The following is a 206,238-nucleotide window of genomic DNA, read 5'->3' as shown; positions in this document are numbered from 1 at the left end:
TATTAAAATGTGTTTCCCAATAAAGCATATCTGTATACAATGACCAATAATTGCAAACGTTTGTGTTGAGCGAATAGACTAAGTGGATTTTCAACAACAGTGGGATTTTTGCATCAATAGTTAATGCAAATATGGATCAATGGAGCTTGAAAAATATCCTCAAGGTATGCTGAAGTATTCTCTCAACAATGTATTGATCATAGGTAGTAGCATTACATAGGTAGTTAAGCCACAGATTGTAGTTTGCTGCAGTATAATATGCAATTTGTGTGGGTATGTTATGTTGAATATATTAGTATTCCTGTAGATAGTTTCTTGTTGATATTTTAAAGCTGCACTCTCACAGAATTACTGTTTTGACAACTTTAATATTTTTTGTCATGGAACGAGCCATTTTTTTGCGTAATTATCTGCGAACCAGTGACATTAAACTGCTGACAAAAGATCAGATCAAAAAATTTAATATTTCTGTTGGAAATTAATGTTTTTCGGCTAAAAGTGTTACTAACGGTTTAAGAAAAACGCATAAAACATCAATTTTTTAACCTACACATAAAAATTGGTGACCTCATTTTTTGTCAGCAGTCTTATATCACTGATTTCCATGCATTTTCGCATAAATTGGCTCATTCCAAGACAACATATTTAAAAGTTGTCAACACATTCAATCTGTGAGAGTGCAGCTTTAACTTTAAATTACAAATCATTGTGTGAAAGCACCATATAATAGCAATCTAAATAACTCTGACCTGTGAGTTTTAAAATCAATAGTTAACCTATTAAATAGATTTTTTATTTATTGAAACACAGTTTAAATAATGTGATGACTTATCAGTATAAATATTATGAAGAAATAATTTATATTTATACTTTATAAAAGTCTCGTATGGTGTCACAAAGATCAAGTTTTTATGATGTTTAAATGTTCATTTTAACTATCTCAACCCACATCTACATAACATTAACACAGTTTCAGACACTGAGTGCTGATATGGACAGCCAGAGATACCTATCACAGAATGTGTCCAAGGTTCTAGAAGATATCGGGGTCAGCAAATACATTGTTGAAAAGAGGAGGAGAACATGGCTTATGCTGGAGACCAATGCCTCTCTCTCTGCTAAGCTTTCTGGATCAGATATCACTGTGTATCACTTTGGGAGTCAGAGTGAAGGCACAACCACACCCGGAATGATGTCAGATGTTGACATGTTATCCATGTATAATAATGAAGTAGTTCTGCAAGAGTTTAGTGACTTTCAGCCTGGAAAAAAGTGCCTCCTTATGGTAAAGACTGATTCTTCTCCTCCACAACACTGCTACCTCCAACGATTAAAATTAGATCTCCCACAACCATTGACAAAGCGACTTTGGCCTGATGATGTTATTGATGACAAGGGACGAGTCCTGATAAGTAACACATGGTTTGATAAGATAGTTGGTGAAGAGGGGAAGGTATTGTCTCACGGTCCATCTAGAAGTTGGATGGAAGAAGTCGACATTGTGGTCGCTTTTTCCTGCGAAAAACTTCCAGAGGAATGTAAGTTTATGTTTCACAGACCGCGCCCTGGACACTGGCCTAAACTTGAGACATTGGGCAGAGCCAGGAAACAGCCAGCATGTCTTGTACCTCAAGGGCATCCAGAAACTCCATGGTTCTTACCGGAGTGGAGATTTTCTACTTCACTGATAGAAAGATTACTTCTGTTTGACTTCACAACAACACAGATAAAGGTGTACACCTTGCTGAAAATGATTAGGAAAACCTTTATTAAACCACATCTTGGAGAAAAATTCAGCACTTTTCACATCAAAACCGCAGTGATGTTTACTATTGAAAGTTATCCTGAGGATATTTGGAGGGAGGACAATATTGTGCAGTGTGCCATCTATTGCCTCACAACAATACAAAGATGGCTGAAGATAGGTCATTGTCCCCACTTTACTATTGCTGATGTGAACTTGTTTGTTGGAAAACTTCATGAGAATGATAGGGTGTTTGTCTATGATTTCATATCCAGGATTATTTCGGACTGTTTGCAGTGTATATTTTTCATTACTATGGATGATTTTGGTTCAAAACTCTTGAAACAAATCGCTCCGCTGAGGTGTGTGAGTCGTGTTGATGCATTGAGTGAACGGATTGAAACCTACACATCCATTAGAAAGGACTTGTATATCAAAATACTGAAAGGTCTTTGTAGATTACGAATTCAAATACTTGAACAGATGGACACGCATAACTCCCTATGTGAAAAAGTGTTGTTGCTCTTGGAAACAGAGTTTAGTGGCATTGGGTCTAAGGGTACAGAAGCAGAGAGGACCATAAGTAAAATGCTTTTTCCAATGATGTTTGGGCACATTGCAACGGCTAAAGCTTCATTGTGCATTGAAAGAGGGTGTGAAGTAGGTACAGACATTTCCAGTCTCTATGAGAAGTCATTCAAGTTTGACTTGTTATCAAACAGACTCAAGTATGCCTCTATGTTGTACTGCAGTGGGCAGTATCAGGCAGCTGCCAAGGAGCTTTCATTCTGTGAACATCTGTTTGGGTACCATGTCTGGAACTTCTGCAGTTGTAGTAAACATGGATCAGACCCTGACATGGACGATGAAGGATTTAACTGGGCATTACATCACAATGAGCAATACTCACTTCAAATATGTGTAGCTTTGTGTGTAAAGTTTTCAAGATTTGAAACATTTTGCATACCAAAGCATTTAGGGTATGAGATGTATAGGACAAACACCCTTGCAGACTTCCAGGAAAGACACTTCAAGAATGACGCCTGGATGAGTTATGCCGTTGTTGATGCTGTTCCCCTCATGTTTTACCTCCAGTACCTCACATACAGGCAACTCAACATGTCTGAGAAAAAGGTAACTGCCTTGGAGAAACTAGACAGCTACGCCTTCTACCCCAGGGGCTCCCCAGGCCATATAGACACTATCTGCAACATGCTGGGGCACTGCTACGAGCTGGAGAAACTAGACAGCTACGCCTTCTACCCCAGGGGCTCCCCAGGCCATATAGACACTATCTGCAACATGCTGGGGCACTGCTACGAGCTGGAGAACAACCTGGAAGAAGCTTCGACCTTTTACAAGGATTCTTTATATGTGAGGCCAAGAAACAATGCTGCCATCTGGCACATCATCCGACTGATATGCAATGCTTTATACAAGCAATAAGTCTTGGGTTAATTTTAGACATTTTTATGTTAGGTTTTTTCATGGCCAACAATAAAAGGTAGGTAGGTCAGAATCATTAAACAGTCGAAATCTGTTTGCTCGATACCTGAGGGAGCAGCCAAAACACTTTGAGCATCGCGAATATAGAGCTTAGCAGTTATGGTTACATAGAGTAAAAAAAATTGGTCCTTTACATCAAGTTCGAGCTAACAAGGAAATCAAGTCGAGCCATATCAAGCCGACAGGCTTCAACTGTATATACACTATTTATATTTTAGTTGTGTCTCATATTCATTCACACTTTAAGAAGGCACAATTTGGTCTAGGTTCATTTATGTGTCTTTCTTGTGCAAAAAACTATGAACTCTGTATCCAAAAAGGAGAGGAAAAAAATGTTAGAAAGAATTGTCTGCTGGCAATAAAAAGTTGAGCGCAAAAGAAACTGGAAACGTTTTGTTTTACTTTAACATGGCACTGTCTGAGAGTTTGCATTTCCTAAAAGATGCTTTTAAGACAAGTAGAAATGTTGGACTCGGGTTCCCGACCAACAATGACCTGCAGGCATAACCACACCTGGACCCATATACAAATGTTTCACACCACAAATTAAACACAACATAGAATATTAGTAATACTGTTTCATCCTGTGACATGAAAAATAATAGGCCCTTCTTAATTAAACAAGAGGTGTCATAAGACAGCGCTAGACTACATTGTTTTGACTTAGAAGAGATTACAAGTATGATGTAAGGCCACACCAAATTAATGTTTCGTTCCTCGGATTTTTGCCAAAAAAAATTGGAGCGAGCAAGCGAAAAAAACGAAGCGAGCGCAGAGCTAAAATATATTTTTCCTTATATTCAATATAAATGAGAAAGATTGTTCAATATAATTGCCCTCAAAACCATTTTAATGCCATCTTGAACTGAACCTCTAATGGACATTAGGAAAATGTCGGAATGCATACTATTTATTCATCCGTGTTTAGTACAAACATATGGATAAATCTAATTTCTTATATAATTAAAACATACTTTAATATGACGATCATTCATAATAATAAATAACCCTGCTTTTAGTAAAAAGTTTGAAACTGATATAAATCTACCTGAATAATTTTAACATCATATGCAACTGTATTTAGACATACTAAGGATTGATTTTGGATTTGTAAAAAATGATCACTTACACAGGCATCATCAAACATCAATCTCCATATAACATAGACTAAATTTTGTTTTTATTATCACAGGAAATGCAATGACATGTGCTTATCAAAACAAAAAAAAACAAGGGTATTTTTCAGAGTACTTTTTTTGGTTATTTAGATGTTTTTATGTACCAGCCAATTGTATATGCCCCCCAAGTCTGGAATAGCAGGGACTTTGACTTCCGGTCTCTCAAAACCCGAGTAAAATACCCGACCTGTAGAGACACACTGCTGGTAAAATCCCCGCCAAATGGCCGCGCAACCCCGGATACCTATGTGAGGCCCATTCCCGACTATTTTCAATATGAAGACAAAACCACATTCACTAGGCACTGCGGGGCCACCTGAAAGGTATAAACACAGCCCGTAGCCTCTGCTGTCCCCGGTATACCCCTGGAACAGGGCGAGGGGTGGGCGGGGCAGTGGTTACAATTGACACGTGCATTAGTATGATTACAATCCCGGATTATGCTGCAAATAAAAACAAAATATAAGATGATAAACTTAGGCTTACTTATGTTGAGGTGTAATCCAGACCATTGTTTATATCGCTATTTGTGAAAAGATATTTGTTCAAAAATGTTATTTTGTCAGAATTTGATCAAAAATGAGCTTGATACATCAATTTGGACCAAACAATGACTCATGTTCCAGTTAAGTTGCCCTGTCAATTTGCGATTCTAGTTCACTTTTTAATTTGATTGTTTTATTGCTTTTGACAGGCACATATTACATCATTATTGTATTTACTTCTAAGTCAAAGCGGCGTACATAGTCGAGCGCGCTGCCTTACAACAGCTCTTGTTCTATTAACAGTAACTTTGACCTTGACCTTGATCCTAGGGGCCTCAAATGCTTTCCCATGAAAGGTCTCCATAAACTCTTTGTATATACCAAGTTTGGTCACTATATGCCAAACCTAGCTAAAATTCGATACATAAGGTGACTTTGATGCTGCACTCCCACCAGCCAGCCCGAACAATGACGCAAGTAATAACTTGTTTTCCCTTTATGAAAACCTGGTTAAGAATATAAAAATGTGCCTGTCCAAAGAAATTAAAAGAAAAAAAGGTCAATCAAGGGCCATGATTTGTATTTTGGGTTAAAATGATGTTATATAACCTTATTGTAACCTTCTTGCCCTAAAACTTAAGCAGACACCGACGCTGGGGCGAGTAGTTAAGCCCTCCTTATTCTTCGAATAATCAAGCTAAAAATATATTGAACAATCACTTTCAAGTTAATCAACCCAGGTAGAACTGGAAATATTTATATTGAAAACTGTTGATATATCATGTAAAAGGATGGGGATATGAATTTTCCAGTCATCCTTTCATTTGTGACACAAATTTATTGATCAACTGATATTTTTGGTCTTATATGTTGCTGTATGATAAAAGTTCCCCTGTATCCACAGCTAAGTAGTTCCCCTGTATAGAAAGCTAAGTAAATCTGGAATACTGAAATCAATAAACAAGAAAGCATCACTTTATAAAGTTTATTATGTCTATCAGATATAAATTAAAAATAAATAAATAATAAAAACACATAAATAAAATATTGTTTATACTCAACACTTTGTGAAGATCTGCTAGCATCGCAAACTACTCGTAATATGGATCACTTATTGTAAGTACAAAAACATTTCAATATGACTATCACCATCCGATTGTACAAATCTGGTTAAGTCTTGGTCAATGATAGCCAAAACATTTATTGGAAGGTCAATATCTTTCCGACAATTACTATTTACCCATTAAATGTGATCATTAAATGTGCACACTAGCTTAACAATTACCGGTGAAAACTTACAAAATTTGAAACATTCATTTACACCCTTTAGTATTGTTACAGTACTTTACTTGCAGAAAACAAAGACAAGAACACCTATGGAAATAAAGGTAGCTGCTGTATTCTTCACACACAAACAACATGTCCTTTTTTACCAGTCAATCAAGGGGCATAATTTATCAAATATTTTAGAATTACTGGAATCACTACACAAACGATATAATTACTGGACAAATATTAAATGTGTACTAAATCACATGTCTACATCAAAAGTGTTTTTCAACGTTATGGCCAACCCACTGACAATTACATCAAAACTGATAAGATATTTTCCCTGCTTCTTCGAAAAACAGACAAACTTATACAAAACTTCTGAAAAAAGGTAATATGAGCCTAATTTTGGTACAATATTGTTTGATTGCTTAATTCACTTAAATAACATTTTAGGAAGCAATACTGAAAATATCATGATGAGATCTCTATAAGTTTACAAGTAAGACCTTGCATTGACCATTTTGAATACTAAATTTAACACCACTTTAAAAAGTAGTTATCCCTATATTCTCGAAATTGTTACATATCAATCTGAAAACAATAACTGGCATCTGAGAATCCATATCGGCTGAACAGTTTTACATCTTGGTTTTATTTTTAATAAACACTTATGGACCTTGACATTTATTTGACAAAACAAATAACACAATGGTAACAGTTGGAAAGAATAGAAAACTGAAAATGGTTGTTTTGTTTCCAACTCCTGCAGTCATTGTTTGGTTTAAAGTCTTAGAAAAACTATTATAAAATAAAAGACATGACGATTAGAGAGAGCAAGGCAGAAACCTAAAGAAGTGATAGATTACACTGTTTTTACAAGGGAGGGTACAGAATGCTTAGTTAAGTCAATAATGCATTATAAAACACACAGGTACCGTGAATGATTTATACATGCACAATGTATCAACAGTAACCATTGGTAACCATGAAATTATCTATGCATGCACAATGTATCAACAGTAAGCATTGGTTACCATGAAATTATCTATGCATGCACAATGTATCAACAGTAACCATTGGTAACCATGAAATTATCTATGCATGCACAATGTATCAACAGTAAGCATTGGTTACCATGAAATTATCTATGCATGCACAATGTATCAACAGTAACCATTGGTAACCATGAAATTATCTATGCATGCACAATGTATCAACAGTAAGCATTGGTTACCATGAAATTATCTATGCATGCACAATGTATCAACAGTAACCATTGGTGTTCATGAAATTATCTATGCATGCACAATGTATATCAGCAGTAACCATTGGTAACCATGAAATTATCTATGCATGCACAATGTATCAACAGTAACCATTGGTAACAATGAAATTATCTATGCATGCACAATGTACATCAACCGTAACCATTGGTAACCATGAAATCATCTATGCATGCACAATGTACATCAACGGTAAACATGAAATGATCCATACAATGTATAATGCACAATGAATATCACAGACAACAATAATATAGTAAGTTTAACATCCACTGATGTAAATACAAACACAAAACATTTGAATAACAGTTCACATCATCACTTTAATGTGAAACTCAATAACGGTATGTATCAATAGCAGTTTATTGACTTCTTGCAATAGGGTGATGTATTTTACCATCAGTAATCACTATAATAACACACAGAAAAGTACCCAAGATAGCAAGTAACTGAACATTGCCATCTTTAATTCTATGTTTACATTGGTTACTGGATTATTGATATGCACTGTTACTGTAAGATGATTCTATTTGTTGGTTCTCGTTTTCTACTTGCGGACATAATCCAATACAGATGATGACACATGGTTCGTAATTGAATATGAAGCATGAGAACTTGCAAAACTTTTACCACAGTAATAATTTATCTCCAGCAACTATGCAACTGTTTGGATTTATCGTTCACTTATCCCAAGCCTAGTATCTTCTGAAAACACCTAACATTGGAACCCTCTGGCTCATGTTAAATGGAGACTAATTTGAAGTCACTAAATATTGACAACAGTATGGCCAGCTACAGTGCTACTGTTGGATTTATTTATAATTCTCTCCATAACTTATTTATAATTCTCTCCATAACTTCCTCTAGCCTTGTAGCCGCTGAGAGGTCACCTGTCACACGTAGCCGCCCGCTCATGTATGCGGAGAGGGGCTTCAGGTTCCCGGAGAACATTCTCTGCATATCCTGCGTGGTGAGCTCCAAGGTAACATCTGGGTTTCCTCTCGGGTCTGGGCCCTGCCCTACCGACCCTGTACCTGTCAACAGTTGGACAATGTATACAAATACCAGTAACTTAAATTGTTATACTGCACATGGTATTCATTATTTCTTGCTATAAATATCCTTTTAAAATGTATTATTTGGTGTTTATTATCAAAAACGAATCTAATACAATTCTTCAGATAAAGAAAAAGAAACACACACATACTCCGCTTTAAATATAAGAACAAGTGCTAACGAAGCTCATGTTCACTTTGCTATGTAAAACTGTTCAGCATTGTAGTCCATTCCAGTATGTATAAACATATGAACAAGTGAATCTTACCATGACTGAGATCCAGGTAGAATGTGCCGCCGCTGGGTCCGGACAGCTTAAACTGGTATGTGGCTCCAACAGCCCTCACCAAACTCTCCCCGAGTACCCCACGGACAAGATCCACAAGACTACCGGGCGTAACCTTTACCTCCACGGCAACATCCTCACACCCAACCGCCCCGTCTGCATCACCCATGGCAACAGTTTCCATGTTGACCTCTTGTTTCTTGGTAGTCATGGACGGGGCCATATCTGAATTGGAAGGCGGTTGTGAACTAGTTAGCTAGGCCCATAACTATGGCTATAATAATTTTATATGATAAAATATTATTATCCTAGTACTTCATGTAAGTGTTTAATCTTAAGTTGGTGAAGTACTTGGATAATAATAATTTAACTATGAAACAAGAGCATTGCAAGGGAATGCCATGGCTTGTTGTTGTTGTTTTCAGTCAAGCAAGGGGCATAACTCCAAAGTTATTAAAGCCATAGTTCTGAACCCAACAACACAAGTATGCATTGGTATCAGGTGTACCAAGTTTGATGTGAATATCTAGAAGAATATTATTAAGGCCAAGGTTAAATATTTTGCACGCCAACATGAACAAGGCCAAGGGTATTACAATAACTCAATTTTTTATTGAAAAAACAACACACAAGCTTGAGAACTTAACACCAAATCATGACAAAATTGTCAACTAGTAATTGACTCTTCGAAATGATACCTCAAAAAATTACTTCTCACTATGAAAGTTATTGAAAACAAGTGAGAACAATAGCCCTTTTACTAAAATTATCTACCATAGTCTCCATTGTACACAGAAAACACGGTCCACTTCTATACTGCTTAAAAACTGTAGGCTACTTGCTGTGTTTTTGGCTTTTTATATACTTGGGCTGCAGTTGCTGATCATAAACCCCAGTCTTAACAATGACATTTAACATTATTGAACATAGGTACCTGGAAACAGGGACTGAGTTAATTGCTGGAACACCTGTGAGATCCCTCCCTGGCCCCCAAGCCCTGGAAGTATGCCAGGGTCCTTTGCAGCCTGTAACACCTTGATGGGAGACCTAAAAGAAACAAGTTTAAATAACAAGTTAGGAGAAAAAAGGTATTGTTTCATTCAATGTTTCATTTTATTAACGTTTAAACTCCATGGTACAACATAATTTAGATATAACATGTATTTTTTTATTCTTATGGTAAATACCGAATTTTAATATTGGCTTAAGGCTTAAGCAGATCACTGAACATCTTTTCAACTACAAGATTACTCACAGTTGTATTCTCTCTAGCACTACGCCCCAGGGAACAGCAGTGTTGTTACAGCTCTCCTGAAATTGGGAAATAATCATAAACTCCACATACAATGATTGTTAGTTTCATTATTGTGTGCCTTATATGTTTTGAATAATAAATAGGATTTGAATTCCCATTCTTGATTGCGGTTTCTATCATAAAATAAATTCTACTCAATACAAACAACAACCTGAGCATAAGTATAACATACATTTGACATTCTCCATGAGGGTGATAGTTACTTTTGAATTGCTCTATGAGAACTATCATTGCCTTCACACCCTTCCCCTAGGACTAACATTACCTCTTGAGTTGCTCCATGAGAACCACCATTACTGTGACTCACTCCATGAGGTCTATCATTACCTTGACTTGCTCCATGACCCCTACTGTTTCCTTGATTTGCTCCTTGACAACTATCACTACCATGACTCACTCCATGACGACTACCATAATCTTGACTTGCTCAATTACAACCACAATTTCCGTGACACACTCAATGAACACTTTAATTACCATGAGTCTCTCAATAACCACAACCATTACCTTGACTTGCTCCATGACAACTATCAATACATTGACTCACTCCATAAACACTACCATCACCTTGACTCACTCCTTGAACACTACCAATTTGCCTCGACTCACTCCATGAACACTATCATTACCTTGACTAACTCCATGAACACTATCATTACCAATTTACCTTAACTCACTCCATGAACACTACCATTAACGTGACTCACTCCATGAACACTACCATTACCTTGAGTCACTCCATGAACACTATCATTACATTGACTCACTCCATATAGCCTATCATTACCTTGACTCACTCCATGAACACTATCATTACCTTGACTCACTCCATGAACACAATCATTACCAATTAACCTTGACTCACTCCATGCACACTATCATTACCATGACTCACTCCATGAACACTATCATTACCTTGACTCACTCCATGAACCCTATCATTACCTTGACTCACTCCATGAACACTATCATTACCAATTTACCTTAACTCACTCCATGAACACTACCATTATCTTGACTCACTCCATGAACACTATCATTACCTTGACTCACTCCATGAACCCTATCATTTCCTTGACTAACTCCATGAACACTATCATTACCAATTTACCTTAACTCACTCCATGAACACTACCATTACCGTGACTCACTCCATGAACACTATCATAACCTTGACTCACTCCATATAGCCTATCATTACCTTGACTCACTCCATGAACACTATCATTTCATTGACTCACTCCATGAACACTACCATTACATTGACTCACTCCATGAACACTTTCATTACCTTGACTCACTCCATACAGCCTATCATTACCTTGACTCACTCCATGAACTTTATCATTACCATGACTCACTTCATGAACACAATCTTTACCAATTAACCTTGACTCACTCCATGCACACTATCATTACCTTGACTCCCTCCATGAACACTATCATTACATTGACTCACTCCATGAACCCTTTCATTACCATGACTCACTCCATGAACACTATCATTACCTTGACTCACTCCATGAACACTGTCATTACCTTAACACACTCCATGATGACAATCATTACCTTGGTTTGCTCCATTATGACTATCATCACCTTGGTTTGCTCCATTATGACTAACATTACCTTGGTTTGCTCCAGGACGACTTTCATTACCTTGGTTTGCTCCATGACGACTTTCATTACCTTGGTTTGCTCCATGACGACTTTCATTACCTTGGTTTGCTCCATGACGACTTTCATTACCTTGGTTTGCTCCATGACCACTTTCATTACCTTGATTTGCTCCATGACGACTTTCATTACCTTGATTTGCTCCATGACAACTTTCATTACCTTGATTTGCTCCATGACGACTTTCATTACCTTGATATGCTCCATCATGACTATCATTACCTTGACTCACTCCATGAACCCTATCATTACCTTGACTTACTCCATGAACACTATCATTACCTTGACTCACTCCATGAACCCTATCATTTCCTTGACTAACTCCATGAACACTATCATTACCAATTTACCTTAACTCACTCCATGAACACTACCATTACCGTGACTCACTCCATGAACACTATCATTACCTTGACTCACTCCATATAGCCTATCATTACCTTGACTCACTCCATGAACACTATCATTTCATTGACTCACTCCATGAACACTACCATTACCTTGACTCACTCCATGAACACTTTCATTACCTTGACTCACTCCATACAGCCTATCATTACCTTGACTCACTCCATGAACTTTATCATTACCATGACTCACTCCATGAACACAATCTTTACCAATTAACCTTGACTCACTCCATGCACACTATCATTACCTTGACTCCCTCCATGAACACTATCATTACATTGACTCACTCCATGAACCCTTTCATTACCATGACTCACTCCATGAACACTATCATTACCTTGACTCACTCCATGAACACTGTCATTACCTTAACACACTCCATGATGACAATCATTACCTTGGTTTGCTCCATTATGACTATCATCACCTTGGTTTGCTCCATTATGACTAACATTACCTTGGTTTGCTCCATGACGACTTTCATTACCTTGGTTTGCTCCATGACGACTTTCATTACCTTGGTTTGCTCCATGACCACTTTCATTACCTTGGTTTGCTCCATGACGACTTTCATTACCTTGGTTTGCTCCCTTACGACTTTCATTACCTTGATTTGCTCCATGACGACTTTCATTACCTCGGTTTGCTCCATGACGACTTTCATTACCTTGGTTTGCTCCATGAAGACTATCATCAACTTAATTTGCTCCAGTACGACTTTCATTACCTTGATTTGCTCCATAATGACTATCATCACCTTGATTTGCTTCATGATGACTCCTATCACTACCTTGACTTAATCAATGATGACTATCATCAACTTGATTTGCTCCATGACGACTTTCAGCCCTTAATTTGCTCCATGATGACTATCATCACCTTGATTTGCTCCATGATGACTCCTATCATTACCTTGACTTACTCAATGTTGACTATCATTACCTTGATTTGCTCCATGATGACTATCATTACCTTGACTTGCTCCATGATGACTCCTATCATTACCTTGACTTACTCAATGATGACTATCATTACCTTGGTTTGCTCCATGATGACTATCATCACCTTGATTTGCTCCATGACGACTTTCATTACCTTGATTTGCTCCATGACAACTTTCATTACCTTGATTTGCTCCATGACGACTTACCTTGATTTGCTCCATCATGACTAACATTACCTTGATTTGCTCCATCATGACTAACATAACCTTGACTTGCTCCATGAAGACTTTCATTACCTTGATTTGCTCCATGACGACTCCTATCATTACCTTGGTTTGCTCCATGATGACTATCATAACCTTGATTTGCTCCATGACGACTTTCATCACCTTGATTTGCACAATGATGACTCCTATCATTACCTTGACTTAATCAATGATGACTATCATCAACTTGATTTGCTCCATGACGACTTACATTACCTTGATTTGCTCCATGACGATTATCATTACCTTGACTAGCTCCATGACGACTTTCATTACCTTGATTTGCTCCATGACGATTATCATTACCTTGACTTGCTCCATGAAGACTTTCATTACTTTGATTTGCTCCATGACGACTTTCATTACCTTGATTTGCTCCATCATGACTAACATTACCTTGACTTGCTCCATGAAGACTCCTATCATTACCTTGACCTACTCAATGATGACTAACATTACCTTGACTTGCTCAATGATGACTATCATTACCTTGATTTGCTCCATGACAACTTACATTACCTTGACTCACTCCATGACAACTAACATTACCTTGACTTGCTCCATGACAACTTACATTACCTTGACTCACTCCATGACAACTAATATTACCTTGATTTGCTCCATGACAATTTACATTACCTTGACTCACTCCATGACAACTTATATTACCTTGACTTACTCAATGAGGACTAACATTACCTTGACTTGCTCCATGAGGACTAACATTACCTTGACTTGCTCCATGAAGACTCCAATCATTACCTTGACCTACTCAATGATGACTAACATTACCTTGACTTGCTCAATGATGACTATCATTACCTTGATTTGCTCCATGACAACTTACATTACCTTGACTCACTCCATGACAACTAACATTACCTTGACTTGCTCCATGACAACTTACATTACCTTGACTCACTCCATTACAACTAACATTACCTTGATTTGCTCCATGACAACTTACATTACCTTGACTCACTCCATGACAACTTATATTACCTTGACTTACTCAATGAGGACTAACATTACCTTGACTTGCTCCATGAGGACTAACATTACCTTGACTTGCTCCATGAAGACTCCTAACATTACCTTGACCTACTCAATGATGACTATCATTACCTTGACTAGCTCAATGATGACTATCATTACCTTGATTTGCCCCATGACAACTTACATTACCTTGACTCACTCCATGACAACTAACATTACCTTGACTTGCTCCATGACAACTTACATTACCTTGACTCACTCCATGACAACTAACATTACCTTGATTTGCTCCATGACAACTTACATTACCTTGACTCACTCCATGACAACTAACATTACCTTGACTTGCTCCATGACAACTTACATTACCTTGACTCACTCCATGACAACTAACATTACCTTGATTTGCTCCATGACAACTTACATTACCTTGACTCACTCCATGACAACTTATATTACCTTGACTTGCTCCATGAGAACTATCTGTTTATTCTCTATATCCTGCAGGTCATGTTTTGTGAGCGAGTTCATCACAGAGTTTCTAACAAGCCCACGCAGAGACGTGTTCATGTCCTGTACATTTGTCACAGACTTGATCGCATCAGTGATCCTGAAATACACATCGGCACCCAGCTCTATGATGCCCGCATCTGTTGTTATCAGCTGAAAGAAATGAAGTAGAAGTATCTTTCGTTATTGGGAAAAAGGTTCCCAATATATGACACATTTATATCATTATAGAAGTGGGAGATATATGTATGATTTTTTTTTACAATACCAGATACACATTTTACGAATATGCAGGCTTTCCAGAGTTGGTAGAAGACAATGAATTTTACTGCCTCATGAAATAACATTACATGTACATCTGAAAATAGTAGAAGTTAATATCTTTACATAAATGTTATTACTCTGTAAAAGCAAACATGTAAGTTGTATTTGTTGCAAATGTGTATAATTAGATTACCTGTATAGGAGGGACATTAAATGCCTTTATTCTCATATCAACTTTCTTCACCCTGTCAATACATGGCAGCACAAAGTTAACACCTGGAAAAAAGAAGGTTGATAAATGCTATACATATATATATATATATATATATAAGTACCAAAGAAATCATTGTTTTTTGTGAAACTAATAGTATGATTGAACATACATTATTTTTTTTAAATATTGTGTTGCGCAATAGACATTACATCAGTTATCATTAAACCGTATCGTCCGAAGTTTAATTCATTCATTTTTCCATCCCATATATATTGTCACTATCTGAAGCTCACCAGGGCCCTTGACCTTCTGTAGCCGTCCCAGTCTGAACACAACCAGTCTCTCACATTCCGACACTGTCTGCAAATAAACAAATATTGAACATCAGTAAAGAATGATTAAAATAAGTTTGTGTTAGACCAACTAAATCAATAACACAATTGGGTATGCAAAGACATGTTTTATCACTTTAAAAAGGCTAAAATTGCTGAGACTGGGTTTTATCCAGACAATATGCGCTGCATCACTTTATAGTCATCAATCTTTGAAAGTTTGGTAGAAATCCCATGAAAAACGTAAGAGCAGTTGCGAAGAAACCAATTTTAAATGTAAAATAAGCAAAGGTCAATAACTCTTTCAAAAAATAGTCGAATCAGGAAAGCCCGACAATATGCGTTGCTTCACTTTATGATCATAAATCTGTGAAAGTTTGGTAAAAATCGAATGAAAAATGTAAGAGGAGTTGCGAAGAAACCAATTTTAAATGTAAAATAAGCAAAGCAAATTCCTCTTTCAAAAATGGTCGAATCGCAAAAGCTCGAAAATATGCGCTGCTTCACTTTATGATCATCAATCTGTGAAAGTTTGGTAGAAATCGCATGAGAAATGTAAGAGGAGATGCAAAGAAATGAATGTGGGACGGGTGGACGCACACACGCATGCACGCCTACCATTACTATATCTTCTCGCCTTTTCAAGGCGGGGATAATAAGGTGGATCCATCAGCACTCTGTCTTTTCAAATTTAGGAGTTAAATAAACCATTGCAAGCAAAGATGGATCTTCAAGTAAATATGACGCAATCAGTAAATGAAACATCATAGTTTCAGGAATATGACTCTTAAAACAAAACAACCTTCAAGAAAAAAACAAAAGGTATGGATAAAGATAGGAGTGTTTTGTTTTTTTAAAAGTATGCAAAATTTCAAAAAGTTGGGTTTTTACGGGCAAAAAGTAGGGATAGCAGGGATCTTAACTTTTGAAGAATTAAAGGTCATCTGAACTTTTTGACCAATTATGTTGTACATGTGTTTGATGGACTTGCCTATAATCTTATTAAAGTAATTGGGCAGCTAGGGGACAGGTCTCCCCGAAAAATTTGAAATTGAGTGCTTCATTTCTTGCATCCTAGGTCATTCTGAGGACAATTTATGAATATTATAACTATTAATGTGCATTTATTACATATATATTACACACTATTATTTTTCAATCTATTTTCACAGAAAAGTAGAAATGGTAGGGCTTTTGAAAAAAAATGTATGGAAAAAAAGAGCCTTACATAAAAAGTTTGAAAACAATTATATTCGGTAAATCCTACAGACTTCTTGCGTAAAGTTTACTTCAAAGGATGTCAAAGTGACAAATTTTGAAGTATAATACCTATTTTTGATTGTCATAGTCCACTAAATCATATATATATTAGCACACTAACCTTTATGACAAATATGGCTGAGATGGGGAATGTGGCGATGCAGAACAGCACACACAGCACAGTGATCAGGTACCTGCATACCCTTGACAACAGAGGCTCCTTCACTGAAACTCAAAGCCAAATTGTCACAAATCAATACAAACCTATAGGTTGATTCTTACAAGCTGCACCATTAACTTCATATTCAAAACATCAACAACTGAACTTTTTTTTTTTCATTTTTTTATTTTTTTTTTGTATTAAACCATTAATATTCAAAACTTACAGTTTAATAAGGGATTCCGAATCAGGGGTAGTTCCGAATCAGTCGTTTAAATTTACCTGAAAATATCTGAGAATGACCTGCATATGAAATTTTTCTTACATATGTATTGTGTTTGATGCTTTGTTATTGCTTACAACAATTTTAGAACGTGTACACATCAAAACTGCCTTTGTGTACATGTTTACAAATATCGCACATGGAACAATTTTACTGACGCACCAGTAATGGAAATGAGCTTTGGGTGAAACAACATCAAATAAATAGGTAAACAAGTGGTAAATACTTGTTATTTTGGGTTTTTACATAAAATTGATATTTACTTTAACAGATGCTAGCACCCCACAAAAATATGTTGAGATTAAATATTGATTTTACATCGAAAATCTTTGGCTTTATCCATGTTTGTTTCAACATACATGTGTTTGACAATTCAAGTTGGTTTTGAAACGACCCCCAACTTCAGAGAACAGATGATGCAGTGATTGGATAAAACAGCCAAACATATCACGTGATCCTAAACACCTTCAATTGATTCGGAATTCCTACAACGAGTGTGTATATTTAGACAACAAGATATATGAACTACAGAAGTCTCATCATAACTTGAAAGTAATATAAATCTAGTCTATATGAGCTCCTGAACAAGTATTGTTTCATTTAACTGACTATCCTAATATTAATACAGCACTGGATTTGTCCTTACTGATTCGGAATCCCTTACTCGACTGTACTGTTCTAAACCCAGTTATAGAGATTTATGTTTGTAAGAAGTAGTCTTTCACAGACTTTATGTTAGAGACAATTATAAACCAAATTGAATTACTTTGTTTATTGTTATTATTCTGATCAAACACCAAAAAGGAAATTCATAAACTATAAACTACGCACCAACTGATACAGAGAGGCCATTTTGAGCCATGCGCTTGTCATCTAGTCCATATGAGAAGATGGACTTGTAGTTTTTATCTGCGATTTCCCCTGTTCCAAATGCGTTATAAGAGGAGAAGTCAAACGTTACCCTCTGGCCTCTGTCTGGGTCCTCCGTAGAAAGTCTGGTGTATTTTGCTGCCATAGTTTACCTCATCTGGTGCACAAAATAGATCATACTTTAATGTAAATAATAAACTAAATTGTACTTGTAGCATCAAATAATAAAGAGCAATTTAGTTGAACAATCCAGACATCAATTATATTATCCAGCAACATCTAGGTTTTTACAAACTGTTCTTTCTACTTTTATGTATAGCAAGTTTAAATAAAATCTAAAAACTATCACTGAACATTACTTTATAATCAGTGATATGTAACCTTAAAAGATGCGAAAATATGTTACATGGCCATATTACCTTGCAGTTATAATTGAAATATATCAAACAATGAAATAACATTAACAATCACGTATTGGTTCTTATTAAATCGAATAATTAACATTCCATGAAGAATATTAATATTGTATTGCACAATGCAATCAACGCTTTAATTGGGCAGCGTCTTTTAGAGTATTTAGTGTTTAATCGACTATTCATACAATAAAGTAGATTTATTTTAATAGTTTGCAGTTTTTTTTATCCCTATATCCTAAATAAGCCTGAATATACTCCTTTTTATAGATCTTACATTCAAAATCTATAAAACATGATTGCATCCGCATTTTAAAACCGGTTTACTCATTAGACATTGCAGAAATCAAAGCAACCATCGTAGCGAAAACGCTTCTTTTCTTAATCATATTTTTGCTTTTGAGAACACCAAAACGCTAGAAAGATGCCGCGTATTATGATTAAAGGGGGTGTGTGGAGAAATACGGAAGTAAGTTTACGCCGTATGTTTGTCATTTTTATTGTTGTTTTAAAAACAAAAGGAAAGATCGAATGCTATATTCTGCTATATGCAATATCCTCTATTTTCTTACTTTCCTCCTACTTTTTTAAAAAAATTCGTTGAAAATGTGTTTGTCAATCAGTTAAACGAGGTACTGTATGTTTACATCACAAATTTGCACTGATGACAACATTTTGTTACACCGCCAAAACACATTCACACACAATTTTTCGGTCATATATACAGTACACTCCACGCGGAACTACCACTTTCCTCGGTCGAGTTGCTCGTTTTCCGCCGAGGGTTTTATTGCCAGTTTACCATTTACCATTTACTGGCAATAAAACCCTCGGCGGAAAACGAGCAACTCGGCGAAAATGGTGAATTTTAGCGAGGAAAAAGGTTACGTACTTGGCAGGAGTCCGCGATAAATTAAAAAACCCTCGGAGTGACCGAGGAAAGTGGTAGTTCCGCGTGGAGTGTACTGTATATATGACCGAAAAATTGTGCGTGAATGTGTTTTGGCGGTGTAACAAAATGTTGTCATCAGTGCAAATTTGTGATGTAAACATACAGTACCTCGTTTAACTGATTGACAAACACATTTTCAAAGATTTTTTTTAAAAAAGTAGGAGGAAAGTAAGAATATAGAGGATAGTGCATATAGCAGAATATAGCATTCGATCTTTCCTTTTGTTTCCAAAAGTGTTTTGTCATCGTGGATGTTTTAAATTAATTGATTTGAATTACCACCTTTTAGTCTTGAAACCCCTGCAATTTGTTAATTATGTACATCATACATGCCATATTTCTGAGAGGCTCCCCAGGGGATTTTGATCTGAATTCCAGTGGGTTTGGATATTAGGCCAGGGGATTTTTATTCACCAAAATTAAGTGCAATATCAACATTTTTAATAAAAGACTAAATACAGAAATCTGAACGAGTAATTAATTACATTTATTTATTTCTCTATTATACATACAATATTAGTGATGTTCAGATGATCAATTATAATCGAAAATTGATTGGTTGGGACTGATATTGGCGACAATTGATTGTATATGGTCAATATCGATCATTGATTCAACTGGCAAGTTGTTTTTCTTCTTTCTTCTCATTATTTGCATTGGCTTAATTTCCGCCTTCGTGTTGTTTTTTTGCATTCGGAAGTGTTCAGTTGTTATCGTTAACATGACCATATGGCCGAAAGCAACAATAACACTAAATTACTTCAAACATACACATAACATAAGCATAGTTTATAAATATATAATATAATAAAAAATACAATTCATGTATTGTCAAAAACCGATTGTTCTATCGATTATTGGTTACTTGAATGGAACTGATTATTGAAAGTCAAACTGGAACCAATTTCCAGCACTATACAGTATAAGAATGAATAACACATTATACGGTAACATCAATTCATAGCATATATGTAAGACATCATCATTATTATATATATATATATAAAGAAAAACAAGTTTTTGTGAATTTACAGTACTAGAATGTTTATAAACTTAGCACATTAAATTTTAAAGCACTGATTAAGAAAATAAAAAGTTATCATTCATTAAATAATTCCAGCAACACACTCTTATTACAACAATTTTTGGAGGGGGATATGGCATGTATGGTACATAAAACAAAGTTGTTGACTCATTTTCAACTCATTACATGATATTTTGTAGGATGAGATTCTGAAGGCAGCTGTGATGAAATATGGCAAAAATCAGTGGGCACGTATCGCTTCTCTTCTTCACAGAAAGTCGGCCAAACAGTGCAAAGCCAGATGGTAGGATTAGAAATATTAACCTAACTTGTATATAGTTCTGTTCAATTAAGGCTGTTTCTCTATTTCCTGTATGTTTTTCAAAACATATATACCGTACAGTTTTATAATTTATGGCACTCAGTATTTTGTATCTCTGTTTGAAAATTGAGCTACCAGTGTATGGTTAATTCATATTACAGGAACACGTACAAAAATTGACCAGTGGACTAGAAGATCTGTTGACATGCATATTATATTATTGTTTCAAGTCTACAAACGCGTTCTGGTGAATAAGGTTGAAAAAATGTTGACCGTTTGTCAATCAGTATTTTGTAGCTTAATATTTCCATAAATGGAATTGTTCACAGACAACCAAAGAAACAAACCAATAAGGGTTTATCTTACGTCATAAAAAATATGCACAACTTCAGTATATTATACTTGATGCATGCAGGTATGAGTGGCTTGACCCTAGCATCAAGAAGACAGAATGGAGTCGTGAGGAAGAGGAGAAACTGCTTCACCTGGCCAAGCTGATGCCCACACAGTGGAGAACTATCGCTCCCATAGTTGGCCGCACCGCTGCACAGTGTCTAGAGCACTATGAATACTTGCTGTAAGTTCTATTCAACTTTTTATTTACTTGAATTATGAAAGCATTATTCCCATTGAAAGGGAAGAATGAAAACAGATACCCTTTGCCAGTGTTTTTTTTTAAAAAGAGTTTGCATGTAGTTGCAAGTGTACATAATGTTCATGGCATGCTGGTTATATATGTTACACATACACATCTGTCGTTTGTGGTTTTGCCAGTGACAAAGCCCAGAACCGTGATGAGAGTGAAGATGACCCGCGTCGACTCAAGCCCGGAGAGATCGACCCAAATGCAGAGGCCAAGCCTGCCAAACCTGACCCCGTTGACATGGATGAAGATGGTAGTCATCCTTCGATGTTCTCTAAGTTATAAAATGCATTATTTATCAAATTATTTATGCTGTCAAAATATTCTATTCCTTATATTCTATTGTTGTTCTTATGCACTCAAAGAGATATGTTGGTTCTAATATAGCATAAACAGTAAATTTTGAAGATGTAGTTATACTGCCATGTTCTCTAATTTTAAAATGTATAACTCATCTAATTGCCATATATAAACATTAATTAGCCGCCACTAATCCAATGTCAATGACACTTCTGCAAATGAATTTTCCAATACACAGCATTAATTACATACTGAAGTTTATGGAGAAATACAATGGCCTCGGATATTTCCATCATCAAATCATTTGTATTGATTTCAATTTAAATTTTTAAAGTGCACAGACTTCTTTTTTATGAACCAATATTTTCATTGCATTTTGCCTGGTTTTCTTTTTAAATTTTAATCATGTGTGACAATTAAACAAATGGTAAGTGTTTGACTCTAAATGAACGTGTCAAGTGTGTAAAATTATTAGAAAACATTCGTTGTACAAGAAGTGTTGCCAAGGAATTTAACTGTGGACAGACACAAGTCAATTTCTTGCTTAAGCGTAAGCTTGAAAATGTGGAGCAATATGTGAGCAATGATAATCCAAACGCTTGTCACTATTAAACATTTGCCCTACAGCGCTCAAAGAGTGACATGCTGGACATGATAATGTTGGTACAGGATTTTTTCATGCACTTTAGATTAGAGACTGATGAAAAGCAAATGAAAATGACGGATTACTTTAAAAAGTGAACTTGATGTAGTTGTGTATGTAATCGTGGACTGAGTTTGGGGATTCTTTGTTGTTTTTGCTATTTACAGCACACATGTATGTATCAAGATTTATTTACTGTATTCTATTTATAATTTTGGAATAAAGTTATTTACTTATCTTATCTACATTTGTATATAAACTTCTACATTGAAGATGATAATTAGACAGCCATTTTGACCTTTTTCCAAAGGTGGCCACTTAATACAGGTTTGACTGTAACCACTTTACTGTCATTCTCTTAGAACTGGAGATGTTGTCTGAGGCGCGCGCAAGGCTGGCAAACACACAGGGTAAGAAGGCAAAGAGGAAAGCTCGGGAGAAACAACTAGAGGAGGCTAGACGGCTCGCCGCGCTGCAGAAACGCAGAGAACTCAGAGCTGCTGGGATAGAGTAAGTGTTATAAGTACAACATAGTGATTGTTTATTAAGTTTTATAGAAGTCCTAAACATCCAAAAATGTACCAAGAGGTAAGAGTTTTGAAAGCGTTTAAAATTTTGTTTGGAGGAAGGGTTTTCATTTTTGTTAGCATAGTGCATTTTCTGAGTCATTCAGACTGCTTCCTGTAAAACATTTAAAAGATCTGTATAGCATCCCTTTTACATAACAGAGTTCACACAGACATGAACAGTACATGAATTTCAGGCTGCTGGATGAAAAGTCCTTTTATGTTGCCTTGAAAACTGCTTCAAAAGTGCTTGTTTTTTGGAAATAGACCTTACATTTCGTTGTTCTGTTCAAAATTAAGTAACTCTTATAAAATGCTTTACATAAAAGTTTAATCTTAGAGGAAGCTTTACTAGTAACTCTTTACCATTCAAATCTGTTAGTGTGAGTGTGACTGTACGGTATGGTATGTGTTTAAGACTCTGGTGGTACCAATTACATGAGCACTGGTTCAGCATATTTCTGTTTCCAGTTTCTTTTTGCTGAAAATGTCACTGAAAATGTCTTGCATTTTGAACAAAAAGTGGCTTCTTGCCATGATTGATTATGAAAATAAACACAAAGCTATGTCTAAACATTATATAAGAGTTATTGACATCAGTCTAATTGGCGAGTCTGCCCTGAAATCTTACTCAAAGTTGAAAAAACACAAGATAAATCTGCCTACCAGTTATATTATTGACATGTTTATCATTCCACCATCGCCAAAGCGGTCAGTCCAATCTGCTCCAGTTTTAACAATACAAATGTCATGCTTTCCATAACGCCTCAGCCGTCAGTTCTTATTGCTCTGGACAACTAAATGTTGGACAGGTTACTATGTCCCAATTTTTTGTCATAGCTTGCCAAATATGTAATTTTAATAGCTTATTATTTAAGTCCTTGAAAATCAAATAGAGATCCTTGAAAACTCCTGGAATTTTACAAGTCTGGCTGTATGAACCGTGCATGACAAGTAAATTGAGTATTCACATCTTATTTCAGGATCAAGAAGAAACAAAGAAGGAGGAGAGGGGTGGACTACAATGCTGAAGTTCCATTTGAGAAAAAACCTGCACCAGGTACGTTTCTGAATTTTTACACACTTCAAGCTTGTCTGTTTGTTTAAAGATATAAAGTTGATGGTGTCTGCTGCGATATCTTACAACTTTTTTACCATTGGACATAATGCAAAAACTTATCAAGATATTCAAATGAAAGTTGATAAACAAGTTGCAAGGAACAATATGCAAATGTGAAGACCATTATGACTCTAGCTTAAATTGAAAATGAAACAGACAAGTGGTGGCGTTAGCTTTGCAGTGCTTTTTTAAGTATGATTATACTATAAGTTCATGTATAAAGAATGAGGTTATTATGCTCATTATAATTATGGTGATTAAGTTAATGTATGAATGAAAACAAAAGAAACATGGTACTTGTGCCAGGACAGGTGTACGGAGGGTCTGCAGAGCGGACAGAGAGTCTAGTTTAGAGAAAAAACAGCAGTAAATTTATTTTATATCAAGTACTGTTTCTTTGATATGTAAAGTTCACTGACGGGCTCTGCTGTAGATGTTGCTCTTGATTCAAAAATCACCTAGTGGTTTTGGACAGATCAAAAGCCAATATCATTTGGTACTTCAAGACCTTGAAATTTCATTTGCAAAGTGTAGTAATTATGCATTATATAAGCATCAATTTATTTTATATTTTAGGATTCCATGACACCTCACAGGAGCATTACGACCCACTGGACCCGAACTACAAGCGCCTCCGTCAGCAGGATATGGATGGAGGGAGGAGGGACACAAAAGAAGAGGTGAGCTGGGGGCAGGGCATTCAAGCCTAGGACAGGGCATTCAAGCATACAGATTAAGGACAGGGCATAAAATTGGTAACATGACTTACTGGTCGAGGCCTGGTCATTAAGGTTGGTGTTGGAAAAGGGCATTTCAGCTGGAGTAGGGCTTTCAAACTTGTGGCAATGCATTCAAGCTGGGAACGGCATTCAAGCTTGAGACTGGGCATTTAAGCTTGGGGCAGGGCATTCAAGCTGGGGAAAGGACATTGAAGTTGGGGAAGGGGCATCTAATCTGGGGAACGGGCATTAAGGTTGGGGATAGGGCATTCAGGGTCAGGAAATGGCATCTAAGCTAGGGAAAGGGCATTCAGGCTGGGGAAAGGGCATCTAAGCTGGGAAAAGAGCATTCAGGGCTGGGATAAGGCATCTAAGATGGGGAAAGGGCATTGAAGCTGCGAAAGGGCATTCAACCTTTGGGCAGGTCATTCAAGCTGGGAAGGACATTCAAGCTGGGGAAAGGGTATTCAAGCTGAGGACATGGCATTGAAGTTGGGGAAAGGGCAATTAGGCTAGAAACATTTTTCCACCTGAGAAAGGGCATTCAGGCAGGGAAAAGGCATTCTGGCTGTAATGGCCTTTCCAGCTTGGATCAGCATTCAAACTGGGGACACAGCATTCAAGTCGGGGTAAGGGTATTCAAGCTGGGGAAAGGGCATTCAGGCTGGGAATGACATTTAGGCTTGAGGCAGGGAGGCATTCAAGTAGGGGAAAAGGCATTCATGCTGGGAACAGGCTGAATATTCAGGCTGGTGCAGGACAGTCAAACCAGGAACAGCATTCAAGCTTTGGACAGGGCATTCAAGCACGGGAATAAGAATTCAAGCTGGGAACAGCATTCAAGCTTTAGACTGGTCATTCAAGCTAGGGAAAGGCATTCAGACTGGGGCAGTGAATTCAAGCTTGGGATTTATGGTATTTAGGCTGGGAAAAGGGCATTCAGTCTGGGGAAGGGCATTCAGTCTGGGGAACGGGCATTAAGGTTGGGGATAGGGCATTCAGGGTCAGGAAATGGCATCTAAGCTAGGGATAGGGCATTCAGGCTGGGGAAAGGGCATCTAAGCTGGGAAAAGAGCATTCAGGGCTGGGATAAGGCATCTAAGATGGGGAAGGGCATTGAAGCTGCGAAAGGGCATTCAACCTTTGGGCAGGTCATTCAAGCAGGGGAAGGACATTCAAGCTGGGGAAAGGGTATTCAAGCTGAGGACATGGCATTGAAGTTGGGGAAGGGGCAATTAGGCTAGAAACATTTTTCCACCTGAGAAAGGGCATTCAAGCTTTAGACTGGTCATTCAAGCTAGGGAAAGGCATTCAGACTGGGGCAGTGAATTCAAGCTTGGGATTTATGGTATTTAGGCTGGGGAAAGGGCATTCAGTCTGGGGAAGGGCATTCAGGATGGGGAAAGTGCATTCAGTCTGGGGAACGGGCATTCAGGCTGGGGAAGGGCATTCAGTCTGGGGAAGAGCATTCAGGCTAGGGAAAGGGCATTCAGGCACAGATGGGACATTCAGGCTAGGGTGGGACATTTGAGCTTGGAGCATGGCATTCAGACTTAGACTAGTATATTGAAGTATAGGGTAATGCAAACTACAAGCTTCTTACAAAGTAGGAGATGGTCAGGAGGATAGAAGGTACTGTAGATGACTTTAATTTCATGAGGGTTTTATATTCGCAAAATTAACTCTTGTCATCAATTTAGATCTTTGTTCAATTGTAATATATGAAAACATAGTAGCATGAGGAAGTGACTCATAGTCATTATGGTGTAATTAACAAAACCTCAAGTACATGAACAAAAAACAAAAATCACTAATTACTGTAATATGTTCTACTCATTATCGCAATGTATCTCAGGTACATTGTAATTGGCATTTGATTTCTTGGAAATTTGGAAATGGTCATAATAACTTTTTAACAGACAAATTACACAGAGACCCATACTGTTCTTTAGGTTTATAATGTAAGTGTATATTTGAAATCGCTTGAATACGTTTAGACATAGTAGACTAGTAAATATCTCTCTTTCTAGCGTGATAGGAGGAAGGACAAGGACAAGCAGAAGAAGAGGAAGGAGAGTGATCTTCCCGGTCTTATTGCTGGACAGAGCAAGTAGGGCATATTTTTGACCTGCTATTTTGATTTACAAATGTCAATAGGTTGGTTGGTCTGTCCATTGATTGGTCAGTCGGTAGACCATGTTTTGTTTGGCCTGGGATCATGAAACAACACAGTTACCGTAGGTTTTAGTTGACCAGTGGATGACCCTTTTCAATATTGATGTCAATTGGTTAAAGGTCAAGGTCATGGTCAATGCTATTGAGACATTTCTAACTCACAATAAGTCCAGAACTGCTTCACCTAGGACCATAAAACTAATAGATGACCCTTTTTTTAGAGTCAGTAGGTAAAAGGCCATGGTCATGGTTTTTGTTAATGTATATCTTCCTGAAACACTTAAATGCTCTCTAGCAATTTGTTTCTGACAAACAAGTGCTCAGGTGTCATAATTAGCTCGACCTCTAAAGAATTAGGAGGGCTATACTACTTGCCTGGGCGTCGGCTTCCGTTAAAGTTTTAGGACAAGTTGGAACTTAAACTTATAACTTCAATACCCTTCATTCAATTCAATTCATATTTCAAACATAACCTCTTGTCTTATTCACTGATATATATGATTAAACCCATGATTTATAATAACACCCATTTTCAGCTTCCAAGAGCCTGTGAAGAAACGGAGTAAGCTTGTTTTGCCTGCACCCCAGATTTCTGAGTCTGAACTGGAAGAGGTATGGGGTTTCACTGTTTAAATATATTGTACTTATTAGCCTTTGCTGCACACATTTGATGGGAAAGTTTGTATGGTCTGAAAGTTAATTCATTATGACACCTTATACCATAATTAAAACTAATGCAGAATGCAAAGCATTAAACAAATTTGCTATGGAATTCACACATGTGCATATAGTTAGTGGTATTCAGGTTTATGTACCAAAGTCATGTTTCTTTGTGTGCAAACATTTCTTTAGTCCAAAACTATTTGCAAATAAAATTTGTGATTTGTTGTAAGAAACTGCTACAACTATGTGATGTAACAATCCCTTCTACAGGTTGTAAAGGTTGGTTACGCGAGTGAGAATGCCCGGGCCCAGGCAGAGGAATCTGGAGCCCAAAATGGGGCAACAGCCAGTCTGCTGCAGGACTATAGTGTCACCCCAGGATCCAATGCCCTGCGAACCCCCCGTACACCCGCCCTGGCATCAGATGTCCTCATGCAGGTATGATATTCAAATGTAGGGTGATTATGAATAGGCAACATAAAGGTATTATTCTTGGTGGCATTGGCGTTGAAGAGGGTGTCAATTCCATCTTATAAATCTGGCAAGGATGAAACTTGGTGACATTGTTTGTTGGCATAATGTCTAAGTCAAATTTCATTGTGAGATAAATTTGCCCCAGTTAGACCTTTTATGTTCCATTTACAATGATAAATTACAATAACTTTTCTGATCTGTGCATGTTACAATTATGAAAATCACATGAAAATGAACCTGATATCTCAATATCAATTCCTGTACCCTAATTCTTCCAGGAAGCCCAAAACATCATGGCACTGACAAACGTGGACACGCCCCTGAAGGGGGGCCTAAATGCTCCCCTACATGAGTCAGACTTCAGTGGTGTCACCCCACAACAGAGAATGATGGCCACTCCCAACACTGTCCTGGGCACGCCCTTCCGGACTCCGGGGCAAATGGGCGAGGAGGGAGGTAATGACTTAAGCTTGATTCAATTATAATAAAAAAAGAATGAATCTGTAGTTAAGGTTTAATAACGTTTGAAATCATTTGCGCAGGATGTAATGGGTGACAGTGGTTTAAAGAAAGAAGACTCTGATCAATTATGTTGTTGTTGGTAACACTTAGATTTGCCAGACAATTTAATAAAGAATTGATCAAAATTATAGAATGGCTTTATATGCATTCAGAAACATATTGACCGTTTACTACAATTTATGTTAATATTCCCCAGGAATGACACCCCATGGTATGACCCCCCTGGTTGGACAGAACGGTCAGCCTGGATTGACTCCGGGTAGAACACCCATGAGGGACAAACTTAACATCAATCAGATGGATGATTTCGAGGGGGGCACATTTGAACAGGTAAATGTTTGTATGATTTTAAATTAACTAGTTCTGTATTCATTCAACTTGAGTGCCCATCGATTTATTGTTTGATTTTGTGTTTTACTCACAATGATTATACTTTTAAATATTTGTACTTAAACACCTCGAATTCTTCACTTATTGAGTAAGAAGCAAGAAATTATTCTTTTATAGAAAACACTTTGATAGCAATTTTAACAGGTCATGAAAGATGCATATTCTTCACAAAACCTTTGCATTTACCTGTCCACTAATGGTTCTGACAATTTGTATGTATCTTTAATGGTTATAACATTTTCTTTGCTATGTCTATCTTTGTAGCAGGATCCGCGTGACCAGTTACGTCGTGGATTGGCAGGTCTGCCAACACCTAAGAATGACTTTGAGATTCTGGTTCCTGAGGATATGAACGAGGACGGAGATGAGGCTGGGGACCAGCATAGATACATCGAGGATCAGGCGGATATAGACAACCGGTCTGAGGCTGACCGCAGGGCTAGATGTGAGTGGCCTGAATGGTTTAAAAAAATGTTTAACTGACATGCATGCAAGTATGTTAAAATTCAAGTTTCCATATTATTGAAATTTCATGCTTTACATCACTGGAAACTTAAACCTTAACCATAGCTCATAAAAACATACAGGGTATTCAAATGAAACTTGGTACACATGTTTCCACAGGAAATGTTGAGCATGTACCATAACTCTGGCTATAATAATTGTTTTGTAATTTTTGACTGAAAAAACAAACAGACCAGCATTTGCATTGGCTCCGCAGCACTCTTGTTAAGTTACAAATTGCATTTGATGAAACAGGGCTATAAAAACATGTCTCTTTTATCCTGACAATCCCTTCCAGTGGAGAAAGAGTTAAAGCTACAGTCGCACGCAGTCCAGAGAAGCCTGCCCAGACCGTACGATGTGAATGACCTTATTCTGCGAGATGTCAGCCCCCAGGACCCCCAGCTTACCGATCTACAGAAGGTGGGGCTAATTTTGTTAATTGAGAGCTTTTTTTTGGTAAAGAAATCTTAATATTGTCGAAGAATTCTCCCCATTCTGTTGTAAGCTCTGGGCAAACTTTTCTTTCAAATTGTCAAATGACTGTTGATCTCAATAAACCATATTACATAAAAGCCCTCTGTTACTTATGTTCTCTTTTTAAGCCACTGTAAGCAAGAATAATTGTAAAGTATAATTAATGATTTATTATGTGCTTTACGGTCGTTAATAGAGATTAATCAGTGAAATAAAAATTATATTTTACTGTTTCAATCTCAAGAAATTTCACTTTGTGAAAACCAAAACTAGATATTTCACCCGTGACTATGCCGCGCATGAAATAAATCTTTAAGTGCTTACATGGTAAATTCTATTGTGATCTTACACTGAAACAAACAATTAATCTCTTTATACAATTTATTCCATCACATGTGTGCATAAATGTATTTCTAAAAAGATACTGGTATCTGATTGAAACAGCATATAACATGTAGCCGGTGTTCTCTCTGTAGGCCGAGGAGTTGATTAAGCGTGAGATGTTGATTATGCTGCACCAGGACTCGGCATACAACCCCACCGAGGCCCAGCTGGGGGCGGGGCCTGCAGGGAAGAAGGCCCTTACCACTGGGAAGGGGGTGGCCAATCAGGCAGCTCATATTTCGTACCTCAAGTATCACCCATATGAAAAGGTGACTGAGGATGAAATTGAAATGGTAAGTTGTTGGTATACAGGATTATAAAAGATAAGTTAAATGTTATGATACATTTTAAAAATTCCACTGAAAAAAAAATGTTTCAGCTGTAGTAAAGCATACAATTCGTGAATTTATTCAGGTACTGAATATAAATAGTTGCATTTTCCACTGAAGGGTTTTGAATCCAAAATATACAACTCAGCAATAGATGCATGTGTTATTTTCTTGCCCTAGGCCCGACAGATGCTGCATGAGGAGATGGAGGTGGTCAAGCGGGGGATGGGCCACGGTGACCTCTCTCTTGAGTCGTTCTCCCAGGTGTGGGACGAGTGCTACTCTCAGGTTCTCTTCCTGCCTAGCCAGAACCGATACACACGGGCCAACCTCGCCAGCAAGAAGGACAGAATAGAGTCTCTCGAGAAACGACTTGAGGTGCGTTGAGATTATGTAGATAGGTATTTCCTGCCTGGATGCTGTTTATAGCACAGTGAAAAGCAATTATTGGCTAGTATAAGATTGTCTTAAGGTACTAATTGTTTATTAGTTTATTAAAATAATTGGTAAAAAGGTATTTTCATGACTTTGTTAATGTCAGCATCATGTTAAATAATCAAAGTTGTCCATAACTCAAGAACAATTAAACATACCATGATATGTGGTACACACGTTCTGAATGACTGGGCTGTATTCAATAAGAAACTTGGTGAATATTTTCAACTAAGTGAGAATTTCGTAATTTTTGACATCGATTATCTTAATTATCCTCTACTTTTCATCAGACTTATTCATATGTATATATTGTTTAGATCATTTTCTTGCTTGTTTTCATATTTTTGGTGTACAAACATTGATCATTTTCTTAAAATTCAAATATTAGAAAAAGGCAATTTTACACTTTGTTGAAAATTGTTACAAAGATGCTTATTGAATAAGGACCCAGAGCAGCAAGTCCCATTACTATTTATGTCCCTTGACCAAAAGAGAAATACATTTGTGAACAAGCTTCCATCTTTATATATTCATTTTTTTGGCTGTAGAATTTTTTTAAAAGTGTCTGCAATTCACTAATAGGCCTACATGTTTAATTTGCCATTGCTAGCAGTGTTAGCATAAGAAAATTGTTTAACATTTGTCATGTGTTTACAGGGCAACAGGTCATTCATGACAAAAGATTCAAAGAAAGCGGCAAAACTTGAAAAGAAACTGAAGATTTTACTTGGAGGCTATCAGGTAATGATTGTTACATTATATACCGTCTACAGCAGTTTTGTATAGCTGATGTGTCTTTATACGAAGAGATGTATCTTTTAGAAAATGTAAGATCCTAGAGTAACAGACACAATGTACACGTATGCATTCATTGAGCAAGTATTTGATATCTCATATATTCACATTGCCCTGGTCCTTTTCATAGAAAACAACTGGCGTTCATTTAGCATTAACTGGTTGTCATTATCACATCATTGTTTATTTCATTGCTGTACCATCATTGCAACAACAAGCGCAATGTAATATTAACAGTAGTGAACAAGGTTTCAGATATCCACCATTCTGAGCGTAAAATATACCTGGAATACTTTTAATCATGAATTTAAACAAACAGAGAAAAATGTAAATATAAGGCTTGATTCATGTTTTCCTTGCATTCATGCAGTATGAACGCTTGATTTTTTAAATCTGGACTTACAAAGCCGTGCCCTAGCATTCATATGTTGAACACACGATCTTTAACTGGATTCCAATACTTCTTTCAGTTTGAGGCATAGGCAATAACACATTTTACACTGATGGCACTTGCAATTTGTAAAAGTTGGAACAGACAATCTTTATAGTTCACAGTCAAAACTTCTGTTAAAAGGCTTAGAGATTAGAAAGTATAAAGTTGATTTAGACAAGTCTTTATGGAATACAATGTTATTAAAAACATGATCATTTAAAATATTAAAATGAATTCCCCATTTTTTATTCTCCTTTATTTCAGTCTCGGAGCCAGGGTCTGTTGAAGCAGGTTACTGAGCTTCACGAGCAGCTGGAACAGACACACGTGGAGCTTACCACGTTTGAAAACCTCCGACAACATGAGATCGGCGCCATACCTAAGAGAATGGAGGTAAGGGGGATTTACCTCAAGTTCTAGTGTTGATTTCAATTTATTCCTTTGTGAGGCGAGAAAGTCCAGGTACACATGTATAAGAGTAGTCTTTATAATGTCAAAAATGACTTGAAATTTTTGAAAACTTGACACATATGTTAAAGATTGAAGACAAGTCACTTTATTCTTTTGATAATCATTTTGAAGTTGTGCCCCTTAATAAACTTCCATTGTATTTTAGCAAACATTTTTTTGAAAGGGTATATGATGGTTTGTTATATATTCACCTTGCTTTGTATTTGATTGTGTGTTTCTGCTATTTCCAGTCCCTGACAGAAGACGTGGTTAGACAGACAGAGAGGGAACGAGAGTTACAGAAGAGATACAGTGATCTGCAGTTCAGAATGTCTTTGTTAAATGCCACCAAATGATTGTTACTGAAAACTTTGAATTTTGTACATAGAAAATTTTATCATCATGGATATCATGAACATTTTGACTGTATGCTGCACAATGCAGTCATTGGATTCAATGCATGTGATACTTCACTGTATGTGACTATGTCTGGAAAAGTGTAAATACTTTTGATTGTAGGATACTGCTGTTTGCAAAGGGAATTAACGTTTCAAGGTTTTGAAACAACTCCAGCAACTAACGTAATTAACTTCATCATTTCCTTCTGAATGATTTAAGTTTTGGGAACATCAAAATACTGCCAGTACCTATGTTGAGTATGGTATCTCGTAACCAAACTGCTGAATTTGAATGATTTGCCAGCCCATAACAGGCACAACTACGAATACCAACATGACACTTCAAATGCAACTTCCACCACTGTTTGAAATATTACTTTAAACTTCTTTATTTTTCAACAATTGTGAATCAAGTTATTACACCATTATAATAATCTCTCTCATAGGCACTTTGTTACATGACAATTTGGTCTTGTGTCATGGGGAAAACTGGAGTACCCGCAGGAGACCCATGTGTCTGGCTTGGTGAACCAAACTCACGTGAAATATTGCGTGAAACTGCTTTAGTTCTGGAGGTAAGACATGACCTTATAATCATTGCAATGCGAACATGCTTTGTTTAACTGATTAACAAGCATGTTACACTTATTTTATTTGCAAACAGTAGTATAAATACATTGTTCCAAGGGTGAGTTGCTGCCATGGTGTTCCTGTCTGTCACTCGCCCACGAGGCCATTTGTTGTAGCCTCTCCAGGGCCACTTTTTCATGGCAATTTCACAAAAAGACTCAAGTTAGATCTAAACCTCAACTCGTTTTTTCCATATAACATTAAAAGTTATTTAAAATAGTATACATATTTTATCTCTTATTTTTTCTTTGAATGTGTTAATAAACACCTTTTGTTAATATTTCACAGAAAACTAATTTTAGAGCTAAAAATGTACTTGAATAATAACTCAAATACAAAGATTTGTACTCAATTTTTCTTTCGAATCTTGAGGTTTTTGAATCAGCATAATCTATGAGAGAATGTCTTTTTTAAAAGAGTAAAAACATGAACAATTTTAAATACTGGTAAATGATATTATGTGATAAAATGAGTTGAGACTGAGATTGATATTTGACTTTTGTATTTTCGTGATATTGGGGCCAGGAGTATGTTGCTGATTTCTACCAAGGATAAATGGTTTCCAACTTATAGTTGCCCACAATCAAGCTAAACTACATAACTACATTGGTGTAAACTAATGCTCTATTAACAGGTGAACTATGGGTTTATATCCAGAGGATTAAAGTATGTCATAATTGCAACACAATGTAAATGTATTTAAATGATTATGGTAAGGTTCTTGTTTAGTATAGTACAAACCTGATCAGCCTTCTTTGATAACGGGATTAGAAGAAAGACTTTTATTGATAATATCAAATGCTGTCCTGAAAATCCTTGATGTATGTTATCATAACTGTAATATCAAGATTAATCCTTAACAAAATATGTGAAGGTTACATCATAAGGTTATTAGTGTAAAATTTGTTTTCACACAATGTCAGATAGTATGCGTGTGTCAGAATTAAGGACAAGTAGATATTCCTATTTTGAGTAATCTCCAATGTTGCTATCCTCATGAACACGTGGGTGGTTTGTCAATTGCTTGGACTGTTCTACTTAACCCAGGTCTAGCCTTACTTATGGTGACATGGGTGGGACAATGCAACCAAGACTGATACTTGGTCTATTTATAAGAAGCTTTTTTGGGTTCTGATTTATGACTTCATTTATTAATTTATCTCACCTATTACAGCATGAGACGAAAACCGAAATAATGGACTTGAGTCAATCTGAATCTATCAATTTCATTAAATTTTCAACAACTTAACTTTTGTACAGCAATAAATTGTTTCATCTCAGTGTTAATGAAATACTATTTTCTATGGTACAATTACTTTATGGCTTTAAAGTCTGCTATTAGTTATGGTATTATCAACATGGTATAGCCAGTGAACCCACTATAGGGGGTTTAAATCGGGTTCAAACATTTAAACTTGCGTATCCTTCCATGGCATTCTTTATACAGATTTTCAACTTGTTTGTCCTATTAACGTTTAAAATACAAGATGTGCATGGTAATGATTTCCACTTCGAAATTCATTTGTCTACAGAAAAGGGGCCATAGTGTGTGTTAAATCAAGGAGAAAGTTGTTCTTGGTATGAAAATAAAATGTTTGACCCAAACATTTGTCAGATTGTTATTCTTTCATAAAAGTTCTTCAAAAGATGGTTTAGAGTGTGGGACACATTTCTGTAAGATGCATTGCTGATCTAAGTCACAATTTGAAATAACCTTTGTGTCATAATTATTTTAGTTTTCTACATTATTAATGTGAATTGAATTTTTGAGGGGAAAAACGTTGAAAACAAAGTTGAGGACATGAAACAAAATCAACTTCTTATAATCAGTGATATACCTGCAGATTTAAAAATTTTGGAGTTAAGACATCTGTTGGTATAGCAAAAGGCATTGGCTTGTCGTTGAACCTGCTTTTTGATTGTTTTGTGGGGAAAAAATCTATGTCTAGACAACGAAACCTGTGTATCTGTATAAAACTATGTAATTGTTTTTTTGGTTTGGTTAAAGTTAGCCAAAATGTTGATTGATTGATCTAAATTTATCCAATATTTCAAAATTTATCCAATATTTCATATTTACCAATCAAATCCTTTATATAAGCAAACTAACCAAAAGATAACATGTGGACAACTGGACAAAGTTTTATTTCGGTTGGCTGGCCATGAGTGTTTTCTGCAGGCAACAAAATTGAAAACAAACATATACAACTCTTACTCTATGTTATTTGCAGTAAAAACCCGGCTCGATATCATTTGTCTAGTTTTCCTCGTTGGCTCGATCTGGATGTTAGGGAACTATTCAGATTAACTCGCTGTAAGCATTACAGTTTGACTGGATATTCGCGAGGCTCAAAGTTTTTTGGCAGATCCCTGGAATGTCGAGCCAACTTGTTTCGACCGTTCGTGTATGTACATAATCCAAATCATGTTCATGTTAATTGTTCAGATTCCATAAAATCTTGATGGAATATACTTTTCTGTCAATATTCTCTGTTTATAGATTACTATCTATAGTTTTTGCTTTTTTTATAATGCTATAGTTATGGCCTTCTAGCAAATAAACTGTTTGTCTTGTATGTTGATAAAAATCTTTGATCAATGTTCCTGAGAAAATAATGCCCCAATAATAATACAATAATGTACAATTTTATTATTTTTTCAGTTATTTCAAAAGCATTGCATGTAGAATATTTTTTCTTAATAAAATTAAAAATTTTTTTTTATTAACAACAGATATTCTAGAACAGAGTAAAACAGGAAAGATTCTTAATTATTTTGTATTATGTGGTCAAGTGAGTAACAGTTGACACCCGCAACCAGAGCTAATGAACTTATACACTAGTGCTTGAGCAAGAGTGTACAATTTCACTCATGAGAGTTGAGGGTGACCTAAGTGTTTTGCACCATGTTGTCAAGAACAAAGTTCAATAAATGGAGTGGAGTATACAGAAAGTAAATAGCCTTGCAATTCATCTGTATGTGATTTTTAGAATGGGTAAGCCCATCCTACTTTTTACCTTCCGATATGGGGGTTAATGTGGATATAAAAGCAGCGAAAACACTCTCTAACATGGAACGAGATTGACAGTTAACTTTGTTAACGAACAAGACGCTTATTAACATTGTTTCCTGCACTTTTCAGTAATTTCCAAGATGTTATTTAACAAGACTACCATAATCCAGTGCTTTTTAAGGGAGAGGAAGACACAACTTCTTATTTTACATTCTATTTATCACAGAATATTCATATTTTGACATATATAGGAATTAATAACATAAAATCAAAATGGAGATTTAATATGGCATGTAAAGACAGCACTAAAGTTTAAATATTTGTTTTACGAAAATTGCTTCACCAACATAATAGATCAAAGAGACACTGTATCCAACCGAGCATGTTTTCACAAACAAAAACAATGTTTGTGCTGCATTTCACATAACCTACAATTGATTACCGTATTCATATCCTAATGGCTGGATAATACCAGACCTTCCTAATGGATAATAGATATGAAATTGCATTCCATTCAAAAGTGATTATATTTTTTTTTCTCAAAAATACATTTTGTTGTACATAAAATTCTCATTATAGATTTTCTTTCATGTGTTTGTGTGTAATAATTTCTGGAAATGTATGAAAAACTGGTTTAAATACAAGTATTACTTGTAATAAAACTATATAATCACTTTTGAATAAGACAAACTGTTTGTTATATATCAGATTCCCTGAGGAATAAAATCAAACCTAAACGTTTTTTAATTACCTTTGCTTTATTTAGCCCAGCTTTAACTATTATTTCTCAGGGCCCCATTTCAATAAGACAATAGTCGTAAGACTCACGCTGCTTAAGAGTGCTCGGCTACACTCCCTGTGAAGTAAAGGGCGGAATCTATGCAATATGAATTATTGTCCTTACAATACTTTTATTGAAACAAAGCTATGCCAAAAATGGAGTTACACATAGAAAGTTATGATCTTTAAGCCTGACCATCTTTTTTGAACCCGGGCCCAGTGTATGTATAATATGTCCAATTTTCTGTAGAAGCTTTTCTGTGACCTCTTACTATCCTGTTAACTAAACAGTTTGCACAATAAATAATGAACAGGTCGTTTATTAAGTCTATAAACATAGGTGGATTTTCCTTTGTCCGAGCGTCTGAAAATAGGATATGAAAAATATAAGTTAATACCCTATGTATTGTTGTTTAATGTTATCCTTAAAGCTGTTTAATCGTTTGATGTTATTCAATATTTAAAAAACAATAATCTTATTTACACAGGGACTTAAGTAAAATGTCTGCTTTTAAAAACATATCAATCATATGATCAAATAATTAATGTGAGCCATAGAGAATAAGACTGGCGTGTGAAAGTTGATTCATTGGGAATAATAGAAAAATTGCTGCCTTGTTAAATCATTTCTGTATTTTCCCACAAGGTCTTTTATCTAATCCTTCTCAACAAAATCGTGCATTGATCCTACTTAGCATGACTTAATTTAGGTGCAAAAACTGCATTTGCATTTTTTAAAACTTATTGTAAATCAAGTTGAATGTTTCCTCATACAAAATATTTAATTACTATATTGAGAAGGGAAAAGCTATAATAGAGATTCTATTCGAAGTTTACCTAAGGCATTCAAGGTATTCATCGTGTTCTTTATACCATGTATCTTATGCAAGATCATGGACAGTAAGGGTGCATTTCTTGTATTGCTACTTGAACAAACCTTTGAGAATAAATTGCCTTTAATTATACTAAAGCATTGACATACATGTATTTATATATAAATATATATTCGACTTTTGGCCTCACTGATTTAGTTTATAACTTTAATACTGCTTTCATGATATAGTTAAACATATGAAAACAATTGTATAATAAACATTATATTAACTATTCATTGTTGTACATATTAGTCTTAAGTTTCCGCCTAACTTTGATGAAATTGTTATTTGTAACTGCATGTAAATTCTGTCGCGTATGTTCCACCCATTCTGCGCGTTCCTGCGGGTTTGGCTCACCGTGCCTAACCCAGCGCTGTTCCTGTTCGCTTGTTTCACCATGTTTCACCCAATGTTGGTCACTTTCATTTCCATTGTCAACTTCAGAATATGTGTCCAGATCAGCCTGTTGTATGTCACTCATATAACTAGTAACACGAGTTGCGTTCTTGTCTTGTCTTAATGTTAGACGCACAATCTCTTGGGAGTAGCTCTTTTTGCTCTCTTGTGGAACGCTGATATGTATATGCTTCGGACCCGATATGTTTACTCGCGGAAAAGTCGGGTGCTTGTATGTCCGCACTGGAAATTCATTTTGAGACTCATATCCGTTTATCACAGCACTTGTAATTTCAGGTTCGTCATTTGAGACATTATTCACTTCTACCTTATCATCAAAAGCTATGGCTTTACCTTTCTTAGGCATCGCAAGTCTTTCCTCGTTTTTGGTGGAATTGTACGTTGCGGAGGTTGTCGACCACGTTTCGTCCTCATTTTCTGGTGCTTCTTCCTGTTCTGGTGTATTCCGCCCGGATTCGGTCATAATCGGTAAACGTATGGCCCTCGGTGACGGTTCAGGTGTAATTTCCTTAACCTCAACCTTTGGTGGGGTCAAGGTCGCCCTGTTTAGCACGTGACGGTGTAGCACATGCGCAGTCCCGGTTTCTCGTGGTTTCCGAAAAGGAACTGATTTACGTGGTGACTCAACAGTTTTGGATCGAACTTCATTAAACCTGATACTTTTTTCATAACTCGGTACTGATTCCGTCACCGTTGTAGTCAAACCAGGATGGTTTTCATCAGGTGCTATGGCCAAGAAACGGTATAATTTAAATTCCTTCATTGGCCTTTGCCTCTCGTTACGCTTAGCTCGGGTTCTGTCCCTGAAAGACCGCACACTCACTACACTCTTTGCCTTCATGGCTTTGTCAGTGGTTTTGCCATCATGAAGCATGTTTGGTGCACTCTTGATCGACATACTCGACGCACACCCTGAGGCTCGCCGATTGTCATCTACGTTTTTCTCTTGTTGGTCTATAGCCTTTAGCTCAGAGTTACACCGCGGTAAACCTTTAACATTATCCTTTGCATACACAACATTTGGAACTTGTGAAGAAAGTTCTTTCACAGACACCCCAGAATCTTTTCTCGAAAGCGTTGAACTTGATCTTGACTCCCCATAAGGTAAGCCTTTCTTGTCATTCAATATCCGCTTCTGGATGTCCTTTGAGGTTTTTGTTTGTAAAAATGCTATCACTTGTTTCATGTTGAGTTTGTCGGGATCATGGTCGTTAATGGGAGTTGTGCTTCTCGGGAGCTGATTAACGTTCAGCTTAAATTTCTTCTTCTTCTGCACTTGCTCCACATAGTTACTGTCTCTTATTCTCTGGAGTTCCATTTCACCAGGAGTCAATGGTACAGAACGTCTAACGCCGTTAACAGGTGAACAAAATGTCCGTGCATCTGAAGATGGGAAACTCGGTTTTGGAAGCTTAGTCCGCGTGTTATCCACGCGCGCAACCTTCTCCTGTTCATCTTTGTTTTCAGACGACACAAAGGATGAAGAAGAAGACAGTTGGTCGTTTATGTCCTGAACACTGAATTTCAAGGCTTCTTTCATTTCTGAGTGAATTTCGGGAACTTTCTTTTTAAATTTCTTAGTTCGTTTAAACGGAGACTCCAAATTGTTTGTCCGAGATGTGTTAGAGGAACATCCGGATTGATGTGCATCCGAATACACTGACACTGTGTCCGATTCCGGAAACACATCGGACCTTAGCGAGTTCACTGATTTAACGTCCGACCTCATATCGGAATTTGCCGAACCCAAGTTACTATTCGGCGGCCTAGTTACTGCAAGGACCGGAAATCCACGACTGGCAGACGGATTTTTCCCGGTCATTCTCCGAGGATCGTGAGATCTTGCGTTATTGCTGGAAAATGGCACGATTCTAAGAACTGTCGGCTGCCAAGTATCGGACATAAGAAGCACTGTGCTCATATTGGTTTTGGTGTAAGAAACAACTACGAACTATTGAAAAACTACAACTAGCACTACAGAAAGAATCACGGAATAAAATTAAACGCGAAATGATTGCAGATGGGTTTTGTATTCAGTTTTCAAAATATTCATCCTCGTGGTTAACTTCTTTCGAAGCTCGCGGATCACATTGTTCTGAATTGGTCAGTCATACTGTTTCCTCTAAATCAAAATTATTCACATAGAGCCTGTTGCATGAAATATACTTCCAATCCATGTTCAGGGATTACCAACGAATGCAGCATCACGTATTCTTCTTCGCTCAATACGGTCCTTCATGGAAGGCACTCGACGAATGCGCTGGTGATGATCTGTAAATAGAATATAAACATGTTATTGAAAAAAAAATAACAGACTTTAGACAGTCTTGTTTTTGACGTTTATACTAGCAATTCTTTTGAACGTTACATTTTATTTGACGAAGATTAACGAAACTTGGTCAGATGCCATTCAATGATTAAATCCTAAATTCTCACGGAAAATAAGAGTGTAATGATTTACTTCTAATATATTTCATAAAAAAAACTTTAAGTAAATGTTTGTACGTACTCTTGTATTAAGTAATAAACTTGTCAATAAAACAACTTGGGGTTAATCCACGAGAGCTAAAATATTGAATATCTGCACCGATATGATTAAAAATAGCATTAAAACTGGTTTACATAGATATTTCCAAATAAATGCTTTACTATTGACTTATCGGCTTTGACATCCATTTTTTTCTTATTCAAATTTTGCACAAGTATAAGCCCTTGTGATTTTATTTACTCTTTAAGTGGAAAAATGGTGTATCAGTTAAACCTCTAACCCGCCTTTGGAGAGACATCCGATCATTTGCATAAAATGATGGAAAATTAAAGTGAATTATAGTGCCACCACTCAATAAAATTTACTCTGCTTACAAAGGACTACTGTTATGTGAAATCAAATGCCTTTTTAATGAGTTGTGATTTACAGGTTTCGTGTTTGTAGAAATATTTAATATGAAAAGACACGAAGAATCATTAAACACAATTAAAAAATAAGTTTTTAATTAAAATATTAAAAGATATGCCGTTTTCATAATATATCTTTTTAATATACTAACATTTAATGAACACGTCTGAAATGAGAGCTCCTTGTTAGAGCCCGACATGGGAACTAGATAGAAGTCTGAAAGTATGTGTGTAAACTTGTCGTCATTGTTTTGTCAACATTTTACTTACGATGAATGTCCTGTTTGTAATACTATGACTATATAAAAGTCACGAAAACTGCTGGCGATGTTAAAAAGCTTGAAACAATGGAAGGAATAATATTATTATAAGCAGTAACTGGCGTATTAATTATCTTTAACTGTCAAAGTGTTTGTCGGAGTCCTCTGTCTATTTTGTAATTTCTTAAAGATGAACAGAATTCTTTTCGAATGGACACTGTTTGTTTTCCAATGGTCGAATTCAGTGGTGTGAACTTGATAGTTTTCCTACACGGACCAAATGCTGCCCAACTAGATTCCACTGACCAAGCCGATAATCTCCAAACAGTTAGCAAGTACTCGATGACCATTGAGAGTTGTTGACCAGGAATCACAATAACAACTCAACACAAGTACTCGAGAGCCGTAAATCTCTAGAGTCTACAGTAAATATTAATTGTGGCTATCGCAAATAACTGTCAAAATATTGATATTGTCATTATCGACCTGTCAATCCGTTTATCGTACTATTAGTAACAATAATGGCTTTGACACCCTGGGACACTTTCCATAGCAGATAAGCCACGACCCGGTCAGAGTGGAACAACGTGGCAGAATCGCCAAACACTCTGGACATGCTGTCCTTTCTCCGCTATCAAACTGGTCACTCTAACCATTGCACAGCAACAAATGTGTCGATCACAGGTTTTCAGTTTTGACCTATTTCAATCTGCGGAAATAAATCATTCGCCAGCAGAAATCACCTACATTGAGTTTTAAAAGCAGACTTAATTAAGATTTCTAATACAAATGGTGGCCAGGGGCGATAGTCGGTAAGCATCTTAAGTCATTTCCTCACTTAAGTTAACTTCTTAAGTTAAGTGTCTCACTAATCATGTGTTATAATAACTTCATAATACCTTAAATACTTTGTTATCATTGTTTTTTTATATTTTAAATACATACTTTCATGTGAAAAAACTTTTATTTTTCTTTTAATTTGACTATGAAAAAATGAGGAAATTGACTTAAGTTATGAAATGACTTAAGATATTTCATGAATACCGGCCCAGTTCCATATCTGGGCATGAATCTTTAAGTGTAATAAACAAGTCTTGATTTAAGGGTATTATTTATTGACATTAAGTGATAAGATAAGATAAGATAAAAGTGTGTCACATGTATATAAAACTATCATGTTGGTGTGTAGCTCCTTGGCCTTATTAGTGTTGAGGGTAACTTAGGCATTTGATCTCTAAAGACGACCGGGGTGGGGTGGGGTGGGGGAGAGCTCTTGTTTGACAAAAGAGAGCATCAAAGGGATACGATATCTACTACTTACACGTGCAAAATACGTAGACTGTAAGACATCGTTAAATTTTGACACAGCTGTAAATGCATGTATATCACTTCCATGCCTGCTTAAGGCAATATAAATGTAACATTTTATTGGGGGCATCAAAATGTGTCAGTGATTTGAGAGTACCGAAATACAGAAACTTGTTAACCGGCGGAAAATCTGATATTTCACCAAAGAGAAGCTTGTACAAATTTGTCCAAATGTAAAATGAGTAATGTCAAAGAACGCCTAAAAGACGACAATTGAAAATCACATTATTTCAATGTTGCTATATTTGAACAGGAAATTGTTTTATGTTCCATATGTTTTATTAGCTATTGACCCTCTGCTTCGATATATATGTAAGTGGCTTAAATGATCGAATTGCTATCCATCTTAAAATGTAGACCTTAGTAAATTCACCCATGCCTGAATGTCTGGTATTAAAGGGCACTTAGCAAATAAAAAACGTATCGTGTGAAGTCTTTCAAGTCTCGAGCCTGCATTTCAAGCTCGTTTGCTCATTCTCAATGCAAACCTAATTTACTATGTATAAATTTTAAGTATTACTTGCAGCTTTTTGACAGCCAAATCGTCTTGTAAATCACGGCCTTTTAATTTATTTGAAAGTCCGTTTGATATGTACACATGTATTTTTTCTCTAAAAAATGCACATTAACTTGTCGTCTTCGCTTGCTTATGCACATGTAAATCTTCTGTAGCTTCTTGTTTCCCGTGTTATCATTTGTGCAACGCGCGCGCGCTATTTGCTTATGACGTCAAAGAGCTAATCTTGACATCGGGTAATGTTAAGAAAAAGATGCTTAGTCAGGGAATCTTTCGTATTTCATTTTCAAGAAAGCTAACCTATATAGATCTGATTTGTAATATTTGACAAAAAAACATAAGCCCTGATCCAGGACAGCACCATAGAAACACGACAAACACATGTGCCTTATTATACAGTCTACTGAGAAGATGAATGATAAAACCTGAATATATCAAAGGTGCTCGTCACATTGCCTGGATACAATAATACATTATTTTTTTTTATAATTTTTTTTTATTTTTTTTATTATTTATTTTGGTCAAAATAGTGAATATACGGTGTCATTTAAAAAAATATTCCACAATTTTTCATGAAAGAAAATAAGTATAATATATAAATAAATATATATTTAAATGACATGTATTCACTATCTTGACCGAAATAAATAAATAATTACAAAAAAATATATATCAAAAATAAGAAAATATGAAATAAGTATGTATTACTGTATCCAGGCAATGTGACGAGCACCTGTGGAATATATATATACAGGACAAAATCATTCTCAACTCATCCCAGCAGACAAATATATACGTAATTGTAAATGCAAATGTTAGTGTAAAAAAACAACAACAATGAAATAATGGACCGATTGTTATGAAATGCGTTAAAGTTAACAGCGTTGTTAACGCCATCGCAGTTGTTAACTTTGAGTCTTTAAAGGATACACTTGTCATCAACAAGATTGGAGCTGTTCTTGTATGGATTTAAATATATGAGCACGTCATCAAAAAGTTCACGTTTAAAGTTAACAAAGATGTCGTTTATATAATCACTTTGTTAACTTTAACAAAGTTCTTGAACAATCGGCTCACTGTTTCAATGTCATTTCATAAGTCTAGAAATACATTAAGCCCCATGATCAACTTCATTTTGGAATGCGTGTGACGAAGATCAGTCTTAAAGTTTAATAAACTATCCTGGTCAGTGGAAGTCAGAATGATAAAGGTAGATTCTTAAGCCAACAGTTATGATGTGATCAATGTCGGATAAGATAAAATCCTAATATATGGAAATTATCACCTGCTATAAGATCTATGAGTCAGTAGTCATGAATTACTTGTAACCGCAGTCACACCATTATCAGGAAGCTATATGTTTGGTAAAGCATGCGTTTATCTGATTAGATAGAGGACGTATTAGTTATGGTATGTCATTTAAGGACGGAATAAGTGAATGAATTAATTTATAATTGTGACATGTACACTCTATTTTAACATTAATCACATCGACCTCTCGTGTACACGATACCGTTGAGGGGACATTGTAATAATATTCCAAATATTTGATGGTGTCCCCTTGACAGTTCCGCCTATGTACATGCGTGTAAATTTAATTTAAGGCACATCAAATATATAAATGTCATTTATACGGCCCACTATCCAACGTTGCTAGAATACTGAAGAGTCTCTAACACCAAAGGCTGTAACATCTTGAGAAATAAATAATATTGCATGATATTAGCACTGCCAATAAGTACAGACTACTTCATTCCGAACTTCGAGAATGCATGGTAAGCGTTTATTTATTTTACAGGTTTAGGTTTGAGCATGCTATTACAAGGCGGCTTAACTTTTGTAACGTCAAACCAGGGCACATGTGAACATCCTGACAAAGTGCTTCAATAACCTGTAGGAACTTTTGCCAAATTCTCATGCAAAATGTTGAAAAAGATTTTATCGAATAAACAGTGCTGAAAGATTTCTGTTTGTACGAGTTCAAACATACATCTTACTTCCCATGTTAAACAATGATGAAAATCATTTAAGTAACTTTAGTAAAACAAAACTTCAGAAAAATGTGATTTTATTATAAACAAACATTTACCATCGATATTTCCATTTTCTGAAGTGCAAAGCACACTATACACAGGGCGACACTTGATCAAATGTACACGTTTTAAGCCGGTCTTTTCTCTACAATTATCCGCAGTGTTTATTCCGGAAATGAGATTTTCAACACACATTTCCAGGGATTGACTAGAAATCATCTCCAAAGATTCCGAGCATCGATTTATCCTTACAATTTAGTTATAAACATTAGATGTTCATTTTCTCGAATCTGAAATTATTTTGACCCATTATGAACGCGACTCGGTTTCGGTTCCATTTATGATTTATGTAAATCTCTGAGGGCTTTTCATAAACACAGGGGCCCGTTTCAATAAAGATTTGAGTCATAAATTGATTATATTTTCGCTGTTTTGCTACATAATTTAAAAAAAAAAAAACCAGCGTGTTTTGAACTTTGGCCAGTTTTGAAAACGAACACACTTTGATAACAAAATATATTAACTTGTTGCTAGTGGCGACGTTTGCTTGAGAGCAACGATTTTCTCCCTATTAGTAAAATAACGTAGGGTGGCTGCGCCCGGCCTGCCGACTCGATCGTGTAGAAGACCAGACATACACACTTACTATTGACACAAAGTGGGTTAAAACAAAACTACTTATATTTTAATGCATTATTATTATGTTTAACTCCTTAGACAAGTAATGATCAAAACTGTATACGAAAAGCGTATGACTTGTGTACAGTTAAAACTATATTAGATATATTTTGGCGCCTTTTAAATTTGTGGTCACGTAGCTAATATTTATAAAGGCGTATATTTGATTTCTGTTCACAAATCAGTTGCCTTTGTTTTGTTTTTTTATCATCGAGTCAAATAAGTTGAACTTGATTATGCATTAAAATTGAGTAAAATCTTGCATCAACCTATAGGCTATAGTGTGCGCCTTTAAAAGGTATATTATGTATATGTATAAGGCATACAAAAATGTTTTTTTCTACTGACCCGACCGACACTATTTCGTCCTCTCGACCATTCACTTTCTTTTGCCGTAGTGTAATTTTTTTTTCGTATATTTTTCCAAAATAATGTGTAAGTATTGAGTGAACATGTCAAACTTTGACCATTTTATATTAAAAAAATCCCACATTAGTGAATAGTGATATAGCCTGATATAGGTCGGTTTGGTACAGAATCACGGTTCTCAAAGTGTTTTTTCTGCCTATTAGTGGGATATGAGTCTTAAGTTAAATCGTGTGAAGGATAAAACACATCCAGGAATACAGGCATTTACTCTTAATATATAATAATGCGCATACCTTTCTCTTTCAAAACAATATTAAATGTTATTAAGTTATATTTGGATGCATTACAAGCAGATAAGTGATATACTTTTAATGAACCTTATTTAACTTCTCCCGATTATTCAGTTATGCTATAACATTTATTAAATTCTTGAATAGCAGAATAATACATAATTAATAGTATAATTTATCAAAACATGTCCACAATATAAATACGTAACTAATAAACACTTACAGTAAGTCTTCTTTTAATCCACTAAACCTTTAAATACATGTTCTCATGCTTTAAAGCACGACCTATCGTACATTAGAATCACTTAGTTTATCGTAAAATCCATATCTCAATTCCTATTTTTTGCCTCTGTAAAATCAACACCACCTTATGTGTTCGAGTGCCTGTCTTAAATACAGGGCCAATGAATCAAGGCAGTAAAGATATTCTCATTTCATCTGATCTTTTCTTAAGATAGGGCTAATGTTATTCTTACAAAATACCATGTAGAATTAAACAAACGAAAACTGCACGGAACAGTAGTATGTCATTTGGCGGCTTTACAGAAATCAGATATCACAGTTATTGAAATCAATTAATTTTAGTATCGAACAGCAATTGGTTTTAAGCCTATTCAATGCTATTAATATTCGGAAAGCAATAGCAATCAAACAGTAAATATTATGGTTAGCCTCTATCGTTTCCCTTTTCAACAAAACCATTTAGGCTTTGAAAAGAGCTGTCGTTTAGAGGCCGGACAAGTTCCTTGTGAATAGAATGCAATCATTCACCTGTACTTTTCTATAGCAGCTCTATAATTGCAATGCCCAAAGTTTCTTGTGTTTTCAGGTGTATTCATAAAAAATATTGCTCTTGATTCTAGTTGGACAAAAAGTGCATCATTACTGATACAGATGATGAGTAATGACAAAATAATGCATTGCTCCTGATGACATGATGTTGGAAAAACTGACGAAAATGTGCTGCTACAGATAATGATTTTGAGAATAAATAACGGAGACAACGACGATAACAAAGAAGACACTAATGTTTTTTGTTGTTGTTTGTTGTTGTTGTTTGTTGTTGTTGTTGTTGTTCTTGGTGATGATGATGATGATGATGATGATGATGATGAGGATGATGATGATTGATGATGATGATGATGATGATGATGATGATGACGACGACGACGACGACGATGATGATGATGGTATAGCAACAGATCTTTATAGTTCACACTATGACGCGACTATGTTGTATGGATTTCAAAATTTAGAATATACACTAACATTTTTATAGAGTTTACACCACAATGCGATCATATTGTAAAAATAACAGTTACGTATTTATACACTGATCTTGTGGACAACATGACACATTCAAACATCAGACACATTAAAGACATGATATTGCTATTCAAGATATATAGTTGGAATCATGTAAAATACATCTTTTGAACTAGTCGACCTCAATAAACAAGTCGGATATTAAAATATAATTTTAAACCGATAGTATTGAATAATATTTATATCAGAACATATCAAGAGAGAATACGTTTGCTTTTATTGACATGGGAATTATTTTAGAAGTACCCGAGTCTTTTCAATAATAGCGCCGGAGCCATTTGTCATTATAGACGACCAATTTTATTATGCCGACAAAATAAAGTTAAATGTTTTATGAGTATGTGGGATAAAGACTTTTGGGGATATTGCATACATTGAAAGGCGTCCTGTCAAGTTAATTATACCATTTACCCTGATGTAAGATAGGACTTTAATTTTATCTTAAGAATTTCTCTGTAAGATAGTTTGAATTATACCCGAAGTCCTTCATCAAAAGTACACTTTCACCTACAGGACATAACTTGCTCAGAGCATAGGAGGCAGTTTCGACCACAGGCGTCAGGCTCAATGAATTTCAGAATGTGTCTAAAATTTCGAGTTATATCATTTTGGGACAAACAGTGAGATAAAAAACACATCTGAGGACATGCCTTGATTATATTAATCATAGTCGATTTCATTTCAGAAACATGTAATGAGCGAAATGCCTGTGGTTTCTACCAGTGATGGTTAGAAAATAGTGGTTTTTTTCATAATAGTTTTTAAAGATTTTCTCTATATAAAAATATATCTATAAAGGTTCACTAGTCACATCTGGTTGAAACTGCATCCAATGGTTCAGAGGAGCTAGGCACCAGTGCTTTTGAGTCCATTTGTCTCTTGAGCCTTATAGCCTTTGTTCAACATGTTATAACCGTCACAACAACTCTACCCCGCATCTGAACGATCGTCGTCTGCGAATTGAGCAGTTTCCTAAATCACCAGCAGCAGGGGTTGTTGAAGAAACTTTAGAGAGAAGATTCCCTGCAGGAAAACGAGATCTGGAATCTAAATCCACTTTTAGTTCCCTGATGTGTGCTTACTTTAAAATATATAAACCTCTTGGCCACGTGCGTTTTCTCTATCGTTTGCACCTTTTAGAATAAATATAATGCATTCAGGACTATTAGCAGTTTCGGTTTAGTACATATCAAACTAATCGGATATTTACTTAATGAAATTAGATTATATAAAATATTTATGCACTATTCATATATAATATCTGAGAATGAATGAAAGGAACGTATACAAGTGAAGTTTTTAATAAAGTATAAAGATATTGAACCAGATTTGTGTTTAAAATGTCTACATTAATTATAATAATCTAAGCATGATCAGATAAGTAAAACAAACGATCTTGGTTTATCTGATAGTCGACGAACACAAAAAGCCAAACGTTAAAATGACCTTGAATATGAAAAGGAAACATTTAATTGAGCATATGCTTCATTAAGGTTTGCTGTGCACGGTAACATAATCAGAGTGCTTTTGTTTTGCAACGCCAGGTATGTAACTTTCGAATCTTAAAAGATTGAAACAACGTGTCAAATTCTGAAATATTAAAACACTCATGTAATGTCTAAGAGTACTAAGTCCAAAACAGGACAATAAATGATCCCGTTTTGTCTTCGTTGATCATCTAAATGAATTAATAATTTACCAAGAACGAAGTTAAAGAAAGCAAAAAGCAACCCACGGCCTCTCAAAAATGAACACTAGCTAGTACTTTGTGACCGCTTATGGAGCAACCAAACAAAAAAAAGTAGGAGTCAAGAAACAAACTCCTGATAAATATTTGGATGATAAATAGGCGGAAAGAACACGTAGGGAATAAGTTAAGACGACATTATGTAATTAGATAAAGTGGAGAAGGAATGAGACAGTAGGCACAGTATGAGGAGGAGGGGGGAGGAGGTAGAGAAAGAGGAGGGGGAGAGAGAGACTGAGAGACAGTGACTGAGACAGAGAGACAGAGAATGATGAGAAGAAGAGAGATCTGTACGTGTGTTGAAAGAGGAGGAGGAGGGATAATGAGGAGAAGCGAGAAGGAAGAAGAGATATAAAAAGGAGTAGGAGGAAAGGGCAGTTGATGAGGGCAGGAGTAGGAAGAGATATGTTAAGGAGGAAGAGGAGGAGGGGCTGGAGAGAGAGAGAGAGAGAGAGAGAGAGAAAGAGAGAGAGAGAGAGAGAGAGAGAGGGGGGAGAGGGAGAGGGAGAGGGGGGGGGGGAGAGGGAGAGGGAGAGAGAGAGAGAGAGAGAGAGAGTCACTTATAGCCATAGGAAACAATGTGAGAGTAGAGTGGAAACACACTGAGTGTCGCTAGTATGTCGGAAACATGGCGATAACGATAATAGACGTTTGGATGGTACCACCATGATATGGATTGTTATGGGGTCGATGAAGCATTTTTGAAGATACGGAGAACCACTAATACGATAATTAAATCACTGCATCGTATTTGTAAAAGTGGCGACAGATGTGGGGGGACGTGGTGAAGATACTGTCTAGCAATATAATTAAACTAGGAGTAGTGCTATAGAAACAAAGGGAAGAAGATAAACAAGAGAAATAAGAATAGATGGGTTATCTGGAACAGTTTGGAATTAGGTAGATTGTAGGGTTGATATAAGGCTGATCATCAACGATGGGTTAAAGTAACGAGGCGAAACAGGATAACCTTTTTCTTTTTAAAAAGGGGGGAGAAGCATTAAAGGTGGAGGAAAGGGGAATAGTAAAATAATCAGGTAGGGAAATCGGGTGAAGGTGATGCCAAGAGGCTGGCCCGGCTGCGAACTGATTGATGTGTAAAAGAGTAAGTTGAAGATGAGGAAACAATAAGAAATAAAGATATCCTTTTATCTACTTCAACTTACATTGTAACCATTCTCATTCATCAGGGTTTTGTAATGATAAATATAATGTGGTACGCATAGCACCATCACTCTGGTGAACGAGAATGATTATAACCGACCCTCGTACATTTGCATATGTCATAAACTGATGTCTTAAGACGGAAACTAAAAGAAGAATTAATGAAGATAACAAAGGCATGTGAAGCGAAAGGGAAATCAACAATTTTATATAAAAACTTGAATATGTTTTTTGGCGAAGGTAGAATTACAGTTCTAAAGTCAAGTGGACACATTAGTTAACGGTCGCATTGGAATTCTAGGAATCTGGGCCAAATCTTGTCGAGTCTTTATTGATAACCTTAAATTGATATTCGGTTATGATTTATCTAGCCAACGAGTAATCATTACCTTAATGAGCATAGCTGAATTTGCATTCTATCATGCAGAAAAATGAATACATTTCATGTAAAACAGACGTTTCCTGTATTACTCAAGTCGGACACGATCCAGTTTCGCCGCAACTTTTTGAAAACAATTGATACAAAAGTTACTGGCAATTATGTGACAATTTTACGTTTGAAAATGCTATCGATCTCAAATTTCCCATTAGAAATAACTAATTACGTTTGAGAGTATGAATCGGTTAATTGGTTCTGGATTGATTTTGGTCTGTGTTAGCAACATGGTCCAATTTTGTTCAAAAAGAACACTTATAACATGAAAGACATCGACGAAGACTTCCATGTTTGTGGATGCTCATAATAAGTATTATATTTCCAAACGTTTGATTGATATGTCTGATATGTGGTTGTATCTGAAATGCATTAAATGCCCAATGTAAGGCGGTTCGGTTCATCATAAAAATGTATGCCTCAATTTCTGGAACATCTAAAGACCCTTATAAGCACACATAACTAAATGGTGAGATGACTAAATAATAAACATTCTAGTAACCCATCCTCTGATTTAAACCGTATAAGCCCTGTAAGGCCGGTGTGTTTATTTTAGAACCTGTTATATTTCCAGGGGTATATGTTTACTCGGAAGGCTATTGCGCCTGTTTGCCGTAACCAGTCACGTTCTTGATAGTTTAGTATTCTCTGTCTGTCTTGTTGTTCGTCCGTTTGTGCTTTATATGTGCCTGGACCCATGCATCCCGCCCCTCTGTCAGTTTGCCAGCGTTCGTCTGTCACAAATATACATTGATCTGATTATAAATTAGAATAAAAAAGCTAGACTTACCATGCCCATGGCAAAGCTACCCCGTATTCTTAAATTCCATTTAAACTCTTAACTGACCAGTTCAGTCATCTTAATGGTATCCGCGTATGAGCATTACAATGTGAGGAGTGAACATGTAATTTTGCTGAATTCACTTTAATTAGTTTATCACTAATCAAATTAATTCCATTTGCAAATAGAAAGAGCCATGTCGGCCCAGGTTTCTATCAAATATCGCTTCAACCTTTACGATTATTACGAGATTAGCCACAAAGCTTTATCGGACGAGTCTTTTATTATAATAACAGATATAGTGAATGGATTTAACATTTAACATTTGAAAGACAGGATTTTCATTATGGCTGTATCGGTGGGTTGTCGAATATTTGGGTTGTAAACGATCTCATGTTATACTCATGTCAATAGACTATAGAAAGAAGTTGTATTGATAGACTTTCAAAAACTATTGGAAGAATTTCAAATCACTGATTTCATTTTCGTGTAATTACAAATTTGGAATCTTAAAATTAAAATTTAATAAATCTTATTTCTTATTAATATCTAATATATACAGCAGTTCAGTAAGTCATTTCTCTATTTAAAGGACACTTTATACTGTGCTGTATATAAACAAACGTTTAGTGTGCTACAGTGTTTAGACTCATGCCCCCGCCAATGGGATCGCCGGATATTGTTTGAAGAGCTTTGATCGACACATTCCCTAGCTTTTAGTAACAGCAAAAAATGTCAAAATTAATGTTCATTTAGTTATTAAACTGTTTTATTAAATGAGTTTTTAAGAAGCTCGCACATGCGGACTGTTTAACATAAAGATATCCGCGGGGCATTTCCCGCTGAACACTAAGAAAGTTAGGTTCTTTACGATTAGTCTGCTTCGGTCCGCGCCCGGCTTGCGGCTTATTTTTTTAGAAGTTCAACAATAAGCACTAACAATTACTAAGTAATATTGTACAATACAGTTATTTTATTATTGAACTGTCAATTCTAGTTGCGTTTTCCAATTCGCCTTATTACCAAAACTTTAATCTTTTTTAAATCTTTTTTTTTAAGTCTAAAAACCTGACAAATGACGTTTAGAGCAATCGTGTAGCAAGGGAGACCACCGATACGAGTACATTCATAATATTCTCTTAATTATTGTTGCCCATGTGTACGTTATATGGTGAATAATAAAACACCACACAGTTTTCGTTTAAACTATATTATATCTATATGTATTCTAGTTACAGTTTCCCATTCGCCTTATCAACAAAACACCGTTTTTAAATTTATTTTTTTAGGTCTAAAAATCCTGACAAATGAGGTACAGAGCATTTGTGTAGCAAGAGAGACAACAGATACAAGCACATTGATAATCTTCACTTAATGATTGTTGCCCGTGTGTACGTCGTGTGATGAATAATAAACACCACACAGTTTTCGTTTTAAATATTAATATACATTATATACATTGGATGTGCTTAGACTCATCCATCTGCCAATGGAATGACCAGATAGATTCACATTTAGTCATTTAGAATTGCTCTGACAACCGTCAAAAATCCATAAAACATGTAAAAGGAATATGTTCATTTAGTCATTAAATGGTTTTATTAAGCGAGTTATTTAGAAGCCCGTGCATGCGCTCTGGCTAAGACAACGGCATCATCGGAGCATTTCCCGCTAAACATTAACAAGGAAGTTGGCATTTAGTTTCAGGCTGTCTTCTTCGCGATTTGTCAACGTCGGTCTTGGCACGCCATGAGACTTAATCGTTCAGAAGATAGATAGATAGATAGATAGACAGACAGACAGACAGACAGACAGACAGACAGACAGACAGACAGACAGACAGACAGACAGACAGACAGACAGACAGACAGACAGACAGACAGACAGACAGACAGACAGACAGACAGACAGACAGACAGACAGACAGACAGACAGACAGACAGACAGACAGACAGACAGACAGACAGACAGACAGACAGACAGACAGACAGACAGACAGACAGACAGACAGACAGACAGACAGACAGACAGACAGACAGACAGACAGACAGACAGACAGACAGACAGACAGACAGACAGACAGACAGACAGACAGACAGACAGACAGACAGACAGACAGACAGACAGACAGACAGACAGACAGACAGACAGACAGACAGACAGACAGACAGACAGACAGACAGACAGACAGACAGACAGACAGACAGACAGACAGACAGACAGACAGACAGACAGACAGACAGACAGACAGACAGACAGACAGACAGACAGACAGACAGACAGACAGACAGACAGACAGACAGACAGACAGACAGACAGACAGACAGACAGACAGACAGACAGACAGACAGACAGACAGACAGACAGACAGACAGACAGACAGACAGACAGACAGACAGACAGACAGACAGACAGACAGACAGACAGACAGACAGACAGACAGACAGACAGACAGACAGACAGATAGATAGATAGATAGATTTATTCGTGCATATATATGTCATTGTAACAAACCAAATATCTCATAAAGTTATAACACAGACTGATTAACAAAGTATTAGTGATGATATCTATACTAAAGCACAACATCATTAGAATGCTTTGGATACATACGTGCGTTAACAAAGATTTAATTCAATGTGACAAATATATAACACAGGATAACCCATTAAAGTTATTCAACTTATTTCCAATGGGGTCCTTATGACAAATATAATTATTTGCCAAGATCTCAGTTGTAAGCTGTTTAAATTAGGTTTACTTATAAATACAAAAATAACATGCATGTACTCTTGACCAGTTAAAGAATGATTAAATGTTTGATATCGAACTTTTACAGTTATAATGCAACCGACTGTTAAAACCATATGACACTTTAGCATAATATGACAAAAATCTTTGGACTAATATGCAAGATTAAATGAATAACAATTAATAAAATAGGAAATCTTCCATTTCTGCACATTTCATACCAACAATGAGATGTGATTTCACTTCTTTTTTAAAAGTATTCTTATTTTTCAATTCTTTTAACTTTATTGGAAGACTGTTCCAGTCCTGGATTGCTTGATAAAAGAAAGTATTTAATATAAAACTGTCAGCCTGTGGCACTTTAAAATTTCCAGCACTATGTCTACTGTTGTAAGAATGTGTGGATGAGACTAAAGTAAAATGTTCATGTAAATATGATGGGCATTTGCTATTAAAGATTTTATGTACATGGTTTAGTCGTAGTTGCTTTATCCTATTTTCTATATTAAGCCATCCAATATCACTGAAAGCCGAGACTTTCAGGGAAGTTCTACAATCATAGCCATAAATAAATCTGACAACTTTGTTCTGAGTGACCTGTAATCTGTTCTTGAATTGTTTACATATACCACTGTACCAAGATGTCGATGCATAGTCAAAATGGCATTGTATTAAGGAGTTACATAACAATCTTCTTAGATTCATATCTAAAAAACGATTTTGTCTATATAAAAATTTTAGCCTAGAATTAACTTTACTGACAATATTGTTAACAATAGATGCAGCACTGAGATCATTGTCCAGTATATTTCCAAGATATTTAACAGATTGTTTAGGTTTTATGATATGGCCATTGCAGTTTACATTAAAGCTATCAACTTTTGTTAGTTTTCTTTTAGACCCAAATAAAATACATTCTGTTTTTCCAAGATGCAAAGACAGTTTGTTGTCAACTAACCACTTACTACAGTTTTCAAGTTCCTTGCCGAGTACATTACTAATAACAGACGGATCTTTGTGTGAGAAAAGGATAGCACTATCATCTGCATATAATATTAATTTACATTTTTCACTTATGCTTATACTCATATCATTGACATAGCATAAAAACAGCAACGGTCCAAGTATGCTTCCTTGAGGAACGCCACAAGAGATGTCCATGAATTCAGACGTTGTATTATTTACATTGACAACTTGTTTACGTCCAGATAAATATGATTGAAACCAATCAATTGAATCCACACCAATTTCTTTTAACTTCTGACATAGAATTTTGTGATCTACGGTATCAAACGCCTTTTGAAGATCCAGCATAATCATTCCTGTATATAGACCTTTGGAATTTTGTTCTTTTATATGGTCGGTCAAATGAATTAGGCAGGAGTCAGTTGAATAGTTACATCTAAAACCACTCTGAAGTTCGTATAATAATCCATGTTTAATAAGAAAAGATTCTAGTTGGTTGTATACAACTCTTTCTAAGATTTTTGAAACTATACATAGTATGCTTACAGGTCGATAGTTTGAAACATCAGATCTGTTATTTTTCTTAAACAATGGTTTAACTTTAGCATTTTTGAGTTCAGATGGTACAATGTTACTTGTGATAGAACTGTTTATCAGAAATGTTACTGGTATCTTTAAAAATGGTGCAGCATCTTTTAAAAATCTTGCAGGAATGTTATCTAACCCTGTGCTTTTTGAACAATTTAGTTTACATAGTTCCTTGTAAATGTATTCTTCACTAACAGTGTGAAGTTTAAATTTAACAGAGTCAGGATTTCTATCTTTATAAAATCGTTTAAAACAGCCAGACTCATAGTTAAACAAATTGAAGGGCAAAGGTAGTTTTTTTACTAAAGTTGAGGCTACAGTAGTAAAAAAAGTATTAAAGTGATTTGCAATCTTACATGGTTCAAAACAATTTTTATCATTAATGTTCAAAACAATTTTTGGAGAAGATTTACTTTTACTACTATATCCAAGATTTTTTAAATCTGACCACAGCTTTTTTGGATCATTTTTATTTTCTTCCAGCTTGTTCGACATATATTCCGATTTGGCCTTAATTACTTCTTTCTGAACAAGGTTTCTGTAAAAACGATATTTATCTAACATCTCCTTCTGTTTGTATTTTTTGAATTTGAAATAAAAAGCATCTCTTTGACTGATGAGTTCCAGAATGTTAGAATCTAACCATGGTTCACTTCTTTGTTTTAGTCTGACTTCCTTAACAGGAGCAACAGTGTTCAAAACTGACAGAAATGTTTCTTTAAAAGACAGCCATGAATCTTCTACAGTTTTTGCAATAAACATGTTTGACCAATCGCAAAGTTTAAGTTTGTGAATAAAATGATCTACATTGTAATGTTTCAAAGACCTTACAACAACATTCTTATGGTCTTTGAAACATTACACTCACACTCATTGAAGACTCACACTCACAATTACTTAACAATAATGCACAAAACAGTTATTTTATTATTGAACTCTCTAATTCAAGTTGCAGTTTCCAATTCGCCTTATCAACAAAAAACAACAACAATTTGTCTTAAAAGTTTAAAAATCTGTCAGAGCAATTGTATAAAAACAGAGACAACCGGATACAAGAACATTGATAATCTTCACGTAACGACTGTTGTCCGTGTGTACGTTGCGTGTATGCATCGTACAATTCCATAGAGTTATCGTTTCAAAAATAAATATTCAACTGATATTGAGTATGATATTGTTTCAATTTTTGTTTTAATTACTTGCGACTTTTGAATAAAACATTTTCGATAGCGGGAATGGATTGGGCTACCGTTTAATTGAACTGCTCGGTATGTTTGTTTTTTATTCTAACGAAAGAAGTGGCAAGTCTTTTCCATGCAATCGGCATAATTTAACGCAATAATGACGGTGTTGTGTTACAACCTCCGACACGCAACAAGAGCGATCTTCAGCTGCACACTCACTAATTGGTTTTCGCAATCGAACACGTAAACACGATCGGGACGTTTTGACTAAATAATATCTCGTGACGTCATTTATAAAATGGCTGAAGAAGTAGAGGCGAAGGTGAAAATTGGAGCGGACGGTAATTAACGAGTTTTTAGACATTTTATTATTTCAATCACTAGTACAATACATGTACCCAAACATATTTATAATTAAAAATGTGTGCCATGTGCAAGCGATATGTTCCAATCTCGAGAATCAGTTATTATTTGACTTTTTCGAATGTTGGTTAACACCCAAATTAAATTTTCTTCTTTGAAACTGTGTACCAATTGTAGACTAAAACCTTATTAATACAATGTCAAGCTTAGAAGTTTAAAAATTTTATGTAGAGACTATTCCCACTTCTTGTAGAACTTTTTGCCCACATACTAGGCAAGGAAATATGTGAAAATATTGTCATGGAATTATGATACACTACTAGTCTAAAATTATAGACGTGTTATACGGGATTTTTCCAATCCCTAACATCCAAACGGGCTTGTGCAAAAACCGGGGGTGTTTTGAAAAATATTGAAATTGTATAACTGAAGTATTTTATGGTTTAAATTGATCATAAAGGTTTATATTCATATTTTACCATGTAAGTGAAAAGTTATTTTGCACAAAACAAGCATTAAATGCATTAAAACACATTATTTACCTTTCCAATAAAACGAATGTTGACTGACGCAGACAACAATTATGTCATGCGGAACAACATGCCATGGCCGAAATGTTCCGATTGTTTAAAAATTGTGCCCTGAAGCCTTGCAGGTGCCCTTCATGTATATATCGCTATGTTTTGACAGCAAGAAATGAAAAAAACACGTCAAACTCATAATTATTGTAGGATATGACATTTTTATGTATGGAACTGATACCATAAAATAACATAATCTGGTAATATTTCTTGTTTTTATGATATTTTTTAGATGTTAAATGCTTTAACCCGTAATCCCAATCGGAATAACTACCCACTTTTGATACTAAACAATTTGTACGTGAAGGATTTGCCATATCAAAAAACATAAAAAAATCCGTAAACGTACAATTATTTGGACTAGATACTCTACCAACCACACGTTTTTTTTAAATACGCGTTGTTTTTTTTAAATATGCGTTGTCTTATCGGGAGAGATTGTGTCATTGGGTAAATCGTTGGGAAATATTCAACAGTAGCCAGCCCAGTTGTACTAGTATCACTGCGTTAATCTGCTGCTACTGTGAATGACTTCCAAAGAGTTGCACGTTGCGCATCACTGCAATGTGGCTTAACGCGACAAGCAGGTATTTTAACAGGTGCCGTAGGTACAAAATAAGATTGTTAATTGAATAGGCTTTCACCTTATTGCTTGGATAAACTGTCATCCCACACACTTGATAATTATGTTGCTGGAATATTGAGTGTTTGTAAAACTAAAAGCAATTTTGGAATTAAGTTAATTGATACTAAACTACACCAGCGGAAGGATTTTCATGCCTTTTGGCAGAGTTTGCACCAGTAGCATGCCATGTACAAGTTGAATAATACTGACTTGAATTATATTATAGGATGGGTTCACTCAAAACAAATTCACATGCTTCCATTGAAACTATGCATAAGTGTAGCAAGGCCCATAACTCTGACTTTATTATTTTTGACTTGGCCATGGGTCAAATATCGCCACAGGGGAAGCTTAGTACACAAGTAACGAGTGAGCTTATGTACGTGTGTATGGCAAGGTTCATAGATAACAAAATGTTGGTTTTCGAGCTATTGATGGGGATTGATTAAGTGGACAAGCAATGGCATCTGCTATTATCCCCTTATTATTTTTATTGTTCTTCATAGTTATCTAATTTTAATGTTTGCATTAAGGTTCTCTCCCAAGTTTTCAGTAATTTCTGGTGCATATTTGCCTGATCTTATAAATGCAATTATTAAAGCATTTCATAACTTGGTAAGTTAATCATTTATGAATAAAGTGCAGCTTTTAAGTCAAACTCCCTGCTCCTTGTTTGTTTTTTTCAAAACCTAGCTAAAAGACTGGATCATTGTTTACATCCTGCTTTTTACAATGCAAAGCGTTATGAACATATATACTTGTTGGTACACATAAGTGAACAAATCATAAGTCTTTGAAGTAGATGTTTTCCACAAAGTTTGTTATTGAAAAAACTCTCTTACAAGCAATTGAATATTTATGAACTTTTTCTTTTGATGTACCTCAGTGTGACATGAATTGACATCCAGTTAAATTGTTTAGTGTATTGTTTTTTCATTTGTCATGGTTGACACATTATATTGGGTTAAGGGACGTATCGGGTGACAGGTTTAAGGCTCGAAACTGTCTGGATGCGCTGTTTTGGGAACTTCATCTGTGAAACTCGTTGTCTCTTTCGATAAACTTACCTTGATAGATTCTTGATGAGGTGAGACTGTACAGGTGTTTAGCTTCCATGTCATAAATCATCAGAAAGCTCATGAATATTAAGACTACTTGTGGTGATGTTGCACTTTTTGTTTCTTTGTTGTTGTGAGGAACTTGAAGCAAAAATGAATTACTAATATGATCCCATGTGAGACCTTTATCAACATGTTACAGAAGATGTTTAACTATTATATAATTTATTTCATGAAATGCAAAGAATTGACACTAGGATTTGAAATTAGAAATATTTGATATCATCATTTAAAATGCCTAAGGGCAATAATTGCTATAATGTGACATACCCTTATCGCTATTTGTGTATTGAAAGTGTATACATGCAGGATGGACAGACATTTGACAGTTGAAAGCTAATCGTGAATCAATGTGTTGGGATTTACAAAGAATTTTGTTATTTCAACAAAAACTACTTACTTTTAAAATTCTTTGTTCAGCAAATTGTATTTGAATGTAAAGTCCCATAATCTTATTTAAGTGGCAAATTGATTGCATGTGAATTACAGCTTTGGAGGTAAGAGGTTAAACATTTCCAAAGATATTTATTATATTTAACACCATATCTAAATAATATTGCATCTATATTGATCTAAATGTTAAATAAAAAGTACACTTATGCTTGAAAGGCATATAACAAAAATATATCTGAACATTTTGAAAACACATATCAATGTAATATCTTGCAAAATGAATATGATTTCATAGAAAATATTCACACAGAAGTGTAGGTCTATAACACATATAAAAACAATTCATGATTTTAGGAGAATTTGTTAACATTGAAGCAAAAGTTGTTTACTTTTAGATATTTTGTAGTTTTATGTTTTGTAGGTTACCTGAACATACTTTCGAACAAAATTCTCCTGTTTGTTGACTTGTTTTAGCTATAAGTCAGAAGATGCTGAAGGCAACCGGTAATTGATTTCTTTAGTCATAACTATAAACACATACACAGGTCAAAATTGAGTATGCCTTTACACTCAACTCAACACATATAGGAAAAACATTTTAATTTTTGTTTGCAATCTTATGGATTTTGTAATAAATAACCTATCATATGTGTTTTTGTGTGTTTTTAACTGTGATAGCAAATATCTAAAGTTGGGGAAAAAAATGAAATAAAAAAATAATCTATATATGATTATATTAGGTCAACATATCTTGTATAAAAAAAACATGTGTATAGACTACTAGTTATTTGATTTTTGTATAAAGCTAAATGGGTAAAAGAGTGATGTATAAAAGTATGAAACATAACAAAAAATTGTGATGTTAGTAGATTCTTCAGTGTTTTATTGGATCATGTATTCTCGCTTGTAAATAGTACATGTATAGCTTTAGCTTGATAGGTCGACGCCTTGAGTGAGTGACATTAATAGTTGCTGAAGAGGCTCACACAATGACTTGTCATGTTATGAAGATTTTAATAAAAAGGATTGATTATATAAACTATGTTCCGTGTACAAAGATTTGTAAGAGTAACTTAAGAAGTAAATTTCTTGCTACTCCAGAAATGATACCATAAGATATATGTATGGCAAGTTGTAACCAAGTAGGGTCTTTGCAATAAGGAATCATTTGTTAAGGTGATAATATTCCTGCAATCCTTGTGGGATAAGGCCTAAAAAAAAACATTTGGTTTAGTGGGCGCCAACTTTACTGTTTTTATAGTCAGTTGGTATTTTTTATATTTTTTTAGGCCACTCCTTTTTTATTTTTTGGTTTACAAGAATTTTTGGAAAAAATGTCCACCGGGTGGTCGAAAAAAAAAGAAAAAAAAAAAAGGAAAAAAACACTCTTATAGGGTGAAAATCAGAAAACAACATAAAAACATTGAAAATTTATATCATTTACTTGACATTTTAAATTTTTAAACTGCTATTTATGCATGTTTTAAAGCTGCACTCTCACAGATATACCATTTTTACAATTTCTTTTTTTTTTGTCTTGGAAAGAGCATTTTTTTACGCAAATATCTGCAAACCAATGATAAAAGATTGCTGACAAAAGATCAAATCGCAGACTTTCATATTTCCGTTCAAAAATTAATGTTTTATAGCTTAAAACCGTTACTAACGTTTGAAGAAAAATGCATAAGACATCAATTTTTGAACTTAAATATAAAAATCTTATGTAACTGGATTCCATTGGTTTTAGCAAAAAATTGGCTCGTTCCAAGACAAAAAATGAAAAATTTGTCAAAACGTTCAATCTGTGAGAGTGCAGCTTTAATACACTCAAAGTTTCAAAGTTTTAAATAAACACACAGTTTAAATCTTACATACTGTGCATATAAAACATCAATGAAATTGACTATAAAACATGTTTATGTGTATAAACTACACTTTTTATCAAAGATACATTGGATATCACTCAGCAAGACATTTGTTTAGCTTTAAGGGTATGCTAAAGCAAAAGTGAATGCAGAACAAAAACTGACCAATATTAATTTGAAAAAAGAGAAGGCGAATTTTACGCATTAGAGTACACGTACACAAAAATTGCATTGTATTAAAACAATACGTTACATTTTTAGCTCACCTGTCACGTAGTGACAAGGTGAGCTTTTGTGATCACTCTTCGTCCGTCGTCCGTCCGTCCGTCCGTCCGTTCACAATTGCTTGTGAACACAATAGAGGTCACAATTTTGACCTAATCTTTATGAAACTTGGTCAGACTGATCATCTCTATAAAATCTAGGTCAAGTTCGATATTGGGTCATCTGGGGTCAAAAACTAGGTCACTAGGTCAATTAGTAGAAAAACCTTGTGAACACAATAGAGGTCACAATTTTAGCCTAATCTCAATGCAACTTGGTCAGAATGGTCATCTCTATAAAATCTAGGTCAAGTTCGATATTGGGTCATCCGCGGTCAATAATTAGGTCACTAGGTCAATTAGTAGAAAAACCTTGTGAACACAATAAAGGTCACAATTTTAGCCTAATCTCAATGCAACTTGGTCAGAATGATCATCTCTATAAAATCTAGGTCAAGTTCGATATTGGGTCATCCACGGTCAACAACTAGGTCACTAGGTCAATTAGTACAAAAACCTTGTGAACACAATAGAGGTCACAATTTTAGCCTAATCTCAATGCAACTTGGTCAGAATAATCATCTCTATAAAATCTAGGTCAAGTTCGATATTGGGTCAATTACCGTCAATAACTAGGTCACTAGGTCAATTAGTAGAAAAACCTTGTGAACACAATAGAGGTCACAATTTTAGCCTAATGTTAATGCAACTTGGTCAGAATGATCATCTCTATAAAATCTGGGTCATGTTCGATGCTTCGAACAACATCTCCTTAACCCCTTGGCCAATCATGATGAAACTTGGCAGGGATGTTCCTTGCATGAAGCTCTACCAAAGTTGTTCAAAGACATGGATTCCATGCGAAACTCTGGTTGCCATGGTAACCGATAAGAAAAACTTAAAAAAATTTCTCCTCCAAAACCACAAGGCCTAGAGCTTTGATATTTGATATGTAGCATCACCTAATGGACCTCTACCAAGATTGTTCAAATTATGCCCCTGGGGTCAAAAATGACCCCGCCCGGGTCACGTGGTTTACATAGACTTAGATATGGAAAACTTAACAAATCTTCTCCAAAACTAGAAGTCCTAGGGCTTTGATATTTGGCATGTATAGTTACTTTATGGACATCTACCAAGATTGTTCTAATTATGCCTCTGGAGTGATAAGAGGCCCTGCCCGGGGGTCGCAAGTTTTACATAGGCTTATTTAGTGAAAACTTAAAATCTTGTCTAAAACCACAAGGCCTAGGCATTTGATATATGGTATGTAGCTTTACCTTGTGGTTCTCTACCGAGATTATTCAAATTATGCCCCTGAAGTAATAAGAGGCCCCACCTAGGGGGTCACAAGTTTTACATAGGCTTATATAAGGAAAGTGTTTAAAAATCTTCTTGTCTGAAAATGCAAGGCCTACGCATTCAATATTTGGTATGTATCATAACCAAGTGGTCCTCTACCAAGATTGTTCAATTTATGCCCCTGGGGAGAAGAGGCCCTATCCTGGGGGGAGTCACAAGTTTTGCATAGGCTTATATAGAACAAAAAACTTCTTGTCTAAACCAACAAGACATTGGCATTTTATATGTGGCATAACCTAGTGGCCCGCTACCAAGATTGTTCAATTTGTGCACCTGTGGTGAAAAGAGGCCTCACCCTGGGTGTCACAAGTTTTACATAGGCTTATATAGGAAAAAACTTTAAAATTTTCTTGTCTGAAGCCACGAGGACTAGGTCTTAAATATTTGGTTTGAAGCATTGCCTACTGATAGGGTCATGTGGGGTAAAAAACTAGGTCAGTGGGACAAATAAAAGAGTGGCCTCTAGGGGCCATACTTTTCATTGGATCTTTATGATAATAGGTCAGAATGTTCACTTTATTTAGCAAAGCTACAGGTGAGCGATACAGGGCCATCATGGCCCTCTTGTCTAAACATTATTTCAGTTATTTCAATATTGGTAAATGTCAATAAAGTGAAATAATTACCAATTTAGTAAATAAGAAAATAACATTTTATGAAGACATTTGAGTTCTAATATTGTGAAAACAATTCCTGAAAAACTAAAAACCAAACTAGACCTAGATTTGAGTTTTAATAACCTTTTCTATGCGGGGTCCTAGTTGTGTGTAACTCGATCCATGCTAAGTCCGGATACTTTCGGACCGGGATATTTACCATGGGATGTTCACCAAATCCATTTCAAATTCAAATCTTGCAGCAAATTACCACATCAGTACATAAAAATCACATCGCAAAATAATAAATCTAGCATGTGACTTAACTGTATGTACCAATAATAGTAACATAATTATGTATCGGATATTTTCATATTGTCCCAACTCCGCCATTTTGTGTATACATGCGTTCACAGGACATATATACTTCATGCTTCATTTTAAAGAGTATTTCTTGGTTACAACAACAAATCTCATTTATAGTGAAATATCAAGTTCATTACAAATTGAAATGGACTTATTTAAAATAGTTTTCCGTGTTGTTTTATCTAAAAGTTTTGCACACAACTCCTGGCATTAGTAAATATCATTAACACATGTGTTCAACTCTTTCATTGTTTTTACTCTACTATTTTAAACCCAAACATGAATAAACATATAACCTAGAATAAACACAAGCTTTACATTGACTCAATGACAAGTATTTCCAAACCATTTTGTGATCTAAAATCCATAAACACTAGTGACCGAACTAGGTCACCGGTGTCAACTTAGAAATTTTACTTTCGATTTCATCACTCACATTTAGTGCACTGTTATTTGATATTTAACAATAAAATGTTATAAAATGTTTTTCTCACACATACTTAACAAATATTTGTGCCTACTAATTCGATGGCAGTCGCTGACACTTTTATTTTTATCTATAAACAACAATATTTTCATGACCTAAATTAGCGGGGAAAAACAACAATCACGTGCCATATCAGTTGACTGGCTCACGTATGCTATCACAATAAATTGGCGAATACGGCTACGGAACAACAAATCAGTCGAGATCTACTGCATTCGTACTCTTATCTGTTCGTTTTTCTATCGTTTCGCACCAAAATCAATACGGTCGGGAAAATAATTTTGAAAAAAAAGTTAAATTCATTTTTTTTTTTTTTTTGTACTTTTCGGAAAATTAGACCCGCCGGTTTTGTAAACCAATTTATATAAAAGTAGTGGCCTTATTTAAGTATGTGTTTTAATATGTAGTTTAAAACTTTTAAAGCTGTACACTTAAGATTACTTTAACACCATTCTCTAATGATGTCAATAACTTTTTTTATATGTATACCCTAATAAAAATAAATAAATAAAAAAAACTGTTTTTGAAAAGAATGTAACCTTTACCAGAGCAGTTTTTTTGCCTAATCATACATCACTGAAGTATTAATTCTGGTATCAGTTGCAAAATCTTACTGCTATTGATTCAAAAACTGAAAGATTTTGTAAAGGTTATCTGGTCTGAATATATTCCGGTTGATAATAATGTGCCCTGTTTGAGATATATAGAGTTTCATTCATTTCTCATTTTTCCTGTTTTCAATGCCTTTGGTCTTGAAATAACATCATTAAACTTGTTTACAAAGCTAAAAACCCACAGAACAACTGAATAGCCAGTACCAGTACCTACTTTGTCCAATCTCTTTAAAATTCTTAAGGTTACTCAAGAATAGTAAAATCATTTTCTGATTTTATCAACTGTTGTGTTATTTACAATGGAAAAGACTGATATTTAATACTCTCTACTAGAACACTTTTTGTATTCCATAGAACACCAGTTAAACTATCATTCCGCAGGCATTCATGATATTTATAAACTTTTTTACTACTTTTACTTTAATATCACATTATACAATGCCTTTCAGATAACCATCAACCAAAGATGTTCACCTCTAGTTATTATGCACATTCTTTATTCACCATAGACAATGCCATGTAATGTTATGGCAAAGGAATAATTTTATTGATACATTAGTTAGCATTGTTGATAGAGCTTTAAAATGTTTAAAGTAATTTGAATTCAAGAAGCACTTAGTGATTGGTAGGAAATTTAAATTATGAAAGCACAGGAAACAGAGGAACATCTGCAAGCAGGAGATAGACTTTTGATTATAAAAGTTCAAGGAATTGCCTTAAGTGGAATTATGCAAACTCCATTTGACATCTAAATGTTTGATTAGACTTAGATATCTCTCTCATCCAGTAGTGTTGGAGGTTCCCTTTATAACGAAGTAATCTTTCAGTTACCCCTTGTTGTACACGAACGTATTTAACCCCTCCTTCTTTGAAGAATGATGTAACCCCCTCCATTGAAGTGTCTAGTGAAAACAAACTTTCCCCTTGTAGAATGTAACCCCCTCCATTGAAGTGTCTAGTGAAAACAAACTTTCCCCTTGTAGAATGTAACCCCCTTCATTGAAGTGTCTAGTGAAAACAAACTTTCCCCTTGTAGAATGTAACCCCCTCCATTGAAGTGTCTAGTGAAAACAAACTTTCCCCTTGTAGAATGTAACCCCCTTCATTGAAGTGTCTAGTGAAAACAAACTTTCCCCTTGTAGAATGTAACCCCCTTCATTGAAGTGTCTAGTGAAAACAAACTTTCCCCTTGTAGAATGTAACCCCCTTCATTGAAGAGCCTACTGTAACTGGGCCCTCCCCCTTGAAGATTTTAAAACCCTCCCTTGAAGAGTCTATTGTTACTCCTTTGAAATGTCAAATGTAACTCCCTCCATCTTGAATAATGCAACACCCTCCCTTGAAGAGTCTACTGTTACCCCCTCTCCCCTTAAAGAATGTAACCCCCTCCTTTGAAATGTTAAAGGTAACCCCCTCCCCCTTGAATAATGTAACCCCCTCCCTTGAAGAGCCTACTGTAACCCAATCTCCCCTTGATTAGTGTCACTCTCCCTTTATTATAGTGTAACCATCTCTCCCCTTGAAAAGTGCAATCAAAACCTTCCCCTTTGAATAATGTAACCACCCTTGGTCTTGGAAGAGTGTCAAGCTCCTTGAATAGTGGAACCACCCTCCCCCTGAAGTGTCACCCTTCCTGTTGAATAGTGTAATCACCAACCCCATTCAAGAGTGTGATTCTTTCTCCCTTGAATAGTGTAACCCTCTCACTGTGAAGAGTGTCACCTTCCCGCCTGAATAGTGTAATCACACTCCTGTTTGAAGAGTGTCTGTCAAAGTGTCAAACCTTCCCCTTAAAGAGTGTAACTCTCGTCCCCTTGAATAGTGTAACCCTTGACCCCCTTGAACAGTGTTACCTCCTCCCTTTAAAGTGTTACCCTTGTTCCCCTTGAATAGTGTAACCTCCCCCCTTGAAGAGTGTAACCCTTGTCCCCCTTGAATAGTACTACCTCCCCCTTAATGAGCGTAGCCCCAGTCCCCCTTGATTACTGATTACCTCTTCATTTTCTTTCCGAACCCTTAAATAACTTTGAAAGTCTGTGTACTGATAAATAATAAACCTCTACCTCTTGAGCCCCGGGTATCCCTAAAAAACCTTTAATACCACATACCAAAAAGGCTGGTTACACTATCTTGCATAGCCTAGAACAAAAAAGAAAAAAATAATGTGACATTTTTTCTTTCATTTTGTATCTTTGGTTTCAGCGACAATCAGGTCAACTTCCTCACAAACTGTGCCTCAAAAGGTATCATATATCTTGTTCTGTTTCTTTATTGTATGTAAATTTCGATGATTTGTGAAATACAAAACATCTTCACATTCCTGTGGTGTTGAAATTTGTCCTGCTGGTGGTAAACCCTTGTCAGGTGACTATTGGTGCATACTCATGAATGATAATTGTAGAGGTTGGTTACTATGATAACTGGTGAAACATTTCAGCGTCCTCATACTGTAACAACTGTCACAGTATTTGAGCATAGTATGGTGAAAACACTATTTAAATATCTATATTTCATGGTTCAGCTTCATTCATGTGTAAATTCCTGTAAAATACTAACATCTCTTAAAGTGATGATAATTAGCATTGGTATGTTATAAAAGTGTTTTAGCCGAAGTTGCAGTAGATATATAGTGTTAAAAGAAAATTCATATAAACATATTTATTGCGGATTAGAGAGACACTTTGAATGATATTAGTTTATCATTATGTTTGGTAATAAAATGTACAGTTAAGTCAATTTATCAAGCACGATCATGATTGTGACATTGTTCAAAATAGTTTAGCTCAATTTGCATTGATTAAAATCCTTGTATTGTTTGTGTTTCATCAACTCGTATTTGATTTATGACAATTTGATACGGCATTGTCCATGATATGAATAATGTATAAATTTCCTACTCTACTCGTGTACTTCAGATAAGATTTGTTCAAGGAATAAATATATTTCAAGTGGAACTTTAAGATTGTAAGTGCTCAATTTCTTTTGTGAAAACATTTTTTTTTTATTTCATATGCATGTGCAGTTCAGCAAGAAATCTTTGTTAAAAGTTTTAAAAGCAAAGCTAAAAACAGCGTATTATTTTATAGTAAGAAAAAAAACTACACATAAAAAGTTCTTATTTTGGGTTGTCAATAAATTATGACCTTGTTGTTGGACATGCATTCCTTGGAAATGTTTCCTGGGATGACTGAACTGTTGTCTGCACCAGTGCGGGGTGTTCACCTGGGATACTTCTCACTCAGCCCCTCCCTTCTTCATTTCCAGGCTCGGGCACATTAGATTTTCAGTTAGACCGATGGTCACCTGGCTGGACAGGTGTCAAGTGGGTTTCAAAGACCACACTCCACTTATGTAACAGTTGCAAAATTAAAAACTTTTTTTTAAAATTTGATTTTAACAGAACAGGATCATAGTATGTTTTGGGTTTCTTTGTTTGTTCATGTAGGTACTTTTGAGTTATGAAAAAATCAACAAACCCTGCAAAATATAATACAAAATTTGAGCAAGCCCTAAAAACATTTTACTAGAGCAGTGCTTACCGCATTGTGCTGATTGATTTTGACCACTGATTTACTCTTGCAACTTTTTTGTACCGGTTCATGCTTTCTTTATGTTTCATAACTTATTGCTTATAAGTTTTAAGTCAAACATTGGAATCATCAGATATGAATATAACTGCATAGCTGTCAAAATTATTAAACCTGAGGGTCATGCAGCCGTTTAAGAGAATATATTAAAATTGTCATGCTTCTATGTGCCCTTTTCAATAATACCATGCCCTTTATCAAGCCTGGAGGAAACACTAGTACATTACCTGATACTTGAAACTTTTGGAATCTCCATCTTTTGAATTCTGTCATACAACTTGAATATTTTGTACAGTATTTTTTGCAATGTTAGAATGTAATTTAGCTCAGGTTATGTGACTTACTTTGTATCATGTAGTCTTACAGTAGATATTTACATTTGGCTGAATTCAACCATATACATGGTCTTTGCCATTCAAATATTGACATTGAATAGTGACGACAAATTGTATACTGTATATAGACACAGAAGGTTATTATCGGATATTTACATAGTTTATTTTATGCATGTAAATACAGCTGTGGTGAAAAATGTACGTGGATAACGTTTTGAAAGATAAACTTTAATGTTTTTTAAGGGATTTTACTGATTCTGCATGTTAAACGTTTATATGTTTATTGTAATGACACATTGCATACTTGCATGAAAAGAAATGCTGTTTTATTTGTGAAGCTATGGTATGTGGACATTTTCATTAGTAGTAGTTTTGGTAGCCATATTACAGCCAATGTATGTTTGTGTTTGGTTTAGGAATTGTTCCAAGATGTAACTAACACTGATATGTATTCATAGTGAAGTGAAGAGGGTGCTTGATTGAAGTAGCTCAGTAAGTTGTCTGGTTACTGCAGTGGCATCATTACATTATCAGGTTAGTGCAGTAGATTTGTTTCACAATTGTTGTAAAATGAATAAGTTAAGACTAAACTAAATAGCTTAATGGCCATGGTGGAATCCCCATTTCGGGGCAAACTCTTGTTTCATATGTGTTCTAGATTTAAGCTAATGTGGTTCTGATAGTCACTTCCAGCTCTTGTACAATACCTTCAGAGCTCTGTAACATTTGTATCACATGGAGTAATGTCTCTAACAGTTGTCAGAATCTTGGTTCCTGTCCAATTCTGGGTATAGGTATTTCAAAAACTACTCACAAATATCATGTTCAGGTACAGTCTGCTGGTGTAATGTGCATATTATGCGGAATTCTGCTGGGTTTTCCATTGAGAGAGGAGTTATCTGTAGAGTGGTTCAATGTGTTGCTATTTGTTGTTAAAAAGAAACTTCTAGGACTTGTTTTGTGTGCACTTTTAACCGAAAGGCATAGCTATGTTTCATAGTAGTAAGTATGCTAACTTTCTGGGATATATTCACAGTGTTAGTGGCATTTAATTGCTGAAAATTAAAGTAGTGCATTTCCAATGATTTAAGTTTGCTTTAAAGCTCTCACACATTGACCGTTTGACAAGTTTTTTTATTTTTTGTCTTGAATTGAGCCAATTTTGGCATAAATGTCTGGAACCAGTGATATAGGAATGCTGACATAAGATCAGATCGCAGATTTTCATATTTACGTTTGAAAAACTGATGTTTTATGGCTAAAAATGTTACTAACCCTTTAAGAAAAAACGAAATTTTCAGCAGATTTCCAAACAATTGAGTTCTGTTGTATTGTGAGTCATGTTATGTGACTGAATTTAAGGCATTGATGCAAAAAAAAGCTGATTCTGAGGAAAAAAAAAAAAATATGTCAAAACTGTCAATCTGTGAGAGTGCAGCTATAAATAATATGCTAAACGGACAAGTTTGTTAGTTAGCAATATACTAGCAATTGTCAGCCATTCATTATCAATAGTGAAGCCAAATGCCCTCAAATTCAATTTTTCTGAAGTCAGTTTTCATTTATGAGTATGACATAATTGACAGATGACTTTCAGTTGTGTCATTATGTATCACTTTAACTCTAACACAAGGCATTTGTTGTTGCTTTGAAGTAAAAGATGGAGCCTTATCCAGCCATGATCACACTGAAATCAATAATATTGACGGGCATGAGGTGTGACTGTTTGTCTGATTGGTAATTGAGTTGATAATAACATTGGTTAACTCTGCCAGGTAAGTCTACTGTATTCATGTTACTGTGTTCTCTGTTGTCTTGTATGATGGTGCCAAGAGTTCTGTCAGTAAACTCAGTGAGAGTACCCGGTACTCAAGGTAACATTTCTGAACACCTATTTTCTCTGACTCATTTTGGATTATATAATTATATATGGTAAATGATCTTGTGTATACACATGTTTTATCAAAAGATGACTTGCCAACAAGTCCTGGATTTGACAGAAAGAGATTTTCTAGGATGTTATCAGTGCAGAGGGATCCAGTAGAAACTCACATGTTGCTTGGGAAATTAAGAGCCTGTTTTTGTTATTGTTTGCAGCATTGTGGCAATTAATGTGCAGCAGGTAATATAAATTGTCAACCATTAAAATTGATCAGGGGGAATTGAAATAAGAGTTGCACTGTAATTATCGCCAAAGTTTCCCAGAATGTAACTGCAGCAGAAATGGCAAATAACGGAATAATGTCTAGCCATCCTGTGTGATTACATGACTATGGCCATGCAATGGGATGTGTGAAATGCAGTATTGTGCAACAACAGAAAGAGTTGATTGAAGAGTATTCAGTACCAGATGCTGCCTATATTAAATATTGATGAGCTTTCGGCATTGGAGATATTGGTTATTTTCCTTTCATTTTGTAAAAAGAGTTTTATTGCTGTTTTATAAAATAATCACATTAATTTTGATCAGATTTGGAACCTTATATTCAATCATCTGTTTTAAAACACTGCTATCGGTCAATCAGAAACGTCAATCAGAATTGTAATGGGATTTATCCTTGCATAATCAATGTTTAATAACCCTTTCATCTGGTAGAGCCAGGCTGTCAAATTGTCACGTAACTCTTCACTTCACCTGTTTGCTAATACAAAGAAACCAGTCAATAATCATATGATGACACAGTCTAGAAAACTGAGAATCCTTGATTCTCCTCCCCAGGATCCACCTTTCAAAGGTGCCATGTATATAGACGTTCATATTGATTAGTTAACGAGGGATTGCAAAATACAATTGCATTTGATAACGTTGTTTTTGTCATCATCACACCATTACCGTGTTGTCAAGTGATTCTGTCAGGATAATATTGCGTGATATATGAGGTCTGGTGAATAAAACATTAAAAAAAGTGGCATCAGTGTCTGCTGAATGAATTTTTAGGCATTTCCTGGAGTTGTTTTGAAATAGAATATTACAATAATGCTACTAATGGTTGGCTCAAGGCCACTTTTCTGAATTTAACATTTAATATGCTAGGAATGCAATATATATAAATATATATATATATATATATATTGTAGTTAAAAAATTACGGTATGAGTGAATAAACACATTGTTTTAGGCATAGGAATCACTGAATGCTTTTGTTTTATAATTACATTACCTTATATTGTTCATCGTATAATTAAGCTACATGTAGTTACTTACTGGATGAAAGAGTACAGATGCCAGTGTTTTCAATTATTCAGAAGGGACAGAGGGCTGACTTTGTGGTAATTTCATAAGCTCTGGGTATGGTCTATTATGTACTTAACCTACTGGAAACAGACGGGCATCTGTTGTCATGATCACTCGGACTTACTTTTAAAAATTATTAAAAATACCATAATTACAGCTGTTTTTACTTAAATACCATAAAACAGGCATTGGTTACTTCAAACCGGATTTAAGTGACCGCTAACATGATATTATTGCTTCTGGTATAAAATGGTAGAACTTTCATGATATCAAAACTTTGAAATTCTATTCACATATAAAAAATTGAAACAGGAAAACAAATGTCTGCCATGAGTCGAAATGTTTTTATAAGATTCCTGATATTTATCTAAATTACAAACATTTGTTACGGTAGTATTCAATTTGGCAGCTTATTGTTAGGTTCTGGCAGTAATCAGTGTGCCGATGCTTGTAGAATTGGCATATTTACTTCCCTTCCCATTGTCTGGTATGGAGTTCATAACAAAAAGATAAGACTTTGGTGAATGATAGTAGTATAATAATTAGTTTCTGTCCAAATGAAAGTTATTGAAACTGTATTCCATTACATTGGATGGTAGTTGAACATTTACATTTGTTTTGCTCTAATTTCAAGCAAAGTGGAAAGTTTCATCTTAAGTTCAAGGACGTAAATTTAAATGGTGAATGTAAAGGTCACTAACAATGTCAAAGGTCAGATGGTGGGACTCTGATCTTGGGACTTGTGTAGACAGTGGAATCATGGAGAAACCAGGAAGCTTTGTTGGTAAGTGGCTGTTGTGTCAAAGGTCAAGAAAAATTTGTTGTTGTAACCATGCGGAAAATGTCAAGAACAGCAACAGTATTGGGTTTAAGTCATGTTGCTGAGGAAGTATGTAAAAGGTTACCTCTTCTGTCAAGTGTTAAGATTTGACAAGGTGTTAGCCTTTGATCAAGATAAATTCAAGCTCTCTCTGTGGCATAAGACACACAAGCCAGCTCTGTGGCATTAGACAAACAAGCCTGCTCAGTGGCATTCAACACACACGCCTGCTCAGGGGCATTAGACACACAAGCCTGCTCTGTGGCATTAGACACACAAGCCTGCTCAGAGGCATTAGACACACAAGCCAGCTCTGTGGCATTAGACTCACAAGCCTGCTCAGTAGCATTAGACACACAAGCCTGCTCAGGGGCATTAGACACACAAGCCAGCTCTGTGGCATTAGACACACAAGCATGCTCAGTGGCATTAGACACACAAGCCAGCTCTGTGGCATTAGACACACAAGCCTGCTCAGTGGCATTCAACACACAAGCCTGCTCAGTGGCATTAGACACACAAGCCTGCTCAGGGGCATTAGACACACAAGCCAGCTCTGTGGCATTAGACACACAAGAATGCTTAGTGGCATTAGACACACAAGCCTGCTCAGTGGCATTAGACACACAAGCCTGCTCAGTGGCATTAGACACACAAGCCTGCTCAGGGGCATTAGACACACAAGCCAGCTCTGTGGCATTAGACACACAAGAATGCTTAGTGGCATTAGACACACAAGCCTGCTCAGTGGCATTAGACACACAAGCCTGCTCAGTGGCATTGGACATACAAGCCTGCTCCGTGGCATTAGACAGTGAGGCATAAGACACATAAGCCAGCTCTGTGGCATTAGACACACAAGCCTGCTCTGCGGCATTAGACACACAAGCTTGCTCAGAGGCATTAGACACATAAGCCTGATCTGTGGCATAAGACATGCAAGCTTGCTCAGTGGCGTGAGACTAACAAGCCTGCTCGGTTGCATTAGACACAGGCATTAGACACATTAGCAAGCTCTGTGGCATTAGACACACAAGCCTGCTCAGTGGCATTAGCCACACAAGCCTGCTCTGTGGCATTAGACACACAAGTCTGCTCTGTGGCATTAGACACACAAGCCTGCTCAGTGGCATCAGACACACAAGCCTGCTCAGTGGCATTAGACACATAAGCCAGCTCTGTGGCATTATACACACAAACCTGCTCTGTGGCATTAGACACACAAGCTTGCTCTGTGGCATAAGACACACAAGCCTGCTCAGTGGCATTAGACACATAAGCCAGCTCTGTGGCATTATACACACAAACCTGCTCTGTGGCATTAGACACACAAGCTTGCTCTGTGGCATAAGACACACAAGTCTGCTTTGTGGCATCAGAAATACAAGCCTGCTCTGAGGCATTTAGAAACACAATCCTGCTCTTAGGCATAACACACACAAGCCTGCTCTGTGGATTAAGACACACAAGACTGCCATGTGGCATTAGACACATAAGCCAGCTCTTTGGCATTAGACACACAAGCCTGCTAGGTGTCATAAGGCACACAAGCTTCCTCTGTGGCACAATATACACACAATTCTGCTCTGTGGCATTATACACACAAGCCTGCTCGGTAGCATTAGACACGTGCTTGTTCTGTGGCATAAGACACACAAGCCTGCTCTGTGGCATTAGACACATAACCTTGCTCTGTGGCATAAACACACAAGCCTGCTCTGGGACATAAAACACACAAGCCTGCTCTGTGACATGTGACACACAAGCCTCTCTGTGGCATTAGACATTCAAGTCTGCTTTGTTGCATTAGACACACAAACATGCTCTGTGACATGAGATGTGGCATAAGACACACAAACATGCTCTGTGGTATGAGACACACAAACATGCTCTGTGACATGAGATACACAAGCTTGCTATGTGGAATTAGACACACAAGCCTGGTCTTTGGCATTAGTCTTGTAAGTCTGCTGTCTTGGTGACAGAACACACATGAGCTCTCTCAGTGGCTTTACACACACATATAAGCTCTTTTAGTGGCATTTATCACACAACATGTAAGCCCTTTCAGTGGCATTAAATTGCTTAGGCTCTATTGTGGCATTAAACACACAGCAGCCTTCTTTGTGGCATTTTACACACTTGAGCTCTTTCTCAGGTATCAAACACACAAAAGCTCTCCTTGTGATATTAAACAGACATAAGCTCTTTCAGTGGCATTAAACACACATAAGCTCTCTCAGTGGCATTAAACACACACAAGCTCTCTCAGTGGCATTCAACACACATAAGCTCTCTGTGGCATAATAATCAGACATTAGCTCTCTCAGTGGCATAATAAACACACATAAGCTCTCTCAGTAGCATAACACACATATAAACTCTCTCTGTGGCATAATAAACACACATTAGCTCTCTCTGTGGCATTATAAACACATATATACTACATTATGCTCTGTCTGTGGCATAAGTCATCAGGATTTTGTCTTGTCAGCCGGGTTGCTAAGGAAATGTTAGACTATTTTGTGGTCTGTAACTAAGGTTCTGTTTTTTTTTTCTTTTCTTGGAAAATACTGCAACAAAACCTGACAGAATATTGATTTGAAAATGTCAAATGGCTTTTACAACCCAGTAGGCAGACAGAAGACATTTTTTTATTTTAAGCTCAGGTTATATTTTGTTGGTTATTGTGCAAGACTACATTGGATTTAATTGATATGCTTTCACCTGAATCCCATCCGTTGCCTTGACAACCAGATTTAATATGTCTGATTTTAACAGACACCGCCATATAAGACATTACGTTTTAAATAAATAAACATTATGGTTGTTATGGTAACCCTTATCATAAAATTGAACATAAGTTGATCTCTTGTGTAAGTATGAGTCACGCTCTTGACAATGGTTGACATAAGATTTTATTCAGTAAATTATACAGCTGTTACATCCATATAGTTTTATCAATACACTTACATCTAAGACCTCTTTTCTTGTAAATGTTATAGGTATATTATATGTATACATGCAAAACAAATTGTGGAACTTCTATGACTATGGATAGTTTTCATTCTGCTATATAAGAAAGAAAATACAAAGACAAAAAACAAATCACACCATAAAAAGAAGTGCTAGATGAAAGGGTGTTCAAATGGATTCAATATTTCTACATGTTTATTTGTTATTCAGTTCATGTTCTCTTTAACCTGCTTCTACTCTCACCACATACAGCCACATTATATATGCAGCCGGGCATTTAATATTTATATAGAAGATGAAGGCAGTTGATAATATCACATATGAGAACAGTTTTATGTTTTATAGAGGTGATCTACTCCATCAGACTCATTGCTGTGCTAATTTGGTAATGACAGTTTTATGCCAAGAGTTTATACAGGAAGAGAAGTAGATTTTAACATTATTTACAAGTGGAAGTTTATCATGGGAGTCACGGGAGCCATGATTATTTATTCATGATTGTGTGTGTGGAATGTCTTTGTTATGGTAATTACTTTGGAGTAGTGTGTTGAGGTAGTGAAGGTGAGTAGAAAAAATACTGCTTTTGACATTTTTACCTACTGCGGGTGGATATAGGTTTTTTATCATTTATTTTAGCTCTGATTGTGATGAAAGCTAATAGCTTATTAAATAACTCTCTTGGGTAGAAACCAGTACTGTGTCCTCTATGAATGGCCATGAGAAAGTACTCCTAGTGGGGATCAAACCCAAATACTTTTACGAGTTAGGGGAAAACCTGTACCACTAGACCCTATCACTTTGATGGGAATGGAACCCACAACCTCTTGGGTGAGAGGTGGACACCTAGACCACAATCACCCTGATGGGGATGGAACCCACGACCTCTTGGGTGAGATGTGGACACCTAGACCACTATCACCCTGATGGGGATGGAACCCACAACCTCTTGGGTGGTAGGTGGACACCTAGACCACAATCACCTTGATGGGGATGGAACCCACGACCTCTTGGGTGAGAGGTGGACACCTATACCACTATCACCCTGATGGGGATGGAACCCACGACCTCTTGGGTGAGAGGTGGACACCTATACCACTATCACCCTGATGGGGATGGAACCCACGACCTCTTGGGTGAGAGGTGGACACCTATACCACTATCACCCTGATGGGGATGGAACCCACGACCTCTTGGGTGAGAGGTGGACACCTATACCACTATCACCCTGATGGGGATGGAACCCACGACCTCTTGGGTGAGAGGTGGACACCTATACCACTATCACCCTGATGGGGATGGAACCCACGACCTCTTGGGTGAGAGGTGGACACCTATACCACTAGACTACTCTCACCCCTACAAACTACTTGTTTATCATGCAGGTTATGTGACAATGGTTTCTGTACAAATATTATTTGCTATGTCAGCAACTTGGTTGTTTTGTCTTCAAGTATGAGGAAGTGTTAGCGCTGTGTATATGTTTATTTGTTAAGCTCACCTGAGAACATTGCTGATTATGAGCTGCCTCAACATTATGTTTTAAGTTTATACAGTTCACAGTTTCAATGCCACATTTTCTATGGTAACCAAATTTTTTTAAGCCTCCGAAGGGGAGCAGTTGTCACACTGTCTTTCCACATGCCTATCCATTACAATCGTTTGGCAGCTGTTACTTTGATAAATTGGTTAGCAATTTGATCAAACTTAAAAGAGAAGTACCGCATGGTCAAGGTCTCACTTACATGTCAAATGGCTATCACATTTGGCTAAATTAGGGGCATTTGTCACATGCTTGTGACAGTTCAAGTTTAAACTTAGTAAAATGTTCATCTTTTAAATCTAAGTCATTTAGTTGATCTAGTGAAGTAGACAAGTCGGTAACTTGTCAAACTTTTGTTAGCTGTGCTCTCATTGTAGTGGATAAGCCTAACTCTAAACCATACAAGAAGCTTCATTAAAACATGGTTCACATTGCGACACTAACTTTATTTCCAAGGAAACCTAAAGGGAGACCACCAGTTGAAATCAAGTGTCCCTTACTGCAGTCAGGTGTTTCTTTGTTCTTTGTGATAGTATGGGCTGTTATGTATGCTTGTTGCTACAGTGAAACCTCACAGTCAACTCAAGTACAAACTGTGCTATACACTTTTTAAAACTAAAAGAAAATATCATGCCTATTTCACAGATGTTATAGTTGTTATTTCTATATAGTAGAATTTAGGCCCATTAACTTAATTGATGCCTTCTGAAGGAGTATTCAAGGAGCATACATCTCTCCCAGTGATAGTCTTCTTACTATAAGGTGATGTGGTGGGGGTATAAATCACATCCAGTGATAGCTCCAGTTAATTTTGCCTTGAACCGTAAACATACTTTGGGTTTCTATCAATCGTTTAGCGTGGCATGATCTAGAGGTTCTGGATTCCCTCCATCAAAGTTGGTGTCTTCAGGAACTGGGGAGATCCTTAGTGTTGAATGATGCATTTAGCAAGAGAACATTTACACATGATTCTATACCAAGGCCCATAACTCTTAGTAGTGGTAGAGTTATTCCCCTTTTTGACTGAAAAACATAAACAAATGACTGTTGGCAATATGCCATGTTAATAGTAGAAAACTTTCATTACTGATTTCCTGCAGGGTTTAGGGCGATATAATATGGATTTCTTGACCAACACGTTGACAACTGTTGCAATTTGCAATGAAATTTAGAGACAGCAGCTGGTATAAATTGTTCATAAATTACTACCCCCGTATATAATAATTTTCTTGTCACATTTGGTTTTATATATCTAGTTTTGTCTGGAATTAGTGAATCATATTGCTGCACATCCTGAGACCACATCAATGTTTTTTTCCTGGTGACCAATTATTCCTATATATGTGCATCATTATTTTTAGTAATATGTGCACAATGCTAATGAATATAAGAGATCTGAGGGATGGTCTCAGGCAGATTTGAAAATGAATCACTAGGTAATACTGCAGAAAAACGTTGAAATTAAATTTGACTGAGAACAGTGACTAGAACATTACTGGGTTTGTGAATGTTTACCCTTCAGCGTTTCAGTGTTAGAAGTTTTTATTTTGTTTGCAACCTCAAGGTCAATATTGCAAACAATAATATGAGCACATTTTATAAAAAGATATGGAATGTTTTAAAATAAATTTGACTGAGAACAGTAACCAGAACATTTCTGTGTTTGTGAATGTTTACCCTTCAGGGTTTTCAGTGTAAGGATGGTTGGTTTGTTATGAATGACACCAATTGATCCTGCTGTAGCCTCAAGGGCATGAGAAGAATTGATCCTCTGTCAGAATCTGTCTGATAAAATCTCCTTCTGGTCTTTGAAGTTACCTGGTGGGAAAACAATGCTTTCAACTCTACTCACTTTCAATGTTTATATTTACACTCATTAACTTAAAATAAAAATTAAGAGCTAATGCAGAACACAGTAAAATAATGCAACAAGGACAGTTTTATCAATGACATCACCTGTTTCACCAATGTCACAAGTAAAATGTCATTTGACCAATTTGTAGTTTTAGAGGTATTTTGTTTATGTTGTGTTCATCAGAGTTAGAATATGAATGTATAGAAAGGTAAACAAACTGGGCTACTGTTGTGAAAAAACCCATCCTTATTTCATAAACTGTATTACAATTGATCATTGCCTCCGCAGATGCAGATGACCCTGATGCAGACATGAATACCGGCACTGATGTGGACGGAGTGGTGGATGACCACAATCATCACGATAGAATGGGATCGGAAAGTCCCTCCTCGGAGCTGGAGCACCTTCATGCAGACCATAGCAGTGATAACGAGTCTATGAAGTCAGGAACAGAAGGAAGATATGAGGTGAATCCTGAACACACACAGTCTCCTAATGCTGATAAAGGTGTTGATAATGAAGCGATGGATATAGGGAAAGAAAATATTAGTGACAATGTGAATTCGGTTGTAAGTGATTCGGATAACAGTTATAAAGGTGGAAAGGGGGATTTTAAAGAACCAGCAGAAAAGAAGATGAAATCTGATAGGAGAGTGACTGACAGTTTTCTGCTGGAGAAAAGGTCAGGTGATGGCAGTGGGAAACTGAATGAGACAATCGGAGGAAGTCGGCCAAGCTCAGTGGCAAGCTCAGGAAAGAGTGGGACTCCCTCAAAAGATAAAGGTAAATGCCCTTTGTGTTATTGTAGCAGAATACTGTCAAGTATAGGCGGAGTTGAAGTGATTGCTTTCTTTGCATTTGATCAAGATTTCAGAATGGTTTTTGTTTCGAATATAATTTTAAAAAATACCTTGAATTTTTTTTTACAATTTATTAGATAAATAGATTTATTTTAAATATAGAGAGTAAAAACAAAAATCCAATTTCTGTATCCTCTGCTCTGATTTCGCTTAAATTATTTCATAGTTTGATTTGAAGTTTGCTGTTTGCACATTTGAGCTTAATGTAACCATCTGTATGAAATTCACTAGAGAAAATGACCTTATTACCAAGTTTGAAAATCTTTCGTTTTTAAATATTGGTTAAGTGAATTATGTATGCATGTAATTTTTATATAATTACCCAATTGGTTAATTGGCAATATATCTTAATTATTATACAATTTTGTATATCACCTGACCTTTCAAAGTTATAAATCTTTACATGTACCGGTATTAAACCAATATTCTTATGGAAAATTCCAGTTTACTCAATACTACCATTTTTTTAACAAAAGTTACTAAACATTTTGTTGGCTCATTTTCTCTACCATCTATTGTCATGTCATAACTCTCGTAGTGTAGACCCCATAAACCATCCACATGCTCATGTTTTCTCTAGATGAAGGCTCCAAAAAATTGTACATGATATGGAGTGGCCGAGTAGGCAAGTATTGCACCTTCTAACAATTATTATAGCCTAGATAACCCTGTATCCTAGTCCTATACTTCACCTATGTTATACCCCGGAACTATTTTGGTTTGGAGGTTTTTCCACTGGAATTCCAAATTATTATCAATAATCATCTTTGCTGAACCATGGAGCATGATACAGGGGTTCTAATTTCTTCTTAAATCAGGATTAAAAGGTTTTAGTTTCAGACGATTGTACAGTTGTAAAGATTTTTTTTGCTCTGACATTTGCACCAAAAAGTCAGTAGGAAGCTTAAGTACTTATAGATGAATATAATTGACTTGAAATGGGGTTTAAGCCCCTTTACCCTGCTTTCTGCATGAATCCCTTATACCTGCTCCCAGCCTTTTTCGGGGATTGGCAAATTTTATAGCTGTTAGAAGTTAGAACCTCTGTTGATAATTTCATAAAACATAGCTCTAGGTCAGAAATGTACAAGAAAAATGTGTGAATAACATAATGAAAAATACAGGAACAAGTCTGTTCAAAACATATTACACAATCTCGTGTCTCAAGTGACTCAATGACTCTCAATGATTGTTCTATTTGTCTTATAACTTGGTAAATTATCCTTTGAAAGCCAGTGGAAATTCTCTCAGGAAACTTGTATCCTCCTTCCCTGATCTTGCATTGCCTTTTTCAGCTTGTTGACCTTGTTTTCGAGTAACATGTCATAGCATTTGGGTTGTCTTCAATGTCATTGTGCTCAAACTTTAACCTAAAAATGTTTCCATATGTGTAGCAAGGCCCATAACTCTGGTTTAAATACATGTATAGTATTGTCCCTTGTTTGACTGTAAAAAACAAAAGTAGACAAACGTTGGTGTTGCTCTGCGCCAGTCTTGTTGCTTTAAGTTGTGATTTATTTTTAGCTTTAAGTTGAATTACATGTGAATGTTAGTTTTTAGCTCCACTGGCCGAAGGCCATGGAGCTTATGTCGTCACAGATTGTCCGTCGTGAGTGCGTGCGTGCGTGCGTGCGTAAACTTTTACTTTAAATGACATCTCCTCTGAAACTGATAAGCGGATTTTGACAAAACTTCACAGGAATGTTCCTTTGGTGGTCCTTTACCAAAATTGCTCAAATGGTTCCGGTCCATTGCACAATATGGCCGCCAGAGCTAAAAATACCAAAATCTTTAAACAACATCTCCTCTGAAACGGTTCGGCAGATTTTGATGAAACTTGACAGTAAGGTTCCTTGGGTGGTCCTTTATTAAAATTGCTCAAATGGTTCTGGTCCATTGCACAATATGGCCGCCACAGCTAAAAATAGCAAAATCTTTAAACGACATCTCCTCTGAAACGGATAGGCAGATTTTGATGAAACTTGACAGAATTGTTCCTTTGGTGGTCCTTAACCAAAATTGCTCAAATGGTTCCGGTCCGCTGCACAACATGGCTGCCAGGGCAAAAAAATAGAAAAACCTTTAAAGAACATCTTCTCAGAAACCGATGATCAGATTTTGATGAAACTTAACAGAAATGTTCCTTGGATGGTCCTTTATCAAATTTGCTTCAATGGTTTCGGTCCACTGCACAAGATGGCCCCCAGAGGTAAAAATAGAAAAACCTTTAAACGACTTCTCCTCAGAAACCGATGATCGTATTGCAATGAAACTTGACAGAAATGTTACTTGGGTAGTCCTTAACCAAAATAGCCCAAACAGTCTGGTCTGCTGCACAACATGGCAGCCAGAGCTAAAAATAGGAAAAACCTTTACACCACTTCTCCTCAGAAACCGATGATCAGATTTTGATGAAACTTGACAGAAATGTTCCTTGGGTGGTCATTAACCAAAATTTGTTAAATGGTTCCAGTCCACTGCACACCATGGCTGCCAGAGCTAAAAAATAAAAAAAACTTTATACGACTTGTCGTCGAAACCGATGACCTTTTTTCGATAAAACTTGACAGAAATGTTTGTTTGGTGCTCCTTTACTCAAATTGCCCAAATCATTTCGGTCCACTGCACAACATGGCAGCCAGAGCTATTAAAGTAAAAATTTTTTTTAAATAACTTCTCCTCAAAAATTGATGATTGTATTTCTATGAAACTTGACGAAAATGTTCGTTAGGTGGTCTTTGCTTGAACCTTTTGGCCAGTGGAGCACAGGCACTGATGTGCCTCTTGTTTTCAAATACTTTGATGCTCCAAACTAAAGATTGTTTTGGAACGCTTTTTTCATTTTCACTGAAAAGTAGATTCCATGTGACGAGAATAATGAATCATTGAGGGATAGCGTTAAATGATAGAAATGTAACATATATATATATATATATATGTATATATATATATATATATATATATATATATATATATATATATATATATATATTTTATTATAGTGTTCCTTCATTGTCTATTTGGCATGTGTGTATGCTGCACAGTCTGTACATGTTTTGAACCTTCACTCTATGCTTATATATGGTGATGATGCCACTGTACACATATCTTGAGTTTCTTTCTCACAAACATTTGTGCCAGTGTTGATAAGCTCATGCAAAAAGAAGAGCAGCAGGTTCTTTTTGAATCTGAAAAAGGGAAATTACGGAAAAAGGTATGGGACCAATCTGGGTTTGAAATTTTCTAAAAGTTTGAGTCCCAGAAGAGGAAGGAATGTGCGAGGCCAGGCACTGCCAAATGTGAGTGACAATCACATACTGTCTGTATATCAAGGTTGAAATTAAAATCTGTAGTTTTAAACAGGTTTTGGCTTTGTCAACTCATGTTCTGGATTCAGTGATAAAACTGTGAAAAATAGAAAACTATGATATATCAGCTTGTAATAAGTTATATATGGAAACATTTTCAGAATTGAATCCATTAAAAGGGAACTAGAACCATTTAATTGCACCTGCTGTAATTGTTTGTATTCAACACCTGAACCATTACATTGGAGGCTGGAGCTGTTGGAGTTTCAAAATATCTTTCAACAAAGAAATTTCTGGAAAAGGTTCCTAGAAAGCCCTTTCATTATTAAGCTTCCTGAATATTTCCTGTTCTGGGAATGTCCACTGGATAATTAGAATTTTAAATACAGTGCATGCAAAGCTGTGTTAATGTAATTGCCATCTAGAAAAGCAGGTTTTAAGAGGAGTTTAGCTTTAAGCTAACATGGACAAATGCATGAAGGCAGATGGACTTGAAAAGAGAAGTCAGAAAAATACACAAAAATTCTGATTTCTCTGACTGCAAGTAGCACTCTTAACATTCTCATTAAACTTGTTCATTCCTCTCTCTTTATCTGAGCTCAGTTAATCTTAATTAATGCAAAGTCTGTTGCCATGCAAAGGGACTCGGAGGGTTCAAGGTCTTGAGCAGCCCATCCATGATGAATAATAATATTGACAAGATTGGGCAATGAATAATATCAAAATTGAGTGGGCAATATTGAAGATTTTATCAATATATTCATGAGATAAGAGAGTGCAGACGTGCATGGACAAATGAATAAAAAATAAAAAAATAAAAAATGATAGCACAGTTGGTGGCCCAAAAAAATATGTTCAATTTTATTTTTATCGATCATGGATCGGCTGTACAATCTGTATTCATATCTTCTACGAATTTGAAGTTGAAAACTGTGTTTCTTTCTGGACATGTAATGCTGCGTATGCCTTTAATTTTGTGAGTCATTTGAGAAGTCATTAAAACTGCAGTGTGACAGGTTGTCAGGTGAGGACGCTGTTCTTATGAAGTTTAATTATCATGCACTGTGTGCACAGAGGAAGTAGTCAGGGTGGGGGGGGGGGGGGGGGGGGGGTGAACAATTATCAAAGGATGCAGATGTAATTATGGTCTGACTCTGTTATAGCTGATGATGAAATGTTTTTAAAAACTGGACTGAATCTTATCTATGAAGTGTGCCATTGAAAAGAAAGAACTTAAGGTTGATATTACCTTTTGAGGGTATCATGTTGAATACTTATCTGATTTGTTGTTAATACTGGCTTAGATTATTACATGGTTATAAATTTTCAATCCTTAATGGAAAGTTCTAGAGTATAGAGCAAGGTACCAGTAATACTGGCAGTTCAAGGGAAGTAACCTATGACACATAAGTTGTAGTAACTGAAATTGATTCCTCTTCCAAGAAATCATGAAAAAGAAGAAATGTTACACTTGTAAAACCATGTTTATTTGATATTACATAAAGTTAAGGCAACAGTTGGTCATATCCTACAATGGCTACATGCTTATCAAATAAGATTAATGTTTTGTAGCATTGCATGGTTTATTTGGTTAAATAACTCTAGTTGGAACCATGTTAAGAAAGCAAAAAATGAGGCGTTATATAGCTAGATTTCTAATAATTTTGTAGGTGTACAGGGTTTTTCCTGTGACTGTCCAGATTGGGGTCCAGAGTGTGACTCCCATGCAGTATATTTTGAGGGTCCCAGGGATGCATAATAAGATCAAAATGAGTCCACGCCTTCTAAATTGAGTCATTTCTCTTAAATCAATGTATTATGCTTTTAAGGCATTTAGGCACACTTTGTTTATGTCATATTATTTGCAAACTGTCGACAGCTGATATACTCAAGGTTGATTTTCCTGAAGTCAGATTTGTATTAAATCTTGGTCAATATGTTCAATGATGCAAAATGTAATAAACTGTTCAGGAATAATGAATACCATGACCTTGGTAACATGTGGATGAGCGTAACCTCACATTGGCTCACAATACATACCTGACTGAATGCACGTGGTCTGATTTTAAATCTGCGGGGTTGTTCTTTGCTGTCATGCTATACATTTGTCGACTGTCTCGGAATAGATTGATAAAGATTGATTTGGATCTTAAAGTGCAATCACCAACTACATTTAGGTAAGTTCACAAATCCATTTTAGCTAAATATCTAAAATTATTTATGAGCTATATGTAGCGTAGAAGCCAGTTACTAAATGGGTCCTTTTTGGGAGCCCAAGCGACCATACCCCTGATTAGGCTTAAACCTACAACCTCTTGGGTGAGAGAATTGCACCCATTCTAAGTGTGCCACTTTCACCCTGATATGGCTCGAGCCAACGACTTTTGGTTGTAAGAATTACACCGATACCAAAAATGTCACATAACATTCGTGGGTCTTGAACCCATGACCTCTTCTATGTGAGAATTACACTCATACCAACTTTACCATTTCCACTCACTTTGGGTGATCTATGGGTGTGAGTATTAAACCCATACCTGAACTAAGCCACCTTTGTTGGGCTCATCCCCACAACCTAGTGGGTGAGAGTCAATTACATCAGTACCAACTAAGCCTCTTTCACCCTGATGGGGCTCAAACGCATAACCACATGGGTGAGAGAATGGCACCCATACCAACTAAGCCACTTTCATCTTTGATGGGCTCGAACCAACAACCTCTTGGGTGTGGCAATTACACCCATACCATCTATTTTACTTTCACCCTGGTGGGCCTTGAGCCCATGACCTCTTGGGTGTGAGGATTACACTCATACCATCTGTGTCACTTTCACCCTGTTGGCTGGACCCATGAATTTTTGGGTGTGAGGATTACACCCATAACAACTATGCCACTTTCACTCTGGTATGGCTGTAGCCTATGACCTCTTGGGTGTGAGGATTACACCCATAACAACTATGCCACTTTCACTCTGGTGTGGTTGGAGCCCATGACCTCTTGGGTGTGAGGATTACACCCAGCAATGTTACATTAACCCGGTAGGTGATCGAAGCCATGACCTCTTGGGTTTAAGGATAATAAATATACCAGCTATACCACATTACCCTGGTGGGGCTCAAACCCATTAACTATTTGGTGTGAGGGTTACACCTGTACCAAGTGCCACTTTCATCCTTAAGTTGACCTTCAATAAGAATGAAGCATGTGAAAGCAGAACATTCATTGCCACAATACATGAAACATGAAAACAATGACTTCAGCAAGCCAGTGTAGAAGTAAAGGTTTGATGATGCATGCTGATTATCTTCTGCAGATCCAGCTCATTTCCTTCATTTGTGTATCTTGGATGTTCATTGTTTGGGCATGTTCTAAATGGCCAGGTTTTAGAACATGCCCAATGTTCCAAGAAAATTAACTGGTGCCGCTGTTGCCCGATTATCTTTCTGCAGATCGAACTCATTTCCTTCATATGTTTATCTTGATGTTCATTGTTTCAAGCAATTTAGCTGGTGCAACTATTGCCTGATGATATTTGTCTTGTGTCGAGTGGTGAAATTTCAGCGTTATTAAAAGTTCTTGCGCATACGTGGTACCTTATGAAAGGTTCTGTTAAATATTTGATCAGGGAGAGGCAATAGGAGACTTTTCGAGATTCATATATTCTTTGCAAGTAAGTTTGAAACCTTTTAATGCAATTAAAAAGTGAATGCTTGTGTTATTTTGTAGACAATCTGTTTTATCTGTACTTTTGCATTTTTGGTTTGGAAGGGCAGCAAGTTTACCGTTAGGTTAGTGGCCTTTGTGAAAACCTGCTGTGAAGGCCGTAAATGACAAGATGTATTACTTCAGACTTTCTTTCCTCTTCATTTCTTAGCAGATAAGTTCCGAGACAATGCAGTGATATACAACAGTTGTTGCCAACATTCCAGGACCTTACCTCAGTTAATAGTGTTCAGAAGTGCTGGCAATACGTACTGCTATATGTGTATTGTGATTATGATTATGAAATACCTGTAATTGATTACATTTTGGATTTTGTTCTCGCATTTTTGATTGGAGTTGATGTTGAATTTGTTTGATGATTTTTATTGACTTATGTATATATACATATGTATATACATATGTCCCATATTATGAGAATGAACAATGTTATCTTTCAGTGCACAGTAACCTTGATTTGCATAAAGAGGAATCGGTCCCTTTCTGTTTAGATGAGATTCTTTGTTTCAAAGAGAGTCGAGGGTTAATTGTTGAGAGATAACTAAGTGTTTTTCCCCCTGAGGTAGAATTTCAACTCGATCTTTTAATGGATGGCTTAGGGACACATGGAGCTTGGAAATAAATGATAATTGACCATTGGGCGGCACAGCTTGTTAGCTTTCAGGTGAATAAATGGACAGTGCCCATTAAAACAATAGTTGTTAATAGCCTTCTGAAAAGACATTGTGAACTTTCATTGCAACCTAGGAACCGCCATTGTTTTTGAGGTGGATTTGTGAGGGCTGGTGTTTTACTAGTGTTTCATGTAAATGAAGTAGTTGTAGGCTCATCCAGTGACTTTGCTTTATGATTGGGGAATATGTTGTTCCATTAACTTTATGACATTCTATAACATCACAAAGGCGGAAATTTGGATTCATTTGTAATAAAACTTGTCAAGATTGAATTTATGATACTGTGATGCCAAAAAACAAAGCTAATTTGGCTGAAATGAGGTGATGAGGCCGGGAGATCAGGAGATCAATATAATTGGATAATGGACCAATCATAAAACTCTACGCTTACTTCAAAAATGGATTATTACCGATTTTTCACTGGCATCTGAGGATAAATATAGAACACAGGCAGTTCATTGTAAGTGGTTGATTTGCCCGAGTTATTATTAATTGGCAGCAGCTAAGTGAAAATGTATTTATATAATTATATTAATATCATCTCATGTGACTTCACAAAATCTTGAATTAAAATAAAATATAATCTCACGGTTGCGTGTTGTACTCTTAAGCATAATTCACATACATGTGTAACTTTCATGTGACTTCAATGACGCACGAACCTCAGATTTTATATAGTTTATTGAAATTATTTTAAATGTAGCGCCTATAAATAATCAAGGAAAAATTAAATTAATTGTATAATGCTTAACAAATGGTTTGTCGTTTTCTGTTAGTTTATTATGTTATGTTGTTTTGTTGTTGCAACTTTGCACCGTTTAAAATATAGAGTTTAAAGATATGCTCAAATGACATTGAAATGTGTCAAGAACAGGGAGCTTTTTAATGGCAGTATTGATTGATGCAAAATATATATTATATTATTTTTTTTTAATTTTAATGCATAAGCATGTGTAATTCATTTTAACCTTTACTAGATAGTTTGTGCAAAATGATTTTTTGGCCACCTATAAAGGTGACTGATTTTCATTGCAGCATGTGTACTTAATGCACCAGTCAAATGTAACCTAGCCCCCCCCAGGTCCGGGGAATAGCGGGGACTTTGACTTTCGGTCCATTCAACCCCGGCTAAAATCCCCGCCCTGCGGGGTCGAACAAATGGTAAATTCCCTGCCAAATGCCCAAGGACCCTAGGTAAGGCCCATTTCCCGCTATATTTAAAGTGAAGACAAAACCACCGCATTCACCAGGCACTGCGGGGTCACCTGAAAGGTAAAAACACGGCCCATTTTCCCGGCTATCCCCGGTATACCCCCGGACCTGGGGGGGCCGTGGTTACAATTGACTGGTGCATAATACTTAAAGAATTTGTCCAAAGATAGTACACCCAATTACAAGGGTAGAAGGGTCTTTAGATTTGTCAATCTTCAAAGTATAGTATATGCAACATTCTGTTTACTCCCAATTTTTCTCACCTCACTTAATCCCACAAAAAAAGGGTTTTGTACAGATCCTTATCTAATCACTCTGCATCTGTTCTATAGGATGGGTTTTGCATTCTTTAAACTCAGCATTGTTTTGATAAGAATTGTGGATAAAATGGGGTTTTTTACATTCTGATAGGAGTTTCTGATTTTCTCTTTTTGACTCTTTTCCTCATTTAAATTATTTAAATTACTGTTAGTGGTTATATTTTTTTTTGTTTAATCTTATAGTTGTATCATGCTTAAAGATTTGATAAACCAAACTTTTTAAAATATTATTTTATTTTTTTTGTCAACTTACTCTTGGAACACCTGGAAATTTAACAAATGGTAAATTGATCATTGAAGCATCACCTTAAGTTTTGAGTCTTAAGTCACAAGTTTAAATTAAACATAATAATAATAATAATAATAATAATAATAATAATAATAATAATGATAATAATAATAATAATAATAATAATAATGAATTAATATAAAATAAATCTCACTTACTTTTAAGTCTTTTTGGCTTTTGATGTCCACTGTCCTTTCCGCCATGGTGGAGTTGAGCTGCGCATGTCTCGTCTGTGGAAACCATTCTGCACTCTGTATCCCTGGGTCTGATATGGTTAAATATTTGCATAAAATTTGCAAACTTCCTTAAAATCTGTTTGCATAAGATGATGTTCCCCAGAAATTGTAAGAATCGATACCAAGATGTTGGACACTCACTGAGTTTTCCAAATTTTCCAGACATGGTTCAATAGTGGAAATATCATTCATTCTGTGCGATCATGATGAACCCTACTCCTTTCAAAGAATTGGATACTTAACTTTTTTTAATTTTGTTCATATTACAGATTGAGTTCTTTAGAGAAATAATTATCATCTAAGATTGTAACCTCTGTCACTTGGAAGCTAATCAAGCTCTCAACTAATTCTTTAACTTAAGAAAATGTCTGCTGGAACTCAGGGGGCTGCATCTTATTCATGTAGCTGATAAGGCACATACTTCCATTAAAGTCAAATAACATGACATCTTTTCATTTTACTGTTAACATTACAAGGAGATATTGGGAAATTTCCACAAGATCAAAGTCATAATATATACTAGAAATATATAGAAAAGTGCTCCCATGTTTTCTCGAAGATTTTGGGAATAGTTCGATGATTCAGGCTGGCTTTGGTGGTTGCGCAATATCGATGTTTTAGGGCATTTTCATATGATATTGATTGATAAAGCACTGTTCCAGGCTGCCTGGCCAGAATAGGCAAACTTCCCAAACAAGGAGGGAGGATTGTTCACTTTTGGAACAAGTGTTTGGACTTTTCTGTATTAATTTGTAACTGAAATGTGTTCTGTGATGAAAACTTTGCAAAAGTCTTTGTTATTTTCTATAGGGAAAAAGTGATGAATGTATTAAAATCAAATTAGCCTCTCTAATGACAGGATGATTAGGATACTAAGATAAAATCAGCAGGGTCAGCATTTTTTTCTGAGAATGTTGAGTGAATGGAGAATGTATCTGGGGACATCTAGTAGCCATAGTGTAACATATTGATTCTCTGTAAGGACATGGCCTTCCACAGACCGATGCCTCCATGTACACAGTCTGGAAATTCTCCTTTTGCGTTGTGTTGGAAAATCAGGAAACATCTGTGATGGATGGGGCACAGGACTCAGAAAATTGCAATCTTTGCTTTCTGGTGACACTTAGAGAGATGTTGTCAGACTGACTTTGCCTTCATTTGAAAAAGTTGATATTTTATTGTTTGGCCAAATATTGAAATTTTGAAGGATGTAAAAAAGGTTGAATTATTAAAAGAGAATAGGTAAATCTCATATTAAGCAAAATTAACCAATACAAGAATGCGAGGGTTTAGCTGAGTGTTGAAAGTGGCGAGTAACAGTAAACGAAGTAGCAGCATCCTGCAACAGCTGGTCCAAGGGGGTACCGTGAAGTCGAGGGACGGGAATAGTGAGACCCCGGGAGCGGGGGTTAGTACTACAACAAGGGGTGGGGGGAGTGTGTCAGGAATAGACAGGGGCAGTTTGACTTCAAGATCTGGGGATAGTGTAACGTCAAGAGGTTGGGGAAGCGTTCCACCAGGGCCTGTATGGGAGGTTACCTTGTCTAGAGTAAGGATGGAGCATCACCATGTCAGGTTTGAGCCAGCCATCAGTGAGTGTGATAGCGAGACCAGCTGGTTCAGCTATGCAAGCTCAGGTAATAATGGATTCAGTCATCAAAATTAGACTTTTGGATTAACATGCCCAGATTCTTATACAATTGCTTGGCATCAAATTTTTGAACAAGCCATGCTAGATAAAATTCAGATTTCGAGCAAGCCTAAAAGAAATTTTACCAGTGCAGGGCTTGCGGGCTTGTGTTAATTTCGACCACTGTGGATAATATGGAAAGTAAAGGAATACTTACTGTTGCTTGCAGATGTCTAATTCAATTGTTGTGTTAGGAAGTTCCTTGAATATAATATACTACTGGTGATCCTTGCAGGTTTTTTTTAAGTATTGGTGAGTTACAGGGTCATACGTCAATAAATATTTTGATTTTTTTTCCATAAGTCCATCCTGTAAAAGTTATTATTGACTGTCATTGGGCTTATAGGGGCCAGGATTTGGACTACCTGTCATGTAAGTGTATTTTTAAGTTATTGGTGGGTGAAATTTAGCTACTTGGAAGTTTTCAATGTACAATGCTATGTGGATATCACTTAAGATATGGTTTCAGATGTCATAAATTTTGTAGGCATGTTAAGTTTATGCTCAGAACAAGTATGTAATTTGGCATTCAACATAAATTCTGGAACTTTTGATGGTTTTTTTTGCATAGTTTTTATACTGAATTGCCTTCAATGATTTAGTTCTCATTGAAATATGATATCAGTGCAGCTACTTGTTAGTGTCCAGTTATGTCTTTACCAAAGTGCAGACCTGACATTTAAACTGTTTGGAACATTTCCAGAGACATAGTGTCCTGTTGCACAATGTTATTGATATCACTATCCTCTCCCTATTGATCAGGCGTGACTCATTGTCTGCTGGAAAATCAGCCTCCTAAACTGAACAGATAATCTTTGGAACCTAACATAAAACGGTTTGGATTATTTTGTTATTTTCCAGTTGTTTTCTGGAATGGTTGCCAAACTTGAAAAAAAAAAATCTACTAGAAATTGATCATCATTAGAATAATGCAAACCAAAACATTCTACAAAACATAACATACATAAGCATGCAAACAGTTTATTCCAAAGACATTTCCAATGTGATTTTGAGGGTAAGAGTGGTCACGAGAGTGATTCTAATGAGCATTCAGCTATCTTCACAATCAAGCTTTGATAAATCAGTATTAAGTCATTTGGTTATATCTAGCCGAGTGGATGACACTGGGATTACATCTCACAAGGTCTTGGGGGAAACAGTCCTCAAAGAAATATGTATACAATCAAGGAAAATTAGTGGTAGGAGGGGTGAAGTTCATTGCCAGCATACCTGCATGTCTGAAGGCATTCCTGCCTGATAAGAACAATGATAGCTCTTTACAGTTCCATCCTTATAGATGTTCCAGCACTTGTACAGTTGTCTAGTGGTCTCACACTGTCAGGGGTGAGGGCACTCGGCTGTGGCTGTTCTCCATAATCATGCTTATAGCTCAGAATACAGTTAGCAGTATATTCAGAACTTTTTAGTGATTGTTACATTCTAAGCTTGAAAAAAAAATGTGAAAAATATGTGTATTGGCAGAATATCTTGGCCCAGTTCAATTTCCAATCATTTCGTCCCTGTAAATTACTTCAAATTGCACAAACTTTAAAATAACAATAATGATTTCAACTGAGCAATACTGACAGTTTGACTCTCGTACAAGTTTGGATTGTCAAGTTGCCTCAGCTTATCCTGGCAGTGTACATATATTTGTAAGAACACCAACTGTCTTTGTTGCCAAAAAGGCTTCAGTAATGAATTAATTGAATAATAATATAAGTTACCATTTCATGTTTGCCAAATTATGAAGACAGGTTGCACGAAGTGAAGATAAGGCCATAAAGGGTTTTACAAATGAGCAACAGCTGACCGGTGATGTATGGGGAATATTGATTATGATCAGATGGATACCTTTTACAGGGTTATAAAACATCAATCTTTATATAACCCATTTAGCCAATTGTTGGACATGTGTTACAATTACAGTCTTTATGCCAGTCATAAAGTCATCATAACTTGAATTATTCTATTAGATTGGTAAGTTTTCCAAAGTGGTTGTTACTATTGGATGGATAACTTGGTCCATAGTCGTGGTAACCATTACTTTACTATTGGATGGATAACTTGGTCAACAGTTGTGGTAACCATTACTTTACTTTTGGATGTATAACTTGGTCAACAGTTGTGGTAACCATTACTTTACTTTTGGATGGATAACTTGGTCAATAGTCGTGGAAACCATTACTTTACTATTGGATTGATAACTTGTTCCGTTGTCGTGGTAACCATTACTTTACTATTGGATTGATAACTTGTTCCGTAGTTGTGGTAACCATTACTTTACTTTTGGATGTATAACCTGCTCCATAGTCGTGGTAACCATTACTTTACTATTGGATGTATATATAACCTGCTCCATAGTCGTGGTAACCATTACTTTACTATTGAATGTATAACCTGCTCCATAGTCATGGTAAACATTACTTTACTATTGGATGAATCGCTTGGTCCATAGTTGTGGTAACCATTACTTTACTATTGGATGGAGAACTTGGTCCATAGTCGTGGTAACCATTACTCTACTATTGGATGGTTAACTTGGTCCATAGTCGTGGTAACCATTACTTTACTATTGGATGGAGAACTTGGTCAACAGTTGTGGTAACCATTACTTTACTATTGGATGGTTAACTTGGTCCATAGTTGTGGTAACCATTACTTTACTATTGGATGGTTAACTTGGTCAACAGTTGTGTTACCATTACTTTACTATTGGATGGTTAACTTGGTCCATAGTCATGGTAACCATTACTTTACTATTGGATGGAGAACTTGGTCCATAGTTGTGGTAACCATTACTTTACTACTGGATGGAGAACTTGGTCCATAGTCGTGGTAACCATTACTTTACTATTGGATGTATAACCTGCTCCATAGTCGTGGTAACCATTACTTTACTATTGGATGTATAACCTGCTCCATAGTCGTGGTAACCATTACTCTACTATTGGATGGTTAACTTGGTCCATAGTCGTGGTAACCATTACTTTACTATTGGATGGTTAACTTGGTCCATAGTCGTGGTAACCATTACTCTACTATTGGATGTATAACCTGCTCCATAGTCGTGGTAACCATTACTTTACTATTGGATGGTTAACTTGGTCCATAGTTGTGGTAACCATTACTTTACTATTGGATGGTTAACTTGGTCAACAGTTGTGGTAACCATTACTTTACTATTGGATGGATAACTTGGTCCATAGTCGTGGTAACCATTACTTTACTATTGGATGGATAACCTGCTCCATAGTCGTGGTAACCATTACTTTACTATTGGATGTATAACCTGCTCCATAGTCGTGGCAACCATTACTTTACTATTGGATGTAGAACTTGGTCCATAGTCGTGGTAACCATTACTCTACTATTGGATGGTTAACTTGGTCCATAGTCGTGGTAACCATTACTTTACTATTGGATGGTTAACTTGGTCCATAGTCGTGGTAACCATTACTCTTCTATTGGATGTATAACTTGCTCCATAGTCGTGGTAACCATTACTTTACTATTGGATGGTTAACTTGGTCCATAGTTGTGGTAACCATTACTTTACTATTGGATGGTTAACTTGGCCAACAGTTGTGGTAACCATTACTTTACTATTGGATGGTTAACTTGGTCCATAGTCATGGTAACCATTACTTTACTATTGGATGGTTAACTTGGTCCATAGTCATGGTAACCATTACTTTACCATTGGATGGTTAACTTGGTCCATAGTCGTGGTAACCATTACTTTTCTATTGGTTAGATTGCTTGGCCCATAGTTGTCAGATTTATTACTATTTGATGGATTATTTAGTCATGAGTGGTAACAAACCAAATTGGTGGTTATTTTTCCGGAAAGTATTATAATTATTTTTTATCTCAATATTTTGCATGTTCATGTTCTGAATGGCTACTTTAATGATGTTATGTCTTTCACATATGAAGTGTCTTTCACATGTGTAGTGTCTTTCACTTTTAACTCCACAGAGGTAAACAAATCTCTGACATATTCCTTTGTAAAGACATGGTACAACAGTAATAAGCACAGGTGCTCGTCACATTGCCTGGATACAGTAATACATTATTTTTCATATTATTTTTTTTTAATATTTTTTTATTTTTATTTTTTATTATTTATTTATTTTGGTCAAGATAGTGAATACATGTCATTAAAAAAATTATTCCACAATTTTTCATGAAAGAAAATTAGTATTATATATAAATAAATATAAAAAATATAATGTATTTATAAAAATATATGTCATACTGTATCCAGGCAATGTGACGAACACCTTTGGTAATAAGGGGTTCTAAACTTCAGGATTAATCCTGAAATCCGGATTGAGAGCTTTAAACTTAAGCCTTAAGTACCGTAACTGTTGTAAAAAGTGTGTTTAAATTGCATTCAAAACAGTAATATAGTCTTTATGTTTCACTAGCAGGGCGGATCCAGAATTTGACATTAGAGGTCCCAATTTTGGATTTGAAGCCTCCCACTCAAAACCAAAGCGTATTATGGTTTAAATGTGGGTCCTTCCCCAAGATTATTTTTAGTGTAAAACAGTGTAGTATTGTGTATTAACGAACTGCGCCCCTCTGAATCTGCTTATGATTAGAAAATGCAGGATGTAACATATTCATGGACTTCGTATGCAGTAGAATTTGGTATTTTAGCACTCTTTTCAGGATTTATAAGTGGTTAGAAAGTAAAATATTTTCTTGAAAATTATTAGTTTGTCAAACTGTGCTGTGTTTTAGCCTAAATCTTATGATGTGCTTTATTATTTTTAAATTAGTGGTAGAAAAAGACATCAATATATTGGAGAGTATTCAATTGCATATTATAATGGACAAACTTCATAACGCTTTAGCTTTAAACATGAAATCAAGCTAATAATTAAATGTATATTAGCCTTTAGCATATATATGGCGTTTATATTACAAAAGCATTAATTTGTAATTGGAAAAATTATGAAGTTAGAGTAACTGTATATGTATTTTCACTAATATAGTATGTTTGTTTCAGTTTTAAACACATTTCATAAAAGTAAAGACATAGTATATCAATACACTGCTGAAAAGATAACAATTCGCTTAATGAATTTAAAAGCTTACAAAACGATCAAAATATTAAAATGAATAGAGATAATCATTTCTCATTTTAGTGCTCACAACCATTTCATTACTTTTCTAATATCATTTTCAACACTCAGAACTGCTTATTACGCCCATTATATAATTTCATAAATCCTCTGCTTCAGATCCTGCTAGAAAAGAGAAGGAAAGGGAACGTGAGGACCGAATACGCCAGGCCCAGCAGAAACTTGCTGAGGAACGGCAACGGAAAATTGACGAGATGCGGGAACAGCAGCGACTTGCGCAGGAAAATCGGGAAAAGCAGTTGGACGCTCGTAGGAGGAAAATCGAGGATTTAAAGAGACGGGAAGAGGAACGGAGGAAACAGGTGGAGGATAGACGAAGGTTGCAGGAGGAGACGGATAGGGTGAGTGGCAGACTAGGGGTGGGGAAAAAGTGAGGGTGGGATGGACAGATAGAAGAGCAGGGTGGGAGGCAGTCAGGTGGAGGATAGACAGAAGGGAGGAGATAGATAGGGTGAGTCTCAGAAAAGTGGTGAAGTTAAGTGAGGGTGGAATGGGCAGATGGTGAGGGGTAGAAAGGCGGAAGAGAAAATTTGACTTTGATCAACAAGCCTGACATATAATTCTCCTTTGCTTGAAAAACAATAAGTGAAATTTCAGATTCTAAGCCATTAGAACAAACATTTTACCAGTTCAGGGCTTGTGGGCATGTAATTGACCACTGTTATGAAGAAATGGCAAAAGAGTCCCTGTGGCAAACCAGAAAATTGAGGGCCAAGTTGGTAGTTGTGAGGGATTTTGAAAGTCAACTGACACCTCCAGCTGGTACTTAAATGTTAAACCAAGGATATGTATATGATCTTAGTTCATTTCTTACAACTGTTTTGAATTATTTTGTTTTATAGCAGACAATGCGAATGTCTGTCGGACAGTCGGACATGTCCGGTATATTTCCATTTTGACCGACGAAACTTTTGTTTTGGTTGGTCACAATGTCCGGTGAAAAATTACAGTCAGCACCGTTTAATTTTCTGAAAATTTACTTTCAGTTTCTAAATAAATGTTCAGAGTTATTTTTAACTATTATATCATGATTATTCAGCGTGTTAATCCGTGTATCACTATATTATTTGTAAACCCCGTTTCAACATGTTTCCGTAAAAGCCGATAAAACGCGTAAGGTTCCGATCTCAGCTCGTACTATTATACTTTTATTTTACGAAAATGTTCGGAAATTACAAAATTCCGTATGTATTTATTTTCGGCGAAGTGGTTCCCGGCAATCGTGTTAATTTAAATATGATGATTAATATACCAAGCTGACTTTCTTTCCGCTCTGTTTAACATTGCCAATAACAAGAAATCTACTTTCGTTTTTGCATAAATGTTGTGCCTGAGTTTGACTTGTAGTACAATTCGTTACATTTTATAACTGTACTGTATCTTTAATTTAAAGATGAATTAAAAGAGTAAGATCTAGCTGTTCCATGGGTAGGCGAACCAGATATGAGTTTTTTTTGGGAGGCAAGAGAAGAAAAAAATTATGACATAAGATTCGAATATTGATTTTTTTTCTTACATGATGTTTAGCTTTTTTTGTAATTTATTATAGTACTGTAGGACAAATCTAACCAAAACCAAAAAGATCTAAACCTGTTATAATGGGGAATTACAAAACTTATTTAAAAAAGAGGCTTAAAATCAAGGTTTAGGCTGATGTAACCGAATACTGTTTGTAACATTGCGACAGGTAAAAATTTGTTGCGACAGGTAAACGTTAAGTGTTTACCTGTCGCAATGTCCTGTGAAGGAGAAAAAGTTTTCGCGTTGTCTGTTATAGGTGAAGAAGGAGGCTATCCTGAGCAAAGCGAAGGAGCGGTTAACACGTTATGAGCAGTGGAAGACACATGGTCGCAAAGGTGGGCGTCGGACAGTCCTTGGCTTTGGAAGCCGGACGCCGCGTGAAGTGTGCTTCACTTTAGACGCCAGGCGCTCCTCCTCCCAGAGCACGCTTAGACGCTCTCCTAACAACTACGATTTTGAATCCTATTTTAACCGCCGTGCGGTGTCGGCAAGCAGTGTAGTACGCCGGCACTGTTGCATAGATATTAACAAACTTACACAGGGGATTGGTATGTTCGCTGTTCTAGCTTTCTCTCTTTCTCATTTCAATTACAACATGTCAAATAGTAATGAATTTACCATTGTCTGGTCTGCAGAACATTTATTGGTCATAAAATTTGCAAAATTATTTTGTTCTGAAATGGGATATTTAACAATTGTATCACGGTTTGAAATTTATAGCCAGTTTATTGTCTTGTCTGATGCTTTGAATACTATTAATGAGATTTCTTGGAATTAGGTTGAGTGTGAATACAAATCGCCATAAATGCAGGTGATAAATTAATTAATGTTCTGCAGGTGCTCAGGCTCAAGTTAATTACAACTAATATTGTAATAAACAGAATATAACAAACATAGAGTAATATTATGACAGACATTAAGATATTTGATAATTTAGTATGCTATCTTTAAACAAACTTATTCTTACAATGAAATTATATATATTACGGGAATGGTGCTGTTATATCATTAGTTTTGTTGTAAAATCCTGAAAGCCAAATACCATTTTATTTTCCATTTAACCCCTTTAAGTTTTGGTTGGGATAAAAAGTGAATGATAGGTAATATGTAATTTAAAAAAAATCATTTCAATTACTGCAAGTCTCCATCTCGATCATATTGTGAATAGCATGTGCCTGCCATTCTTTAAAACAAATATTTTACTGTAAAATGTCAAGAATTCTGGTCATAGTTGTTTATGATTCTGATGCATTTTTGTTTTAAATAAGAGAAATTAACACTGCATGCCGACTCATTTCCGAAATTTATTTTCTGAAAAGTAAAATACCATAATATATATATTGTCCTACAATTAAACAGAATTTCTTGAATGAATATTGCTGCATAATTCATTGAATGTCTTACTGAATTTTGAGCATTTTGACATGTTGTTTTGAACTTTCTACTCCACGGAGGTAAAAAAACTCTGACATACTCCTTTGTAAAGACATGGTACAACAGTAATAAGGGGTTCTAAACTTTAGGAATTATCCTGAAATCAGCATTGAGAGCTTTAAACTTTAGCCTTTAGTACCGTAACTGTTGTAAAAAGTGTGTTTAAATTGCATTCAAAACAGTTATATAGTCTTCAGTGAGTACAATTAGAAATGAATTAATGGGTCTGTTTTGGGTTAAAAATCTTATGAAAAAACTGAGGAGTTTGTCAAGCTGCCTTGATTAACCGAGTTATTAATTGTATACTGTTACTAACAAATAATATGTGGAGTCATTTTGTGTGTTATCAGATTGTCTGTTGTTGAAAAAAAGAAGTAGAGGAATTATAATGGCCTTGATGTCATTGTTATGCAAATCTTTATCGTTAGTCATAACTGAAAAATGTTTAGGAAATTGAAATAATACTTGGTACACATGTTGCATGAGACAATACCCACATGTACAGCAGGGCCCATAACTCTGGCTGTGTAATGGTTGTACCCCTTGTTTGTCTGAGAGAAACACACAAGTGTTGCATTTGTTATTCCCCTTTGTAATGTAACTAAACAACAGAAATCTCATTCTTTTCAACACAAACTACAAAATGATGTCACAATTATGTTAATTTTTCAAACTGTTGTTTTAAGCTAGACCTAATCACTGTGTAAGGTGTTGCTACAATCTATACAGATGTGTTTGGTAGTGTGTAGTGTTTTGTGTTTGTGTTAAATTTCCTTAAAGATGCTCCAGTAGTCCATAATCTATTAAGCATGAAATTGAAAGTAGTTATAAAATTGATTTTTAACAATTAGTAAAACATACCTATACTAGCAGAATACCTTTAATGTGCTTGCCAAAACGTCATTTCTACCATAATTCCCAAAATAGTTAAAAACTCTTTAAGATAATTAAATTCTGAAAATTGCCACATATGCTAAATGGAAGCACTCTGTATCGTAGTAAGATTGTTTTGTTAAATGATTCGTCAAGTAACATCTACTCTTTGAGCGTCTCAATATTGTTTGAGACAACTTTCTGTTCACGCAGTGTGTTTTATCCGCTTGTGTAGTTCTTCCTAGCCTACTAATACATAGCTGCAGTTAAATCATTTGTCAGAATTGATAGTAGATAATTCAAAGAATCAAATGTAATTTGATAGTAATGATACAGGCTTGACATCGTGTAGAATCTTACTTGCTATTATACGAGGCCCTGTTTCAATAAAATGTTTTAAGATTGTGTAATCCCAGGCTCAACCCCGTTTTGGGCATAAACTGTGAAAACTGCAGTTTCAAAAAAATATCATTAGAATATTTATTGTATTCAGTCTTCCTCTAACTTTGTGTGTCTCCATGAGCACTATTAGGCAGCATAAGGTCAACAACTTAGATTATATTATATCTCAATGAAACAGGGCCCTATTAGTTGCATGTGCTTGTGTATAAACATGCTTTATACGCTCTACCCCCTTACAAGCTGTATATTCTGTTTATACTATTTCAGTAGCATTTTGATGTTTGAATTGCAACAATTTTTCTTTTCCTTGTTTTAACGTATTCATATCGTTAGCATAAAATGCATTTTGCTTTAAGTATACTATTTTTCAGTTAAATGAGCATATTTGATTATGTTGGGAGCATTGATGTTGCCTTGAAATTTAATTTGAAAAAGGTAATAAAAAAATTTAAGGTTATTTATGAAATGCTAAATATTTATGCAGTTAGTTTGGTTAACTAATGGAATTTTGTATGGGAGCACAAATTAGTGTCAATACACCCATATTTAATGAGCCTCATAGCTCTACACACAGTCATTAAATATTTTTCAGTGAAGCTGATTGTTTGGCGGAGAAAAACAGACAAGTGTTTGAAAGAGCTTGTTGCAAAATGCATAGTAAGCAAAAATGGCAACATCAGAGCTCCCTAAGTAAAACCACAATTTAAATATTAAGCACATGCCCATTATTGTGTTGCCCAATGCTGCATTATGTTGCCACATTGATGTTGTACCGTTACCCCCTGTTGTTTTATCTAGGCTATCCCGGGGACTCCCCACCCTCGAAAAAGCTCTCTCAGTCCATGAGCGTGCTATATCACAAACGGAGCCCCGAATTTTCCTCATCGGGGGCCATTAACACCGCAGGCAAGGGCATGGGTCTCAAATCAGGGGCCGAGTCCGTTATCGGTAAGGGAGGCAACTTATCATGTCAAGTGAATAAGGCAAAATAAGAATGTGCGGCGTAGGGTTTTATATTTTTGTTTGGTTTTATGCTTGATTTCAGTGATGAACAAAAAAACATTTGCCTCCCTGAACACAAGTTATCATGAACTGAGTGGACAACTGTGTTAACTGTTCATATTTCTATATGAATTTAAAACAGTTTGCTCTCAGTTCTAATAAATTCTAATCTGCATGACATTGTTTTTTTCATTCAGTCTGTTTTTGCATGACCTTATTTCTGTGCACATAAAAGCGATGACTTGTTTGCACCATCTTAATTTACATCAAGACTTAAACTATTTTATAATCACTTACATTTCAGTGAAATGTTCAACACTTGACCATGATATCTGATATCGTCATTCAAACTGACCAACAACATAGTCAAACTGACCAACAGCATAGTGTATGTCATGAATCACATGGAATAATAAGCTGCACATTCTTTATTGGCCTTAACTGTACATTATATATACGATGATAAATTGCCAATCATAATTATTTTGAATTACTTGTACATTCAAAATTGCGATATATTATTTAAATTGAAAATTTTGAATTGTTAAACTATGTGTATATTCAATTAATATTTATAACAATATAAAAAAAATAATATACTGTATCGGAAAATGTCTTTCAATTCTTCTGTAAAGTCTGCATGCAGGGTGCTTTCAGGATTGTGACATATAAGGTCACACATATAACTGATATATTAACTTACTATTGAAATAACCTTTAACATTTATAAATAGATAAACTTAAAGACAGAAAATAGCGTCTGCCCTTCTGTTGCATCTAAATATAAAGATGCTGTTTGTTACAAAGGAAATCCTTTCAGACTGAGAGAAGCACGTACAGCTTTGCATGGCTTCCAGTATTACTGCTATCAATATTGTCATGTGTGAAGGTTGATAAATTATGCATGCTTTATAATTGCGGTATAATCTACATTAACTGTATGTAAAGTCAACCTCAGATCACGCCTGTCATAATACAAGGGTGAGATGTTGGTTGATGTATTTTCTGGTGTGGTGTTGGTGCTGCTGTGTCGAGATAATGGCCCCTTCTTTCTGGTGGTTGTTTCTTTTCCATTAAGGTCCTAGCTTTACGGGGATATGACGATATTAAGCCCCCTGTAGTATGATATTTTCCAATGCTCTAAGCATGCTTGAAGTGAAAGATCCTTCAGTTTATGGTGAAGAATATTATCGAATTAAGTTGGCATGCTTTGATGTGCTATATCCTACATATATCTGGAAAAATCACTCAGAGGTGGAGGCTAACAGAATTTAATAAAATTTTCAAACTTTTCAGATGAAAATTATTAATTGAATTTTATTCTTTTTTTTTCTCCTCCTGACCACTTCCTTCCCACTACCAACCAATCAAATCACATCCCAACCCTACCCATCATCCTTCATCCAATATGGCGTCCTTCCATCACCGTGGCAACCTCAGCACTACACACCATTCCCGAAAACCGCCTAGGTCGCTCTTTTGTAGCGTCCGCCCCACCCACTAGGCACAAAAGCTCCGTGAATCTCACATCTGGCGTGAAAATGCGAGATCCAAGTAAAACATCACCACGGAAACCACGGCCATCAAGTGTGGCCACGTCAATGCCCAGCTTTGTGAGAGTGGAGACGGATACCCCAAAATCGTCCAGAAGTAAAAGTACAGATAGGGGCCCTAGAGGTATGAAATGGTGCTATCTGTGATTGCTTAGATATACGTGCAGAAAATGATCACAATTCGCAAACAATGCACTTATCTTTAAGCTTGATTTTTGCAGTCCCTAATGTTCTTAAGTTTGCTTTTTTCTTTGTAATGTGTACTGGTATGATTTATAAAGCAAACTGGTGAAGATTTTTTTCTAAATCATTTTGTCAACCCTTTATCAACCCTTTATCTATTGTTAACCCTTTTCGAGATATCACTGTGTATTGATGAAGTTTTAAAACTGCACTTTGTGATTTTTTCAGACGGCAGCAAGAGTCGTGGGGTCCCCAGGAAGGAAGAGGACAAGTTTGATGGAAAGGTATGATATGTTAAACATTGTTGTGTTACCAAGGTAATAGTAACATGAATTTTAGATAATGGAATATTTTTTGTGTATGTCTGTAATGAACATGTTTGTTTCCTCTGTGTTTTCTCAACATAAGGCCACATTAGTGTAACATCATAACAACAAGCATGGTTTCTATGATGTTATAACTTGCATCACTATTGTAGTAAGATATATAATGTTAAATTTAACTACTGCATCAGATGATTGACATTGGCAAATAAAAAAAGCTTGGTTGTATAGGAGAGGAAGGCTGCAACATTGCCGCGTCCATATGATAGGAAGAAGATCGAAGAACGGAGACAGGAAGTGAAGAAGAAGCAGGAGGAACGGAAGGAACTGGCGCGCGAGAAGGAACGTATGACCAAGTCTGAGGTTCACGAGGAGAGCAAGGACATGGGCAAGCCTCCACCAAGACTGTCACGCTCCTTCATCGAGCGTATGGCCGTTCCCAAGCACCCTTCACATCCTTCACCTGACAAGAAGGAGCCAGTCAAGGAGTCCACACCTGTCAAGGTTAGTTTAACATTAGGGATGTGTTGTTTGTAACATTTACCTTATTTTTAAGTCGCCATTTTAACTCAATGGTACATTTATGTACTTGCAAGTCTTTTAGGAGAATAGTATGTGTATGGACATTAATTTCATGTGGATCCCATCAAAACAAAAACTTTTTATTTAATTTCATTTAATAATTACACTCATCTTTTTGTATTGAGTGACAACTAAAAATGTAAATACACTAACACAGTTGAATACACTTTTATTAAAATATTGCATGTTAGGGAAAGCTTTATGCATGGTGAGCTGGCTGGTTTTTGCAGGTAGCTCGAAGGTCAGGCCCTATCACGGCCCCTGTGGCCACTAAACCTCAGGTAACAGGCTGTAGGGCGCAGTGTTATAATCACTGATGTACAGTAGGGTGCTGTGTAACAGGCACTGTACTATAGGGTGCAGTATTTTGGCTTTTAAATGGAGATGGTCTTATACATTTCACTGCACAGTCATATGTATAGAAATAAGTAAAACTTAACAAGCTTGACAGTAACAGTTAAGAATAATGCTTTGCCTTGTGCAGTACAAAAGCTTACCTTATAACGCATCACAAAAGCTCATTGATTATAATGCAGTCCAGAGTAGTTAGAATGATACAATGTACATCTGGAATAATAATAATTATGAAGTGAACAGAATAAAAAAGTTTAAGAACAAAAATTTGAAGATGTTTGTTAAAATCAAAAAATTTGCAGGATTGTGCATTGTTAGAAACTAAGCAAAGAATATCATGTAATCATATCCATGCTTAAAACTTGTGTTCTGGCTAACAAGCAAGTTAACAGATGATTTACGGTGGCACTGGGGATATTAACTATCGATCAGCTGTACCAATAATCACATGTACCCACGGGGACTGGGAAAAATGTTAACGGAAATGGTCCTGTATCCATCACAGATACTTTTACTTCTTGCATGACTTAACCAAACATTTAACTGAAAGCTTTTGAATACGCTTTAAAACATTGCATTTGAAAAGCAACAGAAATGTTCAGCTTATTACAAGATTATTACTTAAAATAATAAATGATTTTAAGGAGTGCAAGAATGTTGATTTGAGTGCATGCTACATTTATAGTTGTAATTGCCATGTATTTACAAGCTTCTCATTCGGAGGCGGGCCACCAAATTTACCGTAAGAGTTTGAGTATGATGTTGTTTTATGGCTGCATGTAACGCACTGTTTGTCGTGGATGTTTTACTACATTCATTGTATTATTCATGAAGAACAGAATTGTATATATGTGAGGTGCACACAATCCTCAAAGTTCTTTTCCTTTTAAACAGCAGTTTTATTGTCATTTTTTGTGCAATAAACATTTGTCATGTATGCACAGCGACATGCTAGGACATTGTTTCTATTTGCAGTGACCTGAACAAGCCTATGTTTTGTTGCCGTTGTATCATGAACGGATGTTTCTTTCTTCACTCGAATTCATCTTTGTCACATTTCATTTAAAGATAAAATTTTATTAAGATTGCATTTATGTGGTCCTGAAAAATAAAATAACAATTCCTATTGTCTTTCAGTTAAGCTCTTTATTTTTAAAATAAATTGGACTTAAATGAATTTTTGGACAGTAAACAATATTTGCTGCCTTGGCAAATTTTTCTAATGGTAGAATATTAAGACTTCCCTACATCACCATGGTGTTGTGTTTTGTGCTTGTTTTCATAGCTAGCTCAAATTGTGTTTCCCCATGTTGTCCTTACATCATCATCACCATCACAGGAGCTATAAATTCCCCCTGTTCATTTCATTAATGTACCGGCCGACCATGACTCAGGCTCTGGTGTGTTTTGTGGTATATCACCAAGCTGTTGTGGCCTCCCCTGGAGTCTATATTTAATCAATATCCATGCAATATTATATGATTGCTACAGGCCATTAGGTTAGAAATTTTACAAGGGAAAAGCTTATTCAATATTTTTGGGACAGTTACTCATAGTTTGCTTTCCACTCAAAATCAATTGGTTTTATATTCATTAGATCACGTTTTTTCCAAGTATAATTTTTCAAGGCATTTAAGACCTTATTATAGCCATAAGGACAGTGGTAAAGTATGTTTTGTCTTTGTCGCTCGATTGTTTTTTGGGCTAAGGCTGACTAATTAAAATTGGTAATGCACAAAATCTCTTGTGTTTGATATTATCTGACAAATATAGTAGAAATACTTCAGAGACATATCAGCAGTTGTAATTTGGTTTAAATATATATTTGAATGTATAATATTTATGTTCTTACAAGATCTTATCTGCTTCAGGTTAATGAGAACACAGTCAATACTTAATATTGAGCATATAAAAAAATGTTCACCATTCCTATCATTTCCCTTCTCCCAGGCAAAAACACCAGTTAGGGAGAAGCAGAAGGCAGGGGTGAAGGACTCTCCAGCCAAGGCGAAGGTGGAGGTGCGAGTGAGGGATAGTTCCGAGGATACGTCTGAGACGTTGTCCAGCCCCGCCCCCTCTGGCACGCCTCCCGCTCGTGCCACACCAACCATACAAGTGGACGAGGTCACAGGTGAGTGCATTAGCTAACAGTGATTTACATATGCTATTGTATGAAGCTCGGCTCCACCCCATGCCTGTGCCACACCCACAGTACAGGTGGACAAGGTCACGGATGAGTGCTTTTGCTTACAGTTTTTTACACATGCTATTGTATGTAGCCCATCCCCGGCCCCATAATACGCCCCATGTTCGTGCCAAACCTACCAAACAGGTGGAAGAGGTCACAGGTGAGTGCTTTAACTTACAGTCATTTACTCATGCTACTGTATGTAGCCCATCCCTGGCACCATCACACGCCCCATGCTTGTGCCAAACACACCATACAGGTGGACGAGGTCACAGGCGCATGCTTTTGTTTACAGTCACATTTTATGTAGCCCAGCTCTGCCGAATTCGGCACACCTGCTCGTGCCACACCAACCATACAGGTGGATGAGGTCACAGGGGAGTGCATTAAGTTGCAGTCATTTACACTTATACTGTGTGTAGCCCAGTCCTGCCCCCTCTGGTACGCCTCCTGCTCGTGCCATACCTTCAATACAGTTGGACAAGGTCACAGGGGAGTGCTTTAACTTCCATTCATTTACACTTATACTACATGTGTAGCCCAGTCCCACCACCTCTGGTACACCTCCCGCTTGTGCCAGACCTTCCATACAGGTGGATGTGGTCACAGTTGAATGCTTTAGCTTACAGTCATTTACATATGCTATTGTATGTGGCCCAGCTCTGCCCCTGATGCTTGTGCTACACCTTCAATACAGGTTGAACAGGTCAAAGGTGGCACTGGCGTTGTTTTTCAGTTTACCATGATGTACACTTATTCATTTTACTTCTTTGTGATTATAATGAAAAGCAATGAAATTGATTGATTATTTATTTATTAAGTTTAGTTGTAACACTATATGATTAACATAAAAGTGCAGAGTTATTAGACTATAGTCCTCTTACCTTGGTCATTGTCCTTAAGGTGAATAAATGAAGTTCGTGTTGACTAAGAGTTAATCAGGAATAATTTGATTATATGATTTCACATATTTCTTCTTTTTACAGAGGTGAAGGTAGAGACAGAGGCCCCAACTGAGGAGAGGCCCAAAACTGAGAGCCCAGTTGAGGAGCTTACTCCAGCAGAAGGCCGTGCTACCCCAGAGCCCTCTTCAGAAGCCAAGGTTGAGCCCAAGCCATCCTCAGTGGAAGCCCGACCCTCACCTAAGCCTGATGCTAAGGCTGAAGCTAAGCCAAAGACTGACAAGGAGAGAGAGATGGAAGAGTACAAGGCTAAGCTGGCAGAGAGAAGGAGACTGGCTCGGGAGAAGGCAGAACGAGAGGCCGAGATTGAACGACTCAAGCAGGAGGAACTAGAGTATGTGGGGTCTTATGTCTTGAGAATTGTCTCATTAGATAAATTAAGTATCAATACTGAAATTTTAAATTTATCTTTTGTAAATAAGACTTCGTTTCAAAATAATGTTGAACATAAAATGAAAATAAATATCATATCTAAATATCCTATGTCAATTGAGGAAGACCGCATAAAATCAAGACCCTTGAAAAAAATGTCAGTCTTAGCTGACTCCTTTGTTGATATTATTGTTGCAAATAACACTTTTCCCCTTAATTAGTTACATTATTTATATAATTGCTCTTTTATTTCAGGCGTCAAGAAGAAGAGCGTCAGCAGCTTGAGGAAGAGCGACAGAGGAGAGATGAGGAGGAGTCATTGAGGCTGGCCGCGGAGGCGAGACAGCTGGAGGAGGAGCGCCTGAGAAAAGCCATAGAGGCGGAGGACAAGAGGAAGGCAGAGGAGGCAGAGCGAGCAGATCAGGAGAGACAGGCGGTAAGTTGTTTGTGCTCAGGGTGAGCTGTTAGCATGCTTGGATCACATGACACAAACATGTCACATGATAAGGAACAAGTCAGCTGATCAAGGTGATCTCGCTGTGAGCTCATTGACATTAACTGCGAAAGAAATTGTGCTCGCAGTCCGAGAAAATTGATTTCTTGGCCCAATAGATTTTTCTCAATGTCATATCATTTAACTACATAAGAGTACAACATGATTCAAATATTGTAGGTATGCTTCTTTTTTAAGTGCTTTCTTTCATAGAATGTGTTGATATAAACCTTGTGTCAATATTTCTAGATATTCAAGAGCATAGAATGTACTTGAGTAATTGCTAAAACAACAAGGAGTTTTAATCAATAACATTTTAGCTGTAGGATTAATTTCCATAGAATATTGACCAGAGATTTTTTTATATACAAAATCTAAGAATCTATGCACTTTTAAAGAGAGTTATTTAAAACATACATTATTTTGAACTATGTTAAGCTCTTACGTGGAAAAATGCATGTAATCAATTTTTGAAGTATATGGGATTGTTTTCACACTGTTCTGACATTCACATTTTCCTAATAACAAATTTTATGAAAATGTATGATGATAAGTCCTGGAAGTCAATATTTTTTTATGCATTCTTAAATGTGGCCCACATGGTTTCTCTTGTTTGTTCAGAAAGAGGATGCGGAGCGTAAGTCCCGTGAGGAGGCTGAACGTCACGAGAAGGAAATGGCGGAGCGGGCAAAGAGGGAGGAGGAGGAGAGGAATGAGCGCAGAAAGGTATGGGCATGGTGTGGTGTGTATGGGTACAGTGGTGTGTATGGGTGTGGTAAGATGTATATGAGAGGAATGTATGGGAATGGTATGGTGTATATGGGAATGGTGCTGTGTTATATGAGCGTGATCGTGGGTAATTGTGTCGTCTGGAAATGGTCGGTATTCTTTTTTGTGTTTGTGCTGATAATAACTGAAGTATTTATAATCCAATTTTGTTGAAACTTGTGACAGTGCTACTGGGCCTACTGTCTCAGGCAAGTTCAATTGTGGGGTGAATCGCCTCAGTAACTGGAGAGTTATGTCCCTTTGACATTTAGTAGGTTTGTGTCTTGTGCAGACAATTGCATAAGTATTTATTATACAATAATGATAAACATGGTGGCAGTGTACAGGGGTGAATTGCATCCGTTATGCACCTTTAAAAGTAAACTATACAGGGCTTTTTCTATAGTACCCACGGGTCCGACTATCGGACCCATTCCCAAAGCAAAATATAAGATATTTTTCCCAATCTTCAGAAAAAAATCCCAATCAAAAAAAAAAAAAAAATTTTTTTTTTTTTTTTTTAGAAATTCTTTTTACCTGTTCTGGTTCATTTCAACATACTAATAAATTATGTGATGTGATTAACAGTGAAGTTTTTTTGGTAATTGAACTCAGAAATCATTGATTTTCATCACATTCAGAGATATGAAATATTATCTGTCATGATTTATTGCAATAGATATTTACACCCCAAGGATTGATATTTCAGCCATTGTGGGTCTTTTAAAGGGAGAATAAACTAATATTAAATCATTTCCTTATTCACAGGAGACTAGACAGCTTTTTCTTTTCACTGTAAAATTTCCCAATTTCCGTATTTTCACGACGCAAAATATCCCAAAATGTCTAGGGTCTTTTTCCCAAAATGGGCAGAAAAAGCCCTGCTATAGTTGCTTTTTTACCTTTGCAGACATATATTCAATTATTATCAATCTGGATTAAACTAAGTGATAGTTGTTATTGCCTTTGATATCTTGACCATGTGAAATCATGAGATAAATTGCTCAAGTTACACCACAGTATTGCCCTTACTACCACAGTATTGCCCTTACTGCCACAGTATTGCCCTTACTACCACAGTATTGCCCTTACTACCACAGTATTGCCCTTACTACCACAGTATTGCCCTTACTACATCAGTATTGCCCTTTCTACCACAGTATTGCCCTTACTACCACAGTATTGCCCTTACTACATCAGTATTGCCCTTACTACCACAGTATTGCCCTTACTACATCAGTATTGCCCTTACTACCACAGTATTGCCCTTTCTACCACAGTATTGCCCTTACTACCACAGTATTGCCCTTACTACCACAGTATTGCCCTTACTACCACAGTATTGCCCTTACTACCACAGTATTGCCCTTACTACCACAGTATTGCCCTTACTACCACAGTATTGCCCTTACTACCACAGTATTGCCCTTACTACCACAGTATTGCCCTTTCTACCACAGTATTGCCCTTACTACCACAGTATTGCCCTTACTACCACAGTATTGCCCTTACTACCACAGTATTGCCCTTACTACCACAGTATTGCCCTTACTACCACAGTATTGCCCTTACTACCACAGTATTGCCCTTACTACCACAGTATTGCCCTTACTACCACAGTATTGCCCTTTCTACCACAGTATTGCCCTTTCTACCACAGTATTGCCCTTACTACCACAGTATTGCCCTTACTACCACAGTATTGCCCTTACTACCACAGTATTGCCCTTTCTACCACAGTATTGCCCTTACTACCACAGTATTGCCCTTTCTACCACAGTATTGCCCTTTCTACCACAGTATTGCCCTTACTACCACAGTATTGCCCTTACTGCCACAGTATTGCCCTTACTACCACAGTATTGCCCTTACTACCACAGTATTGCCCTTACTACCACAGTATTGCCCTTTCTACCACAGTATTGCCCTTACTACATCAGTATTGCCCTTACTACATCAGTTATGCCCCTTTTATTTGATAAAGTATTTGGATTACTTTTTGATTGGGTGTAATAATCAAAGTTCTTAATTAACTACAAAGGTTTTTGTCTTCCTTTTACAATAAAATTGATATTATCATTGGTTATAATGAAGCATGTGTATTTACAGAGGCTTGAGATGATCATGAAGCGAGTGAAGACCGACTCCACCCCCACATCCACACCGGAGAAGGCCAGGGTAGGTCCTAACACTAGAGTCCTGTGGGGATCTGTCTGACAACTTGTTAAGGGTTGGCCATCATTCCAAGGCAGCTTTAGTTTGAAGATTTATAAAGATTGTGGAAATTTGCAAGGAAACAATTCTAAAGATAACAATATTTGATGTTTGAAGTAACATGACACTATGTTAGCTTATGACAAGTTATATTAATCATCAGGTTCTTGCAATTGCAATCCAGTGGGCTTGCTTTCTGACTTGTATTGGACCCCATTCCCAATGTTGTTAAAAAATACTTTTTTTCTTAAAAGTGTAAATATAATTCCCAAATTCTTTTAAAAAACAACAACACATTTTCATCCCAAAGAAGATTTGGTGATTTCCTAAAGGAACAAAACTTAGTCACAGTCATATATCTTCTCTGTCTATTTGTTTTTTATAGCACTCTTGCTCATTTCTATGCAAAATTAGAAAGAAAAAACAAATGGTGAAAAAACAATTTTTTCATAACCTTGAGCTTATGAAAACAGTCTTGTCATTGCATATAGCCATATTAAAATGCATTTTTAAAATAAATTAGATATGTAATAACCATTTACTATCAATTTCTTCCAGACCGACTCCCCAACAAGGGTGATCACAGGATCTTCAAGCCGTACAAGCCTCGTCTCCTCTGAGGATGAAAGGTCGGCCGACGATTTGGACAAGGACGATGGGCTCCTTAAACCTGAAGAGAAATCAGACGATACCCCAAAATTCAAGTCCCCTCTTTTGCAGAAACTTACAGATAAAAGCGGAGATTCCAGCACACCCAAATTCAAATCTCCTTTACTCCAGAGCATTATGGGTAAAACTAAAATAGGAGCTCGTCTATCTGGAACAAAGTTAGATGAAATGGTTAAAAGTACTGATAGTTTAAGTGAATCTAAGAGTACAGAATACTTGTCAGAGAAAGAGTTAGCAGAGAAAGATCAAGATGATCTAGAAAAAGATGAAGACACGAGTGAGAAGGATATTGTCACTAACGGTGTGCATGAAACAGAAATATGTGATAGTGGGGACAGAATCCTGGAAGACATAGGTTCGGTCACACGCTCAGATGTTATATCTCAAGACTCTGTTGTGATAAGTGAGGAAGAGGACAATGAGGAACCGAAACCTCTCATTTGTGACAGTATGACAACTAGTGTTCTGATGAAAGGCGGAATTACAGACTCTCAGTTGTTGATAGGGTCGACCGCTGATAGTGCTGTGTCAATGTCCTTTACCACAAACGGGGTGACCACCTCACAAAATGGGGACTTACATCAAGAGCATACAGATTTTATATCTTCAAAGGATTTCGTGGATTCAAGGTGAGCATTGCAATGATTGGATATTTTTTTTTATACAAAGCAAGGAAAATAACTGTTGGTTAAAAATCAGTGTACATGTTACTGGTTAGGTTGCTTCCCCTGAATGAAAGGAAACCGGACAATATAGCTGCACCACAAACACTTGTAAATTTCAGATTTACTTCAGTGTTATCTTTAATCAAGCCTGTTTTATCTTTGTTTTTCTGAACTACTCATAACCAAATTTTAGTTGAAATGATGCGTTTTTCCAAAACAGAAAGGCCCGGGCCCCAATTCCCAATATGCTTGATAAAACACTGAAAACATGTATATCAATAAACTCATCATTTACATTAAATATATATCATTTCAAAGAATTCAACACTTGAAAGATTTCATTCTAGACTTAGAAAGATTTCATTCTAGACATTAAAGAGTTCATTTTAGACTTTAAACTAAATTATAAATTTGATAGTTGAGATTGAAAAACAGTTTCTTTAAATTTCATTTACTTCAAACTGGGAAATGGAAATGTTCTGTGCCAATTTTAAGCTGTTTGCTGTTTCAATGATTAACCTACATTGGCTCTGTATTATGTAGATATATTGTTATATATAGCACCATTGTCATGTCTGCCAACTTGTTAACCAAATTTGAGCATAGGTGGTTGTCAAATGTTTAAGCTCGTTATTGTTCATTTTGTGATGTATCACTTTTTTATGATGGATCGTTTGGACATCAATCAATCCAATGTATACATTGACCAATTTAAAGTGCAGTTTGAGATTTAATGTGTTCCAAAACATTCTATTTGACGATTAGTGTTTTCAACAAAATATTTCCAAAATGCTTCCATGTTTTTACGTAACTTAAGTCATCAAATTTAGTCTTTTGAGTAAACAAGCCTGGATATCATTTTACCAGTGCAGGGCTTGCGGGCTTGGGCAAGTTTCAACCACTTTTCCTCCATTTTTTTTTATTCTGATTTGTTATGAATATGTTATTTGAGTGCTTATGCAAATAAGCTGACATTCTGTCAAGTACAACCAACCTGCTGCATAATTGACTCATTGTATATGTAATAAACCTTTGATATGAGTGTTATGATAATTAAGACCTTAAGTGCATACTTTGTACCCAGTCTTATCAGAGCCTGAATAATTAGCACATGAAATAGTCATTTCTGATGTCATTCTGTAGGTTTGAGTTAGTAGATTTTGTCACCTCTATTTTCATTGGTGACTTATAATTTGATTTGGAGTTTCTTTGTATTGGGTTTTCATGAGTTTATGCTTTGGATTTTTCATGAAAATAAGACTTTTGTAAGTAAGGTTTTGTTGTTTTAGTCAAACAATTTCTTAAAAGTATGGTAGGTTTAATTGTGAGTTACATGCATTTGCGTTGTGTGTGCTGTTTATTAAAATATTTGTGGCGATAGTTGGGGCTTCTGTTAAAGGAAGTATATTACTCCCTAAAGATGGGCTAAAATTTAAAGAAGTACAGAAACTTCTATTTAAAACTTTGGATAAACTTCTAAGGTGATTGGTTGAAAGTTGAACAATATTTAAGGCGTTATAATATTATTGTTTGTTTCCACTAACCACCCCTATTTCATCCCGGCCCTACTCTTTTTTCGACTGTAGTGTGGAATGTTTTTGTACAATTTCCTAAAAAATGTGCATTTTTTGAGTGAACATGTTTAAATTTGACCATATTAAATTAAAATCTTTCTACAATAGTGATATTTACCCTGATATAGGTTGTTTGGTGCAGAATCCCACTTCTCAAAAAAAAATTAGAAAATAAAGTTGTCTACCAACCCAATTATTTTTTTAAATGTTATTGGAAACAAAGAACTAAGGGAGGAATCTTAAGTGACCACCATGTTTGGGAGAAAAACTTCCTAAAGTGTTTGCAAGGATGTTAAAACTTCCATAATTATTCAAATTATAAATGGAAGCCTTTTGCTAGTAGTGCTGTATTCAGCGGAAACTTGAAACTGTTAAATTCAATTACCAGCATGCGCGGTAGTTTGCATTTTAATTTCATTTATCTTTATCATGTTCAAATTACACTGCCCTGCCTTTTGTATAGGTTTAAAATGCTTCACCTTCGGTTTTGTTGTTATGTAGAAAGTATGAAATGGTTATTTGTTTAACCCTTTGTAGCTTGTGTCTGAAAAGTTTGTAAAATATTATCTCTTGAATTAAGCTGGTGGTGCAAAAAGCCCCTGTTTTTCTCTGTTAGCATAATATGAATCGGTTAGTGGCGTAATAGGAATCGGTTATTGGCGTAATAGGAATCAGTTGGTGGCGTTATATGAATCGGTTACTGACAATTGTTCTTGTGATGATTTAATGGTATGGACTGGATTGGGTGTAATTGATGCTTTAAAGGTAGGATTTGAATAGAATATTGAGAACAACTGTTATTCCACTGTTCAAATACTTCCATGGCTGTGTTCTTCTCTAGAAAAAATATCACATTATCTGTCTGCTTTCTGTAGATTTAATATTATGACTGAAAGCATGCACTGTGTCAAATGGCCACACCCATTGGATAATATATCTGCTAATGCTGAACTGTGTTTATATTTTTTGATGTACAATAAACATGTTTGGTCAATTGTTCAGTTTTTGGATTGCATCTGCTTGTTGAATAAATATTATGTGAATATTCTAAAGAATGGGGTTAAGAGCTCAAACTATTTACATAAATATTTGCAATTTTGTCAGTGGATTGTTGGTTTTATTGATCTACGACAGTTTATGAATGCATAGTAATTTACTTTTAAGCTCAACTATGTGTTATTAACATAGGTACATAGCTTTCAAAATGTTATTTCACGCCTTATGCCCCTACGATAATTTACATACCTGTTTATTTGGGTTGAAGGTGTGTGACAAAATCATGCGTCAATTGATAAAGAGCTCGTAAAGAAATTGGCAATCTATATGGGATATATAGTTTCACGCTCTACAGTAGCGATATGACTTTGCTTTCTGATATATTGATTAAATATCTTTAATATTGTCAACCTATAACATACTTTCATATCAGTGCTTTAAGGTAGTGATAGCTCATAAAGGAATTTCATATTTTGGATTTTAGTCAAGATAATATTGATCCATTGTGTATGAAATTTATGCTAGCGGGAAGGATTTTGGATGAACTTTCAGTATGAGGAGATACTAGGATGATTTCTGATGTCGCCTGATGTCTTGTTGTTACATTCTGTATAGATGTGCATCTGTAGGTAAAGGAATGTGACCATTAACTTTATCTGTATATGACGTTCACTCACTTTTTCAGCAAGTATCTATCTAATCAGAGTGTTATCTTGTGAGTTAGTGGTGATTTTATAAATACCATTCTTATAAGGACTGCGTAAAAGGTACTTTGAAAGAGTGGAATGGTAGATACACATGAAGGTATGATTATGTATTAATTTCACACATTCAACAATTGATTTTAATATATAATGATCAATTCTTTCAAGTTTTGTATTATTGTTTATTTTTTAAGTGTAATCAGATGTTGTTTTCAGTTTTGATAAGAAATTGTGTATTGTTGATTAGGTCTTGTCAACTTATAAAGCCATATCTTATTATGTTATAGCAATAACATTTTCATGCTCCATCAAGCTACATTTTACACAAACAAGGACATTTAAAATCTTGTGAACACAGAGGAATTTGAAGTATGTTTGCATACAAAACATAAATCTAGACCGTGCTTGATCTGAGGACTATCGATTTGCGATTGATCTGTGTCCTATATTGACAATATTGCATTGCAAAATCAATTACCCCCACAAGCTTAAGATGAATGTTTTCCATATATGAATTCAGCCTTTGTACGTCTATGTAAATTGAGACTTATGTATATTGAGAGGACGAACCCCAAGTTGTTTGTCAACAATACACAGACTTGTGACTCCATATTAATCTCACCTCACCTTTCACCCGCTTTTTGGAATATATTCTATGGTTAAATATTACTTAGGGATTATGATTCATGGGTTTTAACTTTTTTCATTTGCACCGTAGATATTTAAATACAAATTTTGTAATAAAATTGCAGATGTGTGCAAGTTTGATGAAAAATTGAAGTTCATGTCAACATAAACTATGGTCTATTGTGTTGAGGTATTTCAGTTTTTTAAGCCTTTTGTAAACAGATATATATTAAGATCCTATCTGTTTGACATACAATTAAAATTGTTACATAGCCCTATAGTTTTGTCATTCATATCATCAACAAGTAACTCCTCAAGTAATATAGACGACAGAAACTGTGTTGAAGGCCACTGAGCAAGTGGCGAGAGGGATAGATTGTACAATAGTTGACAATCATGACAAGTTTGGAGGAATCTAATTAGTTGCTTGTCAAGTTAGATAAGATTGTTACATGCTATACTTGTGCACTGTATGAGTTAGACTTGGATGTTAGGATGTGGGCTTGATTGACAACAGGTTGTTAACACTCTGCCTTAGAGCTGGATTGTTTTAATTCTGCATTATGTGTTTTTAGCTCTACTGGCCAAAGGCCAGAAGAGCTTATGCGATGGTAATGTGTACGTAGTATGTGCATCCGTACTTCCATGCGGTCGTGCGTCTGTGCGTTCGTGCGTCTGTAAACAATTGCATGTGAACACGATACAGTCTTCAGTTTTGATTGTATCTTGATGGAACTTGTACAGTATCTAGATATCCATTAGAGCTGGGTTCCTTTCGAAAACGAGCCAGATCCGCCCATGCATGTCTAGATTATGGCCCTTGATAGTATAAAAAAATGCTATTGTGTAAACAATTGGTTGTGAACACGATACAGTCTTCAGTTTTGATTGTATCTTGATGGAACTTGTACAGTATCTAGATATCCATTAGAGCTGGGTTCCTTTCGAAAACGAGCCAGATCCGCCCATGCATGTCTAGATTATGGCCCTTGATAGTATAAAAAAATGCTATTGTGTAAACAATTGGTTGTGAACACGATACAGTCTTCAGTTTTGATTGTATCTCGATGAAACTTGTACAGTATCTAGATATCAATTAGAGCTCAGTTCCTTTCGAAAACCAGCCAGATCAGCCCATGAATGCCTAGATTATGGGTCTATTTTTAGCCAGGTCTGCATGAGCGAATTCTATTTTTAGCCAAGTTTACATGTACATATAAATTCAAGTCTAGAGTTAAGGGAGACAATTTGCAAGTCTAGGATTTGGGAGACAATTTGCTTTTTGCTTCTGCAGCTGATTTTGTGAATTACTCTGCCTTGTTCTTGTTGAAAGCCCAAAGGCCATTTTTCAGCTTTAAGTTCTGTAGTTTGCGCATTCATCTGAACAAAATTGGTTGTGAATGTTTAAGTTATGCACCTGGTGTCATTACTGGCCACACCCAGGGTTCACAGGTTTGGTAAACATAAATCTGGAAAGGTTTGAAAATCTTTTTGTGTGTTCGTGCATCCATCTCAGCACAATTGATTGTGAATGTTTGTTCTAATTGATCAATGTTGTCCTAGGATGCCCTTGACTTTGACCAACTTTTTTTAACTTTTAAAACTACAGAAATTTTTACTATGAGTACAGTTTTGAAAGCATTTTTTTTTTTGTCAGATGACTTTTACTTGGCACATATTAAAATAGTTCATGCAACTAATCGGCTTACAATACTTTCTGGGCTCAGATGTTGGACGTGCTACGTTTTTAGGTAACCCAAACACAAAACATAAACTTTACCCATACATACATGCTCTGGATTGATATGACCACAAAAGCCATGCCAGTAGAGCATAGGCCCTTTTGGGCCTCTTGTTTTGGAAAGACATCATATACGTTTATGAAAGTTATGATTTAATCTTTATAGACAGATTATGCACCTATGTTTATAAGATTAAGTGGTTATGGGTTTTTTATTGGAATTTTATGTCATCAATTGAAACTGTTAGAATCAAGTATCTTTAAGCTTTTGTAATATAAAGCTGTTAGCTTTTCTGCCTCAGAGCAAAATGGTTGTTTGTATCGCAACACTTAAATGTTGTTAGATGGGTTTTATGACTTTCTACATGTCGAAACGTGTGTTGCATTGCACGTTATGGAAGGTTTTGAAACACATTTCATGGAACTTTAATTGATATGATACTTAAAGTATCATTTACATTAAAGGTAAATGAAGTGTATTTTAAAACTCCTTACATCATGATTATTTTGAAATATTTTGTGAATTCAAAATTTGTATAGCATCATTTAAGCAACTTAAATGACACTATGCAAATTTGCATTTGCGAAACATTTAAAAATAATCTCGATACATGCTATAATTGGATGATTTAAGGTAATAAGATACATTCTAATTCAAATTTATGCATGGACAAATCTATGAATGAGAGTCATTTATTTCATGTCCTGTTATAAGTTGAATGTCAAGACTTGCATTATTTGGTCCTGGTTAATTATCACATAGATTATCCATGATGGGCCATCATTACAGTTCAATTTATGCCCCCATTGAAATAGTTTCACCACTCATTAGTGATAAGTTTATGGAGCAATAAAAAACTCTACCAAACTTTGATCATGTTAAAATTGTTTAATAAATTTTAAACTGTATGTGAACAATATAGCCGTTTTTATCTGTTTATATTGTTCAGTTGAATTATGTGGATTTTTTATATGGTAAATTAAAGTTTTACAATCTAAATTACCTAATAACTGCTTATAGGTAATGGTTGGTGTATGGTTAAGTTTGAGGTTTCATAGCATTCAAATGCCTTATTATGGCATAATAATAGGTTCTTTTATGAGACTCTAATGAATGCCATTGTATTTTTGTAACATTGCATTTTAAGTTGTGAACGTAATCATATATTTAATTAATTTTTAAATATTTTTGCGCAGTACTGATTAAGAAAATTTACTGTATCAAATTTTATTGACTTGTTCTAGTAGTACTGATTTATAGGAAACAATTTTCATATTTTTTAAAATGAACTGAATGGATTTTAGAGTGTTGCTTAGTTATAAGTATTCTCTTGCAAAGGCAATTCATGTGAAGAATTCAACAGTTTCCTTGTGTTTTTCAGTATCAGTGTACGGACTGTAGATTCTCCGGAGAGCCCTGAACAAGGCGGGTCACGTATTGGCGTCACATTGGTAGACACCCAGATTACCCCACCCACCCCTGACAGCTCTCCTTTTGAGGAGATTATAGACCTTTCTGGCCTCCCTGCCAAGCCAGTGAAGAGCGCTGGCCCACTTGGAGACAGTATAGTAACGCTCCATGAGGAAGGAAGCAGTGTGAACAATTTTGATGGTGTTGATAATGGACATGTGTCAGTTCCTGGGGACACAACTGTTCCTCTGAACAAACCTTTCATTGCATTCGAGGAGAATGCAACAAGACAGGATGTCCCAGGTATGTTCTGGTTCTTGTTTGTTAATCTGTTTTTTAAGATTAAGGTTAGATATGTTAATATAATGGTTTGATTAATTTTAGACCCATGGAATTGCAGAATTTCTTTTAAACAGTTGTGAAAGATAATGCTTTAGTAAAAAAAAGAATAAGCTTGGCCTACCCAAAGAATGAGCAAACACAGGTGAATTTAATCAATGAATGAGAAGGGTTCAAACTGCTCTACTGTCACTGCAGTAATGGATATGAAGCCATGCTTTTCTGTCACAGAGTAATGGACTGCAGTAATGGATATGTAGCCATGTTGCATGTTACTGTCACTGCAGTAATGGATATGTAGCCATGTTGCATGGTACTGTCACTGCAGTAATGGATATGTAGCCATGTTGTACGGTATTGTCACTGCAGTAATGGATATGTAGCCATGTTGTACGGTATTGTCACTGTAGTAATGGATATGTAGCCATGTTGCATGGTACTGTCACTGCAGTAATGGATATGTAGCCATGTTGTACGGTATTGTAACTGCAGTAATGGATATGTAGCCATGTTGCATTGTACTGTCACTGCAGTAATGGATAAGTAGCCATGTTGCATGGTACTGTCACTGCAATAATGGATATGTAGCCATGTTGTATGGTATTGTAACTGCAGTAATGGATATGTAGCCATGTTGCATGGTACTGTCACTGCAGTAGTGGATATGTAGCCATGTTGTATGGTACAGTCACTGCAGTAATGAATATGAAGCCATGCTTTTCTATCACACAGTAATGGATATTTAGCCATTTTTTCTGTCACTGCAGTAATGGACATGTAGCCATTTTTTCTTTCACTGCAGTAATGCACATGTAGCCATGTTGTACTATTACTGCAGTAATGGATACAATGTGTGTATACCACGTGATAAATTACTTCATATATGCTACGTCGGAAGGCAAAAATATGCTTAAAATGAAGATTTAAATCAAAGATAACTTTTCATTTACAACACCATTTTAAATGAAACAAAGGGCAGTCTATGCTGCTTAAAGAGCCCCGCATTTGTATTATTTCCGAAATTTGATGAGGTCATTAGTTTCATCAAACACTTCGATAAACCTGTTTCCAAAATAATGTTTTGACAGTGCTCCGTCAGACTGCTCTACAGGTTTATCGAAGTGTTTGATGAAACTAATGACCTCATCAAATTTCGGAAATAATACAAATGCGGGGCTCTTGTATTGTGAAAAGGTTTGTCGAAGTGTTTTAAGAAACTAAACTCTAAATCAAACTCTGGTAATAGACCGAAGGTGGGGCTCCGTAAGCGGCGTAGACTGCGCTGTGTTTCAATAAAAATAGTGAAGAAATAGTGAAGTTATCTTTGTTTTTCAAATCAAAATATTGCCTTCCAACGAAGCATTTATGACGCAATTTATCACGTAGTATACACACACTGGGATATGTAGCCATGCTTTTCTGTCACTGCAGTAACGAATATTTGGCAATGTGGTACTGTCACTGCAGTAACGAATATTTGGCAATGTGGTACTGTCACTGCAGTAACGAATATTTGGCAATGTGGTACTGTCACTGCAGTAACGAATATTTGGCAATGTGGTACTGTCACTGCAGTAACGAATATTTGGCAATGTGGTACTGTCACTGCAGTAACGAATATTTGGCAATGTGGTACTGTCACTGCAGTAACGAATATTTGGCAATGTGGTACTGTCACTGCAGTAACGAATATTTGGCAATGTGGTACTGTCACTGCAGTAACGAATATTTGGCAATGTGGTACTGTCACTGCAGTAACGAATATTTGGCAATGTGGTACTGTCACTGCAGTAACGAATATTTGGCAATGTGGTACTGTCACTGCAGTAACGAATATTTGGCAATGTGGTACTGTCACTGCAGTAACGAATATTTGGCAATGTGGTACTGTCACTGCAGTAACGAATATTTGGCAATGTGGTACTGTCACTGCAGTAACGAATATTTGGCAATGTGGTACTGTCACTGCAGTAACGAATATTTGGCAATGTGGTACTGTCACTGCAGTAACGAATATTTGGCAATGTGGTACTGTCACTGCAGTAACGAATATTTGGCAATGTGGTACTGTCACTGCAGTAACGAATATTTGGCAATGTGGTACTGTCACTGCAGTAATGAATATTTAGCCATGTTCTTTTCTCTTATAGACCTCCTGTCATGAAGATACAACAGACGTTAACGCATCCATGGTTACTGCAGATCTTTCATCCAATCAGCACACAGATTCCGTTGTCATGGACAACAAACAAGACGCAATAGGCGCGTCTCAACATTCACCATTACTTAATGATTTCCACAAGCACGGAAACATAAACTTTAAATATGTCTCTGTGGGAAATCAATTAAATTTAAAAACAACCAGACAAAATAATGGTGTCAATGTTAATGGACCCAGTCGACTGAAGTATGACACCTTGAGTCAGAAATTTGGGGAGGAAGACGCAGAAATGGAGGAGAGGGTTGTCTCCCTTTGGCACGATGCGGAGGGAATTATGGGACAGAAGTTTGATGAGACTTGTAAAGTTCTGGAGGTTTATGGGATAGGTGAGAGTGAACAGGATAGTGATACCGAGGAGGGACAACTGTGGAGGATGATTCAGGGAGATGCACCATACACGCTTAACCTTGTATGACATAGGTTTATCTAGTTTATAAAAAGGAGCATGACTATTATGTTAATTATAAAATGAAGCAAAAATCTTCTACCTGTGTCGGTGTAAAAGAGACAAGGAAGTTTTATTTGTTCTCTTTTTTGTAACATTACGTGTCCAATATTACCTCTGAGGCAATAGAGCAAAACAAATTATTGTACCTCTTTCTGAAAATTGAAATGGAACATTTGCTTGATTTTAAGAGTTTTAAGCTACCCAGTAATTTCAAGTAACGATTTTTTTATATCCAGTTTATAACAATTAACACTGTTATGTGCCAGTAGAATGGAATGAAATGTTTTCATTGTTTTATAGAGGTGTCAAATGTCTGGTGAAAGGCAGCGTAACCCATTATTTAACCGTGTGCAATAACTTGTTGAGTGGAATTGTTACGTTTATACTTTTGATACTTTAGTGGTTTTGTTTAAGATTTTTTTTGTAATATGGCAGTAGGCTTTTTTTTGTGCATTTATGAATGTGAATTAATTCCCAAATTTTTTGGTGCTCATATTGCTAACTAATTGGTAACCATCATCACAAGGGTAAAACAATGTCAGGGTGCTCTCCCTTGAATCACAGTTGCTTCCCTTTTAGAACGTGTCAAAATTACCTCCCCTAGATAATGTTGTGTTCGATTTATATTCTGTGATCTTCTGAGTGATATATAGAGGTTTCTTGGTGAAATCTTACTGGTTGTTTTACTCGAACTTTGTGCTGATCTGCCATTGTTGTCATTGTTGAATGTCTGAAATATTTGTTTGCTGTGCTGGTGTGAGAAAGAAAAATATTGATTAGATTTTAACCTATATTTCCAGCAAATGAAAATGTCTATTGCACTGTACTGAAAACCTGTGTACCATTAAATTTGCATTCTTTAGACATGGTGTCACAATTAGACTGCCAGCCAGCTGAAAACATTTATAGAAGTTGAAATCATGTTCTTCCTTTTCTTTTAAAAGGCCTGGATACGGACTCGTCTTAAATTACCACATCATAGAACTGAGCAGCTATTTCAGACATACAACAGTGACTTGTATTTGTTGTAGTTTTATATTTTGTCTTGTTACTGGTCAAGGAATTATTGAGTGTTTTGTTATAAATGTGTAAATTATTGTTTGAGAGATAGAGAGGTAACAAATAGGCATTGTAACCCTTGACAGTTTCATGATTGCTGCTCAAGACATCATGAAATGTGTTTACTTTAAGGAACTAAATTAATGAATTACCATACACAAATTAAGATTTTTATATACATTTTTTTTTTTAACAGATTATTTGACAAAATAGTTTGATACAAAGGATTTTAAAATATTTTATTCCATTTAACGGCAATGTAATGCAGAGTTTTGTAATGCTATGAATATAGATGCTCAAAGTTTCATTATTTTGTCACTTGATTGTTTTTTTCGTCAATATTTCGGCTCAGAATTTATGTATGGGTCCATTAAAAGATTGCTTAATTTTTGGATGAAAGAATTACTGTTATTGTTATCAAAGACTTATGTTAACGGTTTAAGGCGTTGGATTTGATGAACTAATTAAGTCGTCTTGGTAACAGGTGATTCAGTTGCAGTATTTTCGATGAAAATAATCATTTCAAGTTTGTCTGGATCTTTCCTCCTAAGTTTGGTTAGTTTTGGGCTTGCTGGCTGGTAACCAGACTGTTTCGTTGTCAACCTTTTCTCAGTCTTCGTGCAATTAAAGCGTTAAGTTTTCTTTTATCTTCTCTTTGTGGTGGTAGTTTTTATAAAATTTGGAACACAAGAACCTTATTGAATCAAAAGAAATCTTATTATTTACTCCTCATTGATCAAGTTTTTTCTTCCTTTTGCCGTTTCTGTTGATAAATCTATAGTATCCATCCCATTTTTGTTGTAGATTTCCTGACATATCAGGGGTGTGATTTGTCCATGGATACGCCGGAAAGGTTTCAGCCCTCCAGCTGCCAGGTCTATCACATCCCTGTATATTCTTTTGTAGGCTTTTTTCTGTTGCCCTGTTGACATATTTCGTACAAGGAGGAAAGACTGTGCAGGCAAACTTTGTATTTATTATTATTGAATTGTTAAATTCAAAACATGTTTGTAGAATGAAGCTGGAACTTCATTATGGGGAAGTAAAGATTAATCAAATGTTAAAAACCTCCATGCAAAACAACTTGGCTGCAAAGCTGATAAAAATTGGTAGCAAATTGGTTTAAAAACTCAACAGAGCTTCTGTTTTATGTTATATATGTATTGCCAACTTCAAATAAATATGATTTTATTTTAAATCAGATCTTAAAGGCATACAACTATTTTTTCTGTGAGTCTAACATATATGTTTATATGTAAAAATGGTTTAATATTTCACACAAGTTCCGATGAGTTAACAACTTCATAATAGGAAGATTTTTGTCCACCTTAGTGATAAAGTGAGGCAGCTTTCATTCTGGAAAGTTTGTCCTACACTTGTAATATTTTCATTTTTTTTATCTATATTCAAAGATTCACAGAAAGTTTAATAAATTTTACCAAGACTCTGATCCTATTTACATATTTAACAGGTGTTCCCAGGCTGTGTCAAGACTTTGTCATAATCTGTCACATTCCTGTATAAATTACTTTGTAACCTTAAACCTACAACATGTAGATACAATGGAATATTAATATATAATGTATATTCAATTTATTAAGTAGATTGAGAATTTTTACTATTATAATATTTGTCAATGTTGTGCTTTTTACAGGAGGTAAAATTGTATAAGATATACATGGATGTGCTTTACAGAGCACCAATTAAAAGTGCTTTTGATAGTACTATGAAATAATACAAGTGTGATTATGTTATTGATGCACATTGTGACTTTGCGATATATGTATACCTATTGTTTCAGTAAAGTGGAATAATACACTGCTTTTGTTTTGTTATGTTATCAAATCACTGTAAAAATAGGTGTCCAGAAAATCCAGTGCATCAATGAGCTTGGTGTTATGTACATTTGAGCAATGCATGTGTTTCCACACTCATGCTTCAAACACGCACATGCTCCAAACACATCTCTCACTCAAGTTCTCCCACATACTGCTCCAAACACATACATGCTCCAGACACATCTCTCACATAAGTTTTTCCCCATATTGCTCCAAACACATACATGCTCCAAACACATACATGCTCCAAACACATCTCCCACTCAAGTTCTCCCCCATACTGCTCCAAACACATCCCTCACACAAGTCCTCCCACATACTGCTCCAGACACACACATGCTCCAAACACATCCCTCACACAAGTCCTCCCCCATACTGCTCCAAACACACACATGCTCCAAACACATCTCCCACTCAAGTTCTCCCCATACTGCTCCAAACACAGACATGCTCCCACAGTCGATCTGTGCCTACATTACAATAGACACAGTTTTGAGTTAATCGCCTGATTTAAACTACAGAGAAACAAGTTCTATGCAAATGAACAACAGATAGAAAGTCATAGTGAATAACATGCTTAATATTCTTTTTGTAACTATACTATATTTAATAGTTATACTGTCTAATCCCATAGTTAAGTTGGTCTTTGCACAACCATCATTTGAACATCAATTCTACCAAAAAATAATCAACTTGAAAGGGGAATAATTATGTGTACTGCTTAGTAATTTTATCATCGGAGTTGCTTATTCTTAGACTAACAGTATGCAGGGAACCAGACAAGTTGAACATTAGGTCTGGAGTTCCTTCCCCTTACACTTATCGTTATCTTTCTGTATGGAATATCAGTATGCAGGGAACCCAACAAGGTGAACATTAACTCTGGAGTTCCTTCCCCTTACACTATCGTTATCATACTGTATGGAACATCAATAAGCAGGGGACCAGACAAGTTGAACAAACACTTCAACTTCGGATATATACAATTTGCTTTATGGAATTCGCACTTTGTGTATTAAAGACGAAGGCGGGGCTGCATTTCTACATTTGGGAAATGGGGCCTGTGCCCTGAGAAAAGGGAAGATGTCATTTTTAGTAAAAAGGGGAATTTCGCAAGATTACAAAAAAAAAAACACAACCAAAAAACAACAACATTTTAATGTTAATTGATATAATAAACATGTATAAACATGTACACAACAATAATACAGCCCTTGAAGGAAATGTATTGAATTTAAGTTTGAAAAAATAAATATCCGATGACTCTTATGAAAATGTTCCTAGAATATTTTATATATACATTGTAAACATTGTAAATATCACAATTTTATGAACAGAACAGAACAGATAATTTATTAAGACTTGTACAAAGTACATCATCTTCTTAACCATATACATATAATAATTGAACACATGGTGAGAACACAGGTAATACAATAATGAGTAAATTAGAATACAGATGTATGGACATATTCAAATTAGGTGAGGATGAACAAAAATATAACAAAAAATGAATCATTGTTATATTTCAATATTAAGAGTTGTTCGTCTTATACATAACGCTTCTTTGACAAATAAAGATAGTTTTATAAGTTCTTGTCTATTTGTTGAATTTAACAGTTCAATAAATTTTAGTACAGACGGACGTATATAATAATTACGTTTGATGTATTTCTTTCTAATAAGATTAAAACATGGACAAATAAAAATAAAATGGAACTCGTCTTCTATATCACTTCTATTACAACATAAACAATATCTTTTATCACGTTGAATTCGATTACGGTTATATCTACCCGTTTGAATTCTTAAAGGGTGAAGAGAAAGTCTAAGTCTACAAAAGAATAGGCGTAAGCTTTTAGGTAAAATGTCTAAATAATGTTCATAACCAAAAGTGGTTTTAAAGTCTTTATACAAAAACAAGACTGGACTATCAAGAGAGCGATACCACTTTTGCCTAAAACAAACAATTATTCTAGTTTTTAACTCACACAAAAAATACTTTTCATTTGGTACACTGGCATTATCAAATACATATCCAAAGCCAAACATGCTCAAAAGCTTTCTAACATTTGATACCCAATTATTATTTCCTATTACACAGTCTGATAATGCATACCTATATACAGTGCGCATTATGATATTATCACTTCTTACAACCTTAAGCTAATATTGTATAATTCTAACAAATCTATGTACATAAAGAGGATATCTGCCAAGCTCACCGTAAACACTTGCTGTACATGTATTTTTTCTAACATTTAATAGACGTTTACAAAATTTTAAATGAATTCTTTCAATTTCTTATGACTTGGTATAACCCCATATTTCCGAAGCATAATTTAGAACAGGAGCTACAAAAGCATCAAATAGTTGACATAGAATCTTTGGTTTCAGGTCATATTCCCTACATTTACATAATAATACATTTAGTGCTTTTAAAGCTTTACCAGTTAAATGTTCTTGGTTTAAAGCATAATTACCAGTATAGTTGAAAACAGTTCCTAAGTAATTAAAATCATTCACAACTTCAATAGACTGGCCATTGTAGGTCCAATGTTCTGATGGCAATAGCCCTCCCCTTTTACGAAAAACCATAATTTTTGTTTTAAGTATATTTACAGATAAACCCCAGTTATTACAGTATTCTAAAAGTCTATTCAAATGTTGTTGTATTTCTTCAGGTGATTTTCCTACGATAGCCATGTCATCTGCAAATAACAACAATATAAGGACAATATCATCAATTAGAAGTCCAGAATCTACATCATTCTGTAAAAATAATTCTAAGTCTTCAACAAAGAGAGAAATTAGTAAAGGGGACATAACTTCTCCTTGACGGAGGCCTTCAGCATAGTCGAAGTAATCAGAATATGTAAAACATGATTTAACACAAGATTTAACTTTTTGATACATATCTCGTACTATTCTAAGTAGTTTTCATTGAATATCGCATTTGTACAGTTTCAACCATAAAGCATTTCTATAAATAGAATCAAAACATTTCATCATATCAACATAAACAACATAAAGTCTTTTATTGTCATTCAAATATTTTTGCACTAATGACGTAAGAATAAAAATAGCATCTACAGTTGATCGCCCTTTCCGAAATCCGAACTGAACGTCCGAAATTATGTTATGTTCATTACAAAATGTATCAATGCGTTTATTTAGTACAGTTGTAAAAAGCTTAGACAGGCAACTAACGAGTGTAATTCCCCTATAATTATTAACGTCATCTAAATTTCCCTTTTTATGCAATGGTATAATAACACCTTCCATCCACTTATCGGGAAAAAATCCTGAGTTTAAAATACCGTTAAAAATATCACATACATGCGAAGGCAAAATATTGAACGTCTCTATAAAGTATTCATTCATCAGAATGTCACTCCCAGAAGATTCATTACGCTTCAATGATTTAATAGCAATATGTATTTCATTGACAGTTATAGGCTGATCTAATTCGGAAAATGAAACATCAACATTATCAAAATCATGCGTGTTGCAAAAAATTTCAGACTCTTCGTTAAAACATTCAAAGACACTACTACCTTATGCTGAAAAATATTCCCTAAATGTTTCATTTGGTATACTGTCAGCCGTTGGTTTGGATTTTGGTTTAAAATATTTCCAAAAATCTCTAGGCTTACTTTTTTTAATTGTTCTATTTCTTGCATTTTTAATCTGTATGCATAATTTTTCTTTTTACTAACAATATTTTTATACACACGTTTATGTTCTACTAATAACAATCTATTTTCATGCGATTTATCGCTATTAAACAAACGTAATGACTGTAAATACACGTTATGCGCTTCAATACATTCAGCGTCAAACCAATCGTTATTTTTAATACATGTGTCCACATGGAAATATGCTTTATTATTGACATTATGACATTTTGAGAATAAAGGGTCAGCAACAGAACGTATAACATTCGTAAATTCATTAACAGCGTCATTTACAGATTGTCTAGTGTTATCAATATTATTAACAATGTTATTAAATCGTTGCAAACAGCCAATAATGCCCGTGCGAAACTGTTCTCTATAATCATTACTCCATCTATAATTCATCTCTGATTTTTCTTGATCATCATGAGTGACATAATTACATAATAGCTTAAATTCAAGGAAGAGTGGTCACTCCATTAATTGAATGCACAAATATTGAAGTCACTAATCATTGAAAAGTTTCGCTCATGCATCAATAAATAATCTATAACGGAACATCCATTGTAGGAAAAATATGTATAATTATTTGACTGGCCTACTCTACCATTAACAATGCGCATAGATGAGGATTTACACAAATCTAATAATTTAACACCGTGGCTATTATGTACAGTGTCTACAGAGGCCCGCACGGGGGTACTGTCAGGTTCATAATCAGTATCGTTGAACGAAAAATTAACATCATCATGTATGATAAAATCATGTTTTTTTGCCAATTCTACTGTTTAAATCGCCACATATTGTTACACAGCCTAAATTGCTATACATATATATATATCATTCTCAAGCGTATCAAATAGATCAACTTTATTAAAATTATTGTATGCTGGCGATTCTTCACCCCACAAATAGACTCCACACAAATAAATATCTTCCTCAGTTTAAAAAAAAATATGGTCTAGCCTTAACCATATAATAGTATCATGATGATTTTTTACTATTTCAATTCCATCTTTCAGGTGTTCTTTATAAAACAATACGATTCCTCCACTACATCTACGTGCATTTCTATGTTGAATTTTTCGATCAAAGTTATGAGAGACAAAGCCATTTAAAGATACATTGCTAGAAGAATTGGTCCATGATTCATACAAAAAAACAAATATCAGAACTAGAAATAATATTTAAAACCAGAAGATTGTTGTTTTTCATGGGTAAGTCCGTGCACATTCCAAGAGGTAATAGAAAGTTCACCCCCGGCGTGCCCCTAGTCCCTCATCGGTCGTCCGTCCACGTAGAGGGTATCGTACACGAGCCACGCCTTCTTCCCCTTCTCCCTGAACTCCTTCATCTTCTTCACTAGACCCCGCTGCTTATCGGTAACCTCCTTCGGGAATTGTTCAAACATGTGAAACTGCGTCCCCTTTAGGTGTTTCCATTCTCTACGTACCAGTTTACGCTCTTGGAAGAACGTCATTAGGTCATGGATGAAATATGGTTCTATAAAGCTATATTATGTCAAAGTGTAATGCCCACAATAAACATTGCATACATTCACAGGTGAATTTTACATTTAAAATGCTCATTTATTCAATACTTCATACAGGAATCTGTCTATCAATTTGAAGTCTATATTTATTGTAATGTTTCAAACAATTATGATATTTCTCAACAGCAAAACCATTATTAATAGTTACAATTCTTATGACAACCAATTAGGCAACAGAAAATGAGAAACCAGGAACAAGCATTTAACAACAACATTTCCATTACATAGTTTTACAAAATAAATTTCAAATTAGTAATGCTATAATTCAAATACCTAGAATAAAGAATAATGCTTAAATAAAAAAGATCACAAAATATATTTACAAATCCTGTAAAGCATACACAAATAAATACATATGCTATATTGAACACACTACATGAACACTATTTTCGAAAAATAAATTTAATCATCACAGAATGATTTACTGAATTCAATATTTCTGAAATGCTTTATCACCGGTGAAGCTTGTATAGAAACTTCAATGTTACCCAGATACCAAAGATCAGAGAACTTATATACCAAATAAGAATACAAAAATCCTCCAGAAATTTCTCTCAAAATGAAATCTTGTTTATTTTAAAAATTATATACATGGAATAATTAATTATGAGCAAATCCTGATAAATACATTCTGTAAATGCATCTAGGACACCTAACCTAACATCATTGAAATACATATACATGAAACACATACATACTGAAAAAAAATTGCCCTATAGTTTTTAGTGGTCTTCATACTATTTTGTAAACTACCCACTGTTTTTATTTACCGCTTCAACTGATTAAAATCAATAACGGCTGATACATACTGCTTTCTCATTGGACAAAGTATTATTTTGCCTACTAATGCTAATGAAAATCATAATGTATGTGTTTTAACATGAGTGGACTAGGTACATGAAAATTGATATCTTTAGTGGTGTTTCTTTACTTTTTGGGCTTCAATTGACACACATGGTAATTTAATAAACATGGATATTAATGAAGAGGAAAACAAAACCTTAAGCAAACTATTATAAAATTTGTTTACAATTTCCGATTTATCATCCTTCCGAAATACTTCCTAACACAGTATCTGCCTATTTTTCTCGTTTTTGTTGTGTATGTATCCTCCCCGGTACACGGGAATCCCGATCAGCATCCGGCAATTACGCGGGTACACGTACACGTACGTCAGTTGGAACCAGTGCACGTGACAGTCACGCATTGCGTCTTCAAACACGTGCGCGCGTACTAGGTTCATCCTCAATTTGGATTTCGATTTCTTATTGATTTTCTTGTTCTTTTTATCTTCTTTCTCTTTAACTACTTCATAGATGTCGTACACATTTCCGAAGTTTTTGATAGCAACAAGTAAGGCAGCATCAGACGAGTTAAATTCCTGGTTTTTGTTCCGCGTATATGAATTCGAATATTTTGTAAATGGCTTTACTTTGGACAATTCTTTGCTTTTGAATGCAATTTTCAATTTTTTAATGTGATTGTTGTCTTCGTTACTTTTCCTTGTAAGAAATCTCAATATTCCTGTCAATCTGTCTTCTAAAGTCTCGTTTGGTACTATGTATTCAGAAGCCATTTTCTTCACAGACAGGAAACATGCTCGAGAGCAATTCTATAAGCTGTCAGGTATCGTCACAATCGAGGAACTAACATAACCTGAAATTATAGACATGTCGCTGTTAACTTTAAAAGCGATCGATGAAATGAATAAATGAAAATTTGATTAAATGAGTGAGTGAGTGAGTGAGTGAGTGAGTGAGCGAGAGAGCGAGCCAGCCAGTCAGTGAGTCAGCCAGTGAGCGAGTGAGTGAGTGAGTGTTGAATGAAGGAATTTATGAATGAATAAATGAATGAACGAACGATATAATGAATGAATGATTGAATGAACGAACGAAGAACAAACAAACCAAAAAACGAACGAACAAATAAATGAATAAACGAACGAACGAACGAACGAATGAATGAATGAATATCAACGAATGAACAAATAAACGAGAACGAACGAATTAATTAATTTATTAATAAATAAATAATTAATAAATAATAAATAAATAGTAAATAAATGATAAATAAATAACAAATAAATACTGCCTTACCACACACATGGTTTAATCCCTATAGGCGTGTCTTAAGTAGATCCAAATCCTTTCTATATTCTATTATTTAATTCTAACTCTAAACTATCAGTTTCGTTTGACAAAAATGAAAGTATTAAATTTAAACTTGAATTTCCTGTATATAACATAGCTACAAGTGTCTTGTAAACAATGAATAATGCATGCATGTTAACATGATTAATTAGTAATTTAAACAAAAGGTCTTATGACTCGTACAATATGTGTCACAATCTGGAACAATTAGATATGCCAACATTTGTATATGGTGACTATTGTGTTTTCAATCTTAATTGTTTTTATTTTATGTATATGTATTTTCGAGCTTTCTTGAAACAGGTCATTTATATCAACCGAGTATTCAGTTAAATATACATTATTCATTTTATGAAAATCTCTCCTTCAAACGATTTTCTCAGGTCATTTCAGTTCAAATATAAACATGATATGATACAATTTACCTGTTTCTACGTGCCAAAATTAACCTAAACGCTTTTAGAATCACACACACACACGCGCACGCGCGCACGCACACGCACACGCACACACACACACACACACACACACACACAAAGATGTTTTAATATGAAATTTTATCTAAATACGACAAAAAAAACTCACAAATATAATTGTAAAATAATTCAAGTGTCCAACCGTCAACTCCTCAGCCTCATTAATTCTATGACATTTTTTTACAAAAGAGATTTTATGTCACTATAAATACTGTTTAATAGATGTTCTCAGGTAGATTTAAACTTGTGCTTATTTACTGTTTCCCACTGGCCTGTATATTTAAAATTTAAATAAAGATTTATTTTTATCCATTCTATTAATATTGGCTAATCTATTTTAGTTTCACGTATCCATATAAATCAAAATTCCACTTGCCTCACAGTTTCACAATTATGTATTAAGTTCCACAATATATTTTATAATTTACAAGTACACGATGATACCAGGAACTATATACAGCCTCGTAGTTATCCTGTAAATTTCATGTTAATGACCATAGGGCCACACCAAATTGATCTTTCGTTCCTCGGATTCGCCGCACCTGTTTTTTTGAAAATGTAAAAAAAATATTTTTATTTTTTTCATAAGATCGCTCCAATTTTTTTTACCTGTGAACCAGATATCTTGAGTTTAAATATAGGTTGAAGTGTAATTTGTCCATTTTTAATATGTTTTTCGCTTGCGCTCGCTTCATATTTTATGAAAAATGATAAAAAAAAAAAAAAAAAAAAATATTTTTATTTCGCTCGCTCGCTCCATTTTTTTTGGCAAAAATCCGAGGAACTAAAGATCAATTTGGTGTGGCCTAGCTTTAAGATAGAATACATTGCTTCAGCATATCGATTTAACAGTCGATTACGTTTAACAAGTTTCACAATCACATGCAAGATGACTTATTTTTATAAATACAAAAAAAAGCTACAAAAATTCGAACATGTTCGTATCTCCCAGTATGTATTCGTTATGAGTGTGTAGATATTCTTAGTCTAGTTATAAATTTCCTCAAATAATCTGGAAGAACATCTAAATAATTTTCATAGTCAAAATATGATTTACAATTTTTATACACCATTAATACATTGCTCAAATTTACATTTGATGTCCACTCCTGTAAAAAACAGTCAGTGAGTGTCTTCTTAAATATAGCAACAAAAAAACTGCGGAGAAACACAAGATGGGTTCTCCCAGACATATCTATAACCATTTGTAAATAGCAAAATTTTCAAATTATTTACCCAGTTCTTAGCTCATCTATTACAATCTTCTACAGCAAGGCTATATACTTTCTGTATTATGATATTAACTGTATTTATAATTTTAAGCCAATATTTAACAATTCTTAACCAATGTACAATATATAAAGGAAGTTCCCCATAAACACCAGCATTACTTATCAACACATTTTAGGTAATTCAGCCTTGACTTTAGACCACACACGTTCAGTGAACCAATATTTAAATAGCATAATTAGATCATTCGACAACTTATGATTTTTATTTTCAGGATGCTGTATACTTTGAGACTTACTACTCCTCGATTCGCTATGGGAATTAATCGAAGTTTGGAATTGTTCAGGAGAAATATGAGCACAAGTTCCAAAAGTAAGCACGCGCGTTACACAAACGTCACAGAATGCCACACTCCCCGCGCAACCCTAGATCTTGGAACTCTCCGTCTGTGGTGTACCGTTAGATTGAACTAGTTCGAGATGATTATAGTGTGTTTTGATCAAATTATAAAAGTTGGAAGTGAAAACATATACCACATGAAGGCCGATTTCAATTAAAATTCTGCCGATTTCCATGTTGAATTACCCGATTCGGAATCATATACATATAGTACATTTCGCGAACACGTGTCCTCGATTCGGGAAGGAAAAGGGTAAATTCATTTAAAAAAAACAACAAAAAAACAATTTAATGCACGGAACGCGCGATAATAAAAGTTTTTTTTAGATACGTTTTTTTATGGCAAGGAATTGTGTCATTAGTTCCTGAAAGTCAAAAACGTAAACCCCACTTCATCAAACCGAGACAGGGATTTCCCTGCTTTTGTTCAATGACGATTCACCATATTTGGTACTGGTAAATAACGATATGAACTATGAGAATACAATATACTTGATTAGTCAATGAAACTGCCAATCGGCTGGTATCAAGTACTACACTTAATCGTTAAGTTCCGCCTACTCAGAATTTCGGTGTAAGCGTTACCATATTTGGCGATGTCTTATCGTTACATTCATTCAGAAAATATTTATTTGTCTGTATATGTAAGCCGTTGAAAAACATACACTGAGAACATTAAAATGTTTTGTTTTGTTTAAATAGAACCCCCACCCCTGGTTCCACTAGTGTGTATAAAGTACTAGGCTTGATCGTTAAGACTTTCAACGTTCATAGGGCTTTTTAAGCTCTGCCTATTCAGAATATGGTTACATACATACATATAAGGTTACATTCTATGTCAGTGAGCTGAGTTTAAGGAAAACAATTATTGGTTAGGAAGAGAACTCGCTCGCTCCGCTCGCTCCACCCCTTTTTCATATGTAAGAATTTACTTAATAATATCTTGTACTCTTATTGTTTTGTGATTTACATGAGCGAAAAATTTGTGATGGTGTTACATTGAAAAATGAATCTACAGTATAACAAGAAACTTGACAAATGAAAGCAACCCCTGATAAGTAATTTTAAACACATGATAATCGATTGTCAAACGAACCCCACCAATTGTCAACCAACCCCCAAACATTTGTCAAACACCCCCCCCCCCCCCAAAAAAAAAAAAAAAAAAAAAAAATGTCAAACAACCCCCCAAATATTGTCACACACCCCCAACATTTGTCAAACAAACCCCCAAAACAATAATCAAAAGTTTCGTATACTGCAGTCGAGCTTTGCATGGACTTTTCTTTAAATAAAACAAAAACTAATCAAATCCAATGGAATGACGTCGAAGGAAACAGTGCTCCAACGTCCTATATGTTGATTAAATAATTTCCATTAAGCTTACAATCTGTTTTGCCGTCCTTTTCAAAAAAATACTTCCGATGGAATTCGGTATAGTTTACCACATAATTATACAATGCAACATGATTTAACAGGCATGAATATTTTAACATCACACGTTAGGTGCATGTATGCAATGCAGATGGTCATGGTTGTGCGCCGAATATGGCGACAAATCACACGATGAATGCACTTAAATACACTACACATATACCGTTCTTATATTCTTAGTCGCTGAACTCGCTCCGCCTCTTGGTCTCTGCTCACCTTTTTTTTGTTTCTAGAATATTTATTTGCACACAACGTTGACGAAAAAACTAAGATCACAATATTCTACTTATTTTCTTCGAAAGACAGACACACTTAAATCGTAAGATGGTTTTCTTGCTACCATTTACTAAAAATGGGCTAATATTTTCATAATCATGTGACTGTCGGACAAGATCAGAAAAAACAACAACATTTTATTGATCTATATTTAAATTGTTTTGTTTTTTCATCATTTGTTTTAGATAATAAACTTCTGAGATGATTTCATTATGGCGGGCCTTCAGCCAACATCAGCTATTGCGAGTAAGGTTCAACAAACTACCCCAGCCATGTAGAGTGAAGATAGGCCATTAATTAGAGCAGGTACCGAAAATATTTTTCGCAGGGTAAAAGATCAGGTATAAAATAGCTAGAACTTGGCGTAATATTCCAATTAAATATCAACTAATCAATTTAATGCATTTTAACATTAGCAGAAACAAGTGAACACAATGTGTTCAACTACAAGACTTACTAACTTATTAAAGCTATATTCATCGTATACATATGATGGAGATAGTAAACAAGAGCGGCCCTGGTAGGGGTATCGTTTCACGACTGACAATCCAAAAAATCACGCTAAATGTAAGAGACTTGTCTTAAAATGGACGGCGAAAACATTTACACAAGAACATCAACCATCAATACATTTGAAGCAATTATACCTAAAATGTGTGCAGTATTTTTCACAATTTTGGAGAATTAATAAATCAGAAATTTCCCTTTTTTGGTAGAACTTAGTATTTAATCTGCTTTCGGACTTGTACTTTATTGTATGGTGCTATTAGCGGACTGATCTTATCATTCATAGGATTTCTGTTATATATAACAAGTAATTATTTAATATATTCATGTACACTTTTTACAAATTATGTTAAATGTGCTCATTGGTAAATTCAATATGACCAGCATCCATCTGTTTTTGGTCTTTCGGCCAATACCTCACTTTTTGACTGTTAAAATAATAAAGGCGGACCCTAGGTACCACGTTCTCAGAAAAATGTCCGGTCTGCTATACAAAAGCTGTGTAACTGGTTATGGAGAATGTTTATCATTTACGAAAAGTGTTATTGGCAAAAATATCTCTTGCGATATATCTTTTAGGTACAGCAACATAGAGTCCGTACCAAAAACATCATAGAGGCAAGTCTCAATATACATGTTTCTAGGCCTTAATTGACATCATTTGCAGTTGTGAGACTTTGTTAAATCCGTCCATATGGGATGCATAAATCATGCCGTATATCGTTAAGACAGACCTGACGGCTATCGAGGAAGCTAACTGCTTGTAAATAACACACTTATTTGTGAACCTGTAGAGAAAGAAACCCCATGCGACATTGTTTTCACTGAATGCATCAATAAAGATCAACTTATCATTGGCTTAGCTTATCATCCGACCAATCATGACGAAACCTGCACATACAAACTCTATAAAGACATTGCAACTGCCTATTCCAAATTCACGAAATGACTATCTGGATATCAGGATATCTTTACCTACATGACATTGACTACATCACTAACTCCATCAGTTGTGATCAGTACAGGAAAACAATTAACGAACAGTACCTTCTCATTGAGCCCGAATTCGGCCTCCCACAGGTCGTACCAGGAAAACCACCCTTGATGTGTTCCTTACAAACCGCCCACAACTCATAAACAGACGTACAGCAATACCACGCATCAGCGTTCTCGACGCATCATTTATAGACACTGGTTCTGTTGTGTTCTGGCTCTAACACCGATTGGGTCAAATTCCAAAGAATCAAACGTCAAGTCCAACATGCATGTAGAACCGCTCATAACAGTCTGAGTCATACAATCTGTATGTTTTCGGATGACAACGAAGACCCAAACTGGGCCTTCTGGGTCTACATCAAGTCAAGACGAAAAGACAACACTATACAGCCTCGCAGTTAACTTATGAAATTCATATTAATGGCTATAGCCTTACGTTTAACAAGTTTCACAATCACATGCAAGATGACTTATTTTTAGATTCAAAGAGACGTGACTTCATAGTCGGAACACAAACTATAAATACCGGTGTAAACAGATTTAGTAACCTGACACCTATTTAAGGAATAAATTGTGGGATTGCCCGAGTGCAAGTATATATAAGCTTACGCATACATTGATGTCATTACTGGGGCCTGAACGCAGTTGGGCTTTTTAAAGTGTGTTGAATTCGAAGGCAATTTGGTAAACAACATGACGGAAAATACAAATTGAGGCAATTGTACCACCGGGTACAGTGCCAAAATTCTATCAGACTAGTTTCATGGCTAAGAGAATCAATGTAATACAAAGCTTTACACGTTCATGTATTTATAAGTTTTCATTACCTACATGCAAAACAACTTGGCTGCAAAGCTGATAAAAATTGGTAACAAATTGGTTTAAAAACTCAACAGAGCTTCTGTTTTATGTTATATATGTATTGCCAACTTGAAATAAATATGATTTTATTTTAAATCGGATCTTAAAGGCATACAATTATTTTTTTCTGTGAATATTTTATGTCATATATGTATTGCCAACTTGAAATAAATATGATTTTATTTTAAATCAGTTCTTAAAGGCATACAACTATTTTTTCTGTGAGTCTAACATATATGTTTATATGTAAAAATGGTTTAATATTTCACACAAGTTCCGATGAGTTAGCAACTTCATAATAGGAAGATTTTTGTCCACCTTAGTGATTAAGTGAGGCAGCTTTCATTCTGGAAAGTTGTCCTACACTTGTAATATATTCATTTTTTATCTATATTCAAAGATTCACAGAAAGTTTAATAAATTTTACCAAGACTCTGATCCTATTTACATATTTAACAGGTGTTCCCGGGCTGTGTCAAGACTTTGTCATAATCTGTCACATTCCTGTATAAATTACTTTGTAACCTTAAACCTACAACATGTAGATACAATGGAATATTAATATATAATGTATATTCAATTTATTAAGTAGATTGAGAATTTTTACTATTATACTATTTGTCAATGTTGTGCTTTTTGCAGGAGGTAAAATTGTATAAGATATACATGGATGTGCTTTACAGAGCACCATTTAAAAGTGCTTTTGATAGTACTATGAAATAATACAAGTGTGATTATTATATTGATGCACATTGTGACTTTGCGATATATGTATACCTATTGTTTCAGTAAAGTGGAATAATACACGGCCTTTATTTTGTTATGTTATCAAATCACTGTAAAAATAGGTGTCCAGAAAATCCAATGCATTAATGAGCTTGGTGTTATGTACATTTGAGAAATGCATGTGTTTCCACGCTCATGCTCCAAACACGCACATGCTCCAAACACATCTCTCACTCAAGTTCTCCCACATACTGCTCCAAACACACACATGCTCCAAACACACAAATGCTCCAAACACACACATGCTCCAAACACACACATGCTCCAAACACACAAATGCTCCAAACACACACATGCTCCAAACACATCCCATACACTAGTTCTCCCACATACTGCTCCAAAAACAGACTGATGCTCAAAACACACACATGTTCTGCACATACTGCTCCAAACACACTGATGCACCAAACACGCCCATGCTCCAAACACATCTCCCACACAAGTTCTTCCCCATACTGCTCTAAACACACACATATGCTCTAAACACACACATGCTCCAAACACATCTCCCAATCAAGTTCTCCCCAATACTGCTCCAAACACACACATGCTCCAAACACATCTCCCACTCAAGTTCTCCCACATACTGCTCCATACACACACGCATGCTCCAAACGCATCTCCCACACAAGTTCTCCCGTATACTGCTGCATACGCACACATGCTCCAAACACATCTCCCACACAAGTTCTCCCCAGTACTGCTCCAAACACACACATGCTCCAAACACATCTCCCACTCAAGTTCTCCCCAGTACTGCTCCAAACACACACATGCTCCAAACACATCTCCCACACAAGTTCTCCCACATACTGCTCCAAACACACACATGCTCCAAACACATCTCCCACACAAGTTCTCCCCAATACTGCTCCATACACACACATGCTCCAAACACATCTCCCACACAAGTTCTCCCACATACTGCTCTAAAGACACACATGCTCCAAACATACACATGCTCCCACAGTCGATCTGTACCTACATTGCAATAGACACAGTTTGAGTTAGTCTGAGTGTATATATACCTCTCATGATTTTGAACAACAGAGAAACAAGTTCTATGCAACCGAACAACAGATAGAAAGTCATCACAGTGAATAACATGTTTAATTTTCTTTTCGGAATAGTAACAAATTATATTAAACTATATTTAATATTTATGCAGTCTAATACCATAGTTATAAAGTTAGTCTTTGCACAAAAGTCAGTTCAACGTAAATACTACAAAAAATAATCAATTTAAAAGGGGAATAATTAAGTATACTGCGTAGTAATCTTGTCATCTGGGTTGCCTATCCTTAGACTATTCCCTTTATCAAAAGCAAGTTAAACATTAGGTCTGAAGTTCCTTCCCCTTACACTTATCGTTATCTTACTGTATGGACTATCAGTAAGCAGGGAACCAGACAAGTTTAACATACACTTCTCAATGTCGCTTTTACATTAAATGCTTCATGGAATCTGCCTTTTGGGTATAAAAGACGAAGGCAGGGCTGACGTGTTTCAACATTTGAGGAATGGGACCTAGGCCATGAGAAAAGGGAATAGAGAGCTATTTTTTTTGCTAAAAATGGGACTTTTGCAAGGTTACAAAAAACACAACCCAAAACCCCAACAAAACATTATAATGTAAATTGATATAATAAACATGTATAAACATGTACACAACAATAATAGAGCCCTTGAAGGAAATGTATTGATTAAGTTAAAAAATAAATATCTGATGACTCGTATGGCAACATTCCTAGAAGAGGTTATATACAAATAACACGTTAATATCACAATTTAATTTCATGGATGAAGAATTTTTCTATAAGCTAATGTAATGCCCACAAAGCACTGCGTACATTCACAAGCACTGTTATTGTAAAATATGTAATAAATTATAAATTATTACCAGCAATGCGAATTTAATGAAAGACATTAGAATGCAAGCATGTCAATATATAATGAGGGTCTATTAGTTGTGTGTTATTAAATTTTAGGTCATTTCTTCTTAATGTAGAAATATTTTGCAAAATTGAATAAATTTTACATTTATAATGCTCATTTATTTGATACTTTAAACAGAAATCTGTCGATCAATTTGAAGTCTGTATTTATTGAAATGTTAACACTATTTTGACATTTCTCAACAGCAAAACTATTATTTTTAGTTACAATTGTTATGACCACCAAAGGCAACAGAAAATGAGAAACCAGGGACAAACATTTAACAACAGCATAATTATTGTTCATAACACAGTTTTACAAAAGAAATTTCAAATAAGTATTGCTATAATTTAAATACCTAAATGCCTAAATTAAAAAAAAGATCACAGACTATCATTACTAATCTTGTAAAATACGCACAAATAAATACACATGCCATATTGAACACACTGCATGAACACTATTTCCAAAAATAAGTAGAAATTCAATCATTACAGAATGATTTACTGAATCAATGATTCCTGAAATGCTCTAGCACTGGTAAAGCTTGTATAGAAACTTCAATGTTACCCAGAGACCAAAGATCAGAGAACTTTGCCGGTATATACCAAATAATAATGCAAAAATCCTCCAGAAATGTCTCCAAAATCTTGTTTATTCTAAAAGCCATATACATGAAATAAATAATTCTGAACAAATCCTAATAAATACATTTAAACAATATCGAACGGGAAAAAAATAATATAGGTAACCTTACCTAACATCCTTGAAATAGATAAACAGGTAACACATACAAACTAAATGCCCTATAGTTTTTTTAGTGCTCTTAATTCTATTTTGTAAACTACCCACTGTTTATATTTACCGCTTCACCTGATTAAAATCAATACCGGTTGTTTAATACTGCTTTCTCATTGGACAAGATATTACATTGCCTACTGATGCTAGTGAAAATCATAATGTACGTGGTTTAACATGAATGGACTAGGCACATGTAGTTTGATATCTTTAGCGATGTTTCTTTCCCTTTTTCGGCTTCTATTGATATAAATGGTTATTTAATCAAAATGATATCTGCCTATTCTTCTCGTTTTTATTGTGTATGTATCCTCCCTGGTACACGGGAATCCCGATCAACATCCGGCAATTACGCGGGTACACGTACACGTACGTCAGTTGGAACCAGTGCACGTGACAGTCACGCATGGCGTCCTCAAACACGTGCGCGCGTACTAGGTTCATCCTCAATTTGGACTTCGATTTCTTATTGTTTTTCTTGTTCATTTTATCTTCTTTCTCTTTAACTACTTCATAGATGTCGTACACATTTTCGAAATTTTTGATAGCAACAAGTAAGGCAGCATCAGACGAGTTAAATTCCTGGTTTTTGTTCTGCGCACATGAATTTGAATAATTTGTTAATGGCTTTACTTTGGACAATTCTTTGCTTTTGAATGCAGTTTTCAATTTTGTAATGTGACTTTTGTCTTCGTTATTTTTCCTTGTCTTGAGAAAATCCAAAAATTCCGTCAATCTGTCTTCTAAAGTCTCGTACACTGTGGTCTCGTATAGTACGATGTATCCAGAAGCCATTTTAAACACAGACAGGAAACAGACTAGAGAGTGATTCTATAAGTTGTAATTTTCGTCACGATCGAGCTTAAGGAAATAAGTATAAACTAAACAGACCTACTGGAATGCAGCATAGAGTGGTTCTTCCTTGTACCTGAAATCATAGAGATGCCACTGTTAACAGTAAAAGCGATCACTGAAATTAATTTGAGTGAGTGAGCGAGCGAGTACGATGAGTGAGTGGGTGAGTGAGTGAATGAGTGAGTGAGCGAGAGAGTACGGTGAGTGAGTGAGTGGGTGAGTGAGTGAGTGAGTGAGTGAGTGAGTGAGTGAGTGAGTGAGTGAGTGAGTGAGTGAGTGAGTGAGTGAGTGTGTGAGTGAGTGAGTGAGTGAGTGAGTGAGTGAGTAAATGAGTGAGTGAGTGCGTGAGGGAGCGACTGAGTGCGTGAGTGAGCGGGCAAGTTCTGTGAGTGAGTGGGTGTGTGTGAGAGTGTGAGTGAGTGTGTGAGCGAGTAAGTGAGTATTGCAAGAATGAAGGGATACTTGAATGAATTAATAGTACACAAATGAACAAATGAAACAACGAACGGTCAAATTAATGAATTTATGAACCTATTGTTATATAGATAATAAATAAATACTTCCTTACCAAAACCATTATTCAATCCCGAGGCGTTAAAGGTGATCTGTATAAATCCTTTTTTTATTCTATTGTTAAAACACACTCTAAAATATCACTTTCAAATCTTCGAATTTAAACTTCAATTTCGAATACTAATTTTTAACATGGTAAATACCTAGACACGCATGTTTTGTAAACAAAAGATATTGCATGATAAAATGAAAGAACAGTGTATACACTGTATATATATATATATATAGGTTATTTTTAAACTAAACGTTATGGATATATATATAAATCATGACTCATAGATGACGGAAATACATTTTTAGTTCTAACGTCATCAGGTGTTTGATGGTAACTAATCATTTTTGTTTGTAATTTGATCGTGTTTATAATATATTATCATTTTTATCCTTATATGTACATTAATTTCATTTGCGAGGATATCTTTTAACAGGACATTAACCAATCGAGTTTCTAGTTTATGATTTATTTCATAAATATACATTGACACATATATTATATGGTTGAGGGGGAAAGCTGAAAGATATAAGAAAAAACTGTATGACAAAATAAAATGTGGTAAATTATTTGGAGTGTTAAAACTCAGATACCAAAAGTTGAAACCCTTCAGCAAATGTTGATATTCGCTCAAATATCGTCTTTGAAGACCACAATTTTCATGAGCGATTTGTTGTTGCGTTATTGGTTAATTGACATTAGCACGTGATGTTATCAATGTTTTATAAATCCTTGTGGCCCATAGTAGTTAAGGCATCTGTTTTCTTTTCTTTTTTCTTGACTTAACCGGCTTGGGTTCGCACTCCACTTAAAACAACATACCTTTTTATATACTTTATTTTTCTGCAATTTCGATATTATAGAGTAAACTATTGATACAATTGGTGTTTTCAGATGCACTATCGGAAAAACTAATTTTTGGTCCAAAAACATGAGGACCCTAAACCTTAAAATCGAGTTTTGTCATTATTTCCTTTTTCTTCTCTTCAAGATAAACACACTTATCTGTTTTTACATGCCTAAATTAACCTAAACGTTGATAAAAAACAATAGCTATTCTTTGACAGATATTGGCACATTTAACAACAATGCTACGAGTACATAGGAAATTTTAACTTAAACTACGACACAAACTCTCAAATGTGATAATTAAAATTCATTCAATGTGTTCGACCTATATTAATTATATGACATTTTAAAGCGATTTTATGTTACCTTAAATACTGTTTAATTGATGTTCTCAATGTAGATTTAATTTGTGCTTATCGTTTACCGATTTGAATGTTTCCCATTGGACAGTATTATCATTTAAAAATAAAAATTCATTTTTATCCATTTTATTCATATTAGCTTACCTATTTGAGTTTTTATGTATATACTATGAGTATTTAAATACAAATTCCACTTGACTATCGGTTTCACAATTATAAATTAAGTTTCACAAAATATATATACTATATTTTACATTTGCACGATGCCAGGAACACTATACAGCCTCGCAGTTAACTTATGAAATTCATATTAATGGCCATAGCCTTAAGTTTAACAAGTTTCACCATCACATGCAAGATGACTTATTTTTAGAATCAAAGAGACGTGACTTCATAGTCGGAACACACACTTTAAATACCGGTGTAAACAGATTTAGTAACCTGACAACTATTTAAGGAATAAATTGTGGGATTGCCCGAGTGCAAGTATAAATAAGCTTACGCACATTGATGTCATTATAGGGGCATGAACGCAGTTGGGCTTTTTAAAGCGTGTGGAATCCGAAGGCAATTTGGTAAACAACATGACGGAAAATATAAATTGAGGCAATTTTACCACCGGGTACAGTGACAAAATTCTAACAGACTAACGTTAGTTTCATGGTTAAGAGAATCAATGTAATACAAAGCTTTACACGTTTATGTATTTATAAGTTTTCATTTATTTTATCAATTGAAAGTTGTCGCGTTTTATTGGCTGGAAGTACAAATAGCTTGGCAGGAATTTATGAATGGTGTCAGATTATCTTGGACCTATAACAAATTAAATTCTACTCACAGAGGATATGAAGTGTTTTCTAGTTATGTGTAATGGACGTTGTGGAGATAATCATTCATGATCACAGGCATCTGAATCATTGTTTGTCACTTAAATGTTGTTTAAAACCATTTTGGGTACATACAATGAGATAAACAACACATCGGAAGATATTTAGTGTCTTTGTTTCTTTTTTATATCAAAGACACTAAATATCTTCAGATGTGTTGTTTATCTCATTGTATGTACCCAAAATGGTTTTAAACAGCATTTAAGTGACAAACAATTTTCAGATGCCTGTGTTTATGATTAGGAATAATAGCGGGGAGGTAAAAATAAAAAACAAACATTGTTAGAACTTCACCCTAATCATCAAATGTCTGGAGAACTTTGTCAAATTAACAAGCGTTTTTTTATTACGTGTGTTTAAGAGCTCACTGCGATGAAGATTTTTCTTTGAACTTGGACTTTTGGAATGATAGTATGTAATGATAGCTGTCGCCAATGTTTGACTAATAGGGAAGACACCGTCTGCATGCGTATTCTATTCATTGCCTTGCTAAAGTTTCTATTGGAAATTTATTACATGATCTTATTTTGTATAAATTTTATGCAAGATTAAGGGGAATGATAGTTAAATACTGCTCTAGTTCAATGTTTTGTTTTAAAAGACTGTAAATTATTTCTTTATGAGACGATCTCAATCTTTCCTGCCAAAGTTCTGGTCCTTCAATATGTTCGTAATACTATTATTGGTCCTTCAATATGTTCGTGATACTATTACTGGTCCTTCAATATTTTCGTGATACTATTACTGGTCCTTCAATATGTTCGTGATACTATTATTGGTCCTTCAATATGTTCTTGATACTATTACTGGTCCTTCAATATGTTCGTGATACTATTACTGGTCCTTCAATATTTTTCGTGATACTATTATTGGTCCTTCAATATTTTCGTGATACTATTACTGGTCCTTCAATATTTTCGTGATACTATTACTGGTCCTTCAATATTTTCGTGATACTATTATTGGTCCTTCAATATTTTCGTGATACTATTATTGGTCCTTCAATATTTTCGTGATACTATTACTGGTCCTTCAATATTTTCGTGATACTATTACTGGTCCTTCAATATTTTCGTGATACTCTTACTGGTCCTTCAATATTTTCGTGATACTCTTACTGGTCCTTCAATATGTTCGTGATACTGTTACTGGTCCTTCAATATTTTCGTGATACTATTATTGGTCCTTCAATATGTTCGTGATACTATTACTGGTCCTTCAATATTTTCGTGATACTATTATTGGTCCTTCAATATTTTCGTGATACTATTACTGGTCCTTCAATATGTTCGTGATACTATTATTGGTCCTTCAATATGTTCGTGATACTATTATTGGTCCTTCAATATTTTCGTGATACTATTACTGGTCCTTTAATATGTTCGTGATACTATTATTGGTCCTTCAATATGTTCGTGATACTATTATTGGTCCTTCAATATTTTCGTGATACTATTACTGGTCCTTCAATATTTTCGTGATACTATTACTGGTCCTTCAATATGTTCGTGATACTATTATTGGTCCTTCAATATGTTCTTGATACTATTACTGGTCCTTCAATATGTTCGTGATACTATTACTGGTCCTTCAATATTTTCGTGATACTATTATTGGTCCTTCAATATGTTCGTGATACTATTACTGGTCCTTCAATATGTTCGTGATACTATTACTGGTCCTTCAATATTTTCGTGATACTATTACTGGTCCTTCAATATTTTCGTGATACTATTATTGGTCCTTCAATATGTTCTTGATACTATTACTGGTCCTTCAATATGTTCGTGATACTATTACTGGTCCTTCAATATTTTCGTGATACCATTATTGGTCCTTCAATATTTTCGTGATACTATTATTGGTCCTTCAATATGTTCGTGATACTATTACTGGTCCTTCAATATGTTCGTGATACTATTACTGGTCCTTCAATATGTTCGTGATACTATTACTGGTCCTTCAATATTTTCGTAATACTCTTACTGGTCCTTCAATATTTTCGTGATACTCTGACTGGTCCTTCAATATTTTCGTAATACTCTGACTGGTCCTTCAATATTTTCGTAATACTCTGACTGGTCTTTCAATATTTTCGTAATACTCTTACTGGTCCTTCAATATTTTCGTAATACTCTTACTGGTCCTTCAATATTTTCGTAATACTCTCACTGGTCCTTCAATATTTTCGTGATACTATTACTTGCAATCTTAACATTTACATTTAATTGATTTTCGGACAAATTTGAATAACCATTGGAGTTAAAAATATACTTTAAATCTTTGTAACACGAATATTAAAATAGTGCATCTATTTAAAGGGACGCCCTTATGTTTGTAAAATGCGCTTTTTGGTATGAAATGTGGCAAATCATTAGGAGTCTTAAAACTAAGATACGAACGACTTGAACCCTTCATGGGGTACCGGATGTTTCGTCACCTCACCAGTTCGTCAACCTTATTTTATTGTACAAAATGGGGAGTTGTATCGTCAACATATTTTTACAATTCGTCAACCTTATTATAATAAGCAATTTATGCAACTATTATGTCCATTTTATTAGTGAGCAAATGTTGCTGATCGTCCGAAGTAATCGGGTGGTAGTGAGGTCGTCCTCTTCGTAGCGGTCCAAAGCGTCGTTATGTGCTTGCAATAACAAGCGCGTTTTATTGTCATCGGCGACTGGCTAGCATTTTCTGTTTTTGTATTGACGGATTTCTTTGTCACTGAGGTCTTGTGTGATTTGCTGTATACCGTGAGGCTCGTTCGCCTGCTATATCGCGCCATGGTAAAGTTCAAGTCCGTCCCTGCAGTGAAAAAGTCGTTGACTTCAAATTATGATACACATCACATAACAAAATGAAAGACTCGTGATCATAAGCGATTCTCATAACTAAAAACGTATCCTCTCAAGGCTAAATAATAGTGCAGAAGTTTTTTGCATTTCACCAAAATATGGGTAATGTGCTTGCAATTAACAAACTGGGGGGGGGGGGTGTTAAGGAACAAAACATCGGCCAGGGAACGTGTACAGGCGAGTAATAACCATGACATTTGGAAAATAGGCATATAAGAATGCAAGCACAGTAACATCATGCACATATTTGCCATATTTGCCGATAAATACGAAAAATTGTGGATAAAACAACACGTTTATTTGTAAACATTGCATACTAAGCCACAATCTGTTAAATAACTTTTTTATTTTTAAAGTTATAATACCAAACTAAGATGTCGATCGAAGAATATGTTTTTCGCCACATACTTGACGGACACATTTTTCAAAATTTAAAGAAAAAGTCTGCTAGCCAGGCAAAAGTTGGTACCTGAATCGGTACTTTTCATTCTAAACCCGCCATTTTGTTTCTCACTTATTGTTTGCAACGAAATTACGTCCTCCCCAGTGGTAAATGCAAGAGAAAATATAAAGGACATGCACGCTGGAGATATTCTACTGAAAATAACAGGTCAAGGTTGCATGATTGTATAATATTCTAATTTGTGACTTCATAATGCCCGCGCAAAGCATGTGGCAATTGGCAAATACTAAGGACTTGGTCTTTCTTACTATGTAAAACATTTGGTGTCGTTCCAAAGTGACTGATATAACATTGACTGAGCCCACATACACTAATTCATAGTAAAATAGAGATAAAGTGACTATATTAAACAAGTTAAAAGTGAATTAATATACCACCTGAAGGCCGATTTCAATCAAAATTCTGCCGATTTCCTTGTTGAATTACCCGTTGCGGAATCATGTAGTACATTTCACGAACACGTGTCCTCGATTTGGGAAGGAAAAAAATAACGTTGAAAGATTCATTTAAAAAAAAACAAACACAATGTTATTTGTTGATTTTTTGTAGCCTGATATTGAAAGACAAAACTTTATAAAATCCAAATACGCCATAACCTAGACCGAGATTTCCATGCTCTCACCATATTTAGTATTGGTAAATAACGATTTGAAATATGAGAATACGCTTGTTTAGCCAATGAAACGGCCAATCGGCCTATATCAATTTCTGCGCTTAATCTTAAAGTTCCGCCTATTCAGATTCGGAATACCAGTTGTAGCGTTACCATATTTGGCGATGAGTTATCGTATCGTATTGTGCACTGACATTGTTTTTGTCTGGTTTACCATGGTTTACATACATTCAGAAGATATTTATTTGCGTGTATATTTATTAAAGCTCTTGAAAAAATACTTTACGATATTGAAATGTTTTGTTTTGTTTAAATATAATACAACCAACATTTTCAGTCAAAAGAAACGGCTAATCGGCTTGTAGCAGGGATAGAACAATTATTTGACGCTAGACGGATCGTAACTTAGGGGCGTAACATTTCGACTCGCGCCCCAAATTTATTTGGTTTAAAGTGTTGGCGTGGTTTGCGGTGGGTTTTTTTACAATGCGCCGGATTACTCCCCCCACAAACCTCTGGAAACGTGTTGATAGTTAAGACATTCGACGTACATTGAGCTTTCATTGAGCCTTTTAAGCTCCGCCTATTCAGAATCTGTGTAAGCGTAACCATATTTGGACCGTTATAGTGTCTGTTAAGAATGGTCAATGTTGAGCGCCGAACACGGCGGCCAATCAAAATGTAGGTTACATTCTAAGTCAGTAAGCCGATTGTAATTGATATTGTATTGGTTAGGAAGAAGGCTCGCTGGCTGCTCTCGCTCCAAGTAATAGTGAGATGACATGGAGTAACATTTTAGTGATAGTGATTTAAAAAAAATAGGCGGAGTGAGCGTAGCGAACGAGTTCCTTCTTAAACATTAAAATATTACTTTATGTCATTTTACTGTCTTAGTATTCTACCTGATTGGCTGACATATTGTTTTTTTACGAAATCTGAAGCAGTTAGATGACATGAAGTGAATTCTTTATGATTAAGAATGGGCGGAGTGAGCGTACCGAACGAGTCATACCTGATCATTAAAAATCACTTTATGTTATCTAACTTACTTAGAATACAACCTCATTGGCTGACGACATTGTCAACGCAAAATCTGACGCAAGGAGTGTGTATCGGATGATTCACAGTAGGCGGACCTTACAACACGCTCGAAAGTACAACTTTCTAATGATAAAGTTCTCTACTAGAAGGTTGCCTATATGCCATTTCATTGGCTGAAAATATAGGTTGTATTCTAAGTAATTGTTAGATGACCTAAACTAATAAATATAGGTTGTATTCTAAGTAATTGTTAGATGACCTAAACTAATAAATATAGGTTGTATTCTAAGTAATTGTTAGATAACCTAAACTAATAAATATAGGTTGTATTCTAAGTAAATGTTAGATGACCTAAACTAATAACTTTATTATTAAGAATGGTCGCAGTGAGCGTAGTAACTTGTAATATGGACACCATCTTGAGCAAATCAACAATGCCGATGTCCATGCAAAACAGAGCACCCAGAGATTCAGCCATCCTTGGATCTTTAGGGACGTTAGGCGCCTGATAAGTGTGCAAAGAGGTCTGACACTAACACCGATTGGGTCAAACACCAAAGGATCAAACGTCAAGTCAAACATGCATGTAGAACCGCGCATAACAGTGATGTAAATGGTATGTCGGATGACAACAAAAAAAAACGAAATACTTCTTGGGCTACATCAAGTCAAGAAGAAAAGACAACCTGGATATTTCATCCCTAAAGAAAGATGGCCTTATATTCTGCGATGCACAACAGAAAGCTGCAATCCTCTAGGGATATGTTTCGTGCACTGATGAAGATCTCTCAAACCGCCAGTCTCTACCAGCAAGCTCCACACCTTCCGTGAAGCCCATCAACGTAACAGTACGTATGTGTGCAGAAAACCCTTCAGAACCTACAACCAAACAAAGCAGGTAGACCTGACAAAATTCTCGCGCGCCCCTAAACAAGCTGCAGAAGAATTGTCTCCTGGACTTTAAACACTCCTCGAAATTTTCCTTAACATAGGGCAAACCCCTACCGATTGGAAGTCAGTCATCACATCACCAGTATTCGCTCAACATCATCCAAATACCGTCCGATTTCCCTCACTATATTCAATGTTGACATATGCCCATCCCACACTTAGACAATCATTTCACTCCAAAAGGGGGGGCAAACTAGCCATGTACACAGCTCTCAGCTAGAAAATCAGTCTACCGACACAGCTTCTATCGAACATCCAGCCTACTCTCAACGGGTTCCAGTCAGCCCTTCTGAGAGTGAAAAGCATCTAAAATTATCGGTGTCGGTTTTTAATGATGTTACTTTTTAAAAAGCTTTTCCGACTTCTGTATACACTCAGTATTTTATCACATCGCTACACAGGTGTCAAGTCTTATTTCGTTTTTGTACTTTATCCTGAACAACAAACATGCGCCATCACATTAAGATTTGCGTTTTATATTTCTGTTGATTTTCTGAATTGAACATCGATACTATCAGTATTAAACTGTATGCATACATAGTTGTAAACCTTTGCAGATATTTCAGATGAGCTTTGTCCGATGGTTGTCTGTACAGACGGTCTCCTAACTTGGAGAGGTTCCATTATTACTCAGACTGGATTCATGCATTTGTATATGGCCGATGAGTACCTATGTTTATGAGTTGATATGATTTGTTTGACATTAAACTTCAATGACTTCAGCTGATGCTGGCACCGATTAGGCGTATATGTTTAACTTTAATATTTTGCTTGGGTTAAGTGCGGCAACGATTAGGCGTATATGTTTAAATTGCCATTTTGCTTGCTTCAAGTGTAGCATCGATTAGGCGTATATGTTTAACTTTGAAATTTTGCTTGGTTCAATGTAGAATCGATAAGGCGTATATATTTAACTTTGACATTTTGCTTGGTTCAAGCGTAGCATCGATAAGGCTTATATGTTCAACTTTGATATTTTGCTTGGTTCAAGTGTAGCATCGACTAGGCGTATATGTTTAACTTTGATATTTTGCTTGGTTCAAGTGTAGCATCGAATATGCTTATATGTTTAACTTTGATATTTTGCTTTTGATATTTTGCTTGGTTCAAGTGTAGCATCGAATATGCTTATATGTTTAACTTTGACATTTTGCTTTTGACATTTTGCTTGGTTCAAGTGTAGCATCGACTAGGCGTATATGTTTAACTTTGATATTTTGCTTGGTTCAAGTGTAGCATCGAATATGCTTATATGTTTAACTTTGATATTTTGCCTTTGATATTTTGCTTGGTTCAAGTGTAGCATCGAATATGCTTATATGTTTAACTTTGATATTTTGCCTTTGATATTTTGCTTGGTTCAAGTGTAACATCGAATATGCTTATATGTTTAACTTTGACATTTTGCTTTTGACATTTTGCTTGGTTCAAGTGTGGCATCAATTAGGCGTTTATGTTTAACTTTGACATTTTGTTTGGTTCAAGTGTAGCATCGACTAGGCTTATATGTTTAACTTTGATATTTTCCTTGGTTCAAGTGGAGCATCGATTAAGCGTATATTTTTATTTTTCACATTTTGCTTGGTTCAAGTGTAGCATTGAATAGGCTTGTATGTTAAATTTTGACATTTTGCTTATGCCATTTTGCTTGGTTCAAGTGTGGCACGATAAGGCTTATATGTTTAACTTTCATATTCTGCTTGGTTCAGGTGTAGCACCGATTATGCGTACATATTTTACTTTCATATTTTGCTTGGGTCAAGTGTGAGGTTTTTTGCGTAATGTTGATTTCTTTCTAAGTTTCTAGACTTTAAATATGAGTTATCTTTATAATAATCACAAATACACCTTTTTCTAATTCATCAAAATCAAATTTAAGTTCGTATATTCACTACATGCAATTGAAATAAACAACAGCAATTGAGACTGTTGTGCTGACCGCCCCAAGGCTCCAACATTCATGTGCAATGTTGTGTGTCTGTTGCTGACTTAACGTTCGGCTTTGAAGTATTAATCTAATATACTTGAATTAGCAACAGTGTATTAAAGGAGGCACTCAACACCTTCTTCTATACTGATACCGGTTGGATACCGAGAGTAGCATGGTACGAAGTAAAGTCGTTTTATGGAGTACCATTACATTACCAGAAAAAAATCAGGAATTAACATACTACCTAAACAAAATAGATTGAAACATCCATATTTGTTTTGGTTTATGGAATATTTGTTACATATGTGGGTATTTTTTTTTCTATAAAATGTTTATTGATATAAAATTAAAACATAAATGGGGATTTATTTTCTTATCTAGCATAAAGATCTGTTCGACTGAGTGTTCGGAGCAGGGTTTGGTGGATCAGCCTTTATCGTGCTTTTGGTATTGTTTGTCGTCGGAACTGCAAGTTTGTGGCGTAGAGTGGAACATTTCATATCAAAACGCTATCACGATAGTTAGTATTTAACCATTTAGCTATAAGCTGTCAAGCCTTCGGTAATATTGAATATGGTGTAGTGAATCATGAAACGGCGGTTGGTAGCGTAATGTCAATATATCGAGACTGCTACGACGGGGGTGTAGTGTAATATCATCGAACCACCACTACTATGGGATTAACGGTGTAATGACAATGTACAGAATCTAGTAAGATGGGGTGGGGCAGTGTTGTGTCATTGAACCACCACCGCTATGAGATTAACAGTGTATTTTCAATGTACCGAGACTGTAATCGTCATTGTTCATTGTGTATGCTGGGCTTCCTACCACAATATTTTTATATTATAAGTACTCCTCGGTTACTTCTCGGAGATGCATGCAAGTCAGAGATGTGTTTCATATGTTGGGTAATTTAAATCAATGAAAACCACAGAGTCGAGCCAAGTTGCCTCAAATTCATCACAATAAACCCTGCTAAGAGGCCCAATACAAGGGCACAAACGGCCATGATTTCGTAAAAACGACACAAACACATATACCAACACAACAAACAGACAAAACGCGCATTGAAATAGCTTTACCATGGCATAGCAGGAACAATGAGATAATGTATGAAACACCCCTTGTCAATAATATGATACTTTCAGTCTTCATTTATATATCAGAAACAACACAACACTTCATAGTGAAGTCACGATTAATATTAATATTATATTTGTCTATAAGATGTTCTGTTTTATAAATGTTTCCGATTTACCAAAGTCATCGAAGATATGTTCATACAGGTTACTCGTGAATTACACTATCATAATAGGTTTATGTACGATTTCCTGTATGTTTCAGGGACACCAAATTCCTTGATAAACAGAAACCAGGGAAACACAGTCAGCTAGTTAAGAAGAACGAGAATGGTAACCGGAAATGATCAATACTCAAAATAGACAACGACGAAACGCATTCTTCGACGAATGTGAAACTAATGATTTAGACTACATATATAAACAAGAAAGACCATTGATGCAAAGCATCAAAGGGCGCCGTTTAATAGTTTATGCATTTGTTATATGTTGAAAAACAAGGAATGTCAAGGCCAACAAGCATATTACAATGCATCGAACCGCATCCATGAAATTCTCAAAATATTTGTAGTATTCTGCTTAACAACATAGGCTAAGGCATTGAAATTGAATAGTTTCAAGTTGAACATTTCATTAGGGGTGTTGTACATTAATGAACACGACAGAATTAGGGTGCTTGTGCACTGTACTTTTTGTCATTGCCACCTATCCATATACCAAGTTTTATTTCAATACCATGAGTATATTGAAAGTAATGCTAGAGGCAAAGGGCAATAATTCTGTAATTAGCTGAAATACAGCTATAGTCATTGTGCACTGCACTTCCTCTTGTTGTGCTTTACCATTGAATGATGTTTAATGAAATTCCAAAAAGTAGTTTTCTTGTTATGCTACGGACAGGAAAAGGAACAAAGGGAATAACTCTTGCAATTCGCTGAAATAGAGTTATTGTTCTTGTACACTGCAGTTCTAATCATTTAGGGGGAGGGGGCAAAGTCACCATGCTGGAATAACAACTTCAAGGGAAGAATAAGTTTCCTGATTATATGGGGAATTCATCATGAAGAAGTGACATGAAATAACAATTTTTGTAGTACTTTAATAAACATTATCATTTCGTATGAAAGTTACAAACATAAATATAACATAATTATTGAACTGTTATATAAAAAGAGAACATTGTTTACTAGATGGAATGCATTTATAACATAACATGCCTTGTTTTTAGCTGTTTAATAATACTAAAATGTATGAAATTGGACAAATTGCATAAAAAACTGGTCAATGGAGTTATAATGTTAACTTCTCCATTTACATGGTAAAGAAGAGTTGAAAATGGATGTTTTTAGTTGATAGTGATATTAACACAAAAATAGCATGTGTCTTATAGGACAATGGCAATTTTTTCAAAAAAATGATAAAAGTAATGCATACAAACTGAATATGTGTCAGACTATGCATGAAAGAAATAATACTGTTTCTATTTTTCACAAAGGTTTTGAAATACAACAATGCACATATAAGCATAAATAGGCCAAATATGCACAAAATAATAGTAAACAATGTGTGAAAGTGATACTGAACACTTAAAATAATTTCTTTGTGCATTAAATGAATATATACCAGAAAAGCAATATTAAATCAAGTCCAAAATGTATAATAACATGACGAACACCCCTTTATGAATATCTTCATAACAAATCAGAGTACATGTAAACAATAATCATTTATATAATTAGTATCAAATGTGTCTACTTTAAAGTGTGTTTTCACTTGCATTAAATGAATATATACCAGAAAAGCAATTATAAAAATCCTTAAATGTATAAGAAACTGAAGACAACAAAGAGTAACACCCATTTATGAATATCTCCAAAACAAAACAGAGGTCACCTAAACAATAATCATTCATACAATTAGTATCATATGTGTCTAGTTTTTGTGTGTCTGTTCATTATCTTTAAATGAGCATCTTTAAAGTGAAACTCTTATTTGAAATCAATACATATAACAGGGCTTCCATTAAGAATTTGAAACTGGAAGTATCAACTTCCTGTCCATCAATTTTGGAAGTTTTACACTGAAATGTGGAAGTTAAAATCTCCCGAATACAATATCCTTTTCCACTATTTTTCAATTAGAATGTTAAAAATCAAGTAATTTGTAACTTTAACTTGCCAAATTCAAAGACTTATATTATAATAAATCATTTTATCTTAAGACTGATTGAAATTGTGACCATAAAAGTAATATTGACACAAGGTTTGAATATTTTGAACTTCCAAGCTTTCTACTTTGGTGGTTTTCTTCAAAATTATGGAAGTTTTTGTACTTCCTAGAAATCAATTTTGAAAGTTTTAACCCATTTCTAAGGAGTAATATACTTCCAACCTTCCTTTAATGGAAGCCCTGCATATAATTGTATTTATAACACACATCAAATTGACTGATAAAACAATAACTACTTACTAAATAATGCATTTACTGAAATATTGTTTACTGATTTATAACAAGCTTGTGACCATGTTTATAATAGCAGAAAGCATGACAAATATTAAATGATTGGTGATTGCTAAAAGATTGACTGTGGTCTACTATAGTATCACAAGGCAGAAATACCATGTTTTATGTTCATTCTTATTAGCAAATCGAACTCAAAATCCTTCATTGGAAACATTGTTGTTGACATTTATCAACCCATTTTGAAAAATCAAAACAATAATATTAATTGTGATAAGTCTTGTTTGGGAGTAAGAGTGCATCTTTTAAAATAGTGTGTGTTTTTCTTTCACTTTATATGAAATATGTACCAATTCAATTTGACAAATAAGACAAAAAATTTAAGTTAGGAAATAGAAGTAGTAATTGTACATAATACAAAACAACAACAAAATTGACAAAGCTCAATATAACAGGAAATCTATATGAAAACAAAAATCATTAAAGGCCATAATTATTTAAACTGAATTAAGGTATTTAAGTAATACACAGCTTTCACCGACAACATAGTTATTATCAAGGTACACTATGGGACTTTTGTCCAAATTTTGAAGATATTTTACCGTGAATTAAAAAAGTTATTTAAGTTTCATTACACCCAACCCCAAACTCCAAGGGCTACAAAGAGCGACAAGTAAATATTTTGTCTATATTAGATTTTTGTTTCACATTAACAGAGCTTTATATAAAATAAACACAACAGTTTCTGGTGAAATAAACTTCAGTTAACAGAAAACATAAGTTCAACCGAACAGCATTATTGACACACATGCAAAAAAATCATTTTGATGTTTGAAAATATAAAGCAGTTTTATAAATTCATAAAAAATAATTAATAATAAGATCTGCTGAAATCATTTTAAATATTTTCTATGATGTCTAATGAACAATTCAAAAGACAATTTATGATAGTTTACCGTTCAATTTTAAAGAAAATATACATAATGTCATGTAACCATACATTTTTATAGCTAATAAAATGCTTAAAAATCAACCCTTTTCTTGTAAAAATTGATAAAGCTTTATTGGACTTATTCATAAAATGTTATCATTCAAATAAATGAATTTTCGTATGATACTAACTCAGAATTCAGATTTAAAAACAATGAATGCACTTTCAAATTAAAATATGTAAAGAAACAAGAACAAAATGTCAGAGTGAAAGTTCTCAACTAATTTGTCTTTTTATGATTATAACATGTAAACAGTCTCTGTAGGTAATCAATGTCTATTTGTTTTATTTTGTCAATGGTATTTTTACATTTAGAATTTTTCACAATAAGTCTTCACTCTTCAACATTTGAAGTTTGGTCTGTTCCCATGCGTTTGTACTTGTAGTGTGTGCACAGATGATAATTACTCAATGCTGAGTCAATGCTGATTTGGTTTTCATGCCCCTTTAGGTTCTTTACCCATCTAGAATGTTTAGTGCTGTAAAGGAAAAAAAAAAGTACTTTGAAAGCCTTTCTAACTTATTAGTATAGATAATAATACTGCCATACATATACAAAATAAAATATAAACAGTTTAATATTTCTCGACATTATTTAAAAAAAAAAACTAGCTGATACATGCATGTAGATAATATATAAAGAAAATTACTAAATTTATCAATAAAATTCATCATCAACATCATCATCATCATCATCATCATCATCATCATCATCATCATCACCACCACCACCACCACCACCACCACCACAACCACCACACCCACTTGATTATTGAATACAGTGAGTTTATAAAACAACAAACACCAACTCAAATATGTTTTATATGAAATACTCACATCATCTCTATCAGATGTGACTGCCTTGTGGATGACATGGATGTCAAATCTGTCTCAATGATCCAACATAGTATTTAATGCAGGCTGGAATTCTTCATAACCCCAATTTGTTGACTTAGTAATATTCAGTCATTTTCCTACCTGAAAGAAATTAGACTTCTGATTATCAACCGGCAGAAACTACAACTGTGAAAGACAAAAGCACATGTATCAATTATACATTCTGCACTAATATCCTTTTTAGCCAAGAGTAAGTTGGTAAGCACAAATGTGTAGTTGTTGTGCATATGGTTGATAATGATTCACAACAGTCCGGGGTTTTAACAAGACCTACACCAAGCAAATGAATGTCGCTAGTGTCAAAGCTGTCGTGGCTTCCAGCCCGAAACCATGTACGTCTTTTCTTACAGGTTTATTTTGAAAATATGCAGTTTGTAAACAAATAATGGGTATGTTCATGTATTATGGTATGTTAAAAATAGGTCACATACCAAAACACATCATTTTTAAACAAAATTTTAAGTCTAATATTTTTCTAAGATAAATCAATCAAATAAAAGATTACATACTCATATCATATATATAAATAATGTGCATAAGTACTTTTAAAAATATGAAACATGTACATAATGCACCAGTCAATTGTAACCATGGCCCCCCAGGTCCGGGGTTATGCCAGGGATAGCCGGGGAAACGGGCTGTGTTTTTACCTTTCAGGTGGCCCTGCAGTGCCGGGTGAATGCGGTGGTTTTGTCTTCGAGCAAAATATAGCGGGGAATATGCCCATAGGCTCCCTGGAGTGCGGGGGCATATGGCAGGGATTTGACCATCAGTTCGTCCTCGCAGGACGAGGATTTTATCTGGGGTTGGCTGGACCGAAAGTCAAAGTCCCGGCTATTCCCCTGACCTGGGGGGGGGGGGGCGTGGTTACCCCCTCAATTGTAACCACGCCCCACCACCGCATTCACCCGACACACCGGACACCTCGAAGGTAAAAACACGGTCCTTTTCCCCGGGTATACCCCCGACCTGGGGGGGGGGGGCGTGGTTACAATTGACCGGTGCATAAGTAGATCTATGTAACATATATATTTATAATAATATATAATTATATTACATTTATGTAAAATATTAACACGCTGTCTTAACATTTAGCAAATAAAAATGATTTAAGAATTCCAAAGTTAATTAAAAAACAAACATTTTTGAACACATCAACGTACAAAACTTCTCAAAGATACTTACATACATAGCCCTTTGATACGAATATCCCAGTTCCATGCCGATTGTTGACATTCGTTTTTTCAACAGAAAATCTTCTCTTACGCGTATAATTCACTTATAATCCATGTTTTACTGTAATGACTTAAATTGTTAGGTGTATCGTAATCAACTGTCAGTGTGCACTTTACGTGTTTACTTATTTTAAACGTATATTCATGATAAAATCATCACCCGAGTTTCCAACTACTACGATGTAGAAAGTCCATTATTGACCTATGAATAGCGAGGAAATACCTTCTGGTTCTAAAAATAGCAACATCCGGTATGTGTTACAACTCGGGGACAATCGTAATAAAATTTTCAATGTCACCTTCAACACATTAACAAATAAAGTTAGGTGAACATTTAATTCCAATATCGATTAGATTAAAGAAAAAAGATTACGTCATGGTTTATCAATGCAGTAAACATAACAAAACAACATACTAGTAAGACATAATTATTCCCATTCACATAATTACCGGTCCACACATTTTACATTTCCGGCACATGATATTTCAGATATTTCAGGTAACCAATCGGAAAACGTAAACGAATCGGGAACAGTTATTAAACTAATTTTTCGTTCTTCCGAAATAATGTTTTGAAGATAAATTGAAGACTATCTATTCAACCACAAAAAGAATTTTTAACACCCATGCAATAGCCACCCATTTGCATTTTTTAATCATTAAAAAATAACAGTAAAACCCAACTGTCAACCAACTTAAAAACCGCTCCTACCACTAACTAAAATAAATTCCCATTCCATAATAGGTGCGCACTTCAGTGCGGCGCCAATAAGTTAAACACATCATGTTTAATGGACTCAAGTTGTCATGAGCGCGCTTCATTTTTCATAACTGGAAAAAAGAAAATTGGAACGCTTTTGTGAAATACAGACATACACGAACTCATTCTGAGCAGATACATGCACCGTGTGTTGGTTCGGCGGTTTGTTTCAGGTGAGGGACAATTAAGTTATTTGAATTGCAAATTACGCTGGCAGGTTAATACACAAGACCTAGATTCCTTTGCTGTATAGTTTATTTTTAAAGTTAATCGTATATGAATTATATTCTGTGAATTTATTTAGGGAAACAAAATGCAGTGACGGCTTTGTGTTTAAAACACAACTACGTGTTTATCATAACAATATATAAATCCGGCATATAGAATTGTGTTAATTTGCCGACTCATGTGAAATCCCATAGTGATTTGTAAGGACTACGTATGAATGTCATACACCACTCATCAATAAAAAAATTACATATTGGTATAATAAGTACGTACTACCTTGCAGGGAGGGTCACTTACTATTGTTGTTACAACTTGTGGTCCAACACAATTATTTAATGATATTGTTTGTGAAAATGATTTATATTACGTCTGTTTAGTATATACAATAAACACGATTAAACTAACTTTATTTTAAAAGTATGACATTAATTATCGAAGTTTACTAAAAATTTCAAAAGTTGGTTTGTTGGAGCTGCAGCCCTTATAAAAAGTGTTTATTAAATATAAATAATAACCCTTATAAAAGCTTATACTATACGGATAATATTAAGACTAGTAAACACTGTAAGGGCGTGTATTCTAGTAAGTCGTCTTTTTCGGCACATCGGGTGGCTCCCGCAAGCCGATGGTGCTGTCCATCGACGCGCAGGTAGATGAGTTACTACCTCTGTAACAAAATCATATCTTTATGGTGAAGTAGATACTTGCTAAAGTAACATATTGAAACTAAATGCCTGCACTGGATGATACAATTATTTTTACCAGCAACCTATCACGCTGGCATGGAAGTTTGTAAAACAACAATGATACAAATCCTAACAAACTAGAGACAAAAAAAATCAGCAAATACAGACTATCGTGACAAATGTTGGCGTAACCGCCTTTGGGCTTTCATTATTCACTTGGAGGTGATTCAATCTCCCTATATAATTCCCGTGTCAAAGTATGCACGACTTAAATAAATAGAAACAAACGGATACCCTGAAGAACAAACAATAGACAAACAAATCAGTAAACACAAGATATGGTGACAATTGTTGGCGTCACCGTCTTGACGCTGTCATCTTTCATTCGGAGGAGGTTCCATCTACATATAAATTTCCCGTCTTGAAGTATGCATGACTGTAATATACAGATACGGATATTCTGAAGAATGTGTTGTAGAACACAGTGATTTTACTCTCCCATAGTGTTGTCCATTTATGCATGCACAAAGTGGTGTTATACTTCACGGGTAAGAATCAACAGTTTGAATAGGTTTAAGCTTGTTTCTGTAGCTTTTTGCATAAATATTCGAAATGGTGAGGGTAAAAGATTTGTGTTAAAGACTGTAGGGTGATTGAGAACAACTGGCACACATGAAACTGTCTACATGCAATAGTGATTGAGAACAACTGGCACACATGATACTGTCTACATGCAATAGTGATTGAGAACAACTGGCACACATGATACTGTCTACATGCAATAGTGATTGAGAACAACTGGCACACATGATACTGTCTACATGCAATAGTGATTGAGAACAACTGGCACACATGATACTGTCTACATGCAATAGTGATTGAGAACAACTGGCACACATGATACTGTCTACATGCAATAGTGATTGAGAACAACTGGCACACATGATACTGTCTACATGCAATAGTGATTGAGAACAACTGGCACACATGATACTGTCTACATGCAATAGTGATTGAGAACAACTGGCACACATGATACTGTCTACATGCAATAGTGATTGAGAACAACTGGCACACATGATACTGTCTACATGCAATAGTGATTGAGAACAACTGGCACACATGATACTGTCTACATGCAATAGTGATTGAGAACAACTGGCACACATGATACTGTCTACATGCAATAGTGATTGAGAACAACTGGCACACATGATACTGTCTACATGCAATAGTGGTTGAGAACAACTGGCACACATGATACTGTCTACATGCAATAGTGATTGAGAACAACTGGCACACATGATACTGTCTACATGCAATAGTGGTTGAGAACAGCTGGCACACATGATACTGTCTACATGCAATAGTGATTGAGAACAACTGGCACACATCATACCGTCTACATGCAATAGTGATTGAGAACAACTGGCACACATGATACTGTCTACATGCAATAGTGGTTGAGAACAACTGGCACACATGATACTGTCTACATGCAATAGTGATTGAGAACAACTGGCACACATGATACTGTCTACATGCAATAGTGATTGAGAACAACTGGCACACATGATACTGTCTACATGCAATAGTGATTGAGAACAACTGGCACACATGATACTGTCTACATGCAATAGTGGTTGAGAACAACTGGCACACATGATACTGTCTACATGCAATAGTGATTGAGAACAACTGGCACACATGATACTGTCTACATGCAATAGTGATTGAGAACAACTGGCACACATGATACTGTCTACATGCAATAGTGATTGAGAACAACTGGCACACATGATACTGTCTACATGCAATAGTGATTGTGAACAACTGGCACACATGATACTGTCTACATGCAATAGTGATCGAGAACAACTGGCACACTTGATACTGTCTACATGCAATAGTGATTGAGAACAACTGGCACACATGATACTGTCTACATGCAATAGTGTTACGACCTTTTCCTCCAAAGGTGCTCACTTACAAACTCAATTTCAATAAAAAAACAATACTAAAATATATCTACCAAAAACATACATGACTATCTGTTTTCTTTACCTGACATGGTCCATCAACTTGTATATGGACCCATAGGTGGACGTTGGTCCTACCGATCTGGCCCCGCTCACATACAGCTCACCTGTTAACAGTATATGATATTGTTAAATAACAGATTGCATTTATTCTGCTTTGGTTATCTGTATAATTGTATGTTATTACAATTGTGCGATTGTAATTATTACCAATGCTAATGCAATTGATCTGCTTAGATATACCTCATTTGCCTCTGTTATATATATCATCTAAATCAATGTAGATTTACTATGAGCGGAAAAGGGTTTTGCTCCCCCCCCCCCCCCAAGGGGAATTTTGTGGACCATGAATTTATGAAAGTGTATCATCTTACAAACATTTTAAGACATGTTAACGCATTGGCCGTTGGGGCGTTTGGAAACTACAGCATTTTAAAGTTCGTTACCAAATAATTTTAAACTTTAGAACATAGTTTTCACTTGTAAAATACTGTCGTTTCATAAAAGAAAAATTGTAGAAAACTGTTTTAATTCCATAACATATGACGTAATTTTACACACCAATAGTTTTTCAACTAAAACCAAACATGTTTTATGGCTCACTATACTGTAATTTACGTTACTTCAAACTTGCAATATTTTATGACGAAAAACAAGCATCAAAATAAACTGCATCGATTTGATTAGAAATCTTTAATTAGACATTAAACGTAAGACAGTACTGATGAATAAGACATTATGTCAAATTAAACGTTCACATGTATATTATGTTACATCATCAGAAAAGTATGTTGGCTGTTTATACATATTAAACAAATAATGCCTAAAATGAGCATTTATCGTCATTTTGCAATCCTTTCTATTCGGTAATCCTTGTTTACAGCACAAAAGCAAATTACAAATATAAGTTAGAAAAACAATCACATTTTCTAATGAATGTGCATGTAATATACGTTACTTGGTTAAAAATACGTTACAAACAATTTCTTAAGTAAACAGGACTAGATTTATTAATTTCACACTTTTCACATCACAATTCAAATCTGTTATGCAAGATTATTTTGCAAAAACAAAATGAACGATCATTACATCATTAAATTTTAATTTAAGATATGTCACAAAAATACTATTCTGCATATAAAATACCTAACTGCAAATTTCAATTACATGACATACCACTCCTATATATTATTTTTGTTAATGGACTAGAAATATCAATTACAATACTTAAATGGGAATACTATTGCATCTGTCAATTGTAGTTTATGTTATCAGTGTTAACAAGAATATCCTTAACAATGCAACAGGACAATATACAATTATAATTGTACACAATATGTTAAAAATCACAGTCTAGAAATTTGCTGTACACGCTCGTGTGTTCCTTTAAATGCAGTTCTTTTACATGACATTAAAACAACTTGGCATTTGTTAACAGTATGTGTCATATACGTGACAAATTGTAATGCGCATCCATCTTACCAATTTTCCATAATTTTCATGAAAAAATATGTCTACACGTTTTCATTATATTTAAATTTTGAAAAACATTCTGCAATCAGTGAAGTAAAGTTACTGTATTTAATGTTCGTAATACTTTTAAAGATGTACTCTTACTCCCAGATATGATTTACCACAAATAATACAAATGTTTTAATAAACCAAAGAGGATAAGCGTCGAGAACAATTGTTCTTATAAAGGATACCGAGTGTAGACGCAGACAACACCGTATTTCCAACTTATGAGGCGACAAATAGATCACAGTAAATCTTTAGTTCTCACCATTCTCAGAAAACTGCGTGTTGAGACATTAAATACACTATTACATTTTTTTTAACAGTAAATATTATTTTCTAAAATTGCATTATTGTGTAAATTTCAAAAGTTAAAGGTTTTTCACTCAAAATCTATGTTTGTTATATATTTATGTGTATTGATTTTGAATAGAAGTGTCACTTTAACCGATATGCTCGTGATATAGCAACATCCTCTTCTAGTCTGTATCAGATTCATTTTCAAATAAGATGTCAGTCATCTTATCAAGCTCCACTTCCTCGTCATCCTTTTCCGAGTCACTGTAATTTTCATATTCCCTAGTTGACAAACTTTTAATAACTTCTTGTGAAACAATCTTACCACATGTCCACACGATTTCGATACTACTTTTATCCATCTACTATTTTATATCTCAAAGTTGTAGTGGGTAATTTTCATTGAAGTATTGCCACACGTACAATTGGTAGTTGATCATGCATTTTAAGGGGTGCTTTACAACTCATGTTGATACTGTTATAGGAGTCTAGAGAGAAACCTTTAGAACCTAGGTTCTTTTTTTGCAGAATGTGTCATATCTCAATTTGTTCAATTATGTTTATTTTGTTTATCATTCAGCAGACAAATCATTCGATTCCCTCAAGAAGGTGACCAAGTTTTGACAGTGAAGCCTTATTGGTAATAGTGCTTTTCTAGGATTTAAAGCGACGCCATTGTTGTATCACACTTTGTGAAGCTATAAATGGCTAATATAACTAAGAAAAATCGCCGCTTGTTACCTACACCAGTATGAAAAAACCTGAAATACATCGCTCACACCCCTAGGACATATGGATAGCTAACAATGAACGTTTTAATGCCGGCCTCTTGTTAGGATGAAAACAATGCCTTCTTATATTAAATAATTTCAAATAAATAAATAAAATAAATATTTCAACAGTGGCACCTTCAAGCCATGTAAGATTTTTACATATTTCTCTTAGTATAACAGCTAGGGTCTCAAAACGTTTCTGCAAAGTTGTCAATCATCTCTTGGTCGAAAAGTAAACATGACATTTAGGCTACTAGTAAGTCATTGTTGCCCATAAAAGCCATCCATCCGTAGTAGGAGTTCTTGTTTCGGGACCAGATATCAAGGATGTTGGCGCAGTTCTTTTTTTTGCATTCAACTTATTTGAATGAATAAGGGTAATCAACCAGATTTCCGAATGTATCAGGTACTCAATGTAGGCTTTGAAGTGTTGCATTGCCGACATAAGTGTGTGCAACATCCTCGCATGGGTTTTAAAGCCATTCTATCAGCAGTTTCTAAGGACCATGTAGCTGGACCATAGAAAAAAAGGGCAGTTTTGTTCACAATTGGATTTTAAATGACCTGTTCCATAGTTGCCTAGCTCGTTCCATGAGAACAATTTTAAATCTAATTCATCTTAAAAAAAATCCAGCTTTTCCACTTATTTATCAATTTATGTTTATGTTTGTAAACAGCATTTTAATGAACTTTCATTGAGCAAGAATTTAAAATATCTATTTTTATGCCATTTTTTTAAATCATCGAATCTCCTTATAATAAGCCTAAGTTTCTTTCAATTTTCGATGTCGTTTACGACTTGTTTATTTTATGGCTTAAGGTCGCAGGCCTATAGACATTAGTGCCGTAAATCGAAGTCAGATATCGTTAGACTTTTTGACATGACATGTGTAAACATGTGCCGAGGTTCCACAAGGTGGCGTATGCGGCCATGGTGTTATGCGGTTTAAAAAAGTATTAGAAGAACATATTTTTTTAAAAACGTTCACATGATTGAAACGTAAGTGCGAGTTTAAAATCAATTCGAAGAAACTTTAAAAAAAATCTTGGTGAAGAACCGAAGGGAAAAGATACTTAAAGAAAGTAAAGCAGAAAGTGGAAATGTGTAAACTAATCTCGGGTTTAATTTAATTATCTTACATTAGCAATAAACTTGCGAGGTGAAAAAATGGTCATATATAGTTATGAAACTAGCTGATTGTATTAAAAATTCTTCTACTTTTAATATTTATTCTTAGGTTATGGCTGGCAATTATCGGTTACTCAAGTACTTCGATTTGTATTGTATGTGAACAGATTAGAAAATAAACAAATAAACTCACAATTGACGCACCAACAGCTTTTCAGCGCTTTCAGCGCTTTTATTACACAAACCAACATGGAGTCATCCTGTACACATATAAGTAGCAATAAGCAACCATTGCAGTACGTTAAACGACTCACCATCTTATCATTGCCCTATCGCGAAAAGGAATTGTCCATAGATTGGGACGTAAGGTCTGCCACATTTATCTGGCCCACAAGAGGGGAATTCCTGGTGAACCCACTCTCCTCTTTTGGTCTCTTTTAGAGCCCCAAGCCTAGCAAGAGAAAGTAGAGTTAAATAACTTATATTTACCAATTATACTCCAGCATGAACACAATATCTATCGCCATTTTAGGATTATTTTTAGAAGAAAGAATTTTTGAATCCAATTAAGTGAGATTTTCATATTTCATAAAATCTATTTTATTCACTGTTTATATATTATATATTAATAAGGAACAAAACATATATCTCCAAATTTTAATGCGCTACACCTCAAGTAGTGAGAGCAGATATGCAACCTAAGATATGTTTGGCGGCCATCTTGACCTGTGACAAAAAATATATATCCAACTCTCGGACTCGCGGTTTATCACACCAGACCATAAATGATTCCTTTAAGTAATCATAACAAACTACAAGCCCTTCAATGAAGTCGCCGGACACGTATAGTCCCTGCCAGTTTAAAGACAGCCCCGATAACGTGTCCTCCGACGACGGCAGCAGCATTAGAAGTGTGGTTGTATTCAAATATAGGCGGCTTAAGTGGTACGTCAGGAATCCCAAATTGCAACAGTTTGTGTAAATGTTCTAATAATAACAACAGCAGAAGCATATACGTGCTTTACAATACTTGGCCATAGTGCATTTCAAAATGAACGTCAAACAGAAATGGAATATAAGGCGTAAACAAACGATAATTATACCGACTTGAAATAGATCTGCGGTTCTAATGTTTGTACGTGTATTAAATGTGACGGGTACTTTAAAGGATACTTAAAAATCTCTATTTTGAAAATGATACATTTTTAATAAGATGCCCGATATTGATAACATAAGACCAATATTTGAATGGAGCGGTTCCAATTTAAACGATTAATCAAGAGAAACATGCATAAACATTTGAAAGCTAGAATGTACGAGCCAGGGAGTTCAGAACATTTCGCGTCGTAAACCATCGTACGAAGGACGGACAAGTAGTACTCTTCTATGACAGTGTATCCAGTTCTCGAACATAGTTGACAGTATCGAAGTTTCCGCGCAATATTTTTTATGTTTTTCTTTCAGAATGTCATGAGTATAAAAAGTTTGCAAAACATCTTTTCCAAGATAGGGTAAGCCTATATACATATTGACTGATAGCGCTCTGGATTCAGATGAATTTATAGTCTTTCTGATTCTTGGCCTTCGGTGACGACTCAATGCCTGCATGAAACTTTTGCAGAGAGCAAGCGTTCGATATGTTAATGAACAGGATTATGAATATGTCTGGTTGGCCAACATATTGTGCTTTCCATGCGTATCCATAACAGTTTCTTACAGAAGTTGAAATGTTCTTTTTTATATTTTGTGTTATTTGTATCCCAACATTTCTGACGAGAAACATAGATTTGGCGTTACCATAAAGTCGTGAAGTTAACTCATCTCTAATATGAAATGACCAAACTGATTATGGTAGCGAAATATAACTGAAAATGCACTCATTGCTTGTTTAGAAGAAGTATAGGTGGTCATAGTCCATATATTTTTAGGTGTTAACATGAGCTGTATTAAAACCCTGAAGCACCATCTTTCATAATACCGCAATAGGCACTCGTTTCGAAATACCATAACGTTTGTGTGTATTACTGTGCACACTTGTGCTTTCACAAAAGGTATCGATAAGGTGAGTTTTTGGTCTCTTCTGTTACGTAGATTCCATTTGGTGAGTGTACTTCGAAAAAAGTTCATTTTATTGAGTGTGGACAAATTCCGGGCTATGGGACGCATCCTTGTCTTGTCCCTATTTCATAGGGGAAGTACTCAATCAATCCACCCACCAGAGAGTTTTATACACGATTCAAGTTGTCCATACCTTGTAGTTTCTGCATCTCGGCCTGCTTTCTTTTCGCTCCCAAGACTAGCTTTCTATAAATTCATATTCGTATTCCTGATTCCTGATAAAACGCGCACTGTAAAGATATTTTCAAGAGATGAGGTTAAGTACAGTTTACCTGTAGCGGAGTCCCCCTTATCCATGCTGAGTGCATAAGGACTTCGTAATCCCCATGCGTATATTTCCGGTAATGCTGTCACGCCGTCCGCGAAAGGGTTGTCTGGTGGAATGCTGTAGGCCGTCATACGAACAGGGTCTTTCTTGTCGACGTCGATGCGGAGAATCTTTCCTTGAAAACTAAACCTTGAAAAAAATCAAAGCAATTAAAGCCCGTCATGTTATCTTTAACCAATGCAGAACACTTCAGTATTAGGATGTTCAAAACAGCGTATACAATACAAAAAAACGCCTTGGGCAGCTTGTTAGACCAGTGTTACACTGTTGCGATATTTCTACCAACTTTCCGATAAATAAGGTCAGATATGCCTCGCTTTAAATAGTTGCAGTGGGCAACGAGTTGCATTAGTAAAATATGGTCAAAATGTTTGTTTGAGTGTTCTAAGACACATCTTCGCTATATTTGGGTCTTAAAGCCTGTGTCACAATGTATATTTTCTTTGACGAGTTGTGGCGAGTTGCAACTAGCCTGAACTCTTCAAGTGTCGTTATGGACTCGAAGCCTTGTCGTTGCATGTCGAAGAGAAGTTTCTTTATATAGAAATTATTCGACAGCAGCGACAAGAATTTAAAAGGATCTATCACACTGTTAGAGATTAAATTACGCGAGCTACCACGAGTGTTGGTTAATTATAACTCGCCATAAATGCCACAAGATGACCGCGGTTGCCGATGTTGGGAACATTAATTCTATGCCTGCTCATGTTCTTACCACATGGACACGGGAGTAGTACCCCATGTTACTTGAGTTTAAGCGATATCGCTACAACATATGTACGACACTCTCTCGACAACTACAGATATGCACGAGAGCTTATGACGAGTGTTTACGAGTGAACTATGAGAAAAGAAGCCACATGGCTCTCTGTAGTATAAAATATTTTTATATTGTTGTGCACATAAGGTCAGATCCGAGTTGATCGTCGTGACAAATCATAGCAATGACACAGAGGCTTACATTAACTCGCAGAAATCTCGAGGACATGTCGAAAAGGCAACATGGAAACTTACTATAAATAAAAACAAGTCGCGAATAGAAATCGTATCAATGTATCCTTGATTTACTGTAGGTGCTCTCTTCCTTGATTTACGAAAGGCTTTTAATCTAGTAGATCACCAAATACTTTAACATAAATTGAAATTATACAATTTCAGTGATAATACCGTTCAACTGATAACTTCGTATTTGAAAGATAGACACCAAATTGTAAAGTTTGGGGGTTACCAATCTTCACGAAGATGTATAAGGTCTGGAGTTCCTCAAGGATCCATTCTTGGACCTATTCTTTTTCTTACATAAATTAATGACATAACCTTTGAAATAGAAAATTCCTTGATTGACTTATATGCTTATGATACTACACTATATGCAAAAAGTTCAAATACGCAGGAAATTGAACGTACGTTGCAAATAGATTTAGATATAATATCGGAGTGGTGCAAAATAAACAACATGGCAATACATCCATTGAAAACGAATTGCATGTTGCTGGGTTCAAATGCAAAGTTAAGAAATTCATGTGCACTCAAATTATTCGTAGACAAAGTACTGATTGAAAATGTAACTTCGAAAAAATTGCTTGGAATTGTTATTGATTCATCATTGTCATGGAACCTGCAATTTGACTTTGTCTGCAAGAAAGTAACTGCAAAGATAGCTCTTTTAAAAAGACTTAATTACTTTTTAACGGATCAAATGAGACATTTGTTTTATAAATCGTATATACTTCCTATGTTTGACTATTGTTGTAGTGTTTGGGGGAAAAGCAAGCAAACGCATACGAAACGAATAACCATGGTTCAAAAAAGAGCTGCTAAAATTATTCTCTTTAAGCCTATTAAAACGCCATCGCATGAATTATTTAAACAATTAGAATGGCTTCAATTTGAATACCGTTGCAAATATCAAACGGCTGTTATGGTATATAAATCTATTAACAATCTTACACCGAGTTATATAAGAGACATTATAAAGTTATCAAACAAGATATGGATTGCGATCTTCTACGCGACAAGACATTGCCCACATTCAACATAAAACTCAATACAAGAAACACTCGTTTGCATGCTACAGTGGGACAGTTTGGAACTCTTTACCAGAACGAATACGTAAATCGAACACGAAAAAGTCATTTAAAGCCTGCTGCAAGAAGTTCTTTTTACATCATCAATTGCAAAAACCGTTGTAAGAATTGTACGCATAATTTCATGACTATTGTTTTTACATTTTATATATCTCGAGTAAGGTGTTAAATACATGTGTGACTGTCCTACATACTCAGTTAATAAATTTTAATGACACGATTTGTTAACCTTTAGGTACAAATTGATGTAAAGTTCGGCATTGATGTTATAATTAATGTATTATATTCATGTTTCTTTATGTTTTCGTATAACATTTTAATACGTACCCTTTTGAAATAACATAGATTTATTGCTTGCGTTTTCATTCTAAATAAGTCGTGTGTTATGTTTGTTTATAATATGATGCCTATGTCTTAATGTGTTACCTTCTTTAAATAAAGTTATTATTATTATTATTATTATTATTATTATTATTATTATTATTATTATTATTATTATTATTATTATTATGTCCCGTTGCATTTGTCAAATAAATGCGAATAAATGTCGTAGTGGATCCGCCATCAAGCCGGACACAAGTTGGTGTTTTATAGAGAATATTAGGTGATTGTTGAATATAGATCAAGTTTATCATGCGACGCTTAGCAAATAAAAAGTATGACACTTGCCGGTCTACAACGACATTTCTTCGTGTTTATTTGGCACATATATAGTTCTGCGCGAATGCTCTACGAGTCTTATGTCAGTTTAGGTGAATGTGGCTTTGAACACTTCTTATAAATTCGAAATTAATTCTCCATAACGAGCAATTATTTTCGGGCCAAGCATGATATTAATTGATTAATACTTTTTCAACAATAACCTAGTATTCTATGTATCCTTACCATTCGGATTATAAAGTACTGACAGTCCATATATGAGTGCATTACTATGCATTGCCGACAAGAAAAAAGTTCCGTACAATTTCACATCAGTAATACTACGTTATTCAATTGATGTTAGTGTTTCTTGTTGTAAATAATGTATTGCCGTTTTCTTATCGTATAACAAGCTCAATATTAGCACGCAAAGATTCATACCAGTCTTAACAAAATTGTATAAGCTATGACGTCATAGATCGTGACGTAAGCTAAACAAGTTCAAAAAATGGCCGACGCTTTGACACTATTGTTGTCGGTTTCTTTGTGATTTAAGTTGAGATTAGTTTTATGATGTTGGTAACATGAAAAATTAGTTGTTTTTTTTCATTATGTAATTATTGTTCCAAGGACGATTAAATGTGCGACACCGTAAAAATGTTAACCTTCAAGCAACTAACGGGTGTACGAGAGTGGTAAACTCGCTTGAAGATACCGTTTAGATTTTAGTGTCTTCGACTCGATCACACTTACATTTTGATGGATTTATTTATCTAAGGCATGCTTATATAAAAGCATGCCGTTTCTTCCGCCGCTCATTTGTTTCGACGTCATAATTATAATATACCCGGTAAGTTTCGTCTCAGCTTGGTGTGTAAACAGAAAAAAAGTTCGTTACTAAACAAAGAATATGCAAATCGCGTAGTCTGTTTCCTACACAGAAGACACTAGTTTGTCTTCATACATGTTTGAGATATAGTCACACGTCTTCAACGTTCACATGACATGAACACGTAGCAAGAATCGTGAGGGTTTAGCTGATGTACTAATTAATAACAAGTATTAACTTTTTGTAAATATTTCCAAACAAATTTAATATAAAAGTCATACCGCCATTCTCAATGTATGTTAGTCTGGTTCCCTGCTTACTGATATTTCATACAGTACGTTAGGCAAAGGCCAATAATGGCGGCGCCCAGTGGACGCTATAAGGTTACCATTTATTTTACTTTTGTTGATCAAGTTAATATAACAACGGCATTTGAGCACTATTTATATGTATAATATAATGGTACACTCGAGTTTCGGTGATCACATGTCTGGAAAGAAATATTTTGACTTGAGTGAAGTTAACGTAATTTGGACGTTGTGTATTTTCGGATGATTGTCAAGTGTAAATGAATGCCTTATATGACTTCACCTTCTGTTATTATGACTGATGATTAAAATGAGAATTTTAAATGAATAGTGGAACAAGTAAATTAAAATATAATTTCAACGCTGTATTTATTGCATGATTTGTTTGGTTGCATAAAGATTAAATGTTTTATTTTTCAGATTTCCAAGTTCTGATGTTGTAAGAAGTTTGCTGTTCAATGACTTACATCACCTGATTAAAACATTCTTATTGACAAGTGTGTCAGTTTATTTCCATTTGTCGTATGAGTTTTCTGTCTGGGTGTGTAAGCCTTCACCATAGATACAGAATATAAAGCTCGCAAACATGTTTGAACTTTCAACCTACGTAAAGTGGAAAATGGATGTCACAGTGCAGAAAGTATTAAAAAGACGAAATTGTGACTAGTTATGCCCCCCCCCCTCCCCCACCAGGTCGGGAATAGCGGGGTTTGACTTTCGGTCCAGCCAACCCCGGGTTAAATGCCTGCCCTGGGGGGACAAACTGATGGTAAAATCCCCGTGGTTACAATTGACTGGTGCATAAGTTCTCAGCTCAATTAAATTAGAAGCCCTTTTTCCAATTTTAAGGCCAATAAAAATACATTTGCTTTGGGTTACCCCACCCTACCTAAAGAATAGGCGCCGACACTACTGTTTTATAGTCAGTTTGAAAAAAAAATGAAAAAACAAAAAAGTTTGATCGCTTTTGACTTTGTAGTTGAAACCTAAATGCTTACACAGGAAAAATAATTTTAACACCATTTTCTAATGATGAAAATGACATTTATAAAGCCTAATAAAAAGAAAACATACCCTACCTATTTTAAACAAATTTATTTAGGTCTTATCTACAAGTTAGGTGAAAACGTGTTTTGCCATTATATCTTGCACAAGTTCATTTAACCATCCATATCCATTTATTGTATCAGACTATCACTCTAAGAGATATGACCATTGAAATGGCAAACTATTTCTTCACAGTGTCCGCTCTCTAAATTTTGCTTAACCACTTATCACCAAACCTGATGTCATAAAATTAGGACAGTGTTTTGTGACAGTGACAGTTAGCATCTATTTATTGTGATAGTTCTGCCCCAATTTGAACAAGTGGGTGTGCATTACTTTGCATATACTGGCCATTCTGTCAGTAGACCAATGCTTGTGAGGTTGAAACTATAAATGCTCAAGACAAGCTTGGTCCTCACACTTGGTAGAGAGATTGGTAAGGACACAAGATGACTCCTTATTAGAGATCTTAAGGTCAAAGGAAGAGTAAGGTAACCTGAACACAAAGCTTGACAAACAACAGAATGCTTTGGCTTACTATATTGTAAGGATGAATGTATGTATTTATTAAAATTTTCTTTTGACCTTTCGGTCAAGGTTAACCCGTGAACGTGCAAGCACTTATTTCCAACGGGGTCCTTTGTTTTTGCTGAAGGGACAGCATGCTGAAAAGATAGTTCTTTTTCAAAGAGACCCCTTGGTTCTTTTACGTGTAAAGCACAGATACACGGGGTACAACTTTCCTGGGTTAAACCAGTATTGAGTACACCACTTTTCCAAGCACTGCCCTTAAATGCTGTGCGCCAGGCAAGAAAGCTACTTGTACCAACTTTCAAAGTCTTTTGGTATGATGAGGCCAGGGATCGAACCCACTATCCCCCGCTCCGCAGGCGGATTGTTTACCACTAGGCCATACAGACGGAAGGATGACTGAAGATATGACTACCTTCACCAAACAACAAGACTAAATAAGGATTAAGGCATGTAATTGACAACAATTTTTACATTGTAAGATAAATAGATTGATTCTGTGTCTTTGTGCCTGCTCGGCCACATCAGTTGCCCCTTGGTTCTTCTGGATGGGATGTAAAGGTCGTCTAACATAACTGACTGAGCTCTCAGAACTTGACAAGAGTAAACTGAAACCAAAATAGCTTCAAATCTTAAACATATATTTAATATTAATTCATCCTCATAACAATCTGAACTGTAAAAACATAGTTTTTCACATACTTACCTTTACTGATAACTCATCATAATATGATTTGCTGAGCAGGTGGGTGTGACATAAAAGTTTTCTGTTGCCAATAAAACCTCAAGTGAAAATATTTCCGCAAACACCAAACTTGTTAAAAAATCGAGAAAGGAAAGTAATTGTATTATCTGTAATGCTTTCAATTCTTTGAAGATCTGGTTCATAAGGAGGTTAAATTCACTAAATGTAGCAGAATTTTTTTAATTATCCTAAAAATAAAACAAGAAAAGTACACTAAATCATCTTGTGGTATCTAGTCTCAGAAATCGGTAAAAGGTGCATTACGACACTAGACAGTTCTATATTAATGATTTCTTCTGTATCTAGATAAACTCACAGTCGCAAGACATACAGAATTATGTATGTCAGGATGGTCAGAAATGCGTAACAGCATTACCGGTAAGCTATGTAAGAGCCTTTGAAGCATAGTTACCTAATATTTGGATTTGGCCAGACGAGCTATCCCAACTATCCAATTCCAGCGATTTGGTCCCTAGGGTGATCTCTTGGTCTGATAATTATAAAAGACATGTGTTAAGATTTTAATGATGCGCAAAATAAACAAGTATTTTGTTTCTATGTATTACATTTTTCTATATATCATACAATCCTTATGATTGCAATTGCTCAAATCAGATTGTTTGGATAGCTTAAATGGTTAAAACTGTATACTAGGTATACTAGGTTTTTAGCAATGAACTGATGTTTAGTTTTAAAATCTGATTTGAGTATGTAATAAAGAACCATTTACTGATTATAACCAGAACTATTTTCATCAAAACTTCAGGTAGGGATCGAACTCCGGACCCTCTGAATCAGCGTCTGATAAGCTGACCTCTCGGCCATTGCAACCAATACACTTAACAAATAAATGTTTTGTATTGACATTGCTTTAGACAAGACATAAACCCAAAACAGGTCAATGAAATAATAGTAGTAAAAACTGATCACAGGGGCAGGGTGTGTTGTGTTGTAATGCCATACCCCTATGGTCGTCCTTCACAATTACCAAAAAGTTAAAATTATTCCAAGGCTGATATATTAAGATTGGGGAATTGTTACTTGTCCTAAATGATAGGAATTGTAGCTTTTATGCCTCAAGTTTCTGTCTAGTCAAGAAATAACTGAAATCAATTGTGTAATTATTTTCTACAGATAAAAAGTGTTCAAATACCGTTGTTTCTTTAATGGAATCAACAAAAATAAAATAAACGGCAACCTTTAATGGCCATTGGGCATAGCCATTTTTGGCCTGATGTTTGTCGGTGAGCAGCAAACGTCTTCCGACATCAGAACTAGAAATTTGGAAAATCTAAAACATAAAACATCTCCATTTATTTTTAAGCAAACAATCAAATCATGCAAAAAATACAGTGTAATAGTTCTATTTACTTGTTCCAATATTCATTTGAATTTCCCATTTAACCATCAGTCTTAATAAGACAGGATGAAGTCAAATTAGGCATTCATTTCCAACTGACAAACATCCGGAAATACACAACGTCAGAATTACGTAAACTTCACATAAGTCATAATATTTCTTTCCAGACAAGTGATCACCAAAACTCGAGTGTACCGTTATATTCTACATATAAATAGTGTTCAAATGCCGTTGTTATATTAACTTGATCAACAAAAGTAAAATAAATGGTAACCTTATAGTGTCCACTGGGCGCCGCCATTATTGGTCTTTGCCTGACCCGATAACGATAGTGTTAGGGGAAGGAACTCCAGACTAAATGTATGTATGCAGTAAACACCAAAAATTAAGGCCACGCTAAAAATTGCTGGTGTCTTATAGTACTTACCCTGTCCTTCCGAGTATCTCCTTTTTCCCACGTTTTATGTTTTTGTTTGCTAAAATAACTTTAATAATTGAACATATAAACTTCAAACTTAAACAGTTTGCTCTTAGTTATAATAGTAACTCTTTTATTTCAAATTATATTATTCAACTTAGATATTTCGCAGCGAATAATGGCCCTACCTAAATTTATTGCATAAATTGTTTAGAGTTGTTTTGGAATGAAACATGAAGCGTTTCTATATGGCACTATATGGCAATATATATGCAAAAAGCTACAGAAACATGCTCAGAAGCAAAAAGTTTAAACATAAACCCGGTTTAGTTGCAATGGGCAAATTCCAACTTGTTTGTAGAAAAACTATCAACTACGTTTATTTTGACAATAATCATTGTTAAAACTTCTCTGAAACCACTGGCCGTTTTCAAAATAATTTCACGGAAATGTGAACTTGCTTCGTCTATTTTCTAACGTATTCCTTCGATTAAAATTAGTCTATGCAAAAGAAAAGTAAAGAATATAAATATCAACCTCTCGACATTATGCGAATTGCGAGAAGAGTAGTTCGACACCATACGACATGAAATGATAGCGTTACCTATTTGACTTCAATACGACAATATGAGAGTTTCAATAGTCACGTGAAAAACTAATATTTCAAATCTGCCGCAACTAATAACAAAATTCATGACAGCGTAAAATTGGTCGCTATGGATATCATACATGTTTTGAGCTAATCGTAATGGATCTCCGCCCGCCTGGTAGACGTTTATCCCAGAATCACCCACCGATATGTACAGGTAGCCATCATCCCCAAACAATACCTGGAATACAACACTCCGTTTTGGTTGAAATTAGCTAATTGGACAACATTTGAACACTGTTAAATAATATACAAAGGTTAAATTACTCGTCTCTGAAAGTAAGCATAGAGAATAATCATTTAAATGTTCATTTACAACATACGAATGCCTCTTTAGGCACACATTATACTCAACATATGAAAACAGTATTCTTGGTTTGGATGAGGGTCTTCCTTGGTAACACAGGTGTAACACTGTATAAAGTATTGACAGTCCATATATGACTGCATTACTATGCATTGTCGACAAGAAAAAAGTTCCGTACAATTCCGCATCATTAATACTATGTTATTCAACTGAGATTTTCTTGTTGTAAATAATGTATTGCAGTTTTCTTATCGTATAAAAACTCAATAATTATTATTTTTTGTAAGTACGCAAAGATTCATGCTAAAATAACTTAAATCATTGAACATATCAACCTCAAACTTAACCAGTTTGCTCAGCGTAATCATAGTAACTCTTTTATTTCAAATAATATTATTCAAACATAAATATTTCGTTGCGAAAAATGAACCTACATAAACTTATTGCATAATTGTTTAGAATTGTTTTGGAAATGAATCATGAAGCGTTTCTATATAACTAACGTGTGTGTAGAATAACATTTTACGGAAATGTGAACTTGCATCGTTTGTGTAAACGAAATACTTTTTCTCAACTATCATATATTTATGATTTCTCTAGGTGAGAGGCCGCTTTATTTAAATTTAAGTTAAGTCTTACCTTGCCACCCATGTGGTAATTATTTATTTTCTCAAACTCCAAAACTACCCTAAAACTGGTGTAACAAGGATCGGCTTGATCTGGGTTATCGTAGCTAACGCAGAACTCGAAACTCCGGCAGTTTTCTCATGAGGGGACATAAAAGTTGTGTAATATAGATAGAACAGTCCATTTTGCTTGTTGTTAGGATGAAACGCAATGGATTTGAGGCCTCTCTCATCGCCTTTCGAATTTCTTATTATACTAACGTCGCTTTCAATGTTAAGGAATGGATAGACCAGACGTTTTTTTTTGGGTACACCACCCACACGCGGCCAATCGTTTCACCAACGAAAAACCGACCGGATCCGTCTCCAGCGTGGGTGATGAAAACCGCTTGTGTTAGATTAATGTCCAGAAGTGGTTCGAAACACACGCAGCTTCCGTTTAATGCCTCCTCCTCTTTTGTTGGAATCCAAACATTTGGATTTGTCAACAAGTCAGGATAGCAGTATTTGTTTTTCAACGATACTTTGTCACAGAAGTCTGCTACATTTTTATTCTTGATTGCTTTGGCCAAGCTCTTACCCTCAGGCGTTACGGAAGCATTTATGGCTTTCATGTAATAGTAAACGATCGGTCCACACTGCTGGAAAAAGTCCAAACAGTACCCAGGGCACAAGCCAGGAAATTCAAGTGGGGTTGACTTCTCGCCAGGCTTTTCAATTTCTCCACGAAACACATGCAACGCGTTTGGGGAACTCCGTTCACAAAGAAATGTCTTAACATAGATATGGCATTGTTTCCAGAGATCCCGTTCGCTTCTTGGTATAAGCCGCCTCGTGTGTTCAAATGTTCTATGCAAGATGTCATCGTCTTTGTCCGTGCCACACCCAACAGTAGTGTACTGGCTGCAAACCTCAAGCTTTTTTCCAAGTTATAGAAAGACAATTATGACGAAATGTAGGTATTTGCATCGAAATTATGGTTTAACTTTTGCGTTTTATCTTTTAAGGATTGTTGGGATAAGAGTGAGGTTTGTGCACATAAACTGGTTTAAACCCCCAGTAAATTTACATTTTACTGACCGTTCCAAGGCGGTACTTAACAATTATTGATAAACATACCTATTTTATATATATATATATAGTATGTATGCACTGTGCTGTTTGTGGAGTTTTGTGCTGTTCTTCTATGTTTCTTTTTTGTGATTTTGTGTTCTATGTCTTTGGCGTTTGCCCAGTGCCACTAAACATGGTTTATGTTTAAACATTTTGCTACTGAGCTTGTTTCTGTAGCTTTTTGCATAAATATTAAATGTTTCTCTGCCTAAATAACAGATATGTGTGAGAATATAAAATTGCATAAACAAGATTCGAAATCATTATGGAATGTCATTACATTTCATCTTCTATCCCTCTGTATTAAAACATGAAGATAAACAATTGAATAATCAAAATTTGAAATAATTGTCGGAGGTGGCTAAACTAAGACTGGAATGCGAACCCTGAATGTCGGAACGTTGCTAGTTTCTGGTGCTTTGACATTGACCGAAAACAACAAATACATATGTACACATACGGTAAGTACAAATTGCACTGAAATAATATTAGCAGTACATATGCTTCGGCATATCAGTTTTTTCCCCACTGTCGCCCCCTTCCTCCGATGATCACAACATATGATTCAATAGGCAACTCAGGAAAATGTTTTTAAAGAAGAGATTGAAAGGTGAAACCATGAGCGTTTGGGCCGTTGCTTGACAATTATCTAGCAAACTAGGCCGTTGCTGGATATTAATATGGCAAACTGCGGATGTTAATCACCCACGTGGATTCCATTGACAACAGACATATTGAATACCTCCGACGTTTTAGAGGGAACACACTAAGTCCCCTAACATGCGGCGTCTATTAGCCCAATCTATGTCCTTGTTATATTCAGGAGCACATTTAAGGTAACAGTGATTTATGTGTCCATTATCAAAATAGTGGGCGTATTCGTGTGCGTCTGCAATGTCGTCACGTCTCGGCAAAGAATTATCTCATTGCTTCAACGATGCGAAAATTATTGGCTGGTATTGCGATCGACATGGCACTGACCTGCCATTAGTATTACCATTCAAAATGGTGTATTACTATGATGTCATGTTCGTGGGCCAGAACCAATAACTTTGCCTGTATTACCGAGGGTCATTTCAATTGTTCAATATGACACATTTACCGCAGATTGAAAATACATATCATGTGTTTACAGTACAGATAGAAAAATCCGACCCGAGGGCACGCGCGTAAGCCGGTAACGAGGCTTGCCGAGTTATCGGCCATGCAGCGTGCATGAGGATCGGATTTTTTGATCCGGACCGGAAAAGCATGATTGATATTTTTTCTTGTATATCTAAAATTATGAATTTGTGGGAGAAATGACTTCGAAAACTCACTTTTGTACATTTCACCAAAATGCGCGTGCGACGTTGTGTATTGACGTCATAAGCGCAGTAATTTTAAATCACTATCGACGTCAAAAAGTTCCTTTAAAAATCGCGGTTTTACGATTATTTATTTTTAAATTTAAATGAAAGTTTTGCATACTTATATTTTTTATTGCGCTTTATTGAAATTGCATAATATTCTTTTCATAAACCATACAATAAAAGAAATAATAAGTGGCGCTTTGTCGAGCGTGACTCCTCTTAGATATGGGGTGTTAAGACGGGTTTTCCAGCACCGGTCACATGACCGGAAACGCACATCCGGTATGCAAGAATGCACATTGTGACATTTTCTATGCCTGTGCTAATTTTTGCTAATTGTTGTTTTACTGTTTTAGTATATGCGTGTATAAGGCTCAACACATAAATTCCAAATGTAACATAGCGTGGATTTTCTGAAAAATGAATAAATTGTATTAATAGTTGCTTGCTTATAAATAACAAATTACGGCTATTTATTTCATAAACTTTATTGAATTAAAACAGTTCTTGGTTGAGGTAAATAGTGCAACACTATAGCACTTTTTTATAGTTTCATTAACAATGCATAAAATTATAAAAACAATATATTTCCTTAACGATTTTCTGAGTGTTCATATATTAATATAATAGTCAGTGACATGACTGTCACGTTGAAAATGACTTATTCATTTCAATTTGTCACTGTGACGGGAAGAAGCTAATAAATAACAATGTAATTTAGATATTGTGCCGACAATCGGAACATCTCGGCCATTATCTAATATAATTGACCTTAAGTTAAAAGTTAATATGGGTCTTTAGGAAATAGTCCATCATTGCCGACTAAGGAGATTTCAAACCACAAAGCGATATGTTAAACCAAAATAAGAAAATAAGTGTGTGTAGGTGTCATTTTTATAAATGATTTTTGAATGATATTTAAAATTGGTAAAAAAGGCCCTAATGAGCAACTAAATGGAAATGGCATTTATATTAGTGGATGTGGTAAGAATGCCTTCCATTTGACAGATGATGAGATAGTAAACATATTTTTATCATGTGTTCAGTAGCAAATATTAACAACACAAATGTTTGTTTATTTTTTTAAAATACAAGTAAGTCTGAATCTGACTGTACTTAAATTGATTATTTTATGTCAATATCTGTGTAAAAAGTAATAGAATACACTAAAAAAGCATCATTTCGGACAAGAAACATTCTTGGGGGAGTACCCTACAGCCCCCTGTCAACATGGTTAACTATTTAAATGTGGGTTATGAGGGAGGGTATAATGTCAAAGGTTGAACCTCTAAATTACGCCCCCTCTAACGTCAATTTCTGGATCTGCCTTTGATGTTAGACTGCCTTAACTCAGTATATTTATAAACTTCATTATTATTTATAATTAGATGTCTTAAACCAAGGACATATGGTTTATATGTGAATGACATATTAAGTTAAATCTAGTTATTTAGCAAATTCAATATTGTGGTTTGTGGGTTTCTGTAATAATCAGTTACTTGATGTCTGTTAAATTCTACAATAACACTTGTGGTGCAGGAAAAAAATGCTGACATTTTTGCTGTGCCCATGAATGGCAGTCATTTAAATTTTAATCGAATGGTTATTTTCAGAAGGCAGTATTGTACAAAAAGGCCTCCAGCTCTGAATTCCTTGCTTGTTCTAATGAAAAATGGCAGATGAGGTATATATTTGTGTTATTTTCAAAATTCGGACAATAATGCAACAAGAAATGGTTCTAGACAAAAAAATATTGTCACAATAACTGGCTCAATCCAAGATATAAAATAAATAAAGGTTGCTAAACTGTTGATCTGTGAGAGTACAGATTTAAATTAGTGGGGCATAAAACCCCGCTCACACAGTATCATTGTGGCAGATCGAGAGAGGGTCTTCAAAAACGTGGTAGGGTCGTAGTAGAATCTCGAAAATCGTAAAGCTTCACGACCCCTTCACACTTATTTTGAACATGTTCAAAACAAGCGTAGCAAGAGAGTGGCTAAAATGATTCGGGATAAAAGCGTTGTAAGACCGTAGTAGGATGGGCATGAGCGTAGAAGCATCGAGGAAGCATCGTGGCAAGATCTTCAATATCGTAATAACATCGCCGTGCAATTGGCGAATAATTGAACTACGTTTATACACGCTGACGTCGCGTCTTCCAATCTTAATTCGCTGACCAGTCTATCGTTATGTCCAAACTGAAGGCATCTTTCTGCAGCTAGCCAATGTCGGACCTTTTTTCTAGCCTTCTTCTCCTCCGAATAATATTTTCCATCTTATATTCGACAATCATCTCCCCTTGCCGAAGGATAACAAGTTGTACCAATTCTGGCCTGTATATTTTCATACGTTTTTGAGAAAACTGAAAAAGCTGTTTGAAATCCCTCAATTTAAATATATAGCATCGAGTCAAAACGTTCAATGATCGCCGAGAGAACGTAGTGTAGTGCGAGAGCGGGGCGACATCGTTGAGTAGTATTTTAAGTATGTCTTCAAACGTAGAAGGATAGTGTACATCGTGGTGACAACGTAGTAGAAGCGGCACACAATCGGAGATGGTCGTGGTGAAAACGTGAAACAAGTGCGAAAGTAACGTATCGGAAACGCGGTGGTCGTGGAGAAAGCGTAGTACAAGCGTAGATCAGGCGATCCGCGGACAATACTCATCGATTTTCAAGATTTTGATGCCGTTCTCGCCCCGATCTGATAAATTTTTCAGGTCGGGATGAGCGGCATGAGCTTGGTGAGATCGTAGCTGTGTGAACGGGACATTAAATATTTTGTGAATTCCTTTCAATGTAATTGTACAGGCTTTTTAATTAAATAATTAATGTGAAAATCTCATTCCTATCATTTTTGTTGAATTCTATGTGTTTAAAATATTAGCTGACTTGCAAACAATTTTACCATTTTTGGTCTGCTCTTTATCAGAATGTTAATAAGAAGTGATGAGCATTGCTTACTGCAACCAGTATTTTTTAAAATTTATTTCCCTATTTTATGTATAGCATTATGAGATTGCATCTATAAGTTTGTGTGTAAATGAATATTTGCAGTTTAGAATAATCTTCTAATCAAAATAAAGCTGAATTTAATTAAACATTACATGTGATTTCACAGATACATGTTTTTATTTCATTGATAATGTGTTTATTTTCTAAAATGATGTAATAAAAGTTATTCTGAAATTCCTTGTTTCTTTTCGAAGAAAATATGTTGAGGTTTTGGCATAGCATTAGTGTCATTATCATCATTGTTGTGTGAAAATTAAACATTCAAACAGTATCATAAATAACGTAAGGTCAAGCCAAGTATTCATAGTAAGTGAATAGATTACCGCCTTGGAATGGAAAGCCCAACATATGACTTCTACGAGGATCTGCGCTTCCAATATACACCTCCAAAATATTATGTTAATCCTAGCATTAACAAGTTTACCATACTCATGTCATCAACTAATGTTACTATAGTTAAAAGTGTCTCTTGGTATTTGTACCATGTGTTTAATAAAAGAAAAGTTCGACTTGAAGAATGAAATTTTAAAAATCACTATCCATATAAAAAATATATTACTGTATAGTTGTTTCATTGTGTTTCATTGTACTGTTGCACAAGATTGTAAATTAATACTGTATGTCTGTATATTGTAATGGGCCGGTGGCCTTATAGCAAATAAACTTTGTCATTGTCATTGACTGGGTATTTAAACTAGTAAATTAGCGTGAAACCTCTAAGTTTATTGTAAGTTTCTAAATAAACATACTTGTCTATTATTTTGTCTTATAAATCTAGACCAAAAATAAACACAATATTGACAAATCTATATGCATAAAAAGGTCCATAACTCTGACTGTAATAGGTATGTTTTAGTTCCCTTAAGGTGAATTTACTGTTTAAGACTAAGACATAAAGTGTTTTTTTTTCATGATAAAGATTTAATTTTGCATTGGCAAATCTTCAAAGTCATGCATGGAGATTAAAAATAAGAAAGATCATGAAGTCTCCCAAGCTACTCAATCCACTTAGAAGGGTTTGGCAAAGTAATAAAAATTGGAGCAAAACATAAATTATACTCAATATAATATTAGATTTCATACAGATGGCTCATGTTTATCGTGTCTTACCGTATATTTAAAACACACTTGAGGGGCATGTTTATTTTGAAACTGAAAGTTACCTGAATAATACTTGTTTGCATTTCATGGGGCAAGACATAAAAAAAAAACATTATGTGTGAAAAGTGATAAAAAAGCTTGGAAAAAAAATTAATTGCTATACAAAAAAGGTCTCTTGTTAAGGATTATAGAACAATGTGACGTTCAGTTAAGTATCTATGATATTCTGTTTTGTGTTTGTTTGTAAGGAAAGACAATTTACTCGAAGACATCAAGTGAAAGTCAAATCCATTGCATACGGAAACTTTCAATGTGTGGGTTTATTCACAGCCTAGGCGGAGCTCTTTCGGGAGCATGGTCTGCAGAGGTGTTTTACACACCTGGACTGCAGAAGACAAGTAATGTGCGGCCAACTCGGCCAACTCTGCTAAGTGGCTTTTAATACCACACAATTTGTGTGGTATCTACCCATTGAACTAAAACTCGGTGGCAAGTCCCCCATTACGTTATACTTATTTGCGTTTTCAAATGTATTGATAAAACGTGAACAAGTAAGCTATCAAATCAATTCTGTTTAGTATTTCTCGATGACATAACGCCTATAGAAATGTTCCCGTCCACTTTTGTCACCTAGCGCTTGTGATTATTATTTTTAGAAATATTCAGAACATTTACAACCTGGTTAAACAGATATATGCATTATTGAATTTATGTTTTCAAAATCAAGTTTGTTAGTGCCGTAGCCCTCATAAATAAAGTGTTAAAGTTAATATATATCAACTCTTTAATGAACAACTTTAGAAAAGGGATACTAACGTAGACACTTCTAGAGCGTGTATGACACTTTGGGTGACTCCCGCATGCCGATGGTGCTGTCCCTCGAAGCGTAGGTCGATAGGGTACCGCCCCTTGAATCAAAATAACGTGGACTATTAAGTACAGGTTTCAGAGAGGAATATATACCTGATATAGAAAGATGTCTTGTCGTCACTAATGATATTTCAAAAGAAAACCAACGTAGGGCAGGCTGTGTTACAGGAAAGATTATAGGGGCTGAAACACACTTCCCCCTTTTTGGTACGCAGAATGCAAAGTCATTGTTTGGAGTACTCGGGACTCGAGAACGTAGTTCGCGGAACGCAAAGAATGGCATCAGTCGAAACGCGCATGTAAATGTATAATGTAAATGTTTAATATTAGCCAAGTACACATTCAAGTATAATTCGGTACTCAAGAGTAGCGGTTTTCAAGCTCATTGCAATTAACGCACAAACGTGTCATAAGAAACACCATACGCAAACAATCCTGAGTGATTTAAACCTACGGCCAACCTTAGAACTAACATACAACTTCTTACATGTACTGTTTACTTCCATTACATAACACGTGACGTTTTTGTTCATTGAATTCTAGAATTTGAAGTTATAGCATACATAATCAACAAGATCTTTCAAAAAGAAAATTGGCGCGTTTTGAGGAAACCGAATAAGCTTTATCATCCACCTGAGTGAAAAATAAGAACTTAAAATTGAGACCCTCGGGAAGTCTTTTCAGTTTTTAATCGTTAATAAAAACATGCCGATTCAATGTATTTCATCAAAGTTTTATCCATTTTATAAACATTTGTTCGTGTAAAACAGACACTGAATAAAATGCTAGAAAGCATATCTTAAAACACTTTGATTATTTATAAAAACGTAAACATTCAAATCGAGGGGTGCTTCTATTTCTAAAGTCCTATAGATTCAGATAATTGTTCCAGTCTTGTGGGCACCCCTCGTAGTGTAATACTGTAGTAAGTCCTTCTATAAATCCAGATAATTGTTCCAGTCTTGTAGGCACCCCTCGTAGTGTAAGACTGCAGTAAGTCCTTCTATAGATACAGGTAGTTACTACAGTCATGTGGGCCCCCCTCGTAGTGTAAGACTGAAGTAAGTCCTTCTATAAATCCAGATAATTGTTCCAGTCTTGTAGGCACCCCTCGTAGTGTAAGACTGCAGTAAGTCCTTCTATAAATCCAGATAATTGTTACAGTCTTGTGGGCACCCCTCGTAGTGTAAGACTGAAGTAAGTCCTTCTATAGATTCAGGTAGTAACTACAGTCTTGTGCCCCCCCCCATATAATGTAAGACTGCAGTAAGTCCTTCTATAGATTCAGATAATTGTTCCAGTCTTGTGGGCACCCCTCGTAGTGTAATACTGTAGTAAGTCCTTCTATAAATCCAGATAATTGTTCCAGTCTTGTAGGCACCCCTCGTAGTGTAAGACTGCAGTAAGTCCTTCTATAAATCCAGATAGTTGTTACAGTCTTGTGGGCCCCCCTCGTAGTGTAACACTGAAGTAAGTCCTTCTATAGATTCAGGTAGTAACTACAGTCTTGTGCCCCCCCTCATAGTGTAATACTGTAGTAAGTCCTTCTATAGATTCAGATAATTGTTCCAGTCATGTGGGCCCCCCTCGTAGTGTAATACTGTAGTAAGTCCTTCTATAAATCCAGATAATTGTTACAGTCTTGTAGGCACCCCTCGTAGTGTAAGACTGCAGTAAGTCCTTCTATAAATCCAGATAGTTGTTACAGTCTTGTGGGCCCCCCTCGTAGTGTAAGACTGAAGTAAGTCCTTCTATAGATTCAGGTAGTAACTACAGTCTTGTGCCCCCCCCTCATAATGTAAGACTGCAGTAAGTCCTTCTATAAATCCAGATAGTTGTTACAGTCGTGTGCCCCCCCCCCCCTCGTAGTGTAAGACTGAAGTAAGTCCTTCTATAGATTCAGGTAGTAACTACAGTCTTGTGCCCCCCCTCATAATGTAAGACTGTAGTAAGTCCTTCTATAAATCCAGATAGTTGTTACAGTCTTGTGGGCCCCCCTCGTAGTGTAAGACTGAAGTAAGTCCTTCTATAGATTCAGGTAGTAACTACAGTCTTGTGGCACCCATCGTAGTGTAAGACTGAAGTAAGTCCTTCTACAGATTCAGGTAGTAACTACAGTCTTGTGGCACCCCTCGTAGTGTAAGACTGAAGTAAGTCCTTCTACAGATTCAGGTAGTAACTACAGTGTTGTGGCACCCCTCGTAGTGTAATACTGTAGAAAGTCCTTCTATAGATTCAGATAATTGTTCCAGTCTTGTGGGCACCCCTCGTAGTGTAATACTGTAGTAAGTCCTTCTATAAATCCAGATAGTTGTTACAGTCTTGTGGGCCCCCCTCGTAGTGTAACACTGAAGTAAGTCCTTCTATAGATTCAGGCAGTAACTACAGTCTTGTGGCACCCCTCGTAGTGTAAGACTGAAGAAAGTCCTTCTACAGATTCAGGTAGTAACTACAGTCTTGTGGCACCCCTCGTAGTGTAAGACTGAAGTAAGTCCTTCTATAGATTCAGGTAGTAACTACAGTCTTGTGGCACCCCTCGTAGTGTAAGACTGAAGTAAGTCCTTCTATAGATTCAGGTAGTAACTACAGTCTTGTGGCACCCCTCGTAGTGTAAGACTGAAGTAAGTCCTTCTATAGATTCAGGTAGTTACTACAGTCTTGTGGCACCCCTCGTAGTGTAAGACTCAAGTAAGTCATTCTTTAGATTCAGGTAGTAACTACAGTCTTGTGGCACCCCTCGTAGTGTAAGACTGAAGTAAGTCCTTCCATAGATACAGGTAGATGTTAAAGTTTTGTGGGCACCCCTCGTAGTGTAAGATTGTAGTAAGTCCTTCTAGAGATTCAGATAGTTGTTACAGTCTTGTGCCCCCCCCCCCCTCGTAGTGTAATACTGTAGTAAGTCCTTCTATAGATTCAGGTAGTTGTTACAGTCTTGTGGGCACAACTCGAAGTGTAAGACTGTAGTAAGTCATTCTATAGATTCAGATTGTTGTTACAGTATTGTGGGCCGCCTCCCCCTCGTAGTGTAAGACTGTAGTAAGTCCTTCTATGAATTCAGATCGTTGTTACAGTCTTGTGCCCCCCCCTCGTAGTGTAAGACTGTAGTAAGTCATTCTATAGATTCAGATAGTTGTTACAGTCTTGTGCCCCCCCCCCTCGTAGTGTAAGACTGTAGTAAGTCCTTCTATAGATTCAGATAGTTGTTACAGTCTTGTGCCCCCCCCCTCGTAGTGTAAGACTGTAGTAAGTCCTTCTATGAATTCAGATCGTTGTTACAGTCTTTGTGGGCACCCCTCGTAGTGTAAGACTGTAGTAAGTCCTTCTATGAATTCAGATAGTTGTTACAGTATTGTGGGTCCCTCGTAGTGTAAGACTGTAGTAAGTCCTTCTATGAATTCAGATCGTTGTTACAGTCTTGTGGGCACCCCTCGTAGTGTAAGACTGTAGTAAGTCCTTCTAGAGATTCAGATAGTTGTTACAGTCTTGTGCCCCCCCCCCCCTCGTAGTGTAAGACTGTAGTAAGTCCTTCTATGAATTCAGATAGTTGTTACAGTCTTGTGCCCCCCCCCTCGTAGTGTAAGACTGTAGTAAGTCCTTCTATAGATTCAGATCGTTGTTACAGTCTTGTGGGCACCCCTCGTAGTGTAAGACTGTAGTAAGTCCTTCTATAGATTCAGATTGTTGTAACAGTATTGTGAGCCATCTCCCCCTCGTAGTGTAAGACTGTAGTAAGTCCTTCTATAGATTCAGATTGTTGTAACAGTATTGTGAGCCATCTCCCCTTCTTAGTGAAAGACTGCAGTAAGTCCTTCTATAGATTCAGATAGTTGTTACAGTCTTGTGGGCCCCGCTCGTAGAGTAAGAATGTAGCAAGTCCTTCTATATATGCAGGTAGTAACTACAGTCTTGTGGCACCCCTCGTTGTGTAAGACTGTAGTAAGTCCTTCTATACATTCAGGTAGTTCCTACAGTCTTGTGGGCAACCCTCGTTGTGTAAGACTGCAGTAAGTCCTTCTATAGATTCAGATAGTTGTTACAGTATTGTGGGCCCTTAACCTGAAAACTCGATTTTTTGTGGTTGAACGTTGACTTTGTTTTCATTGTATATAATATGTTCTATTTATTTGCCTGTAACCCATGAAACTATAACGTGAGAAGGGTTACAAAATTCGAAGCTTTCATTTTATGGGCCGATTTTTGGCGCTAATTGAGACTGAAATATGTCCTTCTATAGATTCAGATAATTGTTACAGTATTGTGGGACCCCCTCGTAGTGTAAGACTGTAATATGTCCTTCTATAGATTCAGATAGTTGTTACAGTCTTGTGGGGCCCCCTTGTAGTGTAAGACTGTAATATTTCCTTCTATAAATTCAGATAGTTGTTACAGTATTGTGGGCACCCCTAGTAGTGTAAGACTGTAATATGTCCTTCTATTGATTCAGATATTTGTTACAGTCTTGTGCCCCCCCCCCCTCGTAGTGTAAGACTGTAATATGTCCTTCTATAAATTCAGATAGTTTTTACAGTTTTGTGCCCCCCCTCGTAGTGTAAGACTGTAGTAAGTCCCTCTATATATTCAGATATTTGTTACAGTATTGTGGGCCCCCCTCGTAGTGTAAGACTGTAATATGTCCTTCTTTAGATTCAGATAGTTGTTACATTATTGTGGCCCCCCCCCCCCTCCTCGTAGTGTAAGACTGTAATATGTCCTTCTATAGATTCAGATAGTTGTTACAGTATTGTTGGCCCCCTTCGTAGTGTAAGACTGTAATATGTCCTTCTATAGATTCAGATAGTTGTAACAGTCTTGTGGGCACCCCTCGTAGTGTAAGACTGTAATATTTCCTTCTATAGATTCAGATAGTTGTTACAGTATTGTGGGCCCCCTCGTAGTGTAAGACTGTAATATGTCCTTCTATAGATTCAGAAATTTGTAACAATATTGTGGGCCCCCCTCGTAGTGTAAGACTGTAATATTTCCTTCTTAAGATTCAGATATTTGTTACAGTATTGTGGGCACCCCTCGTACTGTAAGACTGTCATAAGTCCCTCTATAGATTCAGATAGTTGTTACAGTATTGTGCCCCCCCCCCCCCGTCGTAGTGTAAGACTGTAATATGTCCTTCTATGAATTCAGATAGTTGTTACAGTATTGTGGCCCCCTCTCGTAGTGTAAGACTGTTATATGTCCTTCTATAGATTCAGAAAGTTGTTACAGTATTGTGGGGCCCCCTTGTAGTGTAAGACTGTAATATTTCCTTCTTAAGATTCAGATTGTTGTTACAGTATTGTGGGCCATCTCCCCCTCGTAGTGTAAGACTGAAGTAAGTCCTTCTATAGATTCAGATAGTTGTTACAGTCTTGTGAGCACAACTCGTAGTGTACGACAGTAGTAAGTCCCTCTATAGATTCAGATTGTTGTTACAGTATTGTGTGCCATCTCCCCCTCGTAGTGTAAGACTGTAGTAAGTCCTTCTATAGATTCAGGTAGTTGTTACAGTATTGTGCCACCCCCCCCCCCCCCTCGTAGTGTAAGACTGTAATAAGTCCTTCTATAGATTCAGATAGTTGTTACAGTATTGCGGGCCCCCCTCGTAGTGTAAGACTGTAATATGTCCTTCTATAGATTCAGATAGTTGTTACAGTCTTGTGCCCCCCCCCCCCCTCGTAGTGTAAGACTGTAGTAAGTCCTTCTATAGATTCAGATAGTTGTTACAGTCTTGTGCCCCCCCCCCTCGTAGTGTAAGACTGTAGTAAGTTCTTCTATAGATTCAGATAGTTGTTACAGTATTGTGGGCCCCCCTCGTAGTGTAAGACTGTAGTAAGTTCTTCTATAGATTCAGATAATTGTTACAGTCTTGTGCCCCCCCCTCGTAGTGTAAGACTGTAGTAAGTTCTTCTATAGATTCAGGTAGTTGTTACAGTATTGTGGGCCCCCCTCGTAGTTTAAGACTGTAGTAAGTCCTTCTATAGATTCAGATAGTTGTTACAGTCTTGTGCCCCCCCCCCCTCGTAGTGTAAGACTGTAACATGTCCTTCTATAAATTCATATAGTTGCTACAGTTTTGTGCCCCCCCCCCCTCGTAGTGTAAGACTGTAGTAAGTCCTTCTATATATTCAGATATTTGTTACAGTAGTGTGGCCCCCCTCGTAGTGTAAGACTGTAATATGTCCTTCTATAGATTCAGATAGTTGTAACAGTATTGTGCCCCCCCCCCCCCTCGTAGTGTAAGACTGTAATATGTCCTTCTATAGATTCAGATAGTTGTTACAGTATTGTGGGCCCCCTTCGTAGTGTAAGACTGTAATATGTCCTTCTATAGTTTCAGATAGTTGTAACAGTCTTGTGGGCACCCCTCGTAGTGTAAGACTGTAATATGTCCTTCTATAGATTCAGATGTTTGTTACAGTATTGTGGGCCCCCTCGTAGTGTAAGACTGTAATATGTCCTTCTATAGATTCAGAAATTTGTAACAATATTGTGGGCCCCCCTCGTAGTGTAAGACTGTAATATTTCCTTCTTAAGATTCAGATATTTGTTACAGTATTGTGGGCACCCCTCGTACTGTAAGACTGTCATAAGTCCCTCTATAGATTCAGATAGTTGTTACAGTATTGTGCCCCCCCCCCGTCGTTGTGTAAGACTGTAATATGACCTTCTATAAATTCAGATAGTTGTTAAAGTATTGTGGGCCCCCCTCGTAGTGTAAGACTGTAATATTTCCTTCTTAAGATTCAGATATTTGTTACAGTATTGTGGGCACCCCTCGTACTGTAAGACTGTAGTAAGTCCTTCTATAGATTCAGATAGTTGTTACAGTCTTGTGCCCCCCCCCCTCGTAGTGTAATACTGTAGTAAGTCCTTTTATAGATTGAGGTAGTTGTTACAGTCTTGTGGGCACAACTCGTAGTGTAAGACTGTAGTAAGTCATTATATAGATTCAGATTGTTGTTACAGTATTGTGGGCCGCCTCCCCCTCGTAGTGTAAGACTGTAGTAAGTCCTTCTATAGATTCAGATAGTTGTTACAGTCTTGTGCCCCCCCCTCGTAGTGTAAGACTGTAGTAAGTTCTTCTATAGATTCAGATAGTTGTTACAGTCTTGTGCCCCCCCCCTCGTAGTGTAAGACTGTAGTAAGTTCTTCTATAGATTCAGATAGTTGTTACAGTATTGTGGGCCCCCCTCGTAGTGTAAGACTGTAGTAAGTTCTTCTATAGATTCAGATAGTTGTTACAGTCTTGTGCCCCCCCCTCGTAGTGTAAGACTGTAGTAAGTTCTTCTATAGATTCAGGTAGTTGTTACAGTATTGTGGGCCCCCCTCGTAGTTTAAGACTGTAGTAAGTCCTTCTATAGATTCAGATAGTTGTTACAGTCTTGTGCCCCCCCCCTCGTAGTGTAAGACTGTAACATGTCCTTCTATAAATTCATATAGTTGCTACAGTTTTGTGCCCCCCCCCCTCGTAGTGTAAGACTGTAGTAAGTCCTTCTATATATTCAGATATTTGTTACAGTAGTGTGGCCCCCCTCGTAGTGTAAGACTGTAATATGTCCTTCTATAGATTCAGATAGTTGTAACAGTATTGTGCCCCCCCCCCCTCGTAGTGTAAGACTGTAATATGTCCTTCTATAGATTCAGATAGTTGTTACAGTATTGTGGGCCCCCTTCGTAGTGTAAGACTGTAATATGTCCTTCTATAGATTCAGATAGTTGTAACAGTCTTGTGGGCACCCCTCGTAGTGTAAGACTGTAATATGTCCTTCTATAGATTCAGATGTTTGTTACAGTATTGTGGGCCCCCTCGTAGTGTAAGACTGTAATATGTCCTTCTATAGATTCAGAAATTTGTAACAATATTGTGGGCCCCCCTCGTAGTGTAAGACTGTAATATTTCCTTCTTAAGATTCAGATATTTGTTACAGTATTGTGGGCACCCCTCGTACTGTAAGACTGTCATAAGTCCCTCTATAGATTCAGATAGTTGTTACAGTATTGTGCCCCCCCCCCCCCGTCGTTGTGTAAGACTGTAATATGACCTTCTATAAATTCAGATAGTTGTTAAAGTATTGTGGGCCCCCCTCGTAGTGTAAGACTGTAATATTTCCTTCTTAAGATTCAGATATTTGTTACAGTATTGTGGGCACCCCTCGTACTGTAAGACTGTAGTAAGTCCTTCTATAGATTCAGATAGTTGTTACAGTCTTGTGCCCCCCCCCCCTCGTAGTGTAATACTGTAGTAAGTCCTTTTATAGATTCAGGTAGTTGTTACAGTCTTGTGGGCACAACTCGTAGTGTAAGACTGTAGTAAGTCATTATATAGATTCAGATTGTTGTTACAGTATTGTGGGCCGCCTCCCCCTCGTAGTGTAAGACTGTAGTAAGTCCTTCTATAGATTCAGATAGTTGTTACAGTCTTGTGCCCCCCCCCTCGTAGTGTAAGACTGTAGTAAGTCCTTCTATGAATTCAGATAGTTGTTACAGTCTTGTGCCCCCCCTCGTAGTGTAAGACTGTAGTAAGTCCTTCTATAGATTCAGATCGTTGTTACAGTCTTGTGGGCACCCCTCGTAGTGTAAGACTGTAGTAAGTCCTTCTATAGATTCAGATTGTTGTAACAGTATTGTGAGCCATCTCCCCCTCGTAGTGTAAGACTGTAGTAAGTCCTTCTATAGATTCAGATTGTTGTAACAGTATTGTGAGCCATCTCCCCTTCTTAGTGAAAGACTGCAGTAAGTCCTTCTATAGATTCAGATAGTTGTTACAGTCTTGTGGGCCCCGCTCGTAGAGTAAGAATGTAGCAAGTCCTTCTATATATGCAGGTAGTAACTACAGTCTTGTGGCACCCCTCGTTGTGTAAGACTGTAGTAAGTCCTTCTATACATTCAGGTAGTTCCTACAGTCTTGTGGGCAACCCTCGTTGTGTAAGACTGCAGTAAGTTCTTCTATAAATTCAGATAGTTGTTAAAGTTTTATGGGCACCCCTCGTAGTCTAAGACCGTAGTAAGTCCTTCTATAGATTCAGATAGTTGTTACAGTATTGTGGGCCCTTAACCTGAAAACTCGATTTTTTGTGGTTGAACGTTGACTTTGTTTTCATTGTATTTAATATGTTCTATTTATTTGCCTGTAACCCATGTAACTATAACGTGAGAAGGGTTACAAAATTCGAAGCTTTCATTTTATGGGCCGATTTTTGGCGCTAATTGAGACTGAAATATGTCCTTCTATAGATTCAGATAATTGTTACAGTATTGTGGGACCCCCTCGTAGTGTAAGACTGTAATATGTCCTTCTATAGATTCAGATAGTTGTTACAGTCTTGTGGGGCCCCCTTGTAGTGTAAGACTGTAATATTTCCTTCTATAAATTCAGATAGTTGTTACAGTATTGTGGGCACCCCTAGCAGTGTAAGACTGTAATATGTCCTTCTATTGATTCAGATATTTGTTACAGTCTTGTGCCCCCCCCCCCTCGTAGTGTAAGACTGTAATATGTCCTTCTATAAATTCAGATAGTTGTTACAGTTTTGTGCCCCCCCCTCGTAGTGTAAGACTATAGTAAGTCCCTCTATATATTCAGATATTTGTTACAGTATTGTGGGCCCCTCTCGTAGTGTAAGACTGTAATATGTCCTTCTATAGATTCAGATAGTTGTTACAGTATTGTGCCCCCCCCCCCCTCGTAGTGTAAGACTGTAATATGTCCTTCTATAGATTCAGATAGTTGTTACAGTATTGTTGGCCCCCTTCGTAGTGTAAGACTGTAATATGTCCTTCTATAGATTCAGATAGTTGTAACAGTCTTGTGGGCACCCCTCGTAGTGTAAGACTGTAATATTTCCTTCTATAGATTCAGATGTTTGTTACAGTATTGTGGGCCCCCTCGTAGTGTAAGACTGTAATATGTCCTTCTATAGATTCAGAAATTTGTAACAGTATTGTGGGCCCCCCTCGTAGTGTAAGACTGTAATATTTCCTTCTTAAGATTCAGATATTTGTTACAGTATTGTGGGCACCCCTCGTACTGTAAGACTGCCATAAGTCCCTCTATAGATTCAGATAGTTGTTACAGTATTGTGCCCCCCCCCCGTCGTAGTGTAAGACTGTAATATGTCCTTCTATGAATTCAGATAGTTGTTACAGTATTGTGGGCCCCTCTCGTAGTGTAAGACTGTTATATGTCCTTCTATAGATTCAGAAAGTTGTAACAGTATTGTGGGGCCCCCTTGTAGTGTAAGACTGTAATATTTCCTTCTTAAGATTCAGATTGTTGTTACAGTATTGTGGGCCATCTCCCCCTCGTAGTGTAAGACTGTAGTTAGTCCTTCTATAGATTCAGATAGTTGTTACAGTATTGTGGGCACCCCTCGTACTGTAAGACTGTCATAAGTCCCTCTATAGATTCAGATAGTTGTTACAGTATTGTGCCCCCCCCGTCGTAGTGTAAGACTGTAATATGTCCTTCTATAAATTCAGATAGTTGTTACAGTATTGTGGGCCCCCCTCGTAGTGTAAGACTGTAATATGTCCTTCTATAGATTCAGAAAGTTGTAACAGTATTGTGGGCCCCCCTCGTAGTGTAAAGACTGTTATATGTCCTTCTATAGATTCAGAAAGTTGTAACAGTATTGTGGGCTCCCCTCGTAGTGTAAGACTGTAATATATCCTTCTATATATTCAGATAGTTACTACAGTATTGTGGGCCCCCCTCGTAGTGTAAGAATGTAATATTTCCTTCTTTATGTTCAGATAGTTGTTACAGTTGTTACAGTTGTTACAGTATTGTGCCCCCCCCCCCTCGTAGTGTAAGACTGTAATATGTCCTTCTATAAATTCAGATAGTTGTTACAGTATTGTGCCACCCCCCTTGTAGTGTAAGACTGTAATATGTCCTTCTATAGATTCAGATAGTTGTTACAGTATTGTGGGCCCCCCCCCTCGTAGTGTAAGACTGTAATATGTCCTTCTATAAATTCCGATAGTTGTTACAGTATTGTGCCACCCCCCTCGTAGTGTAAGACTGTAATATTTCCTTCTTAAGATTCAGATAGTTGTTACAGTATTGTGGGCCCTCTCGTAGTGTAAGACTGTGGTAAGTTCTTTTATAGATTCAGATAGTTGTCACAGTCGTGTGGGGACCCCTCGTAGTGTAAGACTGAAGTAAGTCCTTCTATAGATTCAGATAGTTGTTACAGTCTTGTGGGCACCCTTCGTAGTGAAAGACTGTAGTAAGTCCTTCTATAAATTCAGATAGTTGTGACAGTCTTGTGACCCCCCCCCCCCCCTAGTAGTGTAACAATGTTATATGTCCTTCTATAGATTCAGATAGTTGTAACAGTCTTGTGGGCACCCCTCGTAGTGTAAGACTGTAATATGTCCTTCTATAGATTCAGATGTTTGTTACAGTATTGTGGGCCCCCTCGTAGTGTAAGACTGTAATATGTCCTTCTATAGATTCAGATAGTTGTTACAGTATTGTGGGCCCCCCTCGTAGTGTAAGACTGTAATATTTCCTTCTTAAGATTCAGATATTTGTTACAGTATTGTGGGCACCCCTCGTACTGTAAGACTGTCATAAGTCCCTCTATAGATTCAGATAGTTGTTACAGTATTGTGCCCCCCCCCCCCCGTCGTAGTGTAAGACTGTAATATGTCCTTCTATAAATTCAGATAGTTGTTACAGTATTGTGGGCCCCCCTCGTAGTGTAAGACTGTTATATGTCCTTCTATAGATTCAGAAAGTTGTAACAGTATTGTGGGCCCCCCTCGTAGTGTAAGACTGTTATATGTCCTTCTATAGATTCAGAAAGTTGTAACAGTATTGTGGGCTCCCCTCGTAGTGTAAGACTGTAATATATCCTTCTATATATTCAGATAGTTACTACAGTATTGTGGGCCCCCCTCGTAGTGTAAGAATGTAATATTTCCTTCTTTATGTTCAGATAGTTGTTACAGTTGTTACAGTTGTTACAGTATTGTGGCCCCCCCCCCCCTCGTAGTGTAAGACTGTAATATGTCCTTCTATAAATTCAGATAGTTGTTACAGTATTGTGCCACCCCCCTTGTAGTGTAAGACTGTAATATGTCCTTCTATAAATTCAGATAGTTGTTACAGTATTGTGCCCCCCCCCCCCTCGTAGTGTAAGACTGTAATATGTCCTTCTATAAATTCCGATAGTTGTTACAGTATTGTGCCACCCCCCTCGTAGTGTAAGACTGTAATATTTCCTTCTTAAGATTCAGATAGTTGTTACAGTATTGTGGGCCCTCTCGTAGTGTAAGACTGTGGTAAGTTCTTTCATAGATTCAGATAGTTGTCACAGTCGTGTGGGCACCCCTCGTAGTGTAAGACTGAAGTAAGTCCTTCTATAGATTCAGATAGTTGTTACAGTCTTGTGGGCACCCTTCGTAGTGAAAGACTGTAGTAAGTCCTTCTATAAATTCAGATAGTTGTTACAGTCTTGTGACCCCCCCCCCCCCCCCCTAGTAGTGTAACAATGTTATATGTCCTTCTATAGATTCAGATAGTTGTTACAGTATTGCGGGCCCCCCTCGTAGTGTAAGACTGTAATATGTCCTTCTTAAGATTCAGATAGTTGTTACAGTATTGTGGGCCATCTCCCCCTCGTAGTGTAAGACTGTAGTAAGTCATTCTATAGATTCAGATAGTTGTTACATTCTTGTGAGCACAACTCGTAGTGTAAGACTGTAGTAAGTCCCTCTATAGATTCAGATTGTTGTTACAGTATTGTGGGCACCCCTCGTACTGTAAGACTGTCATAAGTCCCTCTATAGATTCAGATAGTTGTTACAGTATTGTGCCCCCCCCCCCCCCTGTCGTAGTGTAAGACTGTAATATGTCCTTCTATAAATTCAGATAGTTGTTACAGTATTGTGGGCACCCCTCGTAGTGTAAGACTGTTATATGTCCTTCTATAGATTCAGAAAGTTGTAACAGTATTTTGGGCCCCCTCGTAGTGTAAGACTGTTATATGTCCTTCTATAGATTCAGAAAGTTGTAACAGTATTGTGGGCCCCCCTCGTAGTGTAAGACTGTAATATATCCTTCTATAAATTCATATAGTTGTTACAGTATTGTGGGCCCCCCTCGTAGTGTAAGAATGTAATATTTCCTTCTTAATGTTCAGATAGTTGTTACAGTTGTTACAGTTGTTACAGTATTGTGCCCCCCCCCCCTCGTAGTGTAAGACTGTAATATGTCCTTCTATAAATTCAGATAGTTGTTACAGTATTGTGCCACCCCCTTGTAGTGTAAGACTGTAATATGTCCTTCTATAAATTCAGATAGTTGTTACAGTATTGTGGCCCCCCCCCCTCGTAGTGTAAGACTGTAATATGTCCTTCTATAAATTCCGATAGTTGTTACAGTATTGTGCCACCCCCCTCGTAGTGTAAGACTGTAATATTTCCTTCTTAAGATTCAGATAGTTGTTACAGTATTGTGGGCCCTCTCGTAGTGTAAGACTGTGGTAAGTTCTTTCATAGATTCAGATAGTTGTCACAGTCGTGTGGGCACCCCTCGTAGTGTAAGACTGAAGTAAGTCCTTCTATAGATTCAGATAGTTGTTACAGTCTTGTGGGCACCCTTCGTAGTGAAAGACTGTAGTAAGTCCTTCTATAAATTCAGATAGTTGTTACAGTCTTGTGACCCCCCCCCCCCCCCCCTAGTAGTGTAACAATGTTATATGTCCTTCTATAGATTCAGATAGTTGTTACAGTATTGCGGGCCCCCCTCGTAGTGTAAGACTGTAATATGTCCTTCTTAAGATTCAGATAGTTGTTACAGTATTGTGGGCCATCTCCCCCTCGTAGTGTAAGACTGTAGTAAGTCCTTCTATAGATTCAGATAGTTGTTACAGTCTTGTGAGCACAACTCGTAGTGTAAGACTGTAGTAAGTCCCTCTATAGATTCAGATTGTTGTTACAGTATTGTGGGCACCCCTCGTACTGTAAGACTGTCATAAGTCCCTCTATAGATTCAGATAGTTGTTACAGTATTGTGCCCCCCCCCCCCCTGTCGTAGTGTAAGACTGTAATATGTCCTTCTATAAATTCAGATAGTTGTTACAGTATTGTGGGCACCCCTCGTAGTGTAAGACTGTTATATGTCCTTCTATAGATTCAGAAAGTTGTAACAGTATTTTGGGCCCCCCTCGTAGTGTAAGACTGTTATATGTCCTTCTATAGATTCAGAAAGTTGTAACAGTATTGTGGGCCCCCCTCGTAGTGTAAGACTGTAATATATCCTTCTATAAATTCATATAGTTGTTACAGTATTGTGGGCCCCCCTCGTAGTGTAAGAATGTAATATTTCCTTCTTAATGTTCAGATAGTTGTTACAGTTGTTACAGTATTGTGCCCCCCCCCTCGTAGTGTAAGACTGTAATATGTCCTTCTATAGATTCAGATAGTTGTTACAGTATTGTGGGCACCCCTCGTAGTGTAAGACTGTAATATGTCCTTCTATAGATTTAGATAGTTGTTACAGTCTTGTGCCCCCCCCCCCCTCGTAGTGTAAGACTGTAATAAGTCCTTCTATAGATTCAGATAGTTGTTACAGTATTGCGGGCCCCCCTCGTAGTGTAAGACTGTAATATGTCCTTCTATAGATTCAGATAGTTGTTACAGTCTTGTGCCCCCCCCCCCTCGTAGTGTAAGACTGTAGTAAGTCATTCTATAGATTCAGATAGTTGTTACAGTCTTGTGCCCCCCCCCCCTCGTAGTGTAAGACTGTAGTAAGTCCTTCTATAGATTCAGATAGTTGTTACAGTCTTGTGCCCCCCCCCCCCCCTCGTAGTGTAAGACTGTAGTAAGTCCTTCTATAAATTCAGATCGTTGTTACAGTATTGTGGGTCCCCTCGTAGTGTAAGACTGTAATATGTCCTTCTATAGATTCAGATAGTTGTTACAGTCTTGTGCCCCCCCCCCCTCGTAGTGTAAGACTGTAGTAAGTCATTCTATAGATTTAGATAGTTGTTACAGTCTTGTGCCCCCCCCCCCTCGTAGTGTAAGACTGTAGTAAGTTCTTCTATAGATTTAGATAGTTGTTACAGTATTGTGGGCCCCCCTCGTAGTGTAAGACTGTAGTAAGTTCTTCTATAGATTCAGATAATTGTTACAGTCTTGTGCCCCCCTCGTAGTGTAAGACTGTAGTATGTTCTTCTATAGATTCAGATAGTTGTTACAGTATTGTGGGCCCCCCTCGTAGTGTAAGACTCTAGTAAGTCCTTCTATAGATTCAGATAGTTGTTACAGTCTTGTGCCCCCCCCCCCTCGTAGTGTAAGACTGTAACATGTCCTTCTATAAATTCAGATAGTTGTTACAGTATTGTGCCCCACCCCCTCGTAGTGTAAGACTGTAGTAAGTCCCTCTATATATTCAGATATTTGTTACAGTAGTGTGGCCCCCTTCGTAGTGTAAGACTGTAATATGTCCTTCTATAGATTCAGATAGTTGTTACAGTATTGTGCCCCCCCCCTCGTAGTGTAACACTGTAGTAAGTCATTTTATAGATTCAGATAGTTGTTACAGTAGTGTGGACCCCCTCGTAGTGTAAGACTGTAATATGTATTGTGGGCCCCCCTCGTAGTGTAAGACTGTAATATGTCCTTCTATAGATTCAGAAAGTTGTTACAGTATTGTGGGTCCCCCTCGTAGTGTAAGACTGAAGTAAGTCCTTCGATGGATTCAGATAGTTGTTACAGTCTTGTGTCCCCCCCCGTAGTGTAAGAATGTAATATGTATTGTGGGCCCCCCTCGTA

The 206,238-nt window shown here is 35.9% G+C and overlaps 4 protein-coding genes and 1 long non-coding RNA gene across 18 annotated transcripts; 2 read left to right on the top strand and 3 right to left on the bottom strand.

Annotated features, from left to right (window-relative positions):
- Positions 1 to 5,884: 5,884 nt before the first annotated feature.
- On the bottom strand, positions 5,885 to 18,867 carry LOC128236810 (stomatin-like protein 1). 2 transcript variants are annotated; one of them, XM_052951919.1, is made up of 10 exons: positions 18,732 to 18,867; positions 18,274 to 18,469; positions 17,121 to 17,230; positions 15,701 to 15,767; positions 15,387 to 15,469; positions 14,879 to 15,082; positions 10,066 to 10,121; positions 9,745 to 9,857; positions 8,793 to 9,035; positions 5,885 to 8,502 (listed from the first exon to the last, which is right to left on the bottom strand). In XM_052951919.1, exons 2-10 carry the CDS (start codon positions 18,455 to 18,457, stop codon positions 8,285 to 8,287), a joined length of 1,278 nt encoding a protein of 425 aa, XP_052807879.1. In that variant the 5' UTR covers positions 18,458 to 18,469; positions 18,732 to 18,867; the 3' UTR covers positions 5,885 to 8,284. The 2 variants fall into 2 exon arrangements, with proteins under 2 accessions (XP_052807879.1, XP_052807880.1); XM_052951920.1 differs by having other exon boundaries at positions 17,121 to 17,224.
- Positions 18,868 to 19,065: 198 nt separating this feature from the next.
- Positions 19,066 to 38,525, top strand: LOC128237433 (cell division cycle 5-like protein). 2 transcript variants are annotated; one of them, XM_052952969.1, is made up of 19 exons: positions 19,066 to 19,194; positions 20,902 to 21,005; positions 21,439 to 21,600; positions 21,798 to 21,919; positions 22,972 to 23,119; positions 24,159 to 24,235; positions 24,872 to 24,975; positions 27,045 to 27,124; positions 27,726 to 27,801; positions 28,123 to 28,290; positions 28,605 to 28,782; positions 29,045 to 29,178; positions 29,506 to 29,683; positions 30,041 to 30,165; positions 30,696 to 30,896; positions 31,113 to 31,310; positions 32,025 to 32,108; positions 32,860 to 32,988; positions 33,297 to 38,525. In XM_052952969.1, exons 1-19 carry the CDS (start codon positions 19,150 to 19,152, stop codon positions 33,399 to 33,401), a joined length of 2,418 nt encoding a protein of 805 aa, XP_052808929.1. In that variant the 5' UTR covers positions 19,066 to 19,149; the 3' UTR covers positions 33,402 to 38,525. The 2 variants fall into 2 exon arrangements, with proteins under 2 accessions (XP_052808929.1, XP_052808928.1); XM_052952968.1 differs by having other exon boundaries at positions 29,503 to 29,683.
- Positions 38,526 to 38,657: 132 nt separating this feature from the next.
- Positions 38,658 to 53,245, bottom strand: LOC128237434 (uncharacterized). Of its 2 annotated transcripts, none has more exons than XM_052952970.1 (2): positions 53,029 to 53,245; positions 38,658 to 41,429 (listed from the first exon to the last, which is right to left on the bottom strand). In XM_052952970.1, the coding sequence occupies exon 2, from the start codon at positions 41,077 to 41,079 to the stop codon at positions 38,971 to 38,973; it is 2,109 nt and encodes a 702-aa protein (XP_052808930.1). In that variant the 5' UTR covers positions 41,080 to 41,429; positions 53,029 to 53,245; the 3' UTR covers positions 38,658 to 38,970. The 2 variants fall into 2 exon arrangements, with proteins under 2 accessions (XP_052808930.1, XP_052808931.1); XM_052952971.1 differs by lacking the exon at positions 53,029 to 53,245 and adding an exon at positions 47,792 to 47,953.
- A 5,555-nt stretch (positions 53,246 to 58,800) lies between these two features.
- LOC128237140 (ensconsin-like) lies at positions 58,801 to 128,453 on the top strand. 11 transcript variants are annotated; one of them, XM_052952409.1, is made up of 18 exons: positions 74,945 to 75,082; positions 81,778 to 82,272; positions 82,930 to 82,974; positions 99,054 to 99,295; positions 100,732 to 100,810; positions 103,983 to 104,132; positions 105,672 to 105,863; positions 106,151 to 106,206; positions 106,477 to 106,749; positions 107,058 to 107,108; positions 109,132 to 109,312; positions 110,356 to 110,665; positions 110,959 to 111,139; positions 111,818 to 111,922; positions 114,074 to 114,142; positions 114,737 to 115,476; positions 122,537 to 122,868; positions 125,055 to 128,453. In XM_052952409.1, exons 1-18 carry the CDS (start codon positions 75,001 to 75,003, stop codon positions 125,066 to 125,068), a joined length of 3,597 nt encoding a protein of 1,198 aa, XP_052808369.1. In that variant the 5' UTR covers positions 74,945 to 75,000; the 3' UTR covers positions 125,069 to 128,453. The 11 variants fall into 11 exon arrangements, with proteins under 11 accessions (XP_052808366.1, XP_052808370.1, XP_052808365.1 ...); XM_052952404.1 differs by having other exon boundaries at positions 105,627 to 105,863; XM_052952406.1 differs by lacking the exons at positions 74,945 to 75,082; positions 103,983 to 104,132 and adding an exon at positions 58,801 to 58,849 and having other exon boundaries at positions 100,732 to 101,023.
- A 50,906-nt stretch (positions 128,454 to 179,359) lies between these two features.
- Positions 179,360 to 181,324, bottom strand: LOC128236445 (uncharacterized). Its single transcript, XR_008261360.1, has 4 exons — positions 181,280 to 181,324; positions 180,844 to 180,936; positions 180,058 to 180,135; positions 179,360 to 179,508 (listed from the first exon to the last, which is right to left on the bottom strand). It is a non-coding gene; the product is annotated as an uncharacterized LOC128236445 (long non-coding RNA).
- Between the last annotated feature and the right edge of the window lie 24,914 nt (positions 181,325 to 206,238).

Source organism: Mya arenaria, chromosome 6 (assembly GCF_026914265.1).
Source record: "Mya arenaria isolate MELC-2E11 chromosome 6, ASM2691426v1".
Lineage (NCBI taxonomy): Eukaryota > Metazoa > Mollusca > Bivalvia > Myida > Myidae > Mya > Mya arenaria.
This window is presented reverse-complemented; position numbering and strand designations above follow the sequence as displayed.

Coding starts and splice junctions, on each gene's coding strand:
- LOC128237433 (XM_052952968.1), top strand. CDS start 19,150: ATGCCGCGTATTATGATTAAAGGGGGTGTGTGGAGAAATACGGAA. Junction 30,166..30,695: donor AGCTTACCGATCTACAGAAG/GTGGGGCTAATT, acceptor TTCTCTCTGTAG/GCCGAGGAGTTGATTAAGCG. Junction 32,989..33,296: donor CCATACCTAAGAGAATGGAG/GTAAGGGGGATT, acceptor TGCTATTTCCAG/TCCCTGACAGAAGACGTGGT.
- LOC128237434 (XM_052952970.1), bottom strand. CDS start 41,079: ATGAGCACAGTGCTTCTTATGTCCGATACTTGGCAGCCGACAGTTCTT.
- LOC128236810 (XM_052951919.1), bottom strand. CDS start 18,457: ATGGCAGCAAAATACACCAGACTTTCTACGGAGGACCCAGACAGAGGC. Junction 15,768..17,120: donor CAGCCATATTTGTCATAAAG/GTTAGTGTGCTA, acceptor GTTTATTTGCAG/ACAGTGTCGGAATGTGAGAG. Junction 8,503..8,792: donor CTACCTGGATCTCAGTCATG/GTAAGATTCACT, acceptor AACTGTTGACAG/GTACAGGGTCGGTAGGGCAG.
- LOC128237140 (XM_052952403.1), top strand. CDS start 75,001: ATGTCAAAGGTCAGATGGTGGGACTCTGATCTTGGGACTTGTGTAGAC. Junction 114,143..114,736: donor CCACACCGGAGAAGGCCAGG/GTAGGTCCTAAC, acceptor AATTTCTTCCAG/ACCGACTCCCCAACAAGGGT. Junction 115,477..122,536: donor AAGGATTTCGTGGATTCAAG/GTGAGCATTGCA, acceptor TGTGTTTTTCAG/TATCAGTGTACGGACTGTAG.